The sequence below is a fragment of the Tiliqua scincoides genome, chromosome 2 (genome assembly GCF_035046505.1).
Source record: "Tiliqua scincoides isolate rTilSci1 chromosome 2, rTilSci1.hap2, whole genome shotgun sequence".
Lineage (NCBI taxonomy): Eukaryota > Metazoa > Chordata > Lepidosauria > Squamata > Scincidae > Tiliqua > Tiliqua scincoides.
In genome coordinates this window covers 187,153,745-187,442,102 of record NC_089822.1, presented here as the reverse complement: position 1 = coordinate 187,442,102, position 288,358 = coordinate 187,153,745, and the positions used below count along the sequence as shown (strand labels likewise).

The 288,358-nt window shown below is 44.2% G+C and overlaps 1 protein-coding gene, 1 long non-coding RNA gene and 1 pseudogene across 5 annotated transcripts; all 3 read right to left on the bottom strand.

The window, feature by feature from the left end:
- Positions 1-55,881: 55,881 nt before the first annotated feature.
- Positions 55,882-223,749, bottom strand: JADE2 (jade family PHD finger 2). Of its 4 annotated transcripts, XM_066618227.1 has the most exons (13): positions 222,599-223,463; positions 203,730-203,787; positions 198,051-198,136; positions 168,055-168,212; positions 121,779-121,948; positions 102,819-103,030; positions 97,148-97,315; positions 96,459-96,575; positions 84,536-84,997; positions 78,550-78,667; positions 62,957-63,085; positions 60,865-61,598; positions 55,882-59,967 (listed from the first exon to the last, which is right to left on the bottom strand). In XM_066618227.1, exons 2-13 carry the CDS (start codon positions 203,785-203,787, stop codon positions 59,926-59,928), a joined length of 2,454 nt encoding a protein of 817 aa, XP_066474324.1. In that variant the 5' UTR covers positions 222,599-223,463; the 3' UTR covers positions 55,882-59,925. The 4 variants fall into 4 exon arrangements, with proteins under 4 accessions (XP_066474324.1, XP_066474323.1, XP_066474322.1 ...); XM_066618226.1 differs by lacking the exon at positions 222,599-223,463 and adding an exon at positions 223,588-223,749 and having other exon boundaries at positions 55,882-61,598; XM_066618225.1 differs by having other exon boundaries at positions 55,882-61,598.
- On the bottom strand, positions 184,853-186,114 carry LOC136642045 (uncharacterized). Its single transcript, XR_010793948.1, has 3 exons — positions 186,013-186,114; positions 185,420-185,490; positions 184,853-185,158 (listed from the first exon to the last, which is right to left on the bottom strand). It is a non-coding gene; the product is annotated as an uncharacterized lncRNA (long non-coding RNA).
- A 35,535-nt stretch (positions 223,750-259,284) lies between the features above and the next one.
- LOC136643296 (5S ribosomal RNA) lies at positions 259,285-259,404 on the bottom strand (annotated as a pseudogene).
- Between the last annotated feature and the right edge of the window lie 28,954 nt (positions 259,405-288,358).

The window sequence follows — 288,358 nt, the reverse complement described above, 5'->3', positions numbered from 1 at the left end:
ACAGTGTGTGTGGGGAGGGGGATCAACTTTGAACATATTCATTGTTTTCTGCTTGGGTCACTTACTCCTTCTTCATAATTTATTAAACTTCATTTTAAAAATCTAGCTCACTTCATCCCAAAACCTTAAGGTGAGCTCCAGTTGTTTAAAACAAGTCCTATAAAAATTGAATCATGGAATTAAAAAAAAAAATCCCAAATATAAAAGATGTATTAGAGTGCTAGCCTATGCGTGTTTATTCAGAAGTCATGCTGCATTCAGCAGGACTTACTGCTACATAAATGTATACATAGGATTGTAGACTGAATGTAACATGAGCTACATACTGCCTCTTAGGTAGCCCTTGAGAAAGATGAACTTTTTTGAAATTGTTTTATACATTTTAAGAAGCTGCTTTTGGCAGCCATCTGGGAGAAAGGAGGTAAAAATTGAAAGAATATATAAACATTAATATATGCCTTTAAGTGACAGTCTTGGTTTACCTAAGATGCTGCTTCTCAAGTCAGCTCCTATGGAAACACCTGGAAGATTCTGCCAATGAGTGACATTAAAGCTTCTGCTGTAGAAGGTCCTGGAGCTCTGCTCTTTCCCCTGCCCCTGACATCACACCTGGTTGTGGTGAACAGAGGCATCTGTGTAGCAGCTTCAAAGCATTAAGTTTGCTAGAGCCCATTGCAACAGCTTGAAGAAAGTGGTCAGTTCCTATTTCTCCAAACTTCTTTCTGGCTACAGCTACAGACTTCATTTCTGGCTATCTGCTACAATTAGATTCCTGGAAAACAGGTGGCAATTTGCCCCCTCACAGATAAGCAAATTCACATATAAAGAGAACTGACTACTATCATTCAAAAGGCTTTTGTGCAATCACATACTTAGAACGAATGCTCAAGTGTCCAGGCAAGTTGTACACACACACATACCCCAGTTCCTTATTTCTTGCCATGTCCTTCAGAACTTCCATAGCCTCAGGTGAACCCCTTCTCTTAACCTGGTTTCTTAGTCTAAGCTCCCTGGAGAAACAGTGACGGGAACTTGTATTGCCTCCAGCTTTGGGGGAAGGGGTGGTCCCTAATGAGGAAGGTGCAGTGCCTAAGCTTTCTTCTCTATCATTATGGCCCCTAGTCTTCATTCTCCCCTCCCCACCCTTTGTCGTTGATGCAGATGAAAATATTTAAGACTTTTCAGGATGTTTTATTTCTTCTCATCTTTAGGTGGCAGCAGTCCTTAAACCTTGAAGCCTTGTTCTCCTTTCCTTTCTCTGTGACTTCAGCCCAAAATCAAACATCTGAAAATCTCTGTGAATTATAGAGAATACACAGAAAATAACTGGAGCCTGCCTAGTTTTAAACCCCACCCCCGATTTTTTTTTTAATTGACTCTTACTCAGGACATTTTTCTAAGAAGTGTAGTAACCTTGCTTTCTACCCAATCAATGAACAGTTGTGACTTGTGTGGAAACCAGACCTTTCCTCTTAAGGTAGTATGTCTATTGCACGAACATGGCATTTTTCCCCCCAGTCCCCAGACTGCAGTATGTTGCTGTAGGAAGCCACACGACTTTCCCCAATTCACAGAATCATTGCAATTTGAAGTACTACTGTACATGGAAGACACTTGTGAAGGTGCCGTGAACCCAGGGCTGGCCAGAGACTTCCTGATGCTTGAGGCAGCATGCCAAATGCTGTCCTCCTGTTCAATTATATATTTCCCACTCTCCAAGGTTCTAGCTCAACACTCTCCTCCCCTCCACATTTCCTTTTCCTCTGTATCCCTTCCCTTTCTAATCAAGGAGCAGCAGCAGCAGCAGCAGCAGCAGCTGAGGCAGGTAGACAGACAGAGATGGGTACCTGCCACCAATCTGGTAACTGAAGCAATGGGCAGGCACTGCTTGAACACCTCATGGATTATGCCTGTGATTATTTGGTCCCTCAGCAGCAGTCTGCTTCTGAATACAAGTTCTAGAGGAGCAATGGTGGGAGAGGTATCTGTTTTGCTTGTTTGCTTCCCAAGAGGCAGCTGGTGGGCCACTATGGGAAACAGGATGCAGGACTAGATGGGCCTTTGGCCTGGTCCAGCAGGACTTATGAACTGTGTTTCTTGTTGTACTGCTCAAATGGTTGAAAGCTCTTGCAGGTTGTTAAATTCAAAGACCAATAAGGCTGCATTTTTATGTTTCTTATGAACAGTCCATGAACAGTTGGTGGCTGGATTTAACTGGTTGACTATCGAGTTCTTTCCAAGGACATTGGATATTCAGATATTTCCATAAAATGGTTGCTGTTCCAATTAATGCAACTTTCTATAGTTGTTGTTGTGATTTAATTTACACCTTGACATTCAAATGTTTTCCAAGTTCTTCTTAATATTTATATACCACTTTTCAGCCAAAATTAGTTCATAAAGTTGTGACAATTCCCAACTTTTTCATCACCCCAAAGTTTGTGTGTTTACCCTCCTACTCTCACAAAGTCTATGTGTGTTCATAACCAAGCTCTTCTCCTAAATCAAGGCTAGACCCTCTGTGACAAACTATATCCATTATGTACAATTAAGTGTAATTATTGTGTGGCTGTTGCTGAATCTGGGCTAGCTTGAAAGACCCTAAGGAAGCATGTTGTTTCAGTTTTTAGTTTCTTAGGGTGCACAAAAGAAATTGGGAGTATATGGCCATTTTATCAATGAATGGATTTTTATACAGCAATAACATGCAGTATGTGTATATAATGTGCAATGAGGAGTGAGGGGGAAGGGTGTTTTACAGACATTGCTTGCTAGATAGGAAGAGTGAGTTAATGGGATTGGTAACAGAATATTCTTGAGAGAGAAATAAAACCAAACAGCAGATCACTTTTCAGAATGCATGTATCTGATCAAAGTGGCTAGCTTCACAGCTGGTGTGAAGTAACATGAAATGGGACTACCCTCCCCTATAAAACAGCATCTCCCTTCATAAAGAGAACTTAATCAGAACAGCAAATATTCTATTTATATTTCTGTGCATTTTACTGATTAGCCAAGGTCTCAGGGGCAGCAGACACCAGTGGTTTCTGTGCCTCTCCCCAAACACCAACCTAATGTTCTGTGAAACCATATGAAGTTTATATCCATACCAGGATCTAGAGCCAAACAAGAGTTCCTATGTCCTTAAGGCCCAAATCCTAACCAACTTTCTAGCTCTGACATACCTGTGCCAATGGGAAATGTGCAGCATCCTGAAGTTGGGAGACAGTGGTGGAGGCCTCTTCAACGTAAGGGAATGTTTGTTCCCTTACCTCAGAGCTGTGTTTCCCTTACCTCAGAGCTGGAAAGTTGGTTAGGATTGTGCCCTAATTTTCATTGGGTGAAATTGGGTGTCATCAGCTTTGAAGACCTTCTATCCTTCCCTTTCTCCATCCCTAGTATGCCTGCTCTGTTGTCTGCTGCTTCCAGTTACTGCTAGCACCTCAATTTTATTGCCGTGTTCCACACAAGATTATACATGTAGTTATTATTGTGCAGTATTAAATAAGGAACTGCAGTTGTCGGGGGCAGCGTAAAGTGAGATGTCCTCACCCTCAGTTCCATTGCCCATTCCCCAACATACGTCTATAGCAGCATGCACACAAGCACTGATGTGCCCAGCCTTCTCTCCATTGGCCGCTTTAGAAGTTGTAACAGAGTTGGAGACTGGAGGAGGTGAGCCCTCTTTATCTTCCTTTCATGTGTTCTCTGAGTGCTCAAGAACAGAATGGGGCAATCAGGCATGTGGTAGACTGTGGAAGATGGCAGACTGGGCCAGCCTTGGCAGTTGCCATTCAGAAAATTGCAAATGTTTGAAACATGTTTGAAACCTGCAGCTGCACTAGTTATATTTTAAAGTATCTTTTATATACCATAGTTTTAGTCTGAAACTCATTGAAGAGCAATAACTCATTAGCCACTTGGCATAAGCATACATTTTGATCCAAATGGTCAGCAAGTGTTAATAGCAAACAGCAAAGGAGGTACAGTATAAGAAAGTATGACAGGCATCCAGTAAACTTCCTGTTTCAATACATTATCCCTTCTTTAAATATCTCTTCCTTACACACTGCATCACAAGTGACACAATGAATACACACACACACACACACACATTCTACAGTTAATCACAAAGGGGAGGATGCCCTATATATACCTCACCTAAGCCTCAGGTTAAGCCTACCAGAGGATCGAATTACAATACCAATTTTTATCTGCTCTTGCCAGTGAAATACTACTTGATTTTGTACAACCACTGAGCTAAACCTTTGACAGATCTTGTTGGTTTTTCCTGGGCCTTGTCGACATAGCTCTGCACCTGCTAAGGTGAGCCTGCTAACAGGTGTAAATAGGTACATCATCTCATTCTGTACATTAAAGAAAGAAGCACTTTGCAACGTCTGTAAACTCAAGACCAGCCCTGGTGGAATCTGAAGGCATCAGGAATAGGAGGCTACCCTATGAATGGTGCTACTTCATCCATCTGGGAACACCACTAAGCTTTCTTTTAACATTAGCAGGATAATACACTGAGTGTATGCATAACACAGGTTTTCCCATAGAGAGAGGGTTTCTCAGGACTGCTGATGATGCACTGGCTGATCCTCATCCACCCCCAACTTAGAGGCAAATGCTGAACTCAGGGAGTGGGGCTAAGCAGTGCATCATCAGTTCAGTTTGTAGCTGCTGCATTTGTTCCTAAAGAGACCCTCCTATGTTCCCTCTCCATGAGAGAGGACATGTCTGAACACAGGGAAAGGCACACACTTCTGGAGAGATCAGCTCAAGAGCTAGTATAGCATAATGGCCAAGTGACTAAGCTGCAAATCAGTACTTTTCTGGTTCAAATCTTGCCTCTGCCATGAACTCACAAACTCCATTGCAATATGGGATTGATGATCATAATTCCAGGGCAATTGTTAAGATTATAGAATGATAAATACATATGCAGAGAGCATTATGCAAATTTCTATATGCTGATAGTTTCGATTATAGCCTCATGCGCATTGAACATTGCACCTTGCTTGTTTAATGGGAATGGAGTGTTCAATGGGGATGGAATAAGCATTGCAATACAGTTGTGCACTATCCACGTGAGGATCTTCTTTACTGAATCAAGAAGGTAGATAATTTTCCTTCCCCCTCCATCTCTTAGTTTATTACATTCATTCTTAGCTTATTATATTTGTTTCAGGCTGCTTTTTGGCCCTAAGGAGTTCCAAAAGTGGCATCTGCTTCATTTCCCCTCTTTCAGTGGGTCAGAATGATGGCACATTGGTGGTGTTTATTGGCACGCAGTGTAGGAAACTCAAAAACAGAAGCTGTGATGAGAGCCATTTTGGGGGGAGTCTTTACATTTTTGGGAGAGTGGTTGGAGAATGCCTTTGGAGAATCAAACGTGTTTTAAGGGTGTGTCCAGACATACATAATTTTAGTGATTAGCCCACTGTGGAAGCAGGTTCACCCCTCTTGTGTCTAAGGCAGAGTCTTCCCCCCTCCCCAGTAAAGTTCAGGAAAACCTATTTTCCTTGTTCACTATAAATGTCTCCATGCACAGTGCTGGTTGATTGGAGTCTGGTGAGGTCACTAACTCACTTCTGCATTCCTCTCTAAAGAAAATTTTCAATACTATTGGTCCTACTTTTAAAAGGGAAAACAATATAGCAGAAGAATAAATGTGCACACAATACTTTAAAATTTAAAAGGACAATTCATTGACCAGCAGGTTCACCCAATGGGGTGCAAATGAGGGGAGAAACTGGGCTCAAGCCATGGGAGGAAAAGATATCACACAGCAAATGTTAATCTATATATACATCTTATGTACCCTTAATGTTTATGCTGGTTCATCATCAACAAGCTAAAGTGATCTAAAATGAAGCCCAGCCTATTTGCTGCAAAAGGAATAGAGCACCGACAGCTCCTGGGGACAGTTCTTTACTTCTTGCTAAAGCTGAGCCAGCCTGCAGTTTTGCCTCTCCTGTCACAATGAATTCTCTACAACTGTCAGCTTCCAGAAGATGGCATCTTAGTACACAACTTGCAAGCTGCAGCCTGTCAGTGCAGTGTGAAATATTGCCTGCAAAAAAGGGCAGATCCCTGTACCTTCCCAGGCTGAACTCAAAGTTCCTGGGTTAATCGCGGTCACATCCACTGACAGGACATGGAAGAGAATAACTCAACAACCCTCCTTCCCTCTTCTACCCTGCACAGTCAGCAACAGAATAGACTGAGATGTTAATACAATCAATGGGAGTCCACTTAAGAAAAGGTCCAGCTCCAGGCATCTGAGAAAGTGGGCTCTGGCAAAATCATATGCCATAGAAATGTGCTAGGCCTTAAGTGGCCACAGAACACTATGTTGTGTTTGCAACAATTCCAAAAAGATGGCTTGATATTAAAAGTAGGTAACCAATGTGGAAGTCAGGTGACAACTTCACAGCAGGGCCAGAGAAAGCATGATCAAGGTCTAGAGATGACTCCTCAATATTTTATAAGTCACAGAGCTGGAAGGAAACTCAGAAGCCACAGCTCAAGAGAGTTAGGGGTGCTTCAGTATGTTCAGATCCAGAGGTTTAAGTGCACTCATGTTAGACTGTGGTCATCAAGTCTAACCTCTTTAAGCCCTTCACACATCAGATCCGCTCAGATTAACCTACATAATCTCCGAGTAAATGTGTCGCATTAAGGGAGAGATAATCATGGCACCACACCACATTCCCTTCAAAGCAGACAGTGCCTGATGTCTGAAGGTGAGTCACACTGCATGGTACAGACAGGATAAATCAAGGAGCATGCTAAAAACTAGTGGACAATGGTGACCATTTGGCACCTATTCTACAGACCTTAGTGAAGTTACTTCCTATTAGATTTGGCTTTTTTTTTTTTTTTTTTTTTTACAGGCCATGCTCCTTTGCCTTAACAACAAGTAGCCATGAGGCAATAAGAGGGATAAAGCTGAAGCTGGCCCAGTCTTGAGGGAAGCTGAACCTGCCACCTCAGGTGATGGACTGGGGGAGACAGCAAGCTGGTGCAGGGTGTCTGCACCCCTGTACATGCCTGTCACCTCCTACTGCCTGCTGCTTCCTCAGCAGATCCAACTTGTTGCCCCATCTTCTTCTTGTGTGCATAAAGACAGTGCATGAAGATGGGAATGGGAGGACAAGCTTCCTAGGAAGGCCTGTGAAAAAAGTGGTGGCGAAACTGCCATTTCTGCAGGAGGAGGACAGTGAAGAAGTGGGGACAGGAGGGCCACCTCCCCTGTAGCACCTGCAGCTCCACTACTACTTCTTGAAAAATGGCCAACAGAGAGAATGCTGGGAGTAGAGAGGTTCTGTTCCAAGCATGCTCTCTGCCCACCACTTTACAAAAACTGCTGGCTTTGCAGGCAGAAGACAAAGAAGATGATGAGGTGAGTGTGTCATGGTGGGGGTGCATGCACACTGCTTTGCACTGCTAGTCAGTGGTAGAATGTTTAAACTAACCCTAATGGCTCAAAAGCCATTAATATTTTGCTGTCAGAACCAGCAGTTAGACCAAGGCATTTGAATGTGGGGGAAAAAAATCTCTACATATCACTAGCACTAACTCTACTGTTGTCTGAGATTAAAACTGAGTTTTCTCATTGTTTGAAATGTTGCTGTTGGGCATTGTATATGAGGGTCCTAATTTCTTGTTAGTACATCAGAGGCTATTAGTGCTTTAAAGCTACTTCCATTACATGTTTCCTTCAGTGGTGAATCACTTCGAGATGAGGGCACATAACAAACAAACAAACAAAAAGATACTAGCAAAATACCATCAGTGACGAAGGCGATACAAAGAGCCAAATTAAGCTACAGGTTTTCCTGAAAAATATTTTCACTCCCGAAGATACATCAGTGCTGCTGTGTTCAAAATCTGTTAAATGTAACATCCATAACCATTATATTCATTATAGCTTAGAGAAGAGACGGCTGAGAGGGGATATAATAGCACTCTTCACATACCTGAAGGGCTGTCATGTGGAAGAAGGAACAAATTTGTTCTCAGCTGCCTCTGAAAGTAGAACTAGATCCCATGGGTACAAACTGCAAGAGAAGAGATTCTGATTGGATATCAAGAAAAAAAATTCCTGACAGTAAGGGCAGTGGAACAGATTGTCAAGGGAAGTAGTGGATTCTCCCTTACTGGAAATCTTCAAGCAGAGGCTCAACAAGCACCTTCTGGAGATGCTCTAGGAGGATTTTCTGCTTCAGACAGGGGGTTGGACTAGATGACCCTTTAGGCAACTTCCAACTCTGTGTTTCTATGATTCTATGATCTATAATAACTTTTTACTGAAACCTAACACCTTATAGATGGCAACATAGACTGCAGATGCTGGAAAGACTGTACCTGAAAAGGCACCTGTTTTCACCTGAGTGGTCACAAGACTCTTGACAAATCATCCTTGCTAAATTTCAAGTTATCCTTTTAGTTCACATTCTCTGTGAGAGCAATATGTGTTTTAGTGCGCCAGTGCATCCCAATCTGGTGATAAACATGGGAGACAATAAAAGGAGAGGATAACCAAGGATGAATATGAGAATGTTTCAGTTGCACATATGACACTATAAGCCCGATCCTACCCACCCACCCCCAGTTCAATGTATCCAGTGGGCAGGAATCGGGAAGCTTCAGAGGTGAAAGTGGATTTAAATCCCCTTACACCTCCATAAGCCTCCTGTTCCGCAGTGGACCTCCTTGGACCTGTGCCAGCTATTTCACTTCCGATGAGAGAAAGGGGATAGAGAAGCTGCTGCTGGAGGGGATAGGATCCGGTGTGCACCATCACTGCCGGATCCACCCTTCCTACAGCCTCCCTACCCCCTGTTCCACCCCCTCCCCACCCAGTTTTGCCCCCACCCCTCCTACCTCCTCTGCTGTGTTGCCTGCTCTGGTGGGTGGCCAGTGATCTCCCCACATGCGTGGGAAGGCTCCAGACTTCCTGCCAGTGCTCAGGCAGCACACTACTCTCCATGCTGCCAGAGCACCCTTTGTTTCCGCACTGTCCAATGAACACTCGAGACAACAGATATGGGAGAAAGGGCCACTTTATTTCACATTAGCAAGAGAAGCAGAGGCTGAGACCTGCAGCATCCGAGGCAGCAAAAGCCCCTGTGGTGCGGGGAGGGACCTCTGGGCGGTACCAGAAACCTCTGCCCCCAGGCGGGCATGCACCCGACTCCAAGTCGCGCCCCGCTGCTGGGTGGCACATCTCATCCATGTCTGTCCCTTAAGGGGAAGGCAGCCAGACCGCGGACTGCGCCACCTTGAGCCGCTGAGCCTCTGAGGTGTGCCCCGCGGTCCCGGCCAGGGCCCCTTCTAGTCCTCGTGCCGCCGAGCCCCTGAGGACTGAAATAGGGTTCTGCCCTGCCTATGCCGCCTGAAGGTGCATGCCAAAGTCCCATTCATGCCTCCTAACCCGCACCACCTGCCCTCTTAAAGTGACCAATGGCAGCTTGCAAACAGAGGGGGGGTGTAACCCCCTGGCCCATAACAGTCTGGGGTAGGCGAAAAAACTGCCTGTCCTTCGGCCAATCTTGGCAGGCAGCAAAAAATTCCTACCCGGCCTTTTAAACTCAGTTAAACTCAGTTAAACCAGTTAAACTCAGACTGCCTCTAGGGCGGGCGGGCGAGTATTCCCACGGTGCCCACATGCAAAGGAGGAAGAGGGCTGGGTCTCGTGCCCTTTTGAAAGGTCCGCCGTAGCTGCCAGACCCAGCCCCCTTCCCCTCCCCCTTGGGGAGGGACTCTCGTGTCCTGGCCAGGCCAAACAAACTCTGATCACCTTTTTAATTAGGTGATCGGGATTATGGTTGCTTTGCGGTAGTCACAGCCAGCAGAAGGTGTATTCTGCAGATGGCTGGGCCCCTAAATTGTTGACCTGTAATGGAGTGAGCGTTAACAAGTCAAAGAGAAAGAAGGCAGTAGCATAGTTCTCAACACCATCCTAAGACCCATTATAGTCAATGGAGCTCAGTCCCAGGTAAGTGTGGATAGGATTGCAGCCTTACTCTCCCATTTCATTATGGAATGGAATCCCAGCATAACTGGGCTTTGTGTTGGGAGTTGTACTTGCTTGGGAGGCGGTCTGGCATTCCTACATACCAGCACAAGTTGGCAAGACAAAAGGTGGCAAGAGGAGTGCTAGCACCATTGTGAATAGGGGGGTGTAAGAAAGGGAAGGACATCTCTTAATAGGTGTTTGTGAAAGGCACCAAAGCCCCATCTCGGCTAGCTCATAGCCAGCAGTATTGAGTTGTGTTCACCATAATCTTAAACGGGAAAAATATATTCAGGCAGGTTCATACTGAGACGTATCCTTCCCAAGCCTACTTGTGACTTGAGCTGACTACATAAGGAGCTTTATTGGGAGGCGTAGTTAAATTATCATTTCCCTTTTCTGCTGTTGTGTTTGGACTTTTCCCTCTGAGAATAGGACTGAGTACGGCTGTGGTGCCATGTGATACAGCATTTTCCATGCATTAAAAAAAATTATATTGTGAGCAATGTCTACCTAATTACTTTGTATATTTCCCAGGAATAAAGCTCACATTGAGATTTAATAAGGCTCTGCTCGAGTCACCCCAGCGTAGCTATCCAACATGATTGCCTCTCCTAATGTTCTCACAGTTTCCTCCAGAGCCAATTGAAATGATCATTAAGAAATAAAGGCCCTTCCACCGGGTATTAAATATACCTCTGTGCACCTGGTTCCTTGCAAATGATCTACAGCTATGCACTATCGAAGGGATAATAATCACAAAGATGCTAATTACCCCATGGCTGCCGCTGCATTCAGAGAAGTTGTGTCATTGACGCCTGTGAAAGAAGGATCAAACTGTACTATTGGAACAGAAGAAGGTGTCCTCAAGTGTTGTTACGGTGGAAGTTAGCCGCCCAAGCAGTTTAGATGCATGCATCATATCAGGACTTGGTCCAGGAGGCACTTGTTCCTGTTCTTGTCACACCTGCCTGTTGCAATCTGACCCTTTCTACCCTTGCATGCCAAAAGCAAGTATAGTCATTTGGGGGACTGTGCATGGCTCAGACAGAGGTTGGTAATCCTTTCCTCAGCATCTTGGCTGTTCAACAGAGTCCTTAGAAAATTCAAAGTGAGAGAGCCAATGTGGTGAAGTTGCTAAGAGTGTTGATCTAGCAGTGGGAATACCCATTCTAATCCCTATTTTGTCATGAAGCTTGAAATGTAACTAATTCTAAAAGTTCAATTTGATTTGCCCATTGTTTATTTATGGGGTGGTAGGTGGGCCTTTAATGAAAATTACAAACCCAAGCCTCCAATTCCTCCCAATATTAGCCAAATCATGTCCCCCATGTAGTCTTCTAAACACAACAGTTAAGCGAACCAACACCAAAGACAAGAGGGCTGCCCTCTCTTGTAACCTGGGTTTGCCTACTTAGTAGGATGCATAATTCGTATGCACACAGAAATACTGAGGGAGCAGATGAGAGACGTGGCAAGGTTTAAGACATCCTGTTTATTTCACAGGACAGCATGGAGGGAGGAAGCAGCACTAGAGCTTAAAGTAAGGACAACAGACAGGCCCCGGATTGCCACACCTCACCTCTCCACTTTCCTAGGTAGGTGAGATGATGTCAGCCATGTTGTTTTTTCTTCCTCCAGCAGTGCTGGAAGAAGAGATGGGTTGTGGCTGCCCCAATCCTCTTCCCGTTTACTGGGAAGAGGATTGGAGAGCTGTTTGAAGTTGCTCAGTGGATGGCAGGCCAGGGGAGGCAGTGAGAAGATGCGAGGTGCACGGCATGTACATGCCCCAACGCACTGCTCAAACCAGCTGCTTCACAGCTGACCTCATCACTAAATCAACCCAGTCTAGGAGTGTTTTCATTTGTGTTGTTTCAGTTAGCTTTGAGCTCTTTTGCACAATGTATGCAAAACTGAGAGACACGTGCAATGCAAATGAGAATGCTGACCAGCGTAAGGTTCATATTTGGATTGCAAAGTACTTGAAGCAACAATTAACTTAAGCCTCATGGGTGAAAACATGTTAAATGTGGTTTCTTCAAGGACTTTGCACCCATAATTTGCACAGCCATGTAAATGCAATGGAAGTACAGTTCTGCTGCCTTTTTTCTCCTCAAAACAGGCTTCCTCTATCATGGCCTCTTTGGAAGAGAAGAGCAACATTTCCTTAAAGTGAGGTACCTCTCTACAATTAAGTGACCATTGCTCATTTCTAGATGTCATTCCATTTCAGCACATGTCACTTAAAATTTTTGCATGGCCTTGCAGTGAAGCTATCGCTCCTATTAATCTTGTACCCATCTCTTCTAATCTGCCAAGGGGTTTGAAGTCATAAGTACATTCCAGCCCTGTGAGGTAGTTAACTATTATTCTCATTTTACAAAAGAGGCTAAGAAACAGGTGAATTGCCCAAGTCTACAAAGGAGGGAGGTTTCAACTTCCAGTTTCCCACATCCCAGACTCTACTCACTGCTCATGCTACTGGCTTAAAGGTCAATCATAGCAATGTGGTCATTTGATCCATCTAGGGGATGTCACACTTTGTGCTGCAAATGGCATTTACTCAGGAGCAAATCGCTGATGGTCCTATGTACTAGCCAGGCATACCAAAGATGCAACAGCTTTTTCTGAGAGAGAGAGAGAGAGAGAGAGAGAGATTCTTTGATAACGGTGTCTTTTACTATAGAATTTAAAGAAATACAAAAATGCTCTTATGTTTGCTTCCAATTTCATCTTGAATGTATTGTGGCCACCATTTCCCAAGCCATGGGAACTCCACGGGCAGCACATGGTTCCATTTCATTGTATTAGAACAGCATTTCTCAAAGTGTACTCCTAGGAGCCTTGGGGCTCCCTGAGACTCCTTCAGGGGCACAATGAGTGCATCATATGTGGCCACGGTGCCCCCTGCACCCTACCTGGTTTGCTTGTCCGTCCATCCCTCCCACCTTCCCTGTCCATGGCTCTCTTTCCTCATTCCCCTCCTGTTCCAGCTTCTTGCTGGTCCCTGGCATTGGGCTTGGCACTGAGCCTCTCTGCATATGCACTGGCCCCTTGGGGTTCCCCAAGACTCTTCGCATGTGCAGGTGGGGCTCCTCAAGATGCCTTTTAGGAGTATAAAGAGCTCCGGAGAATAAATGAGAACCACTGAGTTAGAGAATGCACTGAAGACTTTGACTGTATTTTTGTTATAATGTTAATGCTTATTTGGACTATCATCTTAATTTTTTTCTTCTCTTCTCTGCTTGACAACAGCCCTATGTGCTTCAACTAGGGCTGAGGAGGGAGCACAGTAACTGCTGAATTTCATAACCTGACAGTAGGAAAACAGCTATTACTGTCTCACCTTCTTCTTTTCCCTCTGTGCAAACCGAGATCCTGTCTAGCGCCTGGTGAGGCTAATTAATCCACATGGCATCTGCTTAATTCCTCCTGCACTCCATTTTAGGACAGTTACAATTTGCAGACTTGGGGGACTTCACATCATGTCCTGCCACACTAACTCCATCTCACTTTCTTGCTTTACTTAACATCCAACCTGATTAAGAGTTCTAGTGAAGTCAAAAACTTGCTGAAGAGTTTGCATTTATTTGGTTGGTCCTCTTAAAGTTTTCACCAGATTGCAGCTTTGTGATGGTGCCTTTGTAATCGGTTTACTTACAGATATACAAACAGAGCCTACTGGAAGTAAGCAAATTCCTAAGACAGCTTTTCCCAAAGTAGTGGGTCGCAACCCACCATGGGAACTGGAAATGGGCCATTCCCCTTTAAGGGGAGTGACCCAGAAATGGGTGCCCCATTGCGCCACGGGGACCCAGGGGCTTATACCCTTACCCAGAGGATCACAACGGCTTTGGGGAGGGTCTGGGAGGCTCAAACCCCCCTCTGAGCACCTCCCTTCTGCTTGTGATCACTCTGATCAATTGCTCCATGTGAAAAACAAAAGTGCACCCCACTGCCCCAGTCCCCAAGTGTTGATCAGAGCGATTACAAGCAGCAGAGGCACTTGCAGAAGGGATTGCCAATCTCCTCTACTTTCCCTGAAGCCAGCACAACTGCTGAGGTAAGGGTGAAAGTCCTGGGGTCCCCACAATCACTGTAGTGCTGGAGGGGCACCCCACTGTCCTAGTCCCTGTCCCCACCAAGACATACTGTGGTCCCAAAGTCAAGTAGGACTTTGGGAACCGCTGTCCTAAGACTAGGCAGGAGAGTTAGAAGAAACAAAAGAAAATATTTCTTTACTCAGCATGTCATTAAACTGTGGGACTCCTTGCCGCAGGCTGTGGTGATGGCATCTGGCCTAGATAACTTTAAAAGGAGGTTGGGCAGATTTATGGATGAAAAGTCCATCACAGGTTACAAGCAAGCCATAAGTAGGCTGCCTCAGAATGCCAGGTACAAAGGTGTGGCCACAGGATGCAGGTCTCTTGTTGTCTTGTGTGTCCCCTGAGGCACCTGGTGGGCCACTGTGAAATACAGGAAGCTGGACTAGATGGGCCTTTGGCCTGATCCAGCAGGGCTCTTCTTATGTTCTTATGTAGGCAGCACATCCATTAATCCTTCTTCAGTTCCTTCAAAGCAACAAGGTTGTCCCCTGCATGCACCTCTCCAATCCGGCTTTAATCTCTCATCTTTGTGTCACAATTCAAACCACCACCCACTTTCTTTCCTCTACAGCAGGGGTGCCCAAACCCCGGCCCTGGGGCCACATGCGGCCCTCAAGGCCTCTCAATGCGGCCCTCAGGGAGCCCCCAGTCTCCAATGAGCCTCTGGCCCTCCAGAGATTTGTTGGAGCCCGCACTGGTCCAATACAACTGCTCTCAGCATGAGGGCGACTGTTTGACCTCTCACATGAGCTGTAGGATGAGGGCTTCATCCACTGCTTGCTGTTTCACCTCTGTGATGCTTTGTGCAAGGCCTTTTATAGGCCTTGAGCTATTGCAAGACCTTCATTCATTCATATAAGTTCCATCTCCAATATATTCATTTATGTAAACGTATTCAAATTTTAAATGTAAATTAATTCTTTTCCCCCCGGCCCCCGACACAGTGTCAGAGAGATGATGTGGCCCTCCTGCCAAAAACTTTGGACACCCCTGCTCTACAGAGCAATGGTCTCAAACCCCACCCTAATTGCCCAGACACAAAAAAATGCAGGTGCTTCCAGAGAGGAAAGACCAGCCAACGTTCTCTGACAGTTAATCAGCAAGTCACTTAGCAAAAGTGAGTATCCAGTAGCCATTAATCCTATTCAGGAGCCGGCTATTTAACCCTGCTGAGCATCTGCCCTCCCACTGACTGGGCCTCCTGTTGCTGCAGATGCCAAACGGCACCCCGTAATTCCCTTTTCCCTGTGCCTTTTCCTCCACTGCTTTGTTGCCGCAACCAAGCAGGGTTGCCTGAGCCTTTCATGCCGAGGGCAAATGTTCTTACTTGGACTTTCATGCCTGGCAATGCAGAAGTCCAAATGTCCATTGCCCCTGGCTCTGCGGACCTGACCAGCTGCTCAGTGAAAACTGGAGATGAGACAGCTCAATCTATTTCCCTTCAGTGTGCTGACTCATCCTACCACGTTTGCCTCTGTGGTTGGGGGAGGCTGGATAGAAATTGGTAGCAGGGTGAGGCGAAGTGGGGGTGTGTGTTGTTGTTTTCATTCTTTATATAGCAGGGAGAAAATGGCCTCCCTTTCTTCTCTTTGTGGAGCAGATTGAACAAGAGCTTTGCAGCTACTGCCCTGAAGAACTTTAGTTGGAGGTCTGCTTCGTACTCACCCTCTTAGTATAGTCCAGTGTTATTCAAACTGTGCGGCAGGGCTCTTTAGGGAGGTGCCAGGAACTCAAAGGGAAGGCGCGGGATGACCTCTCGCAGCTCCAGTCTGTGCTTTCTTTAAAGTAGAAGAAAGGGGAGTTGCTCAGCTGCAAGAGTGGCTGCTGCCACTCAAATCTTATGTTCATAAGAACATATCTTATGTTCTTATGCTGCCCTGCCCTCTTCCGAGGATGCTCAGCTTGCAGTCCTTAATCCTCGCTGATCCTTGTCTGGTTGCTTCCTAGTTCCCAGCCTGGGATCGCTTCTCATCAAAGTGAAATCTCTCTTTTCAACCCCCTCCCTCTTCCACTCCCCTCTTTCGATCTCCAAACCTTCCTGCTTTCCTCCCCCTTAAAGTTGTTTCCATGCAGTTGGCAAAGGTGGGGGGGGGGGGAGAGAGAAGCACACACTTTACTTGGCCAGGAGCAGAAAAAGGGTACTGTTTTTAAAGTGATTTATTAATCTTGTTGTTTGACTGAAGAGGAAAGGCTGTATTTTTAAAGTGATGAATCTTGCTATTTGAAGGGAATACTTATCAGCCATTGATGAAGTGATTGCCAGCCCAATCCTATCCACACTTTCCTGGGAGTAAGCCCCATTGACTCTAATGGGACTTACTTCTGAGTAGACATGCATAGGTTTGAGCTGTGCATCTCCTAGTATAGGAGACAAATAACCAAACCCTTATCAGATCTGATATATTTTCATGGTCTATTTTTGTTTTCCCCACCAGCTGCTGGAAAAATTTAATTTCATTAAATTAATAAAGGGGTCAATCCTATCCAAGGAGAATGGGAGAAATGACTAGTTGGATTGGACTCCACAGGGGTGCGTAATGTTGGTCAGACTGGTTGTTCACAAAGTTCATTTGATAAAACAATTCTATTGCTATGCTTACAAAGTTTTAAAAAATGAGACTTGAACCAGACAAAATCTACCTACTCCAGCATCCTGTCTCCAACAGTGATCAGCAACTGATCATTTATAAAGCATGTATATTGCTGTGTATTAATAATATATTTTAAGATCTGCATTTAATTAATGATATGATTAATATAATTAATATTAATATATTTAATATTGTATTATAATAAATATAATTATATGGTATTCTCCTTTAGACAACTGCAGGAGAAATGCAGGGAACAGCGACAGCCACTCTTTATAGCCTTCATAGATCTCACGAAGGCCTTCGACCTGGTCAGCAGGGATGGCCTCTTCAAGATTCTCCCCAAGATTGGATGTCCACCCAGGCTCCTCAGCATCATCAGATCTTTCCACAAGGACATGAAGGGCACTGTTGTCTTCGATGGCTCCACATCAGACCCCTTTGACATCCGAAGCGGCGTGAAGCAGGGCTGTGTTCTTGCACCAACCTTGTTTGGGATTTTCTTCGCTGTCCTGCTGAAGCATGCCTTTGGAACCGCAACAGAAGGCATCTATCTCCGGACCAGATCAGACGGAAAGCTCTTCAACCTCTCCAGACTGAGAGCAAAGTCCAAAGTCCAGCTGAAATGTCTGCGTGACTTCCTCTTTGCCGACGATGCAGCTGTCACTACCCACTCTGCCAAAGATCTCCAGCAGCTCATGGATCATTTTAGCAAGGCCTGCCAAGATTTTGGACTGACGATCAGCCTGAAGAAAACACAGGTCATGGTTCAGGATGTGGACTCACCTCCCTGCATTACAATCTCTGCGCATGAACTGGAGGTTGTCCATGACTTTGTGTACCTTGGCTCAACGATCTCTGACACTCTTTCTCTCGATACCAAACTAAACAAACGCATCGGTAAAGCAGCTACCACATTTTCCAGACTCACAAAGAGAGTCTGGTCCAACAAGAAGCTGACGGAACATACCAAGATCCAGGTCTACAGAGCTTGCGTCCTGAGTACACTTCTGTACTGCAGCGAGTCATGGACTCTCCGCTCACAACAGGAGAGGAAACTGAACGCTTTCCACATGCGCTGCCTCCGACGCATTCTCGGCTTCACCTGGCAGGACAAAGTTCCAAACAACACAGTCCTGGAATGTGCTGGAATCCCTAGCATGTATGCACTGCTGAAACAGAGACGCCTGCGTTGGCTCGGTCATGTCGTGAGAATGGATGATGGCCGGATCCCAAAGGATCTCCTCTATGGAGAACTCGTGCAAGGAAAGCGCCCTACAGGTAGACCACAGCTGCGATACATCTGCAAGAGGGATCTGAAGGCCTTAGGAATGGACCTCAACAAGTGGGAAACCCTGGCCTCTGAGCTGCCCGCTTGGAGGCAGACTGTGCAGCATGGCCTTTCCCAGTTTGAAGAGACACTTGGCCAACAGTCTGAAGCAAAGAGGCAAAGAAGGAAGGCCCATAGCCAGGGAGACAGACCAGAGACAGACTGCACTTGCTCCCAGTGTGGAAGGGATTGTCACTCCCGAATTGGCCTTTTCAGCCACACTAGACGATGTTCCAAAACCACCTTTCAGAGCGCGATACCATAGTCTCTTGAGACTGAAGGTTGCCAACAACAACAACATTATAATAAATATAATTATAATATTATATTTAATATAGTTGATATTTCTGGCCACTTCCTGTTTAATGATGTCACTTCCAGCCCTCAGGAACATGATGGGGAGTCATGGCCAACAACCAGGGAGTCATGGCCAACAACAAGCCACTGGCCGGAAATGTTTGAGTACCACTGGTATAGTCAAACAAGCAGGGGGTCATTTATTTATTTGGCCTTGTACATGTCAGCCTGATGAAAGGCACAACAATTTTCTCATTTCAATGGATCGGTTCAGGCAAAATCAACCACAGTTTAAAAAATATGTCTATGTTGGGCTATCTGTCTGTTGAACAAAGCTGCTGGCCATAAAAATAAATTGACAAAGCAGCCAAGAAGAGCTGGGGCAGTGGAGGGCCGGACTGTCACGCTGGTGCACATTTGGGCTGCTTCTGCAGGCTGGGAAATGGGACCCTGTGTCTCTGGCTGACAGAGACAAAGTGCGTTGCAGAGATGACTCATTCATTTCACAGGCAAGAGGATGATGCTATCTGCTGTGAGCGATCAGTTCTCTCTCCCTGCTTTCATCCTCCCCCCCCCCACCCCCTCAGGTGAACTTGCTACAGCATTCGCCTTCAGCAGTTGTGAGCAGAGAGATGACAGCGAGAAGGTGGGCAGCAAGGGACAGAGATTTCAGCAGGAAGCTCTAGCTGTTGCTAATCTTTGTTGAGAAGGAATGGAGCTCTCTCTCTCTCTCTCTCTCTCTCTCTCTCTCTCTCTCTCTCTCTCATGCAGCTAACTTAGAGGGCAGGGTTTGGAAAATTACTTGGGCTTCTGGGCCTGAGGCCAAAATGCCAGAATGTGTGTCAAAGACATAATGAGCTAAGAGAAGGGACAGGAGCCAACATGCCGGTATAATCGCTACTCCCTAGTTCTCCAACTGGCTTCAGTGGAACAGCATACTCCTTCTGGATGTCCACTAGTTATTTGACACACCTGTGCCCCTCCCACTCCAAGCACTGATTCTTCTCTTGTACATCTCCTGGCATCTAAGCACACTCTCTTGACTCATTCTTCTGTGTCTCTCCAAAAGTGCCAGAGAGAGAGAGAGAGAGGAATCAGTATTAAGGGTGGGTAACCAGATCTCGGGGAGTTGCCATAGGTCAGTGGCAGAATCTATGCTTTGACATATGGAAGGTTCCATGTTCAGGACTAGGCAGTAGGTGATGAAGAAGTCCTCTCCCTGCATTCCTAGAGAGCTGGCTGTCAGAGAATAAATGGTCTTGGGCTAGATAGATGGGCTAATGATCTGCCTATATACAAGGTGAGTTTGTGTGTTTATATTGTTCAATTATGGTAGCTTTCACCCCATTGTACTCAGCAACTGTGTGTATGGCCCAGATTGTGCCTCTGCTTACGGATCTTGTTTGGCATGAAGAAGCAATTAATTGGCATGGAGAAACCTAACCATTCATCCACGTCTTGGCCCCTGCTTACAGAGCTGTGTTGGCATGTTTGTGCTGATTTTGAATGTCAACATAGATACCAGATGAAAGGAGCCCTTTGAGATATGGCTGTTTCCCATAATCCTAAAGCATCTGTGGTATCTTGGGGAACAAGCAAATAGAAGTCTGTTTGCACTTCACCTTTTATGAGGAAAAGCTCATGTGCTCAGGGCTATTTAGTTAAGAAAGAAGATGACTGAGAGGGTGGGTATTGATAGAAGCTTCTAAAATTGTGTATGGTGTGGAGAAAGGGAATAATAGGGAGGTGTTTTTCTCCCTTTAGTACTAGTAGTACTAGACAGTACAGTACTAGCACTTGGGATCATCCAATTAAATGGAGTGGCAGGAGATTTGGAACAGATATGATATCTCTGCTGCTCCCCATCTCCTTGCCTAAGTAGATGTTAGCAGAGCTGAGGGATTAAAGCAGTCCCATACACATCAAACCGCCTTTTGCTATACAGTACGTAGGCAGAATCAACAAGACAGAAAAAGTCAAAGAAGATGTCTAGTAACAGTAGGAAACAGAAACTCACAAATCATTAAACTAACATTAAAGTAACTCCCCCTACTGCTAGATGCCAACATTTACACAACTGCTGACCATACCATATCATACTGTACTGTACACTGGGTAACTCAGCTTTATGCTGTTGCTCTTCCAACTGTAAGAAGGAGGTGGAACAACTCCCCCACACTCCCTTACCTTAACCTCCACTACTGCCTGCTTCCTGCCTTAATGCTACTTGGAGTACACAGGCTAGGTGGATCGCACAGGCTTGGCTCCACTCCCAGCATATACCTTTATCCCATGTGTTAGCCCAGATTCATACAGTGTGTCAATGGCATAGGTGAAGAAGTTTTTGATCATTGTCTCTGTGGTGAAAAGGGACTCTTTCACCCAGACAAGAAGTTCCTGGTTGTATCGTGTGAAGCTGGTTTGTCTTAGGCAGTCAGTGAAACTTTGCTACCATGACCCATGTAACCTGCACATTCACAGGAAAAGCTGCACATTTGCAGGCTGTGGATTGACATCTCTCTTTTGGTGGACATCTGACTCTGCTAGAATAAAAGACAAGGAGGAAAACAGCAGCACCTGGCTGGGTTGTGTGTACAGGTACCAAGGAGTTGGGGGTTGTGAGGTCTTTGGCTGCCACGCTGCATCCATAGCAACCAGCTTCTGCGCTAACAAGAACCCCAGTAATTGAACTCTCTTTGGACAGGAGGAAGGGAACCCTTCTGTTTTGGTTTTCCCTTTCTGGAACTGCCTGTGGGGCTGTGTCATAATCACCTCAGAGGATACTTGAAGGTGCATGGGCAATGTTCTTTGTTTCTTTCCTCTCCATCCCCACATGGTGAGCCATTAAAGACTCACCAGATCTCAACAAAAAATACCCAGAATACCCAACAAAAAAAGTTAATCTTTCATTGCTTTTTTATTATTGCCACCTGGATGTGTGTGCAATGTTTAAAGTCTCAAAACCACATAAACAGGAGCTAATCATATAGCTCCTTATCATGCCATTGTTACCCCAATCCATCTAAAACAGCACTGTGAGATGAACACACAGAGTAGCAGTCTCTCATGCACTGTTATAAAGGATACCATACTAAAGCTGTAAATTTGGTTCCCACAATATTCAAAATTCTCCTTGGTCAAAGCTGAAACTGAATAATTTCCACATGTCCTACATCGCCTGCTGGAACGTTTGGATCTCTGTGAAGGGAAGAGTGACGTGGGAAGAGATTTGGAGTGGAGAAATGGAGTACAGGGAATGGTGAAGCACTCCTCCCTCTCTGCTTCTTCAATTCTCATTGATCCACTAGTCCTGTCAAAGAGGACTGTCAGGGTGAGAGGTGTCATGACCTGAAATGCCATCTGATGCAGGTCTAGACTCACCATCCCAGTGCTAAACAAAAAACCCCAAACCCTTACTATGCTCTTGGTGTTCTGCATTAAAATGTAGAAGTGCTCAACTTCTGGTTTTACTGGAAGTCAAGCACTTCTGGGTTTCAGCGCAACATATGAGGAAACCCATAAGCTGGGAAATGTTCAGCTTTGAGGTCACGTAAGTGCAAAGCAGAATTGGCTTCATGCCCACTCTTGTGCAAAGCCAATCATTCTTGGATTGAGGGAGGGAGGTGGTAGCAGTTGGGGGGAGGGATAATAATGTACATATCTAATTTGGGCATGGTTAATCACCCCAATGAAAGGGCATAGAGTAAAAATACAGACAGTACTTGGATACCAGGCTCTGCAGTCACAATTCCCGTTTATTACATGTCCAGGTACTCAAAGGATGAAAGTGCTGCTTTGCAGTGTGGTCTCCCACGTCTGCAATGAAAGGCAAAACTGTTGATCGCCTTCTGTGTGTCAGGCAGACTGTGGAGCCTTGAAAGTTCCAAAAATGAGAACTTAAAGCAGGAGGCAGAGCAGCTGATATTGGCCCAGGTCTATTGTCAATAAAGGACCGTGATTCAAAACCAACATTCCTGTTGTTGGTTTTAAAAGTATACTGGAAGCTGCACTGAATGGCGCAGCTCTTCTGTGTTCCAAATGTCCCCAGCTGACATTTCGTGCACTTCTCCTCAAGGAAGTTATTTTAAGCCAAGCTGGGGAGAGGGCAAATCGGCTCTCTGACCTTTTACAAGGCCAAAGTCAACTTTAAAAACAAACAAATGAAAACAATTAATTGATGCCAAGGACCCTTGCTCAGGTGAAGTGGGTCTCTTTGACCATTTTTAAAAAGCTTTTAAAAGATTGCCTTCTACTTATAATAGGCTGTGAGTAAAAGTTTGTATTAATTAGATATTGAGGCTATCTATGCTCACAGACACAACCGTGAATTGTGTCATGTCTGTCAATGTGCAGGAGTGACTGCCAGACCTGAAGTCCAATCGCATGCCTCACTCCAGCTGTCCTTTCCCCAGGCGAGACATGTCCCACAACATCTTATGTTTGGGAAGCACATACCTCCAAGCTTACGAAGGGTCGCTTTGTACAAAGTCCAATTCATAGTTCATCCAGCACAGTAGTTCTACTTTAGCTCACTCAGGACTTTTTTCTGGCCTACCAGTTGAGAGATTTGACCAGGAACCAACTTGGAACTGTGTATAACAGCATTTGATACCAGGTTAAAAAGTAGCTTTTAAAGATTCTTTTAGGACATGATTCATCCTTTTTTTATTATTATTATTATCTGCCGCTTTCTATGGGCTACCTGCAGCTTTGATATGTTTCTGCTGCCTTCGTTTGATGGTGTTTGGGATGTTGCATGAGGATGTAGAACTTTGGCAATGCACAACAGAACATAGGATCAGGCTGTCCCTGTTCACATATTCTGGACATAGAGCATGCTTCTCCCCTCTCCCAAAAGGAGGACACATATCTATGAAGTCCAATGAGTATACTCCTGTCCCTTCTCTCTTTTCCAGAGAGAAAATATTCATGCTGTCAGTGGTGGACATAGGCACCCTTAGAAGCAATGGAGAGGTCGCTTCTTTGGTTTGCAAGTACTGTATTTATTTATTTATTGTATGAATAAAATAACCCACTTTTGAGTCCGTCAAGAGCCTGATGATGTTGTTAGATATAAAGAGGAGGGTACCAAAAAAACCCATGATCTAGTAATACCTTTATTGTGACCAACTAAATAAACACAAAATCTTAAGTAAACTTCTGAGTTCTCCAGAACTTTTCATCAGGTTGGATGTTAAGCTATGCAAAAAGTGGAGTGGCCGGGGATGACATGAAGTGATGTCCCTGGAGGCTGCAGATTGTAACAACCTTAAAAGTACAGGAATTCAGCAGCCTCAATGTGGATTAATTAGCCTCACTAGGCGCTAGACAGGATCTCAGTTTGCAACCAAGGAAAAAAGAAAGTGAGATAATAATGGCTGTTTCCCTACTGTCAGGTTATAAAATTCAGCAGTTTCTCTGTTCTGGTTGAAGTAAACACCCTTTGTCAGGCAGAGAACAGAAGTGAAAGAGAAACATGGTAGTCTTTGTATTAACAAAACTGGAGATAAATTTAAGGGGATGCACTAAACAGAAAGTAAACAGAAGCCACACTGATAGTGTTGCCAACTGGTTGGAGGATATTTAACTGCCCAAGGAGTAAAGTCCTGTCTTCAGGTAGTAGACAATCATTTTTTTCCTACTTCACTTTCTCTTTGCAAAACTGCAGGTTACAAGAAAATTATGGGAATTCCTTCAACAAGGGCAGTGCTCCTTCCCAGAAACTTCAGAGTCCAACAAGTATACCATGTTTCTTTTCTCCAGTGTCTTTCTGCAATACCCAAGCCTGCCAACATGCAACATGTTTTCTCACACCCACACACGCCATGAGTCTGGGTGACTGATGTTCCAGGATAATCTGAGGCTTTTGGCTTTGACACAGATTTGAGCAGTTGTAAAACAGCCATCACGTGTATTTCTTTAAGAGCTCCATAGCAGTGAGAGATGACCCAGATGTGGCTTCTCTTGCCCATTCACCCTCTAGTCATTCATTCTGTCTACTCTGTTCCCACCCACCTTCTGGAGCAAGCTGGACTCTTGCTTTGCCTCACAGTAGTTCAGATGGAGAGGCAAAAAGATTGGCAAAGAAAGGGGCAGGGAAAGCCATGCATCATCTTTAACTGCTGCAGGGCACATACGATCTCCAGGATGTGACTTGGCAACCCTACCTTGGTGTCCAAAGAGAAGAAAAGACTCCTTTTATTTTACTATAATTTCCACATCATCAGCTGTTGTTGTTTGTATTGTTCAGTAGGTCTGTCAGAGCTGATGGCCTCAAGCTAGGAATAAATAGTCCACAAGTATGTCAGTCGGAGGAATCAAGCCAGAGTGAGCAAACTTATAGGTCAATCTATTGGGTCCTTGAGTCATCTAATCCTTCCTGGGATGGTTGCTGCAGCACTGCTTCTCACCACCTGCATTGGTAGCACTGCAACAATTGGGTTGGTGGTTTCTTCTGCCTGCAAGCTGCCAAAGGAGCAACATGCCTGGCTGGAGACTCTCAGTGCTTTTATCAGGTCAACTAATAAGGAATGTTTTAAACTTGCAAATAATACAAGAGGGTCGGGCAAATGGTTGAACCTCTACTTTATTGCTGGCTACAATGTGATCAAACTGTATTGATATACCATCTGCTTGATTGTAATTTGGATCAATGTGAAGCTAGCTAACGATTTGCTTCTGAAGACCGGCTCTCTGTGGGTTATGTGTCATCTTTTATGTTTGTAGCATATTTTAATGTGTTGTGTGGGCTGTTATTGTTTTGTATATTGATTACGGCCTGTGGCTGAAGCAAATCAACTAGCATGAGAAGATAGAGCAGATAGATGGGGAGGGGATAGTCTACATACTGTTTAAGCAGGACCACTAGGATCCTTGAGGTTGATTTTCTTCCAGCTAGATTTCAGTCCCGCTAGATGAATGACATTGTTTCTTTCCATTTGATTATTTCTTTTCCTCCAAAGATGACGGCAATGAGAAATTATGTCTCAGTTTGGACATTGGAAATAATGATAGAGGGAGCAACGGCTGAAACTAATTTGCAAGAGAAGTCATTTTACTACTGTTTTCAGTGGTGTCCAACCAAGAACAAGATAGATTTCAGTTCTATTTTATGAAAGTATATGTGTAAAAAAGTAAACCTTGGAGTCGAGGGATCCTGACTTTGTCATGGACAAATATATTGCAATGCTGGCTTACATTGTGTGCCTGGGGTCAAAAAGCAAAGGCCATTTCCTCAGACCCAGAGGATATACCGTGTCTTCATCACCCAGAACTCACACTGTTGAAGAATATCTGACATAATTACGGGAGCTGTGCACAGAGCTACAGCTAAGCAGCCCACTGAATTTCCTTAACAAACTATTTTAATCTGATTAAACAAAGGAAATGTTTCCAAGGAGATCAAAGAGTCTGAGCTCTAGGCTTAAATGTAAACAAAACAGAATAAAAAAAATTGCCAGCTAGACTAATAGGTTCTACAAGGAACAAGAGCCAGTGTGGTCCATTATGCAGAGTTGGGTTTGGGTTTGAGAGGCTTTCAGCCCTGTCAGGTTTCAGCCCTGTCATGGACACATCATGTGGTAATGAGAGAGTCACTAATGGCCCAATCCTATGGTCCTTTTATGATAGTGTAAAGATGGTGTGAAGATTGTGCCACTGCTGGGCCATTTGAAGCCAGCTGCAGTAGCCAATCCATGTCACTGGAGAGCAGCAAGGCAAGTAGGCTGGGGGAGGGCGGTTCATGGGTGGGAAGAGGAAGAGGAAAGAACCAGGGTGCATGTCAAAGGTAGGAGGGGTGGATCCAGCACAGTGACTTTTGCTGGATCCTATCCCCCATTTTGCAACCTGGCAATTCCCCGGCTCTCCTGAGATGTGTGGCAGCAAAATGGCTGCCACACATCTGAGGAGACCCACAGACGATTGGCTAACCTGCAAGTACGCTGTCCTGCAGGCTGTCCAATGTGCCACCACAGCATGTACTTTGTTGGTGCATGTGAAGAACAGGTTCAAAATCACTGACTTAACTCTGATTCCATCTTATAAACCTGCAGCCATTTTGCGGCAGCCGTGGGAACAGAGTTTGCTACTGGACTGGGAAAGAAGCATCTTAACCTGAATCTCACTTCAGCTGACTTACTAACATGCTGGATCCTCAAGGTCTCACTAATTGGGGATTGGCTGCAGCTGTGAGTTTCTAGTTGTATAGGGTTGGAGTGAATGACCAGCAATAGCTTCAGGTGATGAGATCATTTTTCAGAAGCATCAGCAGGTCCGAATATCTGCTTGGCTAAGAGCTAAGTTTAAGGTATAAAAAACCTTGTGGTTGGGTGAGCTACTGTATGCCATTCCATCGTATATGGCTGTTTGTGGTATGATAAGTAGAAAAACTACCATGTGCTTATGCGCAAAAGTTGGAAACATCAAGGTGTTAGGAACAGGTAAGTTTAGGAGCTTAGCTTTTGTTCCACTGAAATACTTGAATGCCTTTCAAAGTAAACATGTAACCTTAATTCTATTCTTTAAATAATCCATTATATTTTTACAGGCTTGAATCTATTTGAATACAAAGGAACTGGGCTCATCTAAGTCCAGCCTAGGATATGCAGGGCCCTATCCTATCCAACTTTCCACTGGCACAGCTACAATGCAGCCCTGACATAAGGGGGGGGAAATGTTCCCTTACCTTGAGGAGGCCTCTGTGACTGTCATCCCCATCAAAGGATGCAGCGCATGCCCCATTGGCACAGCTGCACTGGCACTGGAAAATTGGATAGAATTGATCCCTCAGTCTACTACCGGAGCGAACCAGATTCTTGAGGCTTGAGTCCTTGAAGTTGGGGGGGGGGGGCACTCAGTCCTACAAGATCTGGTTAGTTTCCTCTTGGCTGAAGGACTGGATGTTATGAAGGGTGGTGATGCCTACTGGAGAGCAGTTTGCCTGAGGACTCTTACTCCCAACTGTTTGGCTAGACAGGTGAACCTGTGCAAGAATTTGTACTGAATGTTTAACTTTTGCCTAGAAACTGTACCCTGCTCTTTTCTGAAGTATTAAAACCTTTGAGGTAGTAGGATGCACAAGGATCAAATTGGGAACATGCTTTTCTGACACACTGAGGGTGGACTGTGACAGCAAGGCTGCGTGGTATAACATGGGCTATAACTTTCAGAGTCAGTTATCCCATGTGCTAAATGTAAAGCATAATGACAGCATTGAGATGATAAAACTTCAAAAATGGAGAAAGTGCTACATAGAGAATAAATAGCAAAGACTGGTATATATTAGCCCCAAGTCTTCTGTTTTTGGCATAGCCTATGTTTAAAAAGTATAAACCAGTGGTTTTTAAATTTTTTACACTGGGACTCACTTTTTAGAATGACAATCTGTCAAGACCCACCAGAAGTGATGTCATTAGCCTGGAAGTGATGTCATAGATGGAAATGACATCATCAAGCAGGAAAGTTTTTAACGCCTCCCATACAACAAAATCAAATCAATCAATCAAGTAAATTAAAAGTTTGCAATAAGTGTAAGTTAAAAAAAACTACTTAAAGATGAACCCTCCTAACCCACCCAAGTGGTAGCTGATCTCTTTTTTTAAAAATTCCCCAAACATCCCAAAGGCTGCACTCCTAGCCACACTTATCTGGGAGTAAGCCCCATTGATTATACTTATTAATAGTATAAACATAATATTATCCTGTTAAAAGTACAGATTAACATTTCAAATACAGTCACATACTATGGTAGTATCAAGTGGAATATATTAAAAATAAAATATGCATTGCAATGAATGGGGACCCACCTGAAATTGGCTCACGACCCACCTAGCTGGTCCTGACCCACAGTTTGAGAAACACTGATATAAACTATATACGCACCTCAGAGATCTTAACTGAGGGGGATGTGGAGTCACAGAACCATATTCTATTTGCCGAAGTCAGTCCAAAACGTGACTTGCTGCATCCTGAAAAGGCTTTCGACAAGAAGTGGTGAGTTGCAATCTAGGCTCAGTTTGGAGGCTTCATAAACCTGACTCACCCTGTCAGAATACTGAAAAAGCCAACTTGTGTTGACTTCAGCATCTAAAAATGATCCGTTGTGAAAATGTTTACAAGACTGGTCAAACTTGTCAAAACTTATTGAAAATTTAGCTTGATGCTTCTGCTTGGCATAGTGCCAATGTGACTTTTGATGTTTCTGCTAAAGGCACACATGAATTAGCAGTCTCCTCAATAAGAGCAATATGAACTATCTGTATGGTAGGTACACTTTCATAAAAAAGACATAAACAAAACCCCTCTCTTGGTCTTCCACTGATGGAACTTGCAGATCGGGGAAGGATTTGGGCTGACTGGGGGCGTGTCAGGGAGGGAAGGGAACAGGTGGATATCAATAGTAGCAGCTCTGTAGATATCCTGTATTCCCTTTCCAGCCATGATAGGCCCACTTGGACTAGTGCCAGCCAGAGAGCTAGCGCAGATCCAAGGAAATCCATTGGGGACCATGGCACAGCGGAGTAGGTAAGTAAATTTTTTTGTTTTGTTTCTTCTCTGACACATCATGGTCCCCAGCTGGCCCATAGCATGCAGTGAAGTCTGTGATTGGCGCATAAGCTCAGGTTCCCGGAAAAAAAAATTGAGGATTGAAAAGAATGACCAATTATATTTCTTCATTCAGGCTACAAATGTTTGTTGGTGCAGGGAGCTTTCCGCAGGTAAATAGCCAAAGGTGGTCTCTGCATGCATGTGTGTATAGGTGGGGGAGGTTGGATGTGCTGAGATGCCACACTGAACCCCTGAAATCACATATTCATGCATGCTTCTAAGCTGGACAGACCCCAAATTTGCAGTATTAGAGACAAACACATAGGCAGTGGAAAGCACCTTCTTCCCCCCCCCCCCAAAGTTCCCTTTGTTCCTCCCCTCCAAGAAGAAACCTTGCTTAGGTTTATTTGTTAGTTGTGATAGGTCAGCTTTAAAATGCTATCATCACAGTCAGTGCAAAGGTCGACAACAGCTGACTCATCCAGCCACTACTTTCTCTGTATTTTAAAGTTGTTGTTATTGTCATCATCATCGTAAAAGAGTATACCAGACTTGGGAAAGCATAACAGGATTCCAGCGGAGTAACTGTGATCATTTCTTGCAGCAAACACAACAATGTGTCTTGTGACACCTTCAAGCTTAATAATTGTACTATAGCATAATCTTCCATGGATTGGAGCCCACTTTGTTCATGGTAAGTGAGCACTAATCCACAAAAAACATATGCCACAATAAATCTGTTAGTTTTGATGGTGTCACAAGATTCTTTGTTGTTCTTAAAGAGAATGAGCCAGATCAGCCTTCCAGTAACCTCCCCAAATTCCTTTTGCTTGACAAAGAAACCTGTCACCAGTTCAAAACAGCTGTAGCCTTCTTCCCCTGCCCCAGCTCAACAATCCTGAAGGCTTTGAGAGGCAACATGAACCCAACAAATGGAAGTAGCCCTCAGGCTTTGAAATGCCAGCCCTGTCTTTGCTGCAGTTCTAGCTGATGGATTTGTCTCCTTGGCAGTGGGAAGGGCCTTGGCACTGCCAGGCCCCGATGAGTATTAATGGAGCAGTGGTGTTTATACAGCTCTTGCTGCTGCTGCTGACTCATGGACAGAAATTGTCGGACAGAAGCTTGTTTTCCAGACCAATTTTCTCTCAGCATGTTGCTTATAAAATTTTTACCTTATGAGAATGAGTAACAAAGAAGGGTTTGCATGCGTGCATAACCCTGACGAGTAGGGCATTAAGAGTCAGAAGGAAATTGATAAAAATGTAATCCAAAGCAACCTAATTGCATTTCGAGTTAGATAACTATAAATAGCCGGAGGCTATTCTGTGTAATCTTCTTGGTATCCCAGTTGTATATTAACATAGATGGGCCTCTGTCATTTGGACCAGTGATTCAACTCACTTAGGAATCTAGGGAGGAAGGGAATTGTTAGTGAAGTTGGGTGGGTTGTATTTAAACCACCATCAAGGCTACCCATTAGTGCCCAATTCAATATGGTTCTGTTAAATAGGCTTCAATATTATATTTATTAATGTGCTCAGTTACCAATGTTCCCAAGACATGAGATTAGCTTTCACAATTGTTTGTGCTCCCCTATCCTTCCTTCCTTCCTTCCTTCCTTCCTGTTGATGGCCGGGGCTGTAATTCAGGGGCAAAGCACTTGCCTTGCATGCTGAAGGTCAAAGTTCAAGCCTTGATATCTTCAGGTAAGGCTATGAAAGGCACTCGTCAGTCAGTATAGACCAGGGGTGCTCAAACCCTCAGGGACTCTCAATCTGGCCCGCAGAGAGCCCCCTGTCTCCAGTGAGAGTCTGGCCCTCCACAGACTTGCTGGCCCTCCACAACCTTGATTGTTCGACCTCTTGCGTGAGCTATGGGATGAGGGCTCCCTCCACTGCTTGCTGCTTCAGCTTCGTGATGCAGCAGTGGCAGCAATGGAAAGGTCAGTCTTGCTTTGTGCCAGGCCTTTTATAGGCCTTGAACTATTGCAAGACCTTCATTCATTCATATAAGTTCCATCTCTAATATATTCATTTATGTAAATCTATTCAAATTTGAAATGTAAATTAATTCTTTTTTCCCCAGCCCCCAATATAGTGTCAGAAAGATGCTGTGGCCCTCCTACCAAAAAGTTTGGACACCCATGGTGTTGACAAATACTGAAGTAGATGGACCAATGGTGTGATTCAGTGAGAGGCAGCACTGTATGTTCAACATCAACAGGACTTACCAAGTGAAGACCCTTTTTCCAGAGATCCATTACTGGTGCTAGCTGCATCTAGCATTATTCTCAGTGCTGGCTGCATTGAGACTACCACAAAATGGAAGAGTTGGGACTATTGTTTCCCACTCAGGTTCTTGCTATGGGTCATTCACAGCCACTTTTTTGTTGCAGGACATCTGCCTGTGAGAACTGGAGAGGATGAGCACATAACCCACCCAAAAAAGAAATGGGGGGCAGTTTGAAAAGATGCTCAGAATAGAGTGGGTGAGCAGGATAGCGATTCATAAAATGCCTAAGAATAGCTATGCAGACTGTCTGAGTGATTTGCAATATGAATGAAGCCTAACATTTTGCACCCACCATTTCAAATTGAAGGTCCATTAGAGTTGTAATTCTTTCCCAGTTCAGACCAGCACTGTGGGAAGATGACCTTTTCTTGTCATCACAGCCAGTTATCCAGGATCGAAGTACAGGTGACTTGCACAAGCCACTCTCGCACAAATGCCGACAGTCACTTTGACAAGGCTGGGAAGGCAAGGCTTTGTGCAAGTAGACCAGAGTACTGCGCTTCCTTTCACGCAGGATCAGAACATACACAAACTGAAATGTAAGCATTGAGTGGCGTTCCAACCAGCGCTGAATGGCAGAGCAAGTGAAAGAGCTTTGTTACCAAGCTCATTAAAGCATGCCATTAGCTGTTTTGTGAGTTGGAGAAAGTGAAGCACCCATACAGAGACATTTTTAATCTGGGCATGTTATGGCATGAAAGAGACTTCATCATAACACGCAAGGCTTAATTTAAAACCTTGCAGCTCAGTCAGGATATTTGTATTCTACCAGTTTGGTTCCATAGACGGGGTTGGCATCAGGTATCAGTCAGGTTTGGCGTCAGTCAAGGGCCCATGCCCACAAAAGGACCACTCTGCTGGGCTGACCTTTGTACTGGTGGTAGTGGTAGTCTCCAATGCAGAAGCTGGGCTGGGTGGGCAGATGCCACGAGAACCCCAGGACCCCCAGCCATATAGTACCAGCACAAACAATAGATTCAAGTGGCCCATATCAAATCTCTGCTTAACCCATTTTTGCCTGGCCCACAGGTTCCTGTGCATATATGCAACATTAGACAGAAATGGCTTAACTGGATTATAAACCAGGAGTATTCAAACTTTTTGGCAGGAGGGCCACATCATCTCTCTGACACTGTGTCGGGGGTCAGGAAAAAAATAATTAATTTACATTTCCAAATTTGAATAGATTTACATAAATGAATATATTAGAGATGGAACTTATATGAATGAATGAAGGTCTTGCAATAGCTTAAGGCCTATAAAAGACCTTGCATAAAGCAAGGCTGGCCTTTCCTTTGCTGCCACTGCTGTATCACAGACGTGAAACAGCAGGCAGTGGAGGGAGCTCTCATCCCACAGCTCATGCAAGAGGTTGAACAGTCACCCTCATGCCAAGAGCAGTTGTGTCAGGCCAGCACGGGTTCTAGCCAGTGGCGAAGCTAAGGGGGTGCAGGGGGTAGCAGTTGCACTGGGCATCAAGCTTTAGGGGGGCAACAAGCTGAGCTTGACCCTAGTGGGCAAAATTGCGAAAAAAATTGGTATGTACGAATAATGCCATCATGTTATATATCATTTAAAGGGAATTTAATGCAGAATGCAATGAAACAAATCCCATTGGAATATCTGTATTCCATCAAACGTTATGGCCAATTAACCAGAAAATGAAAACACAACTGCCTTATGGAACAGAAAGTGGGTTTTTTTTAACTCAAAACCAACCTATCAGACTGATTTTTCTGACAGCCAATGAGATGTTATATGATACAGCATAGAACCAATAAGGTTTTGATATGAGTCTGCTCTCATTTCCATGTATCATTATACAGTTACCCTGCTAACTAGATAAAGAGGCACTTTTTCAAGTGGTGCTCCTCTTATATTTAGCAGGGGGAAGAATGTCCCCCTTCAGCCCAGCACAGTGTCTCTAACCAATAAGGAGCACATTTTTAATTTACTTAAATTATATTTTGTTGTGGGGGGGTGCTACAAAATCTTCTTTGACCCCAAGTAGCAGGTGGATGCATTAGCTATGCCACTGAATGGAGGGTGGCTGCAGAACAAGTGAGCTTCTGCGGGGAGGAGGCAGATTTTTCCCCAATTTTCACTTTTTTAAAAGCCTGGGTGTGACGTCACTTCTGGTTGTGACATCACTTCTGGTGCATCATTTTGAGCTTGGCACTGGACTACACAATTGTTAGCTACACCACTGGTTCCAGCAAGTCTCCATAGGGCCAGAGGTTCATTGGAAACTGGGGGCTCTCCATGGGCTGGATTGGGAGTCCCCGAGGGCCGCAAGTGGCCCTCGGGTCAGGGTTTGGGCACCCCATTATAAACCATTGTCCAACATTACCTAAGGGTTGACAGGCTTGGAGGTGATCACACACACACACTCCCAAAAGTGTTGATGGGGTGACGTGAGCAGCCATTAGCTGTCCAGACTTCTATTAAGATTAGGAAGGGCAATAAAGGAATCCAGGTGGCACCACTATCATTATAAGGAATTCCCTTATATCTTCCATCTATCACAGTTGAGGGCATGACATTACATCTTGCCAAAGAAAAGGCCCTTCGTCTCTGTGGAGATTCTAGCAGGTATAGATACCTTGCAGGCTAATTGGCCATGAATGAAATTTGGATATTTAATGGTGTACAAATCTTGTTCACTGCACTTAACAATTTCAATACCCATCATTATGATTCCCCCCCCCCCCCAAACTAGAAGAGCCCACTAGAGGAATCCTATCTTCCAAGAGACAGTAAAGCAAACTGTTCTGGTCCCCATTATAGTGGACTCTAAGCCAGAACTGAAAGGTTCTCAGTCATGCCCAGGTCTTAATCTGGAGTTGACCTGTCTCAAGATTTAGGGCAGTATACAGTACACACCTTGGCAGGCCTAGGATTTTCTTCAAAGTACAATAATATCACCAGAGGTGATCAAGTCTTGCTGATTGTGCAAACCCTTAACAATTACGCCTATTCACTTAGTATTGGGGTCATGCTATTGCATTCATAAATGCAAATCATCTGGCTGGATCTCAATAAAGTGTTTTCTGCTTTTCCTAATAGGAAGGGGATCATTCAAAAACTGTGCAGGGTGAAACTGCAGAGTCTGTAGGGATGGCTGTATTTCCCTTTGCACTGGGGGAGACTTCCTTTTAGAATATCAGAGGAAAAAAAACTTTACATACAAATAGCTCCAAAGCTGAAATCTGTTATTGTCATTACTGAATAGAAATTCTAGAAATTTGAGATGGAAAGATTTCTTAGATCTCCATCTTTTCCTGCCAGATTTGTTTTGTCCATTTTACGAGTGTTTAATAGGGAATCAATGTGGCTTCCTTCAGGAAACTGCCACTTAGGACAACGCCTTACTCAGAACATTTTTCCATTTCATTTTCATTTCCATATGTCTGATCCATCTATGGGAGCACACACAAGATAATTTAAAGCAGATTAGTTGCCTCTTACTAGCTGATCGTATTTATAATTGGAGTTCCCATAGAGTGTACAAAGATGAATTTTCCCCCAACTTTTCAATGCTTGCTAGCAGATGAAATTGTCATTTAATCCTTACTTGTGCTTGGTGAACATGGAAACAGACAGTGGTAAACAGTCACTTCTGAATGCATTTATTCAGAACATAAGGATGTGATCTTTTGTGATCACCTTCCATCTGTATTGCTATGACGTTATTAGAGGTGGGTAAAAATTGATTTATTTTTTCACAGATTTTGATGTTTTCCAAAGTTAGAAGTACAGAAAATGATATTATGTGTTTTTATTCTAAGAGCACATTTTTATAAATTATAATTATAAATTATAACCACTTATAACCAATTATGGTCCGTGCACTTAGTCATGCTGGCCACATGACCACAGAAGATGTCTTCGGACAATGCTGGCTCCCTCAGCTTGGAGAAGGAGATGAACACCACCCCCTAGAGTTGGATACAACTGTGCAGGGGAAACCTTTACCTTTATAACCAATTACAAATTATAGCCAAATTATAACAAGTGTAGTAGGTAGGTGATATAGGTGGTATAGTGTCAGCAGATGCAGCTACATGCATGTAGAGGTGTTAAAGAATGGTTTTATTTTTTCACAGATTTGGGGTTTTTGTGTTCTTTTTTTTTTTTTTTACAAAAATGAGAAGTACAGAAAGCGGTGTTATCTGTTATTTCGTTAACACTGAAAAACCTGCCTCTACTAATTATCTTTTGTGTACCGTTTACAACAGGGCCGGTTCCAGGTTTCATGAGAACCTTGGCAAACTGCCTTTCATGGGTTCCCTCCTCCCTGGGTGAGTGCCAAGAGAGTTGCCACCCCTATATGAAGGTTGAAGGCATCTGCCCAACAATGCCAACCTCTGGCATCAGCCCTTATTTTTGGCTGGCAAAACATGCTCTTTGCTCTTGCAAAAACTCTGTGGGACAGCTTACTGTTCTTGCTCTGCTTGGCATCAGCTAGGTTGGGGAATAATTATATTCAGCATTGCATCACCCTTTCTGAGTGTACAAAGTGTTCTACATGTATTATCTTGATGATGTTGCTTTAAAACAACCAACCTGCAAGGTAAGGTAAGATTACTATTCTCTATAATGTAGCGGAAGATGAGAGGCTTACCTTAGGCCACCTAGTTCAGGGATGGTATAGGTGAGATTCAAGCCAGGAAAGCAGTGACATAGCTAAGGGGGTGCATGGGGTAGCAGTTGCACTGGGCATCAAACTTTAGGGGGACAACAAACTGAGCTTGACACTAGTGACCAAAATTGTAAAAATCTTGGTATGTTTGAATTATACCATCATGTTATATATCATTGGAAAGGTAATTTAATGCAGAATGCAATGGAATAAACTGCATTGGAATATCTTTATTCTATCAAAAATTATGTCCAATTAACCAGAAAACACAACTGTCTTGTGGAACAAAAAGTGGATTTGCTTAACTCCAAACTGACCTATGAGACTGATTGTTCTGTCAATGAGATGTTATTATGATACAGCATGGAATTAATAACTTTTTATTTATTTACTTAATTAAATTTGATTTTATCATGCAGGGGCTCTACAAAATCTTCTTTGACCCTGGGTAGCAGATAGATGCCTTAGCTCCGCCACTGACTAGGGGGAGGCAGCAGAGCAAGTGGGTGTTGAGTTGCTGGAGGGGAGGAGGTGGTTTCCTCCCAATTTGCATTTTTTAAAAAGCCCAGGCATGATGCTACTTCCAGTTGTGACATCACTTCCGGAGCAAGATTTTGAGCTTGGCACCAGGCTACACAATCATTAACTACGCCACTGCAGGAAAGTCCAGATTCACAGCTCATAGGCACAGCTCTATATCGGCTCCATAAGTATTTGGGTCCAGAGGCTCACGGAGGAGAGTCCACCAAACTGACTGTACCACCATTTTGAGTTTATTCTAACTATTCCAGGAATCTAGCATAAACCAAGCACACTCTGAAGTCCATCTGCCTGAATACTAGCAAACAAGATCAGCTTCTTCTTCCAGTCACTCACTTGTTTTCACAGCTTGAAGAACACCTTTAAAAAAGCCTGAGTTCTATAAGAATTTGAATTCTGAACCTAGTAATAATCCCCAGTTTCCCATGGTTCCACTAAGACTAAGCAGTCCTGGTATTAGGCCATAGTTCTCTAAACACCGCTAAACTGAAAGGTCCACTCTGAACATTTACTGTTGGTCTTGTGGTCAATAAATGACCTTGATGCTACTTTTCTGTTTGGCAGTGGCCAGGCCAAGAGAAATTTAGAGCCCTTAGATGGCAGGGCAGCTCTTTTTTTCCTAGAAGATGTGAGTCAACCCATTCATTATCTTCCTTTCCTTCATAAAGTGATATTTACTTTGGGTGCAACCCATATTCACATGGACACACAGTATTTTTATTTTTCCACGATTGCACACACTTCAAAGGCAGTAGTGCTGAACTGACGCATCTTCAGACTGGTATCACAAAGATAAGGTGGTGTGGACAAAGGAGGAGTCATTAAGCATGGACACAAATAATATTATATATTATTATATACAAGCAAGATACAACATACAAGCAAGGAATAGACTGGCAATTTGAAAGCCAGCCATGAACTCCCTGGTCTCCAGATCAATTGTGGAGACCCTTGTTCTCCTCCTCAAATAGAGGAAGGGCAAGAAGACAGGACAAGAAAGTCTAGGTACTAACCTGGCACAGTGACACCACCTTGACTGATTAATCTATGAGGTGGAGCCAGTTAAATGTGTCCCCAGGGATCTTGCTTAACATCCTTTCTTGCACCATCCATATCTTTTCCTTCCACGTGGGTCTGCTGAAGCACTCAGATCAAATTCCGAAGTTCTGCTGAGGTGCAGTGAGTGGGCACAAGCGATAGCCCATGGGGGGGGGGAAGAATGAGACATTTTATTCAGCCTGACCATACCCACCACCCATCCACATCTGTAGGTCAGTTGACTGAATCAGGCAACTGTCCCATCTGGACAGCCTGGTCTGGTAGATCATGACTGCACTGCAAGTGATTTTCTCCATGCCACCACAAACCCCCTCTGCCAAGGTTTGCACCAGTTTGAGAAAAAAATGGCTTCTATGGAGCAGTCATAATTTTTTTACTGGTCCACAGTTAAATTGAAGATGGTGGGGGAATCTATGTAATGTATTATCTAACCTGAACAGAACATTTTTGCTTGATGGCTTGGGTCTATTGTTTTGAATACATATGTATGGCAAAGATTGCAAAACAGTGGCTGCCTTGAATAGGTTTTGCAAATTAGGACATGTTAATTTGTGGTTTTCAATGTATCAAATCTCTACTAGTCTATCAGTTAGCTTAAGAAAATATCAGCTCATACAAGAACATTTTGTTCACAATCCTACAATGTAGTATCTCCTGTTTTCCACTACGGTTTGCCATACTCAAGCACCAACTACAGTTCTGCTGGAGGACGCGGGGGGGGGACGGGACGGGACTGCCACAGCTGCTACTCCCTTTCCCTAGGCTGGACTGAGACAGGAGGCTGACAGGTAGGGAAAGGACATGGGAGGGGCTCTCTCCTGTCCCCTTATCCACCTGGAGGGGTGGCTGGATGTGTGTCCTAATCACCAGCCCAACTTTAATGTCTATAAATCTGCTTCAAGAGTCATGCTCTCATGTTTTGTGGTGACTTTCAAATTCCAAAATAGGAAATAGTTCCAGTCCAAGTATTGGGGATAGGTGAAATCCCTCCACGTGTATTTGGCTCAACCTTTCTAAGCTTTCTTGGAGGAAAACAAGTATTTTTTTCAGACACCCAGGAAAGCTCCCTACCTGCCTTCCTCTCTGCCCACCTTTGCCAAAATGTAACTTTGCTGGGGACAATCAGCAGAGATGGTGGGAAGAGTAGTGCAGAGACAAAAGCCTCATCTTGAAGACATGACTAAAATAATCCACGTCCGATGAGGAAATATAGTTTCTAGCACCTCTTGCTCAATGGATGTAGCCAGGAAGCATTGCAAACCACATTCCACATGCTTTTTGGTGTCATTAGACACTCCACGCAAGCATTTAGGTTTGAAAGATAGGACTAACATACCCCTGCCCTATCCCACTTAGCAAGGGTAACTTTTGTAAAAAAAAAAAAAGAGGTATTGGCAGTCAGGAGGGCTGGTGCTAGACAAGCCCTCTATGAACTGGACCCAATCTTTGGACAGAGTTTTAGCTCAGTTCATAGTGGCTCAATGTTTTCCAAACCGGGCTAGTATGCTTTCAAACCCGTATATCTCTAGCCTTAGTAATAACACAAATAAATACTGGGTTATATTAGACCTTTAACAAAGCTCAGCACCATTGTTGGAACCTGCTTTTGTGAACAGAAGAAGCGTGCTGCGAGCGCAAGGGATCCTTGCATGAGTGGAAGGCCCCTTCTGGTCACAGAGGGAGCTTCTGATGCCAGATCCATGCTCCACTAAAGACCCTGTTACACCTGTCTGCCCTTGACTTGAAAGTTTGTTGTCGACCTCCCTACATTTCCAGTCTACTTTTGGACCTATTGACTCTTTGTTGATGACCTCTCCAAATCTTCCTGGAACTATGAAGTGCACAGACTACACCAATTGACACAGCAGGCCCTCAGATAGATATAATCTTAGTTCATCACTTGTAATGTGTATTATTTGCAGTTGTCACTGTTATTCTAAATCTATTTACTTGGAAGTAAGTCCTATTGATTTGGAATTTACTTCCAGGTCAGTGGGCTTAAACTAAAAGCCTATACGCGTCACAGAGTATTCTATTCAGTTTTTTAAGAACTATTAGAATAAAGCATTTTTATGAACAATAGAGAACTTTCCAATATTAGAACCGCAAACATCTATCGCTGTGGATAAAAGAAATTATCACTCAAATACTAACCTGAACACCATAAAATGAAAGATGAGAGCCTCACACTTATTTTTTATCTTAAGAGATTTAGGGCCCAATCCTATCCAATTTTCCAACACTGGTGCAACCACAATGTAACCCCAAGGGAAGGGAACAAATGTTCCCCTACTTTAAGAGGGCCTCTGTGACTACCTCACCATCACAAGATGCAGTGCATGCCCCACTGGTATGGCTGTGCTGGCACTGGAAAATTGGATAGAATTGGACCCTTATTTGGCCAGGGTTGAGCTTGATTTTGAGTACTCAGATTGTCAGTTTTCCATATTATCACTGCTAATGCATCGATGTGTATCATGGCACATATTCCATTGGCCAAAGGAAGAGAAAGTCAGGGTTAGTATCCTTTTGCTTTTTTAATTAACAGTCAGCTCTTATGGGTATAAGTTGCAGTGACATTCCTGGCATGCAGTGAGCTCCCAGTCATTGCAGATGGACTCGTTCCAGTTATTCTTCGATTCTTAAGCTGTTTGCACCAAAGCACAAGTTTGTTTTTTATTAAGACAGTGATACACATCAACAAAAGAATCGTTAGATCTCAATGACTGTAGTTTCTTTGCCCACCATGCTGTAGTATTTTTAACAACATATAATGGGAGTCTGCCAAATTGAATCATATCATGTCTCACTTTCCAGTTTAATAGTAACCACAATAGCAACTATTCATTCAGGTGAATAGAACATACTGCCTGGAGTATTTTCTACTTCCCAGTGTTATGCATAGGCACCATGGCACTAGCCACTCCAAGTGCATGCTGTTTGCTTTTAGAAAACTGGGGCTACTTTAAGACTAACACCACTTGCCTGAGTGTCTTCCTGCTCCCCGTGCTTAAATGTTTCCCTATTTATCAGTAAATATTTCTCATTGAAGTACTGGATTTGCCCAAACCCCATTTGCACCTGAGACCATGTCACTATCACTAGCAATCCTCTCTCCCTCCAGCAGTGGCAGCAGCAACAGAAGACACACTGAGCCATTGCCAGTGGCATCACTAGGGTTTGTGTCACCCAGTGCAGAAGACCAGCGAAACACCCCTATGATGGACCTCCTCCCATGCAGTGGGCAGGGCAATGCCCCAGGTGATGGGCGTGATGATGTACCATCCCCACCCCTGCTGGTTTTTTGGTTATAACTTTTTATAGAATACAGATATTTCAGCATGGTTTGTTTCATTGCATTCTGCATGAAATTACACATCAATTGATATATAACATGATGGTATTATTCAAAAATATCAAAATTTTAAAAATTTTGGTGTCACCCCCCATCTGCGTCACTTGGTGCAACCCACACCTCCCTAGTAATGTCACTAGCCGTTGTCTCTCCTCTATTGTTCTGTCATTCCTGTGGCTTCGCCACATAGAGCAGAAGACCAGGAGAAGGAAGGGCAGCTGGCACTGGGCCAGGCCTGGCCAGCCAGGTAGATGAGTAGCCAGCCAACTGACTGACCAGCCAGCAGAAGAAGAGGTGGTGGGCATAGAAGACAGCAGGCTGAGTCAGGGGCATTGACTTGCGATTTGACTCTGAAAGGTACCACCTGGAATAAGCTTCTATCGCTCGGAAAGTGAAGAGAACAAAAGAAAGATAAATTCTTTGGTTGACCTTCTCAACCAAAGGACGTTAGCCCCCAGTAACATGAGAGAGCCTGTGTACCCCACCCAGCTCTGGCCATGAGAAGGATTTATAGGAAGACCTTACCAGGGCCAATGCCATGCTATTTGGCACTCAATTCAAGGCTAATTGCTTGCACCTTCCTCCCATTTTTTAGAAGACTGTAATTAATTTTATTCCATCACACTGTTGTGGTAAAATAAAATAAAAATTACGTGTCAGTTGCATTTTTACATGGGTTAAACAAAACTAATCTGTATAAAAACTGTGTCCCTCAAAGGTCAGTACTGTGCCCCCAGAGGTACTGCGCCCTAGGTAGCTGCCTAGTTGGCCCAATGATAGGACTGAATCTGGACCTTGCACACCTATAGGCCTGAGATGTCAGGTGATAGTCTCTGAACCAAAGGATTCAAAAGCCAGTTCACTTATTTGCTTGTCTGAATACCTAGAAGACCTGCAAGATGTGACAACACCTTTGCTGCCCCCCTTCCTTTGCTTTGCCTTGCCTTCAGCTACGGAAACTGGGGCTGTATCTGACAAAAAATCCCAGTAGGTAATACTTTGCCACCATGTGAACATAAAGTAAATAGTTGTTGTTGGCAACCTTCAGTCTCGAGAGACTATGGTATCGCGCTCTGAAAGGTGGTTCTGGAACAGCGTCTAGTGTGGCTGAAAAGGCCAATCCGGGAGTGACAATCCCTTCCACACTGGGAGCAAGTGCAGTCTGTCCCTGGCCTGTCTCCCTGGCTATGGGCCTTCCTTCTTTGCCTCTTAGCCTCAGACTGTTGGCAAAGTGTCTCTTCAAACTGGGAAAGGCCATGCTGCACAGCCTGCCTCCAAGTGGGCCGCTCAGAGGCCAGGGTTTCCCACCTGTTGAGGTCCACTCCTAAGGCCTTCAGATCCCTCTTGCAGATGTCCTTGTATCACAGCTGTGGTCTACCTGTAGGGCACTTTCCCTGCATCCGTTCTCCATAGAGGAGATCCTTTGGGATCCGGCCATCATCCATTCTCACGACATGACCGAGCCAACGCAGGCGTCTCTGTTTCAGCAGTGAATACATGCTAGGGATTCCAGCACGTTCCAGGACTGTGTTGTTTGGAACTTTGTCCTGCCAGGTGATGCAGAGAATGCGTCGGAGGCAGCGCATGTGGAAAGCGTTCAGTTTCCTCTCCTGTTGTGAGCGAAGAGTCAATCACTCGCTGCAGTACAGAAGTGTACTCAGGACGCAAGCTCTGTAGACCTGGATCTTGGTATGTTCCGTCAGCTTCCTGTTGGACCAGACTCTCTTTGTGAGTCTGGAAAACGTGGTAGCTGCTTTACCGATGCGTTTGTTTAGTTTGGTATCGAGAGAAAGAGTGTCAGAGATCGTTGAGCCAAGGTACACAAAGTCATGGACAACCTCCAGTTCATGCGCAGAGATTGTAATGCAGGGAGGTGAGTCCACATCCTGAACCATGACCTGTGTTTTCTTCAGGCTGATTGTCAGTCCAAAATCTTGGCAGGCCTTGCTAAAACGATCCATGAGCTGCTGGAGATCTTTGGCAGAGTGGGTAGTGACAGCTGCATCGTCGGCAAAGAGGAAGTCACGCAGACATTTCAGCTGGACTTTGGACTTTGCTCTCAGTCTGGAAAGGTTGAAGAGCTTTCCGTCTGATCTGGTCCAGAGATAGATGCCTTCTGTTGCGGTTCCAAAGGCATGCTTCAGCAGGACAGCGAAGAAAATCCCAAACAAGGTTGGTGCAAGAACACAGCCCTGCTTCATGCCGCTTCGGATGTCAAAGGGGTCTGATGTGGAGCCATCGAAGACAACAGTGCCCTTCATGTCCTTGTGGAAGGATCTGATGATGCTGAGGAGCCTGGGTGGACATCCGATCTTGGGGAGAATCTTGAAGAGGCCATCCCTGCTGACCAGGTCGAAGGCCTTCGTGAGATCTATGAAGGCTATAAAGAGTGGCTGTCGCTGTGCCCTGCATTTCTCCTGCAGTTGTCTAAGGGAGAATACCATATCAGTGGTGGACCTGTCACTGAAGCCACACTGAACTCCTGCAGTTGTCCTGCAGTTGTCTAAGGGAGAATACCATATCAGTGGTGGACCTACCACTGAAAGTAAATAGTACAGGTGGCAAAAAAAAAACATTTCTCTTGCTTAAGATGTAAGAGAGAGAATATCATGGTGTGAAGCTCTACCTTATTTCTACTCATTTATTGTGTATGAATAACAATAAGAGAGTCAGCATGGCTTCTGTAAGGGTAAGTCTTGCCTCACAAACCTTATAGAATTCTTTGAAAAGGTCAACAGGCATGTGGATGCGGGAGAACCCGTGGACATTATATATCTGGACTTTCAGAAGGCGTTTGACACGGTCCCTCACCAAAGGCTACTGAAAAAACTCCACAGTCAGGGAATTAGAGGACAGGTCCTCTTGTGGATTGAGAACTGGTTGGAGGCCAGGAAGCAGAGAGTGGGTGTCAATGGGCAATTTTCACAATGGAGAGAGGTGAAAAGCGGTGTGCCCCAAGGATCTGTCCTGGGACCAGTGCTTTTCAACCTCTTCATAAATGACCTGGAGACAGGGTTGAGCAGTGAAGTGGCTAAGTTTGCAGACGACACCAAACTTTTCCGAGTGGTAAAGACCAGAAGTGATTGTGAGGAGCTCCAGAAGGATCTCTCCAGACTGGCAGAATGGGCAGCAAAATGGCAGATGCGCTTCAATGTCAGTAAGTGTAAAGTCATGCACATTGGGGCAAAAAATCAAAACTTCACATATAGGCTGATGGGTTCTGAGCTGTCTGTGACAGATCAGGAGAGAGATCTTGGGGTGGTGGTGGACAGGTCGATGAAAGTGTCGACCCAATGTGCGGCGGCAGTGAAGAAGGCCAATTCTATGCTTGGGATCATTAGGAAGGGTATTGAGAACAAAACGGCTAATATTATAATGCCGTTGTACAAATCGATGGTAAGGCCACACCTGGAGTATTGTGTCCAGTTCTGGTCGCCGCATCTCAAAAAAGACATAGTGGAAATGGAAAAGGTGCAAAAGAGAGCGACTAAGCTGATTACGGGGCTGGCGCACCTTCCTTATGAGGAAAGGCTACGGCGTTTGGGCCTCTTCAGCCTAGAAAAGAGACGCTTGAGGGGGGACATGATTGAGACATACAAAATTATGCAGGGGATGGACAGAGTGGATAGGGAGATGCTCTTTACACTCTCACATAATACCAGAACCAGGGGACATCCACTAAAATTGAGTGTTGGGCGGGTTAGGACAGACAAAAGAAAATATTTCTTTACTCAGCGCGTGGTCGGTCTGTGGAACTCCTTGCCACAGGATGTGGTGCTGGCGTCTAGCCTAGACGCCTTTAAAAGGGGATTGGACAAGTTTCTGGAGGAAAAATCCATTATGGGGTACAAGCCATGATGTGTATGCGCAACCTCCTGATTTTAGGAATGGGTTAAGTCAGAATGCCAGATGCAAGGGAGCGCACCAGGATGAGGTCTCTTGTTATCAGGTGTGCTCCCTGGGCATTTGGTGGGCCGCTGTGAGATACAGGAAGCTGGACTAGATGGGCCTATGGCCTGATCCAGTGGGGCTGTTCTTATGTTCTTATGTTCTTATGTTCTTAACAAGAGACCTTTGAAGAAACTTATAACTTAAACCATCAAAACGTAACAATATAATAAAACGGCATTTAAATGCACCTCACAATACATTTTCTTAAACACTAGTCCAGGGAAGAACTAACAGGAGCTAAATCAAAATAAATCCTATGAGTTTGTTTAGTCACCTGATTTCATTTGAAACTCTCCAAAAGGTACATGACTACTCCAACCAACTGCAATGAGAGGACAGATGATTTAGGGGATGACTTCAGAGTACTACCCGCTAATTTCTCATAGGCTAATAAAAATGTTTCTGGACAATTAATCTCTATTAACCTAGAAAAGACCTGAATCACTCGTCAGAAATTGAGCTGAGCTACGAAGAGTGCAATTTTAAGACCCTACTGTCTCCATGCTTGCTGGTTTTATTTTCTGAATTTTGAGCTGAACAGATGAATTTTAACTATCAAGTTGACTGGTCAAGTTATTCCCAGTTTCAGTTCACATTTAGCTTTTCTTACTATCCTGTCAGATCTTATCTTATTTTAGCACTGTTCATATGGTGAATGCATGTAAAGCAAATGAATGGGGGTTTTTCTGGTGGGGGGAACAGGAGTAAAGCAGCACGTCTTACACCCAGGATGTATACATTCACACAATTGTCCATACAACCCTTATGCATGGACACACAGTATGTGTGTATGCTCTGAAGTTATGGTTGGGGACTGTGCAGAAGCACAACCTACACTTGCACATAAGAACATAATAAGAACATAAGAACAGCCCCACTGGATCAGGCCATAGGCCCATCTAGTCCAGCTTCCTGTATCTCACAGCAGCCCACCAAATGCCCCAGGGAGCACACCAGATAACAAGAGACCTCATCCTGGTGCCCTCCCTTGCATCTGGCATTCTGACATAACCCATTTCTAAAATCAGGAGGTTGCGCATACACATCATGGCTTGTACCCCATAATGGATTTTTCCTCCAGAAACTTGTCCAATCCCCTTTTAAAGGTGTCCAGGTCAGATGCTGTCACCACATCCTGTGGCAAGGAGTTCCACAGGCCAACCACACGCTGCGTAAAGAAATATTTTCTTTTGTCTGTTCTAACTCTCCCAACACTCAATTTTAGTGGAGATAAAAAATCTATGCACATGCAATTTGTACATGTGTAAGGGCCATAAGGACAATAATTGGACTACACATAGGCGGGGGGATGAGTACTTACCACTGTGCTTCCATTCCCAGGAGTGGCACTGAGAGCTGACCAGGTTGAATATGGGCAAAAAGCCTTGCTAGAGTGTGGCCTGGGGTGACCATCTGAGCCAGCCTCATGGATGGGCTACCTCTGAAAGCAAAAGAAAGAAGAGGGACTGAAAACTGGACAGGAGCAGGACTGGCTATGGACAAGCAGGCAAGATGGATAATGTTCTGGTTTTGTACTGCCTTCTCTTTGGTCCGTAATCCAACCACACAACCCTACTTCTGTCCCTAGAGTTCTTCCATTTCCTCCTTTGCTCCCTTCATTCATCTTTTAACCTTCCTACCATTTAGCAGTTAAAGAGTCACTGTTCATGGTGGTGAGCAGATTAAATAAACCCTTAAATTTTATTAAATTTAAATAAAAGAATGATGAAATTTAAATTTCAAATGTAATTTTAAACTTAATTTAAAATTAAATTTGTAGTTTAAATTTAATTTTAATATTTAAAATTCTTTAGGCACTTAAATTATATCAAGTAATAAAAACTAACATTTTCATTGCTACCCCTCCCACACTGCTTGCTTCCCACTAGTGGAATGGGATAGGTCGCTACCCTATGTTCTGCAGGGACCTTCTTCAATGTAGAAATGAACACTTTTCTGAGACATTTTCTCCACTCCAGCAAGTTGCCTCTCTGAGACAAGTTCTCCCCCCTCCCCAGACCTCCCCCCTCCATTGTACCTTTGAGATGGCTTGGGATCAGGTGCTAGACCTGAGCTCTGAAGTGGGTAGCAAGAAGGGTAGAGCAAGGGGCACACAAGAACTGTTTGCCGACACCAATAACCCCAGGCTCTGGGGGGAAAAGTCTCAATTTGTCCCGTGGTGGGAGAATCCACTTTGAACTTGGCTTCTGGCTCTGCCTCCTTCTTCACTGCGTTTTAAGCTTGAGCAATTGTGAGTGCTGCACACTGGATAACCCTTAACAAGGGATAATGAATTGCTTGGGTACATTTGGATCAACGTCTCATTTGTGTCCAGATGGATTTGCTGAGGGAGGCTCTGAAAGCAGTTATCTTGTGTATCTTCTTGGCAGGAGTTGCACTACGATATGCATGTGTTATTTTGCTACTTAACTTGATTGACTTTCAGGGAAAATGCCATTTTATTGATCCGACAATTTCGAACTCAAGGGCAAAGCTGCTAATGGCCAATCTTCGTGAGTGCTCTTTTAACCTCCATCGTTTTGGAACGTCTGTTTCCCTGGTACCTGCTCTAATGGCAGCAGGGTAATTCATTGTTTCAAAAGAGAAGCACATCTGGCCAGCTATTATGTCATCATTAAATCTCAGTGCACAACAATCATTTACCTCTTTAAAAAATATGCCCTCCTTATTAAAAAGCAAAAGAAAAGAAGAAGTGATCCTTCGTTGAAATGAGATCCTCAGAGCCAGCTCCAAACCATTATTCACAGATATCAACTGTATGGAAGTGAAAAGTAATGCTGGATAGGATGTGGTTGTTTGGGGATTTTTGGGGGGGGGGGTAATAAAAGGCATTAGATCATTTGTTGTGAAATCTTGCTTTTCAGTAAGCCCAAATGAAACCTGCCTAATTAGCCAAGTGGGTCTAAATACAGTAGCCAGAGGAATCTAGAGGTAAGTGGTGACCAGTGATCTTAGGCATCTTCATATCACCTTTCGAGCCTTTTGTTTCTCTGCTTATGTTAATATTTAATTTACTGAGAAGAGGCTTTTGGTATGCAGATAAGCCTTGTGGCCAATGCAGGTCTAACATTCACATTACCACCCCAACTGAATTACAAGCTGCTTTAAGCTGCATGTACAGAAACACTCTTAGACTTTGTTTTGCGTGGTCCGAATTTAGAATGTTAGTTCCACCAGTGCAGATGCCAGCGGCTGGAAGTCCCGAGGCCCCCTGCTGGCTTCCTGTTGCTGCCACCAGTACTGAGGGTTTGGTACAAGCTCCATTGACATGTATGGGAGCTTGTACAGGATGATTTCCCGATGCATTCTATTGTGGCTACTGAGTACTCCTCATTCACCTAGCAAGGCAATCAAGGAGGTGCAAGTACTCCAGCAAGCAGCATGACTTTTCTTTCCCCTCCTGATTACAGGGTGATCAAGAAAAGCAGCTGGCAAGACAGTAAAGGTTCCGTTTCCCAGCCCTGGCATCTGGATCCTTGGCACACAGATCCTCGGCTCTGCTGTTTTTCTTGCTGTTGCTTCCAGCCCTGTCAAGTTAATTAAACTGCTGCAAGTATGCCTTGTATTCTCGGATGTGACTTCTCTCATTCTTTCCCATAAGCCCCCTTTCTCCTTCTTTTGCCCCTTGGTACGAGTGACGTCAGGGCTAATCCCTCCTGAGAGCCCTCCCTGTGTGCAGGCTTCTTGGAGGTTGTCATCCTGCGGGCCAAGAGACCTGCTTGCTGAGTCACTCTCCACAAACAGGCACGAAAAGCAAAGGCTGCTGATTTCCATCTCAAGTTTATTATAGCCACTGGCTGACTTCCCTAACATTCTTTTGCTGCAGATAACCCTTGCAGGGTTTGTTTTTCCTGGAAGAGAAAACGGAACTGCCTGTGATGAATGAGAAAATCCACTCCTGTGTGCTCATTATTGTTTGTCCTCATTAATCTCCCGACTGATGGTATCTATATGCATTTATTAAAGTATTCCGAAGTATGCACCTGGGTTCCATACTGAAACGCTGCCCTCCGTTGATGAACAGCCAGTGCGCTTGTTTGTGCTTTGGGAGAAGATGAAGCGTTGCAAATTGTCACATTCAAAAAGGTACCCCTGAACACTTTCATGCAATCAAAACATTATTCGTTCCTGTTGCTACTGGCAGAATTGGCAGGCGCAGCGAAAAGCATACATTGTAATACGCGCCCGGGAGCCAGGGGTCTTTGCTTTCCCCAGATGGAGATGTTTCCCTTGGTTCTCTGCCGCTTAATAGTAGATTTGTTTTCAAATCATCTCCCACAAATTGCAGCAGGTGCACATCGTTTTACAGCCCTACATGGACATCCAAGAGGAAGATGCTATTTTAGTACTCGGCATGGCTGCCCTAAATGGATTAACTTGGGAAGACTAAATCTTAAATACATACTCATCAAATTAGAAGCATTTGTGCACAAGTGCAGCACCATCTATTTCACATTTAGAGAAGATGTTGCTGGAAGATGAGCATTTAATCAAGCCCACTGTAAAAAATCCAGTGCCACTCCTTTTAAGATGAGTTCAGGGCAGATGAATTAATTTCCACATTTGTCACTAGCAGCTTCATGAAACTGAGCCATGTTTGCCGCCACCCCACCAGGGTTTATGCTAATGTTTCCCTTCCAGAAACATCAACAGGAGCAGAATTTTTTCTTTCTTGCTTGCTTACTACTCCTGGCTTAGTCAATGTAACCCCATGTGCACAATCCAATAGCCTGAGGAGTGACGTAATACTGGGGGCGTACTATCATCCTCCAGACCAGAAACCGGAAGGGGACCTTGAAATGAGGAAACAGATCAGGGAGGCGACAAGGAGGGACAGGGTTGTAATCATGGGGGACTTCAATTATCCTCATATTGACTGGGTCAATTTGTGTTCTGGTCACAAAAAGGAGACTGGATTCCTTGACATGCTAAATGACTGTGCCTTAGAGCAGCTAGTCAGGGAGCCCACCAGAGGACAGGTGACTCTGGATTTAATATTGTGCGGTACTCAGGACCTGGTCAGAGATGTCAATGTTACTGAGCCATTGGGGAACAATGATCATACTGTGATCCGTTTCAACATGCACGTCGGGGGAAGCATACCGGGCAAATCTCTCACAAAAACCCTTGACTTCCGACGGGCGGACTTCCCTCAAATGAGGAGGCTGGTTAGAAGGAGGTTGAAAGGAAAGGTAAAAAGAGTCCAGTCTCTACAGAGAGCATGGAGGTTGCTCAAATCAACAGTAATAGAGGCCCAGCGGAAGTGTATACCGCAAAAGAAGAAGGGCTCGACTAAGTCCAGGAGGGTGCCCGCATGGCTAACCAGCCAAGTTAGAGAAGCTTGGGCAAGGAAGTAAAGAGAAGTTAGAGGAAGTTAGAGAAGTAAAGGGCAAGGAAGCTTCCTTCCGTAAATGGAAGTCTTGCCCTAAGGAGGAGAATAAAAAGGAACATAAACTGTGGCAAAAGAAATGTGAGAAGATGATATGGGAGGCCAAGAGAGACTATGAGGAACACATGGCCAGCAGCATTAAGGGGAATAATAAAAGCTTCTTCAAATATGTTAGAAGCAGGAAACCCGCCAGAGAAGCAGTTGGCCCTCTGGATGGTGCGGGAGGGAAAGGGGAAATAAAAGGAGACTTAGAGATGGCAGAGAAATTGAATGAGTTCTTTGCATCTGTCTTCACAGCAGAAGACCTCGGGCAGATTCTGCTGCCCGAACTGCCCCTCCTGACCAAGGAATTAAGTCAGATAGAGGTTAAAAGAGAAGATGTTTCAGACCTCATTGATAAATTAAAGATCAATAAGTCACCGGGCCCTGATGGCATCCACCCAAGAGTTATTAAGGAATTGAAGAATGAAGTTGCTGATCTCTTGACTAAAATATGCAACTTGTCCCTCAAAATGGCCACAGTGCCAGCGGATTGGAGGATAGCAAATGTCATGCTGATCTTTAAAAAGGGAAAGAGGGGGGACCTGGGAAACTATAGGCCAGTCAGCCTAACATCTATAGCAGGTAAGATGGTGGAATGCCTCATCAAAGATAGAATCTCAAAACACATAGACGAACAGGCCTTGCTGAGGGAGAATTAGCATGACTTCTGTAAGGGTAAGTCTTGCCTCACAAACCTTTTAGAATTCTTTGAAAAGGTCAACAGGCATGTGGATGCGGGAGAACCCGTGGACATTATATATCTGGACTTTCAGAAGGCGTTCAACAAGGTCCCTCACCAAAGGCTACTGAAAAAACTCCACAGTCAGGGAATTAGAAGACAGGTCCTCTGCTGGATTGAGAACTGGTTGGAGGCCAGGAAGCAGAGAGTGGGTGTCAATGGGCAATTTTCACAATGGAGAGAGGTGAAAAGCGGTGTGCCCCAAGGATCTGTCCTGGGACCGGTGCTCTTCAACCTCTTCATAAATGACCTGGAGACAGGGTTGAGCAGTGAAGTGGCTAAGTTTGCAGATGACATCAAACTTTTCCAAGTGGTGAAGACCAGAAGCGATTGTGAGGAGCTCCAGAAGGATCTCTCTAGTCTTCACCAACTCCACACACAGCAATGCAGCTGTGCTGAGTCTGCACGTGCTGTGTCCCATGGGGGAGTTTTGTGACCTGAAGACCTCCTCAGGGTAAGGGGACATTTGTAAGCCTGTGCTAGCCTGCTGGTCTGCTTGGACCTGTTCTAACAATTTCAGTGCTGCAGGTGCATGTGGACCTGGGTTGGGGGATTGAGTCTGGGAAGGGGGATAGGATACTGGTGGTGTCACTGCTGCTGCTACCACTCCCTTCCCAGCTTCATTTCGCCATCCTCACTGGCCCATCTCCACCCCCTCCTTTGACTTACCAGTGCCAGCCAGCTTCCTCCAGAGGCTTGCATGCAGATCTGGCAGCTTGCCGCTTGTGCCAGCAACCATTATGGAATGGTGTGTCCATGTTTTGTGACAGCCATAAAGGGCCCTTTGCCTTTGTTGTCATTCTTCTTGTCCTGGCCATTCCACTCTGCCATTTAAAAGGGCAGAGGGTGGGACTGGTAGGGAAGGAAGTGTGAAGGAGTAGAAACTATGGTGGTGGAGCAGAGACTACTCTTCACTTTCTTGGTCTGGGGATGCAGGAGAAAGAAGACAAGGGGGGGCACCAATCACTAATAGTGATTGTTGCTGCTGTTGGAAAACTGAAGCTGGTATGGCAGCAGGGGTTTGCTGAGGCAGCCATGGAGGTGGTGGGCAGGCACAGGACACTACCTTCAGCAAGCCACCACCTGAAACATCTAAACCTCATCAGTGAACTGGAAATGCTGGGAATTGAACCTGAAGCCTTCCACGTGCTAGGCATATGCTTCTCCACTTAGCTACAGCTCCTCTTGCTGATGTGCAGGCATGCAAAACATCTCAGTATTGCTACTCCTCCATGAAGCTTCTTTTGGGGGTTTCCCCATTGCAGTTTTGACCTGAATTGCACAACTGTCAAAATTTCAAAGTTTCGTTGCTCTTGGCTTAGCCGTATCATTTAATTTGTATGGATTGGTTTTGTCTGTTTTTGAATTGCTGTAGTTTGCATTGGGAATCATTTTCAGCTGAAACCATCATAATGCAGCCTCTGTTAAGGTACTGCAGGTGCATTCTGCCTTATTATATTATACAGACATGAGTTGGGGATCAGGGAAACATTACAAAGGCATGCTTGAGGGGGATCAGGCAACTTTGAGGGGATCAGGCAACGAATCTCCTGAAGGGATGAGGTTAGCAACTGCTTGCACATTTCCTAAGTGCTGACAGAGTCGTGCCCAGCTAATCTTCCTGTGATCTGAGGAAACAATCACAAGGCTGGTAGATTATCCTTAGCATGTGTGAAGTTGGATTTCTGTTATTAATGCCAACCATATAATTGCCACTAGATGGCCATTTATCACTTAAAAAAAAAAAAAGTCCACCAAAAGGGCATGGCTGTTGTCTTATGACCATTATTCATGTTTACAGCAGAAGTATCCATTTATTCCATCTCCAGTATGAGAAAGTGCAATTTTATTGTGATGTTCTTTGACTCCTGACCAATGCTGATGATAATTTATGGGTTTCACCTGTCTGCTTTGTACTTGAATATTTGATTACCTTTTAATAGCCCCCTCCATTTGTTCTAGTTTGCAGTTTTATAAGACAAAGACAGGAAAAACAATATATGAATTAAAAAAGGTTTAGTTGAGCTGCCAGGTACGACATGGTTTCAGTGTCTTAGAAGATGCACAATTGCATCCATGTGCTTTTGGATCCAGCTGTTCATTACTTTAGCTAAGAGCTCACGGAGTGTTTTTTTTTTTTTAACTGTTACAGATATGCGTTCTATGTGTGGTAGAAGTCATTTGAACAAACCGTTGCTGCATTCGGAGGCATTTGTTTAGAGGCCAGAGAACAGCTGTTCAAATCATATCACTGGCTGAGGGCCTAGACACACGACAGGGCCAACCTGAACAAGCTGAGCCTGAACTCCCAGTTTCAAAGGCAGTACACCAGCTTAACATGCCAGTCCAGGAGGCCAGCGGCCCCCAGCAAGCTGGCACCAGCATTGTCCATGCCTGTTCCACATTTCTAGGTACATAATTGGGAGTGTAATAGGACGAAGGTCCTCCTCCACTTCCCCATGAGCATCCTAATTCTCGAGCATCTAGCGAGCTCTAATACCCATGTCCCTTCCCAAATACTTGGGCAGGAGGTGTGGTCTGGAGATTGAGCTGCCACCTTGCTTGAAGAAGCTAAACAGGCTCAGCTTTGGTCAGGCCTTGGATAAGTGACTGGAATGCCGCTGGCAGAGATTCATGGAGGAGTGTGAAGTGTGGTGGAATCAGCTGGCACAAAGAGAGCCAGTCTGAGGTTTGATTTGCAGCTGCCTAAGAACATAAGGCAGCCTTATGGAGGCTCCATAAGCCTATGGAGGCTTGGAAGGCTTAGAGCTACAGCCAGGTAGAAGCTGAGAGCCAGATGGATGTCTAGTGTTTTCCAGTCCCTCTCCCTGTGGTGCACGCCTGGAGCCATAGGTAAGATGCCCTTGCAGAGTGCTCTGGCCATGGAGTCTTGCAGTGTGCCAGAGGATGCCTCTTAGACCTTTCATGCAGGGACCTCTATACACCTATCAGCTGTCTTGAAGATTCCAGGGTGGCTATTGGTGCACCTACAGGGGTGCCCATAGATGTCCTGTAGTTTCAAGAGTGCTAGAACTTGGTGCTAGACCTTTCTGAGCCTCTCAATTCTTGGCAGGGGCTGCCTATTCTCTTTCCACCAGTTGCTCAAAGGACTCAGGGAGAGAACCCTAGGGAGCTGGATCCCTGCATCTTGGAGGAAGTGCCCGTTTCATCCAATTGACTGCTGATCTGGAGTTCAGGACCCTGGTGACTTTTTGGGACATTTTCTGAAAGAACTCTGGTGGAAAAGGCACATACTTTGTGGGTCTTCACCCTGCTCCTCCTCTGAGAGTTCTCCCTCCTCCACAGGAGAATCAGAAGCAGACACCTCTGAACTTAGCTGGTTCCATTAGACAAAGTCCTATGTCTGCATCAGGGCAGGAGTCTGACTCTGTCTGGCCTCTTCTCCTTGCCCTGGTTCCGCTGTGCCCTAGACTGCCTCAGTCCTCTTTCCTCAGAGAGATGTCTCCATCTGTGCCTGGGGTGCCATGTGCTGGCCAGTGAGCACATTACTACTTAGAACCTCAGTATTCATAACTGTCTGAAATCCTGGAGAGAGACAGCCAGTTAGCATAGCTAACTGTAGGCTGCAAGGGATGGGAACAATGGTTTTGAATGCAACAGGTAGCCAATTCACTCAGTGCTATGTACAATTAGACTCAAGTAGCAGGTGATGGGAAACTGAGGGTAAAAGGATCAACACAACCTATTAATTAGGCAACACCACAAAAAAAGCACATGCACCACCCTTTCAGACATGCCACTTCTGCTGAGGCATTGGTATGGAGAGACAGAAGGAGGCCGCGGAGGCAAGGAATGGCACAGGGAAAGACCAAGATGGGTGAGAAGGGAAGAAACTGCAGGTGTGCTGGGAGAACCCAATGATTATGCAAACCGTTACTTTGCAGAGCACCTCTCAGCTGCTGACTTGTGAGGTGGTCCCTCAGTAGAGGCAGCACTGCTGAAAGAGTGGCCTGCATGATAGTTGGGCTCTCTCAGATCTTGAAAATATGATCAGGATTTCTATATTTTCTGGTTTTTGCAGCTAATTTAGAAACTATGAGAAGTGCTTAATGATGTTATCACCTGCTTAATGATATCACTTCCTGCTTAATGACATCATATTTGTTCCTCAGTAGGCACTATGGACAGACTGCACTTGCTCCCGGTGTGGAAGGGATTGTCACTCCCGGATTGGCCTTTTCAGCCACACTAGACGCTGTGCCAGAACTACCTTTCAGAGCGCGATACCATAGTCTTTCGAGACTGAAGGTTGCCAATACAATAGGCACTATGAACTATTCTGCCTACTGTATAAAATGAGCTTAATAACCGCTTTAGGGCGCAATCCTAACCAACTTTCCAGCACTGACATAGGAGCTGTGCCCATGTGGCATGCACTGCAACCTGCAGTGGGGAGGCAGTCAAGGGGGCCTCCTCAATGTAAGGGCATGTTTGTTTCCTTATCCTGGGGTAGTATTGCAGCTAGGCCAGCACTGGAAAGTTGGTTAGGAGTGTGCTCTTAATCTGTGATGCTTTCTGACAGCTCTGGAGCTGATACTGGAACTAGGGTGCAAATGGTACAGTTTGCATATCTGGAAATCTTATTCAACTCCTCTGACTTCTGAGATTGCAGTGTAGGCATTATTGATACGCTTTCAGTTATATCTTTGTAGCTGTGAGGACTTCAAACTTGCTTTTTTTATTTAAAGAAAGCTGATAGGCCTAAGATACTGAATTCTACCACTAATAACACGTTGAGTAGCTTTTCTGCGCTTCCATAAAGTTGTATCACACATGTAGCGCCATTATTAAAGCATTCGAATTACACTTCCGGATTTGATAGAAATTAAGTAATATTGCTTAGATGCTCAGTTGCCAAGGTTTTATGGAGATATGAAAAAGATAACTCCCTTTGATACTGAGGTCCTGTTGAATACTTAATATTCAGGCAAAAGTACACAGAAAACACAGCTTTATTGACTGCATTTGCCAACACACTGAAGAATGCAAAGGTACTTTTTTCATAAGCAAATGGGCCATGGTCCCAATGTGTATTAAAGCATACACTGAATTGAAACATGATGAAAATTATGGCAGACAGACCTATTCAAAGGCAACACAAACGGCATGCATAATACAGCTTTCACACAGAACAACTTTGATACATTATATTGCTTTAAGGATTAACTAACATGGAAAATGTACAAAAAGGAGAAATAGGTTTTGCATTAATGAAAAATACATTTTTTTCTCTACAAAGGAATTTCTAATACAAGAAAATAAATATTGCAACATAAGCCAAAAATAATTTAAAATTGCTCTTTTCAATATATTTTCAATATTTCTCTTTTATATTAACAAATGGCACATCACTTTCTTTGAAACAAAGACAGAAGGGCTTTGCCTCCTGTGACATTCATATCATTTCCTGTAACTGATATGGGCCTGTTTTGTTTCTGTTTGGAATGGAGCAAAGTATACAAGAGTTCCCTTAAAGAACAACCAAATTAACACACCTGCTTGAAAATGAAGTCCTTTTGTAACAAACTGCAAAGCCCAATGCTGACAAGTTCAAGGAAATACAGCAGTACAATTAAATTCTTTCCCTCTCTTTTCCTTCTGCAGAAATAGTTAATCCTCCATTGTGCTTTGAGGAAAAGCATTGTCAAATATTAGTTTCGCTTTATTTTTAAATATTAAATGTAGCAATACAAAAGATGCAAATATATAACAGCTAGTCCAAAAAACTTAAGTGGGGAAAGGGGAATGTGAGAAAATTCAAATCGTTTCTGGGAAATTCCAGTCAACACTGAGGTTGTAAAAGCAAAGTTTGCATCTTGCTACTAAACCAAGGAGTATCATTATTACTGTGTTAATACATCACATTGATGCTGCTTTCTTGAAAGGAATGGAATTCCCCTGCTACAGTGCAAACAGTGACGTTCATACATCATCTCAAAGACATTTGTGTAATAAAATAGACCATTTATACTTTTTTGCCTATTAATTTCAAAATACATTTACAGTGCATCAAAAATATTTTCCATGTAAAATTTCTCCTTCCTTTATGCAATTTTTTTTATTTCCACAAGAAAAAAGTAGGTTCTAAATAGAAAACGAAGAGTGGGTTCCTTATAAGAATCTGACTTCTATGCAGATGGCTATCAACTTAGCATATCAAGCTCACCTCCCGTGTCAAGAGTGACATTATGAGACAAAATGAAAGAATCAGTGTTGGAAGGAACCAATACGGAATAAAGTCTGAGTAGGTTCTTCACTGTTGGAGCACCTTCCCTTTTCATTAGTGATCCTATTTGCTGTGAGCTATGTCCTAGTGCAACCAGCTAGATATACCAAAACTCAGAAGCAAGAGAAGAGGGACTTTACTGACCATCACAAGTGCTCCTTCTACATGGTGACACATTACATGTCTGAAGGGGCAGCTTGTCTGTGCTCCTGCACACCAGAGATTATAGCCAATTCCAAGGTACTCTCCGATCCTTCCCATATCTACAGAGCTCTTCTGTTAAATTAGGAGCATTATCAACAATCCAAGCACATTAAAGAATCCAAACCAACAGGTTCCTCAGCAGTTATGCAAAAAACCAGCATTTTACCAAACTCCCAAGGTAAAAAGTGGTATATATTTGTACTGCAGGGTTATCTGCCCAGAATACAGAAATATATTTTCTAACATAGTCAATTAGACATTCTAGTTAGGAACAGCGATGACTTCTTGTCTCCTTGTAATTCTAGCAAATTTCTCTGAATTTCTTTCTTCCATTCTCTGGCCTTCACTCTCCATAACATGAAGCCAAATGTGGCCTACTTTTAAATTCCCTGATTGCAAAAATCATGGCAGCTATAAAAACATGGATGCTTTATATACAACAGAAGTGATTCAAAGCTCTGTGGAATTCCATGCATGCAGAGTCTCTCCTCACTTGCGTGGGAATATTCCTAATGGGGGAGTCCCACAGTGAACATAGAGGGCCTCATGAGCCTTTACATATGGAGCCCCCCCTGAATGAACCAAAGGAGCTAATCTAGAGCAAGCTTTAAAGTATTGCCTTCTTTTTCCATATTCTTTTTAACTTGCTTCAGTTGACAATGACTTCTTATTCACAGTAACAATGGAGTGTCTCACAGTGCTATATATAATTAAAAAGAAAAGAAAGATAGGTGCTGCTTTAGTTTGGTTGTTCTTTAAAGTTTGTCCCTTTTGCTGTCCGGTACTGGGTGAGCAGGCAAGTAATGCAATAGTAATGAATGAAGCAGTGTACAGTGAGATTTCTGGATTTTTGTTTAAGCTATAGTTGAACTGAAGCACACGGAAGCAAGATCCATTAAAAGGCAGCATATTGATTATTTGTATGACATAACTAGGATATTGTAGCTAAAGCCTAGCAAGCTTGATAAGATAAAACTAAGTCCTATTTACTGTATTTAACATTATCTGAACATACCAAGCCTTGATTAAGGAGAAGAATTTACTTGCCAACCAATATGGATTAGGCCAATGTAGAACAATTTTGTTTCAGTCAGTGCTTTAGAAAAAAAATCATACTGCAAACAAGACTTGTCAAATCAGCAAAACACTGAAGTACGGTTGGCTCTGGATTTTGGTTTCTTTTCAGAATTGAGTTTCTCCAAATTGTAGCTCAAGTGGAGTCATATTAAGGACTTTGGAAGGCTTGTAAAATGACAGGCGCTTTTAAAAAAAACAAACCCCAAGGACAGCCAATTTCTGGCATCAGAGTGCATAAAACCAGCATTGCTCAGACTGGAATGAGCAAAGAGCATCAGAAATCAAAATGGTGAGATGTGGTCCAAATGATTAAAGCATCATCTTCAGCAAGCTTGCAACCTAATGCCTCAGCTGTGTCATGAACATGTTTTTAGTCCCTTTGTAACTAAACAGCTTTTGTTCAGTTTTTTTTCTCCCAAATGACAAGTTTCCGGTTTCTGGCTGTGCTATTCTCAAAAAGATTCTTTGGCATCCACAAAATAATTCCACTGAATCATCTGAATAACTGCAACATCTTAATCTCCCCCAGTTTGAAAGTGATGGGTTAACAAGCAGAAGTGTCCCAGCACACACGCGCGCACACACACACGCACAAAAGTAACACATCATCAACAAAAAGTTTTAGTGAACTTCACTTTTCTTTTTGTTTTTGTTCCCTGAGCTCACGCTGGGGTCACTTCCATAAAGCATGTAGCAAACTTGAACTGTGACCTTTGAAGCCAAAACTGAAGTGATGGTATAATTAAGTGCAAACATGGAAATCTGCATGACTCATAGGTAACATAGGTTTTTGAATGACACTTAAGGCTTATTAGACACAATTTATACATAACATTATTGTAATATTTAGACTATTGACTTCTGTGAATCACCCTCCTATGATGAGTCAACTTGCTTGCCTACTACGATTTCAGTTTTGAAATGGAAGGATCGAAAGGGGAGAAAGCCACCAATTTAGGTACAGAGTTTAGGGAAAGAAACAAAATGGCAAAGGCAAATGATTCAATTGCCTCTTACGGATGTTGCATATACAGCCAAACAATCACTTCTGCACAAAGGAAGCTTATGTGTACAGTCCCTGTGCAGGGGAGTGATCATTTGGTTATTTATGCTGAAAGCATAGACTCAAACTCTTTTGCCAGGTTGGGAACTGAAGCCGTTTGATGATTGTTTTTAAAAACCCTCTAAATACTTTCCCTCCTTGATTAGTGAAATTATATTTTCCCACTCAGATGCCCGTTTGGCCCAAGTGTTTTGGTAAAAGGCTACTTTAATCAACCTGAGCAAATTATGAGAATTGCTTCACACAACCAAAGGTTTGGGTTATACCAATAAATAGTACCCAAGTTACTCAGGAGGGATATTGATAGGGAGCAGAGCAGCTTTAACACAGATATGTATGTCTTCTATCTACTGAGAGCCTTGGATGAGTGTTTATAGTACTGCCCAGCTGATAGTTGGAGTGATGGGGCTAAATCTTGGTTCTTGGCCCCTTGGACGGACTCTGATCGAACTGGAGAGGTGAGAAAGAAAAATCAAGGATTTAATAGACCTTAAATACAATGTTATATTCCTCAACCCATTAAGTGCTTTCTTCAAATAAGCTAGTTGTGCTTCTTTAAAAAAATAATTGCTTATTTTACTTCATAGTTGCACACGCACAGACATGCACGCTGACAAATCCTGCACATGTGCACACACACATACGTACATATATATTTCCTTTTCCATTAAATTCTGTGTATATAGTTGTCTACCTTAGTAGTACTCCCAATCTACACCCTGCCAACCAACAGAGGCAGCAACACCAGGCAGACCATGAAATCTGTTTGCTTGGTTAAAATAATGCCCATAAAACTGTTGTCCCTGCATGAACAACAGATACTGGCAATCTCAGACCTCCTCATTAAAATTCTAGGATGTCTTGCTCACTACAAGCAAGTACAAGTCCCTAATAATGCACTTGCTTGTGTTACATTTTAACCAGGATATGCAAGTTTTTTTTTTTTTCAACTAAGAAGGGTTAACTACTGTTACAGTATATTTTCTAAGTCAGTGAAGCTTTTAGATGATACTCAGGCATACAGAGAAGAGGAAAAATAACAGTGTCATTTTTTAACTATATATACAAATTAAAAACAAAACAAGCAAGCAAACCGAAACCCTCTGGTATGATACCAGGCGGAAATTGGACATGGCAGTTGTAACTGGATTTAGGCCTCGCAGAGCTGTCACAATTGGTCTATCTGGTGTATTAGGATGCCAAAATACTCATTCTGAAATTATCCTCATTTCCTGAATCTAACTGGCTATGGTGTCCTCTGCCACCACCAGATTCTGTGTCAGAGTCACTCATTTCTGCATCTGAAAAGTAACCATCAGTCTCATTGTCAAAAGGATGTAAGATAACCTTTGATTTTTCACTTCCCGGAGGTCCATTAATCATCTCAGGCTTCTCATGCTGTGATCTCCGAGTCCCTCTGCCCTCTTTTGGTAATTTGAACCTCACCACTGTTTTAGGACTACCTACTGAGTTAGGCACTTTAACCAGGGAATTAGGATCAGATGGGGTACGTTTCACTGGTTCCTCATCTTTGCTTATGTTACTTATCAGACCCTGGTTGGCTTGAGAATCTTTTGCTTTTAGAAGAGGAGCTGCTGGATGAGACACATTCTTCTTAGCTGTCTTTTTCACTTCACACATCACTCTGTGCTCTGGTTGTTTGTCCACACTTTTATCTGCCTTGCTGTTTCTTAGATTGTGAGATAAGGACTCTGTGGTGTGGTCTGATAAATAACTCAAGCTAGTCCACTGATTTGAGTCCTCTTCTTGGTGACTTTTGAAGATAGTATTCAAGCCATTTCTTGCAGTTTTTTTCTTAGCATGGGTTCGCAGTTTACTCTTTGCTTTCTTTGTGGCATCACTCTGCTTCAGTGGAGACTTCAAGGAATGATCCATCATAAAACTTAACAAGGTCTCTTCATCTTGTAGAAGTTCCTCAGAAAGACCTGGGGTGGTATCTTCGTGATGGCCATTGTTCAAGGACCACTCACTCATCGCCATGTTCTCTGTGGTAATCTGAACAGATTGAGCCAGCCAGCTGTTGAAGAAGGTGCCATCAATGGGAAAGGAAGTTGACAAATCTACAAAAATCGATGGGGACAGAAAAAGCACATAAGCATTAGACGTCAGACGCATTCAACAGTTTTTGCTTTAAAATTTAACCAGAGTTTTAAAGGGCAGTTAAATATCTGGGTGATAATTGGGCAGATGAAGAGGTTCAGAATGATTAATGTGACATTATAGATGAGAGAAATAACCTGCTTCACTTAAGAACAGTCGGTCTGGGAAAGCCTACACATGAATTGTCCACTGTTTGCACCAAATATTTTAAAATGGCTGAACGTGGAACCCTACTGTTGCAAGTTGAAGCTTTATGGTATGGCACAGTGAACAAGAGGAGAATCAGAAATGCTCCATGGAAGGCAATCATCAGAGCTGGACAAACTGCCATGTAGTGAGTTGGAGGGTACATTTCTATCAAACCAGCTAACTCATTCCTCCTAAACATGTGGAGTTCACAAATATGCCAGCATGTCTCATTTTTATAAGAAATTAGCTTGATAAAGCCCACAAGTGAACTTCAAGCTTGAATTAATAAAGGAGAAGCATATATTAAAAGGTCAAAGCCTTCCAGTAAGCCTTAGGCCAGGCTAACTGTGAACAAGATATTCTTGGGGTGGGGGGAGGAGTGGATTGTGCCTATTTTTGTTTTAAAAATTAAGTTACATCTAATACAAACATACAACCACAAAATTTAAACCTACTTAAACCATCACATCACCATATATCACTAAATGTTTGTTGGGAGTAAGAAGTCTTTACTTGCTTGCAGAAAGCCTACAGTGCTGGCATGTCTCCCTGCTCCATCCTCCCCTGATCCTTCAGAGGCAGGGGCTATGGCTCAGTACTACAGCACACAGAATTTCTTTTTTATGCAGAAGACCCCCAGGTTCAATCCATGGCATCTCCATGTTTGAGCTGGGAAAGACCCCGGCCTGAAACTCTGGAGAGTCACTGCCGATCAGAGTAGATGGTGCTGATAAAACAGCTAGATAAAACAGTGGGTCTGACCCAGTATGATGCAGCTTCTTATATTCCTCATCTTTTTCTTTAGCATTGTACCATATTTAAGTCTTTAATGTTTCATGTTCACCCTTTATAGAAATGAAGCACACATCTCCCCCTTCACTTGCTCCTAAAAATGTGGTGAACAGCAGTATGACTACCCATTTCAACCACCACCCCACAGCGAGGCAACCACCATATTTCACTGTGTGATGCAGACTCTGGACGAGAGCCAGAGCAAATACAATACTGGGAGTGGTGATGGTCTGCTTCTCAAAATCACATGAAAAAGCCCCTAAAGTATAGGTAGGATGAGGATGTGGAACTATCCTTACTTTAGTTATAAATTCCCATTTATGAAACTGAAGCTTACCCAGCTGTCCTAGTACCAACTCACTCCCTGATTTTCGTTTTTCTTTCTTCTCAGGACTCTTTTTTCTATCATCTCTTCCTTTTCTTTTTGGGTCGCTTCTCCTTCCCTTTGTTCTCTTCCCAGTTTGTTCTGTTCAAGGTTTAAAAACAGTGATCATTAACACAATAAATAAATATCATGATCAACAGGCAGAATGTGAAACTTAAAGGAGATAAAAGAAACAGTGAATCCTGAATGAAATGTCAAAATGATGCTTGGAAGTGTAAAATACCATGTGGGGAGATGACTGAGTGGACACAAACTTCAGTCATAAATTTTACAAGATGCCTGAATCATAAGCCACAATTCTATGCCCATGTATTTGAGAGCAGGTTCCTCTGGAATATCTGTATAAGACTGCTGACAACTAGGTTCACCAAAATCAATCAATACCCTTAAAGTCAATGGAAAACTTGGATCAAAGTCAATGCTAGTTGCAGATGGGGTTCATTGTATATGTTCTTCTTTGATTGGGTTCCAGGTTGTAACTTAAGGATGTGACACTTTAAGTCACTCTGCTGGTAGCAGCTTTATAGATTTCTAAGAAGCTTGAATTAGTAAAGCATCACAGTATTTGCAAGACAGCATTACCGGATTCTGATCCTACACAGTCGCTTAACTCCAGTTCCATTCAAAATATTTCAGTGCTATGTCAGTGTGACCAAAATGCCCAAAGATTTGTTGAACAGAAATCTGGGGACAATCAAGGACCAGAAGTATGAGTGGTAATCTACAAAGCTTCACACGTGTATGCAGTAGGGCTGGGCCAGAGGTTTCCACTTGGTTTGATGACACTGGCAAACAATGCAAACAATGCATGTTATCAGAGCCTTCTGCTGAGAATTAAATTGGGAACAAGTGATAAGATGGTTAGCTCTTTAAAGCCCAGGTTTTCCAGACAAATGTGCAGTAAAACTTACCCTTGAGTACCTTCAATTATTTATTTATATTTATAACCCTGAATGGGGGTAAGCCTGAATAGACCCTTAGGGCAACTTACAAAATGAAATAACAAAATAATTAAAATGAAATTTAAAATCATCACAAAATATCAATAGATATTTAGTGATTAATTCAAAACACCAAGCTAATAACCCACAGAACAGCAGAGCAATAAAATAGGTCAATTTTAAATAACAATCTGTCTCACCTGCCAAACCCATGTTGAAACAGAAACATTCTGGCTAATTTTTGGAAACAGAGGACAGAGCCAGCCTGTTGCTCTCCTTTGGGCAAGGCACCTCTTTCTCTGAGAAAACATTGTCCATTCCAGGCTGCTCAGGACAGTGCATAGCAGTATCCTCCTACTTTATCCTTACAATTACTCTGTTCATGGGTTAGAATAGATCAAGAGAGAGTTCTTGGCCCAAGGTCACACTGTGGGCTTTGAGGCTGAGCAAAGAACTGAAATTCCGAAGTCTAACACTCTTGCCACTACAACGGCTCTCAGACAACCAAACCTGACCAAGAATGAACTAGAAGCAGGGCCTCTTGAAAGAGTATTATTGCAATGGATCTCCCCTGGGGGCTGGGGATAAGAATAGGCCCTCAGTTTGGCTGTACTTGTTGTAAGAGGCGACTAAACAGCCACCGGGTAGATGGGACTCATCAGCCTGGGAAGGCAGTTCATCTGAGAGAAGGAAAACTCTGATCCCAAACCTCCACTGCCTTGTGGCTACATCCAGTTATGGCAAAGGCTTCAGGAGTCAACCTCGAGGCAAAATCCAGAGCTGGAGTCCCTGAGGCAGTTCATGGCTGAACACAGTCACATTCTGGCAACTCCTGCGACGCCGCTGGAACCAACTGTATTGGCCTCTGCCTTTCCATTGGACCATTTCAGCGATGTGGAGAGGGGGGATTTGCTGCATGGGTAACAGCCTACATACCTACTTTACTCAGGCTTCGCGCACTGGAGAGGACACTCTGTTCCAGAACCACCATTCAGAGCGTGACACCATAGTCTTCTGAGACTGAAGGATGCCAACACACATTTGTGAGAGAAAAGGCATCCTCTGAGATTTAGGACTTGAAACAATAAAACCTAAATTGTGCTCAGAAAGAAATGGAAGACCCATGCCACTGTTTTGCATTGGTATAATGTGCTCCCTTTGGCTCTCTCCTGCAAGTAACTTGATGGATGCATGTTGAACTAACTGGAATTTTCTGTCTTCAAAAGCAGCTCTAGATCAGTGGTTCTCACACATTTAGCACCAGGGCCCACGTTCTAGAATTAGAATCTGTCAGGATCCACCAGAAGTGATGTCATGACTGGAAGTGGCATCAACAAGCAGGAAAATTTTTAACAATCCTAGGCTGCAATCCTATCCACACTTACCCAGGAGTGAGTTCCATTTACTATCATTGTTAAAAGAATATACAGAGCAGCTTGTTAAAAGTACAGGTCTGTAACATTTCCCCAAATGCAGTCACATTGCATGGTAGCATCAAGTCTAATATATTAAAAATAAAATAATGAAATGAATGGGGATGCATCTGAAACTGGCTTGCGACCCACCTAGTGGGTCCCAACTCACCGTTTGAGAAACACTGCTCTATATTGAATGTGTGACAGTAGTCCAGACTGGAAGTTACCATGGCAGGTATCAGGGGCCAAGCTGTCCTCTAAGTAGTTGCAGCTGAAGAACTAGGCTAAGGATATAAAAGACAGTTTTGGCCACAGCCTGGAAATTAACTAGTCTCCCAGACTGCTCACTTGACTCTTCAAGGGGGAGTATGACCCCATCCTGGGCACATGACAACTCAGTTCAGACTGACTGCTCACGATCAACATATCTGTCTTGTCTGAACAGAACTTCTGTTTATTTACTTTCATTCAGCCCATCAATGACTTCAGACATCTGTTGAGAATTTTCAGGGCCTCACCTGGCTATGTTGACAAGGAGTATCAGTGTAGCGATGACACCTCATCCCAAATCTCTGGAAAAACTCACAGTGGTTGAAAATCAGGATGCTAAAAACACGGAGGGCAAGACGACACCTTCTGGAATCTTTTGGGATGTGATGCAAGGAATAGCACTTCCCTAGCCTTACCTTGGTAGGTGGGTATGTACCTGAGCCATAGGAGTGATATTATGAAATGTGATGCTTTCAAACACAAATTATACCACAATATTAAAAGTTCTTCTTTCTTAATCAGCCCAAATAAAACACACATGCAAAACAATTGGATAGCATTTCACTTAAGGGAATAAGGGCCCAATCCTAAACATCCTCAGCACTGGCGCTGAGATCCAGCAACAGTGCTGAGTGTCAAAAAATGCCATAATGGATGTCTGTGGCACCCAGAGAGGAAGGGCCGCTGATGCTGGATGAGCGCCAACTGGCAATGAGCCTCAGTGCCAAGTGGAGGTTCGGCTGGTGCTGCAGTAGTGCTGGCCGGTGGTAAGTAGTTTTGGGGTGGGGAAGGTGGGGATTGGGCAGAATGTGGCAGGGAAGGATGGTGCAAGTGGAGGATGGGACTGGCAGAGTTCTGCTCCTCCATATCCTATCCTCTCTGTCAGGCTGAAAAGCCCAACATGGAGTCTCTCAAGTCTGCGCCAGCAAAATAGCCAGAGTAGATTTGAGAAGCTCCATTGCTGGGCCTGGGGCTTCCCCCAAGGAGACCTCTAGTGGGTTCAGCAGTGCCACTGCACCCAGCAGAGCTGCTGGCTTCAGGATTGGGCTGTAAGCCAGCAAACCCACAGGCAACTGAGACGCCAATCCTGAGCTTGCGCTGGGCAAGCGCTGGAGCTCTGCAGCTCAGCAGTTGCATGGACTGCCAAGCAGTGAGAAGTAGGTGGAGGCATAGGGGGAGGTGTTCCGGAGAGGGGGGAGGCAGAGGGAGGGAAGTGAGAGGGTGGAGAAGAGGCGTTCCAGGGGAGGGATTACGGTGGGACGGAGGTGGGACCAGTGGAGCAAAGCAGCAGCACGGAAAATTCTATGCTCTTGACTCTATGCCGACCTTTGGGTCACCACAGAATTGAGTAGCCCCATATTGGGGCTACTCACTTTCCCTGAGAGAAGGGAACAAAAGTCCCCTTCTCCTGAGGAGCCGGCGGCGGCTGCCTGGAGTGCGCTGGATGCGGCGCCAGCCATTTTCCATGCTGCTGCAGCCCTGCACACTGGGCAGCTCAGGATTGGGCTGTGAATGACCGGAATATAACAGTTCTCTGCTCTATTTCAAAACGTAGTTAGAATTAACTTTGTACAAAATAATAGCTTGTTGAATTATCATGGCATTTATTTCGCTCGGTTTAATCATGCAAAGGTAAAGGAATACAATTTTTTAAAAAATTCAGTTTGTTTAACAAGGAGGTCTGCTCTAACCTTTTAACTTGTTCATTGGGCAGACCTTGGGCAGGAGGTCTGGTCTAGAGGGTAGAGCCTCCATTTGCCTGAAGATTAACATCCACAAGGTCGCCAGTTCGAGGCCACCGGCACCGTGCGACCTTGAAGCAGCCGGCAAGCTGCAGCTGAGCTGTTCCATCTGCTCGGAGCGTGGGAGGATGGAGGCCAGAATGTTAAAACCAGATCGGAGTGTAACATCTTGAATGTGGTGGTTCTTGAAAGAGAGAACCTTCTTTCAATTTGTAAAAATCCCTGAGTGGATTTAATAAGCCTGCCTGTGTAAACCGCCTTGAATAAAGTCTTGAATAAAGACCAAGAAAGGCGGTATATAAATACTGTATATTATTATTATTATTATTATTATTATTATTAGGAAGCTGAACATTGTCTCACTAAAGGGCTTGCTACATCCTGTTAATTCCAGTGGATGTATGAAGAAGAAGGATGCCCAAATAGGTCAAAAATGGCATATTTTTATGCCAATAAAAGGTTCCTGAATCAATCAATCAATCAAAAATGGCATATGAAACTTCCCATAATCTGGGGTCACAGTGTCATAAAATTAAAACATATCTGCTTTGCTTGCTGGATCCATCCTTGTGGACAGATTATTGTGGGAACAACAACTGTAGTACAGGAATTCATGCAAACCCCCATCTGATTACCCCTAGTGGGGTATCATTTACCCCAGGTGGTCACTTCCTATCTTGAAGTTAGAAAGGATAGGCAACCGTAGGCAAGTTGCACTTAAGATTTTATTTTTTGCTTAACGCAAGTGAATTATCTTTAGCTACTGCTCAGGGGCAGAGGAAAACACAGCAGTATCCCCATAGTACATCAATAGGTTGCACTGTTATGAGCGGACTCCCAAGGCTCCAAAAGCTGCCATTAGAGAAACAACCTGTGGGTTGATGCACTATCAACCTAAACCAATTAGGCCAGTCTTCCTAGCCACTTAATAAAACCACTATTATGATTTTATGGAGGATTTACATTTCCAGGAATGCCAATCAAAGATTCTTCTCACAAGCAGCCTTCCAGGAAAAAAAGCAAAATGGATGTTTGCTTGATTCCTGCCAGCTAACTGGAGAAGGGCAGACACATTTTTCACTTGACTTAACAAATAAAATATATGGCTTTGTTTAGATGGCGCAAAGCTCCCAAACAGCAATATGAATGCAACTGTTTCTGCAAAGAAAGTCTGTCAAAAGAAACAGCTGCATTTCAAAGCTGGACAGCCAGGGGTTTTTCTCCTTCAGTTCACAGGAGACAGAGATTTAGAAAAGCCCCGATTACGAACAGGCAGCCCCTTCCTGCTTTAAGAGACGTGGCCCTCCTTTCCTCAGTGGCAGGATAAACTACCATGCTCAGCTTTGTGAGATGATCTTTCTCAAAGCCAAGTGTGCCAACTGTTTCCCACCAAGGTCTTGTTCATTAACCGCCACAGCACACATTAATTAATAACTATACTAGGCCAGTGATGAGTGAGGCAGATTGTTCCCCTCAGGGCATACAGAAAAGGTGAAAAGGAAGACAGAGGCCTAGTGGGTCAATCCGAACAATGCACAGCTTGTGGGAAAGCATGTTAAGATATAAAAAACAAGGATAAAGGATTATCCAAAGCAATGACTCTTGCACCCTACTGCTGAATTCCATAGGATTTGAGAATGCTGACACCATTATTGAGGGGTATGAGCACTATGCAGGCTGTTCTGGATCAGGGCTTTGGGAAGAAGGAGCAAAGGATGAAAGCCATCTCTCCCACACCATGGCCCTGGACTAGATCACCTCCTCCTACAACTGCTCTCTAATAAACAAACAACCCCCTCCCCTCTACCCAGAAAAATCCAAGCACATAAGAAGCAATCATATACTTAAAATTACACATAGTTTGACCCTCACGTTACTGGGAAACTCAGTTGAATGTTACAACACCACTACTTTATAAGTTGTGTAGAAAGCCTCTTTGCCTAACCTGTAATCACTAAATTCTACTTATCTTGTTAATCAGTTATAGGAAGTTAACCTTTGCCCCACTGCTACCAAAGGTAGAATCATAAGGTAGTTTTCAGTGTCCTGCTAGTCTCTATGTTTCCCTCTGGCTCTCCACATAGCTTTCCACATATTCTAGTGGCAATGAAATCTGAGGGCACATTCCAGGATGTGAATCCTTTGAAAGGAATCTTTGCCTTCAGAACATGGGAAACAAGCATGTGTTTTGCCTTTCTGTCCTTACTACTCTGGAACAGGGAAAGTACAGGGAAAGTACTACCTACAACAGGTTTAAAGGCACTATGCTCTACCTATCTTTTATTTTATACTTAAGACAACATTGCTTCTTTATTTTTAAATAAATCTGCATCTGATTTAAGTGACGCATAAAAGACTGAAGCCACTTTTCAAGAGAGATGGCCCAACTGCTTCGATTCACATCTTTAAAAGGATGTTCATGCTCCGCTTAGCTAGGCAAGGTTGAGACAATTCAGACGGGTACGAATAGAAGTCATATTAGTCTTTCAGGGATCTCTCCCTCCCTGTCTGGTCTACAGGCTTGCCTGCTCTCTGGACAGAGGGCCCAATCCTATCCAACTTTCCAGCGCCAACGCAGCCACAATGTAGACCCAAGGTAAGGGAACAAACATTCCCTTATTTAGAGGAGGCCTTTGTGACTGCCCCCCAACACAGGATGCAGCACATGCCCCGATGGCACAGTGTATCAGCGCTGGAAAGTTTGATAGGATTGGGCCCTGAGTTAATAACAGACAGGTGGTTACTGACCTCATATAAGCTAATTTCATATGGTTTCTCAGGCAGATTTTTGTCACCCCCTCCGCCAAAGTCATATAGAGCAGAGCAGTTAGAGCATATAGAGCAGTTGCACCTCTGAACACCTAGGCCTTTCTTGCACTTATTTGACAACACTATTATGTTTTTAGACAAGGGAAGACTTGAAAGGCCACTCTGACAGAGCGCAATCCTAAGATTGTGCTGGGCCAGCAGAAATCCCTTGCCCCAGCCCAGGAGGGTCACAAATGTGCTGTACAGCATGTTTGCACCTCTTCCTGAGTCAGCCAGGCCAGGGCAAATACATGTGCTGACCCACGGAGGCTACATTTAGCCTCTTCAGTGCTAAAACAGGGTGAGTTTGCACTGGCTGAGTTCGGCCTGTAAGGAAGTTGGTGGGGGCGTGGGGAGGGCGGGGAGGAGGTGTTTCGGGGTGGGCAGGTAAAGGGACAGCAGAGGTGGGGCCAGAATCTGGCACTTATGCAGGATCCTGCCCCGTTCCTGGGTAGCCGCAACAGCTCTGGGCTGCACCACCTCTAGGTGGTGCAAAACTGAGTAGACCCATTGGGACTGCAGTGGCTCTCCTTGGGGTAAGGGGAAGCAATTTCCCTTGCCCTGGGCTGAGCTGCTTTCAGCCCCAAACTCACGCTGGATATGGGGCAAGCCTGCCAGCCTCCCCATTCCAGCACAAATTTGTTTGTTTGTTTATTACATTTCTATATCACCCTTCCTCCAAAGAGCTCAGGGTGGTGTACACAGCTACTCCCCTCCTTTTGTCCTCACAACAACCCTGTCAGGTAGGTGAGACTGAGAGAAAGCGACTGGTTCAAGGTCACCCAGGAAGCTTCATGGCTGAGGGGGAACTTAGGATTGTGCTGTCAGTCATATAATGTGTAAAAGAAGCTTTTAGTCAGGGCTTTGACAGGTGAGCTCTGGCAAATGCCCACAGCCATCAGAGGACCCAACGAAACTGGGCCCTTAGCACTGAGCCCTTAGTACTGGTAGCAGTGGTAGCAACATGCACCACCAAGGGGCAGCTAGCGAATGCCATGATGGGCGCAGTGCAGGGCCCCTAGCAATCTGGAGCAGTCACAGCTCTCAGTGCTCATGGGTGAGTTCCTCCAATCTCCTCACACTTGTACTACCTTTTCCCCAAGATTTCTGGAGGAAGCCAGTAAAAAAAAAAAATCAGTTCAAGTTTTTCTGAGAAAACACAGGAAAAAACAAACACACACTGTTCACCTCCTTTCCTGCCAGTCCCTCCCCCATTGTTAAGGCTGAGCTTTTTTGCTTCCAAAAGGGGGTGCTGATCAGTGGAACTTGTTAGTGGCAAGGGTGAAGCCTATTAAAAGCTAGGCTTGGTATGGCTTGTAATGGGGTGAACCTTTCTGAATGGGGGGAATTCATATTTAGCACTTTCCTGATTCTGAATTTGCCCTTTGTAGTTGCCAATCCCTGTTGTATATAGGACAAGCTAGAAGAATTTCCATAACTTCATCTGTCTAGAGCCAAAGTTCCAAAATGACCACAAGTGACAGTAAGAAAGGCCACTTTAAGCACATTTCCAAGAAAGCAGATTTGTTTTGGAAGTAAAGCTGTCTGGGCTACAGATCAAACAAAGTGAAATATGACTCTCATGCATTTCTTGGGGTTATTTAACAGCCTCTGTGACCACTGGGATTACAGAATGATGAGCAAAAATTAAACTCCCAGGGCTAGAGCTGTTATTTATCCAAACACACCATAAATAGAAAGTAAATATGAAAATGATTTTTCATAGGTCTATCTACTGACTGCCAAAGCAGGCTGGTGTGTATCTGAATGAACTACTTAATCTATCTCAGAACAAAACAGAACAGTAAATAACTTGGAAATCCATTTGGACTACTTCATATTTTACTTACATGGAGTTCCATAACAAGGAGACCAGAATGCGACCTATACATTACCATGACTGTTAATTATTTCTAAAAACATGAGGAATGAAAAATAAAAACTGCCCTTTCCCTTAGACTTACAACTTAAGGTAGCTACAGAGAATAGATATACAGTCTTATGATTGTGTTTATGCCTGAGATTGGTTTTTCAAGTGAAGCTGCAATTTCCTCTTGAATTACAAGGCTGATCTTTGTGGCTTGATCCTATTTCCATGTTTATCACTGGCAAAGCTCCACGTGAACTTACGGGGAAGCTGGAACAAGCTCCTTCCTATCAAGTCTCTCTCTAGTATGAGCTCTTTTGTGGAAGTCTACACCACCTGAGGCAAGCAGGCAAAGCTGAACTTCAATCAAAACAGAAAACTCCACTCCAGCCAGCTCAGCTCCTGTATAAGCTAAACTGGCAAATGTGAAGCATTTGGAGTAAGAGACCCAAAAAAGACACCTGCACCAAAACATCCTGGCTAATTATGAAACCAGCATGAAAGCTGCCATGTGAATCTAATGTGTAACTGCAATATTCTCCTTGACAGCTTATTTTGGCAGTAAGAGCTACTATGTTAGCAGGTGGGGACAAGCCTTTTCCCAAGAACACTTATAACACTGACGCAGACTTTTCATCAAAATGTAGCTTAGGCAAAAATACAGTTTAGCTTAAATCACAAGGTTACCATAATAAACCCATATAAACAAATTTCCTTTATCAGACTGTCAAATTCTAGGCTGTCTTCTGTGCACTGTGTACAAATCCCCAATCCTACCCAGCCCCCAAAAGCTCCATTCCAAATAACTGTACCCAGGACAGGAAGAGTCAGGAACAGAGTAAATGAGGATTCCCTAACTACTTATGGGTACCCAGGAGATTCCACAGTAGGAGTAGGAATAAATGGATACAGTGGAACTTTCCTGCCTCCAAGAGGCCTTTCATGAGCGAGGGTCACACATTCCACATGCAACAAACCTTGAAATGCCTTAAACCCACACAGCCTTTATTACAAGAATATTGTGACTGCTTGTCATTTAATGTGGAGACATATCATTGTATCCAGTACTTGTACTATACTGTCCAAGGCTTAAGGGTTCTCAAAGGGTTTGGACACATGGCAAATTTTATCTTGGCTGCTTAACACAAAGTATTTGCAGAGTTTACCTCTAGGGAGCAACATCTAAGCCTGCCTTCTAATGGATGGATATGGACAGCACCCAACATTTAGTCAAGCAACAAAAGAAAAGGAAAAATAGCTGTAATTTAAGGGTAAAAGAAATCTATTTTGCAGCAAATGCCAGAGAAAGACAATGGGCATGCAAACTGACGTGCTCTGTACACACTTTACAGTGTCTGACTGTAATTCCAGCTCTACCCATTCAAAAATAAAGATGATGCTAGGTCACATGCAGGTATCAGAGGGTGCGTGTCCCTAAGCTTGTACATCCAATTGCAGGCTTCAACAGTTACAGCTGAAAGAGGGGAGAATCATGGAAATGCTCAGTGGCAGACCTCCCATTCATTCTATGGGGCAAATGCCCTCATACACCTTTAGGACTCCACAGAAGCCTCTCTGAGGATCCTGACGGGGTTGGAAACTGTACTTCTGGTTTTCTGGAAGCACAGTTTAAAACTATGGGGAACCTCAGAGAGGCTTCCCCGATGCATCCTGGAGTTGTGCAAAGTACTGTGCACTCCAGATAAAGGGGAGGGGAGTGGATTTGCACACAGGGGGGCAGCGACATCCTGCGGCAGGGGGGCCATTGTGGACCTTTGCCCTAGGGCGCTGTGCTGGGAGGTCTGCCACAACAAATTTTTATACCAAACTATCAGGAAACAAGAGATTTCAGAAGAACAGAAGTAAGCCCATTGTGTTCACTAAGACTTACAGCACAATACTAAGGAGATGTTGGGCCAACATGGCTGTCCCCATACCGGTCCAGAGTGTTGCAAACATGCTGTAATGCACATCTGTGATGACTCGTGAACCGGCTGGGCTGGTGCAGAGGCCCGTGCTAGCTCAGTAACACCAGTTCCGCTTCCCATGACACAGGTAAGTGTGTTCTTCATAGCGTGGGAAGTGAGAGAGGGGTGCAAGAGGGTGGAACAGAGGTGGAGAGGGAGTATTTTTAGGCGGGGGGGGGGTGGAATAGGAGGTGAATCACACCCTGGAGGGAGCAGGATCAGCTGCAGTGGCACACGCCACAGCCAAACCTGTAGACCTACATGGTCTTCCTGAATTTGTGCCGCACAGATCTGAGAAGTCCCACAGGGCTGGTTGGGGCTTTAATCAGGATAAAGAGAAATATATCCCCTTACACTGAGGTGAACTCCAGCTGTCTCCTAAACTGCTCTGGATACAGCGCAGACCATGTGGCCTAACTGCATCAGTGCAGTTTAGGACTGGGCTGTTAGGCTGACATCCTGTCTTACCAGAAACAAACATCTCTACTTATCATTTTGAGGTGGGGAACAAAAGACAAATACTATTCACAGTCTGAAAGGGGGGGATTTGTTTTCAACCCAAGACTGTACGCACATATAGCTTAGTAACTCTGGAGATGTTTGGGTCTGAATCTAAATTTTGAATGTGATTGCTGAGAAATATTGAGATACTGGACTTCGTTTTGAGAGATTTGACTTTGCTAAAGTTGTTGCCAGCCTCTGATCGGGACATAATAATGGTGGTTATAGGGCCTTTGGTGTAAGAAAGGACTTTGTATCAGAATAAACAGATTTGGAGCCACACATTTTTCAGTGTACACATTCCTGAGGCCCTCAAAATTCAACTCAAGCAGAAGCATTTAGCAAAAGAGAAATGTGGTCCAGACAGTCCTAAAGAAACCCCAGTCACGTGATGGCTTCTGAGGAGGCTCCAAAGCCACAAACACAACAACTGACTGAAAACTCTGCCAAACAACCAGATGCTCCTTCTGGAGAAAATGTTACACAGCTTTGAATTTCAGATCCTGTGCTCTTGTTGCAAAAAATGAAAAGAAATGTGCAAGATGTGGGCTCCACAACTGTGTGCTTTTAAGTTGCTGTTGATTAAAGAAAAGAAATCTACCAAGTTCCTGTTTGTTTAAAAAATAATAATAATAATTCAGATTATTTTGTGCATTGTAAGGGCACTCCCTATGAACAGATACAGCAAATACATTTACAGATAAAGCACAGAGGAGCAAAAGACAACCTGCCAGCAGTTTAACCTTTGATCCTCAAAAGAGCCAGATGCAGTTGCCAAGAAGCCAAGGCAACTGCTAGTAAAACATGCCAATGAACCAGATGCGGTCGCTAAAGTCTTTAACATCTAGAGCAGGGGTGCTCACACTTTTTTGGCTTGAGAGCTACTTTGAAACCCAGCAAGGCCTGGAGATCTACCAGAGTTTTTTTTACAATGTTCGCGCCATCATAACATATAACATTTATGTGTACAATGTATGTTGGTGTACCTTGAGCCCCACTGAGTATAACAGGACTTACTCCTGAGTAGACATGCCTAGGATTAGGCTGTGAGGCTGCAATCCTAGCCACACTTACCTGGGAGTAAGCCCCATTGAGTACAATGGGCCTTACTCCCGGCGTTTCCTCCCAGAGGCACCTGAAGGGGGGGTCGGCACTCCGCAATCTACTCATTTTGCCCCGCGATCTACCGGTAGTTCATGATCCACCTATTGAGCACCCCTGATCTAGAGTGTTAGAAGACAAGATTAGCAACAAGAATCCAAAGGAGGTGGAAGGCAACAGCGTGTGACTGCAACAGGACTTCACTCCAGGTCAGGATGATTTTAAAACATTAACAGGCAACACTTCTGGTTAGTGTTCCTAGTTAATTCCCTATCTGCAGGTGTTATATGGTTCCTTGCACAGGGTTACCAGAACATCAGGCAAAATTAAGAGTTTAATTTGAACCAGGATCCACCAGAACATAGCATTAGAACCTATTTAGAATGACATGGCTCTGCTCTGGAAAGCCAGTGTGGGGTGTAATCAGACCAGGACACAGGTTCAAATCATCACTCAGTAATAAAGCTTATTAGGTGACCTTGATCACTATCTCTCAGCCTAACACATACATCACAGGGCTGTTATGATGATAAAAGGCGATGATGGTGGGAAAGCAGGAAGCTTGCACATTGCTTTGAGTTCCTTGGAGGAAGGGCAGGATAGAAATATAACTATTAATAATAATAACCTCTGATCATGTGTAGCATATTTTTCAACGTTTATAATCAAAACCAGCCTCTATATACCTGGCATTAAGGGGAACATCTTCCAGGTTTGGGGGGCGGTATCAGTCAATGTGACACATCAAGACAAGCTTGAGACCACATACTATCTTGATAGAAATTCCCTGCAAACTGTTCTCCAGACTGACTCGCAAAAGCCAGGCAATACCAAAGCATGTGTAAACATCAGCAGCTTTCTTTCCACAATGGAGAAATCAAATCCACAAGGTATCTGCTAGGGCAGTGATTTTCAACCTTTTTCATCTCATGGCACACTGACAAGGTACTAAAATTGTCAAGGCACACCATCAGCTTTTTGACAACTGACAAGGCCCACCATCTGTTGGTGGGGAGACTCACATCCCCATTGGCCCTACAAACAAATGACCCTCCCCCAAACTCTCACGGCACACCTGCAGACCATTCACGGCACAGTGGTTGAAAATGGCTGTGCTAGGGTGTAGGGAAGAGGGAATTATACCAACCTGTCCCTCACACTGAGTTTCAAAATGTTAAGCCACCTGGCAAGACACTACTCTTCCTTGACCTCCATGAAATTCAGTGTAGGCTGATATCTTCCCCATGACACCCATTTAAATATCAGAAGCTAATTAATTGAAACATAGTAGTACTCACAGCTAGGAAAATGATCTCAGTATCTGTCATCCAGGTGGGAGCGGGGGTCGGCAGCTCAGGTATGCAACTCAGATCCCCCAAAGCCTAATAGGCTGTTCAAACTCGTGCAGATTAGAGGGGAGTCTAAATGAACCACATGATAACTCAGGCTAATGATAACTGTTTTTGGACTGCAGCCAAACAATGTCCCACCTACACAGTCAGCTCACATAAGCAGGTAATCTCTCAATCTCATTTGGGATCTGTTGTGCTTGTCTTTGCAGGAGGAAGAAGAGCTAACAGGCAGCCAGAATCCAAGGTTCAAAGACAGGGCTGGGAGAAAACAGATATACTCTGTCGGAGTAGGATTACCATGTTGGCAATTCAGGTAAGCTTTTTTCACTTTAATGTCTCTGATGCAGAGAGTGAGGCAAGGGACAGGAGACAGTACAGTAAACTTCTGATATTCTAGCATCTTCAAAACCTGGGTGGTGCTGGATTATCAAATTGACTATTGGGAGGTATATGCACACTTACACATATGTTCTATCACGCACACTCCCCTGGTTCTCTCTCTTCTGCCCCTCTCAAGCTAGTATCCTTGTTGCTACTCTAAGCTGTTCAGTTGGTCCTCGAGCAGCATCCACAGGTTGTGCAGGACCCAGTGAGGTCAGGAGTCAGCTCCCAAGCTGAAAGTACTTCCAGCAAGATTTTGATGCCGGACTATCGGAACTTTATTGCACTTTGATGCAATTACAAGTCCAGCCTATTTATACACGGATTTGACTCAACACAAATGGCCCCTGCAAATGAGAAAGAATGTACTGATCCCTGGAGAAGGGGAAAAATGCATCCCTTTAAAATCAGTTTTAAAAACTGAACAGTCCTTTAACAACAGCCTCCTTAATGAGAGAGAGAGAGAGAGAGAGAGAGAGAGAGAGAGAGACACACACACACACACACACACACACACACACACACACACACACACACACACACACACACACACACACACACACACACGACAGCAGGTTAACAATCCATCAATCCTTCTCTCTCCTGCAGACCCCTCCCTTCCCCCAGCACACGAAAGAAAGGTGATTGGTGAAGGGAGGGGCTGAGTGAAGTGCTGATGGATTGTCTTCTTAATGACTCTTATCTTAGAGTCAAAAGGTCAGCAAGGCTGTTTTTCAATCACTGGAGCAAAGAAACTTTGCTTTTTAAATTGATTTGCTATAGTGCATTTTTTTTTTTAATCCACACGAGTGCTTGGTGCGGAACCCACGTGAATAATTAGTCTCAACCTGTACTGTGTGACAACTGGTGGGAATAGGGGTCTCTATGCCCTTACTGACAGGTGTCAAGAGACACTGCCAGAGGCAGGAAACACCTGGTCAGCACTGTGCAGATGTACAGCCACTGACTAGTCAGTGCCCTGTGTGGCCTGCTGAGATTATTGTTCCATGCAGGCTGTGGCTACGCATCTACATAGTACTGACCCAGCCTCCCCATTGTGCCTCTGGTACTGCCAATTGATACCCACTGGTAAAGAACATGGAATGCCTCCTCATTTGTCAAGTACTAGCAGTACTGGTAAGATGCAAATAACCAATGCTTGTAGTAACAGGTTTTTAGAGCCCCAGAAGGGTCACATACCCGGGTAAAGATCCTTTTCAATAAGTTTCATCTGGAGATGGAAGATCTGTTCCTGCAGTTTGCAAATGGAGTGCTTCATTTTCTCTCGCCTTGTCACCATGTAACAAAGATTTCTAACCTGCAAAACAGAATAAGAAAGTTTTCCACTTTAATTGTGGAATATCTACTGGCAATTATTCTACTGGTTTAGGATATCTACTGGCAGCTCCAGCACCTCAAATGCCTTTTAACTTCTCTGTGACCTCTGCGACAACCTGCACCCCTATAGTGCACTCTGATAAAACACAAAGACTGTGGTTCAGTACCACCAATAAGTACATCACTTCTGGCTTAGTCATCATTCTATGACTAGAATCTGACAGACTAAAGAAAAAGACCATAAATTGTCATTGTCATTGACAATTACTACCAAGTGAGCAACCTGATTAACCAATTTTTTACACATTTGTGTACAGGTGTACACATTTGGTCCCTGTTGTGTATATGCAATGTTGAGCAGAAATGGCTTAAGTAGAATTCAAACTTGGGTCTTCTAACTATAAAACAAAGGGTGCAGTTCTAACCAACTTCCCAGCACTGACATAGCTGTACCAATGTGGTGTGCACTGCATCCTGCAGTGGGGAGGCAAGTCAAGGGTGCCTCCTCAAGGTAAGGGCATGCTTGTTTCCTTACCTTGGGGCTACACTGTGGATACGTCAGTGCTGGAAAGTTGGTTAAGATTGCACTCAAAGGCTCTCAAGGAGGCAAGTACTAGATCTTCAGCTATTAGCAGAAGTCCAATTTCCTTCCCTATGCCAACAGCTTTCATCAGTGTAGTGGTATTTGTACTATTAGTGTGAATCTGCCTCTAGTAGTGAGAATGAGCTTTAAAATAATAATATTTGTGCGATACACATAATATAATTCAAACTTATAGTTCAGTTCAAGTGTTAGTATCAACAAAAATATGTATGGAATACTATAACACAAAGCTTGGTTCCCAAACTTTTTTGACTGGCTGCTCTCTTGACCTACTGGGCCAATGGCTGCGGCTCCTCTTTGGGCTACAATCCTGTACACTGTATATGGTGGCAGGTTTTTTGCAAGGATTCCACAGCTCCCTTGGTTGGTTTCCATGGCTCACCAGAGAGCCACGGCTCACAGTTTTGGAACCATTGCTGGAACAGAACTCCAAATGTTTTTATGCTATTACACTGTAAGAATTTCTGTTGCCAATACAAGCTTTATAAACCAGAAGGAGAACTATGTGGCTCAGACTGCGCTTGCATACATGTCTAGATTTGTAGGAGTATGACTCATTAACAATTAGATTTTACAAATGCCAAAAAGGTATAGTACTGAACATTCAGTATTGTGAGGAGTTAAGTTGGAGTAACTGGGTAAACCCCTGAGATGTTATGCATTGATTTCAGCAATTAAATAGTTGCTTTTCTTTTTAAAAACTCCTCTCAATGGGAAGGGAGGAGGTGCGGTTCTAGTAGAGTGTGTTTATATCTTCCCTGTCAGGTGTCCTATCTAGCCATCTTTTAATTCTGAATGTTGGAAACTGCAGGTAGGAGTCCAGGATAGGATAAGCAAAATGCTGCCCAAAACAGCTCTTGGAGGCAATCTTGAGTATCATGTTGAGGACCCCAGGGTTTCACCATTTACATCAAGACCATCTTGACTGGAGCAGTTCAGGATATAATGCTGACCATGACTATTATGGGCTGATGCCAGTTTATATTTGGCCCCTCACACACAGCAGGGTATTTTCTTGTCTTGTGTATGTGTGCGCATGTGGGAGTGGACAATGTGTCCTTTTCATGATCAGATCACCACCTGGTCAGGTTTAGGTTATTTAAAAGCATTTCACTGTGCAGTGAGGGACTTTTAGAACAGTTTACTCTCTGAGCATAATGGATGCGGTTTTCTAATGACGTGGAGAGATTCTCCTGACTACATGGCTCTGCCTTTCCCTGCTCTGATTGTCCTATGCAAAAATGATCCAAGTGATAGACGCAATCACTCTTAATTGCCCTCTTCTTTCTCATGGAAAGTCACTCAGCTTTGTGACTTTCCTCAGAGCTGAAAGCAATAAAAGGGGAAGGACAATGGTCATCAGAGTGTCACTGGAGAGAATGTGATGAAGTTGACAGAATGCAGACTACAGCCTATCTTCAGACCTACTTGAGAAGAAAATGTCTTGTCTGCCACCATTATATCCCATCAGTGCCATCCAGTAGAGCTGTTTTGAGTGGTGAGCCGTCTTTCACAAGTTGGCCCACTGGGGAGAGCATGGACAGCCCTCAGCAGCCTGCTGTGACTGATTTGCTAATCACTTTGGAAACGAAATCTCTCACATCAGTTCCAATTCCAAGCTTCAATGATATAGTGGTTGCCTGGGGGTTGCCAGAGCACCCACTTGTCAGGTTTTATTGGTTTCATCTCAGATTGTTCAACCTGAGGATGTGGACAGGGTACTTGGATCCCGAAAACCAATCACTTGTGCACTTCAGCCTTACCCATTCTGGCTAGTTAAATCAAGCTGCAGCCTTTCCACACCTGGGAATAAGCCCCATTGATTATAATGGGACACCTGAGTAGACATGCATAGGATTGGAAAGTGTAAGGATTAGGGTCATGGTCAACAGAGGTGATCAATGCCTCCTTAACAAAAGGGTATGTACTTTCCAGTTGCCATATGAAGATGTTTTGAGGCACAGGAAGACCATGTGTGACCTCCTTGTGTCTCAGAAGGCCTGTCAGAGGCCTCAGACTTCCTGTTTTTCACAAAACTGGAAGTACATCTCTGAGGCCTCCGGCAGGCTTTCTACGATGCAAGGAAGTCTGGTGCACCTCCTTGCATCTCAGAAGATGAGACCAGAAGGAATTCTAGCATTTCAAGCGAGGCACTGCATTGCGGGTTCGGAACCCGCAGTTGGCCAAATCTACCCAGCGGATATGGAGGACCCACCTGTAAACTAATTAATGTTAATTAATTAATTAAACTGCAAATAAGACTCCTTCCCAGCATAGACTCTGAATACAGTAAATTTTCAACAACAGTAAATACAGTAAATTTTCAACAAGACATGTACAGGATTGTGATGTTAATTTTAAATAGGCATGCACAGGATCAGGTTGTCAATTTACTAATTTAATATAAAGTCCAGATACCAACCAACACCCTACAATCGGGCTAATTCTTATTGGGCCTGGTCTCTAGTCTAAATATTTGCTTTTAATAGTTGAGTTGTTCTGTCCAGTGAGGAGTACTTTGCTCAAATAAAAGCAAGTTTTCTGCCTAGCAGGTGCACAGCAAATGACAATACTCTTGAAATAAACCAAGCCATCCAAAGTCATGTCTATCTTGCTTCCTTCAGGAGGGCTGTCGTTTTACCAGTGACTGATGACCCAGTTGCACGAAATTCCCCTCAGAGAAAAGCTCCGCTAAGCATAAATACTGAATGCCAAGGGGATGCCAGTAGTAAAAGAAACCCTCTGCTGGTTGGCTATCCGGTTTCGACAGCCTAACTGTTCAGGCAAGAGCAAAGCCAGACACAGATCAAGGAAACCAGCAAAAGAAAGAATATCCCGCAGAGCTATTTAAGTGTCGACTTACTTCCTGATACACCATCATGCTGTTGCAACAAGAGGGCTCTGACAGCATAACCTCTGATCCTGAAGTTCAAGATCACTCCTCAAGCTGAAGAGTTGCTGATTTTGACCATTTGGTTTTCCAAATTGAGCATAGGGATGAGAAAAGCCTGCACTAATCTCTAAGAGAACCTCATTTATATTTAAGCCTCCAAGTCACACACTGTCAGCAGCACAGTGTGAGGTAAATTTAGACTTAGCAGGAATCTAAATATACTTGTCTTCTTCTGACCTTAGTCCACCCTGGTTCATTCAAGTAGTAACCAGGCCAAATACTGCTTTCCATTAAAGTTATATGTCATGCCATTACAAGTCATACCTGTAAACAATAGAGGCGGCCAAGAGGAAACAAAGTTTTATTCACATAATGAAAATCGCTCCAAGACCCCAGTCATTTCCTACCATAAAGATGTCAGATCTTTATGAAACTGGCCTGATAGAAATGTTTATATAAGCAAGAACGTAGTCACAATTATGCATAGTTAAACAATGAAGCACTGCCCTCACACTTTCAAGCTTATCTTTGCAATGCAGTCTCTGTACAATAGATCAGTGTTTCTCAAAGTGTGCTCCAAGGAACCCCCGGGGCTCCCTGAGACTCCTTGTAAAGGAGGGCACCAGGATGAGGTCTCTTGTTATCTGGTGTGCTCCCTGGGGCATTTGGTGGGCCGCTGTGAGATACACGAAGCTGGACTAGATGGGCCTATGGCCTGATCCAGTGGGGCTGTTCTTATGTTCCTTCAGAGGTTCCACAAGCACACCATAAGTGGCCGCCATCTGCTCAGCAATGTGCCACTCTGTAAATGTGTAGGTAATCTGGGGCTCCCTGAGACTCTGTGCATGTACCAGTGAGGCTCCCTGAGACCTCATTTAGGAGTGTGAGGTGCACTGGTGACCAAAAAGTTTGGGAACTGTTGCCATAGATGACGTAGCTTTACTAAAGCCAGGAAGAGATACTTCTGGTTAGTAGCTGTGCTGCTGCATGCAAGACAGTAAAAGAACATTTATTAGTATCCTGAAGTGCTACACTGCCATTACTGTTGGATTCCTATAAACTTCTGTTTTATTAGCTATGCACAGATTAGAAAAAAGAAAACACTGGCAGAACCAGCGTGAAACTACAGAAAGCAGAGGAGATGGGAACAGAGCTGACACAGCATAAACAACTTCAGGAAGAACCAAAACCCTTTGCCCAGTGAAATGACCCAGGTTTGTGCCACAAGGAAGAGTGAATGGCCACTACGTCCTGAAGAGAGAGGAACAGAATGGAAAAGTAGAATAGGAGGAAATGGATGTACTGTACAAAAGTAACATTCTGAATACAGAATGTTTCAGGTGCCATGCAGCTGCCTTTAGCTGTAGTGAGTTCAAGGCTATGGTTGGGGAAGATTTGCCCAGCGCTGAAAAGGTTGTTATGCTTCAAAAAGTTTTGTCCTGAGCAGAGAGAGATTAATGGAGGTGAGGAAGTAAATTATAAAAATGGTGCATTTTTTGATTATTTTGATTTTTACATCTGTGATTATGAATCTATTTATATAAAATCTATAAGTTACCTTTTGGTAGAAAACAGTACATTTTTTTATACTGTGGCATCAATCTACATGGCACTTTGCAAGATTTCTTACAAAAGACAGGTCCAAATCTCTAAACAGGGCTGGGATGTTTTAGCACCTTGTGTAGAAATACCACTGTGTGGTTAGTAGATGAGGCTACTCAAGGAGAATGTTCCCCTTGTGGGCATTCATGCCTGCTATAGAAATTAATTACAAATGAAGAAGCAAGAGAAAAGCTTTCATGAGAACACATTTCCTTTTCCACCACCCTACTGATGTGCCTTTAATGTGCTCAAGAGGGACCAACATTTATAGTGGAATGCCTCCATTTCACTATGGAAGGCCTTCCATTTCACAGCAGAAGGACCAGAGAATTTCACTGGTATTTGAAGCTGGTATTTGAAGCTACCCAAAAGCTGGTTCCTGCCATGCTAGCAGGTTTGTGCTGAAAGCTGCTCCTCATCATAGATCGGATCCATGGCTATTAACCTACAACAGACAGTGGACTGTCTTTTTCCTCACATGTCAAAGGCAAAACAAAACCATTCATTTAACCATAGGTGAAGAGGTAGAATTGTATCATTTTTATATTTAATATTTGTGTTCCATCTGAATAATAGTCAAAATGAAAATGAATAGATACTGATTGCCACAGAAGCTGTTCCTGTGAAGGATAAGTTACTACAGTATAGGGGAAAACTGACTAGGCCTCTGGAGTTAAGGAATTGTTGACAATGGTTACACTAGTCTTGGCAGCAGTTGGGAAGTTCACTAAACCAGAAATTTTACTTACCCTTTCAAGGTCTTGCCGAAGGTGTGTGAAAAGCTTCAAGCGTCGATACAACACATCCTGCTCTTGCTGAGCCAAATTGTCCACCTCATCTGTTTTGGGCACCATCAGGGGCTTGTTGCAATTGGCTTTCCTCTTCAGCTTCCAGTACTGATAGATGAAGTCAACTAGCCACTCAGTCAAATCAAGGTTCTCAGCTACCTCAGAAGGCTTCACGAGATCATAGAAGTCTTCCTCCAGTTGCTGGAGCTTCTGCTTCCTTAGTGTTGCCTTTTCCACATCTAGTTTGCCTTGATCTGCATCTGTTCGTGCCTCATCAGGTGGCTTAGTGGCATTGCTGCTATGCTCGAGACAGAATGACTTGAACTTCACTTCATCGTTCTCTGCTAAAAGTGTCCGCATGTCCAGATTGTGTTCAAAGGCGCATGTTACATGAAAGGCTGTGATGCAGGAAGGCATGGAACACTACATTGGGAGGAAAAACAGAGCAAAGGTCTGAGTGTTCCCTGGAGCCATTTCACATGAAACACTGTTGTCCATGGCAATTTTTACAGTACAATCATGACATAATTTTGCTACTGTAAATAACAAGTCCCATGACTGAGCTAAAGGTGTAGGAACGGGAAAGACTATATTCCATTGCTATATATTTGGGTCTTCTCAATTTTCTTGGAAGAATAGATAAATGCTGTCAATATATTCAGTCTGTTCAAGTTCTGACAAAGAATTGTTCATATATTACATGTTTGCATATGATATTTTTACTTTATGTCATCATTCCTCTCTTAGGAGTTTTCTGCTTCATTTTGTTCAGAAGAAATTAAATTATTTAGGTCATCTCATCTCTCACTAGGAGCAATGGGGGTCTTCTATATGAGACAAAGTATCCCCAGAGGCATAATACCCTTCCTGTGATACATCCATAAGTACTGATCTAGTAAAAACAGCAGGATTGTACACATGTTAAACAGTACCTAGGTATCTCAGCACTCAGGACAATCACTATTAATCTGCATCTGGGGTACAGTTGTTCACACATTCAATTCAATGCAGGTGCAACCTGGGTATAGTGTATGCAGATGGCTGATCTGTAAAACTGAATCCAGGTTCTGTAATTCACTCAGAAATGTGTTCCCATAAGCACATGAGCTCCAGAAGGATCTCTCCAAACTGGCAGAATGGGCAGCAAAATGGCAGATGCGTTTCAATGTAAGTAAGTGTAAAGTAATGCACATTGGGGCAAAAAAATCAAAACTTCACATATAGGCTAATGGGTTCTGAGCTGTCTGAGATGGAACAGGAGAGGGATTCTGGGGTGGTGGTGGACAGGTCGATGAAAGTGTCGACCCAATGGGTGGCAGTGATTAAGAAGGCCAATTCTATGCTTGGGATCATTAGAAAAGGTATTGAGAATGTCATCATGTCATGTTGGCAACCTTCAGTCTCGAAAGACTAAAACGACTAATATTATAATGCTGTTGTACAAATCGATGGTAAGGCCACATCTGGAGTATTGTGTCCAGTTCTGGTTGCCACATCTCAAAAATAACATAGTGGAAATGGAAAAGGTGCAAAAGAGAGTGACTAAAATGATTACTGGGTTGGAGCACCTTCCTTACGAGGAAAGGCTACAGCGTTTGGGGCTCCTCAGCCTGGAAAAAAGGTACCTGTGGGGGAACATGATTGAGATATAGAAAATTATGCACAGGAAGGATAGAGTGGATAGAGAGATGCTCTTTTCCCTCTCGCACAACACCAGAACCAGGGGACATCCACTAAAATTGAGTGTTGGGAGAGTGAGGGCAAACAAAAGAAAATATTTCTTTACTCATATAGTTAGTCTGTGGAACTCCCTGCCATAGGATGTGGTGATGGCATCTGGCCTAGATGTCTTTAAAAGGGTATCGGACAAACTTCTGGAGGAAAAGTCCATCATGGGTTACAACCCATGATGTGTATGTGCAGTGTCCTGCTTTTAGAAATGGGCTACGTCAGAATGCAAGATGCTAGGGAGGGCACCAGGATGCAGGTGTCTTATTGTCTTGTGTGCTCCCTGGGGCATTTGGTGGGCCACTGTGAGATACAGGAAGCTGGACTAGATGGGCCATTGGCCTGATCCAGGAGGGTTGTTCATATGTTCTTAGCAGATAGCAGTACCTGTGTAAAAACACTCTGTACATAAGCATAGTATAATGTGCAAACAGTTCCAGTATAATAGCCCATGCAGGAAGAAATGGCTAGCCTTGTAACATGGGATGGTGGTGGGAACAGACATGCTGCTGTTTGCTCCCTATTTCAAAAACTCAACTAGATTGTCTCACAAGCACTGGAGAGGTGGAATGCACCAACTCTGCATAACTACAAAAAATAAAAGTAAAAAATTAGATGAATTCCATAGGGAGTGCAGTCAGTGCAAGTACACTCTAATGAATGTCTGAAACGTAATGTGCATAAGACAATGGTTTTCAAACTGGTGGGTCATGACCCACAAGCTCATGTAAAGCTTCCCCATCCCTTTAAGGGGCAGGAGGAGGTAGTGATATGATCCCCAGGATCGTGTCGCTAAGGGGTGAGGGGGGTTCTTTTACTTACTGTGGGCAGAAGCAAGCAGCAGGAGGTGCAGGTAGCCCCACGCTGTTCTCCACAGGGCTCTGCGACTGTTAGAATGTTGAGAAGCAGCACATGCAAAGCACATCCTGCAAACTGGAAGTGGTTTGCATGTGCTGATTCTCAACATTCTAACACTTGCAGAGCCCTGTGGAGAACAGCGTGGGGCTCCCCACACCTCCTGCTGTGTGCTTCTGCCCACAGTAAGTAAAAGAACCCCTCTCACCCCTTAGCGACACGATCCTGGGGATCATATCACTACCTCCTCCTGCCCCTTAAAGGGATGGGGAAGCTTTACATGAGCTTGTGGGTCATGACCCACCAGTTTGAAAACCATTGTCTTATGCACATTACGTTTCAGACATTCATTAGAGTGTACTTGCACTGACTGCACTCCCTATGGAATTCATCTAATTTTTTACTTTTATTTTTTGTAGTTATGCAGAGTTGGTGCATTCCACCTCTCCAGTGCTTGTGAGACAATCTAGTTGAGTTTTTGAAATAGGGAGCAAACAGCAGCATGTCTGTTCCCACCACCATCCCATGTTACAAGGCTAGCCATTTCTTCCTGCATGGGCTATTATACTGGAACTTAGCGACACGATCCCCTCGTCCCCCTTAGTGACGCAGTCCTGGGGACTTCGTCACTGCCCTTGCCCCTACCCCACATAGGGACTTAGGGAGTAATGCTCCTTAAAAGTTTGAGAACCACTGGCATAAGAAGTACAGCCTCTCATGAAAAAATTAACCAAATGTGATGGAGAATTTTATTTCTGCCCTTCATCTTGATCCCAAAGATACTATTTCTACATCTTTCACTGGACCATGCCTTTGTTCTGTTCACAACATAGACTGTAGTTCTAAACACTGTAGCTAGGTAGTAAGTCACATTGAAGACAGTAGGACTTACTTCCAAGTAAAGATACCATAGGATTGCATGATTTGTGCACTGTTAGTGTACTGGTCAAAAGTAAGGTAAGATGGAGTATCTATTCAGATCACTACACCATATACCATGCCACTAGATACAGAAATGGTAATTAAGACTGGATTTCAATAAAAGGGGTCAGAAAAAGTATATTATTTGCCATGTATGAATGGTGAAGAAGTGAACTTTTTTGCCAGAGGCACAAGAATTCACAAGAAGTTATTGCTTTCTGGTGCTCAGCTAGAGCAAAAAGTATTTAAATTTAACACACAGACAGTACAAGAGACACACAGAAACAGTTTTGCCTGTGAAACAGCATCACAAGTGCTACTGATTCTCATGGGGACATTGGCTTTTTTGAAATGCTCATATTCTTTTGAAAAAAGAAAAAAAAAAGTCCTACCTCCTTGTTATTTCCTGTTCCTTTTTATCTTTAAGCTACCTTGGCTAATTTGATTTTTGTTCTGCAGACTGGGTCACAAGCTCATGAATAACGCTGCCCTTTCAGGGGCTTACAATGCCCCCAAAGCACAGGACCTTTATTAGTACCTTCCCTTTGATATTGTTATTTAATTAGTGTTGCAAAAAAAGAAAAGATAAAAAGAGGACTTTGGTTTCTGCAGAATTATATCATAAAAATTAGCTTATTAAAGCTCATTGCAGTGACTAAATAGCTGTCAACTGTTCTTATAAAAAAAGAACTTTGGAATACTTTTGTTAAACCCCTCCCTGGGTAATTTGTTCTGTCAGGCCCTCTTCCCCTAGGTAGTAAAATCCAAGCACCATTTCCCATTGAACACAATACATTTCTCAGCTAACTGTATGGAACTCTGCAGTCTCCTCATGGATCTCCCCACTATTCATTAACTGTTTTTTTAATGGCTCAGAGTGTCAGGTAATTATTTAAGCCATAACCCATAAGAAAGCAGTCTATTCCAGCTGCTAATGACCAGTTAAACTGTAATAAGGAGCTATTCTGAAGGGCTTATTGCTGTAGACACCACACTGAGCAGTTTACATAACATGGTTAAGAAGAATAGTAGCTCCAACTTGAATGTCCACATTAACACAAGGGATATTTCCTGGAGAATACAGAGAAGTGATTCAGGGTATCTGTGTGTTCTCAGTTGAGTGTGAGGAGAATTTAAATTTTAGGGGGGAAAACCATTTTATGGTGAACTTTAAATACTCAATATGCAAACCTTTATTTTTGCTCCATGGGTACCTTACAGTGTGTTTTACTTCAGCTGAGCTCAGATACCAAAACTGAACTTAGATGAGGAAAAAAACACCTATCAAGGAAAGGCTATGGGGAGGAAAATGGCAGGTATGAAGAGAGTTCAGCTCTTCTACACTAAATGTCACCCTTTTACCAAAAAAACCAGAGCCCCATCCTTCATGCTAAATATGATTGAGGCAGATTTGAGTTTAGACAAACAGGTGCACTGATATCTAATTTGGGCCTCAATTTACAGCAGGAAGAATTTAGGCTTTTGGGAGCCTTGGGAATTAGTAAAAAATGGCTTGGGGAGACTGGCCAAGGGAGGCAAAATCCACTGCAGAATGACAAATTTTAGTTGTTTCTTACACACACACACACACACACCCAATTCAATAATGCACTCTGCTCAATATTCTGTCCATGACCCAACAAGGCTGGCCTGAGATTTGAACCTGGGTTCCTGGGAGCTGGAAAAAAACAGAAGAAAAAAATTCAAACCATTGAGGCTGCGGACGAAGTAGGCAGAAGATGTAGGGATGACTTTAGATTGCTGTCAGAGTTACTGGTGTCTCTGAAGTAACCTTCTGCCCACCACTGTTCTAGAGTATCTATGGAAGGCAGAAGAATCATAATAGCATGGTGGGATGGTAGACAACCCAGGGACATTCTGCCTGTTGTAGAGTCATGAAGAGGAACAGTACCTGTCCAGAGAGGGGATCTGGCAGCTCTCAGGTCTGACCAAATATTTAAAACTACATTTATTACCAAGTAGGAGGAAGTCTCAGTGTGGGAAGCTCTTATGAAGACATGATGTATGAATCTAAGTGCTTTTCTTTCACTATTTTTGCTGGATGCACATTTAAAAACTAGTACCAGGTTCCAGACTTATAAAGGAGAACTGGTCCACTACAAGCTGGCCTTTACTGTGGATACATCTGATACCCTTAGGAAGAAAAAAAAAAAGAGTATGCTGAAAAGATGCAACAGAGTAGTTTTCGTACATCGTATTGCATTCTGAAGTTACAAGCATTTGCCAACCATAAACTGTCTTGACTGAATTTTCTTGTCCAGTAGCCAAAGCTGCAATTTCACTGCATACATAGCTAGATAGCTACTGACAGAGCCAATTGTACTTATACTGGAGTAACATATGGGGACACTTTAAAAATGAGCAATTGAGAAGATCTTTTGTACAGTAATGCACATAGATACAGTGATGAGACTGAGAGGAAAGGAGAGCAAGAAACTCCTTGCTCTTAACTCAGCATTCAAGCTACTAAAATAAATGCATCTAACTTAACTATTTGCGTCACAAGCAGTATTAATATCATTATTAAATTGTTTATGGCTCTTGCTAGAACAACTGCCTACCCAGTGCCCTTTTACACAGGAAAGATTATCCATGCTACCTTAGAGATAAAACAAATAGAATGCCACCCAGCCTGGGTTTCTTGTGACAGATGGCAAGTAGTAGTTGTCAGGGACTCTGCCCAAAATGCAAATAGGAAATAATTAGCAAGCCGAGCTGACAGGTCAACAACGAAAAGTACCTGTTCAGCAGTAGCTACCAAAGAGCTTTGCATAAAGTGATAATGGGCATTATTGATGCATCTTTTTTTCCGTTAGAGAATGAAACGACAGCAGCAATAAATATGCCAATACATAGAAGGCGCTGCGAACAGTGGTAATGTTCATACATAAGAACAGAAAGAAGAAAGATTGCCGCTGGATCTGATTGTCCTGTGGTACAACAACTTAGCTGAAAGCTTTTGTTAAGGAGTTCAATTGCTGGGTGACAATGCACAAAAGCATTTATTTTTGCTTAGTTTAGGGCAAGAAGCCTCTGAGATGTTGGGTCTTCTCTGTTACATGAGTATTTAGATGTTAAGTGGTTGCTGATGGTGATTCATACAGCAGATGTGATTCTTTAAGAGTAATTTTTGAATAATTCTTAGATAATATTGTCTTTTGATGTTACCATCATGTCAGTTCCCTTTCTAGCAGATGGAGTGATCTCCCTATAATCTTTCTATCACTTGATGGAAGGTCTAGGAGAAATGCATGAGGCCTCATTGCTTTCAGCAGCCGTACCCCAGCCAGCGGCTAAAGACTGGGTGCCAAGGGATTGCTCTGCACAAGTCAACGCATTATGCTATCAGAACCACAAGTGTTTATATGGGAGCAAATGATGTAATTATTGGGAAGGTTTATAGCTTGCCATGGAAATATGTTTGCTAAGGTAAACCACAGAGTCTGATAGTTCTGTTTCTGCTCAGAAAAGGGAACTGTTCAGTGCTGAACACTTGCAGCTTTTCCCCCTGGGAAATCAAAGGCAATGAATCTTATGGTCAACAGTCGACATGCTGCCATTTGTCCTCTGCATCACTGTTGACCCACTAAAAAAGTGCAGTAATAAGACTCTGTGCTGCTTGGAGGTGTTCTCTCCTTGCTGAGGGCTCTTCACATGGCCAGCTGAAGATCTCAGGGGCATTCAGATATCTTAGCAAAGTTGGAAAGTGCCTTTTTCTTCCTCCCTCAATAAACCCCTTGGTAAGAGCTGCAGCTCAGTAGTAGAGTATATGCTTTTCATGTAGAAGGTCCCAAATAGGGCTTAAGAAACTCTAAGCAGGTAACTCCAAATAGGGCTGGGAAAGATCTCTGTATGAAAAATGTGGAAAACTGCTGCTAGACAGTGTAAACAATACTGATCTAGATCAGGGGTGTCCAAACTTTTTGGCAGGAGGGCCACATCATCTCTCTGACACTGTGTCGGGGGCTGGGGAAAAAAGAATTAATTTAAATTTCAAATTTGAATAAATTTACATAAATTAATATATTGGAAATGGAACTTCTATGAATGAATGAAGGTCTTGCAATAGCTCAAGGCCTATAACAGGCCTTGCGCAAATCAAGGCCGGTCTTTCCTTCGCTGCCACTGCTGCATCACAAATGTGAAACAGCAAGTAGTGGAGGGAGCCCTCACCCCACAGCTCATGCAAGAGGTTGAACAGTCACCCTCATGCTGAGAGCACTTACGTTGGGCAAGCATGGGTTCCAACAGCAAGTCTCTGGAGGGCCAGAGTCTCATTGGAGTCTGAGGGCTCCCTGAGGGCCGCATTGGGAGTCCCCGAGGGCCGCAAGTAGCCCCCAGGCCAGGGTTTGGGCACCCCTGATCTAGATGGACCAACAGTCTTAGGGCCCAATCCTAAGCTGGGCCAGCACCGGTACTGTCACAAATGTGCCATAAGGTGCATCCACAACACCCTGCGCAGAGTCTGTGCTGGCCCAGTGCCAGCCGGATGCCACCTGGAACTAGTTAAGAGCTCTGGGCTGTGGTGAGGGCCATGGGGGAAGGCGTTCAGGAGCGGGGAGGGGGTGTGACCAGTGGATCTCTGCTCCGCCAGATCTGGAACTCTGTGTTGGGCCTTCTCTCTCAAGACTGCATTGGCAAAATAGCCGACACAGATTTGAGAAGCCCCAATGTGGGGCTTGGGGCTTTCCCCAGGGAAAAGATACAAAAGTGTCCTTTCCCCAAGGAGCCCTCCTGTAGCCTCGGCAGTGCCACGGGATATAGCGGTAGCTATTTTGGCACCGCTGTACCCGACGGAGCTGTTACCTTCAGGAATGGGCTGTTACTCAATAAGGCAGTTTCATTTGGCATCCTATACAGTCATTTTGAGGGCACAGCATGCAACCTTCTAAATAAGAATGAAGCTTCCTTTCCTGTTTGGGTTGCAGTGTATTTGAAGGTCTTTACATTCTAGAGAAAAGCCTGACAGCACAATGGCAGATTTTCTTAAATGGTTGGAAACTAGAGAAGGCACAATGGAATTTTCAGGATCTGTAAGTGGGATGACTTCATTCAAATGATTATTAAGAAAATGTATATACTGCTTTTCTACAAAAATGGTATGAAATGAAACGGTTTGTAGTATGTGAGTTTCTGGTCTCCTTTCTACAGTCCATGTGAGAAAAGAAATACAAGAATTTCAAAATTTTATTGTAAAAGTTCCCCAAACAAACTTTGCAGCCAGAATGAACTGTGCAAAAATAAATGTGTAGAATTAATTTGTTCAGTATTTTAGGAAAATACAGCAACTGGGCCTTCTGTGTGCAATCCTTGATGTGAGATTGTAAAAAAAAGACTTCAAGAGATCAAACTGTAACACTGTATGATGGCCTTTTGAGTGCAAAAGGAAGGGGGGTGGGTGGGGAAAGGACCTGCTCAGTGCAAAAGGTTATTTGAGACCAAATCCAAAGTTATATGATGAATGATAAAAGTGTGGTGGTGACAGCACAGGGAGCAACTCCCTAATGTCAAGGAGGTAATAAAGAAGAACTGAAGTTTAAAGATACCTGAGCAAGTAAAAAAAAAGACTGGAATAGTAATAGCAAAACACTGGAGCCAGGCCCTTAAAGAATTTTATGCAGGACTGATAATTGTTTGGGTTTTTTCCTCCTTCCCCACCCATGCCAAAACATTTTACTTTGGAAACACTATCCATTTCATAGTCATTATTTCAGATATTTATTTATTTGATAATTTATTATTATTAGTTATTATTAGAAACTTCACAGTCTTATTTCTTGAACACATTCTGCCTGTTACTTTTCCTCCTACACATATTCTGCCCTTCCCTTTGGCTCTGCTCCTCTACAGAAGGCTGATAAAGCCTGGCCCCAGTGCTCCCCTGTGCTTGCCGGAGAGGCTGCTTTGGAATGAGGGGAAGGTGCACTGTTATGAGTGGTGGAACTTGCCACTCCACTCCCCTTTCTCCGTGAAAGGGTATGTCCGCCGAGATGTGTTCAGGCAGGTTAGTTAGAGACCTTCCGCTGCTGGATCTGGCCTGCTGGCTTTATGTTTGGCACCCCTGGGCTGGAATCTCATACCTACCCTATCATGGCACTGGTTTTGCATACAGCTAGTAAACACAGGATAGTCACAAAAACTACAGTTTTGCCTTAAAAAAAAGGAAAAAAGTGGGAGGGAGGGAAAGAAAGAGAATGGGTGGGAGGGTAGAATTTAATACTTATTTATTTCTAAGTTTCATTGCAATGCTTAATCGTTACTCAAAGGCTTTAAGCAACTGAATCATCTACATATTCCATTTTTTCTTTCACTGCAGAAATATTCTACCTTTTAGAAGGGCAGCACTGAGAAAAAACCTGTGTGTCAGTCTTACAAAGACTTAGGAAATGTAGGATGTCAGCAAAGGAGACAATAAAACCCTGTTTTCCATTTCAGGTGACCTTTCATGCAAATCCATTCAGTTCAGAGCATTTCAAAACTAACAAGTGAGCCAGAGTTAAGAGGATGAAATCTAGGAGAAAACTGAATTCCTTTTTTTTTTTAATGCTGCCAAGTGTAGCTGACTCGTTTCCCTGCCCATCCGTTCTTTGTCAGTAGTTGCCATTATGACAGAATATCTCCATCTGGCAGGGTGAATAAGCAGATCTACCAGAGCCATCACAAATATAGTTGAATCAACACTGGGAGGATTTAAAGAAATGTGTAGGAGCTTTCCTTTCAGGTTAAAAAGGACGGCTTTTACATTTTTCTTTCAAAACACCCCCAAAATGCCATGGCAGCTTGATGCTTTGTGTTCATGCAGCACATGACTTCCACCAGATAACTGTTTCCTGACACTTGAAGCACTGCTATACATCTCAGCTTTGACAGATCCTTCCACTGTTCCAGAGGTCAACACTTTGGTTATCTTTATTAAGATCAAGGTGCACTTGGACAGGACAGATATGTGAGATTAGATGCTTCTCTGTACCTAATGCCAAGTCTGTGCACCTGGCTATTAAAGATTTTTTTTTTTTTAAAGATCAACATCTATGTGTTACTGCCCCCTCCTGCAAAACTCTACCCCTTCAGTCTTTTTTGGACAGCTTAAGGGGAGGGAAAAGAATGGAGGGATGGTTTCTCTCCTTTCCCTTCCTACAAAACACAGGAAAAACCTACTCTTTCCCCTAAATTATCTGAGAAAGAAAGGAGAAATCTATGGTGCTTCTGATACTCATGAGGAAGGGCCAGGAGCCTCACTGCAGAGCCCCAGCTTCTGATATTTACCAGCCATTGTCCACACCCACACCACTGTCACAGACAGGTGGACTAGGAACTTGTCAGCAAGTGATAATATCAAGATGCTGAATTCTGTGCCCAGTACCAAAACCAACTAATTTACAACACAAGTGCACAGATCCCAGCTGAAGGTTATCCTGTGATTGCACCCAAAGATCATGCAAGTAAGTACTGAAAGAGCTAACCCTTTATGGGGTTCTGGCAGAAAAATAAAGACCAATGGCACCAAGACATGCCTGCAATCACTTCTCTGGTGCCTTATCACTGGAGGGTACCATATACAATATGTATAATAATGTATATATGGAAGATGCCATATATATGTGTATGTATTTACGAATTTATACCCTGCTTCAGCACAAAGTCTCAAGGCATGTAACAATTTATATAAAAACAAACCTTTTGGGTTTTTGCAAAATTTGTTAGCTATAGAACAAAAAAAAATCCAAAAGAAATTACAGTTTGCAGTTTAATTTCAACAAGGGGGGGGGGTTAAAATACCAAAACAAACCATGAAACACTGAGAAAAGTATCTGAGAATAGATGGACTTTGTCGGATGCCTAAAAGATAACAATGCACACAGCTCTTGGGAGGGTGTTCCATAACTTGGACACCACCAATAAGAAGGTTTTCTCTCAGGCTGCCATAAACCTCAGCCCCTGGTAGGGGCACTTGGAGAAGGGCTTCTGATGATGCTCTTAACCATGTTCATACGTATACCATAATATGAAGAGCAACCATTCCACTTCTGGGGAAAGCTAAACTTCCTGCAAAGCCAGCTGGCTGGCAAACTAGATGACCTTCTGTTGCATTCGTAGTTTATGATTCCAAGCTATCAACTAAACCAAGCACAGTGACAATCATACATTAACCAAAGGAAACATCACTGATTAAAAGTTTCACACAGCAAAGTCTAACAGGCTCCTTTGGGCTGTTAAATGCACTACCTGTCAGAAACTATCAATGTGTACTTTCTGTTTGGTAGGACTGTGGGCTATATACATATCTTCTTATATAGATAGTGCAGAAAAGAAAAATATCTAGACTTTATCCCAGTCTTCCCCGGGATAAAGGGCTTACCTGGATACATGTTCCAGTGCATTCCTTGCAAAGACTGCATGACAAAGCCCATCTGCTTGCTGGGATATGTGAAATCTTTGTAATGGGTTCCATTTTTTCAGGGCATCCAATGCTAACCTGAGCACAAGGCAGAGCACATAAATGAGTGGCTGTCATACATCATCTTAAACAATAATGGAACCATATACATGCACAAACATAAACATTATGTTCCATGGCTGTTTCCACATTAAGTTGAGACTAACAGAGAGAAAAGTGAAGAGGGTCATTCTCTTGGGATTGATTCAGACATTCAAAAATCTCTGTGTGATGCATCCACCCATATAAAATCTATACAGGTAGAGAAAGTAATCTGTGAAAAAAAATGTAATTACGGAAACTGCTACCAAGAAACTGTAGTTATATCTATGGAAAGCCTAAGTTGTATGTTATATTCTCAGTGTGGATGTCCCTGAGGACCACCACGCCACACTGTATGGAGAAGAATTTAAACTGGCTCTTAGTGCTCAAGAACAAATGTCAGGCAGTCTCTTAAATCTGATCTGTTTCACCTGACCCTTGACATGAGTGACAGGTGATGATTCTTGATGGTGCCTGTGAAGGTCACTTGCAAGTTCAAATGCAAATATACCAAACCAACATCCCAAACACCTTCCATTTAGGGGGAACAAAACTATTTTGTATCTTACTTCAGGTATCCATAAGGCACAGCTCACGTGGACCCATTTTGTCCCACTCCGAGTTGGTTTCAGAGCTCCCCCTCTCTTTGGGCAGAGTAAACACTTTGGCTGGACTCCCAGGGCACAGGTACGACAAAGCCAGTTTCCAATAGGAACTTTCAGGATTCCATAACAAGCCTAAATGAACATAATTGTAAGGATAGGTTATTTATGTGAGGGATGGACAACAAAGTTCAGCACTGGGTCATGACCTGAATGGCCATACTTCGTACATATGTTTGATGCATGCATTTCCATTTCAAAACATGGATGGTTGACATGTTGTTACTAAAATTACTATTCACAAAGCTTTATTTTTAAATGTGAAAAAATGGTTTAGGGCACAATCCTAATCCCTTATGTCAATGCTTTCCAGCACTGACATAAGGGCAATGCAGCTCTGAGGTAAGGGAACAAACATTCCCTTACTTTGAGGAGGCATCTGTGAGTGACACCCAACTGCAGGATGCAGCACATCTCCCATTGGCACTGCTATGCCAGAGCTAGAAAGCACTGACATAAGGGGTTAGGATCGCGCCCTTAGTACCTGAAAATCTACAACATATTGATTGACAAATGATTCGAGTCTGAAGACATTATGAATTATGTTTCTGTTAACTTCTGTTAACATAGTCATATTTTTTTTCAAACTTTAAGTATTCTAAAAGCAATGCAGTGATGTAGAACCGTTGAAACTTGTTCTGCATAATTTTTAGATAAGGTAGTTCACCATCATTCCATAGCCCACGCTTCAACGAATTAAACCACATATCAGAGATTAAATGGTTGAAATGTAAATGATAACTGTAGTTCCTAGGTTACACATGATGTTCAGCAGAAGACCTCACTACTCAATGACTGTATTCTAAACAGTGTATGAAGTTATGCTATAGTAGGCATGTCAAGGTTTACACTGACCAATGTTCTGATGATTATCTAGTTTCAGAGCTCCTCCTCTCTCAGTTGTCTTGGTTATCACAGGCACTGAAGCCTTTGTTGCTTTTTTTTTTTTTTTTAAGTAAGTGGACAACTGTGAGAGAAGCATCAAGAAATCAGTGTGGGCTACTGATATCTGAACTAATATGCTAGAGCAGCCATTTTCAACAACTGTGCTGTGGCACACTGGTGTGCCACAAATGGTCCCCAGGTGTGCCGCAGGAATTTGGAAGAGGGTCATTTATCAATAGGACCATTGGGAGATGTGAGCCCCCACTAGACAGCACAGTGTACCTCGTCAACTGTCAAAAAGCTGATGGTGTACCTTGACCATTTTATTCCCATGCCAGTGTGCAGCGAAATGAAAAAGGTTGAAAAACACTGTGCTAGAGGTTAGAAGCTCATGGTTTCATTTAGAAGTCCCCTCTGTGGGTGGTAAGCTTTAAAGCCTAAAGGTAATCCAAAACCAGTTACTGATTTAGGACCCAATTCTATTCAACTTTCCAGCACTGGTGCAGCTGCAATACAGCCCCGAGGTAAAGGTACAAATGTTCCCATACCTTAAGGAGGTCTCTGTGACTGCTACCCCAACACAGGATGTAGTGCATACACCATAGGCATAGCAGCACCAGCACTAGAAAATTGGATAGGACTGGGCCCTTACTCATTTAACTGATCTGATGTGTGTAGCACAATAGTAGCTTATGCGAGATTCAGAGAGATCCTCTTGGATAAGACAGAATATGTCTCTTTCAGGCTGTAAGTCTAAATCCCTGTTCCTTTCCTCAGTATTTATAGGCTAGGGACCTTAGAAATCACATTGTGTTCTACATTACTTCCAGGTTAGTTCACTTGCAGGTTAGTGTGTCACTTGCATTATGGATTTTTAAAGACAATATTTCTTTTCTGTTCTGTGATCAGGTGTCTTGGAAGCATAGTGTTTAAACAGCTCTGATTTAACTGGGACAGAGAGAGTGGAGCTAAGAAAAGATTCTTAAAGAGAAAAGAGGAACTGACAGTCAGCTAATTTTAAATTTTCCTGTCATTTCCACCCTTACAGGGGCCATGCCATGAGCAGCATGCTTGCCTGTAAAAAAGAAAAAGCGTATTATGAATTGAACCCACAGAAGTGTGAAAGGGCACTAAACTACTACATTAAAATATATTTCTTTCAGGTGTCAAATATCTGAACTACAACCAAATTCCTATTTTGAGGTTAGTGTGACTGGCAAATCTAAAAACAGCAATCAAAGTAAAGGCAGAAGAGATGCCAAAGTCATATCATTTCAAAGCTCGCTCTCTCTCTCTCTCTCTCCTACAGTTGCAGTCGCTTTTGCAGGTGCAACAGGCTCTGAAGGTGAGGAATAGGGGCCGCTTTATTCCAGCGGCCAGGTGTCTGAAGAAACTTACAGCCCAATCCTGTGCTCCCAGTGCCCAGGGCTACAGCGGTGCCGAAAATGCACACTCCACAGGCAGTGCCAGTGGCTTCTTCGGGGAAGGGGACTTTTGTCCTCTTCCCCTGGGTAAGCAGAGCAGCCCCACAATGGTGGCTCGAAACAGAGGCTCAGGATCCAGTGGATCCAGACAGAAGGTCAACAGAAATTTGCTAGATACAGCTTTTCTCAACATAGAAATGCAGCTACGCCTGATGAATTTCTCACTGTACTTATACTTACTAAAGTTACAGAGCATCTGCCAGGAAAAATTATGACAACAGATAAGGCAATTGGATAAAAAAATTCTTACTCTCTTTCTGCATAACTTTATATATATATATAAGAAATCTCTTTTGATTCACATGCACACTCGCAGCAGGACTTTTGAAAATAATGTGTGTCTGGACACTATCCCACCTCTGCCCACAGGTGATGCTCCCATGGGAGACAGAGGCCAAGCAGACCTGGAACAGCTTTCCCGCCTGCACAAGGAACAGCAACGGAAATTCTTGTGGCAGGCAGGGAGGCTCAAGAGCTGACGACAATAATGGGCGATGAAACCCTGCCCCTGGAGAAGGCATTTGGTCAGAGAGGTTGCAGCACCACTAGCTTTGCTGTGGGGAAGCTACAACAGACCCAAGCCAGGTCCCACCCAGAGGATGATGCAGGCACCTCCAGAGTTATCAGTGGAGGGAGGCTGCAACCCAGGTGGGGCAGCTTATGGGACCTTATGAGACCCCTAGCAAGGTATAAAGGGGCAAGCCGATGATGAGGCCAGACAGACTGCTAAACGGAAGAGGCTGCCACTGAGGAGGTGCTTCCCTCCTCCCTCTGATGCAGCACTAACTCTGGCAGGTGGAGAAGGAGTCAAGTGAGACCAACCTCCTTTCCACCCTGGCTCTGAGGCCCCCAGTTGGGAGGATAGGAGGGAGAGGGGATTCAGTGAGAAGGACACCCTCAGCCATAGCAGAACTCACAATTTGCTTACGTAGCAAAATAATGCTGCTGTGGATGGGGAGAGAAAAAGACTGAGCAGTGTGCCTAAAGGAAGATCTACTTCTGATTACACTGAGCGTCCCAGACTCAGTTCCTCAGTATTGATTGTTAATTGGTGGCCTGCCTTCAATGGACCTACATTGATTTTCTTTCCTTCTAAAGAACCATCTGGCAAGTTAGATGCCTAGACTATACAGACTATTTTCTACCTACTTCTCTATTAAATTCAATACAAGCAATCTATCACAGATGCTCTCTGAAGTCACAGCCACATTCTGCCCATTCAAGGTCATTAAACGTTCAATAGATGCCACATGGTGGTAGTTAATAATGTTAACAGAGCTGAGGGAATCAATCAGTCCCACACAGCAAAGCTGAGTTTTGTAAGGAACTTTAGTGATACAATGAATGAACTGCCGCAACTATTACTGAGTTAGAACACGGCAGAGAAAGCAACTAACGAGAGATCTACTCAGAACCAGGGGACATCCACTAAAATTGAGTATTGGGAGAGTTAGAACAGACAAAAGAAAATATTTCTTTACTCAGCGTGTGGTTGGTCTGAGGAACTCCTTGCCACAGGATGTGGTGATGGCATCTGGCCTGGACGCCTTTAAAAGGGGATTGGACAAGTTTCTGGAGGAAAAATCCATTACGGGTTACAAGCCATGATGTGTATGTGCAACCTCCTGATTTTAGAAATGGGCTATGTCAGGTGCAAGGGAGGGCACCAGGATGCAGATCTCTTGTTATCAGGTGTGCTCCCTGGGGCATTTGGTGGGCCGCTGTGAGATACAGGAAGCTGGACTAGGTGGGCCATGGCCTGATCCAGTGGTGCTGTTCTTATGTTCTTACTCAAAGGAGGAGAGAGCAATCCCCAATCCTTTAAACTAGCAACAAGATAGGTTACAGCTCCCCATATAGTGACTCCCACACCTACTGACTATATAGGTTGGCCTTCAGTATCCATGAAGGTTCCGTTCCTGAAATCCACACTGATGCACAAACCCATGGATAACCAAATGCAGACATGAGCGGAAGCACCTTCTAGTCAGGTCTGGAGGTGTCCTGAGGACCATGGAGGCCATGCACAGCCTCTCCAGGTCTCAGAAAGCCCCCCAGAGGCATTGGAAAGCCACTTCCCATTATTGAAAAAAAAAACTGGAAGTACCTTTCAATACCTCCGGGGGGCTTTCTGTGGCACGTAGAGGCTATGCATGCATCCCCAGGTCTCAGAAAGCCTCCTGGAAGCAACTAGAAGGTGCTTCCAGTCACATTCAGGGTGTGGGTCCTCCTTTGGGTTTAGAACCCACGATGTGTCAAATCCATGAGTTTGGAACCTACGGATAAAGTGGGCCCACTGTATATTAGGTGGCTCTGCTGTTGTTCTTCCAACTAAAATCACCCCTTTCTGCCTTTCAACATTATCATGTTGACTAATAATATGAACACAGCTTATCTGGATATATGGCAAGGTGGAGTGCAGATGACAAGATACCCTCACCCATGCAGGATAAAAAACATGCGGGGGAGGTGATGACAAGTGGGCCAAGAGGTGGAAGACCTCTTATTCCACCAGTGCTGCACAACATAAGAACAGCCCCGCTGGATCAGGCCACAGGCCCATCTAATCCAGCTTCCTGTATCTCACAGTGGCCCACCAAATGCCCCAGAGAGCACACAAGACAATAAGACATCCTGGTGCCCTCCCTTGCATCTTGCATTCTGATGTAGCCCATTTCTAAAAGCAGGACGCTGCACATACACAACACGGCTTGTAACCCATGATGGACTTTTCCTCCAGAAATTTGTCCCATACCTTTTTAAAGGCATTTAGGCCAGATGCCATCACCACATCCTATGGCAGGGAGTTCCACAGACTAACTATATGAGTAAAGAAATATTTTCTTTTGTTGTATCTTGCATTCTGACGTAGCCCATTTCTAAAATCAGGAGATTGCAGATACCCATCATGGCTTGTAAACCGTAATGGATTTTTCCTCCAGAAACTTGTCCAATGCCCTTTTAATCTAGGCCAGATACCATCTAGGCCTCATGCCTAGGCCAGAAGCCATCACCACATGCTGCAGCAAGGAGTTCCACAGACCAACCACAGACCAATGTAACGCAACAAGATGTAGAAATAAGGGTAGAAGGAGTCTGACATCAATAACATTATTCTTGGCTCAGGTCCATGTCTGGCCCCTTGAGTTGAGCAAGATGCCTGAGGCAGAAGCCTCCACTACTCCCACCAAATGAGAAATGCTATTCACCTGATGCACACAGACATTGCATTTGTCGCAAAAGACCATCTCATTGCCGTCCTCTCCTTCTGGTGAGCGGCACACATCACACACAACATCTTCGTCGTACTCTATGCCTAGGCCCTCCTCTGTCTCAATGGCGATGTTCATGTTCTCATAGCATAGGGTCTCCAGCTCCTCCAGCACTCTTTCCAAGGTGAACTCATCCAATTCTGGCTTTTCTGAAAGGTAAAAGGCAACAAAATTCCACTTACTCTATACCAGTCATTCTCAAGTGTTGCTGTTGTGAAATATTTCTTAACTAAGGGGGGGGAACACTCTTATTTAAGCCCCCAAATACTAATGAAGTCAAACAGAGCTGAGCACTTAAAGTGACAGGCAGCACAATCCTAACTTGTGTTGGAACAGGCAGGCCAGGGAGCCTGTGTTGTATCCAGAGGAAGTTTGGGGCTGGTTGAGGCTTGGCCTGAGGCAAGGGGCCAGTTTTCCCCTTACCCTGGGGAGAACCGCAGCGGCCCTAATGGGACTACTTGAATCTGCATCACCTGACAAGGTAGTGCATATCTGAGCACAACAGAGTAGCCAGGAGCCGCTCTGTGCCACCTGGGAATGGGGGCTAGGATCCAGCACAACTGCCAAATCATAGCCCCACCTCCCACTTGGCACCTGCCTGCCCTCTCCCCGCCCTAAAACACATCCACCCCACCCTCCACCTGTCCCCCACAGACCCCCATGCTGGCTGAGCTCAGCCAATGTGGACCTATCTTCTCCTGCTGCCAAGGAAGCTGAATTTGGCCTCCATGGGCTGGTGCACCTTCAAGCACCAGCGTGGCTTACTTCCACAGAGGAACAAACATGCTTTAAGATACATTTGCAACCCTCCCTGCAAGGGACTTGCACCAGCCCAGGGCACAGTTAGGGTTGCGCCCTATATTTGTTTTTTCATCAAATGAAAAGAAGAATTAAGGAGATTCACAAAGTATACACACAATGAAGGAAATTAAATGCCTGTGAAAAAATAAGGGGGTATGTATGCCCTCTACCTTGTCACACACACACTACTACCTCTGCCTCCTCGTCCTTCACTTGCCAATCTTCTCAATAGGCTGGACGGGAGAAGCCTGGGGAAATAGTGGAAGAATTTTCCATTTCCCTCCTCACACTCTGCCCATCTAGCCTGTTTCCAACAAAGGGGGCTGAGAAGAGAATTGGCATGCAGTGAACATGTTGGACACTGTTACTACAATCCCTCTCTTCATTCTCTTTTCTGCAAGGGAAAATGGAAGCAAGTCATAGAGGGCACCACAGCACACATCACAACCCCAATCTCCTCCTCCTCCAGTGCTGCTACTATGATCCCCATGCAGCAGGTTGGCCTTCCACTGTGGGATGGAAGGTGAGTGAGGGCTGCGGAAGTGGAAGTAGGAAATAGGGACTTCTCCCTAGGAAGGAGAGCAAGTGGGGAAAGCATGGTTGGCAAGGTAAGTGGCTAGATGAGTAATGGGCAGAGCAGGGGTGTGGAGCACCTCCTGCCAGATGTTGCCTCCCCAGCCTGTCGCTTGCAACAGCAGTCCTGGCTGGGCTGACCCTAAAGCTGATTCCTAGACAGACAAGAGCAAGAACAGATAAGCAGCTCTAAACCACGGTTTGCCAGATGCACAACTAGAAGCTCAAACTATGATGTGGCTCTTAATAATGATTAGTACAAAACATAGTTTCATGTAAACCAAGCCAGAGTAGGACATGTGCCTCTCTTGGCAACTGTTTGTGTTTCCTCAGAGAACCACCCAGATCCCTTTGAGAACCATGGCTCTCTAAGTCAACCAGTTTTGCTTTTGAACTGCCAGAAGCCACTCCCTGGAGTATCTGCTATTGTAACTAGGCCATCTGACAGGCAAAGGCTCACAGATAACTATTTTGAGGGAGTCTTCTCACAAGGCATAACAGAAACCCTTTTGGCTTTAACAGTCAAATTGATGAGTACAATAAGGTCTCATTCAGAAAACTGCTGCTTTGGGCTCTGAAGGTTAAGAGTTTATGTATCACAGACTGTAACAAAAGGATGCAGCCATTAAAGTGGCAAGGCAGTGTGTGATGAAAAGGGATGAAGTCAGTCACACCAGTGTCTGCAATTTACTCTGGCTGTGATCAGGTTCATGTTTGCCAAGGATGTTCTCTATTGTTTGAACTTTTAAGGACACTTTAATATTTATTATAAAATGTGAAAACCGATCCTTTCTAAGGGCAATTAAACTGAACTGCAAAAGTGCAGCCAACAGCTCAGCAGAAGCTCAGTGATTTACTTTCTTTTGCAACAAAATTTAAAAAAAGAAGCCACAGCTCACAGCTACCAAAAAAGAAGGAAGATTCCAAGTGTGCAAGAAAAAAATGTAACAGTGATATAGCCTATCTACAAAAACAGGCATGTTATTTTCTTGCACACTTGAGATCTCTTTTTGTGGTTTTTTTTTCTTTCTCTAGTCAGGTCAGACACAAAGACAGGAGGCTGCTTACCTTGTACATTTCTTACCTTGCATTTTATTCTCATTATACCAGATTTCTCACTAACAGCAGCTAGCAATGAATACGATCCTGTCAGTGCTTGATGCACAGCAGGAATCATTATTTTGGAATTATACCAAACCAGCAAAACTGGTAGAATCGTCTTCCTGCTACCACCTTATCACATCCACAATATTAATAATTATTATCACTGCACTTTCTTTAAAAAAAAATTGTGTTCAATGGTGTACGTTGAATTTTTAACTATTTGTTTTATGAGATTTTATTGATATTTGTATTATTTGGTGTGTGTTGAGTGGCAGAAAGACAGCACATATGATTTTAAAATAAATGCATATTTTAGGTAAATACAAACTAAATAACTAGCGATTAACAGCCCAAATCTGAGCTGCCCAGAGCACAGGGCTGCCATGGCGCCAAAAACTGCTGCTGTGGTATCCTGTGCAGCCCAGGCAGCCACCACCGCCTCTGGAGAAGGGGACTTTCGTCCCTTTCCCAGAGTAAGGGAAGTAGCCATGTAATGGGGCCACTTGGTTCTATGGCAGCTTTGGGGCCAGTGCAGAACTGAAGAGTCCCATGTGGGGGACATGGGGCTCAGGATCCAATGAAGCTGAGCTCCATCGATCCCGCACCCTTCCACCCTGGCTATGCCTCCTCTCCACCCACCTCCCTCACGCCAAAATGCCTCCCCCGACGCCACTCGCCTCTCTGCTGCCCGGCGGACCGAGTGACCAGATCTCCAGTGCTGAGCCCACAGTAAGGGCTCACAAATGTGACTTACAGTATTTGTGACAGTGCACGCTGGCTGTAAGCCGGTGTGCAGAGCTCAGGATCAGGCAGGGAGTAAAAGCTGTACCCAACCTTCATTTTCCCAATATGACTAGGTAACTCTCTACACCTTTTCGGGGTGTATCCCTGATAGGCATGAAAAAGCTAAGTAGTTGGGAGTGGAAGACCAGGAGGGGAAAGAGAACGGGGAACTTCAGTAGGGTGCAAAGAGAGAAGGATGCCAACTTTACAGTCTGTCAGGTCTACATCCAGAATAAGATTGGAGATTGAGTTCACTTTCGATCTGGGAAGGTTCCCTGCTTTGCAGTGTGCAGACCCCTTCCGCAGCTGCACCGTAGCACAACTGTGTGTGACACCACCTTCGAACATTCGGCAATGACATAATCATGTCATCACCAAACTTCCACATTGCTTAGCTCCGCGCTGTGTGGCGCTTGGCTTGCAGGTGTACGGCCACACACTTTAGAGGGAACTGCGCTGGAGGGTACTTCCATCCAAGGAACATTTTCTGAGACCTCTCCAACACCAGCCTCTATGTGATCAGAGGTCAGAAGAGATTTAATGAAGGATTTCTCCCTGCTGGAATAGAAAGGACTGTGACTCCAAGGTTGGTGTTTTGCCTTCCCAGGCACAAAAAGGAGGCCAAAAGAATTTTCACACCCAATTTATTCTCCTTTAATACCCCCAGTTAACTAAATTTCTAGAATGAAAGAGTTTTTTAAATTCATTAACAGGAGTATAAAAATTATTTCCAGTTATGGTTCACACCTTATGCTTGTGGTACAGAAGAATACTGTGGTTTTATTTATAACATTCACACATCACATTCATTGTAAAATTGATGTTTGAAACCAGCCAGACAGCTATGAACCAGTCAATCAGTCTAAACTATTTACTGACCAGCAGGATATGTTTATGGCACACACCACAGGTCAATTACCCTCCTAGTTCTTTGGTTAAAACAATTTAGTTGTTACAAATATCATGTAAGCTACTTTCAGTGGTTGATAGCAGAGGCTTTGGTTCTTTATACTCTTTATAGCTCTTTATACTCTTGGTCCTACAGGTCTTTCCTTGCCCCTTCTCCCACAATCCTCTACATACTGGAAACTTGATCTGCAGGCTTTTTCTCCCTTCATTTCTCTCTGTCCCTACATCTTTTGCTAAACTCTGGAAATGTGAATCTTGGAAGCAGAATACACTAGGGAAGTTTGCCTAAGATCTGAGTTAAAAGTCTGGGGTATATGGGGTATTGATGGAGAGGAGGAGAAGAATGAGTTAAAACTATATGGGAAGAAGATGTGTGTAATATTTACTCTGATGGCAGGCTCTGGGTTTGCTTGGTGTAGAATCTGGATCTGGTTCAGAAAACATGCAGTTCTGTCTACTATATGCTTGGGCACTTGGGCAACTTAAGAGCTTCCAAAAGAGCCATCCTTTTCATGCTGTTTGCCTTGGCTTGACAAGTTTAGGCAAGGAACTAGATTGGCATCACACATCTGTGTCAGTTTGGAATTCAGCCAACCAGACAACACAGTTTGCTACCAAGGTACTTTCAAGTGCTAGTTGTTAGGCCAGAACATGCAGAGAAATCTGCCAGTACCAGTTTTATTGCTGGAAAACCCAGTGGGACAACTACAGGATACTTTCAGAAACCAAAATGTGATATACAGTGCCTCGCAGTGTTTGGACCACAGCAGATGGTTTATTTTTTGAGAAGGCTACATGAGTTGTCTGCTGTAACAAACCTCATGCTTCAGCTCCTAAACATAACTATTGGCCTGTATTGGAGGTTGTGGTAGAAAAAGGTATTATTCAGTGAGAGCATCAATGTGCATTATCAACACCTTTGAGCATCATCCTGAGAAGAGTGAGGAGACCTTATGAATCATTAGTCATTTATTCTGCTCTCCATGCGGATTTTTTTAAAACTAGGCCAAAATACACATTATGTTCAACATATGCTTGTTTTTAAAAAAAATATAAATAGCTGCCAGGGGGGACCACAGGGATTAGAACTGTGGTGTGGGGGCTTTAATTCCTTGCCCCCATCATGGTCCTGTTATGGATTGGGGTCCCCTGTAGCTACTCCTTTCACTCTCAGGTAAAAGAGCAGTAATAGAAGGTCTGGTTGCTCTAGAACAAAGACCACAGCAGGGACAAGGAGTTAAAGCCCCCTTCCCCTCCCCTTCCCTAATCAAGCCCCAATGTGGTTACGTGTGTTACAATATAAGGGCCAAAATGTTTCATGTTAAATGAGCAGTTTGGTCCTCAGTCAGTCACTAATTCCAGGGCCTGCTTACATTTTGGAAAAGAAGTGCCTTCTATTAAATTTTATTTCTTTTCCAGTATTACAAAATCTGAAGAATGTTCCTGAATATCACATATAATAAAGCTAACTTGCTCAAGGACTCATTTTTCATGCATTATTATGAAAATTTAACTGAACAATTCAAGTTAAAACATAGTCTTTCTAAACAAATTATTCTGTCATGTTGTTAAATGAGAAATCAGCAGCTGCATTCTGACAAATGTCATTTCTACTGATACAGCACAGTATTTATTTCAGTGAGTGAACTTATTGGTAATCAGTTCAAAGAAAGACAACCAACAAAACAAATTCCCTTATCTGGTAGCCCTAGCTGAGTAATCTGTACCTTTCGCTTGTGATGTAGTGGTGGGAAACAGTTTGTGGTAACTAACCATATTTTTTATTCTATATGCATCTGAGATGCAACAGCTACACCATTGGTTAAAGTTGCAATGATGGCTGTGTCTATGCTATGAAACCATTAGACACAGAGGAAGGTTCAACTGTTTGCTATTCATGAAGCAGAGCAGAGATGAAGAAGTGGGAAAGTACAGAGAGGATTTCCAAAGGAAACATAAAACCAACCTATGTTCATCACAGAAAAGCCAAAGCACTGGGAGAGTGCCTATTTCATTCTAAGTGGAAACAACCTTCTCATGCCTGCAACTGTATCCTGCCTTACACCTTCTGTTACAGTTTATTCCTCCTGAGTAGGCAAGGTTGTAAATTTTTCATTGTTAGTGATACCACCAGCTGAATCCACAAGAGGGGGGAAAGAGTTGATGAACGACCTCTTCTAACTCCCAGCTCCACTTAGTTCTCAAGGTCTTCTACAAAAGTCCATTGGACTTTTAAGCAGCAAGAAAGAACTGCTGGGGTGCCTGTCTGAATGGGACTGTACTCATCAATTGTGACTTGTTGGTTATAAGGCCAATCTCTCTGCATGTCTCTTAAACACATACATTCACATTCTGTTTATGTCTAATTACATTAGTACTGTAATTAGTTTGCTGAGCTCCATTCACAAGTACCCTGGAGCCTATTCAAGTGACAAATGCACTTGATGAGTACAAGGCGATTAATGGCTTATGAATCACTACACGACAAGGCCTGAGGGTGAAGTTCTTTTTCCATTTATGCTCCATTTATCTTCCTCAGCATCATATAAAGTTATTGCTAGATTTTTTTCCTTCAGCTGAGCAGCACTGCTGCCCTTTGACAGCGTTCAACAGGAGAGGCTTTGGAGCATTCTCTCAGACCTCTTTTGGTCTGCACTTATGCTAGAGACCTCCCTCCCTCACCCCATAAAGGATCAAGACAGTCTGGAATTACAGTTGATAGCTCAACACAATAGCTCTATGATCATGACTGTCATAAAAGGGGGGACATGGCACATATAGTGAACACAGCAGTCTGCCTACTTCTGACAGTAAGCTAGACACTGGGATCTTTCCTTTACCACAAAATGAGAAATGATGGAGATAGAGACATGACGACTTGCACAAGGCAGGATAAATATGGAAAAAATTAAATAGCTGTTCTCCTATATATGCTCATGAAGGATGACACAACTGGGCGAAGGGACAGGACTCCGGAATGACAGGCAGAAATACAGGAGGTGATACTTTTCCCTCCACATTGTGTACATGCTGAGAAAAGACTTACCAACTGAATTCCTGTCTACTGTGAAGGTGTTAAAAATACAGGTGCCCTACAAGGAAAACAAAAGTTGCCAGCTCCAGTGTCTGTTGTAGGCATGTGGGAAAGACAATAAGTGGCTGGGTGCACCAAAGTCTCTCAGAAGTCCCATTGCAAACTCAAGATTTGCGCTCTTCAAAAATGACCCCACGCTGCACTACTGATGAGATCTGCATTGAGCTGACTATCGGGCAAGAGTGAAGTCCCCACTTACCCTATTCATAATTTTCCTTCTCCAGACTTTCATCAACCACTTCTCTATAAGTAGGAGCGATACGGGGTTTGGCAGGCTCATTAGTACATTAATGAGAGGAGGATTAACACTTTCCGAATAAATACACATTTTCTACTTTTTAAAATGTTATGATAATGAACCACTTAATAAGCCAGGAAGAAATATTAGCAGATGAGTTGCCTGGTGCAAAAACAAAGACTTATTTCTGATGGCACTGCATTTGACTAAAATCAATTTACTAAAAGCGGAGCTCCTTTCACCCTGCAGAGTATACTGGAGAGGAAGATAAAGCTGCTCGCAAGCAACAATTTCAAGACAACTAGCTGTACCATTAGTTGATTCATAATCTACAAACCTGTGTCTGCAAGTGAGTGTATAACCATTGCTGCTATATTTTAGAAATACTGCTACAATGTTACATGCGCCAACAAATTTTTTGCCCCTAAGTCTTTTGCCTTCTTTTAACAGCGCAATCCTAAGCTCCTCCTGTGTCAGTGGAGTGCGTGCTCTGCCAGTGCAGGCTGTCGCAGATGCACTGAAAAGAGCTTTGTGGCAGTGCAGGAGCCAGTGGTGCCAGCAGGAAGGCCTGTGCTGTCCCGCTGGCGCCAGTATAAGCTATAGCATGCACTGGAGCAGATAAACCCCACTCTGGGCAGCAGAGGGTTGGAGGAGGGCAAGGAGGGGGTGTAATGGCATGGGGCAGGGTAGGTGGATCAGTTAAAGAAGGGGATGGGATAGGTGGTGCTGGCACAAGCTGTATCCTATCCCCCTTCCCAGGTCAGATCTGCCAACAAGGATCCATTCAGACTTGTGCCGGCAAATGAGCAGGTCCAAGTAGACCTGATGCTGTTGCTTTCCTTGAGGCAAGGGGATAAATGTCTCCTTACCTTGAGGAGACCTCCGGAGTCCAGACTACTAAATTTCCCCTCGGGATATAGCGCAAGTCTCACTACATTGGTCCCCCTGCACTGATGCAGGGGAATTTAAATAGAACTGGGCTGTTTTATTTTACAGTCAAACCTTGAAAAGAAGTCCTTTTTTAAAGAGCATGGGGTAGTATTTTGATCACAGAGCTCTAAGTGAAGATTTGCTGTGGTCTACATGTTAATTTTGCTTTTAATGTCTATAGTTTTTAAGCAAGGCACTTAAAATCTGTCTGATTCTGTCTACATCTGAGAAAATGTTCCCTACTGACCTGACAGTGATGCTGTGAGAATCATAGCCAACAGAACAAAAGTGTGATTTTAGAGTACTAAAAATACTTGGGATACTTATTTGGGATTAGTTCCCCCAAATAAAACCCTTCTCTGGATATGAAGCAAACAGATTCAACTCACTGACAGTTTTGACTGTGCAGTGATGTTAATGATACCAAATATTTTCAGAATTTCCTAAGGGAATGAGAGGTACAATTCTGTTAAAAATACGTCATGCTTTCACATATTCTGACGACAGTGTGACAAGGTCAGGATATTCTGAGTAGGGAACTTTTTTGTGTCACCAGTTTATCATCCAAGTCTCGTGAAATCACATCTTCTAAAGTATCTACTGATTTCATAGCTCCCAAAGCAAAGATGAAGTGGATTGGTCATGTTGCTAGCAGAACAAAGAGGTGGGAAGAATTCAAGCTTGTATGATCTATTATTACTAACAGTATTTATAAACCACTTCTCAACAAAAAGTTCACAAAGCGGTTTACAAAGAAAAATCTATGTTGTTTTCTACTAGAACCACAAAATTTACCACCCAGAGCCAGGAGCAAACTATGGTGAAGGAAGAGCAGTTGCCAAATAGTAGCTCAGGGGACAGAGCCATGTACCTACAGTACCCCAGGAGGGTGCCACTGGGACAACATGCTTGTGCAATTTTGCACCCAGGTTACTGCAGATCACGGATTCTAGCATAAAATTGTAAAACAAGGTGACAGTCCTGATCAAAGGCAACCAATTAATTGGTTAATTAACCGCTAATTAATCTCTGAGCAATTTCTCATGTTTCTCATCAAGGCCAATCCACTTTCTCATCAAGGCCCATTCATGCTTCCTGATAATACTGTGGTCATCATCACAGATCTTGCCTCATGTACCTGATTAACTGGAAGTAAAAGAATAAAGATGGAAAACCTTCTTGGTGGTGGTGGTGGTTTTTGGAACATCCTTCTAGAGCAGGGGTCTCCAAACCCCAGCCTGCGGACCATATTGAGCCCTTTGGAGCATTTTATCCGGCCCATGCAGTTCCCCAGCGTCTTGGGGCTAAAAATAGCTCAAAAGATGCACTTCCAGGTCTCCCAGCTTGGGTATAAACTGCATTCAGCCACTAGGGCTGCTCAATGTAGTGGAATGAAATTATTCCATTTCATTCAGCATCTCTCTTGGTTGAATGCAGTATATACCCCTGCTTTTTCAATCCTTTTTCAAAATCCATTCCCCCCTCTTCCAGTATGTCAATTTTGCCCTCTGCTTCCCTCCTCCTTCCACCCCCACCCATTTATTGTATTCAATCAAACTTTCAGCCCATTGTTTCTCCGTGTATTTATTATTTTTTTTTACACCATGACTGATAGAGAATGTGGCCCTCGTGCTGGAACAGACCCCTGCTCTAGAGGCAGGCATCCATTCTAGATGGTTTTTAATGCCTGCTTTTAAATGGCGCTTTTAAAAAGCTCCCGCTTACAGTGGACCCTTGGTATGTGCAGGGGATCCATTCCTGCAACCCCTGTGGATACTGAAATCCGCAGATAAAGGGGGCACTGGAACTACCTCTCCTAAGCATTCAGGAGGCCTTCTGAGGCACGAAGAGGCTTGGCACCAAAGTCAAATCTGCGGGTGCTGAACCCACGGATAAGCAAGGCCAAGTACACATTGAATGAGTCATTTTGGTGGTCTTCTGGGGCATTTATTGACACTGCTTAGTATTTTACTGATTATGACTGTCTTCTTTGTAAAGTGTTTTGGCCTAGTAAGAAAAAAGCTAAAATTCTGAATAAATAAATAAATAAGTAAGTAAGTAAGTAAATAAATAAATAAATAAATAAATAAATAAATAAATAAGGCTAGTGATGGCAGGATTATGTTTTGTTTTTTTTAAACTTGCAATTTTCCTTACTATTGTTAAACTCTGGGAAATCAGTAACCTTTGCTGATGTACTGCAAATCACCCAGGAAGCAAACAATAGGATTTAGCTGCCCACCCTTTGTACAGCAAACAGGTCAGGTGGGGAAACAAACAGACTCTACATGGATACACAGAAAATGGCTTATTCTGTGAACTCAGTAAAACTTGCCTTCTATCAGGATCAGAATATGACGAAGCAAACCACATAATCTAGAATACTTCCATTAAGGTCCAAGTGGATTATTCAGAAATTAATGGCACCTTTCCATGTTTTCTTTTTCTGAATATTTACCTTCAAAGATTATATTTATAACAGGTAAACTTTCCAGATAAAAGTCTAGGATACTTTTACTTTTTCTATATTTAAAACAGAAATATAGAAAAAAGAACAATACTTTCCCTTTCTTTTCAGAGTTGTGCTATGAGATGCTCAGGTAATACAGGATGATTGCCACAAAAAACCAGCTCCATAAAAGAAAGAAAATACAACCTGCCTACATCCAAACTGTTGTGAGGCACCTAGATATTTCATTATGAATGTATCCCGCTAATGCACTTAAAAGATTTACTGGAACCAATTATCACTCTTTATGCCACCCACCAACATCAATTATTGCTTAAATTTAAGATGATGGCAAAATGTTTTCAGAAGCCACTTTATAATCAACTCTCTCTCTCTTTCTGTCTCTTTGCAATAATGCCTTGCTCTCACAGAGCTGTCCTGTGGCAGTTCTGATTAAGAGGTTACTCAGGTCTAAGTATCATCTGGAATCTGAACAGCTCATTTTAACCTTCTGCAATGCTTTTTATGGTCTCTGAACACATTAAAAAAAACACAACCCAAAACAAACGAAGAGGGGCAAAAACCCATCTTGATAGTCCTGAAACAATCAAGGTTGCCAAACCATTTATCTGGGTGAGTCTACTTTAGGTTGAAAAACAGTGTGCCTGAACAGGATTTGGTGAGGCAAGCTTAATAGCAGAATTTCTCAATATGTGCTCCTTGGAGCTCTGGGACTCCCTGGAACCACTGCAAGGAGTGAAAAGGTGACCAAAAATTTTACGAACCGCTGCTTTGTAGTATGTTTAAATAATAAATTCAGAGCGTCATTTTATTTGTGTTTTCTCTTGAAAACAACTTGACTAGCCTATCCCCCGCCAGTCTGTAGTATGCAGCCACACCAACAGACTATGGTCTGGTGGGTGGACTTGCTGGTGGGCAGGGTGATCAGACGGCTGGTGACAGGTAAGTAAAGTATCTTTTCCTCACTTCCTGGTAGATCATCTGATCACCAATGGGTTTCCTTGGAATCATGCCAGCTATTTTGCTCATGCATGTCCAAGGAGAGGAAGGGGGTGGGTCTAGACTGGGAAAGGGGCATAGGTGTGCTTGACTACTGTCATAAATACCCTTTAGGGTTGGGCCATAGATTTTGCAGTCTCTAAATCATATATAGACACCTTTACTTGACAATTAAAGCTGACGGGGTACAACTCTTAAAGGCTTCCTCCTCCCATATATCACTCTCACGTGTGCCAAGATTACCAGGGAAGACCCAGCTTCAGTGCCCCACTTTGGAGGCAAGGCACAGGACGACAAGGGATTGCTGCTTATGGCAAAACAAAATATCAGAAATCAGGAGCCTGTTATTCTTTCTAACATTTCATGTATTGTAAAACATCCAAGCAACAATTACAAGCAGAAGTAATGGGCAAAAAAAAGCTCTATGAAGAATGCAATCCAAAGACGTCTTTGGGATGGTGTAAGTCCCCTGCACTGACTGGACCAGGAGGGTCACAAATATGCCATAAGGCATGTTTGCGCCTCCTCTGAAGTTGGCTGGGCCAGCACAGGGACACACACCGGCCCAGAGGCTGAATCCGGCCTCTGCGTCAACTTCATGGAGGAGCCTTGCGTCGGCCAAGCTTGACCAACACAAGGCTCTGGGGAGGGCAGGAAGGAGGTGGAGAAGAGGCAGGAGGGAAGCATTCCAGGGTGGGGGGAGGGTGGTCCCTGGGGCAATTATGCCTGATCCTAACCCCCATTCCCAAGCAGCACGGAGCGGCTACAACTAAAGTTGATAGTGTCTGTGTAAGCTGAAACCTAATTAGACTGGCATTGGGTGTAGCATAACAAGCACTAACTTAGACCCTGTTAAATTAAATCCTATAAAATATACTTTAGTATTCCCAAAATAAACATGAGGATGAATTGGAAAGCAATATCAAAACAATTAGTCATACCATGCGTTTAAAACTGCCATTACTTAAAAAAAATAGATATAAACTAGTCTCGAAACTTCACACATATGCTGGGAATGAAGTGTAGGTTATTTCATGTTACAAATAACTTTTCTGGCCTAAGGAAGTGCTCTTAAAATGATTCCCACAGATTAATATCTATGTATAATGTTACATCAGCATCAGTAATCCTCACGGATTATTCAAGAAAGACTGGCTCTTTACCAGCTCCTCCTCATAGTAATTCCATGAAATTTTCATGAATGTTCAGCTCCAACTAAACATTCTCCTCCAGTGTGCTTCTGAAAGATCCTTTCCAAAAGTGCTCCCAAGGAAGCAAGTAACACAGTGGATGAAATCCTGGGTCACTGTTGTTATGAAGCTCTTACTAGCACTGATTGTTTGAGAGCTTTCAAGTTCTTCATACCATGCACTTAATAATATATTCAATAACTACATACATTAAAACAAATCCATATTATTTGAAATACTATGAGTGTTCTATGAAAAGTAATAAAATATTTAATGAAAGACCAATAAAAACTGCTCTGGTATGTCTAAATGAAGTTGCTTCAAATTGACAGGTTAAAAACTAAGTGGGATCTAGCTCCAAATCTGTTTCCAATGCTCCTGCAGCTGCTAGTTTGCCACTAATTCCTGTGATTTACTGTATCATCCACTGAAAACTCTTTAAGAGGCAAAGCGTTTACTGTTTTCTCTGTGTGCAACAAAAAACTGTTACAGTGGTTACTTGTACAAAAAGCTTCTACTCCAACTGAGAACAGAGCCCAGCTTTCCTTTGGAAGGAAAGGTTACACAAAACAAATTCCAAAGTGAGACTTATGGAGAATCAGAGCCCAATCCTGAGCTCGGCGCTCCAGCTTTGTCGTAAGGCACGTCTGCGAGGCTTACCGCCGGGCCAGCACCCATGCTAGCCCTGCGCTGGACTAGCGCCTGGCGGGCACCCGTCCTCTGCTGCTCGGTGGTCTCACAGACCACCAAGCTGACGCACAGTAAGCGGGGGAGGGGAGGGGGTGGGGAGGAAGCATTCTGGGGAGGGGGAGGCAGGGGGAGAGAGGGCAGGAAGGAGGTGTGACGGGAAGGTGGGAGGTGGAGAAAGGGCGGGCGGGAGGCATGCCAGGGGAGAGGGAGGGAATCATGCCCCATGGAGCTCCGCTCCACTGAATCCAAGGCGTTTGTGTGGGGCTCAGCACCCTACACGAACGCCTTTACCTTACCGCCAAACTTTTGGTCAGCAGTAAAGTGAATAGCCCCATTACGGGGCTGCTTCCCTTACCTGGGAGAAGGGAACAAAAGTCCCCTTCTCCCGAGGTGCTGCCCGCAGCAGGCTGAGGCGCCCAGGATGCGATGGGAGCCATTCTTGGCGCTGCTGCAGCTGCGCACCCCAGGCAGCTCAGGATTGGGCTGCCCATCTTCTGGACTGAGTATAGGATATTCACTGCAAGCTGTGGCCTAAGTAGAATTGAACATCTCTAGAAAGCCACAGCATGCAGGGCTGGCTCATCTATAAGGTGGACTGAGGTGGTCATCTCAAGTAATGGATTGGCAGCGGGTGCCCACAACCCACCTCCACCTGTTTGACTATCCTCCTCCTCCTCAGGCTCCCTGGATCAAAATAGGGAGGAAGAACTAAGGAAAAGAGTAAGGAGCTAAAGCAGAAGTTCCTGAACTAGGTATTGCAGCATGTTTCTGAGGGCCTTGAGGGACCACTGCTGGCCGAATTGCTCAGCAGTGCAAGTGTGACATGTCACACTGGGGAGCTGTGTGGCAGTCCGGGGCGGCAGATTGGGTTCTCTGTGGAGCTGCAGAAGAGCCTACCTCTTCTCTAGACTAGCCATCTCTAGACTGGTTTCCACTATTTTTCAGGCCTTCTATTCCAAAAGCAAGTGTTGCTGATGTCATCATGTGTGGTTGTGTCATTGGTACTTCCGGATCTGGAGCTCAACGAGGGCATCGCAGGCCAGGTGAGTTTGGGAACCAGTGAACTAGAGCCCCAGCTTTGCTTTCACAGCTGCAACTGGCTTTGAAGGCAGGAGGAGGGACCACTTTACACCAGGAACCTGAAAGATTTAGCATTTTGCCCCCCCCCCCTCCAAGAACACCAGTGGGCTGTATTTCAAGGTTAATTTATACTCACTAAGAACAACTTTTAAATTTCATGGTTATGCTCCACGTGATGATACGGGAAACATCTCCTAGAGTTGAATCTGAAATGATATCTATCTTTCTGCACCCTCTTCCACCAGTGGAAGCCTAACACAGAGACTTTATTGCCTGTGCTTCTGATTAGCTATCTTTGGCATTACAAACAGACTGATCTGGAAATCAATTGCTCATGAGCAGAGCTTTGCTCCCACACACCTAAGCTCAATTTAATAACTGCTTTCTTTTCACCCTGAGGGATAAATGATTAATCCTTACTGGTGCATTAGATCAGTGTTTTTCAATCTGTGGGGTGGTTTCTCCTTAAAGGGCGTAAGAGACCTTTGGGGAAGTAGAAAAGATGGACAACTCGGCCACCAATGGTTGAGAACTTGGAATGTAGAATCAAAGGCTTCCATGTGCACACATGGAAAGACACCTCCAAGATGTTGCTGGATCTCAGTTGCTTTCCTTGAACGTGTCCCTGTTGGCCTGCCCCATTTCCTGTGTTGCACTGGAGTCTGGGGAAAGAAGAAAGGCAGCCATGGAGGCAGAAACAAGGCCAGGCCATTTCAGCTTCTCTCCCACTGAAGAGGCAGGCATGTTCCCACAATAACTACTTAGCTGAAGAAAACTGCAACATTCATGTGCAACTTTGGACTAACTTAAATAATGCTGGAATGTACTTGTACAAAGGCCATGTAGTTAAATGCCATGTTGTTTCAGAGTTGTTGTTTTTGTTGTTTTTTTACCAGAAAGCGATATATAATAACAACATTTATGACAGTGAATAGGTAAGCTGATATGGTCCTTGTTCCTTGAAGGTCAATAGCCTGAAATTCACATATGTACATACCCACCTTGACGTCTAAATCTGCATCCTATTAACTACAGCTCCATGATGAATTGAGAATCATTTTGTGAACTGATCATAGTAAAAAAGTTAAATGGCAAGTTCCAAAGTTGGCAGTCTTTAATATATAATATTGTGCTGCCCTTACAGATCAATGTTTCTTTTAGGCAAAAAGTTTTTAAGCAAGCAGAACCTACCTAGCCTATTTGCTGATTTCCTGTATTAGAAACCATCAAGACACTTGCTATAAATCTTGTACTGAGTCCGTGGCCCAGTTATTTCATTGCCATCAAACAAACCACACAGGGCTTTCTGGTTTTCCCTTCATCAGCATTGCTGTGGTTTATTTGTATGTATTTGGCTCTTAATGTTCCTTCAGTCAATTGTCTGTTTTTAAGAGTCTCCTTTATAGAATTCTGGAGCAAGAGTCTATTTGTACTTTCATACTCTGGGCTCCCTGACTTAAATCCATACTTTCTGTAGTCTGCTCTCCTCCCCCCCAAAAGCCTCCAAGAACAGTGCATTAAGGAGGATAAAGGTAAGTGCAGCCACACCCCTTAATGTTTGATTAATTAATCTAAATGCAAAGGAATAAGTCAACTGGGATGAGTCATTTTGTGAAGATCCCTTCTGAAGCTATTCCACCTTCCCAGGTTATTCCTGGCATCACCCTCTGTTTCCAGTGCCATCCAGAAAAGGCTATAAGAATGGGTTAAACCTGGAAGGGCCTTATCCAGTCAATAAAAAAGTCACACACATCCCAAAAGCTTCTAGGGTTTGGGCAACAGTTGTTGGAAAATACTGCACCTGTACAAAGCCAGTGCTAGTATTCAGGCCTCTGTCTGGAACAAAAAGATGGAAACCATAACAGGATTTGATCCTATCCCTGCCTGTAGCTTTTGCAGCGTAAGCAGAGGCTTCCTCTGCCATGGTGTAACCTTGAAACAGAGCTGCCAGGACTTCAACTGTGCCTTTGGGAAATGCTGGCAACTCAAGCAGGCCCAACAGAATCAGTAAGGCCTATCCTGCTCTTCCCTAACAGCAAAACTTCTGGCTGGCCTAAGACTTTGCTGACATTAGAAGCAGAGCCTCTTCAAATACATTAGGATAGGAATAATGGACCATACCCTTTCTCTGCCTCTTAAAAAAAAACTGCTGTGGTGTTCTTGTGAGGTGTAAAGGGCCTTCCTCCTTTGCTGAAGCAGAATGTCAATGTGTGTTGCAGTATACAATATAATAGTATTCAGAAGGAAAGGTGGGATACAAATCACCTAAACAAATAAATATGGAGCCAGATGAACCAATGATCTCACCCAGTATGTATGTATGTATGTATGTATGTATGTATGTATGTATGTATGTATGTATTTTTAAAATTTTTACCCCGCCTTTCTCCCACACATTGGGGGCACCCAAGGCAGCAATATAAGACAACATCCCACACTCTTCCAATGTATTATATGGCTTGAGTCAAAGGAATGCTTAGAAATGTTGGTCTTACATTTTGGAGATTCAGGGCTCAATCCTATTTTGGGTGGGAGAGGGAGAGGGAGAGGGAGAGGGAGAGGGAGAGGGAGAGGGAGAGGAGAGAGAGAGAGAGAGAGAGAGAGAGAGAGAGAGAGAGAGAGAGAAAGAAAGAAAGAAAGAAAGAAAGAAAGAAAGAAAGAAAGAAAGATTGTAAGGATTTTTCTTTTGAAGCCTTTAGTTATGATCATAGGATAATAAGTTTGGATCAAATGGAGATCACAATGTTTGGCACAAAACAATACAAACATAAAGGAAGATTTGTGACCCTGCTCTTGCTTAAAAGGAAAGGGTTCTTGTGCAGCCTATGATGTCCTACGTATGGGTGTAGTTCAGTGTTTGATCCAAATGCAAACCAATTATCTTTATTAATTGCACACAGCAATAGCAAGAGAAGCAACCATAAAACCTTCAGACACAGTTAAAATGTTAACACATTATCAGTTGGTGGCTCTTTACATAGCATCTTTCTACAGAGCAGGGTAGCTGATCACAAGCATCAGATAGTGAAAGGGTCTTTTGTGAGTGATGAATTAATTGATGAGTATGTCACTCATTACATGACGAGAATTTTCTATTTCTGAGAAAGATGCCTATTTCTAAAACACTCAGAAAAAGTATGACTTCCTGCTACAGAGAGGTATATATCATCAGAACAGTTTAAGGGCCAAATCGTATCCAGTCTTCCAGTGCGGGTGCAGCTGTGCCAGTGGGGCGTGCATTGCATCCTGTGGTGGAGAGGCAGTCACAGAGGCCTCCTCAAGGTATAGGAACATTTGTTCTCTTACCTCAGGGCTGCATTGCGGCTGCACCGGTGCTGGTAAGCTGGATAGGATTGGGCCCTTAGTCCTTCAATTTCCAGAGGACTATAAACTGGACTTGAAAACACAGTAGAAATTGTCCTGCTGTCCACAATTATCTGCTGTCAGAAAACAGACAAAATTTTGGGTTGTTGTATTCTTGGCTGAGGAAATTGGGAAGACAGAGATTTAGGAGCCAAAAACAGAACAATCTATTTCATACGGAATCAACACGTTTTCCACAAGTTTTCCACAATGAAAGATTTTGTTCCATAACAAAAGGTTAATGAAAAGTGTTATATACAGTATAGACCAAATGTAGAACCTATAGTGCTCTCTCAGTAAATAGGGCAATGAAGAAGTAAGATCTTATTTACCTACTCTTATTCAGTTTAACTCATCTCATTTTGTGCTTATATAACATCTCCAAGAAACTTTCTGAATATGCAGGAAAAATAATGGAATAGAAACACAATAATCCCAATATTACGTGTATCAGAGTTAGAAGATCTCACAAAAACCTCCTAGGCTGACCCTTTGCCCACCCGTTCTTCAGCTTAACTTCAACAAATGTGTTTCTTCTGTGTAGTTTTAAGCCGCTCTATAGTTTTAATTTTTAAGCTGCTACCAAACGTTGAGGCCAGTTTGGATGGGTGAGGTCTGAGCATCTGCGGTGTATACAACCCAAGTGAGAAATAAAAGGATCACAAACACTAACCCATTTCCTTGAGCTCCATATTGAAGAGTCCCAGCCAGCAAGCATCGATTTCATCCAGGTCATAGCGGCTTACTCTTTGGGAGTATGTCCTGGTGACGTCTAAACTGTCAGAGCTGGATAGATGACTTGGTGAGGTTTGTGGTGAAGAGTGCTCCAGCACAGGAATGATCCTAGGAAGGAAAACAGTGATAAGGAAATATCAAAGAAAGATGTAGTGAGGGACGAGTCTGGTCTCAGAAGTACGGCCACTGGCATAGTGAATTAAGCGCATGTATACATGCTTCCGTTAAATGAAAAAAGTACAAAGCAAAGAGCGACCTGGAATAAATTGTCTTGATATTCATGTAACCATTCAGGAGCTGAAGAACGAAGGTGTCTATATGGTACTAGAGGGAAAAGGGAGACAAAGCTCAAAGCGAAAGAAGTTTTAGCTCTGGCCTTCATGAAGGGCACAAAAAGATGATTTCAACTGATGTGGAACTCTAAAAGTAGTGGTTCCCAAACTTACCTGAGTCACAATGCTCTGTGCCCCCCGCCCCGGCAGCCTTCTCTTCCCAGCTCATCTGGGTGCTGCCGTCTGGGATCTCACAATATTATAAGATCTGAGATGGCGGTGCCCAAATTATCACGAGATTCCATGAGAGCCAATATGGTGACACCCAAATCTCACGAGATTTTTGTAGATCTATGATGATGGCACCCAGGAGAACAGGTAGGAGGCGCCACCGGGGACATCCTGCGGCGCCCCTGTTAGTGTACCATGACGCTGTAAGGCATCATGATGCATGCTTTGGGAACCCCTGTCTAAAACGATACACAGACCCTTCTTTCTATTGAGAGAAGCTGTGACAGTTTATTTATTTAAGAGATTTATATTCCGCCTTTCCAGAAGCACTGGAAAGTGTTTGGTTATTGCCTTCTTGTTTTTATTCTTAACTACTTTTTAAAAAAATTGTATTTTTTATATGTCCATTAGCTTTCTTGCTACTCTTTTGGGTGAAAGTTTGGATAAAAATAAAAAAATAAACAGAAGGAATAAGAAAAGTCATCTTCTAAGAAACACCCTCTTCTTCTCGTTTACAGGACCAAACTGCTGGAATTAGTAAAAAATCTTTCAGAGTGCTTTTGGGCACCTGCTCGCTGCTGAGACCCAACTCCAGTCACTTCAAAAGCAGTGCTGGTCACTGTTTCCTCCAAAATCAGATATCTGAGGTACTGTCAAAAACAATGGCACAAAATTACTGCACCTTTTTGGAAACTATGGGCAGTGATGGTTCTGATAATCAGGAGATGCTTTTAAAAAGTCTTAACTTGAGGAGAATGATGTGTATGAAATTCTACAGACTGGTTGAATAAACAGCAGAAAACTAGCTTTGTCAACAGAAGTATTATTATTATTATTATTATTATTATTATTATTATTAAAAGCAGAGGTTCACAAACTAAGAAGAAGAAGAAGTTGTTAATATACCGCTTTTTGACAAAAAAAAAAACAACACAGTTCAACAAGTGGTTTACAGAGAAAATCATATTACTAAATGGTTCCTTGTCTCAAAAGGGCTCACAATCTAAAAAGATGCAGAACACCAGCAAACAGCCACTAGAAAAGTCACTATGCTGAAGAGGGACAGTTTACTCTGCTAAAAATAAGAGGGGCACCACTTGAAAAACTTCCTCTTTGCCTAGTTAGCAGAGTAAGCAGAAAGGACTTTCTGAGCGACAAGAAAGGTTACACTTCCAGCATAGAGGCAGAGCTTTGAGTATTCACCGCCTGACCTTGCTACAGAATCTCACTATTTAAGCAACTCATGCAGCAAGCAGTCTGGGGGCAGATCACCCCATTACAACAAACACTTGAACTATGCAGGCACCATGGGAAGTACAGCCTCTTTCTCTCACTCAAAGTAAGATTCTCAGAGTCATGTCGTTAGTAGTCTATAAGGTAAGAAAAAAACAGGCAGCACTGAGAAAGGACTTCCCCCACCCCTACTTCAGGCTCTAGCCTTTAACCTGAAAGGTTTCACTTGCTGTACTCACAAGTAACTGCAACATACTCTATGTGTGTGCATGCGCATGTTCAAGCATGTACATGCATACATATTGTGTGATTATCTGCTCTAGTGCCTCACAGGTGGCCCCATAGAAAGGGTTTGTTTGTGTAATCCACCTAAAATCTTACTTTTTAAAGTTCTCCTCTGGAGTATCAGGGTTGCCACAAATATGAATAGGGTGTGGTTACCAAGAACTTGAGCCTAATGGCATTTTTCTCTGGGGAAGCTTTCGTGATGAAATTAACTCATGCTAATGATCTAAATCAGGGGTCTCCAAACTTTTTGGCCAGAGGGCTACATCAAATATCTGGCGTGGTGTGGAGGGCCAGAAAAGCAATTTGAATATAAAATTTAAATAAATAAATTAGAGATAGAACTTAGATGAGTGAATAAATGAATCAATGGGCTCATTCATTCAACCTCTCTGGCCCTCAGTACACCCTCCAGACACAATCAGAGCACAGTTCTGGTCATGTTCAGTTGAGTGGGCCAGAGGCTTTCAGGGGACAAGAGGTTGGCCGCGGGCCAGAAAGAGGCTTGCTGCGGGCCGCATCTGGCCCCCGGGCCTGGGTTTGGGGAAAAAACTTCTTCCAAGGCAGATCAGGACTACTGACCCTGAAGTTTTTGTTTTACTTGTACCACCATAACAATGGACGTTGCATCAAATTAAAGGATCATCAAAGGTTCAACATTCAGCCTCCCAACAGTGACCAGCAGGTGGCTCTGGGAGGCACCCAAGTTGGGCAAAAGGCATCAGCTCTCCCCTGCTGTCTGTTCTCTGCACCTGGTAGTCAGAGATACACATTCTGTGAACATGGAGCTCTCATTCACAGCTATTATGGCTTATTTTTTGACACAAGTATCCCCCATGCATTTGTAGTTTTTTGTTTTTTTTAAAAAACCACCATTAGCAGCCCTCACATCTTTCTTCTCCAATTGGTCATCACACTTTCTAATTTTATACATCTAACGGGCTGAATTCTATCCAAATTTCCTAAACTGATACAACTGCAATGCAACCCTGAGGAAAGGGAATATATGTTCCCTTACCTCAGACCATCACAGAGTGTGACTGTCTGTGTGCCCCCCCCCCCACTGCAGGATGCAACGCATGCCCTGTTGGCATGGCTGCATCAGGTCTCGAAAGCTGGATAGGACTGAGCCCTCTTTCATGTGTGGCCCCTGCCCTTAGTTATCTTCTTTCTAAATGAAAATCCCTCCACTTCTACAAGATGCCAATGGATTAATTACTGCAAGAAATATCCATTATCCATCTATTTGCTTTGCAGTAAACTTTTGGCAGTGTACCTGGTCCTACTTGTGGTAAGAGGAGAATTGTGGGTGATAGAGAAAAACAATTCAACTTCCTGTGTCATGAATTAACCTTTTGGCCCTTCCTTATTCTATGATTCTACTCTGTGAATCCATGCCTCTGTTTGTGGCATTAGAAGGGTTCAGGTGGCCAGCATCTAGAAGTAGGGGCAGATCCAAGGGGTGGGGCCATGGGTGTGTGCCCCCCAAACTGTCACACCAGTGAGGCAGGGTGCCCACCAGGATAGGGAGTTGGGTACCAGGGGAACACTCAATGGGTGGAGCAAGAGGGCAAAGTCAGAATGGGAGCCCAGGTCTACCCAGAAGGTCTACCTGCCCAGCAAACCTTGGCCACAGAGGCCAAAGTTTAATCAGAAGTCCTGATCTACACGCCTGGATGACCTAGGCTCTGGAATTAAGGTAGTGCTCATAGTCTCCCACAAACACTGGATTCGTTCCTGCCTTGACGCTGAATTAACACTATTTGCTTCTTTCCTGCAGTAAATTTAGGGGGCGAGCCAGGTCTTTGCTGCTTCCCTCTTCCGTCATCAACTCCCCTCTCATGCAGCAGAAGCACTGTTTGCTTGAAAGAAATGGGCATGCATTGCCATAACCAGGACATCAACTGAATTGTGCCCTTCACTTCTATTTCTCATTCTGCAGAATCATTGGGCACAACCAGTGTGAGAAGCTTGTGCCCCTGGATCACACTATTCTTTGAAGCAAACATTTTCTTCTCAAACCACAAGGAATTAAACCATTTCCTCTTCCCCACTAGATAGGATTCTTTTTATTTCCTTTTTGCCTTGCCAGCATTACTATAAGCCCATTGGTAGCAATCTCCCACATGTTTTGATTCTCAAGTCAAACAAATAAACAAATAAACAAACAAACAAACAAACCTAGGGCAAAATCTGCTTACATCAATTTTCTCATAAGGTTTTTGTATGACACTAGAGGTTTTCTTTCTCCCCCGAAGCTTGCTGAGGATATCACTCAGAACAATCACATGTACAAACTACCACATCAGGAGAAGAAAAAAAGCTGTTCTGGATATTTAGATATGATATGAATGATGACTGAATACAAGCTAACCCAGTCTTAACTGAGACAGAGAAAGCCAAGCTATGGTAGCCATTAGAGTCATTTACTTTGAGGGCTTCCAGAAGCAGACAGTAAGCCAATGGAATGCTGCTGCTGTTTCTAGTTTATAATACAGTAGATAAAAGCTGATAAACATGCTTGCTAAAGATAGATTCATGTATTTTCTATGCTCATTCCCCAACCTGAAAGGTGAGGAAGCTGTGGGACTTTGTGTTTCTTTCCAGAGATATATGCTTCGATGTTATTCAGCATCAGAATAGACCAGTCAAACACACAGAGAGAGAGAGAGAGAGAGAGAGAGAGAGAGAGAACTGCACAGCCTCTTACCTTACAGAATTATGGCATCCGAAACTGACATTTTGGCACAAACAGCATTCACAGGAAGCAACATCAACATTCATCTATTACCAAACTCCAATATTACCTATTGGTTTGGCTGCAACAGTCACCCAAAACAAAACAGTAGTTTCGGCATCCTTGAGAGATGCCCCAGGAATGAGAAATATAGTCACTGTAAATTTTTTAAAAAAAAGTTTAAACACACTCCAAACTACCCAACAATATACAGTGGCTCCCAGGATCTATAAATGTTGAAGGTACGGGGGGAAGGGGGGCAGAGCACAGTGGAGGAGAGAGAGAGGGAATTCACCTGCTTGAGAGCTCAATCCTGAGCTCTGTGTGCCAGCTTACTGCCGGTGCGCACTGTCGCAAATGTGCCGTAAGGAACGTTTGCCAGCCCTAATGCCAGGAGAGCACCTCTGCTAGCCCAGCACTGGCCAGTGCTGGGCGGGCACCTGGAATGCCAAGCAGCGGAGAGGAAAGTAGGGGCGGGGAGAGGATGGAGAGGAGGCGTGAGGCGGGGAGAGGGCAGGGAGGAAGCGTGACAAGGAGGCGGGAGGTAGGGAGAGGGCAAGGGAGGCATGCCAGGGGGAAGGAGTGGGGCGGGAGGGAGGTGGGACTAGTGGAGCAATGCCCCACTGGATCCTGAGCCTTCGTGTGAGGCTCGGTGCCTGACACGAAGGCTCTTACCTTCCACCTTCGACCAAAAGGTTGGCGGTGAATTGAGTAGCCCCATTGTGGGGCTACTCCCTTTACCTGGGGGAAGGGGGCGAAAGCCCCCTTCTCCCAAGGTGCCGCCCACAGCTGCCTTGGGTGTGTAGGATGCAGCAGCAGCTGTTTTTGGTGCCGCCACAGTCATGTGTCCCCAGACAGCTCAGGATTGGGCTCTGAGACCCTTACAGTTTACAGTATTCCAGAAGTGGAGATTAAGGCTGGACAGCTGCATTCCATGAAGTGGAAAGCCTCCCTCCCCACACAATATGCTATGCAGTATTTATATTCTACATATATTGGAAGTACAGATTATGTGGAATGCTTTGCAAGGGAAGGTGTCGCACGTCACTCAGGAAGATTGGCCTTGAACAGTGAGAAATAAGGATAAGGAAAAGAAAAGAGGCCTTGTCTGCTAATACAGTGACTAGGTGGGAACTGAACAGGCATTTGCTGTCAATTCTCCTGCCGTCCTCCAGCAGCTCTGCGCCATTATGCATGACACTTGCCATGCACACAACAACAGTGTCACACATAATGATATACCATTACTGGAAGAGCTTGGGCTGAGAAGCAGGTTATGATGCCAGCTCTGACAGCTCTCGGCACACGCAGGAGTTGAAGCATGCCATGGTATTTGCAAAGATCACATTTCCTCCTTGAAATATCACGTTGTGACACAAATGCCAATATAACCTAATGCTGACAAAAACAAAGAAAGAGCAACATATTGTCCTTGAGGAAAAATTCAGATCTGGGATGTTTGTGATCACTCAGTTCACTTCACTCCTACTTACCCAAGAGCACAAATTATACATAAAAGGGAGAGATCTGTCTCCATGAGAACTTAAGGGAAGCCCTGACTGCTAGATGAGACTAAGGATACATCTAGGATCCTGTTTTTGTTATTACTCACATTAATAACCCGACTATTCTCCACAGATGTCAGGAAGGCAGACATGGACCATTTTATTCTCACAACAACCCTAAGAGGCAGGATTAGGCTGGGAGACAATGACTAGCCCAAGACCAACTCTTGAGCTTTATGACTGAATTGAATGTGTATCTCCTCATTCCTAGTCCAGCACTCTAGCCTCCAACAGTGGCCAACCACTTCACTTAACCCCTGCTTCCGGGGCATGAATAAAAGAAGCCCCAGGGGGTGGCTGGGGTATTACTTGGGGTAAGGAGAAAAATATCCCTTTACCACAAGGAGACTTCCAGCCTGCTCTCAAGCTGAGCTAGATACAGTGCAGGCCATGCAGCTTCACTGCACCAGCACAGCTCAGGATTGGGATGCAAGAAGCATAACTTGAGGAGAAAACTTCTCAGCATGTGTTAGAAAGAAAGGCATGGTGATTTTTATTAATTCTACACTGAATTTTGTAATTCAAAATAAAACAATGAGAAAAGAAGATGGATTTTTTTTACAAAATGGTAAAAAACTGGAAATCTGGATGGCTGAAAAATTTATGCTCGTAATTTATGCCAAATGGATTTTGAAAAATTGATGGAAAAATTGCATATTTTGTTGTTGGAACTATTGGCAGGATCTATAATGACCTGATTAATCTCCTTGGGGATAAAACAAGGAGTTGTAGCATTTAAGAAGTTGAAGGAGATCATTTTAAGTAAGTTCAAACAATAGAAGAGAAATTACTGATTCATTAATGGAAAACAATAATACCATTTTTCAATACACTGAAATCTAAATAAAACCTAATATAAACAAAATTAACTAATAGATTATTCATACCTTTCAAGACATTGCCTAACAACAGCACACTGATATAATCTGATTAGAGGAAATTTTTGAAGTATCAGTTTGCAGAGTTACAGAAAAGAATGAAAAGTCATTTCAATAGGATTAAAACAGGAAGTAAATGTGAAAGAAATAACATTTTGGATGATTTCATTAGCACCTGCTAAAAATGTTTATGCTAGACACTGGAGCAAAGACAACACCAGATTTGAAGGAGTGATTATTTAAAGTCTGGCAGGCCACTGAAATGGAAAAACTAACATATTCAGCAGACGAGCAAAAAAGGCAAAGAATGTGATTTGTCAACTTTTATCATCAAATTGGTGAAAGATTGTAGTCTGCCGAAATAGGGAATTTGGAAAGATTCCTTGACATACAATATTTTCATTGTATTTTGTGACTATTTTCTAGTTTGTCTTTCAGATGGGCAAAGGCATGTTAATTTTTTCAGTCCAATCCTAAGCAGGCCTTGCGTTCGTTCCAGCGGCATATATGGCGATCACAAAAAGCAGCAAGCCATTTGATGCCACCAGGCCACCACTGCAAGCAGCAAGTGGCCAGGTCCACACACTAACAGACCAGGGAGGCTGCCAGTGCCAATCAGTTGGTGAAAGAGGTTGGAGGAAGGCGGGGAGGGGGCAGGATATGATGTGGAAGGGAAGAGACCAGATCAGGTCCAGGAAGGGGGTGGTACCCGCAGCAGTGCACGTCAATATCCTAACTCCCATCTCAGTCTCAGTCGCCCAATCCAGGTCCACACATGTGCCATCTACAGAGTTGGCACAGGTCTGAGTAGACCTGGCAGGGCAGCACAAAATTACACCGGGGCAAAAGAACAAGATGCTGAAATCACCCCCCATGGGATTCAGCAGAAGCCAAGTTGGTGTTGCTCCATCATTACATGGGGAGTTAAGTGGATTGGGTTGTTAAGTGTTGAAATTTGTATAGCATACTATGTTTACAATGTTGTAATGAAATGTTGTGTAATATTCTTAAAAGATTGGTGGGGAAGGACAGAAAGCATGCCAGTTTTTTCTCAATGAGCTTTACATATTTTGCATATTTAATTATTTTAGCTTTAAAAATGCTTTCAAATGTTTTCCTGGACTGCTGCTGTTACCTCCAACTCTACCCCCCCCCCAAAAAAAAACATGCTATTTTGGTTTGGTTTAGCTTCTGGTAAGGAGGTCAATCTTACTGACTTTTTTTCTTAGCAGAGCAACAGTTTTACATGTGAGAATTTGCAGTCCAGATGGGGTGTTTTGTTAATGTTTCTATTATTCCCTCCTATAAGTGATTTCTTCTAAACCCTACTTGACCCGGCTCTTTAGATTCCTGATTCTGTGACTCCCCGTCACAAAAACGTAGTCTAGGTGTGAGTCCCAAGATGCCCACTGTACAGGCCAATTCATTTAGTTTCTCAGCAATCTTCAGATCCTCCTTTAGTAACCCTTTCACATCTCTGAGGAATTTAAATACATGTTCATGGTTTCTTTTCATGTAGTTTGGCAATATACTTCTCACATTCCTCTGTTGCTGCCACTCAACTATTTGTCAACTTGCAATTTTTCCGCAAGAGTTTGTGCTCCTTTTTATTTTCCTTATTTGGGCAAGACTTCTAATTTTTAATGAAAGCCTCTTTCCTCTTGTTTCTTTGGCTCTGCTTATTGGCCACATTGGTATCCCCTTTGACTTCTTGGTATCTTTCCTAGACTGTGGTATACATTCTATCTATGCCTCTATTATAGTGATTTTAAATAATATCTAAGCATCCTGAACATTTCTGACTCTCCCTTTCAATTTCATCTGAGTTTATTGTGTTTTTACTGTTTTGTTTCTATTATATTTTTTAAGCTCTGTTTTATTGTTTTATTTGTAAGCCATCTTGAGTGTCCTTTGCTGGGTAGAAAGGAGAGGTATAAATCCTTTAAATAGATAAATCTCCTTTTAAGTCCAGACATGGACAAACTCAACCTGCAGGCCAACTTCAACTTGTGAGAGGTCACCAACTTCCACTGAAACCACCTCTAAGCCTGCCCTGCCCCACTGCCCAGAGGGCACCTGCATGCAATTGTTGGCAGTATGTGAAGTCAGCTCAGCTGTCCGGGCACAAAGACTGTGCTCATGAGCTGCACTTTGTGGCTGTTGTTTTTTGTTGACTCCCTCTTCCAACATGGGCTTCCCTCCTGTTATTGGTTGTGTGGGGTGCTATTTCTGCTCCACTTGCCTCTCGAACCTCAGCTCTTTCCTCTGCAGCAACATAATCATCCTGATTGTCTTGCTGCCCCCTGCCCTTCCCTGCCCAGCAAATACTTACAGGGTTCCCAAAGTCTAAGTAGGAACTTTGGGAACCACTGGCCTTAAAAATCAGAAGGCCTAATAAAACTCTGATCTGTCAAAGGGTTAAAAAGCCACTATTGTTGATTTTCAGCTCTCAACACTTATTCTCTTGACATCTTGGTATCAGTACAACCTGAGACTGTGTTAAATCATGAAGCAGATGCTTTAAATGGAAAGCTTAGGGTTCTTTTGCAGATTGATCAAGCTGCAATAAATGTGATTCTTTTTCACTGACACTAAGAACGTCTGAACTGATCCAGTTGCACAGCATGATCAGGCACTAAGCCTTTATTAATCCTACTTATATAACTTGCTTACAGAACAGCCAGTGTGCAACAGGTGATAGCTTGAAATGTGCCCAACTGATGATGCTGAAAAAGCACTGGGCTCTGAACCACTGTGGAAAGACAGCTCTATTTTTAGCCCAGCATACCAGAGCAAATATGATTCTGTGTACATAGTCAGAACTGCATTCACATGAACAAAGACGAACAGCAACAGGTACTTCTGTGTGATTAATTAGGAAAAACCATCTAATTTCTGTTTCTTCTGTACCACCCAAGAGTCATTCTCTAATTTTTCCTGCAAAAGGGGATTGTCCTTGGTGAAGTGAGGCAAAGGTAACCCAGAGGTCTGATTTCTGGAGACAAAGTAATCACAGCAGATGGAAATGTCCTCAGATTTCTGGGGTAAAGGTTAACCCCAGATTTCTGTTGGGGTAAAGGGCACCCCAGCAACAGTTCTCATGAGGAGCAGAGCAGTGTTAGGTACTTCTTAAGGGCAATACAATACAGTTCCAAAGTACTCCCTTTAATTCTTCTCAGATTCCCTACCAGAGTAGCTCTAACTTTGTGGAAATTATATGTAGACAAGGTTCGTCTTCAGAGTTAGCCAAGCAGGGCACTAGCTGAGACCCCACATCAAACACAGGGCCCATGTCTGTCTGAGCCAATCCCTAAACCCAAAGACAGTGGTATCACCTAATGCATCATCAGGGTGGGGGGTGCCATGAGGGCCACAGTGCCGGGGTTTGACCCCTAGCAATCAGGCAACAGCACTGGGTAGAATATTAGAAACATGATGCCCAGGCCCACCTGCATATTCAAACCAACATATGTGTGCCCAATCAGTGCAACTGCTACAATCTTCCATTATGTGTAGCCTCTACACAGAGCCACAAAGAAACAGGGCTTCAGGAAGAAAAAAGCAAGAGTTAAAATGTCTTGACAGGGCATTTAATTAAAGGTAATTGCTGGTGGGAAGGTTGCCAAAGGGCCAGCGGCTGATGTCGGTTATCAATAGACACTGGAATTTGGAAATTTTGTTACTGATACAAGCGCTGGCTTTGAGTGCCCAGGAAAACCTCTGGCTATGATAATCTGCGCATATATTTTACTATATAATCATGTTCAAGGTTCATGTTCAAAGTGCTGGTGGCTTGCAGTGAGCTGGGTATACATAACCCCCAAATAATTATTCGGGAGAACAGAAACCCTTGAGTGTTTCTGTCCAAAACTATCACTTATGGAAGACAATTTCATACAAAGCAGTACTGCAGCTAGAGGTGAGACACCTTCTGCTCCAGTGGAATAAATTTCATCCAGGACAGCAATCACCTGTCTAATGCTGGTAATGGCTGCAAATACTTAAAAACCTGAGGACACAAAATAATTACATTTATCAAGCCACTCGGCGGTAACATTAAAAATACAGCCATGGAAGAACAGGTGACAGAATGCCATTGTTCTAGCAGACCAATCCTGAGGGGCAACCTTCCTTGCAAACAAGGATTTAGCAGCTAACGTGGCATCCTTGGCATGGCAGAGTCACATAGCTGTTCCTTTTTTTTCTGTTTATTTATTTATTTAACTATAATAAACATAAAATAGAAAAACAAATACATACATAAACAAAATTCTAATAAAGCAGCACGAGCGAAGCCAAAACATTTCCATACTTATAATCCAAATACATACAGTCCAAACATTAACAAATATTAATCTATACCACTAATACTTCAAAACCAATCTTCAAATCCAAAATACCTCAAATCCCCATCCTCTCTCTAATTCAAAAAATCAATAACTGGACTCCAATTCTTCAAAAAGTTTTCTGTTGAATTCTCCCTAAGCAAAATTGTTAATTTATCCATCTCCGCATAATCCATAAGTCTTATCCACCATTCCTCCACCGAAGGTATATTCATAGTCTTCCAATTTTGAGCATAAAGTATTCTGGCAGCACTTATCATATACAAAAATAAAACTTCATTTTTTCTTTCCACATACTCATCTGTCATACCTAATAAAAATACTTCTGGCTTCAATTGTCTGCGATGTTGCCCTCTGCAGGTTGTTGCCGCTGCACCCCCCTCCCCACTCACCTGAGGCTCATGGAGCCTCGTGCAACCCAAGGCTCTGTCAGGGAAGCTTCTCTGAGGTTCCCCAATGCTATAAACTGTGCTTCCAGAAACTGGAAGCACAGTTTCTGATCCTGTCGATAGCCTCAGAGAGACTTCCGCGGGGTCCTACAGCCTCACGCTCAGGGCTTTTGCCCCACAGAATACAATGGTAAGTCCGCAACCGCTCATTACCACTGAAAAGATACAAACCAGACTAAGAGGCTCTGCCTGTGTGAGAGATACTGCTCTAACCGTCTTTAAGGATCTAGAGAAGGGGTTACAAGCAGCTAAACCACAGCACTGGAGCAAGAGAAATGGCTCTGTCAGTCAGTGATGGGATGCCTTTAACCAAACTTATGAGTGGTGTTTTCACAAAAACGGAACTGTCAGGCTGTTAGCCACTCTTGCTGGTAAATGACTAAATTACAGTCTCTGATATTTCTATATTCAAATTAAATTGACTCTTCTTAAAAGGAAAATGAACTAGGATTACTGGAGTGCTTTGAAATGCCAATTGAAAAAACATATATTTCTATTTTCACTTAAGGTTATGACCATCTCATTAACTGAATCTTCTCCAAATCCTCCAATCCGTGACAGCTCCTCACTCTGTCACAGCCCAATCCTGAGCTGCCTGGCGCACAGGGCTCCTGTGGCTCCAAAATGGCTACCACGGAATCCTGAGCATGGCAGGCAGCTGCTGGCAGCACCTTAAGAGGACTTTCGTTCCATTCCCCTGGGTAAGGGAAGTAGCCCTGCAATGGAGCTACTCAATTCTGCGGCAGCTCTTTAGCCAGCACAGAATGAGGAGTCCCATGTCGGGCAGGTTCCACTGGTCCCGCCCCCTCCCACACCTTCTCCCCATCCTCTACCTGACCCAGAACGCCTCCCCTCACACTACCACTCACCTCTCCACTACACAGCAGTCCATGGGAGCACCAGATAACAGAACATGGTCCAAGCAATGGGCTAGCTCTGCCGCTGGGCCCATAGTACTGCTTGCAAATGTGCCTTATGTTTATGAGAGTGTGTGCTGGTGGTAAGCCCGCAATCACCCAATTCACACCAGCGACCCACCCAGCCCTCTGACCTGACTGATTAAATGAAGGCCCTGCATCAGCTCATCCAGGAAGTGTGCTCTGAAGGAAGGAGAAAAGGAAGTGTTTGGCTCATGTGGCAATTGCCACATGAAGGCCACCTTCAAACAGCCTCTGCACTGTTAATGCTCCATACAGCAGCTGTACCAAGCCACATGGATCTTCCTGACTGCACTGGGAATTTCCACACCACAACAACAAAAGTCTGCCAGTGGTGTGGAAACACCATGAATCTGATCCAAGTGGCAAGATCCTTCACACACTACAGCTACTATGCAGAGAAGTCACCATGTATACCCTATTTCAGGCAGTCTCCACGTGGCAACAACAACATGTCAAGGAGCCCAAAGTTCAATGCCTCTGAGGGTTTTCTATACTGACACATGCTTGGCAGCCACAGAAGAACTCAGTTTAGTTGGTGATCCTCAATAAATTTGTGTGAAACAATGTCAATTGACGTTGTATGGATTGATATGTTAAAACTAATCTAAAAAGGATACTGAGGAAAGCTAAGACACCGAAATAACTAGAGTCAATTTTCAAACGTGCAAGAAATTCAGCACATGCAAATCTCTCTTAATTACAAGTTAAAGCAAAAGCACTTTGCAAATTAAAATGCTATAAACCTCGAAAATCATTCACATCATGCTGTCTCAGTCATTTGATTATGAAGTGTGTGAAAAAGATAATTGTACCACATGCAACAACTTCTTGAAATATAGCTGTCCCAATCTGAGCCCCACAGTTCCCTAGTACTGGGTGCGAGGTTTTTGTGCGTATGAAGTATATGTACAGAGCAGCTTCCAGTGAAGAAGCTTGAGGAATGGACTGGTGTTCTGGAGCCCACAGGAAATGGATGGATTAGAAAAGACACTTCAAAAACATTTGTCAAAGGTTTATTTTCCATATGTTATGCCACAAGGGTAAAGTCAGGGTGTTACGGATGGCTGTTAATAGGGCAATTAACGCATCAGCCTCTCGTATCTATGTAATAATACATTGCACCTGATTTCCAAATTTTCACAAATTGAGCCTCTTGACATCCTCTTAAAATAAATATAAACGTGTCCATGTGATAGTTGAGAACATAAATAATTGAAGCACTAATAACAAAAATAGGTAGAACGAAAAACAGGGCCCTTGTCTTCAAACTCCCAGAATCCTCCTGCATAGTTTACACTGCAAATACAGCAGAAGGTCTCCAGTGTTGACACAAAGCTGATGGGAGGCTATGAAAAAAGGAAAGTATTTTTCATTTTCAACCAAGTCTCCTGAAGTACACAGAATTTCACAGGGTTCATGCAACAGATGCAAAGCTGTTCCCATTAGCCCTGGAAGAAAGGGAAAAAGGCTGGTTCCAAGACCATACACAGAGAGTAATGGATTCAGCTGAGTGCTGAACTCAACTCTCTACAGCCTTACTGTGGGGTTAACCTCTCCAATGTGACTAAGGCAGGGAAAATGTAAGGGGACAGATCCTAGGTGCTCCTATACTGATACGCTGCTCTGATTTCAATAGTTTTAAACTGGGTTTGGAACAAAAGAAATTTGGTACAAGAGACAGCTTCATCTTTTGAGAGACAGCCCAGTCTCTGTGTGCTGATTGTCAAACTTCTCCTGTGCCTCAAATTTTTCAAAAAGAATTCAAGTTATTTGACATAGACATCTTTATGGTTTGGGAAAGTTCTACTCTGCTCTCAGTCAAACTGCCATTATACTGAAGCTTTTGCTAGTCATTCTGCTTGCAGTTACAAAATGGGGCCAGCTCCCTTCTCTACCAAGAGAAACTAGGATGGAACCGAACAGCCTCTTAGCGCAGGTTAAATGTTAAAGACAGAACTGATATTAGGTGCCATGATCAGTCTCCGCTTCAAATAGGAAAATGGAGCACTTTATACTCTGTGCCACTAGGCTAGATGGCACAACTAATTCATCATCAGCCCCTGAGGACAGAATAGTGAATTTTAGTTATTTCCACCAGTCAAAGCCTACATCATCTGGAATGGCAGCCCTGGCAGTTTTCCCAACAGGGGCCAACGCCCCATTCACTGCCACCCCAATCCAGAAACAATTGTGGTGACATCATAGTCACTGCTGCTTTCTTAATTCCCCCTTTGAAAAAAGGGGCAGGGAGAAGGAAGCCTGGGCTCTGGTGAAGGTTTCTGTGGCACTGCTAGCAGCACAGAAGGCTCCACTGGAACTTTTTCATGCTGCTGAAAGGAGCCCAGGATGTGAGAACTACCTGCCTCCTGGAAGTGGCACTCGCCTCCTGGGTGCCTTCCAGCAGCGCGAAAAGGCTCCAATGGAGCCTTCTGTGCCGCTAGCAGCAGGAGCACAGCCACTATAGGCACTGTTCCCCGTTATCTGAGGGTTGCCCACCTCTTCTCCCCTTTAAAGAAAGCGCAGACTGGCGCAGAAGCGCAACGACAGTGGCTCAGAAAATCCGGTGGGGGGGAATGGGTTGCAGTGCCGCCCCCTCAAACGCCTGGGGCATTTGCACCCCTTGCGCCCCCCAGTTACACCACTGATAATCTGGATCTGCTGATATTCTGTGCCACTGTTCTTGTCAATCACACAACAGTGCACAGCATATCACTGCCCCTTCCTAAGAGCCCTTCCCAATCTTATCTCAGCAGTGTGGGAACCACTGCTGCAGGTGCCAGTCATATGAAACTCTGACTCTCCTTCTGAATTTTAAATTGGAGGACAGATGAATTCTTGCCCATACTGCCCCCCCCCCACATGAAAGAGCTTTGTGTATCAACAGTATATCACACGTGGTGATTGTAGCTCTTGCCAGTGTAGTTAGCAGGTTGATGCTTTGTTTTCATGTTTCTCGGTAGGCTTTCAGTGCCAGTTTTACACCACAGATGTAGTAAGGTTTTACACTGAAGGAGTGCAACTGTTTTCCGCACTACTAAGCACCCAATACTAAACACTTATCTGCCAGTACAGTGGCTCTTAGGAGTGGGCTGTGAGTTTATTTATACTGGCTGCAGTGTTAGATTCCCTTCAAATGCAAAAGGAAAAAAAAAACAGAAAAAGCCGGAGTTTTGGATACCCTTCTTTCTACAAGCACATTTACACCCAGGCAGTGCAAGCGTGAAGTGCAAAGTGAAGAGGGCAGCCTTTTAAATCCACTTGACACATACTGCTTAATAAAGAAGTAAATCATTTCACACAACTGGAGAAATGGAGAGTCACACTTTCTGGCTTTACCATTCTCCATGCCACTTCACCTTCAGGGCTGCATTCTTAAGAGGAAACTCTGCCTCATGTTTTTCAGCACCTCCACCCTTCCTGTTTGTGAATATTCTCTACTGGCTGATCATCTTGCTGCTGTTCCAGAGCAGGTGGTAAGACTGAATGCTGAAATGTCTGGAGTCCAGCTAATAAACCTAGCCATTCATTCAGGTCAGTCCAAGCTAAATATAGAACAACCTTTCTTTGGTTAGCTGCAACAGGCAACGATAGTTGCATGTTCATATAGACTTCTAGGTTTCTAGTACATGTCAAATGTGTTTAAACTGTGTCATGCCTCTCTCTCTAATTCTCCCTGAGGGGAAAGAGGGGAGGAAAAAAAAAAGAGATAGAAGCTCAACAACTCATCACACTGAAAAGGCTGTCATAGACTGGGCGGAAATCTGATGGTGTAAGAAAGAAATCAAGGAATACACAGCTGCAGCATCAACCATTATGGCCCATTTGTGTTGCTCACGCTTCATCGTGCAAAGTTGCTGGGGCTGGATCTACCCAGAGCTCGACATTCAAATGTATGAGAAGATTTGGCGTTATCACTTTCAAGTCTAAGTTTTTACGGAAGTCAGCAGAGAATAGGTTGACAGCATGGGACTAAGTTTCCTAGCCCTCATCAGATGCAGTGGATGGACAGAGTTCCTTTATAAAGATTATGTGCTGTGCTGTATACAGTAATTCCATCGGAAAAATAGGGCATTGGTTACTAGTTACCCTGCAAAATTACTTCAACCAGAGGGTAAAAAAACTGTTGATTACATCAGGATGAAAGTTTTGGCCTTTTAACCAGGGTAATTAACTGACACGTGGCATGACTCTAGATTAAAACCAGATGGTGACAGCAACCTGGGTTTCTTCATGGCCTCAGCAAGTTGCTTCCTTCTGTTGTAGCCTCTAATTGTCCTTCATGATGTGGGAAAAGGAAGGAGGCTTTCATGGTATTGCAGGAACTAACTCCTTGGCAATAATGAAGGAGTCTGTTTCTTTGTAGAGGCAGATTCAAAGAAGAGCAGTGAGAAGCCTCCCCCAAACTAGGAGAGAAGAAAGGAGTATGTTTCTTATAAGGTTTTGAATCTGCTAATTAACATTAATTGTAGTAGCCAAGGGATTCAAGATCTAGCCTGAAACATTCTCTGAGAGCCCAATCCTACCCATGCAATTCTCTGGCAGATCCTGCAGTCTGCCATCGCTGCAGCTGCTCCAACCATCTACAGCTCACTACCAATGACTCCGTAGCCAGTAAACTCTGTACCAGCAGTGATGGGACACAGACTGGCTATCAGCACAGGTTATTGATGACGGTGACCTGATCAGGGTGGAGATTGGGCTAGGGCAAGGGCCTGGATTGATGTGCTCCCTGCAGTCGTTTGGATCTATGCCAGAAAAATATTGAGCACAGTAGGCCCACAGGGGACCAGGAAGCAGTGGAAGAGGAAGGTAAAAATTTACTTTACTTAACTCTTCCAGCTGGCCTGGTTTTTGGCTGGCCCGTGGGATGCATCACATGCTGCATCAGTGCCCCTGCACCACACAAGCCAGTCCTGGATAAGACTGGGCCAGGAGTCTCTCAACAAGCCAATCTGGTAAGCTGATTCCAACTGGAGACCTTAGGAAACTCTCATCCTTATGCCTGCTTGGCCAGGACAGATCGCTTTCTACAGTGAGCTCAGGAATCACTCCCTTCACCCCTTACTAAGGGCCCAGCCCTATCCAACTTTCCAGTGCTGATGCAGCCACAATGCAGCCCTGAGGTAAGGGAACAAATGTTCCCTTACCTTGAGGAGGTTCCCATGATTGCCCCTCAACTGCAGGATGCAGTCATGCCCCATTGGTACAGCTGCACCAGCTCTGGAAAGCTGGATAGCTTTCCTAAATTACTTCACAATATTACTTCACAATATTGTGGAGGCAAAAGCAGGACTTTTTGTTCCAAGTCTCCAGGATAGGAATAACTGATGGTAATGTAGTATGCACATGTCATCACACTCACTTTCTCACTCTCCATCAGTAGGTGCTAAAGCAGGTAGATAGGGTTGATTCAACAAACAAACTCTCAAAGGCCTTTGATAAAGGCCTTGACCTTTAGCCAAAAAACTTTGATAAAGTCTTAGCCAAAGACTGCTACATTAAAGCAGCAGTTATGGGGGAAGGAACAGAGATCAAACAAATTAATCACAAAATAGGAAGTTTTCATAATGGAGTAAGTAAGTAAGTTTTCATAATGGAGAGAAGTAAACATTGGAGTCCACAAAATTCTACTGGGACTGACATTATGTAACTTTCTCATTAACTATTAGGAATGAATTTGAAAATAAAAAAGCAAATATAATGCTCTTATATGATCTATGGTAAATACACAATTGAAATACTGTGCACAGTTCTGATAGCCCCCTCTCTTAAAAGGATATCACAAAGATTAATTAACAGTGAAAAGAGCAACAAAAAATATGGAGACAAGCATTTTCCCTAGAATCACAAAGAAATCCTAAAGAAACTGGGGCTCTTGGTTCTGAAAAAAAGAACTGAGGGTATGATTTTCAACAGTTCGAAAGAAAGAAGAGTATACTGTTAACTAATCACAAAGGGCATAGCCTGGAACACAGTTAAACCGCACTTGGTTTGAAATCTAAACTGTGCAATTGGATTTCTCCCAGTGAGCACTCACATATTCAGTGCTATTAAAGTCAACAATATCATATGGATACGTTTCTTTTCATAACATATGAACAAGGCAGCACAGAGACCCTGTGTGCATATGCACTACTATCTCTTTCCAAAAATTTTATTCTGCCAATTTAATATACAGTACTATTGTGAAACCACTTAAAGCTTAAAAAAATCTATCAAAATGAATACTGACTGCTATAAATATGTTAACAATGGACATAAAAGATGGACATAAAAGGCAGGCTTATATACTGCAGTTCAGGTGCGAATCACTGTAAGGAGACAGGAAGGATGGATAGTTTCATCCAGGGTGCTAACCAGACACCCAAGTTCTTTTATGATTATCATCAGTCATCTATATAGCATTTTTAGCATGTAGAATGCTATACAGCTAGGATTTCATTCATCCTCATACCGATACTATTACTAGTAGTTTAATTGCACGTAAGAAACCATGAACGTGAGGGCACAGTTACCTGCCATATATTCTTTGGTAAGATATCCCCCTCCCCAACACACTTTGTGAGGTCTTCCTGTGCTCGTGCAACAGAGATTATGTTTCTTTTCCTCTGTTTTCTAAACCACATTCTGTTAACTGATCATTCTCTGACTTTTTTTAAACCTGTCAACCTCAGGTAAATGTGAAGAATGCCAGCCAGGGCATCCTTTTTTTTTTCTTGGTTACATTTGGTGAGAAAGAAATTAGCACAGCAAGGTCAATTAAAGAATGAGTCATATATTCAGATGCAAATTATGTTATCTCTGCTTGTCTAGAAGAGACTGCTGTTATGACCAAACACTTTTGGCACTTCTGAAGAAGCCCTGTGCAGAATCTAACACTTCTATGCTTACAAGATCTTGTGCTTGTAAGAGATTTAAAAAAGTCCATTGACTAATCACATTCTGGTGGCATAGAGCTGCCAGGCTGAGACCCACGTAACATGAACCAAATTCAGACACAATTTTATGGATCTCTTAAACATGGCTGGGAAGATCCAGAACAGGCTCTGTACAAGCCCCACTTTTAATTCATATGGGAGAAGGAAGTAAGGAATTCCCCCCTCCATTCCTTTATTTGCTTTAATTATGGTGAGGTGTTATGTCTGCAATGGTGCTAATCAAATTCTCTCATAAGCAGGATTTCCAAACCCATTTTAGACTCCAAGCTCAACCTTGGATTACAAAGACAATCCTAGTTAAAGAACAGTTAAAAAAAACTACGGAAGGAAGGAAGGAAGGAAGGAAGAAAGAAGGAAGAAAGAAGGAAGGAAGGAGAAAATTTGCATATGAGAGAAAAGAATGAGCTAGTAGGAGGAGTTGGGAAACATTTCACCTGCACCAGGACATTGACAAGGGAGCAGCATGTATTCATGCACAATTCATGCACATAAGGCTGTAAATACAGAACATCCTTCCCAAATGCAATACTGTACAAGCCCCACTTTTATATCATTGGTGCAATGAATGGATTATGGCAAGTCATTTGTAATGGCCTAAATCATTTCATCTAATGAGTCAGGATGGTGTACTGGTTGGGCTTAGACCTGGAAGAGCCTGGTTCAAAGCCCTGCTCAGCCAGGAAGTTTTCTGGGTAACCTTGGGTCAGTCACTAACTCTCAGCCTCACCTACCTCATAGGGTAGGTTGTTGTGAGGATAAAAGCTGAGGAGAAATTATGTATACCTCCCTGCACTCCTTGGAGGAACGGCGGTATAAAAATGTGAAAAATAAATGCCTGGAAAGCATGCCTTTCCATTTTCCAGGGAAGGCATAATGGCTTTGCTGACTTCTGGGCATCCATATTCCTATGGTAAGCACAATGCCCATTATAGTTTAGATCTGACTGGAACATTTTTACAGAGTCCCCAATTCTTAGCTGCCTCTGTCAGAGAAAATATTAGATTCTTCCTGGTTTATAATCAAAAAGAGAGGTATTTAAAGTGAAACACTAAGACTGGACGTCAAAAAACCCCAAATGAGTGCTCTTGAGGGAACAATGAAAGCTGAAAACAACTTTATGTTGAGATAAACCTGCCACCAAGAGAACAAGATAACATTTTTGAACTTTAAAGGCTCTGCATGATATATACAGGGAGATAAGAGAACAGAAAGAATTTATCATAACCGTTGAAGGAGGTAGAAAATGTCACAGGAACTGAGTGACTCATCCTTCTGTACAGAGGGAATCTTTCAGAATGGGCTCAAAAAGGAAGGTGGGCAGTTGATAAATACTCTGAAAACAGTAAAAGGAATAAATGCATCATTAACCAAAAAGTGTCTAAGTAATATACAGAAGCATTAAGGCCATCATTACTGTGTTACCAATTTTGCTTTCTAAATTTAAAGCATCTGCTTAGACCCCAATGTTCAGAAGTGGATTGTGCTTTTTCCTCCCCTTAGTAAGGAAACAATTGCTTCAAGGTATAAATATGCATATCTGACAGGCACATGATAGAAAAACCCTTGCAGCTTATCACTGCCATGGAAAAGCTACCAAGTGCTGATCCTGCAGGTTCACAGGTAGAAAGGTTTGTACCTGCAAAAATCCAGCAAACAACCAGTAGATGCAGCTGCTCCTGTACTACTGTAGTCTGGTACTCTGATTTCTTTTTTTTATTTTTCCATTTGAAGCTGTTTGAAGTTCATGCCAGAGGTGGGAGTAACAAGACAAATGAAAGGCAGAGATGAGTCATCTTAAGATGATGTTGATAAGTGATGTTAGAACAGGAAATCTCTGAGAGCTCATCTTGGGGTGTGAAGCAAACCACCCTACTAAAAGTTTTCACATCAAGGTAGGCTCCTGGAATTACGGCCAGAGGCATGCAGATTCCTTACTCTGCTAGGTGATATCTCTAAGAATCTAAAGTCTGCATCAAAATTGGAAGCTCATTAAGTCACAATCACATGCATCTGAATGGCCTGGATGGAAGACATCAAAGACAACTAGATAAGCCCTGATTAAATATCTGCCTGGACAGTGGACATAAAGCATGTCCTAAGGCAGTGGTTCTCACACATTTAGCGCCAGGACCCACTTTTTAGAATGAGAATCTGTCACTACCCACCAGGACTGAAGTCATGACCGGAAGTTACATCATCAAGCAGGAAAATTTTTTACAATTCTAGGTTGCAATCCTACCCACACTTACTCAGGAGTAAGTCCCATTTACTATCATTGTTAAAAGAATATACATAGTAGATTGTTAAAAATACAGATCTGTAACATTTCCCCAAATGCAGTCACATACCATGGTAGCATCAAGTCTAATATACGAAAAATAAAATATTGAAATGAATGGGGACCCACCTGAAATTGGCTCGCGACCCACCTAGTGGGTCCTGACCCACAGTTTGAGAAACACTGTTCTAAGGAGATACGAATGTGGGTAACTAGAAAAGTGTAGCTTGATTTTATTTATTTTTCACATTTTTATACCGCCCTTCCTCCAAAGAGCTCAGGACGGTGTACACAGCTGCTCCCCTCCTTTTGTCCTCACAACATCCCTGTGAGGTAGGTGAGGCTGAGAGAAAGTGACTGGCCCAAGATCACCCAGGAAGCTTTGTGGCTGAGGGGGGATTTGAACCTGGATCTTCCATGTCTAAGTCCACCTCCCAAACCACTACACCACCCTGATTCACACATATACATTCATCACTTGATGATGCAAACACTGAGCAATGGCTTGCATTTATGGGTCCCTTTCAGGGAGAAGGGCAGGATACAAATAAAGTTTATTATTATTATTATTATTATTATTATTATGAACCGCTTGCACTACAGATCCACTGCTACAAATGCAACTTTCATATCACCTTCCATCACAAGTGTTAGAGTGAAACCTAAAGGGGGGGTTATTTTTCTTTCTCAGATTAGGCCTTTCTGAAGGGGTCTGAGACCAATTCTAAATGACCGACCCCCTGAATTTGCCTGTATTTAGAATTGGGCCCAGACGCCTCCAGAGTTCAGGCCTGACCTGAAATTATTTGTTTCATGCCCTCCCCGCAGCCCTTTCTTAAACTTACCTGGGTGAGGCAGTGTGCAGGGCTCATTGTGGTACTATAGTGCTACAGACTATGCTAGGTCCTATGCGTTGCTGCAAGCAAACTCACAACATAATATAGGAACTAAGAACAAAGGGAACTATGTTTCCCATGGTTCCCAACAGTCCTAGATGCTGCTCTGAACATGCACAGCAACATTTAGGAACCCTGGGAACTATAGAACTTACATTTCCCATAATTCCTGGTAGACCTGGCTACTTCTGGGCATGCTGGCTACAATGTATAGGAATGCCCTATCATGGCACCTGCTGCAAGCCCTCTCCGCCACCAGGCTTTCTAAGTAATGCCGGGGAAAACAAAGGCCAAACAGGAAAGATACTGCGGGCCAACCCAATTCACACTGGTCCCAATTTGGGGCCCAGATTATGTTATCAAACATGTGAAAGATGTTCAGCAACATAATATTCCCTCCCCCATTATTTCTGATGCAGGCAGCATGACTGTCTCTGTGTGCAGAGTATCTGCTAATCATCTCAAACACAATACTTTCTCAACTCTCGCACCTTCAACTGCCAGTTCTCCAGTCTACATTTATCAAGTAATGCTCATGGATGTGAGAACCAATCCTGAAGGTAAACAGAGTGGATCTACTACAAACAAACCAACAAACAAAAACAAGTGGTATGAACCCAATGCAAGCAAAAAGAAACAAACTATAACAATGCACTCAGCTAAGAAGTGGCAAAACCAACATGCACTTCAGTCACCATTTACCATCATTTACCATCATTCACCTCAGACCACACAGCAAATCCTCTCCCTCAGATATTGTATTGCGCACTAATGGGACTGGTTGACATTTGCCCTTATGCTATAATTTGTCATTCACAGCTTTCGTATCATAACTGCATACTACGTATATATGGACCGTCAGTGTGGGGCAATGGCTATAGTGATGTTAGAATTGGACTATACGTCCTGGGTTCAAAACTTCACTCATCCATTAAACTTACTGGGTGGCAACTCAAGGCCCAATCCTATTCAATTTCCCAGTGCTGGTGCAGCTGCGCCAATGGGGTGCACACAGCATCCTGTGGTGGAGGGGCAGTCACTGGGGCCAACTTAAGGTATGGGAACATGTATTTCCTTACCTTGGGGCCACACTGCAGCTGCACCAGTGTTGGAAAGTTGGATAGGATTGGGCCCTCAGTCTCTCTGGTCTTGTTCCTGAAATGTAAGACTAGGCTAAAACAGGTCTGTTGCCTCTGGGGAATGTTAAGTCTTGACAGTTCAGATGCTGAGATTGCATTCAGAGGTACACTTCCCAAGGAGTAAACACCAGGGCCTTCCTAGAACTGAGCAGAAAGTCTTATTACATACATTTAGGAATGTAATACGGACATGACTCTCAGATCAATATTGCTCATTCATCCCCCAAAGTAAGTTTCAATAAGTTTATGGCAGTGGTTTTCTCTCCCCCAATTCTTCCCTGTACCCCTCACCATGTGCCTAAAGATAAACTAATCCTGGTTCACAAGTTACCTCCTACCTGCAGTGAGGCGAGTTTCAAGGTGAACAGAATTTGCATTTTATCAAAAACCCAATCATTATAATGTAAACTGGTGCCAAACTGGAGTCATGCAGAATGTGCATGTCTGAAGTTTCCAGAAATACTAGCATTACAAGTCACTTTTCAACATCCCATGCTTGTTTTAAAAATTAATCCCAACAATCCTTAAATAATGAACAGATTTTCAGACTGCTAGATGAGCACTGTAGGAGACTAAGAAGTAAGAGAGAACCATTTGCCTGGTGAGCTGCTTGAAAGGGATACGCAGACCTTTTTTCTCTTATAGCGTTTGTTTCCACCTGTAGCTTTTCTGTTTCATAACTCTTTGGAATGGTTCCTTCTTCCTGCAATCTCTTTGTTATTTTCCTCTTATAACTGTATTGATGCTGAAAGATGGAGGAGAGTGATTGACCTAACCGTAACCATGAAACAACACACCATAAAGCTACAATGCCATCAACTAGAAGCTAAGGGCTATTTCAGACATTTAAAATCTTCACCACACAATTGTCCTTGGGGACACATTTGTGTGAAGAATTGATGACCCAAGTTATCTACAAAAACAAGATGCACTTTCCCAGTGGCGATTTACACATCTGAGGCAGCACAACTGTGGCTGCTGCAATCAGTGTGATCACTCCTGATGAGCTGTAGCTTACCTGTGTATAGTATTACACCAAGGCCAGTCAGATCAAAGAGAGACTGTTGTGAATGTCTGAAGCAGGTCTGAGACTCAAGAAGCTCCCAGAGACTAACAAATGTTAGTTTGAGTAATTGGAGTACCTCTTCTCACATTACATGTGTACACAAGGTACACACAAGATTGATGTACACAAGGTACACCTGGGGCCCAATCCTAACAGCATCTGGTGCCACCAGAAGCAAGGGCTCCAGGGGCATGAGGAGCTTTCCAGTGTCGCAAACAGTGATATGCTGACACACATGGGCTGGCCACTGTCACAAGCAGTGAGTGATTGGCTCCATGCGGCAGCACATAAAGGACACCTGTCAGCACAAACAGGATCACGCAGGGGGTTGGAGGGAGACACAGGTGGAACAGGGCAGGGGGTGGGCAGAATGGGGTAGCAACAGGGGGTGGGAGGAGCGGATCAGAACTGGGAAGGGGGTGAGTTCAGTGACAGTGGCACCTGCCAAATTCAAGGCCCCTCCACTCAGGGCTCAGTGAGCTTTCTCAGGTCCACAAGGACTTGCACCAGCAATATCGCTGATACAGGTTCAAGTAAGCCCAATGGGCCAGCACAGGCTTTCCCCCAGGGCAAGGGAACAAATGTTCCTTGCCCTGAGTAGGCCTCTGGAGGTCAAAACTCCCCCAGAGGATGTAGCAGATGCTATGCTGGAGCCACTGAATCACCATTTGGGGAGTTATGGTGGATAGGCTATGAAGTCTGTTTGGAAACATGCTTCATATATGTACGCTCATCAGAGAGCTGTAATTGCCTACAGCTCCAAACCTGTTGTTGTGTGAAATTGCCCACAGAAACAAAAAGTCTAAGCCAATAGTACTATTAGGTAAACCAGAAAGCCAGTGCCTGATTAAAAAAAATGTCCCATGAGCTCCTGCATGTTATTTCCATATCCTGATTGCTCCCGCAGCAGGAGCAAATGCATTTTCTTTTCTTGTTTTATATCCAAATTGCTCCTCTTTAATGTGCTAGATAGGTATGATGTATAACCCCATATAGCAATTCCCTTATGCAAATCCTTAATTTTATTATGGCAAGGGCTTTAGACAGTCATCTTCTCTACCTACATTCCAGCTGAAAGTATTCTCATCCAGTGTCCATAAATAAATCAGCTTATGAAACTCAGCAGAAAGATAATTCTGCCAGCAGCCTTCAATGGATGCTCACATTGTTATTGCTGCCACCTTGATTCACTGGGGAATTCTTTTGCACATGGCAGAACTTTAAAAAGAACAGCAAAATAAAGCAGACTGCCATGTAAAAGGGATGTTTTTCATTTTTTAATGGCCATAGCAGTTTATTTAAAATATCTGGCAAAGACATTTAGCTCATTCACAAAGACTTACAAATTTAAGAGCATAATACTTATAAGACACCACAGATTGGGGGGGGGGGGGAATCAGTGATATTATGGGGAAACAAATGAATGGATTTCCAGAAAACAGTAACAAGCTTTCTGAAATCATACTCATGGTAGACCCACATAGGGGGATTCCAGAAAAGCAACCAAACAGTGCAATTTTATCTCTGGATTGGATCACAACTAAGCCAGGATGGTGCAGTGGTTCAGGAGATGGACACAGACCTGGAAGATCCCAGTTCAAATCCCTGCTCAGCCATGAAGCTTCCTGGGTGACCTTGGGTCAGTCACTAGCCTCACCTATTTCACAGGGCTGTTGTGAGGTCAAAAGGAGCGATGGAACCATGTATACCACCCTGAGCTCCTTGGAGGAAGGGTGGTATAAAAATGTGAAAGAAAGGAAGGAAGGAAGGAAGGAAGGACTTGCAAAGCAGATGTATACTGGTGTACCACAGTTATATCAGTGTGATGTTACACAAGCATGACACTGTCAGTACGCAGGGGAGACATGGGTTCCAGTTTGAATTCTATGCTCATTCCAGATGGTCCCATCCACAAAAACCATGTAATGTTACACCTAGAAGAAGGTGCTGTTAAGTTGTACGCTTCCACTGAGGTCAATGGAGAACCCAACAGAATGAGATATGAACGAACTGCAACAGTGCATAACTCCCTGGGTGCTGGATTGATTTTTTGTCTCCCTCTAAAGGGGTGATGATCCGCATATGGAAAACTATGTCCATGCATGGATTGCCTTGCTGGGCGGTCATGACTATGATTCTGCACATTTTAAAGTCAGGGGCTGCAGTAGTGAGCGATACAAAGTGTACTGAGCTTTCCCGTGAGGTCCACCAATCTCTCAGTGAGCATCCACAGACCTTATCTGCAACCTATATCATATGGGTTCCAGCTACAGCGTATAATAGGGACCTCATGGTCCATCATCACCAGGCACTTCTCCACCTCTTTGCTGTTTCGTCATCACTAGAATTATGATTTATATAATTGTATTGGCAACCTTCAGTCTCGAAAGACTATGGTATCGCGCTCTGAAAGGTGGTTCTGGCACAGCGTCTAGTGTGGCTGAAAAGGCCAATCCGGGAGTGACAATCCCTTCCACACCGGGAGCAAGTGCAGTCTGTCCCTGGTCTGTCTCCCTGGCTATGGGCCTTCCTTCTTTGCCTCTTAGCCTCAGACTGTTGGCAAAGTGTCTCTTCAAACTGGGAAAAGCCATGCTGCACAGCCTGCCTCCAAGCAGGCCGCTCAGAGGCCAGGGTTTCCCACTTGTTGAGGTCCATCCCTAAGGCCTTCAGATCCCTCTTGCAGATGTCCTTGTATCGCAGCTGTGGTCTACCTGTAGGGCGCTTTCCTTGCACGAGTTCTCCATAGAGGAGATCCTTTGGGATCCGGCCATCATCCATTCTCACGACATGACCGAGCCAACGCAGGCGTCTCTGTTTCAGCAGTGAATACATGCTAGGGATTCCAGCACGTTCCAGGACTGTGTTGTTTGGAACTTTGTCCTGCCAGGTGATGCCGAGGATGCGTCGGAGGCAGCGCATGTGGAAAGCGCTCAGTTTCCTCTCCTGTTGTGAGCGAAGAGTCCATGACTCGCTGCAGTACAGAAGTGTACTCAGGACGCAAGCTCTGTAGACCTGGATCTTGGTATGTTCCGTCAGCTTCTTGTTGGACCAGACTCTCTTTGTGAGTCTGGAAAACGTGGTAGCTGCTTTACCGATGCGCTTGTTTAGCTCGGTATCGAGAGAATGAGTGTCGGAGATCGTTGAGCCAAGGTACACAAAGTCATGGACAACCTCCAGTTCATGCTCAGAGATTGTAATGCAGGGAGGTGAGTCCACATCCTGAACCATGATCTGTGTTTTCTTCAGGCTGATTGTCAGTCCAAAATCTTGGCAGGCATTGCTAAAACGATCCATGAGCTGCTGGAGATCTTTGGCAGAGTGGGTAGTGACAGCTGCATCGTCGGCAAAGAGGAAGTCACGCAGACATTTCAGCTGGACTTTGGATTTTGCTCTCAGTCTGGAGAGGTTGAAGAGCTTTCCGTCTGATCTGGTCCGGAGATAGATGCCTTCTGTTGCAGTTCCAAAGGCCTGCTTCAGCAGGACAGCGAAGAAAATCCCAAACAAGGTTGGCGCAAGAACACAGCCCTGCTTCACTCCGCTTCGGATGTCAAAAGGGTCTGATGTGGAGCCATCGAAGACAACAGTGCCCTTCATGTCCTTGTGGAAAGATCTGATGATGCTGAGGAGCCTGGGTGGACATCCAATCTTGGGGAGAATCTTGAAGAGGCCGTCTCTGCTGACCAGGTCGAAAGCCTTTGTGAGATCTATGAAGGCTATAAAGAGTGGCTGTCGTTGTTCCCTGCATTTCTCCTGCAGTTGTCTAAGGGAGAATACCATATCAGTGGTGGACCTGTTGGCTCGGAATCCACACTGCGATTCTGGATAGACGCTCTCTGCAAGTACCTGGAGCCTCTTTAGTACAACTCGGGCAAACAGCTTTCCTACAACGCTAAGGAGAGAGATGCCGCGGTAGTTGTTGCAGTCACCCCTGTCACCTTTGTTCTTGTACAGCGTGATGATGTTTGCATCCCTCATGTCTTGAGGTACTCCACCTTCTCTCCAGCAGAGACAGAGGATTTCATGCAGCTCAGTGACGATGATCTCTTTGCAGCATTTTAGGACTTCAGCAGGGATGCTGTCTTTTCCAGGTGCCTTGCCAAAGGCAAGGGAGTCCAGGGCCACGTGAAGTTCTTCTAGGGTTGGTTCACTGTCAAGCTCTTCCAGCACAGGCAGGCACTCAATGTTGTTCAGTGCTTCTTCGGTGACTACATTTTCTCTGGAATATAGCTCAGAGTAGTGCTGCACCCAGCGTTCCATCTGCTGTGCCCGATCCTGGATGACCTCGCCTGTGGCAGACTTCAGAGGGGCAATTTTCCTCTGTGTTGGACCTAGGGCCTGCTTGATACCATCATACATCCCCTTGATGTTGCCCTTGTCAGCTGCTATCTGTATCTCGGAGCATAGCTGGAGCCAGTAGTCGTTAGCACATCTCCTGGCAGTCTGTTGGACTTTGCTGCGAGCAATTCGGAGGACCTGCAGGTTGCGCTCACTGGGACAGGCCTTGTATGCTGCTTGAGCTCTCCTCTTTTCCTCAATGACTAGTGTCAACTCCTCAGAGTGGGCTTCAAACCAGTCTGCCGCCTTGTTGGTCTTCTTGCCGAATATGGACAAGGCGGTGTTGTAAACGGTATTCTTGAAATGTTCCCATCTGTTGGATGCGTTTGCTTCGGCCGGGCCTGGAAGAGATTCCTCAAGCGCTTGTGCAAATTCCTCCACTTTTCTCTGATCCCGGGTCTTGCTGGTATCAATGCGAGGTCTTCCTTCCTTTTTCGTGTGATACAGTCACTTTGTTTGCAGTTTCACTCTGCTGCACACCAGGGAGTGGTCAGTGTCGCAGACAGCACCATGATAACTGCGTGTGATCTTGATGCTGGGAAGGCCGGAGTGTCTGGTGAGGATCAGGTCGAGCTGGTGCCAGTGCTTTGATCTTGGATGTCTCCAAGAGACTCTGTGTTGGGGCTTTGTGTTGAAGAACGTGTTGCTGACACAGAGACCGTGATGACAGCAAAACTCTAGCAGGCGTTGGCCATTTTCGTTCATCCTCCCAGTGTCAAACTGACCTAAGCAAGTGGGCCATGAACTGTTATCAGCACCAACTCTAGCATTGAAATCGCCGAGGATGAACAATGGCTCTTTTACAGGGATTTTCTTGACAGTGGTGGCCAGGTCATCATAGAATTTGTCTTTGGCTTCTGCTGGAGACGACAGAGTCGGTGCATAAGCACTGATGAGAGTGACAGGTCCTGCTGATGACTGGAGCTGCAGGGACAAAATTCTTTCACTTCCCACAGTAGGTGGGATGATGGATTTCAGCAGGGTATTTCTGACCGCAAAGCCAACGCCATGTTCCCTGGTTTCATTTGGTGGTTTTCCCTGCCAGAAAAATGAGAAATTTCTCTCCTTGACAGATCCGGAATCTGGCAGCCTAGTCTCTTGAAGGGCGACGATGTCCATCTGCAGTCTGCTCAGCTCCATGTCGATGACAGCTGTTTTGCGTGCGTCGTCTATTTCTTGCAGGTCATCAGAGAAGCCAGGTGTCATTGTCCTAACGTTCCAGGTGCCCAGCTTTAGGGCAGTAGTTTTCTGTTTTCTGTTGCATGGTGCAGAGTTGTCGATCCGCTTGTCGGTTTTCACCCTAAACCCCACGCACCCCATGAGGTTAACGGACCGTGGCGAGGCAACACCTTACTGGCTGGGGACTGCCCAGCTTAAGGCGGGCGGTAGCTGCCCAATGAGATGCAATTATCTCTCCCACCGTCGGAAGCAGCCCCTGGCGTCATGCTCTACGCCAATCGAGCAAAGACTTATAACCGGTAAACTGCTGCTTCCCGTGTTGTGCCGACACCGTATGGCAAAGTTGGAGTGTCCTCTCCAGTGCGCGAAATATATTATATTTATATAATATCACTATGCAAATTAGTAGAGCTTATTGTGGGATGGGGAGAAAACCCCTTCTATGTCTCCCTTTTAACTGAAGGGTGAGAATGGCTGTTTTCATTGCTAAAATAATTCTGAAAACATTATGTGACTTTGATAATTAGATAAATAATTCCAGATGCTTTCGCGTTAGTAATTTGGCTGCTGTTACAGTATTGCTCCATCTTTCCCCTATCAAAGCTTACTCTCAAACACTTTTGGCATCACTCATGCAAATTCTAAAATATGAGCTAATTCATTAAACTGAAATTAACAATGTGTTATAGCAATCTAATCCCACTTTAAAAAAAAAGAGAATTAACAACAAATATCTATTGCCAGAGAAGTACCTCTCAGCTTGGGACTCTTCCAGATCTACCAAGAGAGTTGTCTAGCATGGGATTTCTCTGTATGGCAGGGGTTCAGATGATAGTGTCCTGTACTATGTGCAATGACATTTGGAGGGGGTGAATATTCCTTCTTTCAGCCCCTCCCCTAGGAACAAAGGTCACACTTGTCATAAAATATATGTGGACTCTTCCACTTCTACATCATGCACTAGGTTGGGAATCGAAGTGAGAGTGGGAAGGAAGCAAGCAAGCCCAAGACCCACTTCTAGAACAAGAAACTTTTTAAGACTGCCCTGTCTGTGTCTTCCCCTCTTAAGTCTGAAGGATCTACAGATTTATTGCAATAGCCCAAGAATTCTAGAGTGATAATGATTTGGCCCAAGGCCATCCAATGAGCTTTCTGCCAAGGTAAAGATTTCAGTACAGGTGCCTAGCATTCAACCCCAGCATTTTATCTACTGCATCACAGGAATGAAACTTAAAACCCTAGCACAACTGTTCAGTTTCTCCTAGTCACAGTGACCAACGTTGATGGCAATGAGTAAAAAAACAACAACAAAAAACATGTTTGCCTCTTCCCAGCTTCAATTCTAAGCAGTTGTGCTGCTTTGCTGCAAGCTTTCCATACATTTAATCAGAAAAGCCTGCATCACCACCACACTTACATCAACAAAATGTATCCATTCTCATGACAGCTGCCATTTCATCCCAAACAATGCACTTTTTAAACTTTGCATGAAACCACCCGTGTAGTTTTACCATCCTGTGCAATGCTGTCAATTTTGCAAAGACCATTTAAATGCCTGAACTTCCATTCCAGAGTTCCATTCCAAATCAGAGAGACAGATCAAGGTCAGAAGGCAGGGCCTGAGGAGCTGCAGGCTTTGATCCTGCCCATTTGGCTGACTACAGCCTATTCCCACATATCTACTTGTGATTCAACCCTGTTGAATCATCAATAAAAACAACACAATGAACACTACAAATTCCATTATGCATTGTGCCTTAAAAAAAAATATGAATATGCATACTTTCCCTTGCAGATTTGAGCATCCCATAGCAAATCTGTTCCGGGGGAGGTGTCTGAAGCATAAACTCCATTCTTTCAAGAGCTGGGGGGGGGGGGGAAATGCCACATAAACAGGAAGACTAAACGGCCAGCCAGGATGCAGCCTTTCTAAAATAGATCCCAAGCTGTTTATCGCTGTATTAAAATAGCCTGACGCTCAGCAGACCAGATAAGTCCAGAGTGTTGATGTTCATGCCATTTTCACTTTAATATATTTCCAGCAAAATGTGACAGGTTGAGCAAGTGAATTATTTAACTCTGAACTCTAATTCATCATTCAGGATACAACTGCTATGTGCACTAAAACAGAGACCTTGAGAATACAAACACTCACAACCTACAGCAACCTCTCCCAGGGATAATCAGGAGCCTATTATTAAAACACAAGAGATTAGAGGAACGTTTTCAGCATTTTATGGAATGCTTTATAGACACAAATTGAATCAAGACACTAAGCAACAAGTAAAGATCTGGCTCAGTTCCAACAAAAACAGAGAGACAGATTTTGGGGGTGAGGGGATTGCATGGCAGAAGGAAAGTCACTGTGTTATAAATTATCACCAACACTCAGTCATATTCGACTGGTAGCACCTGTTACATATCGGCTGCTAGCGATAGCAACTGTTAATGCATATCCTTCAGAGACAGAGTTGATGTGAAAACTCCTCTCCCTGGCAGGAATGTATTTGGCAGTAGGGGGAGCTGAATACTCACTTGTCATTCTCTGGGTCTGGGGAGACCCTGTACATGCAAATCAGTTGCTGAAAACCAAATGGGTTGTGGCAACCAGTGCAATCCCACAGGTCACACAACTTTCATGTTAATCTGCCTTTAAATGGCCTCTCCACTAAGGACTTACAATTCAGGTAAACAGATTTCAATGGAAGGAGGTGTGGGCAATAAGGATGATGCAGTACGCCTGGAGTCAAACAAGCAGGCATGGACAAAACCCAGGAACAGGAGAATCTCTTCTAATGATCTACCCTGAACAGACCAGGGGGTTTCAAGAATTGTACTCCTCCATCTAAAGCTTATCAGTTTCCCAAACAAAGAACCCTGACAAAATCTTTTCCTCTCTACAATAAGCTGCAAACTCTTCTCTCCTCACTATCTTCTTCTTACCACCAGCACCACCACCTCTGTTTGTGATAGTTGCTTCAATGATGGCAGCTGAAATCACTCAGTATGGTTCAGGGCACATCAGGCAAGCATTTTCCAAAACAGCCAATTTCAGGTGGGTCCCGATTCATTTCAATATTTTATATATTCAATATATTAGACTTGATGATACCATGGTATATGACTGCATTATGGGAACTGTAGTTTGAACAGGCTACTCTGTATATGCTTTTAACAATGATAGTCAATGGGACTTACTCCTGGGTAAGTGTGAGTAGGACTGCAGCCTAGGATGGTTAAAAATTTTCCTGCTTGATGATGTCACTTTCAGTCATGACATCACTTCCGATGGGTCCTGACCAATTCTCCTTCTAAAAAGTGGGTCCCGGTGCTAAAAGCGTGAGAACCACTGAATTAAGCCATTCATATTTCGGAAGGGCTACAATTAAAAGCTCAACTGTCTGAATAAATACTGTTTTGAGAGATGTCTTGCACAGCAGGAGAGCCACAGCTCTGCATCCAAAAAGTCCCAAGTTCAATCCCTGGTATCACACCCACATCCTAGGCGTGGCTGGCAAGGATCCCAGTCTGAGACTCTGAAGAGCCACTGCTAGAGTAGATAATGTTGAGCTACATGGACCAACAGCCTATCTAAATTCCCACGCAGCAATGCAGGGATGCCGGCATGGCTACCACTGTGTCTCACAGAGGATTTCTGACTGCTAGAGGTCTCCTCCAGGAGTAAGCCGCAGCAGATTTTATAGGGAAACTTGGGCCTGCTTGATTGATTCTCCTTCATTAAGCTATGTGAATTTTTGCTGGCAGACTCAGAAAGGGGCTTGTGATTCAGAGTGCCCTGCCATCAATCTCGCCTCCTTCCAGACCCAATCTGCCCTCCTCCCACCAGTTCCACCTTCCCACACCCCATTCAACTCCCCTCCCTACCTCCCTTCAACCCCAGCATGGGCTTACCTGCTGTGGTGGGTCTCCATGGAACCACCAGCATATTGGACACCACTCCGGCCTCCCCACCAGCAGACCTGCAGCACGCGTTGGCGAAGGCTGCTTTGCAACTGCCGTAAAACACCCTACACTGGAGCAACACTAGTTATGCAAGTGAGGAAAAAGCATAGGATTGGGCCCGGACTCAGAAAGTCTGAAATATAGTCAGTTCTTGTTATTGACTAGAGTTATGTTCTCAGAAAACTTAGTGGACACCAAATTAGTGTATATGGAATCACTGAGCCTACGGTTCTAGGATTTGGTTCTAGGGAACCTTTTTCACCATACAGTCTATGAACTTTATGAACCTGAATCTTAACTTGAAGTCTATGGGGCTGGGTGATAGCAAGGGCTTATCAACATCTCCAATATCTGTCGTTTTCTTTTCCATGCTGGTTATCCTTCAATTCATTGAAGGTTGCTGGCCCAACAACAAGGCCTCAAATTTCAGCAGTAAGAAGGGGATTGCTTCACCTGTCGTCCTCCTCCACCTGTCTCTTGGCTCCTTCCCTGGGCTTGCTCCTGCCCCACAGCAGCCCTCACGTAGCCTTCCAGAGACCTCTCATCATCGCCAGCTGGATTCCTGAGATGATACCCAAGATGATGGGGTAAGTCTGGAAGTACGTCTTTGGGTAAGTCTTTGGAAGTGGACACAAATGTGCCCAACAGTTCTCCACAGGTCAATAACAATGCCCGTCTGATGCAGAAAATTCAGCCAATCTAGACAAAATGGAACCAATTCTAAAAAAACGAGGAGTATAATTGGCTGGATGCAATTACTGAAACCCCTTCCCCCATTGGCCGTACACTGTATAGGTGTCTCTTCATCTCACCCCTTGCATGACGCCGGTGCTACCTTCTGCTCATGAGGAGGCCGCTGTCTTTTCCTCTCACAACACCTCTAGCCCCTGCCTGCCATTCATAGTTGCACCAAGCCCCCCCCCCAATTCTGAGTGTATGGCAAAACATTCGCAGATAATGAGAACAAAGTTGCAGATAATGAGAGAGGTGGCAGTTCTGCCCCTTGCAGATAAGAGAATTTGAAGATAGCGAATTTGCATAAAAAGAGAGTTGACCATATGCAAGAAAGAATAAATGTGGCCAGGAGGAGGGGGGAATGTGGTGTCATTCTTCAGAAGCTAAGAGTTGGCTTCCACGACTTTTGACCCACAATACTGAATGTGGCACACTACCCATGTAGAGCGGCCTGCCAGGTACTTGATAGCCCCACGGTTTTTGAAATCCCAGGCATGCAGCAAAATTTATGGATGTTAAATTATGGGCCTCTGGTAGCCTGCCACATATGGCTAGGAGACTGTCCTTAGCTTGATGAGTCAAAAGTTGCACAGGTTTGACCCACAGTGAAGTAACTAATATGAAACAAATGGGATTAATTATCTAAGCAGCACCGTTTTTCCAGAATTATTTCAATAATGAAAACAGAGATATATTCATCAGAACCACCTAGTCAAGGACAATAGGAACTGTGGTGGGTTCAGTTTAATTTTTTGTATGTGCACACAACATTCATGCATCTCCTATGTGCTTCAAAGCCTGATCAGCTGGTCAAAATCAGACAAATATGATCTATTAAACTGTTGATGAAGTTACAGAATAATAACAGAGGCATGTTGCCATTAAAAATTATTTACCATTAAGAGTACAATGAGGTTCATACAGCTCTATGATGGGGAGGAATTACTGGAAATAATTCAAGTTTACGTGCTAATGGGAAGGGAAGGGAGGGAGGATGAGACCACACTTGTGTCAAGTGCTTTTAAGGCTGCAATTCTACACACTTACTAGGGAATAAGTCAGTGGGACTTTCACCTTGGTACAGATGCTTAAGATCGAGCTGCATGCAAAAATGATGTGCTAACTTGCCTTTACAAAAAAAGCAAACAAGCAGGTGGGGGAAAAAAACAACTTTTTTTTAAACGCACATGTCATGATTGTATACCATCATTACCAATATGTAGTGCACAACAAACAACACTGGATACAAGGTGGGGTATGAAAACTTTAAAATAAATCTTTCCCAATGAAATCAGTGAGATTAGAAAGCGCTTTTCTTTGACTGAGGTGTACCCACAGTCTTTTAAGAGCATTGCATTGGCAGAGCCTGATACCAAGATGTTCTTAACATATGATTTGGAAGCAATCCGTAGATGTCCATGCATTAAAATTGTAGCTCCTTATATTTAAAAAACATATATGTATCTATAGCAATTGTGAGGAAAAATCAAGGATAATTCTCTCATTTTGTGCTGGGCTTTTGGGAGTGGAGGAGAGAAGCAGCTGCTTCTGACAACCCCCAATGCCTGGCACAAAGTGAGAGAATGACCCTTTCCATAAGTCTTCTGAACCCTGAAAGAGGAGCAAGTTTGTTCACATTGTGCTTCAGAGGTATTCAGAACAAAAAGTCTGCTCCTTCTCTCAGACCAATGCTAAGTGAGAGGCTGGCTTCTGCCCTGCCCTGCCCTCCTTTGAATCCTCTGCCAATGCAGAGCACAAAGCGCTGGTGGGCTTCTACTAAAATCGAAATTTATGTGTACTATTCCAGTGCTAATTCAAAGGCTTACCTTTTTGTAAAATGAGGGCCACAACAGCGATAAAAGCACTGAGCCAAAACAGAGCCAAAAGTATCTGGGAAACTAGCCAATGAGAAGCTTTCTTCCTTCTTTTTCTCCTGCTGGGTGCAAACTCACAGGAAATCCATCAGACACTGTGTACTAATGTGAGATTCAAAAATCGCAGGGAAAACGGATTTCAAATCCTGTCACTCCCAGGAAGAAAGTTCACATCAAACATCACATTTTATGAAATATTAACATGCTGGACCTTGATACTGTTGTCTAGCACGAACATTCAAACACTGTTGCTCAGTGACCCGGAATGTACTTCCCAACAGATTCATATGACGCACATATTATCCACAGAAAAAAGCACTGCCAAAAAGTCCCAGCAGTGTTTGCAAAGCATTCTGAAATCTTTCACTATATGGTGATTATCACCTGCTCGAGCAAAAGTTGTTCCAATTCCTGCAGGGAAAAGCATGCTTGTAAAAGCACATTCCCCTCCTGTGATCATACAAGGCTGCCTATTGGTCCATTTCAATCAGTGCTGCCTACTCTGACTGAAGCCATTTGATCTCTATAAAAATCCTCAGGTACCCCCCCTTAACAAAGTCACACAGCTTTAAAAGAAAAGGATGGAAACCGTAAGTGATGGCATAGCATGAACAGCAAATCTGCCAATACTAGCAGTTTAGAAACAACCAGTGGGGCAGATAATCAAGTTGGGGAACAGGAAGGTCAGTAAGCAGGACAGTCTGTACATGAATGATACATTGCTCAGGTTGAGGTATCAGACGCAAGTCAGAAGTGTAATAGGTAGACGTGTTTGTTTCTGGTGAGTAAAACAGGATTACAGCCTAAGCCTTAATGAACACAATGGGTTTATTTCAAAGTAAAATAAACAACATCGTATTCAAATGCCTCTAATCACAGGCCAACACGCATTTTGCTTCCTTAAACGTTACACCAATTCCTGGGTATATTTGGGGTGCTGATTCCAAAAATGGCATCCATTTTGCCCTACTACATCTAGTTTTGGAGATATAGTATAGCCTCATTAGCAAATGGTTCAAGCAGCTTCCTCTAGAGGAAACCTACTCCATGGCTTCCTCATGAGGAAGCTGCTTGAACCATTCGCTAATGAGGCTATACTATATCTCCAAAACTAGACGTGATAGGGCAAAACGGATGCCATTTTTGAAATTGGCACCCCAAATTCATATCAAACCACCATAAAGTTTGAGAAGAACTTTTCTGTCCCTCAATTTTGTAGGCCTGTGTTATAGGAGTATGTTAAATTGTACTGGATACTTACATCTCTTGATCCCTGCAGAGTTAGCAGCTTCAGCACACCCCAAGCTACACAGCTGAAGTAGAGAGGAGTCTAGCAATTCCTTCCTCTGGAAAACTATGGCACATGGACTGAAGCACCTGAATCCTGCTGCCAGAATTCCTGGTACAAAAGGCCGTTTGCATTACAAGTTCTCCTAACTTTTGCCAGAAGAGAGAAACAAGGCTTATGGAGGGAAATAGAATACATATGACGAATTAAACAGACTTCAAGTGTGGAGAAGGAGCTTATGACCAGGCCCAGATCTAACAAAAGTATCCGGAATGCATCTCTGACCTCATATTTCTGTTTTTTATGATCTTTCGTAAGCTGCTTTCGGTCTCTGTATGGGGTGAAAAGCGGGATAAAAATACAGTAAATAAATATTCAACAGCAGCATGAAGAGCCCTGGCACTTCTGGCACTAAAAGGATTCCAATTTTCAGAATTATTTTTCCCCTGCAGCAGATTTTTAAACTAAAATCCTTCTTGTGTGCCTTACCCTTAGCTTTGTCATTCACAAGCACTACAAAACATTCCACAGCCTAGTTTGAGATATGCATTCCTAGAGGCATCGGGGAAGTAGGACACTGGTTCATGATAGCCCAACTAAATGATGATAAAGCAAGCAAGAAAATCTTTCCCTTCATGAAGCCGACTTCATTATTTGGAAAGGAGGAACCGAAGCAGAGATCAGCCTGTTTCCCTCCTGGAAAAACTTATCTGGTCACAATCTAAGCATCTGCTAACTAAGGAAGATGATTTGTCTACAGCAGGCAGCAGAATGATTTCCGAAATGTGTCATGACTTGCTGTTGCCTCCCTTTGGTTGCTTCCAGGCGTCTTATGCAGCTCCTTTCCCCTCCAGGAATTTCAAATGTAAATCATTGTCAAGAATGACAGCATTAGCACAACAGAGTCCAGGACATTCCTCTTCTGGCTGGCTTAAACCCTACAGCATTCATTTTCACATTTGCAGAGGCATTTACACCATTTCATTATAAGGGACCCTCTCAAGAGAGCACAACTGCCATTTTCATTTGAGTGAGTATGAATTCCTCTGTGGTGCTTATCAGAGCAAATTAAAACATAACTAGGAAGAGGAAGAAGAATGTCACTGAGATCTCAGCTGAACCAAATTCTCCGATGGCAAAATTTGGAATCTGTCAGAAACTCCTTTCCTTTTTTCATGTACACAGACACCGGAAGCTGCCTTATATCAAGCCAAGCCATTGGTCCATCTAGTTCAGGACTGTCTACACCACCAGGCAGTGGCTCTCCAGGGCTTGAGGCAGAAACTTTGCCAGCACTATCTGGAGATGGAGACCTTCTCCAGGCAAAGCGTATTTTCAGTTACGGAACTACAGAATCTCAGTGACTATGAAGCTTCCTCCAACTGCCTATTTTTGAGGGTAGAAAGGGAGGCTTAGGGGCAAATAGTTTCAAGGTTGCAAGGGGAGTGAGTCCTCCCCTTTGAGCTCCGAAACCTCATCTGCAAGTAACAGTTAGGATTTCCCAAGAGTTGTTTGGCAGGAGGGCGTTGTGACTACTTTCAGAGGGCACAAAATCAATCCAAATAATTGAGGCTTTTATTAAACTGGGCAGCTTTGTGACATCTTGTAGCACTTGCTCTTTGAAAAACGTGGAACCCTCATTCACTTGGACCAGGATAGTCAGACTGAAGGGGAAAAATGAAAAGACTGTTCAAGAGCCAACAATGTAGCAGTTTCATCTATATGAGAAAGCAAGTGGTTTCAGACATCAGAAAGCCTGCCGACAACAATTCCAGCATTAGCTAACTGGGGCTGATTTTACAACATCTGAAAGAATCTTTCAAGAGTCTGGAATTCCCCATAAATTCCATTTTATTTGAAGGCTTGCTTCTGGACCAAATAAACATATATTGCTGGGTCACACGTGTACAGAATGTTGAGGATTCAGGGGGTTTTTGGTCATAAAGCACATTATACAAAGTGCTGTTTATGGCCAGAAGTCATAAACTTTGTGCCTGAAACCTGCTTTCCCCTTTCAAATGTGGCTTTATCTAGCATAAGATAGAAAGTGGAAAACACCTGGACAAATGCATATGTCCCTGGGGACATTTAGAGAAGGAACAATGCTTGCATACATCTCCTGTCCCTGCTTCCTGTTTGCTGCCATAAAGATATTCAACAGTGTTGCTATTTATAGGCCACTGTTCTCACTCTCCATTGCCCAGCACTAACCACAGCAGTTTATGCCAGGGCAAAGCGGTTAGGTCATCAATCCTTACAAGGTGGCAGTAACTGAGACACAAAAGACTTGGTAGGCGATCAGCTATCTTAAAAACTCACTTCTTCTTTTGAAACCTAAATGAAGAACAGCTGCCTTAAAATGCTCCTGTGAGAGTGTTACCCTTCTTTAGCAAATGTGAAAATAAAGGAAGTTGCAAGTAAGCTAAAGTAGTCACTTTACTAGTAACACTGAGCACCCAAGGTGCACCTGCTCCGCGGGCACAGGAAGCTGCGGTTTCCCTCTCCATTTACCGGTTTAGAAAGTCATCTTGATCCCAGTGTGCAGATGACTGACTATGGATGAATATAAGGAAGACACAGAAGAAATGAAAGAAGTACAGATGAACCTGATTGGAACCCTGTCCACAGCCAACAGAAGGACACGTAACACAGAACTGTGACAGGTACTCCTGTGTATGTTCAAATGGTCAGGGCCTACCGCTGGGAGCAGACAGTGTGGAGGTGGAAAGGGACACCTTCCATCAGTGACAAGGTGACCAAACTGAGGGAATACAACTTATCTGAAATTTTTGCAGCAAGTAGTGAAATGAGATTGGTTCTCTAGGGTAACTCAATTCCACAGAACAGTGGTGCTCATGGTGGGTCATGACCTGCCAGTTTGTGAAACGCTTCTCCCTTCCCTTTAAGGGGCAGGTGAAGGGTGGAGGTAGCTAAGGAGGGCAAGGAAGGCTGCTTTTACTTACTGTGTGTTAGGGCAAGCAGCAAGAGGTGCAGGAAGCTCTGCACAGCCCTCCGTAGGGCTCCCTGAGGTTTGGAATCTTCAGAAATAGCAAGCTCAAGCCACCTCCTGGCTGTGTTTGCAAACCAGAAGTTTGCTGCCCTCACCCCTCATCTGCAAAGACTTACTCTGGGAGTAAAGTTCCTAAAACGTTTGAGCACCACTGCCATTGAAAACTAAAGGCAGTGTTGCTAGTGTTCCAATTCAAGCTCCCTGTAGTTTCCTCCTCTGACTAGTGGTCCTTATAATGCAGAAAGTAGAGAATCTGTGCTTGTGCTACATGACTCCTGGCTTCACCCCTAGAGCACTTAACAAGATGAGCTGAGCAGGTCAGGGAAGGAATGGAATAGACAGGTTCAGAAAAACCCTTACTCAAGAGTCATGGTTAGAGGTGTTTGAAAACAGCATTACTGACCTTACTCAGAAGTAAACCTATTGTGTTCCGTAAGACTTAGGCCAGTGGTTCCCAAACTGGTGAGTCACAACCCAGTAGGCAGGGAAGCACTTGTCTCTTCCCTTTTAAGGGACAGGGAGGGTGGAAGACAGTGACACAATCCCCAGGATCATGCTGCTGCTGGGAACAGCAGGGTTTTTAAAAAACCTACCAGCAGCCAGTGCTGGAGTCCTGGGAGGTCCGGGGAGCCCTCCACAGGGCTCCCCATGCCATCAAACATATAAAAGAAAAAAGGGGGCACTTTCAGTTTTTGTTGCAAAACCAGAAGTGCCCTTTCTTTGTTATTTTTACATGTTTGGAGGTGTGAGGAGTCCTGCAGAGTTCTCCCTGGACCCCCCTGGACTTCCCAGGACTCCAATGCTGGCTGCTGGTAAGTAAAAATAAAAAAACCCCTCCCATCCCCAGCAGCAGCACAATCCTGGGGATCACACTGCTGCTATAGCCCCTCCACCACATGCACTTAGGGTGCTCCCAACTCCCTTGTAGGAGTTTGGGAAGCAATGACTTAGGCTAAAATCCTATCTTACTCACTGGAAACACTTTTACAGCACAATCCTAAATTGCACTGGAGTAGGCAGACCAGTGAGTTTGTGCTGTGTCCAGTACAAGTTTGGGTTGACTGAGGCTTGACATGGGGCAAGGGGAAACAATTCCCCTTACCTGAAGAAGAATCGCAGTGGCCCCAAAGGGTCTACTTGGAATTGCGCCACCTTTTTAGGTGGTACAGATTCAAGCAAAACGTAGCAGCCTGAAGCTGCTCCAAGCCGCCTGGGAACAGGGCTAGGATTCAACAAAACTACTGGGTCCTGGCCCTGCCTGCCACTCGCTGCCCACCCACTTACAGGCCCGCTCACCCCCTGCCCTCCCCCTGCCCCAAAACGCCTCCCCCCTGCCTCCTACCCTTCCTACACAGCTTGGCTGGCGTGAATTCACTTGCTGCTGCCACTGCAAAGGCTGGATCTGGTCTCTGTGGGTCGGTGCACCTCTGTGCACTGGCACATCTTATTCGGAGGGAGGTGCAAATGTGCTTTATGGCACGTTTGCGACCCTCCCAGGCCGACACAAGGGACTTGCACCGGCCCAGGGCACACTTAGGATTGCGCTCTTAGTCATGGTTTTATGGAGCTGGAATTGGAAAGTGTCCCCCAATGGCTTGGGGACAGTAGATTATTCCACGGTTCAGAAAATCAGACAGAACATAGTGAAAATTCTACAAGCCTCTGACAATGCAAATTTCCTCATCCAGAGGAAAGCTGGTGGTATGGCAATAGAATTTTCTTTACCTTTCAAAACATTTTGTGATACAACCCCACACATGACACTGGCTATAATCCCATCCACACTTCCCTGGGAGTAAGCTCCATTGATTATAATGGGACTTACTTCTAAGTAGACATACATAGGATTGGCTCACTGTATCCAGATAGGACACCTGGGCAGGTTTACCTACACATGGAGTTGGGTATGTTTAAGCCCTGATTGCAGTGGGCTTATGGGAGCCTACCTCTGTGCTGGATTGCAGCCATATACTTCAGAAGCCTCTTTATTGGGACGAAAAAGCAGATCATGTTAAACAAACTGCCTGTCTGCAAAACCTACTTGCAAAAATGTGAACTCGTTTAGTCTGGCTTTAAATAGGTACCTCCGGACTAGGCAATGCCAGGCTATCACTTTTCATCTTGACATGGCACCAAAATCAACCTTCAGCACTAGAGTAGGACATTTATGACTCCAGACTGTGGTTGTGTATCAAAGTTGGTAAAAATAGATATTCCACCCAGCATTCCGTGAAGGATTACATCAACCTGAAATTTCTTTCTTCTTCTTTTTACAGCTTTCATTCTGAGGCATTCATATTTCTCATTAAAGTTTTGTTTTCCAGCTTTTTTCTATGGTTGCAGGAGATGAGTGCACAAAACTTTATTTCCTAACTTTCCTCTGCCAACTGCTGTTGCTATTGTCACTGTCAACCAAGCTGTGCTTCAGGCAAAGTTACTGACTTTACTGAAATGCTTCCATCCTTTTGGGGGGGGGGGCAGTAATTTCCTGCATGCAATCTTAAAACACCTTAGTGTGCTGAAAAGTCTTCCCTGAGTTCTGTCAAAGCACTGATTTTCCTAGATTAACCATAGTCTCCAGAATGATAGGTAACATGATAGATATGGTTATCAAAGTTGGTTGAAAAACCACAGGAAGAGAAATAGTACAAACAGGCCAAATTCTGCTTGCAGAAGGCAGTCAGTCACTTTTGCTGTATGTCACATGCAAGAGTTCATTTATATTAATTAAATTAGGATACCATCTATTCAGGATTTAGCATTTAATAAATAGTTGATATAGAGCGCTGACAAATGGGAGATTCAGATCCTTCCTCTTCCTCTTCTTTTGCAGAATCTTGAACAATAATTTATGCCCTTGTGCCAGCACACTTTCAGCCTCTGTCATCAAGGGAGTCACTGTAAAGAAGCTGCAGCCATGGTCAGCCTCATCATGTGTTACGTTCCCCATGGGACTGCATTCCTAAGGACAATAAGGTTGCAACATGTGGAAAAGATTTTGAATGACGTGCAGCGCAATCCTATCTTGCGCTGGAACAGGTAGACCAGGAGGCCTGCGCTGTATCCAGCACAAGATTGGGGCCAGAATCAGCTCAGCCAGAGGCAAGGGGAAACTCTTCTCCTTACCCCTGGGGTAAGCCATCACAGCCCCAATGGGTCTCCTTGGACCTGCGTCACCTCAGGAGGTGATGCAAGTCTGAGGAGAACGGAGCGGCTCCACGCTGCTCAGGGAATGGGGTTGGGATCCACCATACCCCAGCCCCGCCTTCCACTGCCCACTTGCCTGCCAGTCCCCTGGAATGCCCTCTGCCTGTCCTCTCCCCGCCCTGGAATGCCTCCCTCCCACCTCCTCCCCACCCTCCACAGACCCCTGCGTCAGCTGATGCAAACTTCCCTCCCCACGTCGGCTTGGAGGCTGGATGCAGCCTCTGTGGTCCAGCACATGTCCCTGCGCCAGCTCAATCAACTCATGAGGAAGAGTAAATGTGCTTTATGGCATGTTTGCAACCCTCCTGGGTCAGTGTAAGAAACTTGTGTGAGCCTGATAGTTAGGATTACGCCCTTAACTGATCAGAAACTAGAAGAACACGGCTTTTAAGTCTTTTACGCAGAATGCAATTCTATGTGCATTTGATGTATGTGAATTTACAAAACAGATATTGGTGTCATTCACCCCTCGTGTTTAAAGTCTCATCAAGGCAACATTTTAAACTTCTGATTTGTTCTATAATCTTGCAAGTTCCTAGGAAAGGCAGAATAGGAAAGTTGTAAAATACAGGTAGTGACCAGGATTCATTACTTTGAACTACTCCTGCGGCCTATCAGCAACATACAGTGGGCTTTCAGCTACTAACTAGAATGTGGCTGGCTGACTCCACTCAGATTGTTTAGATAGAACAAGGCGTGAGTATGTGTTCAGACACATAGGGTGCATTCCCAAGAGCATGTGAAACTTTGTTATATCCTTTAAACCTTCACATCACACTTGCAATCACAGCTCTCTTGGAGACATGGGAAGAGCAAAGACAAGTTGTGACCAGGATAACCACTGGGTCCTCCTTCCTGGCCAGAGCCCAAGGCAGTGGAAGCAGCAGTTAGAGTCACCCATGGTCCTCAAGCAGCCCCCCAACCAGTCAAATCTTCCTGGGGATAGTCAGCAAGAGCTCAGTCTTCTGTATTCACACTTTCCACTTCCAGGCAGGGAAAGCAGAAACTATCACACTATCTTTCCAACAGATATTAAGGCTTTTTTCTCCATTATGGTCTTCCTTTTGAACCACGTCCCAGACTGTAGTGTGTCTGTACCCTACATTGTGCAGATTTTTTTTAAACTGACTTCTCAAGTTCCCTCACTATTTTATTAAAAATCTGTTTATCCTGCTTTTCCCTTCCCAAAAGTGGAGTGTCTTAAAACAAATGATTAAAACAACAATAGAACAAATCAGTTAACCATTTTTTTTAAAATCACAAAAGAAGCACTGAGGCACAACAGTGGCACTGCACTACATATGGCCTGCTTCAGCAAAACAACTGGGTGCACCTTACCACCAGGAAAAACAGTATCATGCTTACTTACCTAATCACTGGTTCAGGAATTGTTTCTGCATTTGCTGGCACTTGTACACCTTTCTCCCATTCTTGCCTCCAGGGATCTGCAAGGATGTAGTATTCATCTGGGCTCAGCTGGTAAGAATCTGGGATCTTCATGGCTGTTATCAGATCGGTACGAAAAACCTGAAGAAAAAGGCAATGGGATGCTAAGAAACAGGATGGACAACCAGAGCACCAACTAAGCCTTCAGAAGCTGATGCTCAAGTTTCCATCAGCTACAGCAATTTAACAAAGGAAAGCCTTATTCCAGGAATTCCCAAACTTTGCAGCATTGTGACCCATCTCATCCACCATGGTGGGTAGATATCCCTGGTGGTTCTGGAAGACTCTCCTGGTCTGGTGATCCACTCTACAGGCCTCTGCAGGCCTCCAGAAGCTTCCATGAGCCACTTCTAGAGGCTTCCAGAAAACCAGTAGTGGCTTCCGAAAACCAGAAATCACTTATGAAAACTTCTCAGGGCCATTCTGAGGCCTGCAGAGGCCTGTAAAGTGGGTCGCGGAGCTGGGGGAGGCCTCAGTAAGTAATGGGAGACCAGCACAAAGGCAGGCAGAAGAGCCCAGTGACTCAATGTGCTTGGGTTCATGACTAACACTTTGGGAAGCACTGCCTTCTTCCTTGCATAACTGAGGGATATGATTAAATGTATGGAAACAAACATGGGCAATGAATTAGCTCCTCCAGACATGCCAAGGCACTACACTGATACTGAAAACCGCCAAACAGAGAGACTAGTAAGGAGACTGGGAGCCTGTTAAGCACAATTGTTAAACACAATTGTTAAGAACAACTGGAGTAAGAGGGGAAGGATTCCTGGCACTGCGTGATAAAGAACGCTCAAGGGAATATTTATTTATTTAGATTTATAACCAGCCTTTCCATCCTTCTAGAAGCTCAAAGCAGCTTAGTAAGACAAGACAAGATTTAAAAAAACAACCAATTTAAAACAGTCAATACAATAAAAGCAGCAAAGAGAAACCAGTAACACTCTAAATCAGTGTTTCTCAAACTGTGGGTCGGGACCTACTAGGTGGGTGGCGAGCCAATTTCAGGTGCTTCCCCATTCATTTCAATATTCTATTTTCAAATATATTAGACTTGGTTATCATGGTATGTGACTGCTTTGGGGAAATGTTACAGACCAGTACTTTTAACAAGCTACTATGTATATTCTTTTAACAATGCTAGTCAGTGGGACTTACTCCTAGGTAAGTGTGGGTAGGATTGCAGCCCAGGATTGTAAAAAATTGTCCTGCTTGATGATGTCACTTCCGGTCATGACATCACTTCCAGTGGGTTCTGACAAATTCTCATTCTAAAAAGTGGGCCCCGATGCTAAACGCGCAAGAACCACTGCTCTTGCTAAAGGGGTCCAGAACAAAAAGGCTTGCAGGAGGTCAGCAAGGAGGTGGCAGTCCTAAGCGTTGGGGGAGAGTTCCACAGGCCAAGCACCACAGCAGAAAAGAGCCTGTTGGAAGCCAAACACTCAAAAGAAGCAGTACCTGCAACAGAGCCACTTGTTATGACCTCAAAGGACAGGCATATTCATGCAGAATATTACAGAAGAATATGGGTATTTGGGACCAATCCTATTCAACTTTCCAGCACCGATGCAGCCTTGGCAATGAGGCATGCCTGCAACCTGAGGTGGAAGCCTCCTCAAGATGAGGGAATGTTTGTTCGCTTACCTTGGGGTTGCATTGTGGCTGTATCAGTGCTGGAAAGTTGGATACGATTGGGCCGTCTGTTTCACAAGTCAACTATCTGTCAGCACAATGTTATGCTTCCTCCTTACTCACAAAGTTACTCCACTGTACTTTGGTGTAAATAAGATGACTGTGTGCATATCTCAGCAGCAGACTTCCCCAGCCCTACGCCTGGGGCAAAGGTCCGTAATGGAGCCCTCCGCAGGCCGTCGCCACCGCCCCCCACAAAAAACCACCCTCCCCAAATCACAGAGCCTTGCGCGACCTCCACGCACGTCAGGGAAACCTCTGAGGTTCCTGACACTATAAACTATGCTTCCGGTTTTCTGGAAGCACAGTTTCCGCCCCCCGTCAGGAGCCTCAGAGAGGCTTCCGCGGGGTCCTAGCAGTTCGCACCAGGGGCTTTTGCCCTATCAGACCTTATGGCAGGTCCACAACTGGTATATCTGTGCTCTGTATTACAGTCCACATTAATATGAAAGCAAGCCAATACTGAAGCAAAAAAAATATATTGTCTTTCCTTCAGAGAACTGGGAATTTTGCTCAGCACAGCCATAGAAACACTAAATTTAAACTGCCTTAGCCTCTAAAATAACTCAGGTTTTCTACTGTGTTAGCCTTTTCTAAGACATGCTGGTGTTTTCTTATACCTGAATGGGTGTTAACAGAATTCAGCAGAGCATCTGCACAGCCGTCCAATTCTCTCATCTTTCATTTTTGTATTATTGCCAGCAAACCAGCTAAAACTCCCTTGCACTTGATCTTTAAAAACTGTTCCTTTCCAAGCACAACACTATGCAGCATCAAAGATACTGGACTGTTGAGTGCAGAGATGTTTTTCCCCTTTTTAATACAAAGAGTCTTGCTGAAGTAACAGAGTGGTATGTCACAACAGAAAGATACTTTAAAAGGATCCCTGTCAGTAACCAGCCCAGCTTAGAAACTGAACATAACAAAAGAGCAAGCTTCCTGTCTCTCTATTACAAAATGGACTGAATGGCATGTAGTTGTTAATGGTGGCCAAATAAGTATTATCAACTAAGGTTGCAATCCTATGCAAGGTTACAATCCTATCCTATCTTTCTGAGTAAACTACATAGGATTGGGCTGTGAATTTCTGTGCTGCCCTGCAGGACCTCAGGGTGGGATTCAAGGTTCTCACCATCCACAACTCACTGAGGTTGATCAGGCTCTCAAATGTATCCGGGCCAGGCTCATGAGGGAGCTTCTTAACTGGTAGGTAAACCCAGGTTGCTCCCAACTCTACCACTCTAACCACCAAACCACACCAGCTTGTTAAATAAAGACTGGAAACTTAACAGGCTCTTGCTGTGGAGTCTAACAGCCCAATCCTATCCACGCTGTCCTGGGAGTAAGCCCCATTGACTCTAATGGGACCTACTGCTGAGTAGACATGCATAGGATTGCGCTGTAAATTGGCAAGGAAGCACAGATACACAGTGAAGCCTGGGGTTTCAAATTCCTATCCCAGAGATACGGTTGCAAGCGCCTCAGCAAAGAGACAAAGAGTGAAAGTGAGCAGACAGAGAAGGGAGAAAGTTTGAAACCCAGACCATTTATGGACAAAGCTCATCGTCATGAGCTTCATTCCAAACAAAGCTTCATCATCATCGTCATTCATCTCATTCCATGATGATCTCATGGAAGAGATCATCGTCACTGAGCTGCATGAAATCCTCTGTCTCTGCTGGAGAGAAGATGGAGTACCTCAAGACATGAGGGATGCAAACATCATCACGCTGTACAAGAACAAAGGTGACAGGGGTGACTGCAACAACTACCGCGGCATCTCTCTCCTTAGCGTTGTAGGAAAGCTGTTTGCCCGAGTTGCACTAAAGAGGCTCCAGGTACTTGCAGAGAGCGTCTATCCAGAATCGCAGTGCGGATTCCGAGCCAACAGGTCCACCACTGATATGGTATTCTCCCTTAGACAACTGCAGGAGAAATGCAGGGAACGACGACAGCCACTCTTTATAGCCTTCATAGATCTCACGAAGGCTTTCGACCTGGTCAGCAGAGATGGCCTCTTCAAGATTCTCCCCAAGATCGGATGTCCACCCAGGCTCCTCAGCATCATCAGATCTTTCCACAAGGACATGAAGGGCACTGTTGTCTTCGATGGCTCCACATCAGACCCTTTTGACATCCGAAGCGGAGTGAAGCAGGGCTGTGTTCTTGCGCCAACCTTGTTTGGGATTTTCTTCACTGTCCTGCTGAAGCAGGCCTTTGGAACTGCAACAGAAGGCATCTATCTCTGGACCAGATCAGACGGAAAGCTGTTCAACCTCTCCAGACTGAGAGCAAAGTCCAAAGTCCAACTGAAATGTCTGCGTGACTTCCTCTTTGCCGACGATGCAGCTGTCACTACCCACTCTGCCAAAGATCTCCAGCAGCTCATGGATCGTTTTAGCAAGGCCTGCCAAGATTTTGGACTGACAATCAGCCTGAAGAAAACACAGGTCATGGTTCAGGATGTGGACTCATCTCCCTGCATTACAATCTCTGCGCATGAACTGGAGGTTGTCCATGACTTTGTGTACCTTGGCTCAACGATCTCCGACACTCTTTTTCTCGATACCGAGCTAAACAAGCGCATCGGTAAAGCAGCTACCACGTTTTCCAGACTCACAAAGAGAGTCTGGTCCAACAAGAAGCTGACGGAACATACCAAGATCCAGGTCTACAGAGCTTGTGTCCTGAGTACACTTCTGTACTGCAGCGAGTCATGGACTCTTCGCTCACAACAGGAGAGGAAACTGAGCGCTTTCCACATGCGCTGCCTCCGACGCATCCTCGGCATCACCTGGCAGGACAAAGTTCCAAACAACACAGTCCTGGAACGTGCTGGAATCCCTAGCATGTATTCACTGCTGAAACAGACGCCTGCGTTGGCTCGGTCATGTTGTGAGAATGGATGATGGCCGGATCCCAAAGGATCTCCTCTATGGAGAATCATGCAAGGAAAGCGCCCTACAGGTAGACCACAGCTGCGATACAAGGACATCTGCAAGAGGGATCTGAAGGCCTTAGGAGTGGACCTCAACAGGTGGGAAACCCTGGCCTCTGAGCAGCCCGCTTGGAGGCAGGCTGTGCAGCATGGCCTTTCTCAGTTTGAAGAGACACTTGGCCAACAGTCAGAGGCAAAGAGGCAAAGAAGGAAGGCCCATAGCCAGGGAGACAGACCAGGGACAGACTGCACTTGCTCCCGGTGTGGAAGGGATTGTCACTCCCGAATCTGGAATCCTTTTCAGCCACACTAGACGCTGTTCCAGAACCACCATTCAGAGCGCGATACCATAGTCTTTCAAGACGGAAGGTTGCCAACATGAGTATGGACAAAGCTGCTCTCCAAACAGGTCTACAGCGCAAACACATGTACTCTTAGTTCCTGCAGTCTGCTTTCAAGGTAGAAGGATCATGGGATGTGGATGCATACAGCATGGGCTTTATAAGAAGTCAGATCACTAGTCCATCTAGCTCAGTATTGTCAACACTGACAATACTGTCAGCTCTCCAAGGTTTCAGGTGGAAATTTGTCTCTGTCCTATTTGGAAAATGCCAGGGATTCAACCTGTGACCTTAAGCATGCAGAGCATGAGCTCACAGCCCCTTTCTGATTTAACCAAACCCCATCACAAGCAGAGAATTTCAAGATCACTGAGTGAATGAATTGATGCTGTATCTGCTGAATGGAAGGCAAGGTCAATGTCTCTTCTCCCAGAAGTGAAGCTTCTCAACAGGAAGAAAACAACTGTAAATAACCAGGGACAATCCTTAGCTGCTGCACATGATGCAAGAGCTCTAAACTATCAGGAAGCTCTAACAGGCTGTTGTTGTTTTTTTTAACTTGCATGAGAAGGCTTTCTTTGACAGAGAGCCCCTAAAAATATCAAGAGTGGAAGTAGGAAACACATGTCTCATGTAAGTACAATTGTCAGGGAGCTGCAATTGGTTCCAGCTCACTTTAGAGCAGCAATTTTCAACCTGTGTGCTGCAAATGGTCTGCAGGTGTACCATGGGAGTTTGGGAGAGATCATTTATTACTAGGGCCATTAGGGGATATGAGCCCTCAGCCAACAGTTTGGTGTGCCTTGTCAACTTTCAAAAACCTGATGGTATGCCTTGACAATTTTAGTGCCTTGTCGGAGTGCCATGAGATGAAAAAGATTGAAAATCATTGCTTCAGAACAGTAATTCCCAAACGTTTTTGACTGGTGCTCCCTTGACCTATTGGGCCATTGGCTGTTTCCCCATTTGGTCTACAATCCTATACAATCCTATAGGGTGGCAATTTTTTTGCAAGGATTCTGTGGTTCCCCTGGTTGGTTTCTGCGGCTGCCTGGGGAGTCATGGTTCATAGTTTGGGAACCACTGCTTTAGAGTATGCATTTGGCTCACACTTGGGTTTGCCTTTGTGCAATGTGTGAAATGGCCCAAAGATGGATAGTCAAGAGACTCCTGTTCGCTAGAAAATATAACAGCCTGAAATCACAGGGCTGGCCTGACTAGCAGCCAATGGATATGTTCTTTTTTAAAAGGTACGTAGTGTACCTTAGTGGCCTTACTGACAACACAGTAGGTTACCGAGTGTGCAAAAGAACCAGAAAAGTGCAAAACCTTTCTGTGGTTTCATTTTCTCTCTCATTTGGACATCTTGGAAAAAGCAGACAGGAAAACACTCGTAATTTAAGAGAAAAGGAGAAAATAAGTAAGCAAAACGGTGGAATATAGCCATGCTTATATCCAGAGTCTGCGGTCAAACACAACAGATTCACAGTGATCCATGAAATGCTACACCAAGATCTATGCTGAGTCTTGCCATTATGAAGATATTACAACCTTATGGATAATGACGGGGCTCATACCTATTTTGCTTCTAGACATTCCCTAATATGAGGGTAAAAAGAAGTAACTCCTAAACAACTCTATCACAGTAAATAAGGTTTTCCTAGCAGGAAATAGCTTGTGAACTATGATTTGACTAGTGCAATTCTGCCTCTAAGGGAATAAAGGGTCATTTGTAAATGAAAATGGATGATTCCGCCTTTCTTTTGCCATCTGTTATTATTTAAAACAATAACCTATAAAACTAGCAATAATACGCAGACCCTACCAAGCTCTAATCAGTCTGTCTCTGGCAACTTCTGTGTTACCTTATGCGAGAACAGAGATGGATCAGGTGTTTCCATCAGATGCTATTTAATTTATTTCCATGCTTATTCTCAACAACCTAACTACTACTCGGCGTGAACTGTCATAAATGATTCAAAGGCAGTTTCAGACTTCTAATACAAAGAGAAAATGCTCTGGAAAGTATTTTGGAAGTCAAATCTTTATAGGAAGAGGGGATATTTAACCCCAGCAGAGAACTAATATTTAGGTCAGTTCATTTAATCCTGGAAGCTTCAGTTGATAACCCAATTAAAGCTCAAGTACAACAACATAAGCAACCTTTTCTATAATGTCAGGGTTCTGCGCTGTACACTAGCAGCTCTTTCTGTTCACCACATTTGTTTGGAGAGCTTTTCCAAGCACATCTAAACACAGCAAAGCTGAACTGCCCAGACATAGTCGGGATGCATCTTCCAATAAAAACATAATTAACAGCCTACTCTTTATAAGTCTGGGCTTGAGAAAGGTCAGCTTCCTTGAAGTCTCTATCTGCCAATATAATATAATTGTTAAAAATGCCGTGGTAGCATTTGATTATGCTGCTGGTGTGAAAAAAAATTAAAATGAGATTAAGATAAATGCTAATTAAACATGAGACAGGATCTGCAAAAAGATGCCAGAATCCTCGCAGTTTTGCATATCTGGATATCAAGCAATAAGACAGCTAATAAAAAGGTGCAATGCTAATCTAGGACCTTTTAGAAAACATAATGAATACTGTTGCCCTTTCAGAAATGCATTCCATGTGTTTGCTGTTCTCTGCCACTATATCAGGCTAGAGGCTGTTTTAAGTTGCTCAGTCCTGCCAAGTGACTATCTCCTAAGTGGCAAAGCAAACAAGATAAAGCAAAGCCTTTTACCTTGTCTATGGAGCTTTCAGCAGATGTCTAGTTTGCCAAGTACTATGTATCAATCAGCATTTGGTGACCATGGCAATCTGCCCACCACATACTAGATGTGGTTTAATGACAATATTTAATGTTCATTTTAAACCTCACTCTTTTTCTCTCTACCTCTGGCAATTATTATTCAATGCTTTTGAATTTGAAGGGTCTGGGGGAAAAACAGCAAATGCATTGATGTGGCAGAGGGCAGACAGGGAGCACTCAAAAGAGAGCACTAGAGTTGCTTGAGAAGGAATACGTCAAAGTGACAGAAAAAATAAGAGGGGAAACAAAGTTGGTGAAAAGATCAAGAATGCTGCTCTTGCTCAATTTAACTTCAGATGTCAGCATAGCATTCAGGAAGAGTCAACAGAGAGGGACAGAGACACTCACAGAGGGACCTGCATTTCCAACAAAAGCTTTGCCTATTGTTTGTATGCACAGCTCCTGTTGCCAAAGAGACAAGCTTCTATTCAATAGTTAAAGTAGCTTGTCTCTTCAACTGTAGAAACATCTTCAGTAAAAACAGCCAGCAACACAATGGCAGCATGTTCAGCTGTTTCGCCCATACAGTATATAACATTTTTTTCTTTGGATTCTAAGGTAAGGAATAGAAAAGTAGATTTGGGGCTCATCAAAACATGGGGAAAGCAGAAAGCATGAGAATAGAAAGAAATGTGAAGAGGATGAAGAGATCTGTGTAACTCTGTAATCTGTGTAATTTCATAGGAAATGAAAGGACCACGGCGATGTGACCAAAGGAGACACAGAAAAGTGTCCAGAACAGGATGATGTCTTGGAAGACTAAGGAAGGGAAGGATTTAAAAAAAGATATGACTGACAGTATCAAAAATGGTAGATAGAAAAAATGTAAAGGTGCTTAAATCTGTCCAGAAAAAGATATTGGAAAGGGTTAGTGAGAGTAGCGTTGGTGAAGCAGCATGGACAAACGCAATATTGGAAGGGATCAGATACTAAAGAGCTGGTTTGGACAGTACACTCAAAGCAGCCAAAAGTTAACACTGGAACTACCCCCTTAGGAACTTCAGTGCAGAGCCACTAAGGAAAAGAAGCAGCAGGAAGCAATGATTCCAAGCAAGCTTTGACAGCCTGCACCAAAGCATATGGCAACACCATCCAGTTCAACATCCTTCTCAGAGGGGGGCCACCAAGTGCCCTGAGGAGACTCATAAGCAAGTCTTGGCAAAAGTAACCCTTCTCAAGCAGTTTCTCCCCAACTGGATAATATTACCTCTTGGTAAAAGATTCCTTCATCTATTCTCACACCTAATAGTCATCCTCTGTGTAAGTGTCCAACCCAATTTCAAAGCATTTTCATTGAGAACTAAAGTAAGACGATAGGAAGGAAATGCTGAACTACAGCGCTTGAGTCCTGCCTTCCCAGCTTCCCAGGAATGGATTGCGTGCTTATTAAATGCGTGCTTCTCTTGAGCCTTGAACCTTCAACAAGCATCTGCTTTCATACCACATGAGTAACAAGGAGGTTCTTTTCAGACTTGCTTTGGATAAGGGGTAAAAAATACAACAACAGAAATTATGTGGAGACTAGAAGTGAGGAAGGGGGGCAATGTTTCACCTGCAGAATGATAGTACAAGCTGCATTAATAGCTCACTGAGTATCTTGTTGGTTTATGTGCTCCCTGAGGCATCTGGTGGGCAACTGTCTTCTTGAGTTCTTAAGGAATTTTGGGCACTCTAGTCATTACCTTGAAACTACCATAGACCTGCTGAACTTTTGTGGTCCAAATTCTGCAAAAATCAAGCTCTTAAGATCAAGACCCTGAATGGCTTTGACTGTTCACTTAGACAATGACCCCAAGTCAAAACCATTTCTATTTGCTGCAAGAGATAAGAACTGAATCTGAACACAAACAATGCAAATCAGAGCATCATGTCTGCAGTTTAGGTCTTTTTACTGGATATAGGTTTGGACGAATGTGGGCAAATCTGAGTATGCCAAGTGAGGGATTACCATCAGTGTATTTTACAGCTGAACAAATAGGAGTTCAAACATGGCTTATCCCAAAACACGGCAAAACATCCAGAGCAGGACTAGGAAAGAGCAGCCAGACATCCACCCAATATTATGCCTTAGCTGGCAGGTGTGACTATGTATTATAAGTGCACACTGCAAATATGAAAACTTGTCTACCACATGAAATGGCAAGCTGTTGCAGACTCTGTCTAATAGGTTAGCGTTCAGGGATGATACTGCTCTCTGAATCCATATAAAGAGCCACAGATGGGAAACTCCAATGGCGTGAATCACCCAAATACTTTTAATAGGGGATAAGGAGATAAAAGCTAACTCCATCTAATCTGGCTGTCTATCTGCTTATTGTCCCATCCAAACAGCATCTGAACTGCCGCCCAATGAACCCCTACAAAGGGAAAGATCTCATTCACAGACCAAATGTCATCAGACTTAAGCGTGCCTCTGTAATCTCTGTTATTGTTGCAGTAAAGTGCTTTTCCCTCCTCACCCTCCCCACCATCTGGAGGCCTTTCTGCAGAGGGTGGGCTGAGCAGAGGCCATGAATGAAGAAGAGCAGCTTCGCCTAATTGACCGCCAGCTACCTGACAATTTCCTGCTTTTGCTTCATTCACCCCCCCTCCTGCTTCTGTGCTGCAGGCACACAGGCAGCAAGATCAAGCATTAAAAATCAATCCCTCTGGGGTTCTTTTAGCAGCAGCAGGTGGACCCATCTTCTTGACATATGCCTTGGTGAGAATGGAATCTTTTTGTTTTGCAAGGGAGCTGAGCTCCTTACCATAAAAATGAAATGCATTTGTGTTTTTCTTCCAACTGCTACCTGGAGCCGTTTATTTAATTCATTCTAACCACCGGATGGCTTAATGGGGGTCATGGCTTCTCTGTTTTTGAACACATGCTTGCCTGCCACAGCCACCAGTGGCATTTTCTTGGCTGAGAAGCTTAGATTAGGCTCTGTGCAAGTCATTGCACACTAGTAAACCAGGACTGCTGTTGCTAATGGCTCACATTGTCTTAAAATGCATAGCATTAACAGAATATAAAATATTTCATAGAGGTAGTGGAATCAAGGATCAATGTCTGGGACATACATCCATACAGATTTAGAGCAGTTGTTCTCAAACTTTTTAGCCCAGGACCCACTTTTTAGAATGACAATCTGTTGGGTGCCACCAGAAGTGATGTCATTAACCTGGAAGTGATGTCATGGGTGGAAGTGACATCAAGCATGAAAAATTTTCAACCATCCTAGGCTGCAATCTTATCCATACTTATCCAGGAGTAAGCTCCACTGACTAATTGTAAAAGTATATACATTGTAGCCTGTTAAAAGTACAGATTTCCCCAAATACAGTCACATACCATGTTAGCATCAAGTCTAATATACTCAAAATAAAATATTGAAATGAATGGGGACCCACCTGAAACTGGCTCGCAACCCACCTGGTGAGTCCTGACCCACAGTTTGAGAGAGGTGTGTGCTTTCCCTCCACTAAATCTTTCCTCTCCTCTTCTCCCTCCAATTACCCCTTCTGGCTTTTCAGGCCAGGACTGGGATAGATTAGTCCTAATTTTATGCCAAGTAAGTATGATTGCATCTATTCCCCTGAAGATGAGAAGGGAAGCTGCAGTCGCATTTTAGTCCCGCTCTGTAAAAATAAGCTTCCACATTCAAAGGGCAAATGTGCCGACACTCTATCATGATGAGGCTTCTTTCTGTATAGAACTGGAAATGTACAAAATTGTGGATTATCAAAGAAGAACACTTCAGAAGTGACAGAATGCTGCAAAAATTCTCAAAGAAACCAGATCAGTTGTCTGGAAAGCGACCAACAGCTAATACGCTCAAACTGTAATCTGAACATTTTCCCTCTTTTGTTTTGAATGATCTGGGATTAGAGTTTGGGAAAAGACTCAATTATTCTACTCAAACTCTTCTGAATTATTTATAGAAGCTAAATAAAGAATAAATTGGGCACTGATGAACTGAAGACCCGGTGGTAGAGGGAAAGTTGCATAGTGGAAAACAAGCAATTTTCTCTCAATAGGACTGTTTATTATTTTCTTCCTTCTGCAGAAATTGACAAATTATCTTTAAAGGTCTGCTGCTTAGCAACACCAGTTCCACTGATCTGCTCAGAAGATGTTAATTGCTTCTCCAAACAATGAGAACTATTTAAAGGGATACACCTCTAATTTAATAGCAAGAGAAATTTATCAGAAAAAAACATAGTAAACTGAGACTGCAGCATTCAGGCACAAGCAATGCTCAGTCTTCCAGAGCTTGAATTTCACTGATGTGGGGGAGACCAGCATTGTGTAAACTTGTTGTGCACAGTGTATGTCCTGACAAAGAAACTGTTTTAGGGATCACATTTATCCCTCCATACCTCAACCACTGGGCAAGAAAAGATCTGCTTAAATTAAGGATATGTTAGTGACAGGACAAGCAAAATTTGTGATGTGCTTATTTTTGGTTAAGACTTGTTTAATGACATCACTTGCTGCCTAATGACATCACTTCCAGCCCTCAACAGGCATCATGAATGCTATTTGGCCCTCTGTATGAAATATGTTTGATAACCCCCTGCCTTAGTCTCTCTTTCACATTATAAGCCCCTGCTTCTCTCATTATATGCCAAGTCTAAGGGAGATGAAGACGCATGGGTGAATGGCCCAGCATTAATCTTCTCTCTAGATTTGAAAACTGTTTTGGATGAAAAACAGCTTGCAAACGCTATAAAATAAAGGTCTTTAAGAACAAAAGACACAAGTGTGGCACAATGCATTGGCAAACATGCTCTTGTCCTAGCCTGTAGGGTGCCTGTAGCCTGTAGGGTGCAGGGTGTAATGCAGGTGCTCCTCTTACTAATTGGGTAAGAGGCACTTTTTCAAGTGGGTGCTCCTCTTTTTAGCAGGGGGAGAGCAATTGACCCACCTCACCCCAGCAGTGTCTTTTCTAGTGGCTGTCTGCTGGTGTTCTTTTGCATCTTTTTAGATTGTGAGCCCTTTTGGGACAGGGAGTCATTTAGTTATTTGATTTTTCTCTGTAAACCGCTTTGTGAACTTTTGGTTGAAAAGCGGTATATAAATAATGTTAATAATAATAATAATATTAGAAGGAAATCAGGGTTCAGGCAGAGCTCTAGTTGTTGGAGGTCAATTCTATGGAAAAAAAAGACTTATTCACACAATGGGTTCATAGCAGAGACAATTATGGGATTCCCAAGAGAAACTCTTGGATAGAATTCTCACTTCACATTCATGACCCTTCATGTCAAACAGCGGAGAAATCCTACCTCGCCACTGATGCTGCACATGATATAGGGCACAATCCTAACCAACTTTCCAGTACTGGCATAGCTGTGCTAGTGGGGCATGTGTTGCATCCTGCAGTTGGGGGGCAGTCATGGAGGCTTCCTTAAGGTAAGGCAATGTTTGTTCCCTTATCTTGGAGTTGCATTGCCCTTATGTCAGGGCTGGAAAGTCGGTTAGGATTGTGGCCTAAGACGACTAATACTAGCTTCCCAAGCTCTGCACGACATGTTCCATACGTACACAGGGGTTTCTTAGCTCTTGGTGACAGCTCCCTGCAACCTACAAATGCATTTCCCAAGTCCCAAAGACTCTACAGCAACACCCTCAAAGGAGTGAGAGAGAGATAGTAGACAGGGCATTTCTGAATCCTAACTGCCATGCACTGCGCATCAATGTCCATACACGTTAGAGTATGTCTTTAGTTTAGGTGTATATTTATACATCACTTCCTTGTGTGCTTAACAGAGCTTACAAAAACCCTGAAAAATATCAAGACACATCTCTATAGTACCTCCCCAGTCAGCTGCAAACATACAAATGCAGCGGTGAGTCTGTCCACATTCTCTTTTGAGACCATTTCAGTGATGTGGGCAGAAGAGGAACTGTCAGGAAGCTAAGAAGGAAACAGAGTTAACGCAGCATGCTTGGGAAATCCGTGTCCTGGAAGAAAGTCCTCCAAATGCCCTACCCCCCTACAAACAGCAGTGAAGGAAATACTCTCTCAGTACAGAGTTGAGGGCTATTATACCAGCACCAGGCAACAGGCCAATCCTCTCTCCCTTTGTCCTCTCCCATATTTATGTCACAAGTACAGTCGGTTAGACTGTACACATACATTGTACACAAGATTACACTGCAGGTATCAAATATTCCCAGTACAATTAGTAAGCATCTTAATAAGCACTAAATGTTGCACATACCCAACAATAGTAATGGGAACCCACAACAGCAGTTACATATACTTTACCTAACAACTACATGGGGGCCACTCCAGCTAAAGTCAGACATCCAACTGGTCACTGAAAGCAAAGGAACTTCCAAGTTAGTCCTGACCAGCTCTTTTATGGATTCCATTGGCCCTGGGCACAATAAACGTTAGCAGAATAGAGACCTCAGTGTAATACTCACTCTACAAGTTAGCTGTTCACTGGCCTCTGACAATGTGTGCACTCTTCAATTCATTTGCTTTGTGTAATCAATTTGGGGCTCTTCTTGCTGAACGCAGTTTGTGAATGGAGAATTCACTCAACCAGAGAACGCTTCCTGTTCCCAGAGAATCTACAGCAAACATCTGGATCTGCCAAAGTGAGTCAGAATCCCTGCTCTGGGAAGCACAAGCAGTGCAGCAGGTGGCAGACTGGCAATCTCTCCTTCTGAGTTATTGGTTCTGCCTCAGCTACTGCTTTAACATGATAAACGCCGTCATTAAAAATCAGCCCAATGAAAATATATGTCATTCCCACTCCTCTCAGCTTCGGAGACTGGCACAGGCTGAATCAAATCACCACAAGTGTGTTTCAATACGCTGTCTGCAAGGTTCTTATTTACTGTTGACTCAGGAAAAGTGGGTTGGTATCCTTTTAAAACACATTTGAAGAATTAAAAGCCCTGAATCAATAGGATGCAAAAACCACATATATTAGCCACAAGTATTTAAATAAAACAACAACATGACAGTACTTACACTTTTTGAAGCCCAAACAACCAATCACAACTTTCGGTTTGAGAGAGAAATTCCAATGGAATGAATACAAAATTGCAAGACTAAAATTCAATAAATGTTGTGGAGCAAAGTGAGTGACATGTGTTCCTGTACAGATTCCTGTACAATTACCCAAAGGCCTTGCAAGAACATGGACAACTTAACACCAGCTGCAACTAATTTCTGACATATCCTAAAGATGCAAGAGTCACGCATGTGCCGTACCATTATAGACGAGCCAAAGAGTGAATGGCTCATTAAAGACGAACTTGCTATCTTGCTCTGAAAGCCATTCAGTAGCATTGGTGGAGTAGCTTAGGAATGCTGACATTTCGAAAGCTATATATGTTCCATCAGCAGCCACATCCTAGCTCGCCCTATAACTGCTGCTAGGCAAATTGAGAGCGTGCAAGGAAAGCAAGGCACAGCTGGATAGTTCTGGCCTGTTCAATCATCTTTTCTTCTTGTTACGCGCCTATGTGCGCTACTGGTACAAGATGTGGGAATGATTCCAGACAGAACCCCCCTTGCCCCACAACAAAATTCAAAGTGTGAAATCCTTATGTCAAGAGGGCACCAACCCACATCAACGAACTTCAGACACAGCCTGAAGTTCCCTGCCAGCAAAGGCAGGAACAAACCACCTTTTTGGACAAGAAAACAGCCAGAGAAAGGGTAGGAGTGCTATTCACAGCAACCGAAAGTTCCATTATTGATCCTCAGGCCTACAGAACTCAATTGTGACAGGCTCCCTCCTTCCCCCCCCCCGACCTGAAAGGCAAAAATCTTGCTGTGGCACCAATGTTTCCAGGAAAGCAATACAAAGAACAATACAACACACTCCACATATTTGCATTTGTGTCTCTGTGATGGAATCAAACATAAAGAGAGTCTCCCAGACAAAGAAGAATGCACACTATATTAGCAGGATTCAGTATTAGGAGGCAGCACTGTGAACTGGTTGGTAGCACTGTCAAAAATAGCAGAATTCTAGGACATGAACTGGGGACTTGAGTTTCATACCACAAGTGGTCTCAGGAAGGCAGTGCCTTCCTTTTAGGAGTGCATTTGGCACCAATAATTTGAGATGGAAAGAGGACAGGTCAATGGGATTAGAACTCCTGCATCCCATGCACTATTCAGCCCCCCAAACCAGACAGCCACTGTAGTAGAAGAAAACAGAACACGTAAAGAGGTTTGTAGTCTCTTGGCGAACCAGCCCATAACATATGCATTCCCTCCCTTGCACAAGGGTCCCAGCCATAAGGCTCTGAGCTCCAGGTACATTATGTAGAGCTATAGCTGAGTGCAAAACAACATGCCTCACACAGAAGAAGTCCATGGTATGGCTTCCATAAGAAAGGGCCTAGAAAAGTTACCCCAATATGACAGTACAAAGCGATAGCTGCTGATCACAGCAACCAGCGCATGGACCAATGCTCTCTTTTAGGTAATTGCCTGGCTTATTCATACTATGGAGTGTCTTACATTTTGGTCAGCCACCCCATCCAGCTTTAGCGTCTCCTATCTTCACCTGATTAAGCCATTTGTGCCCAATGTTGCATGTATGCAACAGGGATCAAATGTGTACACCTGTGGGCTGGGCAGAAATGGCTTAATAATGATGTATGCTGGGTAAATATCAATCTCCCACCTTTCCCCAATTCACAACAGCAACAGTGCTGGGTTCATTACACCAGTAGTAATCATGGAGAATCAGGAGGACCCAAGCCCCCATCACTCCCCTGTTGAGACCCTAGTGACAAGTTTGTGGGCAACATATAGCCCTTGTAGTTTGAGATGGGATGGTGAAAAACCTCCTTTCTAAGATGAGTTCCCCCAACTGAAAGAAAGACAGATGAGAAAAGTTAAAAAGAGATGCTGGTTCCACATCTGATAACCACCAGAACAGACACACAGCTGAAACATTTTTATTGAACACTGTCAGAGGGAGAATAAATTCATACATCAATACAGAACAACGGAATATGAGATAGTCAACCTACAGGTCCCTTCTGCCTGAAAAGGCTGTGTGAGATAAGCGTCATGCGGAAGTTTTTTCTTCCCCCATCACTGTAGCGCCATGCTGAATATTGCTACACCTGTTACATTACTGTCCATCATGCACGGTAGAAAGGTGGCAACCTCTCAAAAGAACAGCTGGTTACCCACTGGTCACTACTGCTGCTGGCCACATTTGGGGTCGACATGGCACTGTACATGGGATACATCACCGCACATATTCAATGGCTGCCTAAAGTGAGAAAAGAGAGGCACAAAGGTAATAATAGATAATGGACCAGGACGTTCATTGGGGATTTGAGGACTTGGCAAAGACTGACAACACCCAGGTGCTTTTCCACTCCCAACCCTCTCACTGGTAGTTTCCCGTCTACATTTAGAGATTTGCTTACTAAGGATGGTAATGACAGTGGCAAAACAGTGGCAAAAACGGGAGAGTTGGGATAAACATTTTAAAATGGATAAATAATGTAACTATAAAGTCAAAACTCACACAATCACTATAGGGAATTGCACTTGAACTCCATGGCCAGTTCTTGCTTATTTTGCACCGTGGCTCTTGCCCTGCAAAGGAAAAATAATTCATGTTCCACCAGCAGTGACAACAGGAGGACAAAAGGTGGCTAGACTATTGCCTTTATTAATGCATGTTGGAGCTTAACCAGGTTGGGAGGATTTTGGCCAAAAGGAGTTCCCTTTCTTAACAGTGCATTCTTTTGCTGCATCCCTTGTGTGGGCAACCCTGTTGCAACTTCAACAATCAATGGTCAATAAGCCAATAAATGCCCTGTGCAGATGTTTACCTGTGTGTGCCTTTCCCTTTGAGCGCCACTTTAGAAACTCTCTCTATACTCAATATTTGTCACTGCAGACAAATGCTGGATGTGTGGGGACAGGGTTTCAGGAGTGCTTCAGATAACATCTCTATAGGGTAATCAGTTCTCCAAAGTGTGGTGGGAGGGAGGGAGAGTCACTCTGTGGCCATGAGTGTTTGAGCACTATGCATGTCATCCCCACTCTTGGAGGCTTAGGATGAAGGACACCCAGAAGCAATCCACCCTGGTGAGTTGCCCCTTCCTTCCTTACCTGTGCAGTGTGTTCTTTGTCCTTTCAGCCTCAATTGTAGCAGTGCAGTTTAAATTGCTGGTGGGTATTTGTATCTGGAGTTCTGAGGCAGAGTGTCTGTAAGGAGCTCTGAAAAACAACTGTTATTCATCTAATCTTCATTGCTTTTTATTCTTTCTGGTTGTCAAGTGTTTGCTATTTGTGCAAAGTGCTTTTTTGTGCGAAGTGTTCCCAGAGTTCCTCATCCCTAAAGTTCCCAATTGTATAGTTCTTGTTCTAAAGCAGTGATTTTCAACCTTTTTCATTTCATGGCACACTGGCAAGGCAACTAAAGTTGTCAAGGCACACCATGAGTTTTTTGAGACTTGACAAGGCACACTATGCTATCAGCAGGGGGCTCACATCTCCCAATGGTCCTATTGATAAATGACCCTCTCCCAAATTCCCATGGCACACCTGGGAACCATTCGCGGCACACCAGTGTGCCACAGAACAGTGGTTGAAAATGACTGTTCTAAAGAAATGGAGGCAGAACAATAAAGCCCAACACTATACATCTTGATATGTGAGCTGGGTTCACTTGCTGGAGCTTATAGAATCCTGGTGCTGTGCAATAGCTGCCTACTGAGTTAGCTGGAGCCCCATTACCCAAAGTGGTGGGGGACAGGCAGTTGCTTGGGCCCTCCATTGACTCCAGTGAGTGTGTATTTATTACAGATATTGTGTTACTGAAACTTCGCAGGGGTGGCAGGAAGAGAGGACCCCAGCTACATTGGTCACTCCTGAGCTCCCCTAACTCTTCCAACTGCACCCATCTTTTTCCTTATGCTCTTGTAGCTATGACAGAATAGCCATCACACTAATTTTAAAGTTATGACAGGGTACATCACCATGCCATCATAACCACTACACAATTGTAGCTTGGCATTCTGCTGGTGTAGATCTAGTTACAATCCTGGCCTTAGCCTGCCAGCATAACCAAACGATAGAATTGCACAATAGGTTAGGTTACAACAGACTCAACAGTATTTCTAGGGGGAAAAAAGAAAAAGCTGGAGCTTAGAAAATAACTTTCAAAATTGCTGCTTCTGGAGGAATCAAGACGTATTAAAGTTAACTGTGGGGAGAAAAGGATATAGAAATGTAACTAAGAACACAAACCTAAGTGTTCTCAGGGCTGGCACAAGTCCCTTGTGCTGGCCCAGCACCACTGCAAATGTGCCATAAGTCATGCTTGCATCCCCTTCACAGCCAGCTGGGCCAGTGCAAGGATATGCGCTAGCCCGCGGAGGCTGCATCCCGCCTCCACGCCGACCAAAAGAGGTAAAGTTATGCTGGCCAAGGGTGGGGGGAGGTTGGGGAGGGCAGGAGGAGAGCAGAATGAAGGAGTTTTGGGGAGGGGGAAGGATGGGCAGCAGGTAGGCTGGCCCAGGGAGAGGAGGTGGGACTGGACTCCAGCACTTAGACCAGATCCCAAGCCCAACCAGGTCGGCCCAAGTTGGGCCACACAGACTTGCATCAGCGATTCGCTGGTGTAATTCCAAGTAGCCCCATAAAGCTAGCACGACACAGGATAAGGGGAGTTCATTCCCTGTACTCAAACTTGCACCGCAGACAGCCCCAGCCCCATACTGAATAGAGGGCAGACCAGCTGGCCTGCCTGTTCCAGCATGAGTTAGGATTGGGCTGCCCATGGCATAAACAATGGCTTGTGCCCAAAGAACTAAATGCACTTTGTCAGATGCGGTTTTCCTGACCATTTCTCCCCACACCAATCCCATGCCTCCCAAAAGCCTCTCTTGGAGGGAGTAGGATGGGTTTTGCAGAGGGAGGAATTCCTAAGCATCTGGTGAAAGCACATATAGAAGGTGCCTCTGCATGATTCTGAATGATTCTCCCCTCCTCCTAGTCCCCCTGCACAAAATCAGCTATAGCAGAATGAATAAACAGTTAACAGTCTAGAGAGGTAATAAACTTACTCACAAATTACATTCTTCAGGAATCCCTTTTTCTCCAAAACCACTAACCATAAATTTGAGCTATGCCATATTAACACCTCCCTGAAAATCCAAAGCAAACAACCTGTGACTTCATTTATCTTTTCAGCCACGGATATGAAGATGACAGCGAGTCACTCTGCCATTTTTGATTCATAGCCTTCCACCATATCATTAATTCATAAATGTCTTCCCTTTGGCCACTGTTGGGGCATAAACATAACCAAATAGAGAACTGCCAGTTCCATGTTTTGGGATGTAAATCAATGTTTGCCCTCAGCATTGTGGTTGATACTCTTAAGTCCCCAGTCCAAGGGCCCAATCCTACACAATTTTCCAGCACCAGTGCAACTGCAATGCATCCCCAACATAAGGGAACAAATGTTCCCATAACTTAAGGAGGCCTTTGTGAATGCCTCCCCACCACAGGATGCAGTGCATGCCCCGTTGGCATGGCTGCACCGGCACTGCAAAACTGGATAGGATTGGGCTAACTCTGTTATGTTAGTGTCAGTATTCAGATACCCAAGCCACATTTTTTAAAAATGTTTTCACTAACTTTCACTTTGAAATTTTATTTGTGAAAACACATGTGTAAAGTGCAAAATCAAGTCTGTTGACTTTGAATCAATTGAATCAACTAACTATCAAATAATTATCAATTAACTGAATCAATTAACCTGGGACAAGTACCACCCTGTGGCTACAATCTCACTGAAGAACAGGTTAGAAAAAAATATTCCATTATTATGGGTGCATTTTGAAAAGTCTAATTTAGGGCGCAATTCAGAGCAGCCCTTGGGCTGGTGCAAGTCTGATGCACTGGAGACCCGGAGGTGTTGCAAAAGTTCCATAAGGCACTTTCGTGCCACCTTGGGAGTCCGGATGCCACCTCAGGTCGCTCCTTGTACTGGAGCAAAGGTAGGTACGCGCTGGCCATGTTGGGTTGGAGTGGAAGTCTGGAGAGAGGGCAGAACAGAGGCTTTCTGGGGCAGGGAGAGGGTGGGTGGCAGGTGGGCCCTTGGGTAGGCTGGGGTTGAGAGGAGAGTGGAGTCAGGATCTGAAACTTGGACCAGATCCTAACGCCATTCCTGGGTGACCCAGTGCAGCTCCAGGTTGCTCGAATCTGTGCCACCTCTTTTGGTGGCGCAGATCCAAACAGCCCCATTAGGGACGCTGCAGTGTTACCCAGGGTAAGGGGAATGAATTCCCCTTGCCCTGGACTGAGCTCCAGGGAGCCCCAATCCCACTCTGGATACGGTGCAGGCTAATCCACCTCCCCATTCCAATATGGGTTAGGACTGGGTTGCCTATTTTTCATTCATTTTATATACATGAAAAATGGTCTAAAGGTACATTCCAGAACAACAATAAGGGAGTTTAGCCACTGATTACAACAAAATAGTGAATTTTCACCTGAAATTGCCAAATTAGAGTAGCCAACTAAACCCATGATTTTAGATAATGAGACGTTTCCACTCCGACAGAGTCCTGAGAATCAATAGAAGAAATTGTGTGATCAATCAGTATCATACCAACCTGCCAAAGCCTAAAACACCATTATGGTTAATCTATGACAGTACCATATTCTCAAATAATATCTCACCACTTACTTCTGTGAGATTCTGGCAGAGATTCAAAGCAAATTTCCTTGAAACTAAGTTCTACTGAAATCAATAGGGTTTACTTTTAAGTAACTGCATTTAAGATCTCTCCTTTTAGACATCTTAACTGAACAAAAAAAATCATGCTAAAAACTGCTTTTCATTAGTAGATGAGGCTGTTTTGCAAAGAAATTGCTTAATTTGGATACTTTCAGCCCAATCCTATCCCCCGCAGCAGTGCCAGCTTCAGCAACACCAAAACAGCTACCACTATATCCAGTGGTACCTCTGGAGGTCTCTTTGGGGGAAGGGGACAAAAATCCCCTTGCAAGGGGGCTTCTCCAGTCTGCTTTGGCTGTTTTGCTGGCACAGACTTGAAAGCCTCTGTGTCAGGCTTTTCAGACTGAGAGAGAAGACAGGATACAACTAAGCAGGCTCCGCCAGTCCCATCCCCTCTCCTAGGTCGATTCCTCCCCTGCCCCAGAACGCCTCCCCCACCACCCCTACCGTTCGTTGTCCAGAGCTCTTCCCTTGTTCCAGGCAGCATTCATTCAACACTGGCCCCTGCACTCACTGCATGAAGGGTGCCCTAAACAGCATGTTTACGACACTCAGCACTGGTGCTGGAGCTCACTGCCAGTGCTGAGCACCTTTAGAATTGGGCCCTAAATCAGCTGTAGTCTTTTCCCTAAAGGAACAATCTTACATTGATGTAGGCTGCTCAGTGCTCACATTGAGAGGGTCCGTTAATGTGTTGGATGTTTATGCCACTGCAGAAGTATTAAAAAGAGCCTAAGGCTATGATCTTCAAAATCTTTAGCCTGGAGTTCCTATATTGCTGGGAAGCTGCTGGGATTACTCCAAAATAACTGACCACAGTGTAACACTCCAATCTGAAAGATCTGCTCTGGTTAATCTGCCCTCAAGGCCTGTATAACATCCCTGCAGTTTAAACATAACATTATGGCTCATATAGTTGCTTGGGTGTGGCAAGCAGCATTTTCCATAGTAAACACTTAAAACCATTTGCAAGTGTGCACATCTTAGAATAAGTGAGTTTGGTTGTAGTCTGATTGGCCATCAAACTACAATTCTCAAACAGCAAGTGGTGATAGATCATTTTTAGACCCCCATTCATGAGTGGTAAAACGGCAAGGTGCAAATGAAATCAATCGTTATTTGTTTAGAGCACACAAGGCATCTTATACTGCATAATAAAAACATACACACCACAGTAAAATCAATTTTAAAACAAAAACTATATTGTATTTACCTAAGGGGGGGGGAGAAGTCACTTGAGAGCAGGCCAAAAACTTCCCTAAACCAAAGACTCTTCACATAGCAACATTAAGCTAGAAAAGGTGAGAGAAATCTCTCTGGAATTCCACATTCTAGGTATGATGATAAAGAAGGCCTTTTCCTTTGTTCCCACCAACCATAATTCCTGAAGTAGTGGGACATGCAAAAGGGCCAACAGCAGCAGAAAAGCAGAATCAAAAGGTAGAACACAGGTAAATAAATCTTAAAGCTGCTATAAGTATGTATGCCGTAATTGGGAATTTGCTTCCTGCTGCAAATAGTTAACATCTTGTTATCTAGTGTGCTCCCTGGGGCATTTGGTGGGCCACTGTGAGATACAGGAAGTTGGACTAGATGGGTTTATGGCCTGATCCAGCGGGGCTGTTCTTATGTAGATTTATTAAAATGGTTTTTAACTTGAAGATTTTTTTTTTTTTTGCAAACTTGCCTAATTTGAATACTTTATCTGAATTACTAAACTGATGCCAAAGTTCAGAACATTTTGTCAAGTCATGCTCAAAAGCCTGCAAGATAGGAATATGAAGCCATGTGACTGAACTGCCTTTAATCACAACTTTTTGATTTAACTGGGATAAATGGGATGTGGACTGAGCCAAATGGGAGCCAAATTCTATCTGTGAGAATCTACCCACTGCAGGCTTCTATTCTGAAATCAGTGTTAGAAAGCAAGTCCAGCTTACAATCCAGTTTCTAACAGCAGTCAGCATTGGCTGTTTCAGAAGAGAAGAAAAAAGATTTTATGAAGTAGTACATTCCTTACTCCAAGCCTCTGGACATCTTAGCTAAAAGCAACCAATGTGCTTCTGTGAAAGTATAAAATCTGTTTTGGATGTATGTGGCAGCATAAAACTTCACTGTTTCCCATGACAATGAGTTATACGAGTTAACAGCGGAGTTATGTAAAAAGTATCTCCTTTCATCTATTTTTAAACCTACTATGTATCTGTTTAATTGGTTTCCTCATTCTTGTACTCAGTAATGGTTTCCCATTCACTTTTAATATACTTCTTTTCATTCTCTCTTTCACTGTCTTGATTCTAAGTCTTTTTCTCTCTCCTATCCACATCCCTATCAATTTATCCAATTCATACATTCTCCACAGTTTCCCAAAATTCACTGAAGTTTCCTCACAATACTAAAAACCAGAGAGTGGCACCCAACATTCAAGAAGCGCTATACAGTCTGTATTATTCTCCACTGTTGTTTCTTAGTATGGTATTTTGCCCTTTGGTTAGCTGCATTAGGTTGGTGGCTTCAGTGAACTATTTTCAGGAACTCTAAGACTTATTCTCTAAGTTGGAACAGGCAATATGGGGTTTATTTTATTTAAAGCTTTTTTATACTGGCTTTCTCAAGATTTCTCAAGACACAAGGAGGTTTACAGTTGGCAGGCTGCTCATTTTTTTTTTTTTAAAGGGGCTTTTACAATTACTGTTCTATATACAATTCATAGAACCCTCAATTTCTCCAGATGTCTCGCTTTCAATGTATGGTCATCAACCTGACTGAACTCCAACAACTTCCAAGCCTTCACAGGCAGCCACAGATCACACCTTGGCCAGTTCTCAAGATTTTATCTGCTTCTTGTCAGCTGACTCCACCACATTCCACACATTCCTCTGAGAACTCCATCAGCAGCTACCAGCCTCACATCCTAGGTTGACTCAGGGCTGATTCTGCTTAGCATTCTCAGGCAGGGCAACAGCTCAACCTCCAATAAGGAGGGATAGTAAGATAAACCTTACAGGACTGTTGTAAGGGCAGCATCAAGAATAATGCTATTAGATTAGAAGACACTATTAACCTAGTGTGCCAAACCCAAACTAAAACACCGTCTGGAAGTGCCTGCAAAATTGGAAGCACTAACTCACTCTGCTGGAACTGCATAACCAAAAAGGAAGGAAGGAAGGAAGGAAGGAAGGAAGGAGGCGGTGTGGGGTTAAAACATATCAGGGCATGATTTGAATACTATTCAGAGGCCAGAAACTAGAAAATCAGGAGAATAACAGGTACGCCATACAAGATGGAAACAGGCAAAGAGTTTTCATATAACAAGATCACAATATTATAGTCTGTCATCATGTTCATGTTCATAGATAGTGTTTGCTTAGCCAGTGATACAGGAACAAATGGAAAACTGTTATTTCATGAAGGCATATTCTTGACTCTCCATTCCTATGCACATTTCCCTTTTGTATCAACCACTAACCAGATCCTACAAAAGAAGGACAAAGGAACATGCATGTCACTTTCCACTCAAAGCATATGATTATTTTATTATGCAGTTCTAGAAATAGAAGCTTTGATAACTCCAAAACATCTTCAGGCAGCCAAGAGGCACACACATTGTCTACCCAAAGGAAAGCCACCAAAGAAAGGCTTGGATTCTCAAGAGTATACCTATTTCACAGCAATGAGCCTTGCTGAGCAATTTGTATTGCTGAACGTAGGCAGACAACTTACAACATTGTATTATGACTTCTTATATTGTCATCTTCTCTAGAGATACGTGGCAGCCACGTCAGACAATAGGAAGGGATCTCAGGCTTTAAAAGAGGTCTTCTCACCTCATCACACCAGAAAAAATCAAGAAGGCCAGGAGAGGAAAGATTCGTATGCCCATACAATCTTGAGTCACAGGCTAAGGCCAGGAAGGAATCTGAACCAAGGATCAATTGTTGCTGGGTGTCCTAACAATGTTGTATAATGACCTCAGTGTTTACAAAGGGCTTTGTGTTTTTTCTGCGCAAAGAAGCTTGTTTTTCCAGTTGCACAGTGAATGTGTATAGCTAATCCCTTGTCACACAGCCTTTCATAAATAAGCATCACCCTTGACTTAGCTAATGACTATGTAGCGCTAATGCCTGTGATTCCTTATCTTTCCAACTTGGGCTGTGGCAGTGAATAGGAAGGACAGCTCTCAGCCAAAGGATGCAGTATCAAAGAGGACAGTGAAAGATGCATGAGGTAATTCTGAAACAATGAAAGAAACTGCTGCCAAAGAAGACAGTTTCACCTCAGAGCCCCAAAAAAGCAACTGACTTGATACCAAGGGAAGTGAGTCACAAAACTTTGATTTCAAGCCTTCCATAATTCAGGCTGCTTACTAGTGTGCTAAAGAGGGTACCTCAGTTCATTAGGCTGCTGGTGTAGCTGTTAAGAGCCAGAGCCATGAATCAGCCAGTTCCTGGTTTGAATCTTGCCTTTCCTATGAACTTACTAGATGGTCTTAGTTTAGCTATTATTTCTTAGCCTCATCCCTGCATCTGCATCTGAAAAGAGGAGAAAATACTAGCTTGCCTTGCAGGGTTGTTGTAAAATCACAAGGTAATGCACATGAAACGCTTTCTGCTGAAAGTATCATTTAAATGCTATATATCTTTATTACTACTATAAGATTAAGAAACAAAATCAAATCAAGAAGCAAAATCAAAAACTGGCAGTTAAGATTTCTAAAAGTTTACAGTAGAATCAAACACCATCTAATGATGAGATAAGGAAGGGTTCCTTAGGTCCTGTAATGAACAGTCCAATCCAAGCCAACTTTCCAATACTGATGCCAATGGGGCACATATTGCCCCATTGAGATGGGGGGCAGTCATGGAGGCCTCCTCAAGGCCTCCTTGTTTCTTTACCTCCGGGTTGCACTGAGGCTGTATCAGTGCTGAAAAGCTGGATAGAACTGGGCCATAAATGTATTAAAAGCACCTGTTAGCTTTTATTTTCTGTTCAGCATGAATAGCCAGCTCTTCCCATGCGGCAAGAAAGTTCAGTGTATATTAATAAATAGAAGCAATACATGTGCATCCTCTGCTTGTGCAAAGGTATAATTCTTGCAATATGATCCCTTGAAAAGGAACAGTATTTACCAGAGCAACGGAGAACGACACCTCAGGCACCCAAAGAGAACCGTTTCCCAACTCTGAGATGCCAATTGCAAGGGCCAGGCTGTTTCCCTCTTCAGTTTGTGGTGAGTGATTCACTTCATCACTCAGGAGTTGAGTTCCTGTGTTGAGGCTTATGTGTCATAGGCCTGCTGGAGACCAAGAGAAACCTGCATAGCTAACCTTTATTTTCAAATGAACTTTTCATGGTACAAATAGCAGGCCTTGAAACTACAGGCTGTAACCACTGTGTTCAAGGTGAGACCAATATGTGACATTTTCTGTTTCATATTTTAATGGCCAGAAGCCACTTTGGGTTGGTTAAGCATGGGGCTTGGAGTGCTCCTTTTCAGCGGCAGGGTCTTTGCATGTAGCCCATGGGGCATAGTGCTGGCAGCCACAGCAAGCCCTCCTTCCTCCACTCACTTCCAACCCCTTACATACTTTCAAAGATGTATGAGATCCTTCCCCACTAAGCTGCATTTTGCTGTTTAGTTGCATTTTATCCTATGTATTTCATTTTGATTTTATTGTGCCTGGCAAAATTTGAGAGGTTCTTGTGCAGTGGTCTTGCATTATGTCAGGTCTCTTTCCCCAGACACTATTAGTGTAGCAGTGCCAGGCATTGCTACCGTTCTTACACTGGGGTTAGGACCATGCCCCCAAAGATGAGCCAAGGAGAAGTACTGCTGAAAATATGAAAGCACTGTATGGAGTTACTTCATGAAACTTCTTGCCCAAAAGCTTATTTTCTACAGCAATGCACCTACTTTACAGCCTGCTTTGTGCTAAAGATGCAGGAGGGTTCAAAATGGTAATCTGCTAAGAATCCTCATCAGCCTGACAAATTTGGCTGTTGTCTTAAAATAGTGAAAGGAATTGGAAGCCATAAGGAAGTCTGTTGGAATATTTCCCACTGTGTCAGGCTTATTTGTGCATTAGACTGATCCATGAGTACTGAAAGGACAATTCCATTCTACCATCCACAAACGCAATGCTCAACACAACCCAATGTTTTATGGGACCCTGAGTGAAACCAAGCACAAGACCATCCTGGAGTCTGTCTGTAGACAAGTATCTACCACCTCTATATTATTCTACTTACTCACAACTTGCCCCAGTACCTCCATGCCTGGGTGCAGGATTCAAAAGACTCAACAGGAGTAATGAGAAATCAACCTGCAATGTCTGCTCTGGTACTTCATGGCAAAGGTAAACCAGAGTGTGCAGCTGACAATGAATGAATGAATGCCTGTTGGGTCTTTTTCTCCAAATGACTTATCTTAACTCTGGCTGGCAGTGAGCCAAACAGTACCTGAACCCCAAAACTAGTTCCAAGAGATTTCTTCAATGGACTGGAACTGAATTAAAACTTAAAATTGCTTACCTACCTTGAACCAGAACTGGAACAAAACCCTTGAACATAAAAAAGCAGTAATTGGTTCAGCACAAGTGGTTCAGTAATCCAGCACTTGGTTTTCATTTACAGCACAATCCTATGCATGACTATACAGAATTCAGAAGTTCACAGAATTCAGTGGGACTTACCCCAAGGAAAGTATGTACAGGTGTGTGCCCCTTAACAACCTTCTGGCTAGCGACAGGTCGCATATGTGATGTTTGCTGCCAATCAGGAGGTCTTACCCCCCCAACCTTCCAAAGCTAAGGGGAGCAGCTCCCCTCACCTCCTGAGGATTTTTTGAGCCTCCGAGAGGCCGCATGCATCCGTGTGCTACCTCTGCAAGGTTCAGAATGCCCTGATTGTTCGAGAGATGTGATTTCTGGAGGAAACCAGAAGTCACATCTCTCATGCAATTTGGGTATTTTGAGCCTTGCAGTGTGCTGCCTCTGGGAGGTTCAGAAAAGCCTTAAGAGGTGAGTGGAGCTTCCCCTCGGTTTTGGATGCTTCACATAACGAATGGCAAGTACCACTTGATGATAGCAATGCTGGTCTGCATCCCTATCATTAAGCAGCGCACAACTATATAGAACTGCAGCCTTAGTGTTTGATACTGGTCAGTACGAAGTTCATCTAAACCAGTTTGAAGTATCTGAACTAGTTACCAAACCACTTTTTAATGCTAGAGTCTGAACCACAACTGCACCAGAGAGTTCAAAAATACAGGTGAACTTGAAATTAACCCGCGTTTGACTCCTTAGGCCAGTGGTTTTCAGACTGGGGCATCATGACGCCCCAGCCTGACGGCCCTGGCCTCTTTCCCTTTCAGGGGCGGGGGCAGGAGGGAGGCAGGGAGGAGGCAGTGTCGCAATCCCCAGGATCGCGCCGCTCAGGAGGGCTGCAGGAACTGGGGTGCACTCACCAGTCCCTGCAGCAGCCTGTCGGGGGTGTGGGAGCCTTGCGCGAGCATCTGCAGGGCTCCCCAGGTCATCAGAAGTGAAAGTGGAGCAATCACACTCCACTTCTGCAAAACCGGAAGTGAAGCACAATCACTCCACTTTCACTTCTAACTAGCTGGGAAGCCCTGCAGACCCTCGCGCAAGGCTCCCCACACCCCCAACAGGCTTCTGCAGGGACTGGTGAGTGCATCCCAGTTCCTGCAGCCCTCCTGAGCAGTGCAATCCTGGGGATTGTGATGCTGCCTTCCCCCCCCCGCCCCGCTGCCTCCCCCCTGCCCCCGCAAGGACTTACAGCGGTGCAAATTCTCCTAGAGAGTTTGAAAACCGCTGCCATAGGCTCTAAGATGTTCACCTGACTCTGCAATGCAACAGAAGCCAGCAGATAACAGGTTCTGCAGAATCTGACTGTTCCTACAAAGCCCAAGCAGATCTTTAAGTCTCCTGCAAGTAGAAACCTATCCTTGAACTCCAATAGTGCTGAATAGTTCCAGAAATGTCCTCTGCCATTTCAGGCAGGGGACTAGTAGAGAGTAGAGGTCTGCAATTATTGCCTAGTTTCTAAGGAAAGACTTGGACTTCTTTGCAATGTCACTGACGCTTAGTAAAACATAACATGCTGGGCAGGAGAATCGTGAGACAGCTCCCTTTCCGATTTCAGTGCTGTTGGTCTCAGGGATCACACAGGACCCAGTGTAGCCCCTTTGTTGACCCTCAACAGTGGAGGGTCTCAGCACATCTGCCATTATCTAAGGCCTGCATCATGATAACCTAATCTAGACACAGTTCTATTCCTATGTGGTGTTCTGAAAATACAACTTGTTTGCATTTTAAACACTGGACAATAATAAAAAAAATACCATGACAAGGCCTCAACAGAAACATGAAACATGGCTAACCTCTGAAGGTTTCTTCTCCTTTTGCCTTGACCAGCCAGATTTTGTATTGGGGATTTTGGAGCATCTTGAAGTGGATGTTGTCTGACCTTAAGAAGAAAATAAGTAGGATAGGAGTTAAATGAAGCAAAGACTAATCACAGTAACTGCTATCTGGTGGGTAACAAAAACCAGCATTTCAAAAGTCCTGAATACCTGCGGCTTTCACTGCTCAGCATATACACGTGCAGACAACATTTTGGGGCTAAATAAAAATGCAGAGAAAATATTCTTCAAACAGAATCTAATACAACTGCAAAAAAAAAAAGGGTGAATGCATTGCTGGTTTTCATTAGCAGAGGCAGAGAGTTCAGATCACAAGAAGTAATAATTTCACTCTGTACTGTCTAGTCAGACCTCACTTGGAATACTGAATCTAGTTTAGGGCACCACATTTTGAGGGCGACACTGGTAAACTGGAGAGGGATTAGAGAACAGCAATTAGGAAGGGTGAGGGATTTGGAAACTCTTATGAGGAACAGTTAAAAGAGCTCAGTATGTTTTGCCTGGAGCTGAGAAGACTAAGGAGAGATATGATAGCCATCTTCAAATATCCAAAAGGCTATTAATACAGAAGAGGAGGACTTGATTTCTGTGATACCTGAGGACAGGACTAGAACAAAGAGGTTGAAATGACAGGGACACAGATTCAGGCCAGAAATGTCCTAACCCTCTCTTGCGTGTTGGTCTGTGGAACTCCTTGCCATAGGATGTGGTGATGGCATCTGGCCTGGGCGCCTTTAAAAGGGGATTGGACAAGTTTCTGGAGGAAAAATCCATTACGGGTTACAAGCCATGATGTGCATGTGCAACCTCCTGATTTTAGAAATGGGCTATGTCAGAATGCCAGATGCAAGGGAGGGCACCAGGATGAGGTCTCTTGTTATCTGGTGTGCTCCCTGGGGCATTTGGTGGGCCGCTGTGAGATACAGGAAGCTGGACTAGATGGGCCTATGGCCTGATCCAGTGGGGTTGTTCTTATGTTCTTATGTGTTCTCTCCCACTCATTATTTGTTTATTTAGCAAATTTTTATCCTGCCTTTCCTTCACACTGTGAATGGCCAAGGCAGCTAAAATCAACCATAAAACAATAAAATCACTGGGAGTTTTCAAGCAGAGGTTGGATGATCCCCTATCAGGGTGGCTGCCGTCACCTGCGCTGAGCAGGGGGTTGGACTAGATGACTTCCAACGTCCCTTCCAACTCTAGTTTTTTATCACTCTATGACAGGGGTGTCCAAAGTTTTTGGCACACCACATCATCTCTCTGACACTGTGATGGGGGCCAGGGAAAAAAAGAATTTACATTTCAAACTTGAATAAATTTACATATGTTTACATAAATGTATTAAAGATGAACTTACATGAATGAATGAAGGTCTTGCAATAGCTCAAGGCCTATAAAAGGCCTTGCACAAAGCAAGGCTGGTCTTTCCTTTGCTGCCGCTACTGCATCACAGATGTGAAACAGCAAGCAGTGGAGGGAGCCCTCACCCCACAGCTCATACAAGAGGTCAAACAGTCGCCCTCATGCGGAGAGCAGTTGCATTGGGCCAGTGTGGGCTCCAGCAAATCTCCGGAGGGCTAGAGGCTCACTGGAGACTGGGGGCTCCCTGAGAGCCGCATTGGGAGTCCTCAAGGGCCGCAAGTGGCCCCAGGGCCGGGGTTTGGGCACCCCTGCTCTATGATAATGTGCTAACTATGTCAAGAAATAATAATTCATGAATGATGGACCTCCAGTCAGAAGGTTCTGCTGCTTGAATCACTTAACGAATTTCCAGCTTAGAGCTAAGATTTTTTAAAATGCTTGGCATGAGCAGCAAGTTTCACATTAAATAAATTAAACTCTTTTCCATCTCACCCAACAATCCTCAGTTACTTGAAAATGTTAGTTCTTCTAAATAACCTTGATATTCCCCTGCATGCAGGCCTCTGTCAGTTTAACTCTAAATGATATTTCTGTTTATCTATTTAAACAGAATGTTATTTCTGTTTATTCTAATTACCCAAATTGTTTGGGTATTTCCAGGACTACTGAGGCCACTGAGCTAAACATCTGACATTATTTTTAAGAACTGATGGGAAACGGATGTGACCAGCATCCGTCCAGTCTTTCAGACAAGTACCGTGAAAGACCACTGCTTGAGACAGGCCTTTTCAGACAACATGGTGGTGTCTTGTCAGCTAGTCTTGTCAGCCATCAAACATGATGGTGTCTTGTTAGCCATCAAAATAAGGCCGTGGGAGGGGTGAATCTGGTGTTGATGGTATGCACCAGATCCTATTCCCTCCATCAGCAACCTCTCCACCCTCTTCTTCTCAGACTTGTGCCAGAGAAATTTCTGGCACACATCCAAGGAGATCCATTATGGAGCAGGAAGCTAATGGAGAGAGTTCCCTTTTGAAGCGTCCTGATCTGCCCCCTCCACCACAGGATACACCCTGGATACGGTGGTGCTAGTTTCTGGTGCAACTGCAATAGGGGGAGGACGACAGTACAAGGCTCTCAATCCCGCAAAACCTTTGTTATACCATAGTTCCACATAGCTGAGGATACAATGATGGTGACTGTAACCAACTAATCACTCTTCGTCACGATATTCATACTTGCAGTTCCTCAGGAGAATACTAATAAGTAGTATGAAATGAACAACAGTGGCTTTAGGGTAATTTACAAAAAGAAACACTTCATATTTACAATGCCCTCACTATACAATCTCTGTCTTGACTAAGGTTGTGGAGAACAACACTTCCAACACTGTCAGCAGAGGAGCAGTGATGCAGATGTGTTGATATAACAATAGTATTGGAAGGGGTTTGAGTGTAATCTCACTAGAGATGCTTACCAAATGACAACCATGGGATTTTTTAGACATGGGGGAAATGTGAGGTCTGCAGTGAAGCACTCTGGCAAGAGCCCTCATGAGATCTCAAGTGCCCTCAACAAGTCCTTAATTTCACTGGTCACTGACAGTACTTCACAGGAAGTTCTGAGTACCTAACATAAGTGGTCACTAAATGAGTAGATTTTGCAGGTTCCAGACATTCAAGGATTATAAACTGCTAATAGTGCTACTCTCTTCTAACACATTAGATAGGGTATTTGAGAAACCAACAGTTGTCATGTGGCTCTGCAATTTAGTAGAAAGTCATAAAAATGTACCATTTTTGCTACTACTTAAAGTGGTTGATGCCCTTCTTTAGAGGTTCTGAACTGATCCCTTCAAGTGGTAAAGATCACTGCTCTACAATATTTTTTAAAAGCTCACTCACCTAGGCAAAATGAGGCTCTGTAGTACTCTCTAGAAACAAGACAGAATTGCTGCAACCATTATGGAAAAAGTCCTGAAGCCTGACAAGATCATTGTTGCTTCACTAAGAGCACAATCCAAACCTGCGCTGGAGCAGGCAAGCCAGAAGGCTTACGCTGCATCCAACGCAGGTTCGTTGGGTGCAGCGGCTCAGCCACGGGCAAGGGGAAGCTCTTCCCCTTACCCCTGGGTAAGGGCTGCGCACCCCTATGGGTCTCCTCGGACCCGCGCCACCTCTGGAAGTGACGCACGTCCGAGGAGAGCGGAGCGGCTAGAAGCCGCTCCGTTCTCTCCGGGGATGGGGGTTGGGATCCAGCATAACCGCCGGGTCCCAGCCCCGCCCCTGGCTCCCCCACCCAGAAACGCCCCCTTCCCATGCCCCCCCCCCACACCTACCTTTGCCACTTGCGGCAGCACGAGAGCGCCAACACAAGCAGCAGTGCAGGAGCCACCACAGAGGCTTCTGCCTGCCTCAGCGCATCTGAACGCGCCGACGCGGCTCCAAGTCATGGAGGCGCAAATGTGCTTTACGGCATGTTTGCAACCCTCCTTTGCCGGCCCAAGGGACTTGGGCCTGCATAAGGCGCAATTTAGGATTGCACCCTAAGTTACATCATAAGGTCAAGTTTTATACTGAAGTTCAGTTTTGAAAATTCTGACCCAAAAATAAAATCTGTTTTATCCTGGTTGTCATCAAATTATCATATTTTTTACACCTATGGCAACCTTCATTTAAATTCTGAGGCTGCTAAATCTGAATAGGGTGACTTCATTACCAATATGTGTAACAATGCTAATACTTTGGCCCAAAGGCTATGTGAAAATAGGGCAAGATAGGCTACTCTAAAGGCTATCCTTGGTCTTTCATGAGGCCATTTTAGAATCTTTTATTGGACATCCATGTGGCGTATTCTACCAAATAGTCTCAGGACAAAGCAGTGTTTATACAGATGACATCACTACTCTTCTGTAGGTTGAAAACAACTGTAGAACATAATTTCATGGTCTGTCCACAGCTTTAGGCTACATCTCATCCTAAAAATATGTTTTTTAAAGAAAGAGATACAGCCACATGTCTTCAGATGCATATAAATATGACAAATGTAGAAAGGTAAGAACATGTTATTCTTCTCTTTTTACATTTGCATACATCATTCTGAGTGTGTGTACCCATATATAAAGAGTTACACCTGGAAACTTAGTCTAGCAGACAGATTAGCAACTAGAGGTCCCTGGGCCAAATCAGACCCCTTAAGTGGTATCATCAGCCCACCATTTATCTGTTCCAAAAGCAAAAATGGGGATTGAGTGAGCAGCATCTATTGACAATCCAACTTGCTATCAGTTTAGAGGGAAGGCATCGGTCCCAGTCTCTTTGTCAATGACCAAAGTTTGAAACGCTCCCCTGCCCTTAGCCCCAAGAACTACAGAAACTGTAAAAATATTTTAGTATTGCTTCAGGGCTTCTGAGGGTTAAAAGACTGTTAATCACAGTCTTAAACTGCAGGGCCTTATCTCTGCTGGACTTTGGTATTTATGCAGCAGGTGATGTTTTAGCTGTTGACAAATGCTCTCCTGCAGTGTAACTGTAAACACAACTATGACCTTCCTATTCCAGGAAAAGAAAGTTACTGCATATTGTCACATGGTTTTAAAATGCCATATTGTGTCGCTCCCTTGCAGGTAACTAAGGGCAGGAGTTACTTGATTTTGCAGGATTACCACAGCTGTGCTCATGTTGTAGGTTCATAACCTATCCCTTATTTTTCCCTATTTAAACCTGTGGTGTTTTTTTTTAAATTTCACCTGCTTTTAGAGCTCAAACCAGGCATCTTACTGATGGGGAACTGAGGCAGAAAAAGTACTGTAAAGTACCTGCATATTGTGCCCATGATACAGCTTCTCACCCAGTCACAGTCCACCTCTATTTTGAGGCAGGTTCCTTTCAAGCAGCTTTCCTCTTCCTGAAGCTAAAGCACACTCTCCTGTGAGAAAATGGTTTGAACTGGGCTGGGCTGTCTAGTACAGGCTTGTCTGGGTCAAGGTTTTGTCATCAATGTTATTTTATGGCTTCCTCTCACCCATACTGTTTCGAGGAGGAGTACCTGAGGATCCAACAAAAACACTCGCCACCAATAATGTCAATCGATATTAACTTCTTTATACCAGTAACCTGTTTTTAAGAAGCAACGCCCAAGTACAATTTATTGTTCAGGGACTACCCATAAAATACAGCTTTCCCGGCTGTCTGCAAAGTAATTATTCAAATGCTTCCCCTGCTGGAGGTGAATCGTTTAGTTATCTTGTTCAAAGCCTTGAATTAAAGGTCTTACTGTCAGTGGTGTCTGAGTTATCGCTGCTGATAGAGTACTTTCGTCGTTTCTCTTCCATCTGTAACAAAAGAAATTGAACATTACACTTACTGTTCAGGAAACTCATTATGGCACCAAATCACTGTTATCTCAGGATATCCACACATCACATTAACCCAACTACACCAGTGAACACTTAGCCTAATGACAGAGAATTACCAAGGGGTTCAAAAAGTGGAAAAGAGCATCACTGAATCGCCACAGCAACTTTTCTCTTCCAAATCATTCTACCATCTAGATGTATGATGAAGAGCATTTGACTTTGTTTGAATCATACAGCATTCGTGGCAACCCTAGCACCCAACCAACCATATACCAAAAATGCACAGAAGGAATCCCCATCACTATGGCATGAAGAATTTGAGGCTACCAGGCATCTAAATATAAAACCAAGTGTTGCTGAATCTTGCAACTCATGTGGCCAAAGGAGCAAACCAGCAAACTAAACGTTTGCTCCTTTCCACAGAGCAGCCAAAGCCCAATGCAGTTGCGGTAGCATGGATTTATTGCTCAAGTTCAAATACAAAAAGTGTGGAAAGGATTTCATTATGTCGGTTTCTATTTCAGGATAAAAATACTTTTTTGAAGAATAAAACGCCCAGTCTACGAAAGGGTGTGACAGAGAGAAGAGAACTTGGACAAGCAATTAGCCACATGGGAACTGAAATCCAAACCACATGGCAGCTATACCACACAGCAGTCCACTGACACATAACTGTTGGCTAGGCAGATCTGCCAATTTCGCCACATCAAAAATTGCCAGAGAAGTTCCATTTGGATTGTAGGACTTTTACTCAAGAGGGAGGTCAATACTTACTATGGACATAACAGATCACATTTTTACTCTTTTTTCACACTGAGTTATTGTGAGACACACTACACAAAACTATGCTCCTGATTTTCTACATAAAACACGCTAACAGACCAGCCACCAGTTGTGTTTCTGTAATGGAACACTCTAACCTATAATTGTTTGTTGAGTATGATTTCATTTAATGCATCTTTATAAATTTACCTATTAAATGCAGTAATCATGCTCTATGTACAAATAAAAAAACTTCATGTATCTGATTGTACAGCCATATATTTACATACAGCTATTACCAGGAAGCTCTCTTTTGATCTGGGAAATCTCCAAAGTGAGCAGCTAACACAAATGACTCACCAAATGGAACATGGGAAATATGGATTTTGAGTGGCTATCAAATAGCAGCTAATGACATGAGAATAGTGTGTGACCCTAAGAACATGTTTTAAACTAAACACTTCGGTACTTTAGCAAAGAGTATTCACTGCTATTTCAATGAACTATTGTACTGAGTCACATACACTGTGGATATGCCACCTGCCAACAAAAACATTTTCAAAACAGTTGTGAAGATGCCGTCTTTTACTCCACAGTTGGGAAGGGGCCATAACTGAGTGGTAGCGCACATGCTTTGCATTCAAAAAAAATCCAGGTTCAATCCCTAGAAAGCCATTTTGTCTATCAGAGTCGACGATACTGACCAGCTGGACAGTTTGACTCAGCATAAAGGCTTTATGCTGAGTCAGACAAACTGTCTACCTAGTCAGAACTGCTTTACAATAAAGCAGAATAAAGCTTCTTATTTTTGTAATGTTTATGTTGCAAAATTCTTTACTGAACTCAGGTTAATCACAGATCGCTCCCTATATCCGTACATACATTGTGGAAGCATGAAAAAGAACCTCAATGGTCACAGAATGAGCAAACTTTGAGGTCACAAAGGATGTTTTTACACGACACGTTAATTCTTACTGTTGTATGCCACTTTGAGCACTGGAAAAATGGCATAGAAATCTTTTAAATAAATAAAAACCCCATGTGCTTCTCTCACACTCCTTCTGTAAGTATTGTTTGTGAAAAACAAAATGATTATGTGAAAGAAGAAATGTGCAGAAGAAATGAAATGTTGCACACCAACTCATTGCACCTACATCAGTATTCCCACACTGCAGGGCAACGTATGTTTGAATATACAGGTCAAACACGCACCAGATCAAACATGCATCAAAATCACGTTGCCCTACCTGCACTGTATCTGCAGTACAGACATGGCCCGAGGACTGGCAGGCTTCTATTTTTATAATAGTATCACTGACTAATCCAAAGCATTTTCTCAATTCCCATAAATTTGAATGATCAAAGTATTAAGAATGGAACCATTTCTATAACTGTACAGGCCCCACCTGTCCTGTGCAACACAGAGCTGTGCTGATACTCACAGCCACTTGTGTGCATGCAACCATAGTGGCATTCTGAGATAGAGTAATAGGGCAAGTCCATCCTTGTTACACTTCCTGTCAGTTGCAGCTCCCCCACTATTATCTCACAACAGGGACAATCGGTGAATGTGCAGAATGCAGCAATCACTCCACCTCGTTACAAGCATTTACCTGAACAAACAGCAGCTCACAGATCCATAACCCCGTCTTTACTGTCAACATAAAGAGTTTCAAAACAAAACTACCAACGTTCCGTATCAGAAGATTCAAAGCACCACGCAAGTTTTTATTATGCACTCTGTTTTAGCAGAAGTGCATGTATGGCTTTACGCTCATCGTAACTGTGCATAGCTCTGAACTACAGATATTATCTACATAAATGAAATCAATGGTAAAACAAGAGAATCACTTCTCAGAAGATGAGTATTTCAAACTTCCCATCACAACCAGGTTCACATACTTAGCTTTGAATTGCCTGATCAGTGGGAAAAGGTTTCTTGTGCCAGTTCCATCACCCCATGTTTTTTCCCTGTGTGCTGTGTCCTGTTCACCACAGTAGACGCAGGAGTGGAACGAACAGGACCAAAGGACAAGCAAGGAGGAGAAAACTTGACTGCATCTTTTTCCAGTGCACTGGGGAACGTAAGGCTACACATTTTCTGAGTTGTGGCCAGTAACCTGAGGAGCTTGGGCCTGACCTTTTCCTGCTCAACGCTTCTGTGCACTTTAAATTGGAAAACATACCTGATTTCACCATACAAGAAGGAGAATCGGACCCAAAGTATCATGAGATGCTGCCAAGAGAAACTTTAGTCTATCTGGAATAGTGCTCTGTAAGATACCACTGCCTAGATAGCAATTACTTGTCTTTTTTTTTCCTAAGATGAGGGAGGAAAGAACAACAAAACTGTGGTTTAATCACAAGAACTATTAGGAGAAAATTGCACTTGATGACAAGACCACAGGATGCTATTATCCCTTGGAGAAGATGACAATTCACAAAGGAATTCCCATAAATAATAAATCATAAAATCTTAAGCACTGCCTTCAGTTCCAGCACATGTGCAATGTTTTACCATACCGCTATGAAGGATAATAACAGCAAAGTAACATAAACATTTTTACTGACAACGCTGTGGTAAAGAATTGCCCTGTCAAAACATGATTAAAATTACTTCTTGACAATATGGCTATATCAATACTTTTCTACAGTAATTCAGAGGGAACAGATGTTATTAAACCAGCCTTGCACTTCAGGGCCATTAGATTTCACAGAAAGAAAAAAGATACTGCAGATGGATCAGAGACAGTTTCTAATGCTGAAATTCCAACGCAGCTCCCTGTTAGTTTTTGCAGACCAGATCGGTTTATTTAGAAACTGTTGGCCCAATCCTATCCAACTTTCCAGCACCAGTGCAACTGCAATGCAACCCTGAGGTAAGGGAGCAAATGTTCCCATACCTTGAGGAGGTCTCTGTGACTGCCTCCCCACCACAGGATGCAGTGCACGCCTCATTGGCATAGTTGCACCGGCCCTGGAAAATTAGATAGGATTGGGCCCTGTGTTAATAGTTCTCACTACTTAAGAAGGGATGCAGAAAGGTTCTACTGACACCTTTAAAAAGTGTTCGCCCTCCAACATTTTCCTGAATCACAACTGCTGCATTTCATACCTAATGCTTTTGCAACCAGGAAAATGATAAGTTCTAGCAGCTTACACTAAGATCTTTACTCCTTGGTTTTATACACAGAGACTTGCCCAAATTGAGAGTCCTGTTACTTAAGTGGAACAGGAAGTTCTAGGCATAGATATTTGACCAGTCAAATTTTAAAGCATTAACTTTATTTGAACAAATAGCTTTCTTCAGATTTTGAGTGAGTAATGTCTCACCCATAGCTGTGCCTTGCGTGCTTTAATTCAAATAATACTTTCAGCTACCGTTTTCAAGACTTCTTGTACAACTCCACACAGGAGCTTCACAGAAGATGGCCGAATCACATAGAGAGGGTTATCTCTCCTTTCTAGCAGCAAGCAGGATGGCAGTTCTAGCGAATGATTCTTGCCATCAATGACTACTCCTGTTTCTTCTCCTGTCTGAAGGTGCCTGCAGGTGAGCAAGAAGCCTTGTTATGCTGCTTGGCTTACCTCTCACTGCTGCAAAGCAAGGGACCAAGAAGACCTCATGCTTGTCTTTGCTACCGTACAAAACAAGATAAAAGCAAGCTGCCACCTGTACCATGATATTAAGAACATAAGAACAGCCCCACTGGATCAGGCCATAGGCCCATCTAGTCCAGCTTCCTGTATCTCACAGCAGCCCACCAAATGCCCCAGGGAGCACACCAGATAACAAGAGATCTCATCCTGGTGCCCTCCCTGGCATCTGCCATTCTGACATAACCCATTTCTAAAAACAGGAGGTTGCGCATACACATCATGGCTTGTACCCCGTAATGGATTTGTCCTCCAGAAACTTGTCCAATCCCCTTTTAAAGGCGTCCAGGCTAGACGCCATCACCACATCCTATGGCAAGGAGTTCCACAGACCAACCACATGCTGAGTAAAGAAATATTCTTTGCTTCGTGGAAAGTACAACATGGCTAGGTTGTCATAACACCAAAGCACAGTTTAGTGATACTAGCACAAAACACTGGCTTGCACAATACCCCCTTTACGCACAAGAGGGGAGGAAACTGCAAGATCATAACCTGGTTTAATATCCTGGCTTGTTCACAAACTATGGTTTGAATGAACTAGGGTTCATTTGGATACATTTATTTATTTATTTGACTTGTATTCCGCCTTTCTCCCCGAAGGGCACCCAAGTCGGCTAACAATCAAGTTAAAATACAAGGAAACAAGGAAACAGATAAACATTAAAAATACAAAACACTTAAAAACAATACATGACAAATCCAGGTTTGTTTTAAATCGGGGATAGAAGCAGCAGATTTTCTCCCCACACACATCAATGGGAAGGATCAGGCCAACGATCATCTGGTCCAGCATCCTGGTTTTTCATGACACAGCAGCCAACCAAATGCTTCAGGGAAGTAACGCAAGTAACGAAGGCATGACCCTGTCCTGCCACTGCTTCCCGGCAAATGGCTTTTAGAGACATTCAGCTTCTGAACCTGGAAGTGGATTATGTCCATCATGACTAACAGCCAATATTATCACTCTCACATTGCAGATGGAGGACTGAGGCTCAGTGGCTTTCCTGACATCACCTAGTAAGGGAGTTCATTGCTAAAGAAGGAATCTAGAACAATAGCTGCTGGGCAGCCCAATCCTATGCTTCCCAGCGCCCAGAGGAACAGCGGCGCCAAAATGCCAACCGCTTCATCCCGTGGGTACCAGGAAGCTGCCGGAGATCTCCTCAGAGGAAAGGGACTTTTGTACCCTTTCCCCAAGGAAAGCCCCAGGCCCCACAATGGGGCTTCTCAAGTCTGCACCAGCTACTTTGCTGGCACAAACTTGAGAACCTCTGTGTCAAGCTTTTCAGCCCGACATGAAGGATAGGATCTGGTGGAGCCCTGCCAGTTCCTCCCCTCTCACAGGTTGGTTCCTCCCCCCTGCCCCTTCCTCCCCCACCCGGGAACTCCTTTCCCCACCCTGAAAGCCTGCCCTGCTACCCAGAGCTCTTACCTTGCTCTGGGCAGCATCCCTTACAGCATGTTTACGACATCCAGCGCTGGAGCTCAGTGCTGGCGCTATGGCCCATTAGGACTGGGCCCTTAGTCTACAGCAGAAAACAACAAAAGTATCTCAGCACATAAAAGAATGACACTTTCATTGCATCTTAAGCCTCATCAGATGCACAAGCTAGGGATAAATCAAGGACCTAACAATGCTTTCAGAACTGCACTTCTATAAATCCATTTAAAAGCAGAGTGACAGCCATGGTTGTTTTATTGCAAGTTGAGGGGATTTCTTTAATCTCAGAATGGCACACAACAAGGCAAGTGCAGTGGCACAGGTGTGATTCAGCGGGTACAATGGAGCAGCCTGGGTGTTACCAGAGGAGCCACTAAAGGTTAGAAAACGTGGCCCTCTAAATACAGAGGAGCACAATGGGAAATATCTTTAGGCCTGAGAGGTAACAACTGCCTCTTGGACAACTTTCAGGAGGGTGAGGCAGTGTGGGCTGAGAACACACCTCTTCAAAAATAAATGCTCTTCCAAAGAAACTAAGGCCAAATGTTTTGTCAGAGGTCTTACTTAAAGAGCAATCTAACAGCAAATGGGATTATGCTCAGCTTATTTCACTTGGAAGAAGAATGACTGAGTCAATCCTGCCAGGTTATATATGTGGTTCCAGAGGCTCTAAATAACCACAACCTGCTGATTAGATTACTGTGTTACCTCATCCGGCAGGGGAAGAGACATTCCTAGCATTCTTTACTCTGTTTTACGTGCCCGTGGTGTCATTCTCCCAAGTGGAGAAAAGGCAGGAGCATCATAAGCTGCTTCCTCAGAGATATTTATTTGAAAATTTTCACTTATTTTCACTTTCAGCCCAAAATTTTTCACTTTCAGTGAAAATTTTCACTTTCAGCCCAATACTAACTTAAGCTGGGACAGGCCAAGTGGCCTGCCCTGTATCCAGCAAATTTAGATCCCAAATGTCACGCAACTAGAAGTAAGGGGATTTTTTTACCCCTTATCCTGTGCCACGCACCAGCCATCCCTACAGGGCAACTTGGATCTGCACCGGTCAATTCACTGGCACAGGTTTGAGCAGACTATGTAAGGCAGGTCCTGCAAGCAGGGCCTAGGAGTGGGGGTTAGCTGTGTGATCCCACCCCCTCCAATGGCCCATGTAAGGCCAATGGGGCTGGGACTAGGGGTTAGGATGTAGCCTAAGGTGTCAGTCAATCTCATTTCTCTCCTGGGCCCAATCTGCTTCCTCTTCTGCCCATCCCCACCCAAAAACACCCCCTCCCCATGTCCGTTTTGCCCTCCCGCCACCCTCTCCTCTGCCTTGGCTGGTGCAAACTTGGTCAGAGCCTGGATCCAGTCTCCAGGAGTAAGAACACATCCTTATACTGGCTCAGCCCGCTCAATAGTCACAAACATGCTTTACGGTATGTTTGCAACATTCCTGGGATAGAGCAAGGGACTAGCGCCAGCCTATCACAGGCTCTGGATTGCACTCTTAGGGCATAAGAATTTTCTTGATGGATGATACCATAGTCACCTAGTCCAGCATTTGGTTGTCAATGGACAGCCTGATACCTCTTGATGCTCACAAGCAGAGTATGAGGGTAACAGACATCTCCTGTTGTTTATTCTCATTGCCTGGTATTTAGAGGTACAGTGCCTCTGAACATGTATGTTCCACAACTACCACTGCTAATAGTCATTGGTAGGTCTATCCTTCACTTATTTTTTCACCTATATTTGCTAAAAATGTGTGGCAACAGCACAACTAAAGAAACATATATGCAGAAGTGCTTATAAGGAGCCTAGTGCAATAGATCAACGTTTCAAATTCCACAGTTTTTCATAAGGTATAATGTTAATTTGCCTGACATACCATGTAGATCTGGTAGGATCTTAATAAAATTCTGGAGGACTGGCACACCTCTGTTTTAAATGCTCCCCGCAGCACAATTAGCTGGCCTACCCGGCATTGAAATAAGCTTTGTAGCAGCATTACAATTCAAAAAGCTATCGCCTCAAAGTTCTTTTTACTTTATTTTTTAATATATATATATATACTTTAAGTTGACAATACTAACTGCAGGAGGCAACTTCTGAGACTTCCCCTTGTGGCCAGTCACTAAGAAGTTGAATAAAATGAGATGCTAATAAGATCTCATGTACTTTTGACTGGAAAGCCTCTCCCAGAGCAGCACACTTTAACATGAAAGGGAGAATTATACAGCAACCCTAATGTGCAAATGCCTAAACCACTCCAGCATGTGATTGGAATCTCTATCTTTAATATCACTAATTTATTTAAATACCTTCTTAGGAGAGCAAATTGCAGGAAAGGGGAAATTATTTGGTCATCAAATATCTTGGCTTTGGAATGCCTTGGCCTAAGAGGATCTCTTCTTCTTGGGCTCATACTTTCCCATCCCCTCCTGTGACTTCTTACCCTATGGTGGTCAAGGAAAAAGCACACACTGAATTCTGTGTTCTCTAAGTTGCAGTGAGGCTGAAAGAAACCACTTTCCTGTTTGTTCTTCCTACATACCTGAATTAAAAAAAGAAAACAGCACCCCCGGTGGCATGTTAGGAATTTGCTTTCTGAATCAAGAAGTCTGTTCTGGCAGTTCATCTTTAGACATTTCAATTCAGTTTTGTCATATGGATGGTTTGGTGCCTTGTCACTTTTATGCTGATCATTTAGCTGCATTTTCTAAGGAGTGCTCATGTTTTTCTTGGATGGTAAAATGCTCGCCCACAAGAACAGACACTCCAGTTTTCTTCTTCTGAGATTTAAATTCTCTCTGGTGGCGTTGTCAAAAGTCCTCTCCACACTTTGGGAATCAAACAGGACCTGAATCTATTTCTCATGGAGACAGTAGATCTCTGCCTGAGTATCACTTTGGATTGCACGTGACTCCAAGCTCATCCACACACACACAGATATTCATTGCATATAGAAAATGAGTATGTTAGGTAGAAGCTAGGTAAGAGGTCTTCTCTTTGATGACAAGTTCTCTAGGTGCAGGGATTATTTCTTATATCGAGAAGCAGTCAATCAGATCAGCTCCCATCTGCAGCCTGAACTGGTACAGCCCAGACCCATTTCTACCACCCCAGTAAAAACAAAGCCTCACTCCTAGCTCAGACCAGAGGACTCATCAATACAAAAGGAAGACACTGAGTGCATGGGGTGAATATATTATTTTAAAAACACAATTGAGAAAAAACATATTCTGCATATTAAAATTACTTTTCCATGATTAAAAAAACAAAGAGGCCTTCTAATAATTATGGTATTCAGAGTCTACCATCCAAATTTATAATTGCTGGGGCTTTCCTGTATAGAGATGTGTTTACTATTTATTATGAATAACTTGCAAAATGTCCATCATTACAATGAGTGCTAGAGTGTACGGAAAGAAGACCCATACGTTACAGGAAGGGCACCAACGCATCTTTGTGCCCTCTCTGAACTGTAACTCTCATGGGAATCTCTCAGTTGAAACTAGACCATTCTGAGCAGGGGAGAAGCCAGGTTTGTCCCAATGGAAAGCACACACTATGATGTTTTTTCCTGTAATTCCTTCATTCCTATGGTGAGAAAGTAAAGGTGCATACCTGGACAAAGTGTTGGTGTGGAGCAAAACCTATCTTCAACTCCTAGTGGGTCTCAGAGAGTCTTCTGAGGAGCAAAATGTTTTCCTCCTACTCCAAAAGTTCTATAAATTGCAGCCCATTGACCGAGTATTATGGAACTCAATAGGAATTACTCAACATTCTTCCTTTCTGTCCAGCTCTGCCTTATCCTGAGCTGGGTTCAGCAAAGAGATGTTTGTAAAATATGTAACTTGCAACAAATTAGGCTAAGACTGAAGGCATGCGCATGATAAATAAGAACCCCAAGCCTCTTCAAATCACTCCAACCCCAGCTTCAAAACTTGGAACTATAAGAAATGTCAACAAATTGAATGCAGCATGAAACACTTCAATCTCATTCCACCCCACAAGAACCACTGTTTGTTACTGCTTCTGCCACCTTCTGACCACTACTCGCTACTCCAGTGGTTCTCAAACCTTTCAACACCGGGACCTACTTTTTAGAATAACACTCTGTAATCACCTGAAGTGATTTCTAAAAGTGGCATCAACAATTTAGGTTACAAACCTAAGCCGCAATCAGCCAAAGGTTCCATTGCACAGTGTGCTCGTGCTATTTAGCACAGCTCAGAATTCAAACATTTCAGCTTGGAAGTCAAAGCAGAACGTAGGATCCTTCTCCAACCGCACAGCTCTTCCCCCTTTCCAGCATCCCATCTTCCCACCTAGTCAGTGCAAAGCACCATGCCTTTCTCCTACCAGGAGCGCTCCCTGCCCAGCAGCTCTGTATTTTCAGCTCTGCATTTTCAATGGCAGCTGAACCAGGTGCTACATGATGCACCTGAAATTGGCTCATGACCCACCTAGTGCATACCAACCCACAGTTTGAGAAATGCTGCTCTACTCTTCTAACGAAAGTTAATAAAGCAGCTTGCTGCCTGACGTCTGAGCTTTCCACAGCCAACACAGGCAACAACAGGCAGTAAAAGGTAGCAAAAAATGGAGTCAGTGGAGAGAGTTTCAACCAACATTAAATCGGCTATATATCTCATAGTGCATATCTGAAGAACATATTCTGAGCTTTCATTTCATCACACATCTGTCTTCAGTCACAGTGTGCATCATAGATAACTCTTTCCAGAATTTTCCTCAAAGACAAAAAGAAGATTCCAAAAGCACTGGTTTTATGTCTCACTTCCCACTCTAAAATTTTATGAAGATTCTGCTAATCTAGAAATTTAGCACAGAGTACTGGTTGCCCACATAGTTGGACTGGAAAGAAGGTAGAGTAGTCAAACTTCTACTTTAACTTCTACTTCTACTATAGTACTTCAGTACTATAAAGCTGAGAAGGTAGCTTTTTTGAGTTAAAGTTACCAGAAGAATATCAGAAGAGGAATACATCCTTGTCAAATGGTGGAGGTTATTCCTGAGGGAAGTTAAGAGCTTCCAGCAAGAATATTTTAAAAAGGATTATGTGATATTCGCACTAGAAATTAAGCAGTCACCCAAAGATGAAGAGGAAAAAGTCCAAGCAAAATGACCACTGGTGAAAAAGAAAGAAGTTAAGAGCTGAGAATGCCTTTGCAGTAATTCATTTTGTGCCTTTGACAGACTCCCAAGTTTCTGGTAGTCTCAAGACAGAAGTAAACGGGAAGGTCCTCACTAAAGTCTGAATCCGCTCACTGCACTGGGGGCCCAATCCAACTTTCCAGTGCCGATGCAGCCACAATGCTGCCATGATGTAAGAGAACAAAAGTTTCCTTGCCTCTGTTACTAACCCACTACAGGATGCAGTGCACAGGTTGCAGCTGGCGTTGGCATCGGTGCAGGAAAGTTGGATAGGATTGGGCCCTGAATAAGACACCTGCTGTTGCCCTCATCAAATCCTAGAGATGATCACAGTACCACAGGAGTTAGTTTGATTTATTGCAGATGAGATGGGACATCATATATGTACCAGAGCCGTTAGCTTCAAAGCGTGGAATCATCAATCATAAGGCAAGGATCGGGACTACTGTGTCAGCAAAGCATTTTTATAAACATGGCACACTGACCAAGGCAGCATCTGATTTATATTCAAGCTTTTAGTTTAACTTGTGCCTCTACATTTTTCAAATTTCAGGTGCCAAAAAATAATTATGTTCCTAATGCTTTAGTTTTCCAATTATATTGATTGGCTTTAAGGAATCCAAAGGAAGCCTCGACATTTCCCCTTCAATAGGCTAATGGGAGAGGATTGAAAAGCTGGAGAAGGGGGAAGAACAAAGTGACCTTTCAAAAAAAAAATTGTGGTGGCTCTTCTTAGTTTAAAGTCATAAGTACTTCATCTAAGAAGTAGAGTAAGGAGAGATAAGTAAGCCAAGACCTAATGAAATACAAATAAAGCCCCCTTTATGATTCAATAAACATTCCACTTAATGATCTGAAACTGACCTACTACTACTACTTTTTCTGAAAAATCTACTTTTTATGATCTGCATTCATTATGATTAAGAGGCTTTATACTAAATCTTTACTGTCTTTCCCTTCCAAATAACCCAATCAATCTCAGCTGCTTTCCATTCCATCCCACTTTTTTCCTTGGGAATTTTCAATTTAATCAATTTATTCTCTCTGGTATACAGTGGTTTCCAAGGTGAACAGAAGGCCCTCTACTGGAGAACACAATGAATGTAAGAAGTGAAGTGGGCAGACCCAATAAAATATGCTACTATGATTACATAAACCATCTCCCAAGTAGGTACAAAACTGTACAAAACTAGTCTACAGAATCGCATACAAGACCATAAAAGCATCATGGCAGCATACATCCATGCAGCTCAGGAATTAGAGAGGGCAAATAGAAATGGCATTACTTTTATTTAATTATTTCTAACTTCCTTCACTGAGAGTTGCTTTATACAAGATATGTGACAGAGGTAGAAGGGGACAAGAATCACACTTCCTATTCTCTCTCCCCACATCCAAAGACAAATTCTCACATCTGCCCTACAAAGCAAGATGCACACATTGGCCACTGAGGGCGAGAAGGGGGTGTGGCGGAGGAGAGAGCGGGGCAGGAGGGGGCAGGACCAATGGAGCTCAGCTCCACCGGATCCAGAGCCTCGTGTGGGGCCATACAGCCCAACACAAGACTCTCTGATTCTGCACTGGCTCAAGAGCCGCTGCAGAATCAAGTAACCCCATTGTGGACAAAAGTTCTCTTCCCCCGAGGAACCACCATGGGCTGCCCAGTTACATGCTAGATGCTGCGGTAGCCATTTTGGCAACACGGTAGCCCTGCGCTCCGGGCAGCTCAGGATTGGGCTGCCCATCAGTCCATCACTTTGATATTACCTAAAGTGGGGCAGCCTGGGGAAAACACGGGCTGTGCAACCCTTGTAAGCATTTTCCACCTGGTTTTCAAACAGTTCCTCCTTGGAAGTATGACCAATACTTGACCATGATTCTTCACAGACATAATAATAATGTTTATACAGTGCTTTCGGAGCACACAAAGTACTTCACACGTATTATCATGATATTGTCCTTACAACAATCCTATAAGGCAGTGGTTCTCAAACTCTCTGGGAGAGTTTGAGAGCCAGTAAGTCTTTGCAGGGGCGCGAGAAGAGGCAGCGGGGGGGGGGGGGAGGCAGCGGCACCACTCAGGGGCTGCAGGGGCTTGGGTGCACTTACCCAAGCCTCCTGCAGCCTCCCCAGGGTGCAGGGAGCCCGGCACGACTTCTGGCAGGGCTGTAAAGGGCAGCCCTGTAAAGGGCTTCTTTACATGCTGTAAAGCATGTTTGCAACTACTCTCAAGTCAGTTGGGCCAGCACAAGGACACGTGCCAGCCTGCCAGTGCTGGGTCCAGTTCTTGCACTGGCCCAAAAGGGCAAGTTTGCGCAACCCAGGCAGGCTGGTGCAGGGGGTGACAGAGGTGGCAGGAGAGCAGTATAGAGGCGGGGAATGGGAGTTTTTGGATAGGTGAGGGCAGGGCAGGAGGTGGATTAGGTCTGGGAGGAGGGTGGGATCAGCGTCAGCAGCCCACACTGCATCCCAACCCCCATTCCCAGGCCCTGCAGCCTTACACAGACTGTTAGGATTTGTGCCAGATATTTCACTAGCACAGATCCAAGTAGCCCCATAGGGCTGGCTGGGGCTCAACATGGGGTAAGGGGGGAAATGGGGTAAGGGGAGTTGCTCTCCAGCCACCTCCTGTGCTGGATACTGTGTAGGCCCATTGGCCTGCCTGTTCCAGCAGATTAGGATTGGGCTGCCCTCCACACCAGATACACACAGCGAAGCGGCAACATACTGCCATTCGTCTTTCTACACTTTGATGTTATTCTAACACAGCAAGAATTTCAGGATAAAAATGTCTTTCTGAAAGACACACATCTTTTGGCCACATTCAGAGATCACTGAACAATTTACATTATTCCCCCCCCCCCCCCCGCAAGCCGGCCCCATGACTCATGCAGCTTCCTTCTGAAGTCACTTGGGCTTTGATACCTAACAAAACCATTCTGCATTTTTGTCTGCAATTACTACCCAAAAATCTGATCAAAGTTTATCAAGTAGCTGGCAAATTCAGACATCACAAGATCCATGAAGATATGTTTGCCCTTTGTAAGGGGTTAACTAACAGGGCAATAATGTGTACCATCATCTGCATGTGCTTCTTGTTTTTCAGCTGCCTGTTCACTATCTTGGTTCCTTGAGTTCCAATTCAAATCTCATTGAAATTTAAAACAAAACACTGTCCTGTTTGTCTGCTTGGATATTTTTTCCATACCTAGGAGGAATTTTTTTTTATTAGTCACATTTATGACTCAACTTTTCCTTTCTGGCCCTCTTTTCACCCTTTGGTTATGTACAGAATGTAAGAAGTGATGGTCATCACCCATGTATAAACACAGCAATACATAAACATAAAAAGACTAAAGAAGACTACTTAACCCACTTTATACTGAACTCAACAATTCCATCCTGAAAGATACTGAGGACTGCCCATGCTCAGAATCCTGATTTTTGGAGCCCTCAACTAACTGGCAAATATGCTGCTTGATTACTAAACAGCAATCAACTTTCAAGGCCAAATACCAATTGCACTTAGCACAGGAAGCCAAGTGAATTTCACCCAGGGTCTACAACATTTAAGTAAATTCTCATGGCCAACTATTCCTAAAGATTTAACCCACTGTAGTGGTAGCCCTAGCAGCACAGCATTTGTACAATATTCTCTTCAGCACAGCACAATTCTCTTCAGCACAGCATTTGTACAATATTGTCCCAAGAGAGGTGCACATTTGGTCCAAGTCAAAATTAGCTGCCTTGCATCAGTCTGACTGCTGGCCTTTAAGCTATACTCCCATCTCCCATTTTCAAGAACACTTCAATTTCTCTTCTTCTTTTAAGTATGCATTGTATGCAAATCCCAGAACATTAATAAAAAGTGCAGGTTATTGCCAAAAGAGTTCTCTTTGGCTCCGTTCCCACAGCTGGATCTACCAGCTTAGTATTTCCTTTACGCTTTTTAACTTCAAAGCTAAAGTAGGGGAACTATAGTCAGGATTTGGTTTCAGCATGAAAACCCCCAAAAGCTGAAGCATCTTTATGCTGCCCATGACACCCTGGTGAATCGGAGTTTCTACAGCTTCACTAATTATGTAGAGGACATTCCAGCAGGCATCGCCTTTCTCATCCTTGCAGGCTAAGAGGTGCCCCTGTCAAAATACCCTCTCCATGCATATTTAAAAGTATAGAAGCCCTCCTCTACAGTCGATTACTCTAATGCAGAGAATTCTATGTGCCCAGGAGCAACTACCTTTGGGAAATTTCAAGCAATGTCAGCTTCTGAATACAAGGGATAAGTTTACCTTCCTCCTTTCAGCAGCACTTGCGGTCAAAAACCCAGCTGCATTTTCCAACAGAAGAGCAAACTTAACCTTTCTAAAAACTATTTTTCAGGCAGTCTCAAATCATGTTTCAATTTCAGTGGCCAGCAAATGTTGAAAGGTCAAGTGCAGCTCTTAAGGCCAAGACTGCTTAACCCCAGTGAGAAGCTAAGTGAACTGCTGCCCCACCAGGAGCCAAAGCCTCATTTGCCAAGATCCGCCCAGAACTCTTCTGGATGTACATATACAAAATTAGTGCCTTATGCTTAATTGCATGGGAATAATCAATTGCCTGTTTGCAAACAGCATGTGGCTGTGCATGAATCTCACAGCACCTAGGGATCTATACAGTTTCTTCAGAAATTCAGTGGCTTCATACAGTGATCAAGTCTATTCTCATCTCTCCAAACTACACAGGCACCTATCTATAAGGGGTGCTGACAGATGGATTCACTACCATTTGAAATGACAGTTACCCTCAAATTGAATGTAAACCCAGTTCCTAAAATATAGTACTTGCTGCCCTACTATATATACACATAAAGATGCACATTTGGTTGAGAGAGATGCTCAAGGTTGCAAGAGAGGAGTGCAAAGGATGATGGATTAAATTATATCCCAGAGAGACAGCTGGGAGACCCCCAACAGTTCACCAAGGAAGAATCAACCTTCTGGAGATCATGCCTTCTCCTGACAAAATGTACATACAAAACAAAAGACAGAGAAGAAGATGCTTGTCATTATGAATTAAACTTTGCAAAAGAAGGGAGCAATGCAACAACCGCCAGAAAGGCAAGGACCATCGAGCATCATTCCCAGAGGAACAATGATATGGGAGGAAAAAGGGAGAACACCTAACAGAGAGAGGAGATGTAACAGCTGACTGAAAGAGAAACAGACAAGGATAAACTGATTGCTTTGGGATGCCAAAGGGAGATTAACCAACATCTCACACGGATGCTGCCATGATATCAGTGAAGAAGGAAAGAGGCAAGTAAGGAGATATCAGCTTGTCAACAAGTGGCAGACTGAAAGAAAGGCATTAAGAACAAGCAGGGACATTGTGTGGATACCAGCACACTGCTGTGGCAAAAGAAGGCAGGTATCTAGCCATCTACAAGGGGCTGATAAAACTGCAAGGATCTAGAAGCAGGACAGGAGCGTCACCAAAGGGAACTCCCAGCATGTCAGGGACAGAAAGAAAAAATGGCAACATTAAAAGGCAAGAACATCTCAATGTCCTATTAAAACTTAAAAGAATGATCTCAAATTAAGGACAACCAAGATAACAAAACATGGTAGGACGATCCCAGTGAGGGACAGATAGCGTCTGGGTAGCAGTGAAGGGCAGCCATACAGAAGATCTCAGAGGGTGCGAAAAAGGGACAAAAGAACAGCACTGGTAGGAGTGTGACAACCAAGTGCAGCTGAAAGAATCACATGGAAAAGGAAGTTGAGCCAAAGAGGTTGGAGAAGGAACCAAGAAGAGGAGGCAGCAGTTTGAAAGAAGAAAGCACACAGGCAGGGTTACTAAGTGACCCTGGAAGGGTAGAAAAGGCAGCAGAGTTCCTTCAAAGAACAGATGTCAATATCCTTTAAAAGACCAAATCCTATCAGATTCCATTGGAAAATATCAAAGTGTTGGTAGAGAGGAGTATCTTCTGACTCTCAAATCAGCCTATTCCTATACACATTTTCCCCCACTTGGAATTTAACCTCACACTCAGCTGAAAGATCCCCCCATGAAGAAAGACAGTCCTCAGGGACAGTGGAAAAGGTAACTGGAGAGAAAGGGCAGAGGAAGGGGGGGGGGTGAGAGGCACACCTGTGGTATGGGAGGCAGAATGAATGAGGGGCAGGGCTGGATCTGATGCAGGGCTGCTCAGCAAACCCAAACATAAAACAGGCCTTGAGGCTTGGCATGTGGGCTTTTCACCCCGAGCCCCCAAGGGCCCACACACTTTGGGGATGGAGGAGGGCGTCCAGGGCATCCACTTGCGGGAGGGCACTTGTCCATCCATCCCCCTCTGAAAGAGCATGGAGCTCTGGAGAGGAGAAGGGAGGGAGAGCAGGGGCAGGAGGGCGAGCTGCCTGCAGAAGGCATGCTACCACCCAGGCAAAGTGCAGAGCCTGCGAGGGAATGCAGGCAGGGTGGGCGAGGACGCCTCCGGGAGGGGAGAGCAGAGGAGTCCGCGGAGGGAAGGAGAGCGAGCGGGAGTGATTCAGGAGGCGAGGATGAGACGCCCCCGGAGGAGCCCGCTGGGAGCCCGGAGAGTTTGAGAAGGTAAACAACAGCCACGCCCCCTACAGTCCTTCTCCCCGCCGCGCAGCTCCGTCGCAGCCGCTGCCTGTACATTTCCATTCCCAAATCTCTCTCTCGGTGCCCCCAGCGGCGTGACTCTCACCCTCCTCCCCCGTCCCTCCCTCCCTCCACGCAGCCAGCCACCCACCCAGCGCTGTTGCAGAGCGCGGCTGCAAAAGCCGCCCGGCCCCGGAAAAGCTGGTGCTGCCCTTCAAAGCCCAGCGGGGCGGCAGAGCCCACCCTGGCAAAAGGACGGCGCCGCCACTGCTCCTCCGCCTGCCTCCCGGGCGCATTGTTTGCGTCTGTTGCAGAAGCTGGCAGGGACCCCACAACCCCAGCACGTGAGAGGAGCAGATCATGTGGGTGCACCAGCTCAGCTCCCAGGCAGGCACAGGCTGCGATCCTAGCCACGCTTCCTGGGGAGTAAGCCTCATTCACTATAGTGGGACTTGCTTCTGAGTAGTAAGACACAGGATCCGGCTCTGAGGCTGCAAGCCTAGCCACACTTTCCTGGGAGTAAGCCTCATTGACTACAATGAGATGTACTTCTGAGTAGGCATGCAGAAGATTGGGGGCTTACAAGCCTGTTCACACTTTCCTGGGAGTAAGCCCCATTGACTAGAATGGAATTTACTTCTGAGTAGACAAGCAAAGCTGACGAAATGTGCTGCGTTATCAACAAAAATGAAACTCGTGCGTGCCTCTTCCCACCTTTTGCGCGCACACACAGCCACCAGCCGCCTCTGCCCCCCTCCCGGGTCCATCTCACTCTCTCCAGCCCCTTTTGCCCCACCACGATCCTCTTTCTCTCCCTCCTCCCGCTCTCTCTCACCCAGCCTCTTTTGGGGTGAGCTCTGCCGCAATCACTAATTGGGGGGAAACGTTCCCAGGGGCTCCCGATCCTTGGAAAAGTTGCTTGTTTACATTCCTGCCGCCTCCCTTTGAAAACATGACTGCCCAACATGCGCAATCTAGGGCTCCAAAACGCTGCACGCCTCCCCGCCCCCCTTCCTCCTTTGCAGGCAGCACAGTCAGTGAGCAGTAAAACAAATGCGAGGAGGAGGAGGGGGAAAATCGAGAGGCTGGCTGCAAAAATCAAACACCCCAGAAGATCAGGGAGCGATTCCCACCCTTTTTTACCTTGGCTGGGAAGGAGCGTCCTCCAAAGAGTTGAGAGTGTCCCTGGGGTTACCGGAGAGGCGCGGGGGGAGATGCTCCGGCACAGACCCCGCTCCTGGAATCCCCTCTTGCAAAGATTAATCCGGGACCATTGCGGAAGGGGAGAACCATCCCCCTGGTGGGATCCGAAGAAGATGGGGGTACCCTCCCTTCAGGAGTTGATACAAAGTAACTCCATGGATGGGAAGGAGGAGGGGAAAAAAATGCACGCACAAACACAGACACAACCCCAAGAATTGCTTCCAGCTGAGATGGCCGCTCGGTGCACAATCCAGCCAGCCCTGCGTGCGTCTTTCTGCTTCTTCTCGCAACCCCAGGCTTCTTTTTCGGATCTGTTTGCGGACTGCCCCGCAATTCTGCAACGGGCCCCCTTTTTCTCTTCCCCTCCTGCTGCTGCTGCTGTGGGCGAAGCAGCGACTTCTCCAACAGCGTGCAGAAAGGAGGATGAGGATGATGCTGCCGAGCTCACCCCACCCCCTCCAGCCCCCTCGCCTCAGTTTCTTCTTTGCTTGCTTGTTTCTTCCAGGCGAGCAGCAGGTCCAGGTGCAACGGCGGCGACAGACGTGGGTCCCATCCCTGATTGCGTCGGGCGTGCGTTGCCTCCCTCCCTGCGCGCCCCTGTTCAGCAGCTCCCTGCGATGCGCCGAGTCCCCATGCCTGTCCCTTGCGCCCTGGGCAGCTGGAGAGGGCTCGAGTTGCACTCGCAGCTCGCCTCCCTCTCGCAGCCTGCTCAGGTCACTTTCGCAATGATCTTCAGCGGCGGCAGCGCGCACACACAGATCACAGGGCTGCAACACTTTCTTTGCTTCCCCCCCTTCTCTCACACTCACACACACACCTCCTCGCAGCTATGCACAGGCGTACACTCGCCTGCCGCTGCTGCTGCTGCAACCTTCCAAAAAATAAGCTTATACTTAACAAAATCTTTTGGCGCCATATTAATGACGTACTTCAAATTTGCCATTTCTTCCTGCGTCAAAAAGACGTTTCTTGCAAAGCGCAGATGAGGGACAAGGCGGGGAGGCGCGGGGGGATCGCCATCAAAGCCCTTCGGCGGGGAGAAGAGACCCTCGCAGCCCAGATCAGGGGAGGGACAGGGGGCTGCATCAACTCCAAGTGCATCAAGGGGTGAGGGCGGGAGAGAGGGCAGTTCCAGATCAGAAAAGCACTGAGGCTGCAATCCCATCCACTCTCCTGGGGGGTCAGCCCCACTGACTATAATGGGACTGACTTCCGAGTAGACAGGCATAGGAGTGGGCTCTGTGTCGCCCTACGGATGGCAAAGGCTACAATCCCATCCACACTTTCCTGGGAGTCAGCCCCATTGGCTGTAATGAGATTTACTTCTGAGTAGACGAGCATAGGAGTGGGCTCTGTGTCGCCCCACAGATGGCAAAGGCATCCACACTTTCCGGGGAGAGTTAGCCCCACGGGACTTACTTCTGAGTAGACATGCATAGGCTTGGGTTCTGTGTCGCCCCACGGATGGCAAAGGCTACAATCCTATCCACACCTTCTTGGGAGTAAGCTCCATTGACTATAATAGGACTTACTTCCGAGTAGACAAGCATAGGATTGGGCTCAAAGTTGTCTGAGCAAGAGGGGGGTGAAGGGACAAAAAAAGAAGAGAGCCATCTGAAATGCCACCCGCTTGGTGGTGGTGGGAGGGGGGAGATCCGATTTAATTCAGACCGTTCCCCAGATCACTTCTGGCCGGGAGCGAGCTGGCGTTCAGCAGCACTTGCTCCTTTTCGGAAGCAATGCCAAGGGGGAGGAGAAAGCCTGGAGGCAGAGAAGGCTGGACATAACCAATGGATATAGAGATTTAGCTATAGATATATATACACATTGCTCCCATTCTGCCCCAGGAAGCGATCCCTGCAAGGCTCTTTCTTCCCCAGTGCAAAAAGGTTCCTTGCAAAGCCAAGGGAGAGGGGGAGAGAACTTTGCACAGTTTCTGCAACCGGGAGAGCAGCCCCGTCCGCCCTCCCGGCGTTCTCGGCTTGACCTTGTGATGCACAAACAATGCACTCTCCCAGCCGGGGCTGCAAGGGTGTTGGTTGCTGTGGCTCTCGGGGCTGGTCTTGTTTTGTGTGGCGGCGGCGGCTGCAGCCCAGAACTGCTCCAACTGGCCACACCCACCGCCGCCTGCTTCAGGCAGACACCTACTTCTGCGGGAAGAACAGTGATCTCCAGCAGGGGGTGGGGAGGGGAAGGACGAGGAAGGGGCTGCCCTCCTGCTCAGATGCTGCTGGCCCACTCCCATGCATGCATCCTGGTCCACATCACAGGAACTTCTCCTTGCTGTATCACCTTTCTGCAATGCTCCCCGCCCCCACAGACAAGGTCAGAAAATCATGAATGCAGTGCAGTTCCATGATCCAAAACTTTCCAGAAAAGCTGCTGTCCTGGGTTCAAGGGTAGAGCTCCTCCTCCACTAGTCCTGAGGACCTTTGCAATCAAAGTTCATGCAGGCCGAGAAACCAAAACTTCACATATGGGCTGATGGGTTCTGAGCTGTCTGTGAGGAGAGAGTGGGTGCCGGTGCGCAGCTTGATGAAAGTGTCCACCCAACGTGTGGCAGCAGTGAAGAAGGCTAATTCCATGCTTAGAAAAAGTATGGAGAATCAGACAGCTAATATTATAACACCATTGTACAAATCGATGGTAAGGCCACACCTGGACTATTCCGTCCACTTCTGGTCGTCACATCTCAAAAAGGACATAGTGGAAATGAAAAAGGTGCAGAAGAGAGCGACCAAAATTATTACTGGACTGAGGAAAGACTACACACCCTTTGAGGCTCTTCAAGGCGCCTGAAAAAGGGACATGATTGAGACATACAAAATTATGTAGGGGATGGATAGATGGAAAGTGGGGTGTTCTTTTCCCTCTCACACAACATCAGAACCAGAGGACATTCACTAAAATTGAGTGTTGGGACAGTTAGAACAAGCAAAAGAAAATATTTCTTTACCTAACGTGCTATTGGTCTGTGGAACTCCTTGCCACAGGATGTGGTGATGGTGTCTGGCCTAGATACCTTTAGAAGGGGATTGGTCAGATTTATGGAGGAAAAGTCCATCACAAGACATAATGGGCATATGCCCTGGTTCTAGAATTATGTCTGAATGCCTGAAGCAAAGGAGTGGCAATAGGATGCAGGTATCTTGCTCTTGTGTGCTCCCAGAGGTATTTGGTGGGCCTCTGTGAGATACAGGAAGCTAGACTAAATGGACCTTTGGTCTGATCCAGCAGGGCAATAAGTGCACAGGTGCTCTTCAGATGGGGTGGTAGAGCCAAGCATCTTTTTTTGAACATACTGCTTCTGTTAGGTTGATCACTGCATTTTTGCACCACTCAAATTGCAATATTCTGTGATTGGGAAACTGTCCTCCCATCCCTCTCCCACAACAGTTAGACCTTCTGTTGCAGCCCTAGAACTGAAGGACCGCTACTCTCTCATGTAAGCTTGGATTCACCTCAGTCATCAACCTACTAAGTGGTCTTCAGAAAATCGATCTCTTAGCCTGAGTTTCTCTTCTGTAAAACTGGAATATTATTTTTAATAGCATGAAGATGAAGCAGACAGATTATGAAGCAGAGTCAAAGTTTTATGTGAGCATGTATGTTTGCAAAGCACAGCTGATACATGGGATTTTATCCCCCAAGTAATTGCTCTTGCCATGCCACAAGGCCCATACCGCATGCACCAAAAAATGTCTCAAGCCAAGGATGAAAGTTACCTTATGTCTTGGAACTGACCCTTCAGATAACTATGTTGGGATGAACCAGAAGTGTTGCAGGACCTGGGAGAGTGTTCAGAGCAAACCTTTTAGGGCAGACATGTGACACATTACAAGGGTTGCACATCCCCCAGTAATTACACCTAAGGGCCTAATCCAATCCTGACAGTCCAGTGTGCACAGCACTACTAACAGAGTGCACACAGCATGTGGGGGGTGGGAGACGACAATGACACACCACGCAGCTCAGGAGTGGTAAGTGAAAACATTTTACTTTTCTCTCCATAGGCTGCCTAGTCTCATATTTACATCAGCTCTTTTACTGATATAGGTCTGAGGAGATTCCCAGGGGCAGGGGAGATTTCCAGGAAATCCTGGGCAATATCCACCACGGTAAGGCCAGCATAGGAATGGGCCATTGGATATTTTATTTTTCACAAAGTCCACACTGCACTGACATACCAGGGGGGGAAAGGTTGCAAATGCCCCAAGCACCGCACCACTGTGTCATCGTCCCCACGGTGCTCTGTACAGAGGCCTTATACTGGGTTTGGAGTGAAAACTGGAAGTGGGGCTTTAGGCCCTTAGAAGGTCTTTGGAGGAGGCCTTCTAAGAGCCTAAAACATCACTTGCAGTTTTCACTGCAAAAGTGGAGTTTTCGACTTTGCAGAGTCCTCAGTAGACCTTCAGAGAGTCCCCAACATGACAGGCGGTGGAGTGGCGACATTCGAGGGGGGACATTCTGCAGACCTGGCTCTGGGCAACACAGTGAACAAATGAACATAGCCAAATGAACGAAGCGCTTCATATACACACAATGAGTCACCTTATGGAGCCTATCCATTGGTCCATCTACCTCAGTATTGACTATAATGACCAGCTGTGGCCTTCCAGGCTTTCAGAGCAGGGTTTCCCAATCCTACCTAGGCATGCCAGACTTTGAACTTAGGATGTTCTACAAACAACATAGATGTTCTACCACTCAGCCACTGCTACAGCTCAGCCTTGTTCATATTTTCTTTGAAATGGTGTGCAATATTTACAATTGTGTAAAATAACACTTTGCTTATGGTTTTAGAAGATCATTGAAGATTTCTTGGGTAGCTCTGTGCTTTCACTGAATAATCAATTTCAGAAAACTGTCTTGCATTAATTAGTTCCAGCTGCCTCTAACTTATTGATTACTAACTCCAGGAGTATATATATTGAATGTGATAGACTCAGATAAATTGGTGGTGCGTTAGAATGAACAAGGCTATTGGAGTTGTCATACAGAGATTTATGGTAGATTATTTAGTGTACTGTACTTAGATCAGTTGCTTATTGTAGATCAGAGCTTGTTCCCAAGCTCATGGTGTCATGCTAGCATGAAAGTATTATTTATTTTTCTAATTTTGTACATAGCTGCTCTCCTCCTTTTGTCCTCCCAACAACCCCATGAGGTAGATGAGGCTGAGGGAAAGTGACTGGCCCAGTGTCACCCAGGAAGCTTCATGGCTGAGGGGAGATTTGAACCTGGATCTTCCAGGTCTAAGTGCACCTCCCAAACCACTACACCACCCTGGCTTTTTACATTTTAAATGGAAAGTATTACATTTTCTGGACCCTTGAACAGGCATGACAGAGAAAGTAATGGCTGACTTAGTCTTACAGCCAAACGTCTACCCCATTTTATGACAGTGGGGAAATGATAGTGTGTGGAGTGCACCACCTCCAGTCCAGTCCAAGCTACCTCTGCAAAGCAGCAGCAGCAGCAGCATTGGAACCATGCTGCCATGGTTGCCACACAGGCTTGTACCAGTAAGTTGGCATGGGGGAACATTTTGTGGAGGGCAGGGAGGGAGGGAGCGTTTCTGGGTGAATGGGGTGGGGAGGCAGCAGGTCATAGGCGGCAAACATGCATTCCAAATCCTATCCTCCTCATTTTGGCCTGCCTCACCTCCTTACTCTCTTTGGACTTATGCCAGCTGTCTGAGCTGGCATAGGTCCAAGGAGATCCACACGCCATTAAGAGGCCAATCTAGAAGTAAGGGAACAAAAGTTCTTTTACCTTGAAGAGGCCTCCTGATCACCCCCTCCATTTGGATGCAGTGCACACCTCCATGACACAGCTGCCTCAGCTCCAGCAGTGAAAGATCTGATTGGGCATAAATCACATATTACAGTATTGGCTCATTAGAATCTTGCGGCCCTAGTCATAAAGATTGCTTGCTGTATATAGCATGTGGAACAGAACATCAAAGTGTAGTGCAACGATTTTCAACTACTATGCTATGGCCCATTGGTGTGCCGCAGATGGTCCTCAGGTGTGTTACCTGAGTTTGGGAGAGGGTCATTTGTGAGTAGGGCCATTGCAGGATATGAGCTCCCCACCAGCAATGCTGCATGCCTTGTCAATTGTAAAAAAACTGATGGTGTTTCTTAACAATTTTAGTACCTTGTCAGTGTGCCACAAGATAAAAAAGGTTGAAAAGGTAGTGCATTGTCATGACCCTCAGTAGGCTATGACAGGGTGAAGAACTGGAGAGTCAGTGTTGGTGTTGCTCATATGCTTTGCAGACTGTAACAGGATATAGAACCTGCCAACAGTTGGGCCATATCCTATCTCCCATGGTTGCTTGAGCCAGTTGCAGTTGTTTTTACCAAGGCTAAATATTTTATCAATCACAGATTGTACTCTTCCCTTGTACTGCTTCCTCACGGCGTGTGTCATTTTGTAATGACCCTTACTGGCATTTCTTCAGTCCTGTGGACAGTTCTGTTAGGAATTTGGTGAGGTAAAAAATCCTGTTGCCTGTAACTTATGTGAAAGGTGGCCATAATTCGTAAGGATGAGCTGGCCTTAGCATTAATAATGTCAAAGGGCAGTGCTTCCAGTGAGCCATTCACATGATAAAGGAGCACCAGCAGGTGGATCATACAAATATCATCTTTTATCCCAGGAGAGACCAAAGATGATCTTTTGCCAAATTCGTACATTAAAAAGATATTGGTGAAGTAACCAGTGGAAAACATTTAAATTTAATCATTGTGGAAATACCAAAGGAAATTTATAACAGTATGACTTCAAATAACCAGACATGATATAAAGGCAAATTATGCAGCTACTGAGGTGAAGGAAGTGTTGTTCTGATCCATTCCTGGATGGCAGCCCACCTAGGAACCATGTATGCCTTCCTTAAAACTCCCTGGAGATAAAGTGGGGTGTAAATGTAATAAATAAAAAGCATAGGCACGTATATCGCTTTATTTAATCATTTGAAAGCCATCTTGAATGCCGTGTGTTAAAGAAGGTAGCTTAGAAATTATGAAAATTACTTCAGATGCATATTTTCCAGAGCATGACATTTGTGTGAAACAGTGAAATTCTGTGGAAAAATAAATATAATACTAAATACAATACTGTATCAGAGACATTCCATAGCATCTTATGAAATGGGGACTGTCACGTCAAATGGGTTACGAGAAATGAATTCTATCCCCCACTAACTGCCCTCTATCACTTTTCATCAAAAATGCTTTTCTTCTGTGGGTGAACCTGGTGGTGTTGCCCAATTATCTACTATCAAACAAAGTAGTGCATGGATATGATAAGAAAGTGTTATGTACAGTACTCCCAGAAATATTTTGCTCTGGCTTTAGAAATGCTTCACTCTGCTTGAGTCCAATGCATTCCATTCACGGTAACTTTCACTTTGGTTTCTTTTACTCGCCACACTCCTTAACACTCACATTGCTCATTAGAGGAAACCAGGGTGAAGAGGCTGGTGTTGCATCATGTGATAGCAGCCACTGGTGCATTTACCCCTTGCCCTGCCAACAGCATTGTCTTCCTAGCCCTGAAGTTCATTCAGAGATGTGAGTGGAATGCAGTAGGAATGCTGCGAGCTGTACTGGACCTCAGAAGGGAGGGTATCATCCTAGATCCCCGATTTACACATACAGGCTTATCTATACCGAAAAGGAGAGGGTGATGCTACAATAAGCAGTTTTGTATGTAAGAAATCTAATCTCTGGAGACGAAGCCTGCTATATTTTTCTTTCGTCTTCATTCACTATGACCATATCCCGGCTTGTGCCTGCTTATATACAAAAGAAAAAAGGGAAACATAGACTTTGCATGATGAAGATACAACTGGAAGTCCAAGATTTGTTGTAACAAAAAGTTTATCTTCTATATTAGGTTTTATAATCTTAAATCAGTAACTAAAGATGTCTTCCAAAAAGAATAACAGGATTTAAACTTATTTTTTCCATAAACACTGTATATTTTGGACTCAATAGCAGAGCTAGAAGGGTCCCCACAGTAAGTACTGACAGCACTGCAAAGCACCATGTAATCGGCCCCCTCTTACCGTCCGAGCCATACCAGACGGTGAGAGCAATGCACAGGAGATGCCTCCACGCTGCTCTCACCACCTAGTGTGGCTCCAGTGGTGAGAGGGAGGGGCTGATTACATTGTGTGCTGCGGTGCCATCAAGACTTACTGTTGTGACCCCCCCAGCTATGCTACTGCTTGGACTGTGATTGCTGAAGACTCAAACAGGTGCCACTCACACTTTTGCCTCTTCGCATTTTGCTAGGATATGAAGATATGTGTGGGTTTTTAAATAAATTTCTGAAAATCATAGTATGCAAGAGCATTGGAAGCAGAATGCTCAAAACCGATTCTCAATTATCTCCCAACAATGACTTGCAATCAGCCTTGTTAGCAGGATTTAAATCCACCAAACACCTCAACGTGGAGCTGTTTCAAAAGGCACAAAAACAAATTAAACTTCAGCAGCATTTACAAAAAGGCTTCAAACACCCAACCAAATAACACCTGTGTCACTTTTTATCACAGATGTTCTGAATTTTGCATACAATTCAGTCATCCTTTATTGTTGGTACTGAAGCAGCCTCAAGGATCAGGAAGTGAGGTCACATCATGCAGCACAGATGGAAGGAGGAAAACAAGAAGCATGATCTAGCTGCAGGTGGGGGCACTAAGAAGAATAGTGACAGTATACGGAAGTATTTTCATGTTTGCTCAGGAGCCACGGAGCTTCTCAGTAGCCCTTTACAGATACTGAACAAATGGGGACCGACAGGACCATGACTCTTTCTGATTGACAGTATTCTGGATCCTTTCTGCCTCCCTATTTTTCCAATACTTGCTCCCATCTGGATTCCTTTCACCTTGGTTCTAGGTTCTCATCTACTTCTTTTTAAACCCCCTGCTATAACCTAGCACCCCCTTGTGTCCTTGACTCAGTTGCTGGACTTGAATTTCAGAACCTAAGTTTTTCTTGTCTCCTTCTTTGACTTTTAGGCTCTAATTCAGAGTACTTACAACTGGCCCATTGGCTCAGATCCTGTCAAGATTGTTACTTCAGCCAAGGCAGCTCAGTGTTGCCTCTTTTTTCTTTTCTTTTTTAATGGACAAAGGCTCTGTGCACTTATTAACTGCATATTAGCAGGCAAGACTCAATAAGCAAAGCTTTTCTTGACACGAGATTCAGTGAGGTGGAAGCACTGCAGTGGAAAGCTTCACCTGTTGATATTTGCCTGTTAGGCAGTTGTTAGATCTTCATTAATAGATTTCTATCCAATGCCAGTAAGTTGGCAAGGGGGCATTTTTTGGAAGTACACCGGGGGGGGGGTTTTAGGCAGATGGGGGGAGCAAGAGGTGGGGAACAAGCCAGAGGGGTTGGATCACAGTGGCAATCCTAACCCCCCCTTTGGCCCTCCTTATTCTCTTTGGACTGGCACCCACTATAAAGCTGGCATAGGTCAGAGGAGACCCATACGCCATCAGGGGGCTTACTCCACACCCTCCTATATATAAGCCTCCTGTACAGGTTGAGACTAATTATTCGCGTGGGTTTTAAAGGGATGCATTTTCCCCTTCTCCAGGGATCAGCACATTCTTTCTCATTTGCAGGGGCCATTCGTGTTGAGTCAAATCCGTGTATAAAACATCCATGTATAAATAGGCTGGACCTGTATATAACTCTCAGGACAACTCACAAATATAAAATTAAAATACCTATAAAGAAAAAAAAAACCGTTAGCAGCAACAGTATACAGTAAACTCAGGAAGTACAGCAGCTAAAACAGCTGAACATGTAGAAGATAAAACAAGTGGTTTAAAAGTTTAAAGTCCTGAGGAAATAAAAGTGACATTGCCTAGCACTGGAATGACATCAGACGAGTCACCTGATGAGCCTCCTTGGGTAGCATGTTCCATAGATGGGGCAGAAATAGCCCTCTCTTTAATCACCACCTGCCTCACCAGATGGAGATCTTCCAATGATGAGCACAGTGTCTGGTTCAGGCCAATGGCGGGGGCGGTGGCGAGGCAGTCCATCAGATTCCCAGGTCTTATGCTCTGCAAGGTTTTAAAAGTAAGCAACAGAACTTTGAATAATGCTAAAAAAATGACAAGGACCCAGTGGATCTGTTTCAACATCAGCATTTGATCTCAGAACATAGCTTAACAACTATGTTCTGAACAAACCACAGTTTCCAAACAGTCTTCAAAAGGAAGCTCCATAAACAAAATACTGCAGCAGTTTAAACCAGAGGTCTCAGGCAAATGGATAACCATGGTAAAGGGATTTATCTCCAAGAAGAGCCACAGCTGGTGCACCCATCTCAGCTGGTGGAAAGGTGGCATGGGCATCCAATAACAGGAGTGGATCAATGAGCACCCACACACTACAAACCTGATTTTTTTGTGGAGGATGCAACTCCATCTGGAATAGGCTGAACACCACTTCCCAGGAAGGATGAACCACGCACCCATCCACAGCACCTTCATCTTATAATAACTATGCTTGTTAGTTACAAGAGGCCCTCTCCCCATAAAAAAGTGGGAACTCAACTCTTAGGAAGCAATTCAAAGAAATGGGCACATGCCCTGATGGAAGCAAAGGAGCTTAAAGCTTTTTAAAAAATGCAAAACCTTGCCACTATCAGCATTGTTCGTTCGTTCGTTCGTTCGTTCTTTCTTTCTTTCTTTCTTTCTTTCTTTCTTTCTTTCTTTCTTCTGGGCATTCCCTGAATCTCAGCAGGCCATCACTATAAGACTTCATTTACTTGTTAGAAGGGCTTCCGGCTGGCATGTAAAATTTCCTTCACTGTCTCTCCTTCTATTCATTATCCACAGTCCCTGTCTCCACTAACCCCCAAAACAGACTTTTGTTGAGACAAAAATCTTAGAAGAACAAGAAACTGACTTACATTTTCTACCATCTAACTAAGAATCACTGAAAACAGCCTCCATGCATTTAAAAATTGTAGGCCCTTTCCGTTATCACACTGTCATTCAACTCTTTCATTTTTATCTTTTTTTTTACAAGAATGGCTCTTCATAACCATAACACTGATCTTTATGATACTTACTCCAAAGCTCAAGATCCTCTCATCTCCTACCACTTCAGCAAGACCTATTGTTCCATTCTAAAAAGCAAAGCATTCACAAGTAGGTGTAATTTCTAAATTTTTGTTCCATCTCTAATTACAGAATTCATGCTTTCGGATCAACAAATTCTAGTCATAGTCAGAGTTCAAAGTCTACATCAACTACAAACATTAGAAAAATAAGATGAGGAGGAAGAAAAGTAAGGGTTGCAGAAGCACAGTTTTTGTGGGGGTTTTTTTTAATGCTTGGGCCTATGGACCATTAGAGGCCTGTGGGTCAAAAGGAGCAGCAGAAATACATGTAATAAATAATAATAAAAGTCAGGTAACAGTAACTGTTGACTTTAGGAAATCTGAAATACTATAAGCTTGAAAACATTTTGGTGCTTTTTGCTGTGGCTGGATTGCTGTGGCTGGATTGCCTCTCTTGCTTCCTTCAAATCCCTCCCCAAGCCCATGTTTTCCACTGAGCTGTTGACACTTCCCTGATCCTTATACCCTAGTGCAGGCAAGTCTAAGTAAGGTATACATCTATGAAACAATAGCTCTTCTTCCCTCATTCACTCTACCACTACTTCGAGTGCCATATTTAGACTAGGTGAGGCCCCTCTCCTACCCCCAAAATACTGAATTTTTTTGAGGCCCCTGAGGATTGTGAGGCACTAAACTGACTACTCCCCTCCTTTTCCTCTCTTGTTTCTCTTGTGCCTGTTTCTAGATTGTAAGCCCTTTGGGGCAGAGACCTCACCAGATGTAAAGTGTCATTGATGGCGGTATATAAAATAATGATTATGCCATTCTTGTGTTTATAACCGATTTCTTCAGCATCACATTTCAATGCACTCATTTTGCTTTAAGCAAGTTAATCTGTCTTTATTTCTCTGCCTCTTTTAGGAAACAATTTCCTGTTTCTTTTGTTTAAATACACTGTGCACTTATGGATGCGCCAATTAAAATATAAACAGTGGCATAACTCCCAAGCTAGTATGTTGCAGCAGCAGCCAGGCAGATCCTATAGGCTGGTGGTAAGAAGCTTGAGCCACTGCAGCTATGGAAGCACCCTGAACCTTTCAAGTGGGACAACACCAGAGGGCACTGTGCCCTGACATAGAAACCTTCCTCCAAAATGGGTCCCTTTTTGGGAGAAGGGCGGGATAAAAATAAAGTTTTATTATTATTATTATTATTAAATCCTTCCTTAAGAGGGTCCTCCTGGTCAACATGACTCCACTGGACCCAAAAGACGTCCAGTGAAGATCAGCCATGCCTGTTCTCTGCCATCTTTTTGCTGCTACTCTCCCCTGGCTCTTAGCCTGCCGCCTGCTCTTTGCAATGCCAAAACAGCTACATGCATTTGCAGGAAGTGTTTCATTGGCAAAGGGCTTGCAATGCATCTGCACTGCTCAGCCGCCGATACTGGCAGCATCTGTGTTTGTTCAGTAGGTAGTTAGATTCTGTAAGTTATTTCCAGTTCTGCCCTAGAGTATTGGAAATAGCCACTTTGGAGGCAAATGGCCATGGGGGGGCACAGCAGATGTTTTGACATCAAAACAGCAAAAGAAAAGCATTAACCCCTCACCATGTACCACATTCCAGCACCAAATCAGAGCCTTCTCACAGATGACTGGGGGCCTTAAGAGGATAGCTGCTGGTCCACTTCCAGCTTTAAGCCTATCAAAGATGTATTTCAGATAATGTGTAGTTTGGCCCTGAGGTGCCTTCTTAATTAGTTTAGACATCAATCCAGTTCATTTATGTATTACATTTGTAATAGCAAATCACACCCTCCCTCCAAGGAGATAGGAGTCATGTCCAACTGCCCTGGAAGGTACATTTGGCCAAGGAAGTGTGTGAGTTTTCCACAGATAAACAGCAATGGGTTTCATGGCTGATTGGTAATTGGAGCCTGTTTGTCCCACATCCAAATGCAATACTCTGGGCCAGGGGTTCTTAACCTTAGCCTCCCTGAGGGCCCAATCCTATCCAATTTTCCAGTGTTGGTACAGCTGTGCCAATGGGGCATGCACTGCATCCTGTGGTGGGAAGGCAGTCACAGAGGCCTCCTCAATGTAAGGGAATGCTTGTTCCCTTTTCGCGGGGCTGCATTGTGGCTGCACCAGTGCTGGAAAGTTGAATAGCATTGGGCTCTGAGGCATCTAATGAGCCTCTGTGAGATACAGGAAGCTCAGGGTGACAAGATGTCCTCTTTTTTAGCCTCATGTCCTGGAAAAGAACTTAAATGTCCCCATTTTCCCTTTGAGCAGGCAGCACATAGTCTTCTTGTAATGAATAAATTCAATGTAATATAGTTTTAAATTTAATAATAAAGAATATAGTGTTTAAATTAACCACATAAAATCAATATACAAGTGTTTTTAACTTTTATTTTGTCATGTCTTTCATTTTTTCTTGAATGTCCTACATTTTGGGGTTCCTTGTCCTCTTTTGCTGCTATGACATCTGGTCACCCTGAAGCTGGACTAGATGGGCCTTTGGCCTGATCCAGCAAGGCTCTTCTTATATAACCTCTAGTCCAGGGATCCCTTAGGAATCCATGAGCGGTTTTCAGGGAATCTGTGAACAGGCACCAAAAGAAAGGCTTTTTTCCTTCAGTGTCCTTCCTGTTACTTAGGAAATTTTCTTTATGAAAATAATTGTTTTTATGTCAAATTATGTTATTGAGAGCAGCCACAATGCAGCCCTGAAGTATTCCCACACCTAGAGGCCTTTGTGATTACCCACCATCACAGAACACAGAACATTAGTACACAGAACACAGAACAGTGTACACAGAACATTAGTACATGCCCCATTGGCAACAACTGCATCAGCGCTAGAAAGATGGATAGGGTTAGGCAGGTGTTGATTCACTCCGAACAGGTGTAGGGTGGCATGGGATGCTACTGTATATCGACAAGTAACATATCACTGCCATGTTATATTATTATCATTATCACTGCCATGTTATAATGTCTTGAATAGCTTCCTGTTGATAAGAATTAAAGAAAATGTACCCTGCCATTCTGGTTCTGAACATCTGTCTTTGTTTATATCAGGTCACAGTGAATTATAAGGCCAAAATTTAGTCTTTTCAAGTGTTCATTGTAATTTTTTTGTTCCAGATTATTATATTGTTTAATACTTGTGGATGCTTGATGTTGGATAGTAAAAATAAATAGCATGCATTTACAGTGTAATATAAAGAAATCAAAGCTGGTGTGTGATCAGTAGCTGATCTGGCAAATACACAGATTTAATGAAAACCATGCCTCAGCTATGTTTTGTATACACAGCTGGCCGAAACTTATTGATTTCATTTATGTGCATTAATTACTGTTTTTCATATAAATAACAACATCACAGTGCTTTTTGGGGTGGGGGTGGGGTTGTGTTTTGTTTTATAACCCTAGTTTAAGTTTTAAAATGTTAAAGAAAGTGCAGTGAAGTTTACGTAGCCTTTGGTTTTGCTTCCATCACCGAAAGTGATGGGATGCAAAGGCCGCAGTGCTTCTTGTGTGCCAAGGTTCCTGACAATTGAAACATGAAGCCAACAAAGCTGAAGGCACACCTATGTCTTTCAAACCTGAAAATACATCAAACATTGGGAGACTGATTGATTGATTGATTGATTGATTGATTGATTGATTGATTGATTTGTAATGGGCCTCCTCAGACCTATGCCAGCTCTTGAGCTGGTGTGAGTCTGAGAAGATTCAGAGCAGGGGTCCAGGCCAGAAAGGGGGTTTAGAATTTGGTGTGTGCATGTCTGCCATCAAGATTCTCAGGCTCCCGCCCCTGGCCAGGTCTGCTCCCTGCCCTAATCCACCCATGATCCTTCCCAGAACTGCCCTCGTTGCTCACTTACCAGTGACGACAGGGGGCGGTCGAAGTTGTGCAGGTCACTGTTGCCCATGCACAATCTCTGGCTGTTTGTACTGGCAGCTGCAGCCCTCTGAATGGCAGAGTGGTTTTCCTGTCACTTCGAGATCCACACTGTAAGCCCTGAATTGGATTGGGCTCTAAGGTTGCAGTCCATCACCATAAGCCCTGGGTTGGTACCAGAAAAGCCACTTCACCATTTGGTTGTCTGTGGCCACCACAGCAAACAGCCAGAAGCTACACACTTCTTTCTAAGCAGACATGCATAGACTTGTGCTGTTAGTCAGTTTCCACAATATTTCTCCTAGGTTGGGGGGGAATCTGTTTTAAAGCTTCCCAAGGGGAATGTTTGCTAAAATGCAAGTACATAATTGACTGCAAGTCAGGAGAGAGCTGCTGTCTATTAAATAAATATATATAAAAAATACCGTAAGCAGCAAATTGCTAGGACGAACATTTGTTTACCATGAATACTGCATTTTAGAAGAATTTAATTTAGCTCAGAAATGCCATTAAATATATATTGTAAATTGTAGTACTACAAAGTGATATATACATCAGATAATGACACTTGAACAATCTCCTGTTGTACTATCACTGCGGAGGCACAGATAAAAAATAGTAGAGGGATTCTGAAGTGAAAAACCATTATTGTCTCTTAAATGTGTCATTCCTCCATTCCTGCTTTCATTACGGAAAATATTGACTGTAAGTATCACGCAATGGGGGTGGTCCACCAGTCTGGATATAAACAGGATTCAATTACAGTTTCAAAAATGATGTATTTCATCGTAAACTCATGTGTAGCATTGTTACTATCAATAAGTTTCAGAGTTTGACAGCCTAATCCTATCCTTGCGATACGGCACCATGTGTCCACATGGTGGACTGGAGGATGTCATCCTGGGGAGGAGGGAAACAATCCCCTAGGGGGTACCCCTTCTCCAGGGGATGGTCCCCTATCCGAACGCACTCGGGATACTCCTCAGCGGGAGGGGGGTTGGGGGCTTCTTGTAGTGGGGGATTCGATTATTAGAAACATAGAGAGGGGGGTTTGCGACGGATGTGAGGACTGCATGGTGACTTGCCTGCCTGGTGCGAAGGTTGCGGACATCACTTCTTGTCTAGACAGGCTAGTAGACAGTGCTGGGGGAAAGGTAGCGGCTGTGGTGCATGTCGGCACCAACGACGTGGGCAAGTGTAGCTGGGAGGTCCTGGAGGCCAAATTTAGGCTTTTAGGCAGGAAGCTGAAAGCCAGGACCTCAAAGGTAGCGTTCTCTGAAGTGCTACCTGTTCCACGCGCAGGGCCAGCTAGGCAGGCGGAGATCAGGGGTCTCAATGCGTGGATGAGATGGTGGTGTAGGGAGGAGGGGTTTAGATTTGTTAGGCACTGGGGAACGTTTTGGGACAAGCGGGGCCTGTACAAGAGGGACGGGCTCCACTTGAACCAGAATGGAACCAGACTGCTGGCGCATAACATTAAAAAGGTGGCAGAGCAGCTTTTAAACTGATCCCTGGGGGAAGGCCGACAGGAGCCAAGGGGCATCCGGTTCGGGACTCCTCATCCCTATGGGATGAGGATGGGGAGGTTAGAGAACAACAAGTCAAAGGCAGAGTAGGAGAAGAAATTGGGAAAGGTAGTGTGATGGGATGTGATAGACAGTTTGGCACAATGAGAGGATGCGGGGACAAAGGAGCAAATAAGCAGCGCATCCTGGGGCATTCCGTGTACAAATGCTTTTATGCGAATGCCCGAAGTCTACGAGCAAAGGTGGGAGAACTGGAATGTCTGGTGATAAGGGAAAATATTGACATAGTGGGCATAACGGAAACCTGGTGGAATGTGGAGAATCAGTGGGATACCGCAATCCCGGGCTATAAACTCTACAGGAGGGACAGGCAGGGGCGTGTTGGAGGTGGGGTGGCTGTTTATGTTAAGGAAGGGATAGAATCCAGCAAAGTAGAGATTGAAGGTGGGTCCGACTCCACCGTAGAATCTCTGTGGGTTAAATTACCAGGCTTGTGCAGCGATGTAATACTGGGGGCGTGCTATCGTCCTCCAGACCAGAAATCAGATGGGGACCTTGAAATGAGGAAACAGATCAGGGAGGTGACAAGGAGGGACAGGGTTGTAATCATGGGGGACTTCAATTATCCTCATATTGACTGGGTCAATTTGTGTTCTGGTCACGATAAGGAAACCGGATTTCTTGACGTGCTAAATGACTGTGGCTTAGAGCAGCTAGTCACGGAGCCCACCAGAGGACAGGTGACTCTGGATTTAATATTGTGCGGTACGCAGGACCTGGTTAGAGATGTAAACGTTACTGAGCCATTGGGGAACAGTGATCATGCTGCGATCCATTTTGACGTGCACGTAGGGGGAAGAATACCAGGCAAATCTCTAACAAAAACCCTTGACTTCCGACGGGCGGACTTCCCTCAAATGAGGAGGCTGGTTAGAAGGAGGTTGAAAGGGAGGGCAAAAAGAGTCCAATCTCTCCAGAGTGCATGGAGGCTGCTTAAAACAACAGTAATAGAGGCCCAGCAGAGGTGTATACCGCAAAGAAAGAAGGGTTCCACTAAATCCAGGAGGGTGCCCGCATGGCTAACCAGCCAAGTTAGAGAGGCTGTGAAGGGCAAGGAAGCTTCCTTCCTTAAATGGAAGTCTTGCCCTAATGAGGAGAATAAAAAGGAACATAAACTGTGGCAAAAGAAATGTAAGAAGGTGATACTGGAGGCCAAGCGAGACTATGAGGAACGCATGGCCAGCAACATTAAGGGGAATAAGAAAAGCTTCTTCAAATATGTTAGAAGCAGGAAACCCGCCAGAGAAGCGGTTGGCCCTCTGGATGGTGAGGGAGGGAAAGGGGAGATAAAAGGAGACTTAGAGATGGCAGAGAAATTAAATGAGTTCTTTGCATCTGTCTTCACGGCAGAAGACCTCGGGCAGATACCGCTGCCCGAACGGCCTCTCCTGACCAAGGAGTTAAGTCAGATAGAGGTTAAAAGAGAAGATGTTTCAGACCTCATTGATAAATTAAAGATCAATAAGTCACCGGGCCCTGATGGCATCCACCCAAGAATTATTAAGGAATTGAAGAATGAAGTTGCAGACCTCTTGACTAAGGTATGCAACTTGTCCCTCAAAACAGCCACGGTGCCAGAAGATTGGAGGATAGCAAATGTCACGCCTATTTTTAAAAAGGGAAAGAGGGGGGACCCGGGAAACTATAGGCCGGTCAGCCTAACATCCATACCGGGTAAGATGGTGGAATGCCTCATCAAAGATAGGATCTCAAAACACATAGACGAACAGGCCTTGCTGAGGGAGAGTCAGCATGGCTTCTGTAAGGGTAAGTCTTGCCTCACGAACCTTATAGAATTCTTTGAAAAGGTCAACAGGCATGTGGATGCGGGAGAACCCGTGGACATTATATATCTGGACTTTCAGAAGGCGTTTGACACGGTCCCTCACCAAAGGCTACTGAAAAAACTCCACAGTCAGGGAATTAGAGGACAGGTCCTCTCATGGATTGAGAACTGGTTGGAGGCCAGGAAGCAGAGAGTGGGTGTCAATGGGCAATTTTCACAATGGAGAGAGGTGAAAAGTGGTGTGCCCCAAGGATCTGTCCTGGGACCGGTGCTTTTCAACCTCTTCATAAATGACCTGGAGACAGGGTTGAGCAGTGAAGTGGCTAAGTTTGCAGATGACACCAAACTTTTCCAAGTGGTGAAGACCAGAAGTGATTGTGAGGAGCTCCAGAAGGATCTCTCCAGACTGGCAGAATGGGCAGCAAAATGGCAGATGCGCTTCAATGTCAGTAAGTGTAAAGTCATACACATTGGGGCAAAAAATCAAAACTTTAGATATAGGCTGATGGGTTCTGAGCTGTCTGTGACAGATCAGGAGAGAGATCTTGGGGTGGTGGTGGACAGGTCGATGAAAGTGTTGACCCAATGTGCGGCGGCAGTGAAGAAGGCCAATTCTATGCTTGGGATCATTAGGAAGGGTATTGAGAACAAAATGGCTAGTATTATAATGCCGTTGTACAAATCGATGGTAAGGCCACACCTGGAGTATTGTGTCCAGTTCTGGTCGCCGCATCTCAAAAAAGACATAGTGGAAATGGAAAAGGTGCAAAAGAGAGCGACTAAGATGATTACGGGGCTGGGGCACCTTCCTTATGAGGAAAGGCTGCGGTGTTTGGGCCTCTTCAGCCTAGAAAAGAGACGCCTGAGGGGGCACATGATTGAGACATACAAAATTATGCAGGGGATGGACAGAGTGGATAGGGAGATGCTCTTTACACTCTCACATAATACCAGAACCAGGGGACATCCACTAAAATTGAGTATTGGGCGGGTTAGGACAGACAAAAGAAAATATTTCTTTACTCAGCGTGTGGTCGGTCTGTGGAACTCCTTGCCACAGGATGTGGTGATGGCGTCTAGCCTAGACGCCTTTAAAAGGGGATTGGACAAGTTTCTGGAGGAAAAATCCATTACGGGGTACAAGCCATGATGTGCATGTACAACCTCCTGATTTTAGAAATGGGTTATGTCAGAATGCCAGATGCAAGGGAGGGCACCAGGATGAGGTCTCTTGTATCTGGTGTGCTCCCTGGGGCATTTGGTGGGCCGCTGTGAGATACAGGAAGCTGGACTAGATGGGCCAATGGCCTGATCCAGTGGGGCTGTTCTTATGTTCTTATGTTATGTTCACATATGCTAGCACAATGAAGGCCACATTGGTGCCAAAGTCTGCCCACTAGCAGACGTGCCCAGACTCCAGCACAACGTTGTGCCAATGTAACTCAGACACTGGCACAACTCTGCTGGTGGGGAGGCCAACACCAGGAGTAGTTTGAGGTGTAATGTGGGAGGAATGTGGCTGAGATGAGGCGGAGTTATCCTAACCTTTCAGACAATGGATGTACTTCCCCCTTTGCATACTGTCAATGGTCATGTTATAAAACCTGTTGAAACAATGTAGCAGCATCCTCAATGATATTAAGTCATCCCTCGCAATAATGACAAAGTTGTGTGGCAGTTGGTAAACCACATTTTGCGTATTCCAGTGTGCTGCATATTTCAGTTTCAAGGATATTGATAAGCCATTTTTTCTTTGGTCTTCCTCTTGGTCTTTTTCCACTACTTTTGGCATCATGTATTTGCTTGGCTGGACAGGAGTTGTCCTTATGAGGTACTTGGCCAAACTAGCACAACCTGGATTTAAAAACCTGCACAGAAGGTCGGTTTCTCATCTGTTTGCATCCATATATCTTTATTTCTCCAGAAGAAATATCAGATGCGCCCCTGATATGCCAACTGCTATGACAGAATTGTTGTGGGAAAGGGTGGACCCATAGGGAATAATAGGGAAAGAGTAAACACCATAAAAATTGCACATACCACCACCACCCTCGCCCTGCCCCACCCATGTTCCTATGACTGAGCATAGGCTATGGACTACATCACAGCACACCAACTCCAGTATACTAGTCTCTGCCAGGGAAACTACAGCTCAGCTAATAAGACCCAAAGCATAAGGGCTATACAGCTCTGGCCTCTCATTGTTCATACTCAGAGCACAATAAGAAGAAATGTGGTGATAGGACATATGGCACACAGAGGGGGCAACCTGCACAAACAACTTTTTGTCCCTCACAGCACATATGGCAAGATATTTTGTTAACACTTGTCTTCTTAGAATTCAGGACCAGAAGGACTCCATAGACAGGTACGCAACTGGAACCTCTACCTCACCACCCCAACAAGAGAAACAAGCACAATGCATCTCACACAGGAAAGCAAAGGAGGGGAGGAAATCCTATGCCACCACACATTGATGCTGTATCTCTGTCTCATGTCCACCACCACCCCGATACTGAGCCTTCAGGTTTACTGGGGCATCTTTGCGTCATGTATGTGGGGTGTCATTGTGGCATCACCCCATCACTGGTGGTGATGGTGGCTATCACAGTAGTAATTCCTAGGGGTAGCTGAGGGCAGGATCACCCAGTGGCTGCCATTCATTGAACCTGTGTCTTCCCCTGCCCCCTGCTTGATTCACCCTGATTTATGGATTTTAAATTTGCTGAAGTCCTCTAGAACCTCATTTCTTATCACTTCTGTTTGACCATTGAAAGCGTTGCTCTGTAGCATCCATTCAGTCCACAAGAAGCATCACAGAATGGATCAAGATGTCTTGTTCAAGAATATGGGCTAAATTTTAGTCAGCTGGTAAATCTGGAATAGGTTCATCAGCTCAATCTGAGTTATCCAGGCAAAAGATGAAAATGGTATTTTGCATAAACTTTAAATTGAATCTGTACCCAGATCTGGAAAATTGAATTCAGACTTTAAAAAATGGGCATTTTTAATCTCACAGCCTGATCCTATGCATATTTGCTAGGAAGTAAGACCCACGGAGTGCAATAGCCCTTGACCTTCTTATGGATCTTCTTACTTACTCCTAAATAAGAATTCATAGAATTGCAGCCTCTGTCTGAATTTCAGACTTAAAATGCAAAAGTTTTGTTTGACTGCTGCAGTATGTTTTGCAGCTGTGTTCTGCCATAGTGAGCCAATGTAATTACCTGGTAAGTGTTTAGTATAGTTTTCTTATCAGTGTTAATGTCAAGGTAGATATTTATCTTCTGCCTGCAATATCCATTATTAAAAAGGATACACCACCTAGAGATGCAGAGTGTGCTGCAGGGAATAAGAGCGGATGTTGCACATTCTGTGCAGGTCACTTTCCCTTTTGGGTTTAGCAGGTATTTCAGATTCTTCTTTAGCCACTGTCTCTCTAGTCCCAATTCCAAGACTGTGTGCCAAACTCTCTGATGTGCTTTGAGGAAGGGTCAAGAATTCCTTGAAAAATTAAGCTGTACCCATCTAAGCCCATTAGTAGGAGGAGTTGTTCAATATTGATTTAATAATAATATAATATACAGTATTTATATTCCCCTTTCTTTGCTGGGATATAAACAGTGATATCTCAAAGGACAGAATAAGAATGTACTGGGATTCCATGATCATCTGTGCAACAGCTGGAAAGTGCAGGGGAACCCCAGAAGTATGATCATTGCCCTCTCTGCTCAGAAGAGGGGAGATGCTAAGAAGCAAGGATGGCAGTGGGAATTGACCAGATTGGGCTCCGGCCAAGGGTTCACATGCTTCAGGCCCACTAGACCCCTGAATCTCCAGTACCAAGCATCTCCATCTCCATTGAGGGGCAAGTGAGAACTGTCATGTGAGAACTTTTTGTTGAAAAGCAGTATATAAATACTGTTGTTGTTGGGGGACCCAGTGCAGGGATTTTGCTCCAAGGTCCCCAACAACCTGGCACCAGCACTGTATACAGCCTCCTGGTTGAAACTAAGCAGACCTTGTTGATTTGGTCAGCACTTGGTTCCAGCAGTGCCAGGAAGTGCTATTAAGGTGGATCCCAAGCCTGGATCTGAGGGCATAGGATGCAGCCAGGGATGGCCTTAGTGGTTAGCTGGAATGAGGCCCTGGCTGAGATGCCATGTCCCTGAGAGTGCCTACTTGGCTGCATTAACCTCTGAAACCTCAGTGCTTGTGGCAACTACCACTAGTAGTTCACAATTCACCATTAGGTAGTGGGGGGGCGTGTAGGACTTTGCCCCAGGCCCCTCCCCCAGAGCCTGGCACCAGCACAGATACAATCTTCTTGAGGAAACTAAGCAGGTCTTGGTCTGATCAGTACCTGGATGGAAGATGGCCTAGGACAGGGGTCGGCAACCTGCGGCTCTAGAGCCTCATGTGGCTCTTTCAGCTGTCTGCTGCAGCTCCTCCCGGTGAAAGTGGCAAAGGGGGTAACAGGAGGCACCTGTGTTGGGAGGGCAGGCTGCTTCCCTCCGCCCCCTGAGCTCACTGCCCTTCTCTCCCTTCACCCCCACCTGCGCCGCATTGGTTTCCCTTTTCAATTTTGCCCGCTCTGCAAGCTTAAGCTCTCTGTTTTTCCCTTCCCCAACTCTCCAGCAGGCTCAGCCAATCAGCATCCAGCAGGCTCCTGGCTTTTTCTGTTGGAATGGCTCAGGGCCCTTCACTGGCTGACCACCAGCCAATCCTGAGCCGCCCTCCTCCTCAGCCATTGCAAGCCCTTGCAGTCTGCCTTTCCCTGAGCAGGTCCGCACTCAGTGCAAGGAGAGGCTTTTCCTCGACAGCAGAGGAGACATCCTGTGTGTCTACTCAGTTTTAAGATCCATTACAGCGGATGAAGCTTACTCCCAGGAAAGGGTGCCTGGGATGGCAGCCTTGGAGCCTGCTCAAGGCCAAGCGCAAGGGCGGGTGAGTGGGAGCCCATGCAGGTCTGTTGGAAAGCAAGCCACAATGTAGTCCCTGGGCTACTCCCAGGAAGGTGTGGAGGGCTTAGCCTCAGCCTCCTCCTGTGCAGGTCTACTCACAAGTAAGCCCCACTGTAGTCAGTGGAGCTTCCTCCCAGGAAGGTGTGGAGGGCTGCAGCCTCAGCCCCCTCCTATGCAGGTCTACTCACAAGTAGTCAGTGAGGCTTCCTCCCAGGAAAGTGTGGAGAGGACTGCAACCTGAGAGCTCCAACCAACTTGTCTGCTCAGAAGTCCCATTGTAGCCAATGGGGCTTACTGCCAGGATAGTGTGGAGAGGGTTGCAGCCTGAGTGAGAGAGGGCAGGCAGGCAGGCAGAAGCTGGCCTGTGGCTGCCCCCCCCTTCTTCTCTTCCCCACCTCTGGAGTCTGTGTCCTTTTTTCCTTCCAGCAGGGTGCCTCTGGAAGGTGGGGGGAGTTTTTTAGTATCCATATAAGATAAGCAGATGTCATAACCGCCATACATATTGGAATCCTGGAAGATCTGGTGAGGAGGTAGAAGTTGTGTCAGCAGTGGCCCCTTTAAGGGTAAGGCCTGGGCATCCAGCAGAGTGTGCTGCACAGCTGTAGCCACTTGAAGGCAATAGGGCCCTCAGGGATATAAGGGGCACCTGAGGAAGGGGGTGTGGGTTGTAGAAGGAGTGCAGGTTGGAGGTAGGAGAGGAGACTGACTGACTGGGCTTATTGACTTTGACTTGGATACTCTGACTGATTTGACTGACTTACTGATCTTGGACTGTGACTTGGCTTATTGACTTTGGACTCTGCCCTGGATACTCTGACTGACTTTGTGACTAACTGCTGGAGACACTGGAGTTTGAAGTGTGGCTGCTGTGCCCAAGACCTGCTGAGGACCAAGGGGCTGCTGTAGTGGTGGGAGGCTGCTGGCAGGAGAGAGGACCTCTGCAGGTTGAACAGGCGAGCTACTCTGGAGGTGGGGTCCAGCAGGACTACAGGGTAGAACCAGGGTCATTTGTTGGGGGACAGAAGGGGAACTAATTTGCTTAAAGTGGGCATAATTCTCCAGGCAGAGAATGGCCTTGGAATCAGGCAAAACACCATAGAGGACCAGGCGTCTGAAAACACAGGACAAGAATGTATGACAAAACTAACTAAAAGCTACAAGAGGGGGCTACATTATAAAAATGGGACCTATAAGAGCATAAAGGTAAAAAAAAACGATATATGCAGTATTATCTTCATTTTAGATGTCAAAAGGGTTTTGTGGCTCCTGAGGTTTTTTTTCCTCCGGAAAATGGGTCCAAATGGCTCTTTGAGTGTTTAAGGTTGCTGACCCCTGGCCTAGGAGAAGTGTATGTACAGTCAGTTCTTGTTATCCACTAGGGTTAGGTTCCTGGAAAACCTAGTGGATACTGAATCATTGAGCCTATGGAAAAAATGGGGGTAGGTTCCAGGGGACCCTCTTCACTATATACTCTGTGAACTTTGAGAACCTGAATCTTACTTTGAAGTCTAAGAGGCTGGGTGATAGTGCGGGCTTATCAACATCTCCAACTCCTGATGCCTCCTCCTCTGTGCTGGATATCCTTTGATTTGTTGAACATTGCTGGCCCAACAATGAGGCCTCAGAGTTCAGCAATGGGAAGGGGATTGCTCCACCCTTTCTCCTCCTCCACTTGTCTCTTGCTTGCCTCAGCCCCAGTGCAGCCTTCAGATAGCTTTCTAGGGACCTATCATCATCAGGGTTCTGAAGGTTCAGCTGGAGTCCCTGAGATGATGCCCAAGATCGTGGGGCAAGTCTGGAAGTAGACACAAATGTGTCCGTCAATTTTCCACGGAGCAATACCAATGCCCATCTGATGTGCAAAACTGACCCAATCCAGACAACTTTCTAAAAAACGAGTACCATTGGCTGGAATTACTACAACCCCCTCCCCCATCAGCCATATGCTGGGTAGGTGTCTCTTCCTCTTCCCCCTGTATAGTACTAGCACTGCCTGTTGCTTGTAAGGAGGCCACAGTCTCTCCTCCTCCTCCTCCCACATCCTCTCTCTCACCTGCCTGCCTGCTAGTAGCTGCACCAAGCCCTCCCCCAGTGCCCCTGCACAGTATTAGCAGATAACAAGAACAGAGTCACAAATAATGAGAGAAGTATCAAAAATATGGGAAACACTGCTCTGACCTTACCGCAAGCATAGCAGTGTCTTCTGTTATCAGCACACAATAGGAAGAAGTTGAGTCACATAACCAGCAGGCTTGTGGCAGTGGCCTTTTCCTCTGGCCTGTGGGGAACTGGGTCATCTGGATCATTTGGCATAAGGAGTTTTGTCTGCCATCACCAACCCGCACCACCACGGTTCATGGCACAGCTTGCAAAACTAGGGTCCACAGACTTATTTCCCAAGCATTGATTAGAGCAGGTTTTAGTATGTTGTGGAGAAAGAGTTCCACTGAATTTCATCTCTTGGTGCGTAGGCCAAGAAGACTTCCTTGGCTACGCATGAAGGCTGTAATCCTGCACCCACAAATCCTATTCATTGTAATGGGGCTTATTTAAGCATATTTAAATTGACACATAATGCAGTCAATTTCTAAGAGGTTGCTGTCTAAGGGTTTTATGGGGAATAAGGACCAGAAGAAAAGTGGGACCATGAACAGAACACGGTCTGCGCATCGGGTCACATCATATATAATTCAGAAGGATGGCCCACCTAGTAAAAGAGAGCTGAGAAGCTTCCCCCCCCCCCCCCCCGCGCACTGGGCTATAGAGAGTCACAATGGAAACAGAGCATATGTAAGTGACAGGTACTTAGGCAAATAGATTGTTAACACCCAGACAGACAGAGCTGATAAGCCTCTTCAGCCAACTGAAGGTTTCTTGATCCTGCTAGAGAAGAGGAAGAAAGAGCCTAAAAATAAAAGCAGAACCACTAGCACATGGCTAGTGGCCAGTCCCACAGGCATCAAGTTCAGCTCGGCAATACAGCAGTACAGTACATATCCATCAGCAGTTCAGGCACCCTTCTGGCATGCCAGGGTGGTGGAAGCAGGCGGCAATCCTATCCACACATACTTGGGAGTAATCTCAATCGACTTATGGTACTCTTGGACTCTCAGTCTCTCTGCTTGGAACTCTGTCCTGTTCAGCAGGCCACTGCAGGATCCCTCAGCATCTTCGTTGGTCATTGCAATCAGGCCTTCATTCAGGCCGCAGAAAGAAAAGTTTTGCTGCTTTCCTTCTGAGGCTGTAGCAGCAGGGACAACACTTCGCTCCCACTGTTTCTTTGCTATTCCCATCAAAGCTAAAAACAATTTTTTGGTTCCAATTTGTGACTGCATATTTTTAAAGTCACAGCAAACCTCTTCTTTGTCCTCTGCTTCTGATTGTTTTTTCTTGCCTGAGATCAGGGATGGCAAACTTTTAATACAGGGGTCAGCAACCTTTCTGGGCAAAGGGGCAGGACTTTTGACGATGACATCATCACCAAACTTCTGGTTTGCCAAGCCCTTTTTTGAGCTTCTGTTACAGAGATTTCTGTGGCCTTGTGCACACCTACATGGAGGCCCTGGCTCACACAAAGTGAAACCACCATGTAAGTGTAGGCTGATTGTGAACTTGACAACAGCTCTATTAGAATGGCTACCATCTGGCAGCTACCAAGATGCATGTACTGCCCCTTAAGAGCATTTTCACACATGAAGCTAAACAGTTTCTTTTCTCGCCAACATTTTTTTCCGGCCTTCGAACTTCAAACACCCTTAAGGCAGCTTATAAAACAAAATAAGCACACTGGAAAAATGCAACAACATTTGCAAACATTGATAAAACAACAGATGCAACAGCAGAGGAAAGCAGGAAAAGCACTAAAAGCTCTGGAGAGCAGAACAGTCTTAGCAGGATACCTAAAAAGGAATAACAAAGGCACAGGCAAAGACAGGGTTGGCCCAGCCACAAGACCAGGTGAACTGGCTGCTTCAAGCAGCTGGCTGGTGTAGGCACCTGGCCACCCTACCACCTCCCCCAGCCCACAACCCACTTCACCTTGCTGCAGCCTCCTTCCTTGCAAGAGGCCTTAAAGTGACAGTAGGCACCACTCCCACTACCTCCAAGTTGGGTGCTCGCATTTCTTGACGAGGTGCAGAAAGACAGAGGGCGAGGGAGAGGGAGAGAGAAAGAGAGAACGCCAGGCCAAGCAGCAGCCACTTCCTCCTCCCTCCTTGTCCTGCTTCTCCAGGAAGTGCATGAAGGGGAGGCACATGACTGATGCCCTCTGTAAGGAGTCCTTACAGGCTGTGTGGCATCATCCAGACATTCAGTGATGATGTCATGCGTCATCACCAAACTTCCAAGTTGCTGAGCATTGTAGCTCAGCTCTGAGCTGCACAGCTATGTGGCTACGCAGCTTAGTGGTAACCTTGCAGATAATCCCTGCTGGGCTGGTGGTTTATGGCCCTCATGTTTGGATGGTTGTGGCACTGACGCCCAGCTGCTCTTTCTATCAAGTTTTTATCAAGTTTGATAGCTACTACTAGCTTGATAGCTATCAGCCCCTTAATCTCACTGCCAAAAGTCCTTGGTTTAAGACTCCCTGGGCCCTACAATGTACGTTGCAGCCAATGTAAAAGCTGATGTGTAAAAACACCTTTAGGAACTCCAGCTTGATAAATCATGAGATGTATGCCAAGGGGAAACCACACTGCCGTCTATTAGTTAAGGACGTACACACTTCCTCTAGATCAGTATCTGGTGAGAAACCTCAAATTTCCTCCCTCAAAGAAGCACTGACAGGGAGCTACCTGTTCTGACAGATCGCTTCAATGTTCACACCCACTGATACTTGTCTTCCAATCCATCTTGTCAGCCTGTAGACATAGGAGAGTCCAGACCTATTTTTTTTATCAGTCTCACTTTGCTACACAAGATTAAGATAAAGAAAGAACAAATAAGACCACTGAGTAATAAAAGCTGGGCATTCACCAAGGAAGGTTTTTTTTCCCCCTGCAACTGCTGATGCTACAAGTGAGCAGAATATGACCTGGATACTTTGTTAATAGGGTACAGACAAAAGACACCCTTCCTATTAGCAATATTGAGCCAAGACAGCAGCTCCTGATCTGCGTTCCCCATGACAAAAACCACAAGTCCCTTTTCAGTAGTATATGAAGACTTTGCATCAGATCAAGCTAGTGACTGGAATTCACTCGACATACACATTTCACAAATGTGCTTGTATTCTGCCGGTGAAGCATCATAGATACAAAAAGCAAGGCTGGTCCTAAAATGAAGTCAAGTGCAGTGGTTTCCTTAGGCGGCAGACTCTGGGAAGAAAAATGTAATGTTAATCAATTAAATTAGTCAATTTATTATTCTGTTTACATGAAGTGTGTCACAGTGTATTTTCAACCTCAGATGCCCTCCCCCAAATATCTCGGGTCAGCCAAACCTAGGTCCAAGCTTCTCTTCAGTCAAAACAAGAAAGGAATTTTTTTAAAAAGTTGAGGTCACAGATTAGGGTCAGCCAGGTCAAACACTGGCCAAAGATTCATGCCCATCAGAGGCTGTGTCAGTCCCCAAAGCCTCAGTATGGGTGGCAACTGCACCAACTGAACTTTCAGGGGTTGCCATGGGGACCCAGTACAATACTGTATAGCACCATCTATGCCCCAGCAACCTGGCCCACTGCTGGCCGAGACAACATTATCTCATATTCTCTGATTCTCCCTCTGCATCTAGGATTGGATCGCTTCAATGAGAAATCCACAAGAAGAGATACATATACCAAGGAGCTCAGTTCACAATGTGCCTTTCTACACCAAGTGGCTTTTCCCTCCCTTGTCTAAAAAGGGATTCCTTCTGGCCTGTGAATTTCCCATTGCAGATAGGTTTCTTCATATTCAAATGGTGATAAGTCCTGCACTTATTGTTGCCCCAGTGGCTGCATCCCACCTTCTACCCTTGATTTAGCCATAGCTGTTGTGTTTCTCTGCTGAGGTCCCTCACAAACACCTGAAGATGTATTTAAAACCCAGATTACTTCACTGCCAGAACAGGACCCAAGAGTCCTTCAGACTGCAACTGATGGTCATCACTGAGTACAGCTTCCTCTCTATAGTCACATCTTCCATAGCTCCTCTCTTGGGCTACTGCCAAAACTGCCTCTATGCATTTGCCCTGTCTTTGGGAGGTCACTCCAGGCCCCAGTACTAAAGAATCCAGGAGAAAAATTATGGATTCATTGGCTTCAAAAACAACCAAAGAATTATTTCACTTTGATCTGGAACCCACAAACTAAACAATGCTGAGAAGCCCTGGCGCAGTACAGCAAGCTGAGATGTTTATTTAAGAAGTTACACAGTACTGGATAAGGGAAAAAAATTAAAAGACCAAACGGGGGGGGGGGATTCTTTAAAAACTCAGACCTCAACACAAGTTCCACTTATTTCATGTCCAGTATTTTTTGTTGCTTTTTTTTGCAACAAAGTTTATTTATTTATTAGATACAGGTAAGGAAAATGGGTTAGACTTAGGGCTGGTACTACACACACATGAGGGTATTGGCCATTGATTACAACATGCATTAATCCAGAAAAGAAATCAATAATGACTAAAAAGAAAATTATTCATCAATACAAAAATTATCATATTTGTTAATTTACTAATTAATGATTTAACTAAACAATCAATATTATTTAACTAAAATTACCTATCCAGCCATAAAAAAGGCTTCAAATTTTACTCATGCATTTCATGTCCAGTTTTCAAGACAACCCAGAGCACTGACCCCACTCAAGTTTAAGCTTCAGATTGCCTTCAGAGGTAGGCAGGTTTAGGGCTTACCTTGCTCTGAGCTCTAAACTCATTTGTTCAACTTATTGATGTGGGCTAAATTTGACTGGAGCTAATCTGCTAACTGTACTTTTCTCTTTTTTTGACCGATACAATACAGCTGGATTGACATGAGAGTTTAGCCAATTGGGTGGGTAGAACAGTGAGGAGATGGGGCAGGGGGAGGGTGGATCAGACCCAGGAAGGCGGCAGATTCAGCAGCAGCACCTACCAAATCCTAGCCCTCGCCCCGGGCCTGATCTGCCTTCATGGGTCAACACGGACTTGCGCCAATGATATTGCTAGCACAGGACCAAGTTGACCCATGGGGCAAGCAGGAGCTTGCCCCAGGGAACAAATGTTCCCTTAACCTTAGGAAGTCTTCCAAGGTTAAAATTCCCCCGCAGGATTCAGCGGACACTGTGTTGGCACCGCTGCATTGCCACACAGGGAGTTAGGTAGGATTATGCCACGTAGATTGAAAGTACAGTTTGAGATAAAATCATATCAACTGCTGTGCAGAAAACCAGAAGTTTAGTCAAAAAATTGTTAGCAATTGCTGCCTTCCAAGTTCAATCATGAGAAGAATTACAGCATTTCAGCGTGTATCATATTTCCGTAACAGATACGCACACTTTTTTTTTTTTTTTTAACAGTGTTGCTTCTCAAAATGACATTTCATGCTGTAGTTCAAATCTGCTGCCTTTCCCACCAATCTTCGTTCTGATTGTGGAGGTGTGGTAATTAAATTTCTGGAACATTAAGCTACCAGTTTACCCAAACACCTCGGTTTTAACATTAAGTGTGTGAAGCTAAGTGCAATGTTCACATTCTCACCATAAATAAAGAAGCTATAGCTACTCTGGGTTCACATGAAGGTATAACTGCTTGTGTTGCTCTGTGGATGTCAGAGGAGTAAAGCAAAAAAAGGTTGCCTGAGGCCTTGTCCTTAGAGCTTTGGTTAGGGTGACATCCTCCAATGAATGGGAGGAATTCAGATTCATTAAAGGGACAATTATTTCTTAGCAAGAACCCTTCACCCTACTATAAACTGCCTTAGATTAATTAAATGGATAATTCAAGGCAGAAGACCTTCAGCTTGTTTTTATTTGTCTTCCAGAACTATTCCGGAAGTGTGTTTTGGGGGGCGGAGAGGGATTGTAGCCCCATTGAAGAGCAGACTGTATGCAGAATGTCCCCAAGTCAATCCCAGGCAACTCCAGTTGAGGTAAAGAAAAAGTCCTTCCTGAAACCCTGTGGAACCACTGCTAGTCAGCACAGACAATGCACTAGATCAGGGGTGTCAAACATACGGCCTGTGGAAACTCTTTATCCAGCCCATGTAATAACTGGTCTCTCCCCGTGCCACCCTTTCAGCAGTGCTTCTACTGAGGCTCTGGGAGGGAGAGATGAAAGAAGGCCTCAAGGCAAGGAAAGCTATGGGGAAAGGGGCAAATCAAGAGGGGTGAGAGAGGGACAGAGGTGCTGGGAGAGCCCAATTATCACCCTTTCAGCAGTACTTCTGCTAAAGTGTCACTTCACAGAGCACCTCTCAGCTGCTGAGCAGCTTAGTGATGTCTCAACAGATACACTGCTGTTGAAAGGGTGGCCCAAGTAATAATCGGGTTCTCCCAGTGTGACAACTGGGCTCTCCCATACCTTGGAAATATGATCAAGATTTGCATATTTCCTCTTTTGTCGTTTGCAGCTAATGCATTCCTAAGTGACAAAGTGCTTGTTTCTGGCCATCATCTGCTTAATGATGTCACTTCCTGCTAATATTGATGCCACTTCTGGCCCTCAATCGGCACCATGAATGCTATTCAGCCCAGTGGCATCGCTAGGGGGGTGCGGGACGCACTGGGTGACACACCCTGGGGGGTGATGTGCTAAAATCGCAGCTTTAGGAGCTACTGTGTCATGCAATACACCGTTGGATGCCGAATGTCCAGTGGAGTGCAATGCAAAGAAACAGAATTGGAATCACTCCTTTCCTTCAAAAGTTATGACCAAAAAACTGGAAAGAAAAAGTGAATGGATCCCTATGGAAAGTGAGCCGTATCGCGCGTTTACTTACAAGTAGGCGTGCTTGCCATAGTCCATCAGAAAGGGCAGGCTGAGAGGAACTCTTTACACCATAATGTTCCCAATCCAATGAATGCAGCCCCCAAAAAACAACCGAGAAGGAGGTCCCCCCTCCCAGCTGTGAGTCTATTGAGCCCTATGGAAACCAAAGCAGCCTCACGGTTGCATTTACTCATGAGTAGGCAGACATGCCTTGGCTGGTGATCAGGCCAGGCAAAGGGGAATGTGAGGACACCAGAATGGTCCCAATCCGATGGAACTGGGGTGCAACAAATGCTCCAGAAGGCAGCCTCCCCCCACTAAAAAAGACCCAAAAAAGAGGCTTGAACTGGTAAGGGGAATGTTTTCTATTTTGCACTTGGAAAGCCAGGTGGGTCTATCTTGATGAGCCTAAAATAGAAGAACTTTACACTGGGCACTGGGGAGGGCTGGAAATCTCACTGATTCTTTTTGGGGGGTTGTTATTGTAGGCAGACTACAGAGTAAGCCCCATTGACCACTTTGGGACTTACTTCAGAGTAGACATGCATAGGATTGGGCTCACAGGCTGCAATCCTACCCACACTTTCCTGAGAGTAAGCCCCATTGACCACAATAGGACTTACTTAAGAGTAGATTCACTTGGTGGAACAGGACTGGCTCCCACTTATTTAATTATTTCTTTTATTTTAATTTAATTATTTATAATTATTTTAATTTGCTTGATGATGTCACTTCTGGCCATGACATCACTTCCAATGGGTCCTGGACAGATTGTCATTCTAAAAAGCAGATCCCAGTGCTAAAAGTTTGAGAACTGCTACAATAAGGTGTTAGTAAGTTGACACAGGGTGTGTGTGTGTGTGTGTGTGTGTGTGTGTGTGTGTGTGTGTGTGTGTCACTACAAGTTTTCAAAATCACAAAAATCAGAATTTGGAGGAATAATACCATCATGTTATATATCAATCAATGCGTAATTTCATGCAGAATGCAATGAAACAAGCCACATTGAAATATCTGTGTTCTAACAAAAGGTACAGCCAAAAAACCAGTGGGGGCAGGGTGATGGTACATCACCACGCCCACCATCTGGGGCGTTGCCCCGCCCACTGCATGGGGTGATGTGCAGGCCTCCCGCACCAGGTGACGCAAATCCTAGCAACGCTACTGATTCAGCCTTCTGTATGAAATGCGTTTTACACTAGAAGGATCAATGTCTGACTCTAGAAGGCAGCTTCATATGTTTGAGTTGGCTGAAGGGGGCCTAGGGAGTACCGTAGTTTGTTCTTAGGATAAATTTGGAACGCAAAATCATCTTGCTTTGTAACTTGCATTGCCTCAGGGCTTGCCACTATTCCTTTAAATACACTATTCCTTCTACCGCTATAAAAATTTTTTATAAGAGATTACATGTTCCAAGACAACCATTTGTTGTTGCTTCTGCTGCAAGTACCATTTTTGGTGAGTAACTATCATGCCCCAGGTCACATCACTGGGGTCAGAGCATTCACCTGGGCCACTTTCATCTTTCCCACCCAACTGGTCTTCTGGCAATAAGAAGTTTGGTCTCATTCAGTTTCAGAGTACTGTGTATGGCAGGGAGGGGGTTTACAGAACCCATGCTGCCCTCTGCCCTAGGTCTGGTTGGCTTCCCTGGGTTGGGTTGGCACTGGGCAGCAACAGACAGACCCCTGCCTTCAGCATACCTCTCCTGCTCATCCTCAACCTCCCTGGCTCTTAAACATTCCCCCTTATCCCTGATGGGACATTTTCCTTCTTGATTCCCACCCTCCAGCTTGCTCATCTGTGGCTGGGAGTTTCTAGGCTACTGGATTCCCATCTGATTGTATCCAACACAATTCAATGGTCCCAAAGCATCTACATCAACATATATCTTGGGCCACCCTCAGTATGAGGAACTGGTTCACCCCCTGACCCAAGAGGACAAAACCAACCCACTTCCTAGTCCCAGAGGAACAAGGCGACTGAGAGCCCAATCCTATGCTTATCTACTCAGAAGTAAATAGAGTCAATCGAGTTTATTCCCAGGAAAGTGTGGCTAGGATTACAGCCTGAGTCATCAGGAAATGGGCTTGCATTCCTAATCTAGTGCAGAAGACTTACCCAGCACTTGCCCAATTTCATGCAAAAGGGGCAAGTCACAAGCTTTTCTCTCTCTCTCAGCAACTCTCTCGAGTTGATCCTGAGCTTCCCATCAATATCTGGAGTATTGGAAGTGACCCTGAGATGTGGACAAGCCCAGTAAGTTTCTCCCACAGGTGGAGCCTCACAGTACTTGATAACTACCTAATGGAATCTGACCCTACCCCATTCTCCATCTGACTACATGCAACACCAGAGAAGGATTTACATATACCATCTCTCCTTTATTCTGTAAGTGACTTTACACTTCAGGACCATGGTCTGAAATACTGCTGCACACCTTAACCAAACCATACTGACTCAGAGGCCACACATGCCTGGGGTTGCCCATAGAGGACAGCCTTTGCCTTTGAGGATCAACACCTGTCATCAGCAGAAGACAACTTGTCTGTTACCGCAGGTCACATGCAAAGATAAGACTGGGCCTGTTCCACTCTCTAAACATGGACATATTTGCCGGACAAAGGGCTCAATCCTATCCATGGGGAGTGTGCTGCATCCTGAGATGGGGGAGCAGTTTCAGAATCAGAGGCCTCCTCTGGTGGTGCCAGACAAGTCTTCTTCTGCTGATGGCAGATGTTGATCCTCAATGGCAAGTCGTGCATCAGTGCTGGCAAGCTGGACAGGATTCAGCCCTAACTTTAAACCCACCACTGTTCCACCCTTGATACAAATTAGCATGCCACAATTAGAATATTTTGAAACTGTAATGGACACCACTATCTCTCCATGTATGCAACAGTCTTTTGGGAATTTGTTTCTTAACCGCTACAGGTTGGATCCTTGTGTCTGTGGTGGTTTCATTCCAGAACCACCACCACCCCCCAGATACTGGGGTCCACATTAAAGCTCTTGCAAAACAGGGATCCTACTGTAACACCATAAAACCGCTCCATTAAGCAGCCTGTAGGGCACTGAAAAACTCACTTCTGTATCTCTGGGATACAGCTTCTTCCAGCCTCACTCCAAAATGCTAATTTGAAAATTCCTCTCTTCCCTACTCTACTTTCTCAACAATATCAAGTCATTAAGATCGTATTCACCTTGGAGCTGGATATCCACCTGTTAGTACTGTATATTACTTGGCATCAGCAGCTTGTCAGGCATTGAAAACCCCCACAGTGCTGCCTTCAAGAGGTATATCATTTTGCACCACACCATCTCACTGTGTGCCTCTTCTGGATGCACACATCTAGTCTGGAGAGAAGCAAGGGATAGCCACCACACTTTTTGGAGGGCACAGGGAGCAAGGATTTCAGGAACCACTGGAAACCTGGAGCATTTAGCATGCTTCTTCATTCCATTTTTCTTGTTCTTTCCTTGGAAAGAGGCAATCATGTGTAAATGACCAACCTCTCTTCTTCTTCCCAATAAAAAAAAAAAAGCAGCAGAAGACAATTTGATTTGGGAACTGACTTTTGGAACTGCAGGACTTCCTTCTTTATCCCCCACAGGGAAACAGGCAACTGATCGCACTAGTCTTACTTTATGTGCCCTTTGGAATAAGGGAACCAAGTGTAAATGACCACCCTTTCTTTCCTGTCTCCATTCTAGATGGCTGCCCCAGGTGGCTTGTCTCATTCATCCTAAAGCCTTCAGAGCTTGCCTCTTAAAGAGGCAGTACCCAACAATACCAAAGCCTCACCTCTCCAATATTGATTTTAGTTAAAACATTTATACCCTGCCTCCCTTCCCTCCCCATTGCTGGGGTGCCAAAGACAGCTCACAAAATTTATAAATCACAATACTTTAGTTTCAGCATTAGATTTTTTTTTAAACTTGTTAATATCATCAGTGTATTTAAAACCACCTTTTCTTTAAAGACTGGTTGTCTGGATCTCTTCCCCCACAGCAAACTTTTGATTTGACAGCTGCCAATATCATTACTTCTTAAGAAACCAGAGTTGCACATCAACCCCCAAGAAGTACATTTGCCATAGGGAAGAAAGTATTCTCTAGCTTTTCCAGAAACTAGAATGTAAAACAAGTATTCTCCTCCAGAGTGTTAGCTTGAAGCTTGGTAACCTCTGAATTATATGCTGAAGTACCAACTTCCCCTTGCGGTTATAAGAAATAAAGTTTGATTTTGTAAAAAAAACACCAAGTTTTTTACCCAGCTGTTTATTTACAGAAGCAACAGCCAAATTCCACAGTGATTTGTACTGTATTACAGTGCTATAGCTTTTGATTTGTTGGCAACCTTCAGTCTTGAAAGACTATGGTACAAGCCTACAGCACCTGGTATTCCCAAGTGGTCTCCCATCCAAGTACTAACCAGGCCTGACCCTACTTAGCTTCCAAGATCAGATGAGATCTGGCATGTGCAGGGTAACAGTTGCTGCTAGCTTTTGATTGGGGCAAGGGTAAGGGGAATGGGATGGAACAGATGCCTGTCCTCTGCTAATGGAGGTTATCATTATACAATAATACTGTGTATGTATTTGTATGCAAACATTCTTTTTGGCATTTCAAATTAAACCAGCTAAGGCTGCTGTTCAGTGCATGCTTACTTGAGAGTAAGCCCCTTTGAAATCAATAGGTTTGGCTTCTGAGTAAACATGCATAGGATTGCGCTGTAACTGTATGAACCCGATACTGGATCTCAGAGTGAGGAGGCCAGTTAATTTATCTGTAGTTCTGAATAAGCATCAACATGTAATTTCCAATGCAATTTGACTGATCAGCAATAACATAATTGGTTGCAAATGTCCCTCTAGTCTGTTGGTTTTGTCAAATGATACTTTCATTAAAGTAACAGCGCCAAAGATGTGATTTTTTTTTTAAACCCAGACTTTTTAAGAAGCAAGAAAGGGTTGGGATACTGATGAGAACTCAGGAGGGGTTCTCTGGCAATATCTGCATAGCATTTGCTTCTTAGATAATCCTGAGGCTATTGTTAACTGGTAGCATTGTTTTGCTTGTAAGAGGCTGACTTTTAAAAGCAAGATCTGGGCCAACTGAAGGATCAGTAAATGCCAGCTCTGACATTAGAAACTGGAAACTGTTTCTGTTTAACAATGGCAGAGGAAATCCTTTGAAGGCCAGGCCTAGAGTTAGCCCTCCTAAGCATGATGTCTTGAATTACAGCAACGACAAGAACATTCCCCTGCTTAAGAAATCAAAGGTTTTAGGTGTGTGTAGATCACTTATGTGCCTTCCCTGTAAATGCAAAAGTTGCATTTGGTTTGTTTAATGGACCAGAAGCATGTTTAATGTTCCCTCTCCTTGTATAAGAGGAACTGATGGAAGTATCTCATACAAGGATCCTATGAGATTGGCAACTTTTTGTGTTTTTTTTTTTTATTACTAGCCCAGGTACTGTGCCTTTAACAGCAACCTGACATGCAGAAATGTCGCTGATGAAGCCTCACCTGGCATGGCAGTAAGTTAAGAGAAAAACTTCATGTGCTTGAGTCATGTGGGTCAGGTTGCAATTGGAGGCAAAAAGCAAAAACCAGCCAGTCCAGATTTCTGTATCTTTGTTTCTGTCATTTTTGTGCTATGCAAATCACATTCTAGTTATGCAAATCAAACATTAATTTGGGAGTTTTCTACTAAGCGCTTTGTATTTGCTCCTGGCAATTACCAGAAATGTTGGCGAAGGAGCAATTGAAAGATACTTGACCATTTACTCATCTGTTTGACCAGGCCTTTGTGAATTCAGCAAAGAATGCTGAGGGGCAATTTGGCAGGCTGCTGTGTTTCACTGTCCTACAGTGAGCTCTGCACCTGCTCCTCGATTATGTGGATGCAGAAACACCAAGAATGAGGAGGAGCTCTTTGTCCATCTGTTTCGTCCAACTCTTGAAAGCTTGACAACTGTGTACTGAAAACATGCTCCTTTAGCCTGAAAGATTCAACCTTGGTAGAAGGATTCAAAATGCTCCAGAATCAGCAAGAGTAATAATTAGGCTGCGGTTCTATGCACACCTACTTCTAAGGGTCCAATCCTATCCAGCTTTCCAGTGCTGATGCAGCTGCAGTGCAGTCCCGTGGTATGGGAGCAAATGTTCCCTTACCTTGAGGAAGCCTCTGTGACTGCCCCCCCTGCAGTATGCAGTGCATGTCCCATTGGCAGAGCTGCATCAGCACCAAATCCTTGGATAGGATTGGGCCTTAAGTTACCTTGCCTTGATTTCAAGAGGTTTTCAAAAGTGTTACAATCCATTTTTGATTTAGACTTTAAGTGAGCCAAATTAGTCCTTTTCTAATGCAACTCAGGATGGGACAGCTCCAGTCTGAGGGCCCAATCCTATCCAATTTTCCAGTGCTGATGCTGCTGTGCCACTGGTGTATGCGCTGCTTCCTGTGTTGGGGAGACAGTAACAGAGACCTCCTCAAGGGATGGGAACATTTGTTCCCTTACCTCGGGGCTGCACTGCGGCTGCACCAGTGCTGGAAAGTTGGATAGGATTGGGCCCTGAGTTGGCAGTCAGGGCCAATGAGAGGGCAGTAAAAGGGGGTAATTTGTACCAGGGCCCAGTGTCAAAAAGGGGGCCCAGGATCCAAAGAAGGGGGCCCTGAAATATCCAGAGATCTTATATTTCCCTACCTCACTTGGACTTGCTGCCTGTGTGGGCTGCTGGGTGCACAAAAGCCATATGTGCTGGGCCAAGGGAATGCTTACATGACACTCCTTAACAGTGTCAAATCTGGAAGTAAACTGGTCTGCTACAGGAGTTCTTTGGCATGAAGATCTACTTGCCATGAAGGATTGTGTAGGAGCTCAGGGATGCTGTTGCAGGACTACAGCTGCTGCAAAGTATGTTTTGGTGCAGACAGGACATTTTCCATTCTAGTGTGAGCCTAAATATGATTATGCTAATCCTCTGCAGTGATTTGCTATATTAAAAAGATTTTGGAGAGACTTAGGAGTGCATTTGGTTTTCCACATTACTGTATCTAGCTACCAATATTGCACGGGCATGTAGACCTGGTCTCTGCATTAGGGAAGCCCAGTAGAGCTGGGCTCCAAAGACTTTTCTGGCTGTTACTACCCTCCCTTTGCTTTGTTTTGCCACCTCCCCACCCCTATTCTGCCCATCCTTGTCACCATCCTTACTTGCTCTTTCATCCCCTGCCCTCCCCAAAAGAACCTTTGTACTCCTGAGAAAATTCTTCTCAGCATTCCATTTGTTTCATTGCCCACACACCCCAGGTGACTCCCTGAAATGTATTGGTACTGCAGTACTACTGTAGAGAAAAGGCTGTGACTCAGTCGAAGAGCAGATGCTTTGCATTGGAAGGGCTCAAGTTCAGTTCCTGGTAGCTGCAAGTCTAGCTGCAGAAAGACCTACAGAATGTCTGAAACCCTGGAGGCCAGTCAGAATTGACAAACGTGACAATATGAACAATGGTTTGACACAGTATAAGGCAGCACCCCCTGTAAACACCGTAGATAACTTTGGTTGTTTATCCATATCCCAATAAGTCTCTCTCTCCTGCACTAGCACCATACAGCAATTCCCAGAGAAACACACTCTGTACAGAGTAGAAAAGGGACTCTTATTGCTGTCACAAAAGTTATAGAGCCTTGGCCAAATTCTCTTGTATGGACCACAGTTTGAAAGGAATGCACATGTAAATAGCGATCAAAATATGTTTACTCATGTTAGCAAGTTAAGTACTACTGAAAATACAAATACATCTGGAAGAAGTCTCACCCATGGGACTGATCCTCTGCAGGAAATAATGATCCACACCAAAGGTTCAAACCTATTGAATTGAATCACTTCCATTACTGGGCCACAGTCTGTATCTTCGGAGCACTGTCCTCTAATGTGATCATCTAATGCAGCCCCCAGAGTGCGCCAGGCAGGAGCAAGTCACACAGCCCATGAGTGAGACCTTCTCAAACGCCCTTGGATCTCCTCTGAAATAAAACTGGGCAGTTACACTGCCACCGGAAAGGGAGGTGGCACATCAGAGTGAAAATGCACCATCCTTCCTTCCCCCACCTCCTGCCAAGAGTGCACTCGAAACCTGAGGCTCCCCCAGCACAGCATCCAGTGCCTATGGAAGTGATCTGGGAAGCCAACTGACCAGGCTAATCCCCAACTCTGCAGCACCCACACTTGCCCTGGGTAGTGCTAGCCGTCTGGGGGCATAGAGAAATAGCTCCTTTCTCAGGACAGAAAGAAATGGGCAAATCCTCTAAAAGCAAGGAGTTTATTAGGTAAGAAGAAATCCCACAGGGAAAAATGGGTAAAACAGGCACAAAACAGGTGCTTGAAATTGATAAAAAACATAGGCAAAAAAATAAATTCAAATTCAAACTTCCTCTACTGTTCCCCTATCTAGCGCGACTTACCTAAGATCCTTCTCCAATATTCAGTGACCTCTAGAGAACATTCTGAATAGAAATAGAGAAGACTAAGGCTGCAATCCTAACCACACTTTCCTGAAAGTAAGCCATATTGAACAAAATAGGACTTACTTCTGAGTAGACCTGGTTAGGATTGTGCCCTAAGGCAATATTTCTTTTCTGTTCTTGATGGCATGCAAAGAGATCAGAAAGTAGCCCTTGAAAATCGGGAATGCACCTAGGGTGCACTTCCAAGTTTGTACAGTTTGTAGAGCCATGTCAAACTCTTCCTCTGAAATGGTATCAGTAAGAACGTATTCAGAATCAACCCAGCCTTTGAGGTCTTAACAGGTCAAAGAACAAAGACAAGCTCAACAGTCATGACTTGCACACTTCCATTTGTGTATGTTCAGAAGAGGGGTGGTTATGCCACCTGAATCCCACCCTAAATGCCACCTCTGCATGTCTGTGTGCATGTGTACACACCCCAATGGAGGAAGGGGAAGGGCAGGTGGACAAACAAGTGGGTGCACCCCCATCCTCCCTTCCTTTTACTTATGATGAGTATGACAGGAAGCCACTCTGCTCTGTGCCACTTCTCTTTGAAATGAACTGGAGCAAGGGATGCTGGGAACCCCTATCCAAATCACCATATGAAGCACTGAGTAGGCAGGGAGAAGCAATTTAGAGCTTTAGCAGTTTTTTTCCCCCTTCTTCCTGCAGTGAGCTGCCTCTGCTGCAACCCTCTTTTGACTCACTTCCAGCATGAAGATGATCAGAGCCCACACTGGAATGGCAGCTTGGAGAGAGCTGTGGACAGATGAGTTGGTGGCCCATCTGTTTGCTACCCCTCCAAGGGTGCTGATCCATGCAGCTGTTTCAAGTCACTGCCTAACACAGCTAACCCTGGTTCAATGTCTAGGAATTTCACAGGCCCAGGGTTGTCAATTTTTCCTGTGTATGGTTCATAGAACAAGTATGTTGGGGTCCTTGCAGAATGAGTTCCAGTGTTCACCACTCTCTCTATCACCTGAAACAAAAGCACAACCCAAAGTCCTCTGTGCATTGCAGAGGATTCTAAGACATACTCTCACTTCTGTATGGTCTGGGCTGGGCGGAGTCTGGTCACATACTATGCAGCACATGTTGCCTCTGACCCTGTGGGACCCAAGCAAGGTAAGAGCACAAGCCAAGTTCATCCAACTTTCAGATCCTTAGCAAATAGAAAAATGTCATAGAGAACAAGGATGCAGTCTGGACAGCAGATTCTCTGTTCTGCCAGATTCCCAGTCCAAGCTCCACCTGGAGAATTATGCCCACTTTTTGCTAATTAGCTCCCCTTCTTTCCTCAGAAAAATGACCCTGGTTCTGCCCTCCAGTACTGCTGGACCCCACCACCAGTGTAGCTCACCTGTTTAACCTACAGAGGTCCACCTTCTTGCCAGCAGCCTCCTGCCATACAGCAGCCCCTTGGTCCTCAGCAGGTCTTGGGCACAGCAGCCAAACACCAGTCTTAGTTTCTCTAGTAGTTTCTGCTTCAGCAGCTTCCAAAGTCCATTCACACATTAGTCCAGTCAGTCCTCAAGCTTTCCTCCTTCTGCTACCCACCCCAAACTCTCCCTTCATCAGGTGCCTTTATTGCCTGAGGGCTCTATTATCTTCAAGTGGCTGCAGCTGTGCAGCACACTCTATTGGATGCCCAGGCCTTACCCTTAAAGGGGCCACTGCTGATACCACATCTACCTCCTCCTCAGATCTTCAGCGATTCCAATACATTCCACTCCTTGGTGTCACAGTGGTCCCCTTGATCAATTGTCCATTGTTTTCTTTCTTGTGCCATCAACCCCTTGGCCTGTTTTCTTTCTTGGGCCATCCAGCCCTTGGTCTGCCTCATCTTTTCCATACTGGTTGCTGAAGCTCCCATACAGTCCAATCCTGTCCTATCCATTCTGGTGCCCATTTGGTCTATGTCATGCCCCATCCCAGAGGGCAGCCTATCAATCCCAGTGGTCCTGCACTTAAGTCCAGCAGCCATCCTATTAATTGCAGGCATGCTGGCTCCTCCACCTCCATCTGTTCCCCTCTCTAGGGCATCGCCAAAACTATGGGGCATTCCCATTCCATTTCTTGGGGAGTCTCTTTCAAACCCACCTCCAGCAGCAAAGCCCATTTTATTCATCCTGCCAAGCCCCATTCTAGGAGGGTAATGGCCCAAGCTCTCTATGCCAGGGAAAGGGCCTTCCATTCCTCAAATTTTGTTCATCCTAAAGCCCAAGTCTTTTATACCCATTCCTCCAGGTTGCAAGTTTCCTATCCCCAGGCCCTTGTTCAAGTGGTTTGCATCAATAGGTATCGCTCCTGGTCCCAGCCCCATACCAATGCCCCCAAGTCCATGGGGAAGCTGCTGGAGCCGCTCTGGAGTGAAACGGTCTCCTTTTGGTAAGGCTCATTCATCCATCTTCACATGCATCTGTCTATCAAACAGCAACTACCCATTGAACATGGAGATGGCCTGAACAGCTTCAATCACTTGCTCAAAAGTCACAGTGCCAATCCCTCAACTTCTGCCATCTTTGTCTTTAAGAATGTCTGCATGGACAATCACACCAGCCATGCTGAACACATCCTTCAGTTTCTTCCAGCCAACTTTATAATTCAAATTGGCAACAAACACAGTGCTTCCCAATCTGCCAGCCTGAAAAGAGTCAGAGGCCCTCTTTGCTGCTCCTGCAGCCCCACCCCTTTATCTCTAGTGAAGACCGGCACTTCAGTTCAACCAGGTGTCCTGCCTGTGCCTTATTAAGGCTTTCTGCTGCCTTCATATCCTTGTGGGCATTTGCCAAGGCCTCCACATATGTGAGATTTTTCTCTCTTTCTATGAGACTCTCACTGTGTCAATTAGAGAACAGGGTGACATGGCCTTATTAGGCTTGTCTGTTTAGAAAGTGAGGTGCTGTGGTGAACAGAAACCTAACTCCAGAAACACTTTCCTGGCCTTTTATTGCCTTACACTCATATCTGGCATGCTGGAGAGTCTTTTCTGCTAAAAGGACCGCTCAGATGCAGGACTGATCTTTGACCCTGGGAGGTCATCACAAGACCAATCCACATAACTATAACAGCCGCAGACTTTATAGACGAGACCTGCTGACGTGAAAGAAGGAGAGGGATTATCAGACTTACCACTGTGCTGGGACGATCCCCTGAACTACAGCAAACTAGAGAAGAGGCAACATGTTTTTCCTGAAAAGATTCTTTTATGACAGATTCTTTTATCCCCAGGGAAGTTAACTACCAGTAATATGCTGCATTCAACCAGAATACTACCTTTTGGGGAAACTGCCAGAACTGGAGGACGCAAAGCAGGAGAGAAAAAAAATTCAGCAGAGCCATTCTTGCTTTTAGTTATAAATGTGTGGTATGATAGCACATGCTGGACATGGGGGGGCGGACCTGTATTTGTAGCATATGTAGCATGTGAAGACCGTATGTTATGAACGCAAACTCATCCACATTGTGCTGTCACGTGGGCCTCAGTTCCTTATAATGGACATCAAGAAGGCTGGCATTAGCGTGCAGAGTTCCTTCAGTGAAAATGCATGCATGATTGGCAGTCTCTTGACTCATTTGGAGAAACCTCCCAGAGGAGAACCTGAGCCTCTCTCTGCTCAGTCCAATTACTTCCTGCCATGTTACTCAGATGGTGCAGCCTCTATGGGCCACAGCTACCCTAGGCAGGCAAGCAAGCAAACAAAATAGACTGAAACTGAGAGTAAGGCCCAGGATACCACAGCATACCCACACAGGCAAGGAAACCTCACAAAGGACAAGCATTCTTCACATGCCTGGGCACAAGAGTAAAAAAGATGGCGACTCCTTTTGCAAGAAGAAAAATGTGGTGTCACCACCCTGTTCTGCCCATCCCCAATCCTGTTCAGCCCCCTCCCCGCCTTCCTCCAACCCCCTGCACAGGCTTACTTGTTCTAGCGGGTATTCATGGGTTCCCCAGCATATGGGAGGCTGCTCCAGCCTCCCCACTATCAGGCCTGCAGCAGGCTGCTTTGCAACTGCTGTAAAGTAGCCTCTGCTGGTGCAACACTATGCTGGCAGGGGAGGGGGTTAGGATTGGGCTGTAAGAATCACACCAACAAATGCCCTGAAACAGGCACTGGGCAGTTGGCTAGAATTCACATACTATGGCGATTCTACTGCTGCTGTGCTAGCAATGGCCTCTGCTCCTCATGGGTGCATCAATGTTGTATGAGAGTAGTACATGAAGAGAGCTGGTGTAACATAGTAGGTAGGGCTACAATCCTGTACACCATTGGTTCTCAAACCTTTTAGCACTGGGACCCACTTTTAAAAATGACACTCTGTTGGGATCCATCTAGCTTTATGAAACTTTTAAAAAGTGATCTAGAAAGAAAGCATATTTTTATTTGTTTGTTTACAAGTAAATTATGTGTTTGTTTGCAACAATTCAATCAATTTCTTATAATGACGCAGCCCTAGTCTTTCGAGACTGAAGGTTGCCAACATGATGACATGAATGAATAGCCTCAAGGCTTGAGGGGCTTAGTTATATGACCCAGCCTTCATCTGCCCCCACTATTTGATGGACTTGGAAAAAGCACTCTAGAAAAAAGACACTCTCATTTATCTCTTTGTATTTACACAAGCTTGCAAACTGCAGGAGCTCAACTCTTTGCAGGGCAGTTAGCAGCTATCTTTTAATAGCCTTAGGACTTGAGACAATTAGTTATCAGTAGCAGACCTCCCATTGAGTGAATGGGGCAAATGCCTTGGATGCAGAGCCTCAAGCACCTTTAGGACTGCTAAGGAAGCCTTTTGAGACTCCCAACTTGGTTGGAAGGATTGACAAGGATTGCACTGTATGGGGCTGAGCTGTGAATCAAATCAGGACTTTTCCTGTTCAAATCTTGCCTCTGCCCCAAACTTACCAGATGGTCTGAAACAAGCTTTGCTTCTCCACCTACACTATAACCTTATAGCCTTATAAATAACCTGAAAGGTTATTGTAAGGACATTATCAAGGTAATACATGGAAGTGCTTTGCACATTCAGAAAGCACTGTACAAATGCTAAGGATCATTAGTGTTCCCATTATTGTAAGGAGGCCACTTTTTCCTGGCAGGGCTCCTCTGCATAACAGGTACAAACTGAAGATGAGCCATCTTCCCCCATGCCTCACCCCTGATGGAAATGGCAGTGATCAGGATGAGCTGTGCCCACTGGACGTTTGCCCATCACGAAGTTGTTAAATGAAATGCACAGGAACACTGTTCCAGGAAAACATTTTGCCTGGTTTAATTACTAACACAGAGTAGCAATATAACCACATGGGAGTTCTGGAGAAAACATGCAATCCACTTTTATCACTGGGAAATGTCATGTGAGTCAGCTCTCATAAAAAAAGGCCAGAAGCTGTGCTGATATTTCCTGGTCTTCCTCTGCTATGCATTCATTTATATGACTCCGTTCCACTTCCTTCGTTCACTTCATGCATCTGATGGAAAAGACTGTTGCCTGTAAGGGCTCCTGCCAACAAGTAAACAAGTCTGTCAGTAAGTAAGGCATCTCAGGAGTTTTTGTGTTTCTGCTGCTATTGACTAACAACACTGATATGCTTCTGGAATTCATTTTAGGATAATGAATCACAACACCAACCAAGCCACAAATGTGGACATCAGCTTCAAATGATTGTTTTCTACTGCAGTTTTGTTGGGCTTTGGGATAAGTGAATTACAAGAACAATAACATGTCTTTTTACTTTCCTGTCTGGCAGTATGTACACAGTTTTTCTTAGCATGTCTTTTAATTTGCAAGCCTGTTCAGCAAAAGCTGAGATCTCAATTGATTGCTGATCATCTTCAAAACATCTTCTGAACTCTTTCTTCTAGCCTTTGATTCTGGAATTGTGAACAAACATCACAAGAGAAAATGCAGCTCTCTACCAGATGTAATCTGGTGCCTGTTTTGTTAACAATACCGTCATCCACCAATGAACCCCCTCCAAGGATCAGCCCCAAGACTCAGGATAACACTACCCCTCCCCAGAAAGGTGGGCAGGTCAGGGTAGTCTCTATGGGCACGTGTTCTTTGAGATAGAATTTGAGAATCCTGAAGTCTTTGTGATAATCTGTCTAATTTGCCTCTACAAATTAGGAAAGTGAATGCAAAAGCAAGTAAACTGGCAAGGCACTTCTAACTGGAAGGAAACAGCAGCAAAATTAAAACATGACTTCTTGCCCACTTGTTGGCAATTTCTGCAGGTGGGAGTGATACAAGGGCCTGTCCACAATGGCCTTAAACCAACACCAGTGAAATTGCCCATTTGTTTCCATTGTCCAATATCAATGCTCAAGCTTAACCAAAGACTTTGCATAATAATAGTGCTGGTGCCAGATTTCTGGGAACCCTGGGGCAAAACCCTGCCCTGGGGGGGGGGGAATGACAACACAGAGATGGTACATTGGGCATTGCCACTACCACCAGTACTTGAAGGTTCAGGGGTTGGCCTGGCCAAGAGGGCCCTCTGATGGCCAGGAGCCCTCAGCCTGTGCCTGACCTGGCTGACTCCATACCTGCATCTGAAGACAGCATGACTCTCAGGGATATGTTTCTGAGGCAAGCAGTCACTGAATGACTGACTTCCTCCCTCTGTACATTCCCTTCCATGTACATCTGACTGATTCATAATCCATTGGTTTCACCACCATTAGTGACTGAGAGAAGCTGATTCTGCCAGACAGTTCAACTTTGCAAGGGTATTCTGAGCATAGAGGAGGGCAATTTCACTAATGGAAATGAGCAAATCACCACCCATCCAACTGGAGAAAGTGTGACCCAATTATTTTGGAGGGTATTTTTGCTTATTTGGAATTCAGCTGGACTTTTGGGGGGAAAAAACAAAAAACACTCAGCCATGATTTCTGCAGCTGGTTGATTTTATGTGCATCAGTTTCCAAAGTTCTACAGAAAATAGATGGGAGCCTCAGTCGGAAAACAGCCAGTCAGTTCTCAATGATCTATCAAGGGCAGCCTCAACTTCTTGGCATAAAGTGCCATTTAAAAAACAAAACAAAACACCAAGGAGTGTCTCTTTTTTAACACACACACAAAAACCAGAGCTACTGTCAATGACTAAGCACTTTCTATAAATCAAGCTGCAGCAGCATTTGGAAGCCTAGTAAAAACCTGCTGATATACCAGGAAAAGAAGAGGAATATTGATGTAGTGGCTTGAGCATTAAATAGGTCATTGATAAAGTATAATGGTTCTTATGTGGCTTAGGCTTGTACCTTGAATGAAGAGAACTTTAAAATTCAATTTGATGTCTCCACTTGCAGGTTTAGAAATTAGAGTGAATCAGCATAAATTAAAATGTCCAGGGTTGCAATTTAGGATTCTGTTCCCCCTGCTGATCTGCTGTCTGGATGATGTAGATATCTATTATTTCACTCACTCACTCACTCCCCTGATTGGTAGGAAGTTTCAGAGCAACCTTTTAAGTTCCCTTGTGAGTAATGAGGACTTAGGGTGTTTTTGGAATTCTTTTTAAAAAAACAAACAAACAAGTTATGTATAAAGGAGCAGGGACATAGACATAGACAGCATCAGTTCCCTGTACAATAGCATGGCACGCACACACACACACACACACACACACACACACACACTTTGCAGCCAGCAATAAAAGTTCAAAGTTATTTCTCTTTGGCTGATTGGATTCAAAATTGCTAGACTGTTTGCCTAGTTCTAATGGGGCTGGGCAGCAGTGAACACCATTAAGTAGTCAGTGCCAGCTGTGAAAGGTACTTGGGCAGCACACAGAACTTGTGTTCTGCTGGAGCACCAGCAGAGCCTTCCACCTGCTCCAGAGCAAATGGAAGAAGCCTCTGATGGAGGTGTGATGGTGAAGGAGGCAGGAAAGGATGGGGGGAGGGCAGAACAGGGTGGCAGGGGTGGGAGATTGGCAGATCAGGTCCAGGAAGGGGGTGGGTTTGGTGGCAGCAGAGGCCGCTGAATCCTAACCCCCTCCCTGGACCCAGTCCTATGGTGTGGGTCCATGTAGATCTTATGCCACTGATTTCGCTAGTGCAGGACCAAGTAGACTCTGCACCATGGAAACTTATCCCCGGGTAAGGGAACAAGGAAGTGGCTCAAAGGTGCAAAGTTGTTCACACAGCTGAAAGGCAAGAGGTTGCAGCAACCAAATGGCTTGTCAAGCAAGACTGAGCAATGGAACACACACAGTGCTGTCATGCAATTGCCCTAGCACAGAGTTTCATCAGTAAAGAAGGTCCAATTTTGAGTGTTTATATGCCCCTTAACAGACTGAAATCACCATTTTCCTTTGTTCGAACAATTCAAGGTGGTTAAAGGTACTTTCAAAGCTGCCTCCTACAGAGTCCGACTATTTAGGTCCAGCTGGCCCAGGGTACAGGCAGAGGAATGGCTGTTATATAGACTCAGTGAATAGATGACTCTCCTAAAGAAATGGTTATTCCAAGGAAAAGGGAAGATAGCTTTGCGGGCAAGCCCAGGAATCCTAGGTAGCCCAGCTCTAGTAGAAGAGATAAAGAAGGCATCTAGAAATCCTTACAGCTAAGACAGTCTTCAGGGAATGAGTAGAGGAGGTACCATTTTCATTGCATACCCTCCATCTCAAGTATAAAAAATTGGGTTGGGGAACCCGACTGACACAACAGTCCTGAACAAGATGGGTGGTCCAGCTTCTGTTCTGGCTTCCCTTCCAGGCACAATTCAAGGGCTGATCATGGCTTGTAAAGTCTTCAATAGCTTGGGCTCTTTGGAACACCTCCTTCTCTCAAGCTGATTGTAAAGATGCAGTTGCTGAGTCTATCTTCACAATTAGTTTTACCATCAAGGTCACAACACGACGCATTCTTGGTTGCAGTTCTACATTCAGGGAGCTCCCTTCTGGAGGTTTTCAGAGGTCTAACCTGAGCACATCTTAGAGCAAGGGTGGCCAACCTTTCAACTTTTTGGCTCCTGGATCTTTAACAATTGTATGGAAAAGGGGATTTTGGCAGGTGCAGCTTGTCATCTCACAGCCCTAAAGCTGAAAAGTTGGCCACCCCTGTCTTAGATAAAGTGTAAGACATTTGATTTTTGGCAGGTATTTGATGGCGGGGGTTAACATACACAAGGTTATTCAAAGGCACAATATTTTAATTTTTGCTAAGCTTTTAATTGACCCATGTTAAACTACTTTGGTGCTCCAAGTTAGGGATAGATAACAGATAAACCAAACAGATAAGCAAACAAAGAAGAGTCCCCCTTTTTATTCACCTCTTCCTGTAAACCTATTTCAATTTACAGAGGGGCAACCTTGTTAGTACGTTGTCACAACAAAGTGCCTTGAGAACCACAGTATTCTTCAAGGTGGGACAAAGCTCATTATTGCTTCTATTCCAAGCATACCACAGAAAGCATGTTGGCAAGCTTGATCTTGTCCATTAATGCTTGCTATGGGTTAAAACTTTCTTTCTGAGATTCACATTATTTCCAGATATATAGAGTTTCATGCACTTGTGCTGTGCACTTGTGTAGGTTGCATAACCTGTGATTCGACAAATTGATTTCAAGAGCCCTTTGGCTGTAGCTTCTTTATCAAAGCATTTATCAAATGCTATGTGTGAGAACATTAGCGATGCTGAATGGATTGCGAATCCATACAGTTAATTGTTTCACACACTTTCTTGTTCAGTTAAGCAGACATTTGCTAGAGAAGTGTCAAGCGGGGAAACTCAAAATAGCAATTTCCTTTTTTGTTTTTCACCCATGCATCCACCAAAGGATGCCATGCACTTCAGTTGGATAAAAGAGATACTCTGCCTTTAAAACTGAGAACAATATCCATCAACCAAGTGTAATTTGAATTCCACAGTTCGATCCCTTTCTTATCACAAAGCCGCTGCCACAGTTAAAGACATACCGTAGTTACGAACCTTAATATCTGCCCTGCAACATCCTACAGTAAATAAGTAGAAGGCTAACTGACACCAGACTGGTATGTCGTTGTCCATTTTAATCAAAATGGAGAGTGAATAAGATAATATTTTTGTCAACAATGGCACTGAGCAATAGATTTTGTTTGGTTTGTTTGTTTGTTTTTTCCATAGCTCAACTTACATGGACATGATTACTGATTCCCTTTGGCTCTCTGGAGTTAATTAGGATTGTCAGCTCAATCTTATTCATCCCCCCCCCCCAATTGATGCAGCAGTGGAAAAATGGTGATGGTTGCATCCTATGTGGGGAGGGGGCGCAGTTGCAGAGGCAATTGCAGCTGTTTTGCTGTTGAAGTCCTCGTTGACCTGCGCCACAGGATTGGGTCCAGGAAGGGGTTTAGGATATCAGTGGCACCAGCATCGCCAATCACACCCTTTCCTGGGACCCAATTTGCTTTTCCCATCCTTGGTTTGCCAATACATAAAATGAAAACAGGGCTGCTTTTTTGCCTGTCATTTGTTGATATTTATTTATTCATTTATTTTGAGAAGAATTTGTGTTTTCTTCCACGATTTTGCTTTGAATAAGCAAAGCAGCATGAGTGTTTTACAATTTTGTGTATTGATGCCGCATTAACGAAGTCTTCCACGGTTAGATCAGACACACTCTTGCATCCTCATGCAATAATTTCAGCAGTCCATCTGGTGTTTTCTCTGGAATATGGCTCTTTCAAGTGATCTGACCTCCAATCAGGCCTCCTGGTCTGGTCAGTCGAGTTCAGGGGTGCCCAAACCCCAGCCCGGGGGCCACTTGCGGCCCTTGGGGGCTTTCAGTCAAGCCCTCGGGGAGCCCCTAGTCTCCAATGAGCCTCTGGCCCTCCAAAACTTGCTGGAGCCCATGCTGGCCTCTCAGCAAGAGAACGACTGTTCAACCTTTCATTTGAGTTGTGGGACAAGGGCTCCCTCCACTACTTGCTGTTTCATGCCTGTAATGGAGCAGTGGCAGCGAAGGAAAGGCCTTTTATAGGCCTTGAGCTACTGCAAGACCTTCATTCATCCACACAAGTTCCATCTCTAATATATTCATTTATGTAAATGTATTCAAATTTTAAATGGTAAATTAATTCTTTTTTTCCCAGGCCCCCCGACACAGCGTCAGAGAGACGACGTGGCCCTCCTGCCAAAATGTTTGGACACCCCTGGTCTAGTTATTCAGATAGCAGCATTATCTTTCATTTTCTCATCATATCTCTCACTTTGGGCTGGTTCATTCTTAAGTTTACAAAAATCCAAAAGAGAAAACTGTTACCTGGTAGAATCTGTTTTTAGAAATGTCAGTGACTCCCTGAAATGTACTTCAACTAGGGTTGTGGAAAGCAGGGCCAGCCTAAGTTCTCCAGCTGCCTGAGGTGGTATGCCAAATGCTGGCCCCTCTTGCCCCATGATGGACCGGGCTCTGCTTCTCCTACCCTTTGATGTTCTTGTTCGACTCTTTCCACCCCTCTGCATTTCCTTTTCCACTCTGTCCCCCTCTTCTTTTTCCTTTCCAGGGAATGGAAGGAAGAGCAGTGGAGTCAGGTAGATGAACAGAGGTGGGTGCCCCTCACTAGTCTGCTGCCTGAGGTGACCACTTCAGTTGGCCTCCTGGATGGGCTGCCCTGACTGAAAGCATTAAAATAAAAATTAATAACCCTGAGATTTCTGATGTGAAGCCTGGTGATGTCACAAGCCTGCCAATCCTTGAAAAATGAGGGGGGGAAACTGGTACCTGAGGGAAGCACAGCAGGAAGTGAGTGGAGCTGAGCACTTGGGGGCGGGGGCCAGCAGTGTCCCAGAAATGGCCCCAGGTATTCTTTGCTGGCAGTCTATATGAGAACAGAACAAACAGCTGGGGAAACAGCCTCACTTTTGGCAAACTGGCAACCCTAAGTTTAATTACTGCATTTTTTTTTTTTTACTATTTTAAGTCCTGCAAGCTGTATTTTAGTCTCTTTCAAAACTGTCCACCCTTTTCGCCAATCTGGTTTATGCAAATAAGAACAATCAGGACACCTTTGTCTAAATGCAAATGTACCTTAAGAAAGCCTGCATGTAATGAGTTAAGAAAGGAGGGGGAATTTAATGCACCTCCAGGAAATTGTTAATTAAGTCTATCTCTGCTTACACTGAAACAAACTTTTTAAAGATTTTGAATTTCAAAGAATTTCATTCCAGTCTGACTGCAAGAAAGACAGATTTCTGCAGGAAAGGTTGAAACTCTGAGCCTGAGCTAGACTAGTTTGTTCACACACATACACACACAGAGGTGAAACAATCTTACATTAACTTACAATGTAGTTACAGAAGTGGGGGGGGGGGGTGTCAGCCATATTTTGCTTCCTTTGTCTTAGCAGCTGCTGCCTGTACTGAAATGGTTCACACCATCTTAAGATTTTACAAGCAGCAGACTGCTGGAGTGCCTACAGCATGCCCCTCTCTTCCTCACCATCCCATTGAGTATTATTTGCCTGATGAAGAGTTCTGTAGGACTCAGCCAGCCCAACCCTAAACTATGCTGCATGGCCTGTGCTGCATGGAGGCAGCTGGAGGTCTCCTTGGCGTAAGGGGATTTTTTTTTTTTTACTCCTTAACCCAGGCAAGCCCCAGCCATCCCTATGGGGCTTCTCAAATCCGCATCAGCTACATATATGGCTGGCACAAATACAGGAAGCCCTGTGTAGGGCTGCTCAGCCCAGGAGTGGGGGTTAGGATGCAGCGTGTACTGCTGCTGCGGATCCCACTCTCATCTGGGGGCTGATCCCTCCACCTTTTCCCTGCACAGAAATGCCCCCCCCCACCTCCAAAACACCCTTCTGCCACCCTCTCCCATCCCTGTGCCTCCCAGCTCAACTTTACCTGTGCCAGTCAGTGCTGGGACTGGATGCGGTGCTGCTTTCGAAACGGCCCACTTGGCTCACGTTTGTGACACTCTGAGCTGGTGCAGGGATGGCTTGCATGTATGCACTGCTGAAACAGAGACGCCTGCGTTGGCTCGGTCATGTCTTGAGAATGGATGATGGCCGGATCCCAAAGGATCTCCTCTATGGAGAACTCGTGCAAGGAAAGCGCCCTACAGGCAGACCACAGCTGCGATACAAGGACATCTGCAAGAGGGATCTGAAGGCCATAGGAGTGAACCTCAACAAGTGGGAAACCCTGGCCTCTGAGCGGCCCGCTTGGAGGCAGGCTGTGCAGCATGGCCTTTCCCAGTTTGAAGAGACACTTTGCCAGCAGTCTGAGGCAAAGAGGCAAAGAAGGAAGGCCCATAGCCAGGGAGATAGACCAGGGACAGACTGCACTTGCTCCCGGTGTGGAAGGGACTGTCACTCCTGAATTGGCCTTTTCAGCCACTCTAGATGCTGTTCCAGAACCACCATTCAGAGCGCGATACCATAGTCTTTCGAGACTGAAAGTTGCCAATACAATACAAGAGCTGGTGCAGGGATGGCTTGGGATTGTAAGGCTTACTGTTTGATATCCTGTTACTTCAAAACTGATCTGAATAAAGGCATTACTGGCTTTGGATTGTGAATCCTTTCTTCTAATGGGCCAACATGGCCGCCTGTGATTTTGTGAACCTGACATTTCTTTAACTTTGTACCTTGAATTTATTGTGAGAATCAGAGCTTGTACTATTTTAGGTATTCTCCAATCTTTTATGTTTTCTTTCTTCTGAAATACTGATTATAATACAGAGCATTTGCCTTTGCACCTTTTTTAGTATATCCGCACACATAATCAGGAGTGAAGATTGTGATATAGATTCGCAAGCCTTTCTACTTAAATACGTTTTTAAAATGTTAATTTCTTTTGGTTTCCTTTTTATTCCAAAGAAATGTGCTACTTGTAAGTGACATAATTTGTCAGGATGTTCAGCTTACAATACAAAATATTGATCAAAGGACAACCGGTCGACTCTTTTATACACTGAAAGAGAAATCCAAGCAAGCCTCAAAACTCCGCATCAGCAACTGGAAGTTTTGAGCTTCCATCAGCATTTCTATTGCACCATGTTCCACTCAGCGCAGATGGTTTTATGGAGAAAAAGCAGATTTTTCCCAAGTAAACATCTTATATTCATTAACCTTCTCTTCCTACTCAGGTTATGACAGAAAGAATCGTGGCTCATAGCTAGGAAGGAGGCCAACACCCTTATCCCTTCATAAAAACAACAAAGTGTAGCAATTATTTAGTATGTCAGACTTGTTCCAAACGCTCTGTGGAGACTCTCACAGCAATTTTCACAACAACTCTGTATGTTAGTACGGTATTATCCCCGTTTTGCAGATAGGGCCTGAGAGCTGAAGGCCTAAGGCCAGGAAGCGACACCAAAGTGGAAGTGGTATTGGAACCATCCTGAGTAACATATACACTGTTAGCTGCTACTTTGACAGTTATTTTATGGTTATGATTTATTATGCAACCTTAGGTATTCCAAATTATGCCTGACAAAAATAAAATTCAAAATATATACAGGTACAGTAGTCACAACCCACTCTCCTAATATAGTAAACATACAGGAATCTGCTTAAAACACACTGCTTGAATGTGATTCTTGAAAGGAGATGGAACTATAGCTTAGTGGTTGAGTCCCTGCTTTGGATGCAGATGACTCCCAGATTCATCTCCAAAGGTGCTGGGAAAAAGCTGGAGAGCCAGTGCCAGTCAGCATAGGCAATACTGACTGCTACAGACCCATGGTTTCATATGTCTGAGGCAACCTGCAGTATCACTGAGACAGAAATTGGAGGTATGTTGCTGTGTCATCATTCAATTACACATGGAATTGTAATTGGGCTGGCCATTACTGTTTGGAAGTGAAAATGGAAAATTAAAGGAAGGGACCTGGAATGTTATTATTGTCAATATTTATACAGTTGGAACTCTGTATTTGCAGGGGGTTCATTCCTGGACACCCCACAGATACCGAAACCAATGGACAATGGAATCCGCAGGTGGGGTCCATCAGAGGACCTCTGGACATGACCAGAAGCACCTTCAATCCATGTCCAGAGATGTTCAGAGGCTAGAGAGGCCGCACATGGAAAGTCCCCCAGAAGTGTTGGAAAGGCACTTTCCATTTTTGTGAAAACTGGAAGTGCTTTTCCAACATCTCCAGAAAGTGTTCTGAATCCCAAAGAGACTGCATGCTGCCTCAGAATGCCTCCAAGACATGACCAGAAGGCACTTCCAGATGCATCCAGGAGATCAGATGAAGGCCTCCAGTGCAGGCCTGGCATTTGTGCCGAGTCAAATCTGTGGATGCTGAAAAATCATATGAAGGTGAGGCCGCAAATAAAGAGGCCCCACCTTCATATGATTTTTCAGCAAACGTTCACAAAGCAGTTAACCACAAAATGAAGATGGTTCTCTGTTCCAAAAGGGCCTGACATCTAGAAAAAGATACAAGAGGGGTACCAGCAAGCAGCCAATGGGAGGGATGAATAAGAACATTTGCTCTCTCGCTGATAGGTATAAGAGTGACAACATTTTAAAAAGGTGCCTCTGATCTTAACTAGCAGGCCAGCCCCCCCCTCCCCCCAGCTTGCCTGGTTAAAGCTCTGGTCATAAATCTTGCTTATCTCACAGGGTGGTTGTGAGGATAAAATGTGATGCAGTCGTAAGCTGTTTAGAGGAATAGCAGGAGGACACAAGTATGAGGAATCCATCAGTAAATACATTGCTGAGTCAGTGACTGAGAATTTTTCTACAAGGTTGTGTTTAGTAAAAGAGTTCTATATTTTTTGCCTTTTTGTATATCACTAGAGCAGTAGTTCTCACACATTTAGCACCGGGACCCACTTTTTAGAATGAGAATCTGTCAGGGCCCACCAGAAGTGATGTCATGACTGGAAGTGACATCATCAAGCAGGAACATTTTTAACAATCCTAGGCTGCAATCCTACCCACACTTACCCAGGAGTAAGTCCCATTTACTGTCATTGTTAAAAGAATATACATAGTAGCCTGTTAAAAGTGCTACTATGTAGCAGGTCTGTAACATTTCCCATGTCTGTCAGAAATGTCTGTAACATTTCTCCACTCATGTAACATTTCCCATGCAGTCACATCCCATGGTAGCATCAAGTCTAATATATTAAAAATAAAATATTGAAATGAATGGGGGCCCACCTGAAATTGGCTTGCGACCCACCTAGTGGGTCCTGACCCACAGTTTGAGAAACCCTGAACTAGAGTGTATGACTATTACTGTGAATGCTTCATTTGCACAGACTTTCAAATGTAAGCGAGAATGACTGTTAGGAAAGACAGAGAGAGTTTTCATGCTGAGTAATAATGCGACTCTAGAGCACAGGCAGAGTTTATTAACTTTAGTCTCCCTCTACTGACTCTCATTCCTATGATTCACAATTTTGGCACCTTGGAGACAAGTGACAAAAAGAAAAAAGCATCTTGGGTAATCAAAAATGTGATTAATGACAGGTTCATTTTTGATGTCTGGATATGATATTGACTTGTCCAAGGGACTTTTAATCTGACCAAATAACAGTGTTGGCTGTAGCTCAGTGAGAGGGCATCTGTTTTGCCTGTGGAAGGGCCCAGGCTCAATCCCTGGCATCACTGAGTAGGGCTGAGAAAAATTCCAGTCTGCAACCCTAGAGAACAACTGCCAGGCATAGTGAGCTAGATGTACCAATGGTCTGACTCAAGATAGGGCAGCTTCCTTGCTCCTTGTAAAGACTCAATCGTAGCACCCAATGCACCTTCAGGGGCCTCGTGCAGGACTTTGCCCCAAAGACTCCAGAAACCTGGTACTAGCACAGCCTGTTGGTCCAACCATTACCCTCTCGCACATTTGGCATAACCTGTGAAAGAGCCTACACACATGCAAAGTCCACACAGGCATGTAATGTGGGTCCCTGATCACACACGCAGAGATGATATGTTTACTGTACATTCTTGTATGCGTATCAAATTCAGGTTTTAGGTATCTATCAATGGAAATAACTAGCTATTTTATAAGGTTATTGTGAACATGTATCACAATTTCAAAAACCTAATGCATGAGTTATAAGTATAGTAGCAAGTATAGTAGCAAGTAGAGTTGCAAAGACCTCTGACATGGAGGGTTTTTAATATCTGAAAATTTTTTCAAGAATCTCTGTACACAGCATCCCATTCCGAAAACCTGAAGGACCATCTCTTTCCATATGAGTCTGCCTGCTCCATAGGGTCAGTGCTGGAAGAAAGAGTTGAACCCCTCTCATCACTATTGATTGAAACAGATTGGCAGCCCTTCACAGGTGTACTGCAGTAAAAACCATAGAGGGAGCTCAGTCTTGAATCCATAACTTGCACTTTGGACTTCAGACGCTGCAAAATGAGACTGTGAAGAGGCTACCTGGTTAGCTAAATCTGAGTTCTGCTGTACTCTGTTCTACCAAATGGATCCACTATGCAAAATGCCATTGGCTTCCACACATGCTTAGCAATCGTTAGAAGAAACCTTTCACAGCCATGGCAAGATCTGACATTCAACAGGGAATGCCTACATATTCCTACCCAGTTCTTTCCAGTTTCTTCAAAAATATTCTATTTTCTCAAATCCTTGGAACAAACAGAGAGACACACAAAGACCAGAAAGATTAATCCCTTTTTAAGATTAAGCACTAGTCATGAATGGAAGTACATAGCAAAAATTATGATAAATCTGGCCTGATTGGGATCAGGAGTGTATGGCAAACATAAATAATGTTCTCTGGATGAGATACTTTGGAAAGAAATAAAGCTGTATTCTCACCAACAGACATGGACCTTTCCGTCAGATCAAAGCCAGATTCAGGCTCTTCAAAGGCTTACAGGAGTTGCTTTGTGCACGGGAATACACACACTCCTCAACATATGGGGAAAGGAGGGTTGTTTCGAGTTGTTACTTAAATGGCTTAAAACAATTCAGATGTGAAACCATATGGGCCTGGGGGTTTCTGCTCAACTCTATGCTTTATTGCAGATAAAGCTAATGGCCTGTGTGATGACTCAGCCTTCTGCTCAGGACATGTCCAATGTTAAAAGTTTACATGGGGGGAAAAATCAGCCTTAGAAAAAAGGAAAGTATATCTAAAGAGTAGAGATTGATAGGGTTTGAACAGGCCCAAGTGATACAAGCCTTCTCCTGTGCTGCTCTGTCTGACTGATAGCAAAATGGTTAACCTCAATGTAGTATTATAAGTGAGAGTTTTTCAAATCTAGCCTTGTTAAAATTAAAAAACACTCAGACATCCATAATGTCCAGAAGCTTGGAGGTCAAAGCTGATCAGCCTGTAATCCAATAGTTTAGTCTTGCTTTCAATACATGTGCAAATTCCTTGGGATATAATAAGGCTCTGAATATACAGCTGAGCTGTCCCAGTCTTTAATATGGAGGACTCAAGAGCTCCATTCAGTTAAAGATGATGCTAAGCCGCAAATATCCTGATAATTTCCTAGAAAAACTGTTTCCTTCCTTGACAGTGGGCCTGATCCTATTAGGCCAGTGCTGACTTGCAGTGTCACAAACATGCCGTAAGGCATGCCTGCAACACTTACTGCCAGGCCAGCTCTGGCGCAGCCTCAGTGCAAGCCCACATTAAGCCAGTGCCAGGCAGAGGAGCAACAACCGCCACCTGGAGCTCCAGGCAAACGCCAGGTGGCAAATTGGTAAGTCAGTGCTGGGCGGGAGGTGTTCCAGGGTGGAGGGAGGGCAGGGAAAGGTGGGGTGGGAGAAGGGAGAGGGCAGGAGGAGGGCAGAGATGGCAGCTGGTCCTGCCACCATACCCTAACCCCCCTTTCTGGCCTGGGAGACCTGACACCCACTTGATCGTGGTCACAGATCCGAGAAGACCCATCGGAGCTGCCTGGGGATTACACAGGGTAAGGCAGCATAAGCTCCCTTACCCCGCTGCTTCCCAGCCCCATGGGAAGCAGTGGTAGTTGTTTCAACGCCACTGCATTCCTGGATACTGGGAGCACAGGATTGGCCTGACAGAGGGGTAAGATGGAAAGGTTTCATCAAAGACCACTTCTCGCCCCTGCCCTTTCCCGATCCACCTGAAATTCACCCTGCCCTTCCCCTTCTCACACATGGTGCTGCCAACTTGCTGGTGCCAATGGAGACTTTTGGAGTCACTACGCTGTGCACACCATGCCGCTGCCCATTTGCAGCAGCAACCCAGAAACACATGATGGTGGCACAGCTTTCGCATCACTATAAAGGCCTTGCGCTGCCAGCATGCAAGTTTGGCAGTGCAAGGCTCCAGTTGGGTCCTATGATTATTATATTGCTGTTAGAGACTGAGGAGGAGTAGCTTGCCTAAGGCTACCTACTGAGTTCATGTAAGAGGTGGGATTTGAACCTGAAAAGTCCTGATTCACAGCTCAGTCTTTTACAGTGCAATCCTATACATCAGGGGTCTCCAAACCCCGGCCCGGGGGCCAGGTGTGGCCCGCGGCCGACCTCTTGTCCCCTGAAAGCCTCTGGCCCACTTGACTGAACATGACCAGAGCTGTGCTCTGTTTGCATCTGGAGGGTGTTCTGAGGGCAGGAGAGGCTGAGTTAATGAGCCCATTCATTTATTCATCTAAGTTCCATCTCTAATTTATTTACAGTAGAACCTCCAAAGTTGACCACCTCTCTATATTGACCACCTCCTTAAGTTGACCTCATTTTCACAGTATGGACAGACACTGCATATACACTATGGGAGACCAACCTCTCTATATCAGCCACCTCCGTAAATTGTATCTTGACCACTTCGACCATTGCACAGAGTATTAATTTATCCTCTGTAAGTTGCCCACTGAATGTGATACTGTGGGCCTGTGTTTTGTCTGGTTTGTCCCATCTTGGAAAAGCAAGAAGCCACGTGACAATCCCTCCCCTATACCTGCTAGCAGGTGTGCGAAAGATTTTTTATAGATGAACACACTGCACTTAGCTGTCAGACCTGTGCCAGCTGCCGATTGTACCTGGACATGTACCAAGTTGTGAGGGACATGAGGTTGTTTGTACATAGTGAAACCACTGTCCTTTCACTTTGGTTCCCATCACCAGTCCATTACTTTACTTGAAACACAACTGCTATTTTGCTGCCTATTCTCCCGGTTTGGAGAGATCCTTCTGGAGCACTTCACAATCCCTTCTGGTCTTCAACACTCAGAAAAGTTTAGTGTCATCCACAAACTTGTCCACCTCCCTGCTTATTCCTGTTTCCAGGTCATTTATGAAGATGTTGAAAAGCACCAGTCCCAGGACAGATCCTTGAGGCACTCCACTCTCTCCACTTTTTTTGTCAATTGCCCATTGACACCCACTCTCTGTTTCCTGGTCCTCAACCAGTCCCCAATCCATGAGAGGACCTGAACTCTTATTCCCTGACTGTGGAGTTTTCTCAACAGCTTTTAGTGAGGGACCGTATCAAACACCTTCTGGCATTTAGTGAATCTGAGGAGACCCAGTGGAGGCCAGGCAGCCAAAGTAAGAAAGTGTTTTTGTTTTGTTTTTTTAATTGTTGGGGCTATGTAACATGCTATGAGCTGGCAAGGGATAGCATTGGTCTGCCTGTCTGCTATGAAACCAAGTTTTTTTTTTCTAACTTACAATTTTTTTTAAGCTTATAAATTTTCAGGGGTTTTTTAAAACACTGATTATGGGCTGTTTATTCTCTTTCTCTTGATATAGATATAGATGATATAAATAGTAAGCATCACAAGAGGATCAATTCTCATTGATATTTGCAATAAAACTTTTCAAAAATCCAATCTAAATAATAACTTGGCCTTACATTTGTTGACCTGGGAGCTAAACATGATAATATTTAAATGCATTTTTTTCCATATGTTGACCACCTCCCTATGTTGACCAATTTCTCCAGTCCCTTGGGTAGTCAACTTAAAGAGGTTCTACTGTATTTAAATTTTATATTTAAATTTTCTTCCAACCCTCAGCACTGCGACAGATATTTCATGCAGCCCTCTGGCCAAAAAGTTTGGAGACCCCTGCTATACATGCCTACTTAGAAGTAAATCCCATTGTGTTCAGCAGGGCTTACATAGGAAAGTGTGCATAGAATTGCAGCTTCATCCACTATACCAGCTCTCTAAACTAAACTAAAACAAAAAAAAGTTTATAAAAATGGAAAGCTTTTGCACACAAACCCCCCCCCCCCAGGAAGTTTCCTCATGAACTGTGAAACCACTAGTGAGACACCTGGCAAAATGATACAGGTTTGCTCATTAATATATCCCTATTAATATACACTTCATGTCAAAGTCAATAAAACCACTGTATATTATGAAGGTCCCATTCCAGATGAACGTAGACGTGACTGCATGCCACCGAAAGCAATCAGCCTTGAGTTAGTTGCTCCTAACCTGTTTCATTACTTTGAATGAGATTTATAAAACTCATTTTATTCACTTAAACGTTGCTTGCTGTTAAAATAATTCTGATTAATATATATTTTTAAATAAAATGTGTGTGCTGTTTGTATCTTCTGATGTTATTACTACACCCTAGGGCTTAAATCATTCATACACTCATTTACTGTTGCTAAAATAAAGAGGTAAAATAGAATATGTGGATGATACATATTGCTAGACCAGTGGTTCTCGCACATTTAGCACCGGGACCCACTTTTTAGAAAGAGAACCTGTCAGAACCCACTGGAAGTGATGTCATGACAGGAAGGGACATCATCAAGCAGGAAACTTTTTAACAATCCTAGGCTGCAATCCTACCCAGCTTACCCAGGAGTAAGTCCCATTGACTATCATTGTTGAAAGAATATACATAGTAGCTTATTAAAAGTGTAACATTTCCCCAAATGCACTTGCATACCATCGTAGCATCAAGTCTAATGTATTAAAAACAAAATATTGAAATGAATGAGGACCCACCTGAAATTGGCTCACAACCCACCTGGTGGGTCCCAACCCACAGTTTGAGAAACACTGTGCTAGACATTTAAAAGAAGGAAGGCTTGAAAAAGAGTGTGGGTTTTTTTTTATGTTTTGAAGACGAGGGTAAGGGAGAGAAATTGTGAGCTCAACCGATTATGGGAGGCAATTTCAAACACATGGAGCGAGACGCATGTGAGGCCAGCTGTCCTTGGGCAACTGAGAGTGAAAAAGTGTATCTTGCAAGGTATGAAGAATCTCACTTTAATTCTGCCTCTATCTGTCTATGTATTCATCTGTATGGTATCTCTAGCAAATCCCTCCCTTGGGTGTTCAAGAGCTGTTGCTTCTAATGGAAACAGTAATATGTATTCCAGATGTACATTTAAGCTGGCTAGAAATCAGCTTCTTCATTCATAAAATTATAGTTCTCAAAAGAAAAATGCATTTTTATGTGTATTCTTAAGATGACAGAGTATCATCAAATGCTCATTTTTACTCAAGAATGCCCCATTTGGTTTGGCACCAGTGATCATCATTGTGCATTCGATTCTCACAATGTTAAATTGTTTTATGCATTTAAGGGGCAGTTCCCCGTTACACTGGGAAATGTGGGGGGGGGGGAGCCTGGCCTTCTCCACTGAGAAGGGCATAAGAGAAGCAGAGATGCTTTACATAGTCTGTGCTGATCCTTGTTAAGCAGGTACTCCAGGTGTGTCAAGATTCTTGCACTCCAAGCCTTTGAGTGAGAATTCCTTTGTGCCTGTCCTGGCACGCCATAACAAGCACTTCTCATTCAAGAGCTCGTGGGAACCATGAGATCTTTTGCAGAGACCATTTAACAAGATGTGGACGTTTCCAGAACCATAGCAAATGTCTCTGTGTTACAATATACATGTGGTTGAAAATAAGTGAGGCTCAGCATCCTCAACGTAATTTCCATGTGGTTTGGCTTTAACCACACGACCGCTTCCATTTTATGAGAAGCCTCCACCACAGAGGAGGTCTTGTAAATCAAGTGAACTTGGGGACAATGTCATGGTATTTTCCAGACTCAGTGGTCAGCAACCTCACATTCCCTAATGTGGGAAAATGTAGGGACATACATCTTTTTGGAAGATGATGGGACAATAATGTCAGTCCCAGGCTGGTTGAGGCCATGTGCACCCAAATATGGACTGGGATACATTTTCCAGCTCAGACATCCTGAGAACAGTGGCTTAAGCTAGATGGCAACAAGCAGGAAAGAGCTTCACTGACCAGGATAAGGGTAGACATCTAGTCTTTTAACCAGACCAAAAAATATTGTGATGCCTGCCAATCACCAAAGCTGGTGATGTACATCACTATTCTCTTCCTCATTGGAGGAGGGCTCAGAGCCATATCATATAACCCATGATAGTGTACCAGACTAACCAGACTCTGAGTATCCTTGTACAAGCCCCAGAATTGTTGTTTAGAAAAGAACACAGAGCCCCATTTACCCCTACCCAAGGGCATGAATACTTCTGTTTCATGAACAGATGAGCCAGAATGAAAGCTACTAAAACTATATTCACAACAAAATCCTTTTTTCAGGATCTCTACTATATGAAGGGCCTGATCCTATCCAACATTCCAGTGCTGGTGCAACTGTGCCAATAGGATGCGCACTGCATCCTGTGGGGAGGGGGAGTGAAAGGCCTCCTTAAAGTAAGGGAATGCTTGTTCCCTTACCTTGGGGCTGCATGGACGCTGGAGAGTTGGATAGGCCAAGTCACAACAGCCGCCCGTTATGACTTGCAAGTAGAGTAGAATCAGGGGGTTGACAATTTGTGACTCAGGCACAGTGACTCCAGCACATCCCTAGAACAGAGCAAGAAAAATGATAAATAAATGCACAATCAGGCAGGTTCCATGAAACAGGCACAGGTCAAAACACAGCTGAGCAGCTCCACAGGCATTTTTTACAAGGGCTGCTAGCAATCTGGAACTGATGCAACTGCCTCAAACAAATAAGCTGTAGTGAACTTAATTGAAAACTTGTAAGGTAGGACCAAGGACTGACTCCTGACAACCAACTTTTGGAAAACCCTGTAACTCTTTGCAGATGTATCTGCTTTTTTCCTTCCTGCTCTGCTGTTCTGCAAAGGAAGACAGAGGGCAGACTAGGTGCATTGCCTAACAGGTAGTGATGGGCACCCATTTCCCTATGCCATCTTCACCCTTTAAACTGGGACTAACTGTGGATCTCTGGCATCACCTCAGACTGGAAAGCCAGATGGAAGGAGGCTGCCTGGGGTCTCCCTTAAAACCACACCATAGTGGAACAACATGACCATCAGAGACGTTCTGCTCCTTCCTGAGTGAATTGAAACCAGGCGGGCGAAACTGTATAAAGGCACATAGTTTATTTAAAAGGCAGTACAATGTGTCAAGACAATGGAAGGAAAATTGCAAGAGTGGAACAAGACATGGGTTATCTTACAAAAAGAGACACAAAAAGCAAGACAGCAACAAAGCATGCTTAAAGGCAAGCAGAAAATAAGACAAACCCTGACACATCTTATGGGATAGGATCCCTACCCTATTTAGTCATATGCTCCAGTATCCTGATCCTGGCACCCACATCTGTGGCACTGTGAAGCATCATCTGCTTCCAACAACAGCCCTGGAGTGTGTGTGGCCCTGTTCTGTATAAGATGTGGGCGTTAACCCTGGTCGACCTCTGGGATTGGATACTGGGGATGGGGGCATCACTCTCCCAGTCCTGGAAATCAAGAAGATTTCATGGGTCCAATGAGCTGGTTCAAAGCCAAGTCCTTTGTTTACAGGTCAGATGGGGAAGGAGCAGATGCTCAGACAATAAACATCCACAAAGGAACAATGGCTGCTGTCTGTGTATGACTCAGCAGGCCCTTCAAGATGTGGAAGTATCACAGAAGTCTCTGACATGCTAAGAAAGTCTAAAACAGGTGAAACATAGGCAAGCAATAGAGGGAAATCAGGAATTTTAACCCCACTGCCTCAGGGGTTTTGGCAGCCTGGCGCCTACATTCTTAAGGGGTGACACACAACCAAGTTC

Bases quoted from the DNA above. Each gene is read 5' to 3' on its own strand.
- JADE2 (XM_066618226.1), bottom strand. From the start codon at position 203,787: ATGGAAGAGAAACGACGAAAGTACTCTATCAGCAGCGATAACTCAGAC. The intron at 84,998-96,458 runs GTAAGCCCTTTA...CTCCCAATGTAG, and splicing joins GCACTGGAACATGTATCCAG to TGTTCCATGCCTTCCTGCAT. The intron at 63,086-78,549 runs GTATGTGACCCT...AACCTTGAACAG, and splicing joins TGAAAAGGATCTTTACCCGG to AACAAACTGGGAAGAGAACA.